The sequence below is a fragment of the Hippoglossus hippoglossus genome, chromosome 2, assembly GCF_009819705.1.
Source record: "Hippoglossus hippoglossus isolate fHipHip1 chromosome 2, fHipHip1.pri, whole genome shotgun sequence".
Classification (NCBI taxonomy): domain Eukaryota; kingdom Metazoa; phylum Chordata; class Actinopteri; order Pleuronectiformes; family Pleuronectidae; genus Hippoglossus; species Hippoglossus hippoglossus.
In genome coordinates, this window is record NC_047152.1 from 2,964,690 (window position 1) to 3,253,047 (window position 288,358).

At 42.7% G+C, this 288,358-nt stretch overlaps 3 protein-coding genes and 1 long non-coding RNA gene across 13 annotated transcripts; 1 reads left to right on the plus strand and 3 right to left on the minus strand.

Annotated features, from left to right (window-relative positions):
- Window positions 1-17,768: 17,768 nt before the first annotated feature.
- Window positions 17,769-179,945, minus strand: LOC117776186. Its single transcript, XR_004616407.1, has 7 exons — window positions 179,781-179,945; window positions 177,267-177,335; window positions 175,616-175,680; window positions 99,231-99,313; window positions 67,505-67,649; window positions 66,856-66,911; window positions 17,769-18,413 (listed from the first exon to the last, which is right to left on the minus strand). It is a non-coding gene; the product is annotated as an uncharacterized LOC117776186 (long non-coding RNA).
- A 4,415-nt stretch (window positions 179,946-184,360) lies between these two features.
- Window positions 184,361-205,292, minus strand: LOC117776014 (methyl-CpG-binding domain protein 5-like). Of its 5 annotated transcripts, none has more exons than XM_034609681.1 (10): window positions 205,174-205,267; window positions 198,167-198,755; window positions 196,403-196,505; window positions 195,166-195,337; window positions 192,487-194,886; window positions 188,300-188,514; window positions 187,086-188,219; window positions 186,563-186,636; window positions 185,569-185,647; window positions 184,361-185,442 (listed from the first exon to the last, which is right to left on the minus strand). In XM_034609681.1, exons 2-10 carry the CDS (start codon window positions 198,277-198,279, stop codon window positions 185,380-185,382), a joined length of 4,353 nt encoding a protein of 1,450 aa, XP_034465572.1. In that variant the 5' UTR covers window positions 198,280-198,755; window positions 205,174-205,267; the 3' UTR covers window positions 184,361-185,379. The 5 variants fall into 5 exon arrangements, with proteins under 5 accessions (XP_034465572.1, XP_034465580.1, XP_034465562.1 ...); XM_034609689.1 differs by having other exon boundaries at window positions 185,569-185,644; window positions 205,077-205,217; XM_034609671.1 differs by having other exon boundaries at window positions 205,077-205,205.
- On the plus strand, window positions 205,158-212,335 carry orc4 (origin recognition complex, subunit 4). 3 transcript variants are annotated; one of them, XM_034609817.1, is made up of 14 exons: window positions 205,158-205,283; window positions 208,794-208,854; window positions 208,972-209,048; window positions 209,620-209,710; window positions 209,851-209,926; window positions 210,026-210,111; window positions 210,203-210,251; window positions 210,341-210,492; window positions 210,581-210,754; window positions 210,905-210,991; window positions 211,101-211,209; window positions 211,299-211,394; window positions 211,673-211,740; window positions 211,861-212,043. In XM_034609817.1, exons 1-14 carry the CDS (start codon window positions 205,273-205,275, stop codon window positions 212,041-212,043), a joined length of 1,320 nt encoding a protein of 439 aa, XP_034465708.1. In that variant the 5' UTR covers window positions 205,158-205,272. The 3 variants fall into 3 exon arrangements, with proteins under 3 accessions (XP_034465708.1, XP_034465725.1, XP_034465716.1); XM_034609834.1 differs by lacking the exon at window positions 205,158-205,283 and adding an exon at window positions 207,937-208,011 and having other exon boundaries at window positions 211,861-212,315; XM_034609825.1 differs by lacking the exon at window positions 205,158-205,283 and adding an exon at window positions 208,577-208,637 and having other exon boundaries at window positions 211,861-212,335.
- A 6,968-nt stretch (window positions 212,336-219,303) lies between these two features.
- On the minus strand, window positions 219,304-256,633 carry LOC117776118 (activin receptor type-2A-like). 4 transcript variants are annotated; one of them, XM_034609812.1, is made up of 12 exons: window positions 255,602-256,601; window positions 238,298-238,505; window positions 236,955-237,088; window positions 235,318-235,472; window positions 230,573-230,596; window positions 224,788-224,931; window positions 224,487-224,630; window positions 221,517-221,662; window positions 221,287-221,416; window positions 220,817-220,955; window positions 220,595-220,725; window positions 219,304-220,267 (listed from the first exon to the last, which is right to left on the minus strand). In XM_034609812.1, the coding sequence occupies exons 1-12, from the start codon at window positions 255,654-255,656 to the stop codon at window positions 220,073-220,075; spliced, it is 1,605 nt and encodes a 534-aa protein (XP_034465703.1). In that variant the 5' UTR covers window positions 255,657-256,601; the 3' UTR covers window positions 219,304-220,072. The 4 variants fall into 4 exon arrangements, with proteins under 4 accessions (XP_034465703.1, XP_034465704.1, XP_034465706.1 ...); XM_034609813.1 differs by having other exon boundaries at window positions 221,302-221,416; window positions 255,602-256,600; XM_034609815.1 differs by lacking the exon at window positions 230,573-230,596 and having other exon boundaries at window positions 221,302-221,416; window positions 255,602-256,633.
- Window positions 256,634-288,358: the final 31,725 nt, after the last annotated feature.

Here is a 288,358-nt window from a genome sequence, read left to right on the forward strand (position 1 = left end):
GTTGAGTGGTTCAATATAGTCGCTTGCACTGTTTGCAAGGGTCTAGTATTATTAATGTGGAGTTGTCTGTCCTTAACCCTGTTCTGATACGATCCGTCAGGAAGAAAAAAAACCCCACCAGGAATTATCCACCATATCTCCCTGAGCCAAAGGTCACGTTCAAGTATTCAGTCCCATGCAGATAAGCCCCGACTGGAATCTTTTTTTTTTCCTGCAAGGATTTATTTATTTCAACAGTTTGACTTTCTGTTCTGGGAAGAATTATTGCTGCTGCAGTGGATATTATTACATTTTGGGCAACAATTCAAGATGTAGTCCTTGGTGCTGAGCATGGAAGAGGCTGCGAGGTGGGCCGAGGGGAAAGATTCAGACACAAACGGGTTCCTCGCTCTCTCTCAATCTGACTCGATCCAACCTCCCCCTCCGCCTCTCCGGTCCCCACCATGTTAGGGCGTCATGCCCCAGAGGTGAGGTGAACGGCGGAGATCGGGACTACAAATGCAGCGTGGCAAGGCTTCATAAATCAAGCGCTCCTGCAGATTCTCATTCACGTATCGCTCCGTCTGGCTGCTTGCTACAAGCTGTAATTACACACTGGCTAGCCGTTGCACGGAGCTGAGGAATGAGCTACAACATAACGCACAATAAAGCCTGTCATATAAAGAATGGTGTAAAATAACTGGATCAACACTGCATTTTATGGTCTCCTAGTAAAATGACACTCAAATGGACAATGAGAGGGAGTAAAACCACCATTGGATATGAATGGATGGTAGAGACAGGGTTTCCCCCCCAAATCCCTGTTGTTCTTCTCTTCTGTATGTTCTCGGCTTCCTTTCTGCACCAACCCGTCATTTTGACTGTGGGATATTACTGACTAAAGCTGAATATTGTACCAGACAATTCAGACACGCTGGTTAAAGTCAGGCAGAATGAACGTGATCCGTGTGAGTGATCAGATGACAAGTTGAGGAGGTAACTGTAAATTTCAATATTACAAAAAACATCGAATCATTCACAATGTTGCAGAGAAATTTCATGTTTTGTGTTACAAAAGTTAAGAGACTTGCAGAAAACTTGCATTAACAATTATGATTGACAAGTATAGTTATTGTATGCGACTCGTTTCTCTGTGTGCTGCTGGAGAGTCGGACAAACTGAGAGGTTGTAGAGGTTTGACCCGAGCTGTTTAGCCTACGAGCTGCGAACGGCAGGATGCGAGGTTAGAGTCACATCTCAACAGGGGCTTCTGGGGAAACAGCACACTTAAACCTGACTGGGCACTTCCTGCTTTAGAAGGGGGGGGGTGGGGGGGAAGAATAAAACGGAGGCCACACATGGTAATACTGTAACTCCTCTGGTGACACAGCTCTTAATGGACCAGGGGAAAGCCTGAGGAGAGCCGGGTCAGGGGATCAATCGGTATCGTGGGAAGCTTTTAAAGACTCAACTCTTATTTGAGGGTTAAAAATAGAGCCGGTCTCGCTTCTCCCATAGCGGGGAGCGCTCTGTAGGATGCATCTGGACTGATGCAACGGGCACCAGCAGTCCCATAGCTCATAAGAAATTTCCACTGGCTGATGTTCTTTCGCCGTCGCATCCCATCAAAGATGCGGCGTCCAATGCACTCCTGGTGGGATTTTATAAAAGCTCTGTAATTGACTTTATTGGTGCATCCACGTTTTCCTCATCTGCTTCTAATTCACTGTAATTTCCTACATTTCAAGGGGTGTAAACTTTAGTTTCTTCCTTTCATCTGTGGGCTCTTATGTGTAGGTGAAGAGAGCAACAGTGATAGACTGATACTGCTTTACAGACATGCACTGAAGTCTGGGATGTTCTCCTGGAATACAGCAAATGTCCAAGTCAGTCTTGCTTTTTGCATATTAGACTGTATTCTGGTAGTTTCAGGCTGTTGTTGGAGGAAAACCAAATGTGTATATTACTCCTCTGACAGTAAAAGTTGATTGCAGCTTTGCATAGAAGCCAAGAAACAAGTTTCCAAGTCAAAGTTTGGTTAAAAAAAGGTAGGTGTTTGGAAAAGCAAAAAAAGCTAAAAAATAAGAATCCCCAGGAAGAGTGGGATTCCTTGCATGACACAAGTTTGTAGCGCAATAACAGGCTACGTTACAACAACTTGTTCTGAGAGGTCTGTGAAAACAGAAGGAGCACTTCAATTAGAGGCGTTTTGCTTCCCCCCCGTCTATGGTCGGACAGCTCTGCTTTTGAAAGATCTCTTGACAAGCAGGAGAAAGTCGGTTGTCAGACTGAACATCCCTTCCCGGAGCCCCTCCTTTGCTTTAAATACACAATGGGAATGTCAGAGTCTATGAAGCAGCGAGCCGGCACCTGAATGAATAAATCGCGGGGCGCATGTGGAATTCGTTCTCCTTAGCCATGTGTGAACAGCAGCTGAGGGCTTCACGGGTATAATAAGGGAAAAGTTGAAACTGGCTTCAAACAATGTGATCGTAGAGGTTGTTGCACCGTCTACTTAAACACTATACATTTGATTGAATATTGCACGGCTTCCATGCCCACCCTCCTTTACCCTTAGCCAGAGCTCATACTTCTCCCTGTATCCACTTGAGCACGGTTATGATTGTCAAAAGTGTTTTGCCACCAGTAGCCCTGAGCGGCATTGTGGCGCTGTCTCCGTTTGACAAAGGTGCACTTGTTCGGCTGCCGGCTCCAGCCCACCGCCCTCGTCTTGTTCTGGGCTTGGCCTATTATGTTCTGTGGCTTGGAAGCACGCTCCCCCGACAAAGCGGGGGTAAATGAAGATATTTGTTTCCACTCAGGTAGCACTACAGCACACGCCCGCTGCTGCCGCAGCTCCCTGAGACAATTAGCCGACACCTGCTCGCAGCAGATTGCTCTGGCAGATTTCTGCAGCTCCTTTGGCCTTCGACACCGCCATCTGGCCCGGGGAAGGTGTTGCACAGGTCGCCTTGCTGTGTGGCGAACCCGCCAGCCAGTAGTGACTCGGGAAGGGAGGAAATACACAGAGAGGAGTACAGAAATTTGTTTTGTTTTGTGTTTTTTTTGGCCTGATTCTTTGTCTGTTTTTATATTCTTTGCTGCTTGAGGGATATATCATTCAATTTACTGTACGTAAAATATTGCCTTTCAATAGCTGCGTTATATATATACTCTTAATTTCTCCCTCTTTCTTCTTTCTCGTTGATCTTTTGTTTCTGCTTCTCTATTTTCGGAGTTAAGAATTGATTTAAAGTGGTTGGAGGCAGGAGGGAAACGCGGATGTTAATGCTAATGAGCGCTGCACACTCACACGCTGCCTGTCCTCCTTGGCCTCACCTTTTTTTCCTTTCTCCGTCTCTGCACTTCACACCTACAACACTGACCCATCTGGGTGGTTTGTTATTCATGTGCATGCAAAGACAGAGACTAAAAGCCCGGTGAGAGTAAATGGAAAACACAATCATACATGTATCTGCAGGCTGATTCTGATTGCGTATAATGTTAAGAAATAGGTTTTGCAATGAATGCTGTTACACATGAGCTAATTCATAATTTTGAAATCCATCTGACCAAATCTAATTTCAAATACATCCGGCTCGATTTCGACAAAACGATGGATCCTGGAATTTTCAAAATTTGACTTTTTTTTTTTTTTTACATCACAGGGGAGCATTACAATTACATATCATCACACACTGACATATTTGTTACTGATTGGCCCTTAGGGAGACTGCATCATTGGCCAGAAGATGTGTGGGGGTGGGGGACGGCTGCCTTGCTTTTACTGTTACAATCACTTACTCACCCTGGATGAAAGCGTCACCTAAATGCTTCACATGTTGGAGTAAATAGTCCTCGTCTCTCCTGCAGCGCAAACCCAAACTGACCAGCAGATCACTGGAGATTACGGGCGTGACACATTTGCTCCCTCCTATGATCTTAATGTGCTTAATATTCATGTTGCAGACAAAGGAGACAAATCCGGCTGATTTATTCGATCATCTCACTTGTATACACTCCACTTCCCATTCCAAAAGGATTCAGGTTGCATGGTAAGAGGGGATAGCTCCAGGCTCGGCACAACCCCCCCATACCAACTCTGCACCACACACACACACACACACACACACACACACACACACACACACACACACAGATTATGCAGTATGCAAGCCCATGTACATACACAGATGTAGAGTGATTGAAAGACGAAGAAAGAACAACATGCAAAGAGAAGAGAAATAACACACAAGTGTCACATGCAGCCAAACAAGACGCTGTAAATCATTAATATATACACGGACACTGTCTTAAAGGACGAACTCAGATTCCTTAGTTGAGTAAAAGCTCTACAACAATGGAAAAGCAGTTAATAATAAAAACAAATATCAGCAAAACATAATATTTTGACTTATAAATGAATAACGATGCAGTTAATATACGCAGCGTTTTAATATTGTAGGTGAGGAGCCAGTCTCAATATATGATATTCAAAATGTGAGTCTGCAAAATCACAAGTAATGGCTTCAGTCTGATAAATGTAGAGTAAAAAGTAAAATAAAAAAATGTAGCAGAGTAGAAATCCTGTATGAGATCAGTGCTCGGTGTAGCTGCTGCGTGAGATACAGCAAAAGGTCAAGTTCACGTCTGCGCTCATCCGAACTTTCTTTCCATGAATGTTCTGCTCAGAGTCTGGCAGATGTCAGTGCGTATAGAATACAGTTCAGGAGAGTTGAACCGAGCCGAGCTACTATTTTTGAAAGATGCAGGAGCACCAATTGCATAATCATTTCTATATGTATGTAATTAGGAACATATAGTGTAGACATATATAAGTCGTGACAAAGATGTAATAGTACTTAAGTGCGGAAGTTGAGTAAAAGTTCACCAAAGGAAGAATCCAATCACGAGTAGAAACATAAAATCACTCCCCTCGTGCACACACATCCACTAATGCTACTCCATAAAACTGTAAAGCCACACACACACACACACTTCTTTTTCCTCTATAAAAGATACAATTTCACACTGATTCACTTTAAACACACAACAACTCCCCGAACACACACGCAGACATAGTGCATGCCTCCCGATGCTCGTCTTTCATCCACAGCGCTGCACAGCTGCTCACCTTATTGCCAGCAGTGCTCACTTCAACCCCCAACCTTGCCTTCAAGGTACACAGTAGTTGTTTGCCAGTGTGTATGTGTGTGGTTTTTTTTGCTAAATGTGTTTCCACAAGTGTGTGTCTCGGCTGTGTGTGAGTTTGTTTTCTATGTTCCTATGGGTTTGAATGTAGGTAGGCTCATCTAACTGTGTTTGCATGTATGTCTATGCCTGTAGAGTAGATACTGCTTGTGTAAGTATGTCCATGTTTGTGCATGTGAGGTACATGCATGTGTGTGTGTCTGTGCCAAACGTGTGCAGGGTCAGGCCTCAGAGGCCAGGCTCGCTGGCTGCTTTCCTCCGTCAGCCGTGAGTGTGTGTGAGCTCGGCCTTCACAACCCCACATGCACACACAGAAACAGGTAGTGGGGGCTCCATGTATTATTCATACAGGGGGCTGGGGAGGGGCAGGGGTGGGGGGGCGGGCTGGGGTGGGGTGGGGAGGGGTCAGGGAAGTACAGCGGCTCCTGTTGAGCTGTAAAAGCAGGTTCGGATGTGGGCAGGGTGGTCAATGTCGACTTTCATTTCCCCGGCAGTGCGGCTTGGGAAAAATAAGAGATAGCGCACTTCAAGAGCGCTCGCTGTGTGAGTTTGAAACCGCAAGTGCATCTTCCAGCCAATCCTCCAGTGAGCTTTGGTATTCAAGTCATAGTAAGCGATGCAACTAGAAAAAAATAAACAATACACTCAATATAAATATAAATGAGTGGAAGGTTCTTTTTACTGTCAAGTTACGCTTTGACACTGTTTAGTTTTAAAACCTGACATGAGGAAATATCAATAAATATCAATATCAATGTGCCGACAGAGTTCAGGTGTTTTTCCAACTTGATATTAAGAAATGTTGGTACACAAGGTACTGCATGTGAACAGTAAGATATTCAGTTAGAGATGTACTGTATGTTTTCCTGTAACAGATAAAGTTTGACACATTCCTTTAGTGCTTAAATAATTACACAATTTACCAGCAGATGGAAAAATATGCAATTTTGAAAAGATTCATGAGGTCATTAATTAAGATAAACCAGTAAACATTTTGGGTTGTGGTTTATATCCACCTATAGGCTATTATATAATAAGAAAAGCAAAAGGTTGAGGATCAGGTTTAATGTCTGACTTTTCAGAAACACTACTCGTGACCGAATACACCTCGGTCGTGTTTTTCCGGCGGTTTAATCACACCGAGGTATCACAATTAATCGCCAGGCTCCATTCAGCACCTTTACTCCGGCGGTTAGGCTCCATCCGCTGCTGCGAGAGTGGGCCAGAGATGAACAAGCAGCCGCATCGCCCACACAGCGTGTAATGGATGCCTGGATCACACAACCACTTTCCTTTTCCTTTTTTCTTTTCCAACATGCCTGTGTGGCCTCAGGGGGCGGAAGAGAAGTTAGCCACCTCTTAGCCTTACACCTGGCACAAGATACACAGAGGTAGCCAAAGTTCAAATCCCAGTGCGTATGAGCGCTTGTTTGTGTGTGTGTGCGTCTCAACGGGCGAAAATGCAATATGAGGTGCGAAGAGGCGGCAACAGACAGCACAGGAACAGACCTGCATAATGGAGCGCCGATCCCCCGTTGGCTCCTTTTTTAACACCTCACAGTAGTCTGGAGAGGAGAGTGAGACATTGAGAGATAGACGGAGAGGGCGACAGCCAGACCCAGAGAAAAGAAACGGCAACTTGTAATTGTGCAGACAGCAGAAGACTGCATGTAACAACAACCCGAGACTTCTGTGAACACTTTTCAGAAGTTGCTGTGCGGTTGCTCGGCCTGGCTTGGAGAAAGTTGTCTGGCGCAGAATCTGCGAAGAAAGGGCCTTTGATTTAAAGTCTGGAAATACCTTGTCTTTGGCTGTACAAACACATACTTTTCAGGCTTAAGGGTGGTATAGTATTGATTCCATGTCGGACACAACTATCAGTACTTCACACACTTACATGGGGGGGGGGATTTCATGTTCTACCTTTGGTACCTTCAGAAGTTTCCGTCTCTCCTTCGCCCTTACCCGATGAGACAGGGGATCGTAACTACAAAGAAGGAATGGCCCTTTGAAAGGCAAGAATTTCAAGCTCGCTTTGGGCAACCGGGGGGCTTTGATGCATCCACTCCTCTATTATAAGGAGACTGGGGTGGAGGGGGGGGATGAGAAAAATCAATGTTGACACAAAAAGGCGTGCTATCTATTGCTGGAAATCCACACGGATGCAGGATTGTAACTTAGAGCGCAGAAATAACTTTGTGAACTTCAACTTTATCGCGAGAAGGAGCGGACCTCAGGTTGGAACTCTGCAGGTTTTGGTGATTTGAGTTTAGCTGCGTTTTGGTCACTGAGCTGCTGTTTTCGCCTTCAGCTTTAATTAATGAATCATCCTTAATGACTGCAGCGTAAAGAGTTAATTATCTCCAGCGAGGAGGTTATGTTTTTCATTGATTCAGTCCGACCTGACTCCGCTCCCTCTCTTCTCTCTCTCTCTTGGCCACAGCCAATGGAAAAGCAAACTGGTTCTTAAAATGTTTCGAAAGTTGAACCAGCGCCGAACCAGCACTGGCACCAGCCCAGCACTAGCACTCGGTTCACTTTGGTGTACAAGATAGATACCTGCTGCTAAATCCAGTTCCTTTAATGTTGTGTAGCAAGAGTTTTTTTCATCATAGGGCAGTTTTTTCGATATTTCACTTATTTCCTAGGGAATAATTCACGGATCTTGATCTAAAAAAACATGGGATATTTAGGGGACTGATTTCTGTGTGAGAAGTGTGAGAAATTTGGTGCAGCTTGATTGGAATTAAGGAGGCTGGTGGGTTTACACTTTACTGAGTGTCATTCGAGGCAGATGAGTAATGTCAGACCTGAGCTTGTCACCGAAATTAAACATTAAAAGTTTTGTTACAAAGTTTTTGATATTTAAAACTCTTTAAGCAACCTAAAGGAACCATGATAATAACTTTGTTTTCTTCTATTATCCATTATTTCTAAGAAGTTTAATACTATTAAAATGCATTCTTCCCCTCAAGAATGTTATGTTCCGAGCTTGTACCGGCAATTAAAATGAAACCAACACAATTCAACTGAATAGGAATGACTTCCTTACATGGTTTTCAAATAAACAACTTAGAGGAAGTAATCAGGTAAACATGATGTCCCTTAATATTAAAATATAAAGTCAAAGTGCTGAACTAGTGGTGTTACTGTGTAGTAGATGCTGCAGTAATTAAGTGTTGTTTGAGGGAAAGGGGCATATCCTTCAGGTCAGTGTCGCTTTCCTGCAATTATATAAAGATCTTAGAATTCACCACAGGACATATAAAGCTTTTTAGATTTTCACCAAATCATCAAATCATCAGCTGAGCCTGAGCTGTGATGCATCTGGTCCAATAGGATTGCTCCAAATACGGGAGCCGCACCCACACGAGACCCTCCAGCAGGGAATTACCAAATGCTTAAAAGACATGAAATGATGTTAAATACTCCTCTAAAATCTATTTCTATTTAGAAATGTAGTCCATTTATCTCTTTAGCATGGAAAGTACTTGAAGTCTGGGGGCGCAACTGCATCTTTAGACACATTTTGGCCTAATTACAGTATATCAAATCGTTAGCCATGTGGGGTCGTGCCAACCCCTCAGTTAGGTGATGCTCTCTGATGGTAAATGGACAAGGATTTGTGACTCTAGCCTTCTTCACATCAAAGCTTAAACTAAGCAGGAAGATGGGAAGAGAGAAGTAAACATCGCCCTGAACCTTTCCAAGTCCGGAAACGCTGTAGTGGGTGTACCAAACCTCCGAGAGAGGGATCAGCGCGGGGAAAAGAAAGAGGCGAACAAAGAGTTGGTACAGAGAAGGAGTTTGACTTCAGAGTATCACGGTGTCCTCTTCGTTGCTGCAAATTAACTAACAGGTGGTAGCTAGGAGGTTTGGAAGTACGGATCTGAGGAGGGGGGAGGCTGGCCAAGAGGTAGAGCCCAGACTGCAGCATCTCCAGCCCTGTGATCTGACTCCAAGCTGGCAGCAACGCTATCAACAACGGAGACTGCAGATGTTGCTGGGCTCCCCCTTTTCCTCCAACATGGCCCTTAGCTTTTTAACCACCACCCCCCCCCCCCTCTACTCCCTCCCAGGATCTCGTGTGTGTGTGTTTGTGTGTGTGTGCGAAGTAGGAGGTCCTGTGAGCAAATCCTGATCAAGGCCTCTGACTGTGACAGGCAATGTCAGCGCTCGTTTCTAAGTAGTTGCTGCTGCTCCTTTCTTGTTTGTGTGTGTGTGTGGGAAACACAGGGAGAGAGCATGTGTAGGTGCATTTGAGTGGGTGTGTGATTGCAAGTGTGTTGTTTTTGTGCACTTGTATGTGCATGTGTGCTCACTGGCATCTTTCGCTACCTAGTCTCTCTCTCTGTCTCTTTCTCGCTTTGTTTCAAATAAACCATTGTTCCCTTCTTCACTACAAGTGTGCATCATTAAATAGCATTGCATCTTTTTCTACAGTGTATTTCTACCCTCTCACATGTACTTTTTTTTTCAGTTTGAGTATATTTTTCATACATTTGTTCAGTTTTACTTTTAGTTCAAATAACGTTGTGCGCGTCAAATAAATTGCTGAGATCTGGGAAGATGGTGACACTTCTACAAGCAGCCGGGATAATAAACCAAAAAACAGGTTGTTAAAAAAACTAAAAACTTAATCCAGATTATTTAAACTACAAAATTGAAACCAGAAAATCCGAATGCACTCATGTTGAAATACACCTGAATCTTCCATAAAAAAAGTTTTACATGTGTACATTTCTGTAATTTCAATTTAAACATAAACCAGCTGTCACACAAGCCAGGTTATACTGCGTTATCAAGTTCTCCTCCACTATTTATAGTTTGATGCTTCGTAAGATGAGTTACAGTGTTGCTGTTGACGTACATGAATATTTTAATGTCCCCATGTGTTCACAGATACATTATAGTTTGACATGAATTATTTACTTTACATTTTTATACAACGTATTAGACTTAAAGCTGTTGATCTGCTCTTGTGCAAATCCCAGTGTTTGTGTATATGCACAAACTGGAACTTTAAAAACATTCTGCACACCCGTTTTCTTTCTTAAAAATTCTAAATAGTTTTACACTTGCATGCGTGTGTGTGCGTGTTTTCTTGTGCGGCTTTGATTCCTCTGCCCATTCTCCCCCTCTCCCTCATCACTCTTCTCTCTCCTGTGTGTCTGCGAATGCTGAACAATTGGATGCACAGGTGGTCGGTCCACTTCTCCTCTTCCAAGTGATAGATTTCATTACAAACAGTGTTGGAGGTGGGTCGAATGTGTGTGTGTGTGTGTGCGGTGGTGTTGGTGGGGGAGTCCTCTCGACATCTGTGGGCTTATTTGAACGGGCGGATGAGACACGAGTCCCCGCCGAGCTCCTCCACAGTGCGGCGAGACTTCGCCAGGAGGCCGACCAGGAGGAGATTGTCGGTTTTAGATCATTTGATAAATGTTTTTTTGGGACATTATTCATGAAATGTGATGACTTTCACTATTAATGGGGTTAGAATTGAGAGCTACCTGCAAGGAAGATCAATAGATGACCTGAAAAACTAATATTTCACATAATAATATCATTCGTGGCCTTTAACAATCTCAAATAGTGATGGACAAGTCTTCACTTAATTTATTTTAGTCAAACAAAAGCCTGATATTTCTATGTCGACTGTGACTTGTTTTTTTATTTATTCAAATGTCTTATTGTTTCGCTGTTTCACTCTTCTTTGGCACCGCCGAACGGGAGTTGAGTGACTCATTTACAATTTTTTTCCGTTTCCTGAATAGATTATTAGAATTCAGCGAACAAACTTGATGGTTAAAAGGTGATTTGCTGTCCCACACTGCGCGTTTCGAGACAATCCTCTCTCCTCCGTGTCTCTGTTGAAAAAGGTACGCGCCGCCGCAGCCTGCTGCTCCTCTTTGGCTCCCGGTGAAATTGTTCTTGGCAGTCCTGCGAGGCTTCTCCCTGTTATGTGCCATTTGAAAGCATTATGAAATCTGCCATCTTGACTGCACGAACCAAATAACAACAAGAGTGCATTGTGCGCCACCTGCTCCACACATTTAGGTGGCTTTAAATATGCAGGCCTAATGGCACCTATCCCCCCGGTCTGATGCAACGCGGCTTAGAGGCAAAGAAAGGGGGGGGGGGGGGTGATGGAGCAGCGGGGTATTTTCGGGAGTTTGTAGCTTCGCTTAAGTCTTACTACTGAGGTGTTTGTATCCTTTCATTCCTCTGTTTTCTTCTTGTTGAACACATACATGACAAACTCTGGCTTCCCCCCCGAGGCATCCAGGAGGTGTGTTCCTGTCTCTTTGTGCAGTTATGGCCGGGATGAGGCTTTGTCTGTCGTTCTGGCAGTGACACACACACACACAGAAACCAGCACAGCAGAAAGACAGAGCGCTACGCGGGGGGGAAACTCTGGATCTGCGCTTTGGACTGACATTATCAGGTTGATGTTGGCCCTTTAATAAAAATCAGGTATCGGTCATTAGAGTTGTCTGTTCGTATGATGGAGTTATCTGATATTCTATCAGAGGTGCCAACCTGCAGAACGCATGTGCCAGATACTGCTTTAGGGTGCTGAAGGGGGTGGTGCCAACTCCAATCTGAAAGAAGTGGACTTCAAAAATCTATATCAGTCAAATCCTATTATTGATTGAGAAACAAGCAAAGTTAAGGGGGTGCGGAGGTAGCCAAATAGACAGAGGGAGGGTGGGATAGGAAAGTCTGCTCTCTGTGAATATCAAACCATCTGCCTGTCTCTGGTAAAGCAGCTCAGTCCACAAATTACCAACCACACAGGCAAGATATGGCTCTTTTTGAAGAAATCTGGTGAGACGAACAGATGTGGACCGTGTAGGAGCAACCTGGAAGACGTCAGGGTCGTTTAGTTTTTTGGGTTTCAACAAGGTTCGTGACCAGGTCCCAAAAAAATGCTCTCTGTAGGAAAGAGATTTTAAAAAGTACCGGATTTATTGGGTTCTATTTTCAGTTTTTGCGTAATCCTGCTAAAAAAACAAACCTACAAAAGGACAGGGGGGGGGGAAACCCAGACCTAATTACACCTTAAAAATGTCACTTGTACTTGTACAGGTCCTTGAAAAACTTCTTACCAACACCACCAAGGTTGAATATTCAAGTTAAATAAACTACATAGAATGAAATTGACATGTGCCGAATATGCACATTTTGGGCTATTGACGGTTAAAAGGCTAAATCCTGATCTGCAGTGAAGTGAACATGAAGAATCACACTGTTCATCAACAGGAACGCTTCTCCCTCCCGAACTCCCCCTTTAACAAACAGTACGGAGCCTTATTAAGCTCGTACCTCAGGTCTTGCGTTGCCGTGTCGGAGCGTAGAAGAGAGCAGGGATGGTGAATTAATGAGAAAATTACTTTTGTGATTTCCCACCTCATGTTAAGGGAGGGGATATTTTTGTCAGTTGTTAATTACTGTCATATGGCTATGACACCTTTCCCCCTGAAAATGACAGAGAATGGAGGGAGGGTAAGGACGGGTGGGGGGGACGAAAATTAACTTGACTCTGGGAGTGTGATCTTGTCATGTGGCTGATGTACGAGGGAACATGTCTTACCCTGCTTCGGATGAATCTCATTTATTTACGTTGTTTGGTGCTTTGCAGCTATTTAATTTCAGTGGTTCCTGCGTAGCGAGCTCATCACCTTCAGTCACAAGAGAAGAGAAGTGACTGAAGCAAAACGATGATGCTAGAAAAATACTTACACCCGGGCTGACCTTGTTGCACCTCAGAAAGATACTGGTACCTTCTGATAATGCAAACGCAGGATGATATCACCTCAATTCAACGAGTGCCAACAAGCCAGGGATTAAAAAAAACTCTAATACAACTTACTATACAAACCAACAAAATGTAATATCACTCTATATTCTGCACCTATTTATTTCACAAACCACAGCTCCTACTTTCAGAGAAGATAAATTCATCTTCTTTTACCACAAACCTGAAAATTTAACCGAAACAATAGTTTGTTTCTCTAAATAAGAAAATGCTGTTTAAATTGCTTCTCAATGCTTCTCTCGCTTCATGGATACAAATAAGCAAAAGATTAGTGCAAACCTGTGATAGGAGCAATATTTTAGGCTTTAATAGCAGAACTAGCAGTAACAGTTAGTACGGTCTAAATATGCATCACCTGTGGTCTGTTATGATGAAATATAAAAATATATCTTAAAGCTAGAAGGGCACCTGAAGAGTGCATACACACATACACACTCTCTCACCAAGTTCAAGCAAGTGGGAAAAAAAACACCTTTATCTGGGTGTGCTCCAACATGTAATTAGTTCTTCCTCTGGTCGTTCTCCACACAGCCACAAAACCTCACGGAAATTGGTGGAGCAGTTTTTGCATAACCTTACTAACTAACAAAGAAACACGAAACAAAATGACAAAATAACAATAACACATACAAAAAATCTGACTTATGAAACTACTTTGATTGTCATCAAAAGAAACTGACAGGATTTGGTCAGGGGGAGCAGGAGGCCTCTGGCTTTTAAGCTCCAAGGACCTTTGCCTGCAAGGCCTGTTATTCACTGAAGGGTACGACCAAAGAAATAATTAGTTTAATACGTTTCAGAAAGTCACGGTTGACACTGATAATATATATATAGAGAGACTATTCCATAATCATTTTTGTACGATGTCAAATCGTCAAATAAACTTAAGGCAGCAGCAAGATGATGCTTCCAACATCCACCAAACATTACATCTTGTCACGCTGAGCACTGTTCTTTGGAGAGGCTCTCAAAAGGCTCATAATATTGTACTGATATTAATCTCCTGCTGCAGCTTATTATTACTAGTTCTATTAATCTGACCAGTTGTGCCACTGCACCAAATGACAACTGATTTCCTCCATTAGAACCTCGTCTTGGGTTCACATGAGAATCCAGCTCCTGTTCTGGTTTATAGAAATATATTCAAGCAGATACTCAGTTGAAATTAGGTCATGACCGCACACGGCTCTCTCAGCCTGTATCCTCCACCTCACACTGTACCCCCCTGTTATTTTGGCCATTTTAAAAACTTATAATGGCTCTTAGGTGTAGCAGTACGTGGCACTCGATAGCCGGTAAATGTCCACTTCACACATATCGGCGGTGTAAAAGACAGAACGTCGCTTGCGCCTGGCTGGGGATTGTCTCCATTTCCTGGTTGACCGCTTCGCTAGCTCCTACCGAGGAGGGGGGAGTGGGGGGGGGTCATTACACCTCCCATCGCACACAGACGACCTCAAATCATGGCATGCAAACGGTAACCTTTTCTCACCCCTCTACAATCAAATCAATAACACTTTGGCCACGAACAGGGAAACACTGTGTTGGCATTAATCACCTGCTCTTCCATGCTTGACTCTGCAGTTTGTTCCTCAATGTCTGGATCTCTGTTTGGTTTAGAAAGTACTGGGTGATTGGCTCTGCGAGGGCCTGACTGGGCGCCCCTGCTGAATACCTGGCACCGGTTCTTGCTGAGAGAGACAGTCGTCACTTGCTGCTGACGTCGTGGAGTTGGTATCTTCATGAGCCCGCTCTCGGTTTTGCTCAAAGCAAATAATGTGATTTGTTTTAAACATGTCATTACTACAGTCGCATTTCATTTGATCCAGATACAAAGATAGTAGAAGCATCAGGAGAAGAGACAGACTCAGCACATACCACATACCAGATAATGGCTACTGTTAAGATGACTTGAGGATTGGTCGACAGGCCAGCTAATGCAGGCCTCGCCTTTCCCTGCTACTTTTTTTTACCACAATGAATGACTCACGCCACTTTTCTTATAGAAAGTGGTTGACTGGTTGCCAAGCTGACTGACTCAGGCATCAACAACTTATAATGAGCTAGTACTCGCCTGCAGAAACAGACAGTAAGTGATGTGATGCTGGGATGAAATCACAATTGTTTTTCAGGAAACGGGGCTGCCACCGATGCACGAGAAGCTCCATCAGCAACAGAAAGATCCAACTAAACGAATGCAAGTACCAAGTAACAGAGGCATATTTGCTTTTTTGGTTTGCAAACAAGACTTTGCTTTTTAAACATCTTCAGAGATTGTGCAGCTGCAGAAAAATCCCTTTTAGGTGATTTACCTGCGTGCAAACCAAGATACAGTTCCTGTCAATTTGGGGAATATCTTGACAAATAAGCGTCGGCGGACAAATACGTGTCGCCGTGTTCATTGTCCCTTTAACGGCTTTGCCTCCGCGTGCACACCAATCAATTCAATCATCTGAATAGTCATTTTGGGGTCAAAACATTTCCCTCCGTTTGAGCTTCTTTTGAAATCCCCACATCCTGTCTTGATTCGAGTGAATTCACCCCGCCATTGGCTCGCCTCGCGCTCGTCAAGTGCTCCCTGTCCTTCCTGTGATTGCATTAGCGGAGCCTGATATCAGCCCTGCAGTCCCATCCACATAAATACTCCTCTCGAGGCTCTTGTGTAAGCACATACAGGTGCAGCCATAGAGGGCCTAGCAAGCGTTGGCAGGAAACAGGTGTCTGGCTATTGATAGCGTCCTGATGAGGGGAGGGGGTGGGGGGGGGGGGGGGGGGGGGGGGGGGTGGGGGGTGGGGGGGAGGCAACGAATCGCGGGGTAGGAAAATCAGGTGGGTTGTTGTGTGGTCCCCGAGTACAGCGACTATTAATTGTTACCAATGCTTTTGAGTCTATTTTCGTGGCCTGGTGCCAGATGGTTGTGGTTGATGGGGGGGAAAGAAAGGGAAGGTAGTTGGTGTTTGCAACAGGTTGTTGATTACTGATGAAATACAACCTCAGGGACCCCTTAACACCTGGCTAATAAAGACGTGGAATTATTAACAGTATGTAAATGTGTGTAGGAACAGTAGGTGTATGTTTTCATGGTTTGCACACACACAGTTACAACATGCAAATATCAGCTCCGTGGTGTGACTCCCAGGAAAGTTGAATCTCAGTGTTTACTTGTGTTTGAAACAGAAAACGGTTTGTTATCCAGCGTTGCACTGAAATTATCAACGCGTAAAAGCAGTTCCTGCACAAGAAGTACTTTCATGGTCTGATTCATCTTCTAGGAGATGAAGGCACTTTACTTTTAAATCAACTACAACACTGGTTTGCAGAAATCAATTCTATGAAGAATCAGATATTCGGAAAACTGATTATTTGAATATTAAAACAAGACAAATCCTATCTTACTAGTTGGTCATCTTGCAAATATTATTATTTTAATTAGTCGAAGTAGTAGAAGTACTAGTAGAAGTAGTTGTAGTAGTTGTAGTAGTATTTAAATATTTAAATTTAAGTAAGTCTGGAACAGGTACCCAAAGAACTTTAAACTCCTTCTCTAATTATATTGTAGGCAAAAGTTATCGTTCACTCAAACATGTCATTGTTTTACTAATTCTGACATTTGTACCTTTGGGCCTTTCCCTATGTGTCCATATGTTCAGTACAGTTATACCATTGATTTATTAATTATGTATGGAAGGAAGTATCTGTGCAGGTACATCTCTGTCTCTATGCTATTTGTATGTTTTTTAACATCAACCTATCAGGAACTGCAGATGAAAACTGGCATGCATGGCTAAATCTGGCAGATTTACGCGTTGGAATTAAGTATGCATGTTGATTTATGTGCATCGCCCCATTCAAATAAATACACAGTTCCTGACTCGTCTTTAAAGACTCTCTGAAATCAACCAGGCCCCAACAATGAGGCAACAGCGACTGAATGAGACAACCTCCAACAGGTTTTTTATAATTTCCATAAGAAATCATGAAAACTTCATGTGCAAAGTACAAAAATGCCAAAACAATAACATGTTTAAGAAAATAAAAAGCTAAGTTGACTTTATAGTTCCCTATTCAGTCTGAAGAGTAGCCTCCTAGCATCGCATTACTTCCCACACAGCACAGCGCTCCCACTGGTGGAAAACTGCCTTCTGAAATCGATGCCTAAAACACCTTAATCTTCCAATTAGTTATCTTCAGTGGCTGCGGTGAGACAGTAACAGTGATAAGTGCAGGTTGGAGTGATGCAGGGAGAAAGAGGAGGAGGAGGAGGAGGAGGAGGAGGAGAGGAGGAGGGAGGAACGAGGAGGTGAAACCTACACAGGTACGTCTGTCACGGGTAATTACCTTCTCAGCGCCCTCGGCTCTCCAAGCTGCCAGTCGTCTGTCAGTCAGAGAGATCAGTTTACCTCTTGTCTGGGAGTGTGTGTGTGTGTGTGTGTGTGTGTGTGTGTGTGTGTGTGTGTGTGTGTGCGCTGAGTGAATGTTTTGAGAGTGTGTGTCTGACAGAGGTAAAATTAACGTGTGTGTTTGGCAACAAGGAGATAATCTGTTTAAAGTGAGCAGAACGTGGATGTATAAGCAGTAAGTGTGGATGCAGGTGTGTCGACACGAAAAGTGTGTGTGTGTTTGCATGTCTGTGTGTGCAGGTGTGTGTATAAGTATGTGCACTACAAAAAGCGCATTCCTAATTGAAAAAGTGTTTTCAAGAACATTTAAGTGTTTATACAAAGTAAGTGTGAAGTGAGACCGCATGTACCTGCAGAAAGAGAACTGAGTAGGAGTTTAAAAAAGTGTGTGTCCTCCACACACACACACGCACACACACACACACCTTTCTCCACGCTACAAAGCCTCCATTGAGAAGTGAAAAGGTAGAAAGCTGAGAGGAGGGATTGTTGTGCAAACAGGCGGACACAGAGGAGGTCGGTGTGTGTTAAGAGGCAGTGGGCAGGTAATAGAGCAGACATAATGGGAGCTAAGTACCTGTAATCCTTGGAGATATCACTCCAGACAAGTGGGGGGGACTCGGGGTAATTCCCTTTGGTTGGTGTAATTGGTCCCTCGCCAGGTTGGAGTGTGTGTGTGGTGCGTGTGTGTGTGTGTGTGTGTGTGGGGGGGGGGGGGGGGGTTGTAGGGTGTTTGGGCAAAGTATCAGGTGTGAGAGGCCAACAGCTGCACTGAGTGCCTTCTATTGATCTAGGAGATGAACTGGGTGCGTGTCGGTGTGTGTTATTGTGCGACGTGTTTGTGTGAGCTCCTGACCCAAATTCGGCGGGAGGCGTTTGTCGGAGTGAAGAACCTACCTGATTTAGCGGGAGAGGCGGAGTCAGTTGCGGCCGCGGCAGATGGACGACTGATGATGACGAGGGTGATGCACAGTGGTCGGGTCAGGTGCCAGCCACGTCCTGCCTATGGGGTGAAGATAAGGAAATAGTCAGTATTACACCCGACATATTGAATTTCAAAACATGATTCAAAAGTTAATCCCAGCAAAGCCACACTTCCTGATATGAGGCAGGACAGTGCCTCGAGTGGTAGAAGAGTTCCTCTGTGCTCAGGCAAGCAAAAAGAACAAAATCGTGGCCTAAGACACCTTAATCGTCCAATTAAATCTCTTCAGTGGCTGCGGTGAGATGGTAACGGGGATAAATGCACTGAGACAGCGAGGAAGAGGAGGAGGAGGACAGAGTTTATAAACAGTCTTTTCAGAGTGCATGAAAACACACATAGGCCATGGTTAGCAAATAACAAATTAGGGGTTTTCATTCACCAAAAAAAGTGTTATCAATATTTTGTGTGTTCTTGTTTATTTCACATTTTTGAGAACACAAATCTCCAAATGATATTTCAGATATAAGCAATGTCCAAAATAACAATTCATGGATCTTGAGGAAAAATCTGACATGTTTAAGGGAGTGATATGTATGTGTGTGTGTGGACTTTGGTGCAGTTCCAAATAAAAATCTGGATCTAGTGGATTTAAATGTGGTTTCATGAGGGGACTGTTGGGCCTTGGCGGAGATATGTACTCTACAGTGTGCTATTCTAGTTTAGGACATAAAACTGTCCCACATATTTGCCTCTTCAATAAAGGGAAGCAAAAATAAATGATCACACCACATGCTCCTTTTATTCCTGACTGGCTTCTAGGCTGCGACACTGGAAGCATGTGTCTAATGGTACAGAGGAGAAGCAAAAAACTTCCAAAATCGTCAAACACATTCCAAATCAAAAATCAAGGATGAGGAGTCACAGCACCCTGAAGGAAAGGTGATAAGTGCGGAAACATTAATAAATGGACACGAGAAGACAAATCTTAAAGATTTAATTAGAGTAATGATATCTCACATGTTATTGCTTTGCAAAACATTTGTCCCTCGGAGCTGCTGAGGCATGAGTCAATGTCAATGAGAGAACATGATTTGATTAAGGATATATGTGAAAAGTGCGTGTGTGTGTGTGTGGTTACAATGCTTACACATGCATGCATTCCTTATGTGTGTGTGTGTGTGTGTGTGTGTGTGTGTGTGTGTGTGTGTGTGTGTGTGTGTGTGTGTGTGTGTGTGTGTGTGCGTGTGTCCCATTTCTTCTGGATATCTGCTAATTGTGCATTTCATTTCTGCTCAAGTGACTCTTTTAAAGCAAAACAGATACTGAGAGTTTGAGTGCCGAGAGCGACGGCGAGAGGCGAGGACGAGGAAAAAGAGAGACAGAGAGGGAGAGGATGAGAGAACGGGAAAAAAAATAAAAAATAAAAGAAGCAGAGATAAGAAACAGGAAAGACAGCTGCTCTTTTCCCTCTCATTTCATCCAGTTATTGGTTAACTCGGTGGAAAGAAAGTAAATGTTCAAGGGATTTCAGGTCGGCCCCTGCCTCTGCCAAGGTAGATGTGCGCTCCACTTGAGGTCTAATTCAACTCTTGTGTAGTATTGATCGCAGCAGCAGCCACGAGGGAGCCCGCTGGTCTTTCTTCGGACCAAGGTAGACAACGGTGAGAGAAAAACGTCTTGTAAAATGCCTTCCTCCCTCATCCGCTCCCCTGTTGATATCAAGCTGCTGCCTTTTTTTTTTCCCCCTTCAACTACTACCCACTTTGTGTGCATCCACTTTGCCCCCTCAGGTTTTGCTGTACAGTGATGGAACACCTTCGGAAAAACAGCCGCCGGGGACCGTCAGCGTTCGCCCGCGCCGCCAATGTGAATCGAGGAGGAACTAAAGGACAGTTTGTGTATGCAAGGGGATGTGTAGGCAAGCGTGTTTGTTTTTCGGCGAGAGGTTTTGACATGCATTTATGTTAGTGTAGAGTAGTGAAGTGTTCGGCTGTGTGTTAACTGCTCCTAAGTCGGTTGTCTGTGCAGCAGGGGCCCGAGAGCTGATTCAGCTGCAGTTGGGTGGGGGGTCAGAGGGCTGGGAGGTGGATGGACGACTGCAGAGAGGTGATGGCGGGGTGTACTGGGGGCGGAGAGGGAAGCAGTACCTGCGATGAGAAAAATATGGATTCCTGTCGGCAAGACAAATTGATCTCCAGTGTGTGGGAGGAGCAGAGAGGCTTCAGAAGGGAAATCTGCTGAGAGGGAGGGCAGGGAAATGAAAAGAGAAGACGGCTGGACTTTGGGTTTTCTGTGTGTGTGTGTGTGTGTGTGTGTGTGTGTGTGTGTGTGTGTGTGTGTGTGTGTGTGTGTGTGTGTGTGTGTGTAAGCCACTGAACAGGCAAAATCTCATGCTCTCACCTATTCTGCTCTGCAACTGTCTGGAACTATACGAGCGGCCTTGTGTTAGTCAGACACTGGAGTGGAGAAGGAAATGCAAACTACTCTGGTCTCTGCTGTTTCTGGAGGCTGATGAGTAATGATGAGTTACCGTCTTGGCATCATATTCACTCAGGTTGTTTTGTTTTGTTTTTGGTGAGTTGAAGGGGTAGTAGTTGTGTGCTGCATTTGCACGGAAGAATTGTCAGTGAAAACTTATACAGCAGAGGTTGTGATACTTTGCAAACACCCCAGAACACTGGATTTGCATCCTGTAATGCACCTCAACCTTCCATTGCACTTTATATCCACATCCCTACACTTTTTAAACTTCCAAGTTTTTGAATCCAAGTTTTCAGTTCTAACTTTGTATGAACAGAGCAGAAGCCATGATAACGCTGGTTTCATAACTCAGGTTAATGAAAAAAATTGTTTTCAAAGCAACACAAAGCTTCACAAATCTGAAATAGCAGCAGAAAAGAACCCTTAAAAACCAATTAGCTTGAAAATAACAACAACAAAAAACGGAAGAATTGTGGAAAGAGCATTTGAAAAACACAGTAAACCTAACTTCTTAAAAAGTCGTTTTAAATTAGGGTTGATCTAGTTTTATCGTCTATACTTAAAGTATCTGCATCTGTGTGCTCTGCACCTCACATTTTCTCCATGTGTAGAAAAATGTAAATATACCACAAGCACGTGTGTATATGTGTGTGTCATTACCCCCCCACCTGAAAACCAACCCCCCGAAAAAAACATTCACACACTCACCCATGTAAACAGGAAGGAGCAGAAATGCCAACTGTCTCCCCGGGGAGACATTTACAGTTTCTGTATCTGGTCCCCTGCTGTACAGTAAACTGAACGCATCAGCACCGCCTCATAAGTGTTTATTTACATTGACAAATAAATAAAGGCGTATTTACAGGGGACTGGAAAAGTCACGTTATCAACTTTACGGGTTAAAAAGAAGATTTGATGATGGCAGGAGGCAGGAGTGGGGACTTCTGCATCAAAAGCTTCATGCATAAACCATTTGACAGCAAAGGTAAATGTCACACAAACACAAGAAAATCCACCCAAGCATTAAACAGGTTATCCCTCCATCTCAGAAACCATAAATCAACCACAAAGAATGTGAGAGACACATTTCAGGATCCCCACATATGCAACGAAAACCTTTGTTGTTCCTAAACTACCCGACTACCTCAAATGTTTGGCATCTGTACAGGCGGCTGCCGAGGTCGCCTCCGAGCGCAAAGCCCGAGTGACACCGTTATCGCCGGGCGCCACAGATTGGCACCTGTCACGGCGCATTCAAAACCCCTGTGAGTAACACTGACAGACAGGTCGGCGCGCCGGACCTGAGGTAGCACCCGTGGGTCCCCTGGCCCTTCCTGGGTGGGTGGGCGGATGTGAAGTGAGAGTAAAAATAAAATGGACGCTGTGTCTCTGTTGATGTTAAGTCTCATCAGTCATAAATATTACCTCAGTCAATTAGTGTAAATAATTATTAGACTTGTTAGAATACCGAAGTACAATAAAAATAATGGAAATCATATTACCACATCGACACCAAAACTTATATTATATACGATATTATTAATTTATTATATATTATATTTAATTGATACATTTCCTCTATGAGCATCCCAGCCAAACAAGTTCTGATTGGTCCCTTCACTACATCCTCACTGACCACTGGTTTATATTCCTCCAATCAGGCGAGCTTACAGCGTCTGAGTCGAACGCCTTCACTCAGCAGGTTCCTTCATGTGAATCAGAGAAGCTGCTGTTCAGCCAACATGGAGCTGAGGTTCACTGAGCTGCATTTTATTAAACTGTCATCCGAACCGCGTTTGTTCAAAAAACTTCACGACGAACATCGATCTCGTCCTGAGGCAAATAAGATTCAAAAGACGTTGTGTAAAAATAACTCTAAACACACGATGCAGGGATTTGTGAAGGGTGACGAGTTATTTCTCGCTCTTCAGCATGCCACCATTAAAGGAATTAGAAGTTCTTTAAACCCGAGGTCCCTGCCCATTACTCTTATTTATTTATTTTGGGTTCGGACACGAGGGTCACGGCGGCGGAACAAGCACCTCCTTATTGAAGAAGACAAGAGCAATGATCGATGCCAATCGCGTAATCAGGCTTTATTTGAAGGGGGTCGTTGATTCTCAGTCCATCAAGGTTAAGAGTGCGGCACTTGTCACGGCGTGATTTATTATTGCCAGGAGCAGACGAACAATGTCGCATGCCAAAGGGGGGGCGGGGGGGTGGGTGGGTTGGTAGGAGCGGGAGCGCAGAGACGAGGCCCCCGTCGTTTGTATTAATAAGTCCAGACGTTATGTGTGAGGCGCGTTTTGGAAATTACCCTTGAAAAATTAGCGTGTCACGATCAATCGTCATCAAATGATTCAAGGGGCGTGGCCTGCCCTTGTTTAAACGGTATTCATCATCACATGCACAGAGGGTAAACCAGTGGATTGTTATTCAGATGTCTTAAGTATTAGAGAGTTATCGCACCCTCCCTTTGTTTTTGACCATCCAAGTGTGTGAGTGTGTGTGTGTGTGTGCACGCTGCTGTTGTCAGTAACCGATGAGTGATTTTCTGCTTCTATTTAAGAATGTGGGGTTCGCATCTCCTGTTTTTCTCGATAAAATTCATAAACCCAGAAAAAAGTGACATTTAAGTACAAGGTTTAAATACTTAATGATGTTGATTATTTTTTAATTACGTAGCTTTCTCAGAAAAGTGGCATTTAAAAAGCTCAAAATGACGGATGTAAGTCTCTCAGTTTGGCTGCTGTGCAGAAAGAGACGCCGCCGTGAGCGATGCCTATTTACAAACAAAAGTACGCTGGGACGCGGCCGTCAGTCCGGGTGAAGTCAGTGGTATATGGGAGACGAATGGAGCGGAAACTACATTTTTCATCCCGTTCCCCTCTGTTTGTGCTCCCCTTACACACACTGCACAACAGGGAACACATGTAATGCATCACGTTGTGATTTCTGACAGCGAGGTGGAGGTAATAACTTTAGGAAGCCCGCTCCCCTTCTTTTCCTCCGTCTTCCTCCTCCCCCCCCCCTTCCCGGCTTCCCTCCATACTTCTCAGCGGCTCGACGCTCTTATGTCAGCCATCGATCTGGTGGCTGGAGACAACTCATTTCATCACCGTGACACGCCATGATGGACCGGCGTGCCCTGAACCCCTTGTCTTATTCCCGGCCCTGTGCTCCAGCACGCCTCCGTCGGAGAGGCAGCAAGTCGGACGCTTGGCGAGTCTATTGATCTGCCACGGCTGGACGGCCAGGGAAGCGCTGGCACCATTCTCTTCTGGCAGTTTCTTTATTTCCAAGGGCCTCGTCATACGACCACAGCTCTCTGTCACTACTTTGGAGATCCTGACACTGTGTGAATTAACTGTGTATTAAGCTGTTCTGGATGTGATGTCTCACTTCAGTTTAGTTTGATTGTCAATTTTACATAAATAAAATTCATGATTTAATCTAGTTTTGGGAAATTTGTTCTTAATTTACTTTAACTTGAATAACAACAGTAATGTTTTAACATACTTTTACAACTCTATAAAGGTTTTCTTCTTTCCATAGTAGTCTACCCTTAAAGAAATGAAGCCTCAGAGATTTCAAATGCCATCACATGAGATAAAAACAAATCAACATGATCATGATTTTTAAATAAAGTTATCGGTTAGAGTTAGGGGATTAAAAATATGGTTATAAGCTCTGAACATGTTTCTGCCAGCTCCTCAATGGTTTTTGGGATTTTGAATTTAAATCAAAATATTATGGATTGTGGGTAATTTACTGTAAAAATCTGTAGAGCTGCACAAAGTGTTTAAAAAGGCCATGACACATGAAAATGATTCGGCTCAAAGTGAGTTTGTAACCTGGGCCATTATTTTGTTTGCAGACTTTTTCTAAGGACAAAATTAACACTTTTGCAAAGGAATAACAACAATTAAACAAATTTCAGTGGAGAGACACTCAGTATATTGAGGAATTGAACCCCAAACCTGTGGAAGAAAATACCTCTCCCAGTCACTATGAACGCCTCCATCTACCCATGATTCCACGCTGGCAGTGTTAGCGCCCTGCCTATGTCAGTTTGTTGTGCTTTGGTGTTGCGGCCCCGAGGCGGTACAGGTCATCCTGATTTCTGCACAAGTGTTGAACCTAACACCTGACCCCGAGGCTTTTCCGGCGAGATCCAAACCCAACGTGACACATGACTACAAACGGGCATAAACACTAACGCTTCCCCCCAGTTTTTTTTTTTTTTTTTTACTGAACACCGCTTCGCTTAAAAAACACCACAGCTACATATTCATGGTGTCAGACAGACAACACATGTAAGGTAAAATAAAGAAAACCAAGGGCTGATTTAATGCTCATTATGATGAATGAGGGCAGAGTGTGAGGTAGAGTGTGTGCGCATGGAGGCCCAGTCATGTGAGTCCGTGCATGTATGGTTTGTCTGTGTGAATGCTCAAGTCAAGGGCGGTAATGCAAATTGTCCTGTCACTTCATTTATTGCAGGGTGGGTAGATGTATATATATGTATGTGTGTGTGTGTGTGTGTGTGTGTGTGTGTGTGTGTGTGTGTGTGTGTGTGTGTGTGTGTGTGTGTGTGTGTGTGTGCTGTGAGGACATTCGGCCTGCTTCCCCCCCTCTTCTCTCACCTCAAAAACACACACACACACACACACACCACTTTCATTGGTAGAACCTCGGGGCTACGCTGAGCCTCAACCTGAACTTGGGAGTTCATTTTGTTTCTCTACGTCTGGAGCAAAAAGAAATAGCCTGGGGATATTTCAACTATTTATTTTTTTTGCTCTTCTTTCCTGCCTGCCACTTAATGTTTCAGTAAAACCTCTGGAATTACAGGCAGAAAGGTAATTCGCCAGCGAGGAAGCTTTATTTTCCAGTGCTCCCAATTGTTCTGACAGCCAACCTTGCTCGTGAGATCTTTCCTTCGGCGTATGTGTTTGTTACTTCCTCTTTCTTTGGTGTGTGTGTGTGTGTGTGTGTGTGTGTGTGTGTGTGTGTGTGTGTGTGGAAGAAGTGTGGAAGAACGCTAATAAATCAGACATGGCAAAAGATGAAAATCATGAAAATAATACCACAAAAAAGGTTAGGCGAAGCTCAAACATCTCCAGCACTGCAGGCGTCCAGAAAAACTACATATGCACTGGATTTCCCAAAATGCTTCGGCAATCCACCTTTCAATAATCATAACAATAATAATACGCTCCTCACATTTGAGCCATTTTCCCCTCGCAAAAAAAAGAAGAAGAAAAGCCCGAGGTTGAAGAGAGCTGCAACTTTAAATCGTTTCTTTTTCCAAATAGAGGACCGACTCCTTAAACCTCTATAACAGGTATGAAAAAAATAAAAAAACCTTATCGTCGTCTTTGTGGCTTCCAGTGCTCTTGCTACGTGTAAGAGCACGGCCTCTGAGTATTAGCAGAGGCGGTTTAAGAGAAAAAGTTCATTAAATACCTCGGGGATTAGCTGCCAGAGTTGGCCTCGCGTCTCGGCTGCCAACGGTTAAACCTTTCGCACCTGCTTCACATCCTTCTGCTGCTCTTTTTTCATTTTCTTTACTTATTTTTTTTAAAGGAGTGTTTGAAAAGCTGCTTTAAGGAGAAATCCTCGCACACTCCTCAATCTTCACCTGAATGGTAATGAAATCAGCCAATTTACTGTCTGAAACATAAAGTTGCAGGGGGAGGGGAGGAGAGGGGGGGTTCGGATGGATGGCATCGAAGCATGCCCTCAAAAGTGGACTTCAAAAGAGAGAGAGAGAGAGTGAGAGCGAGCCGCAGCCAAGCACGGCGGCGGCGGCGGCCTGCGTGAGTGGAGAAAGTTCCGGAGAGGTGGGCAAATCTGTAAAGCGCTGGAGCTGAGAGAGGGAGCTAGTCACCTCATCAGGCATAGATTTTACAGCCCCCGTTGCCCTAATCCTGACAAGCAGACGCCATTAGGGAAGCTGCACCTCCCTCCCCACCTCCGACCTCCTCCCTTGTCCTCCTTCACTTCTCTCCCTGTGTGTGTGTGTGTGTGTGATTCTCACTGTGGCGAGGGAATTCCACGTCGCCGCTCAAGATGTCCTGCAAAGGACGAGGGAATGTGAGCGTATTTATTTGATTAAAGACGATGATGAGGGGGAAGAGGCCAAGTAGGGCAAATTATTTGGCCTCTCTTTCTCTTACACACACACACACACATATGCACACACGCCCACACACATACACACACACACACACACATATATATACTGTTTGTTTGTTTTCTAAGTGGGACCCAAATCAATACTCCAACTCCAGGAGCCTTCAAAGGCAGCCAAAAGTAGCCAAGTGAAAATACTTGTTTGGGAAACAGCGATCGAAGCACAGGAGCATTGCATTTTTGGTGTTTGGTTCAAAACAAAACAAAAAAAAATCGGATCACGAAAGCACAGACAGACACGGCAAATGCACAAACAATGCAACGCAACAATCCATATTTGGATTTAATTAATTGCTTAATGCTAATAATATTGCTGTAATGCGATGCTAATTACAGGGTAATTATGTAAACGATGGTTAACTATGATGATCAACATTCAAATTAGCATTCAAATCATTTCGGCGAAGGGCCCACCTCTCGTAATTGCATTAAAACATGTACACAACTTTGAAATGCAAGCAGAGGAACCTTCTTTTTGTGCAGGAGATGTGCAAAAGCCCTCCTCCCGCCTGCACACACACACACACACATTACCACGCAGACACACACATGCACCCTCTCCTCCACCTCTGTACTTTCTTACAGGCAGAATCCACGGAAACATCTGTTAAGTAGGAGCAAATGTGAGCTAATTATTTCACCAAAGCATGTTTTTAATTGATCAGCAGGGGAACAGCTGTAGAGTGGGTCCTCGCGTCACGGCACTCAGCGAACGGAGGCAGGGGGGGGGGGCGTTCTCGGAGACAAGAGAGCACTGAACCCTCCACCCCCATCTGCAAACCGTCGCGAAAAAAAAGATTTGACCCCGCTGTAATTAAGCATTCCAGCCGAAACAAAGTGTCAACCTGTGAACGCTGCTGTGACGGAGTCAGGGGAGGAGCACTCGAGTTAAACCTCCATCAAACAGATATTAACAGGTTCATATTAAACACACGGACCTTTTTCACTGGCGACATATCTTTAAATGGCTGTGAACAAAAGGTCTCCTGTTGCCCGGTTCACATAGAATATTCCACTTGAAGCAGATGAGCATTTCTTCGCGTCTTCTCCGCCATTGATTTAGAAGAGAAATGAACACCAACACCACCGAGGTTGCCGGTTTGATTCCTTGTATATTTGGCTGTTCACATCTGTGCACTTCCTAAGGACATTAACGCACCAGAAGCAATTTTTGGCAGATGCATGAGACACTTTGATCAGAGCATCGTCTGTGTGAATGTACGAGTAATGAATGAGGTTGTAGGAGTTCTGATAAAGGCTGGTAATCGATACCAATGACTCACAAATGGCTTCGCTGGATGCGATGCTGTATTTCTTTCAGAACTGTTTTGGAGCCCATTAGGAATTCATTTCCACCGGTTCCAAAAATGTTGCAAGTGCAGGATCACACACTGCAAATGTGGCTCATGAAAATAAATTAGATTCAAATAAAACTGTCAAATATAAAGTAAAAAAAAACAATTGGGCTGGTATTTAGCTCTTGGAATTCACAATCTCTAGTAGAGGTTGCATTGCCTGAGCAGCTCCACAGGTGAAGCCGCCTGCTCCGTTCTCACAATGCCAAACCAAATAAACACCACAGCGGCACTGGGAGGCACTTTGGCTCAAGGTGTCGCCCATGCAGGTGCCGTATGCTTCAGGTTTTCTAAGACAACCACTTCCAGGTAGATCTGTCTCATGTGCGAAAAACGCCAAACGGGTTGCAAAACATGTGATTCGTTGTGAGCTGAGCTGAGCTGTTTTTTTTTTTGTTGCTGCTTCTATTCCTGTCACATCCAGGTGGGGGGATCACAGAGAGGTGAAGGCCCTGAAAAGACACACAAATCTGGGTTAACCTCTGCAGATGCTGTCCCTTGAGGGTGGATGTGAACCGCCTACCTATCCTTTTCCACCCTGAGACGTTACAACCAGCAAAAAAACACGACTAAAGGCCTGTTTTAATAAATCATGCAACAAATAATACTGTGCAATCCCAATTTGAGTTTAGTAGACGGACACTTTAAAATTATTTTGAGCATTTTGAACACCTTTCCGTACACATGGCTGATCTCCTGTGAGCACTTCCTTTAAAGTCTTTGCTTCTACACTTCTGTGGTCAACTTCTTGTGCACTCCTCCTCCTCAGCCAGGGTGAAAAAATTAGCGGGGAGGAAAGATGAAGAGCGGGCGGCGAGCGGGAGAAGAGAGAAACCTTCCAACTGGCAGCAGTATGGACTGGGGGAAGCTCAAGCATGACTAAAAAGTACATTCACCGCTAGTCAGTGAATTTTGCTCCCTATTTGTCACTGCCACCTTGGAGAGCAGTAAGCATTAATAATACATGGGAGCTGGGGGAATCTATTAGAGGCTACCCTTGCGGAGAGGAATCAGGCGGAGGCTGGGCGCCCTTAGGAAGGGAGAGCGCGGGAGTTGGGGTGGGCAGAGGGAGAGATAAAGAGGAGCAGCGAGACCGGGTGCTCCGACCGTGCCCCTCTTATTTATTGAGGAGAGTTTTAGGTGGGGGGGGGGGAGTTGTCAGGTGTGGCTCGTGCGATGCATCATCAGAGAAAGGAGGGAAGAGAGGAAGAGAGAGTGCCGCGGTGAGAGGAACCTCAGGACATGGCTGTAATTGAGTTCATTGATCAAATAGAGAAGGAGGGGGAAAGTGAAAAACAGATATATATATAAATAGCGGACAAACTGTTACCTGACCGTGCATTCAAGCAAGTCAACAAGTCGTGGTATTCAGGCGAGGAAATGCTTATTTTAACCTCTGCTAGCTTATTCTAACCAATCACAGGGGGCTGGCACTTGGGGTGAAAAGCCCCTGTCAATGGTTGTACTTTATACTGCTTATACCATTATAGATCAGTTGCGGTAAATTAACAATAAAAAATTAAAAATAACTATTTCTGGAGGCTTGAGTCCAGTGCTGGAGAAAGTATACCTATACATTTTATCTAGGTAAAAGTACAAATAAAATGGTACAAATGTAAAGGTCAAAGTACCACATTCAACTTTTGACTTGAGTAAAAGTAAGTACTTGTTTTAAAATATACTTAAAGTCTGAAAAGTAAAAGTACAGATTGTAGCCTATACACTAATGGAACATTCTAGATCTGTGCATATTGTATTTTTTTGTTTGATGCTGCTGAAAACACCGGCATTGTCATTTTTTTATCGATGCCAGAATCCCAGCAATGAATTGAAAAAAATGCAGTGCAGGAGAGATAGAACAGATATTTGCTGATATATGTAGAGGAGTAAAAGTGAAAAGTTTAGATAATGGTTCATTTATTTTGATCGCTGCAGAATCAGGTAATCTTGATTTTATAACCACCAATAATTAGTGTCATTCTTTTTTGTCGTTTGTTAATGTCTGAATGATATAATAACAGACCCATGGTGCCTCTCTGCGTTGCCACACACTCTCACCCCTCCTCTTCCATGTTGGCCAGGTCTGAGCACTTTGTGGAGGTGGGAGAGCGCGAAAAAGGAAGAAAAAAAAAAGAAGAGCGGACCATTTGTTGCTTCAGATGTGCTGCTAATCCTTTGATCGAACCTCTTATGCTCTTCAAACTTGCGACCGGGGCCAAGCTACTAATGAAATTCTGCGGCCGGCAGATAGGCCTCGAGCCGGAGCGTGACAGAGTCCATCTGGTGTGCTAAAGTCCCCCTCTGCTCTCGAACACACTGCTCGACGCAACTCTATGGGAACACTGTGAAGTGTTTTCTGCGGCGCTTGAGCTGCCGCGCCGAGGCCAGATCTACTCTGCTCCCACCTGAAACGTGAGGCCACATTAAACTGAGATTTGTTTAATATTAAATAAGTCACTGCCTGATACGTTTCGGTACATTAGAATAACAATACGGGGGTTATGATATAAAGAGTGTCAGCCTGTCCAACAGTCCCGACACTACATTTGTCAGCGTGGGCCACCTGCTCAGATTTGGAGGGAGCCCTGCTGGACTGCTTTACGGCACTAAACAGGTGGGGGGCGCTGTTATTCCAGAGCAAACGGAGACGGAGCTTCTGGGGACAGCAGATGGTGGCAAGAGTAAAAAAAAGACTTCCAACATGGCTGTCCTGTTTAGGAAGACAAGTCAAAGGGCTCTGTTATCAAACTCTGTCTACCTGCTTTGAAAGTATTGAAAATATATCGCTCATTGCACATTGTTAATGAGGTAGCCCCCGCAGCACAAACCAACATCCAAAGACTGGCAAAAAAAAAGCCACTTGGAGCCACAGTCTAAACCCAGCTGGAAGTCAGCCGTTTGGAAATTCCTTTTTTTTCCCATTTTCCCATATTCTCTTTTCTCCTTGTGACAGGAAATCTGTTTTATACTCCGTGTTCTATACTGTCATTTAATCCAGTCATTAGACATATTCTCTCTTGTTGTTCCAGATCATGTATCAAGGCCTCAGAGGCGAGGAGGAGGAGGTGGATCACTTCATTGACCTCTTGAACGTTGACAAGAAGGAGAGGATCACACCTGCTCAAGTGCTCAAACACCCTTTCCTCGCTGTGGAGGAGGAGGAGCCCTACGTACCTCAGCAGCCTGATGCCCTGACCCTCCGAGGAGGTGCATCCTTCTCCTCTAGGAATCGATAAGTCATCTAAACTGGAGGATGAAGAGGAGACAACAGCTTCCGTCCAGCCTGGTTAGTCACACGTCTGAATCCCTCACAATCTCCTGGTGTTTATTGTTTCAGTCGAACTAACCCAACACTTCTTTGTGGTTTTCAGAGGTCGTGGCAGAGAGCAGAACAAAGAAAGCATCAAGACGTGTCAGGACGTTTTACAAAAAGGCCTTCTCTAGCTGCTTCAGCTGCTGCACTAAAAAAACATGAGTGCCTTTATTTTTTTATTTCAAGTATTTAAGAATTTCTGTATTTTAATATTTTGATGTTTCTTGATTTCTATATTTCAATATTTCATTATATCACAAACTATACATTAGAGTTCTGTAAGGGTACACACACACACACACACACACACACACACACACACACACACACACACACACACAGAAGAGAAAACACACACACATTTCTCTTTCCACACACACACTACAGTTTTGGTTTCTTGCGCCTGTAGCAAAAAATACAAGAAAAAGCAAACCACCTGCTGTGAACTGCACATTCATTCTGTTTGTATTTTCTTCAGTTGCTTCACTTGTTCTATCGATGTACTGTTTGTCTCCTTTTTTTAGATTCTCAAACTTACTTTTAAAGCAACGCTCCGCAGACTTCTCTCTCCGTTTCGCTTCCGTTAACAAAGCGGTTCAAATCGCGATGATCCAAACACGGCTGGGACGACTTTCAGCATTTCAAATGATTTTAAAATTGGTTCTAAAATTTGTTTATTCTTAAACAATAAATCCCTAAAATCTCTCGTTAATCATTATAATGTAGATGCTTGGAAAATATATTATTTGACATGTTTATGTTCCAGCAATGGCCTCCTGATCCTCCACTTAGATGAAGATTGGTCTTTAGTTTTGGGAAATTTGAAGTGATATGAATAAATTAGATTCTAAAAATGTAAAAATATTTCAAGTTTAAATAGGACATGTTATTTTTCCATTGGCTCCCTTAGACTCTTTTTTTGCTCTTTTCAGTCATGAAATAAACTGGATCCCATTTTTCTCCGCGGATATAAAAAGAAAGCAATAAACAGGGAGTTTTGTAGTTTCATTTTCCTCCCATTCAGCATTTTACGTGGAGTAACATTACTTCAATGTGGCACCAAAACGACAATTTCCCTGCAGACGGTCCTGACAAAGGGAGGCCATCAGTGGCTGCATTATGTGGGTACAATCACATCTTCTGGGTTTAAGATGATACAGTAAGTGTTTGCCCCGAAGTCGTGTGCGTGTGTGTGTTCGTCGGGCACCCCGAGGCGCCGGGTAAACCTGGTGCCTCATTATTTCCTGAGATTACGACAATAGTGTCACGGCGCCGCAGATATCATCTCAGTGACCCGCGACCGGTGTTGGTGCGTCCCACAAGTTTCGGGAAGCCGTTTAGTGGAGGTGTTACGTAATGTGGAAGCCATCAGGCCATAAAAGATAGTAGGGCAGCATCTGAACGCTGATGTGCCATCTGTCTGGAAGCCTGATCACCTTCGATGTTCATCAAAATAAAGCAGCTAAAAACACGACAATATTTGCATGTGCAAATCTGCATCAGGTTAATTTCTGATTTTTGTCGCTTTCTGTATTTTTTTGATAACTTCACAATACACGTTGTGCAGGAAATGAATGAAGGAAATGAATGAAGTAATAAGAGAGGAAGATTCCCCCACATCACCACCTCACCTCTCTCCCCCGTCTCCCTGCGCTGAAGGAAGCAGCAGTGACCTGAGCCAAGACAGAGTTCACCTAGGGCTGGGATTTAATGAAGGGGGGGGGGGGGGGGGGAGGGGGGGCAACTGTCTACAGTTAGATGGTTAACGGGATTTAAGGAAGTAATGCTCGGGCTGCTTTGTGTTTATTTGGAAGAGAAGGGGAAGTTTGTCTGGCTGAAAACACCTGGACTGTTCTATTATGGATTTTGAGAAGGGTTTTGGTTTGAGACAAGAAAAAATGATGAGTTTAATTAGAGACTGAGGTCGAAAATGGCAGAGAGCTGGAAATAATTAACCCAATGTAAGTCCAAGAACGTAGTGACAGAAATGTGTGTGAGCGAAGTGCGCTGGCAGAAAAAGCCAGTGACATATATAATCTATGCTACATTGTGATGCAATTCCATCCAACCGTCCGTTATCTGTAACGCTTATCCTTAAAGGGTTGCAGGGGTTTAGCGGGAGCCAATCCCAGCTGACACTGGGCGAGAGGCGGGGTACATCCGGAATAGACAAAAAAAAAAGGAAAAAACCCATTCACTTTCACTTTCACACCTACCAAGTATTTAGAGCTGGGATTCAAAATTAACAGAAAGTGATTTTATGGATAAAACATTGTGTGTGTTTCTGGGAGGGGGGGAGATGGAAAGAAAGAGAGAAAATTGGGATATTGACAGAATAATATCGAGATATGAATGTTATTCCTTGGAAAGCTATAATTAGAATAAATCATATTCTACACACCTCACATATCTGATCTTGCAAAGGAAATCTACTATTGTCACAGTGTTGAACTAACTACATATTTTCTGTATTGAATATACAACAATGTTTCTATTCTTGTATTTGTCCTGCGTCCTGTCCTGCTGCTGCAGAATAATAAAGTATATTATAGTCGGCACCACACTGATATGAACAGACTACTGGAAAACTTCTACCATTGAAAACTGTTTTTTTTAAATAGATGTTTCTGTTGAATTATTTAAATGCAATAAAGAAAATATATTCATTTATCTGTACAGCAGTGGAGGCAGAAAAAAAAAAGAAGCTCTCAATATCTGGACATATAAATCCCAAATAACTGTATATTTATGGCTACATAACACGTATAGTATGCTTTTATTTTCTCATTTCAGTGAATTAACAGTTCAAGGGATAAAGTGGTAAAATAATCTCAAAATAAAATCAACCTATGCTCGCACTGAGATGATTCCTGCCTGGATTCACCCACCTTCTGATTCACCGCTGCATCACAGATTACCACTGATTTGTATCTGCTCAGGAAAAGGTGGGGGGAAATCTTCTTTCTTTTTTTTTGACAAACAAAGACGCGGATAAACTGAGCTGAAGTGGGTTTCTAAAAGGTAATTGTCTGGAAACGTAAAAACGCGCCCTCTTATCCTCTTAATCCTGTTAGATTTGGATGGAGATAGCAAGTGACGCTCTAATCTGTTCTAAGGTGTGGAAGAGGGGATAATGGAGATTGAGGAAGATATGAGCGTTAAGGAAGTGTGTACTGTGCCTCTCTCTAATGTAGCTTTCAATGAACAGCGCTGCAATACAAGGGAGAGAGGAGACGTGTGTTCAAGTGACACTAAAAATAAAAAATATAAAGAGAAATGAGCTCATAAGCAGCACTAAAACACACCGTACTCACAAGTTTAGAAAACTAAAACTACGCCCACGAGACAAGCTTTACAAAATAAAACAATCTTTCCTTCATGTTGTCACACTCAAAACTTTTCCCACAAGATAAAACTTAAATTTTCTTCATACATCCATTCTCGTGCCAGTTCACCAGGAAGTCATCGCCTTTTATTATGTCGAGCGGCAGACATTTCTGACACCGTTACTATTACTTGTCACCTCCGAGGACGGCTCCTCGCATCGCTGTTTACCACTTTGACAACTTACATTATTCCTCCAACGCACGACTGTCACGTCCCGCGACAGTTCCTCTACACTGGAACCCGATCCGGGAGACGCCCTGATGTTTTCCATCTCGCCAACAAAAGACGCCACTGTCTCCGGAGGGACTGCTGAGGCACAAAGAAGTGTCGGCCGGACAGAGGCTGACACGCTCAGGCACACAAACAACTCACAGAACCCTGTGGTCAAATGGATTTTGGTAATTTTGTTATGGTTAACTCCAATGTGACCAGACCAAAAAAATAAGTGATGATAAAAGCAATATTGATAATATCTATATTATTAAATCTGGTGGTGAAAGAATCAGTATACTAGTAGCAGTTGCCGTAGCACAGTAGGTGACACAGTCACAAATAAAAGGACATTATGAGAGTGCATACCTCCGCCAAAGCTAATGCCCTATCTCGCCTTATTAAAGAGTGTTTTACATTAATGAATGAACCAAGAGATCTCTAACTCTTGTGTTTTGCTCTTTGCAGCGCTATGTACCACTTGCTCACTGTCGCTTTCGTCCCTAAGGTTGTTGCCATCCACACAGACAGTCAGACCTTGTAGTTTCAGCTGCAGCTGTGCACGTACAGTTCTCTCTCTATCACGCAAGAACACACATCCGAAGTATGGGGAAGATTCAGGATTTTTTTTAAACTTTCTTTAAAATTGTGAGATATCTTGAGCCTTTTTCACCCATTTCCTAGTGAATAATTCAGGGATCCGAATGGAAATTGTTTTTTTTTTCTATGTTTAGGTATCTGAAATGTATTACTGTGTGCATTTTGGTGTGCTTTGATTGAATTTAAGGGAAGTGTGGGGCCTCGGCACTGGTATACGCTGTATTGAGTGACTTTCTAGTCATAATTATAGTTCTATGAGAGCTGCACTAACAGATCAAGTGCTAAAAAAGTAAATAATGTCATAAATACATTTCTTGTCTGTCACTTGCATCACAGATCAGTACGGACCTCACTCGATTAGCGACCTGTATATTATTGTACACTTTACTGTATATGTGTATCCGTCACAGCACCAGGTAATTAGGCGCAGCCCCTCGAGACAAGCGTTTATCATCGCGAGGGTAAAGAACGCTGGTTCCAGGAGGAAGGTGTAACGGAGGGGATGTTGTGGATGTAAGATGCAGGTCGCAGATAAAAGCCGCAATCACAACAAATGACCCCTTATTATTACAGATGTCGAGGATAACATGCTAAACGTGGGAGCGGGCCCGAGGGGGAAAGGGGCGCCACGGTGGTTTATTTTCCTCAGCAACAGGAAGAAGAAGAAAAAATACCAGCTTATATGTGAGATTGCACCCACGCCATTCCCAGGTTACCTCGGATCAACCGCAGTTACAGAACTCTTTGAAGTTCTGTTGGTATTATTCATCCGCCGCCACTGTTCCTTTTTTTTTTGATTTGAAGACAAAATACTAACTTGCCACATTTAAAGCTTTAATCCTGCACTAATCAGTTTGTTGTATTATTCATAGATCACGTTTGTAATTTGCTTTAATGTGTTGAAGCAAAAAGTTTCGACCCAAGAAAGAACTTCTGCACTTCCACTTCTTTGTAGTTTATATTTTCTCTCGTTGCTCGGCGCTCACTGCTTTGTGGAAAAAATTGAAATGTGCAGTAAATCCGAGTGGAATGTAAATTATGTACGTGGTTTACACATATACACTTCTCACGGCGGTGCGTGCATGCTTCCTGTGTACTTCAGGGGGTATCAGCTGAGGGGTCAGCACTGGAGGTGGGGGGTCATGCAAGAGGACGCCACTAGTCCAGGTTTTATGTGGCTCTAGTTTCAGCTGAGCAGAGGCTTTGCAGCGTGGGATACGAGGCCTGGCGCTAAAGCCTTAGGAAAATAAACCCAAACAGGGAGGAAATGTTGGCTTATCTGAGCTCAGGAACACAGCAAAGAGAAGATCTTTTTTTTTTTTTTTTTACATGTACAATCCTCTCCCACCCTCCTACACTGCGATCCAACCCCCAGAGGCAATTTCAGCAGCACGTTATTATGCATTCTTTTCAAGCCATAAAAATATCTAATATGCCTTTCCTGTATTTAAGTGAAGCTTACCTTATTACATTATTGTATCACATATTCGCTGCCCTACAAAAGCCAAAGAGTGTGAGCTGTGTGGGCAGCGAAACTGAGCTGATCTCATGCACTAACAGGAAGCAGCGGTGGTCCAGGGAAAGGCTTATTTACCATTTAATCGTATTTATGAGAATAATTTGTTTCTACGGTAAAGTCTAAACTGTACTCCTGACCTCTGATCGTACCACTGTTTGTTTTTTCCACTCCTTTAGAGGGGATAAACGGATATGGAGCTGCCGAGAATGACGCTGGATCACCAACCAGGCAAAAGGGGCAGTCGGCCCTGGGCCCCAGAAGTCCAGGGGGGCCGGAGAGCTCTGAGGTTACTGTATGTCAGTCGGTTTGTGCAAAATTGAATTGAGTTTGTCGGTGAATATGAACCGCTAAAGCATGAAATCCACTGACATGATCATGCCCTTAAAAACTGTTATTTTTAATTATCTAATCTCTTTTGTTAGCCTAGCAGGTTAGTTAAGGTCATGTTTCAAGTGGAGTGCGGCTAGGGCCACAATTTTCTGTTCGAACCTGACAGAGCCTGCGGGAAAAAGAAGCCTAGCCTGACCTGAACCCAATAGGCGTTGTTTTTTCCTCGATTACATGCAGGCACATGCAGCGGGGAAATAAAGTCGACAGCCTTGCAAACATGACCCAGACTTGTTGGATATTTCAAAAGGATGGTAAGGTGTATTTTCAAGATACTTAAGGCCTCAGGGATATAAGAACATGACTGAGATGATCAGTGGTTGCTTATTGATGACCTCCTTTTTGTAAAGCCGGTGAGAAACACATCACTTACTTCCAATTATGCATTTAATTGAATTTGTCTGTGGCGACCCGCTCAACTTTTACAAATAAATGACTTCACACCTACAGACAGAGCTGCCCTGTACAACAAAAGCTTTCTTCTGGGGTGTCACGAAGCAGCTCCAACTCAAGTATTGGTATTGGTGCCTTGCCTAAGGGAATCTGAACCATTTAGTGGGCCCAACCCCCACCAAATCCAAGGGCTTTTATTGAAAACACGCAGAAATACCAATTTTCCACAACATTTCTTCTCCGACAGCCACATTTGCACCTCTGTACAACACCAAATCTTTGGGAATAGCCTCTGGCCACAGCTGCCAGGCTTTCCCCACAGATGTGGAGGGTGCCACATCCATCTTTCCCTGGAAGTCGATTCTGTTGCGGCTCAGTCTTGTCAGCCAGAGTAAACAGGCTTTTGATGAATGGAAGTCAAGGTGTGCAGTCACCTGGAGCCGCCGCTTGAAGCCTCCGCGCTCGTCTGTGTGTCTCTGTGTGTTTTTACAGCTGAGGTGCCGTCGCTGGAGTCGTCTGCCCTACTCCGTTAAATTTCTGCCTGATCCCTTCACCCTCTGGCAACAATGGCTTCGGCACACACCTACAGAAACTCTGCTCACTCGGTCCCGGGCTGTCTCAGGAGGCCGGGACCGAGTTGGAAACATGAGACGGACGTTTTCAAAGAGAGCCAGAAAAACGACAAAGACTAACAAACGTAATATCTCCTGATGTTCTTTTGCCTAGGTGGGCCAATCATCTCAAATCAGACTCACATTCACACTGTGCATGGGTCCGCGTGCGTAGCGGTGTGTAGACCACTAATTGTGGAATATTAGAAATGCCAGGCAGCGCCTTTGTATCCTCTCGCAGGAGTTGGGATGAAAAAGACCAGGATGTTATAAAACAGTGCTTTAAAGGAGACTGTACTCCTTTGCATACAAAAGAAACATGAAAAGGGAAACTCACTGATCTTAACTGGTGCCTTTGCTTCTCTGTTCCAGCAGAACAGAAAAATAAATATATATTTATACAAAGAACATTTCAGGCATTCGGCCGGTTTTGCAGGAACTGGATCACAAGCAGGAACCTGAAAATGTTGCCTTTTTTGATCAAAGGTAAGACCTTCCATTCCCCCATCATTATTTACATAAGCAGCCATCACAGATAACAACCATTTTATTGCATGCATCTGCAGCGGTGTTGACTCACCAGAAAATACGTTTTTTCCTTTTTTTTTTCCTCCATCAAAAGACAAACATTTTTTTATTAAAACTGCCAAAATGATGAATTTAGCTGAAAATCTCCGGGTTAATTGTTGCACAACTAGTGTGCCTTTGTGATGTGATTGATGGAGAGACTGGGACTTTTCTGACGTGTGTGTAAAAAAATTGAAATCGGATGTGGGTTGAGGGAACATGAGAGATAGATTTGAGATAGACTTTGAAACGTTTGTGGCAATTAACGAATCTGGGCTCAAGTCAAGGCTGATTTGTGCGTTTGGACGCAGTGAGAGCTGAGATGTTTGGCTGTGAGCGGCAGGATGAAGTCATGTCACGGCTGCTGGAAGCTGCACCGACCTGCCAAATGTTACACCTGCTCCCACCGCATCAGCAACTTAATTACACCCAAAAACACCTTGCGTATTCCGAAGCTGTTACCAACGGCGGCTGCGGCATTGGGACTCGGTATGATTGCAATGATCTGAGTGAGAGCGGCTCCGTTGATTAAAAAAGAGCACTTGACCATCAAGGGGCACAATAGGGGCCTGACCTTCCTGAATCTACAATTAAGCCACCAGCTCCCCGGGGCTCCTCGCGGCGACTACGGATCTCATTTTCAAGATATCGTGATTAAGTGCAGGCAGAGGCCTCAACAGATCCTCAAGAATTCAATGACCTGCAAGATACGGAGGAGAATCTGATTATAATAACACACTGTTTGCCTCCCTTCCCCCATTAGCATACATGTAATTTCTTATTTTTTAGGGACGCCCGGTTTTTTTTTTAGGAACTTTTTGCTGCTCCCTCACTTCACAGAGATGTGAGAAGTAAAGGTCAGGCATGGGGAGGGCATTGCTTAAAGGATAATTCCAGTTTATTTCAACTGTGGCCATTAATTGTTCTGGTCAGGATAAAACTGTGGTCAGCAAAGTAATTGCTGAGATATGGCAACGTCAAAGTCCAAGCAGGGTGATCAGGCAGGCTGTAAAACTCACCAACACTTCATCCAGATTATCTAAATCACTTCATTTGGAGGTAAAAATGAAACTGGGTTGGGACACGATTTTACGATTTGTTCTTTGCTTTTCGTTTCTAAAGAAATTTCTTTTATTTACAACCTGTCTCATCGTCTGGCTGCCAACGTTTTCCTGCCCAGTCAGACTTCTGTTTAGCAATGCTGCAGCTCTGCCAGATTTCAGCAATTAACATGGGGAGTGTATTGTTATTATCACTGATAGGAACAATGTCCAAAGCAGGGGCAAAAAAAAAAAGAAGGAATTTCCCTTAAATGGTTTAGCGCTCAGGGGCAGAGGGGATTTTTCTGCTTCATCTATATATATGTTTTTATTTTTCCGCGATCCGTGTGAAAGACATCAGTCGTACCTTTTGCATCTTTGCCTTGAATAACTTTTACCCCCTCCCCCCCCCCCCCCCCCCCCCCCCCCCCCCCCCCCCCCCCCCCCCCCCCCCTCCCTCCCATCAACTCCCATCTGTAGTCAAAGTGAGGTCTGCTGTGAGTTATGTCAGATGGAGCAATTACCAGAGAGGGGGCCAGGAGGATAATGAGTAACAGATGTAGGTCGCTTGCTCTTGTTCTCTCGCATTGACTCTCTTTTTACATTTCGTCTCTCAGTTTTTTTCCTCTTTCACTTTTTATTCTTGCTCCCTTATGTTTTTCTACCTTTTCTCTTATGATCTCCCTCCGCACCGACTCTTTTAATCTCCATCCCTCGCTCCCTCGACCCCTCGTCTCCCTCTGGCCACCCACAGCTGTCCAGTACAAGGTGCTGGCGAACGCTCCCTGGAGCGGAGTGCACTTGTTCGTTCCCGCTGCTAAATAGCATGCATCAATCACGCAGGTGTCTCTCTACCAATGGGCGAGAGGCCTCTTAACGCATTGCACATGCAGCCAAAGACCATCTATCAGCAGAAAAAGCAATGTTAATGTAGGGCTGGGGCCAGGTTTTATACATCTGCAGCCCACTTTGTCACTGTTATATGAGCAGAAAGATACATGTTTACGACCAAGTGCTTTATGCTTGGGTTCTGTTTATTTGGCCAGGTGAGAACAGGAACATAACAGCACCGAGGCGCCTGGAAATTGTGGATCTTTCTCCTCTTCCAAGCAAAACTGCAGAGACGTTTGTTAGGAGTGAAAACAGTCTGAAACAACAGGAAACTATTCCAAAACACAAGAGACAAAGAGTGTGAGGACACACACAGGCTTCTTCATGTGTTGTAAGAAAATCCAAATCATATTAAATTCTGGCTTTTTTTCAAACTTCCTTCTCAGTTTGACGCACTTGGGAACTCTGGAGTAGCAACAGCTATGCATTTCAAAACTAAAATGTAGCAGCGTGGATGTACAGCCTAAAGTTATAGAAATGAAAGTAGATATCAGGATCCAAAACTATTTCAAAATAATAAGATCCTGAAAATCCTAATGATAAAATCCCCAAACCAGACATATGTAAGAAACATTTGTGATTAGTTATTTCATATATAGAGCTGCTAAACTGTTTTATCAACATTTAGTGTATATAAGCAGTAAACGTATTTAACCGGTGTGACAAAGTAGTCTGTTTTGGGTGATTCTACATGTACTGGGTCGATGAGACGCAGTCCACCGCTCAACTTCACTTGAGTTTGAAACAAAAACTAACATATGACAAAGCCTCACTGGGAACGCCACCCTGTCCTCGTCTCGAGCAGGGCAGAACGCTCACCTCTACAAACATCAACTGGTCGTTTCCAGAGTTCAGCAACCCACTTCTCCAGCCAACCAGTGGCACGTCCAAGTGACGCATCGGCTTCTGCCAAAGCAGCTGGAGAGGCTGGCAGACCTGCGGACTGCAGCCAAAATGTATAAGCATTTGGGTCTTTTCCCAACAAAAGTCGGGTCGTGCAGCGGCACCAAATGTGACACTAACCTTAGTCAATCCAGGGAAAACTAACGGGAAAATGACTTTCTTTAAAATGTTATTATTACACGTTACTGGCATGAGTATTTTTATTACAGAGAGGGACCTTGGCCTTACTCCTGGTAAGGTTGTGGGTTATATAGAATATAAATACCTCTCTGTACTTGTAGAAGCACATAAATAATGTCACTACTAACAACTAACATTTGTTCTCAACAATGAGAAGTCAGTGCTTTTTTATATTTCTGTATTTTTGTTTCTGTATAATCAAATAACATTTAAACAAACATCAGTGTGATTAGAACTACTTATGACAGAATCTACGCATCTATTTGAAATGGGCTTCGTCGATGTTTAATCCACTAACATGGAGGAGAGGAGGTTTATGACCCATACTGCCTCCGGCCAGCAGGGGGGGTCGATCGAGACACTTTAGCTTCACTTCTGGACAGCAGTCGCGTCGTCCATCTTTATATACAGTGTGTGGTAGTCACATGATCATAACCATATTATCTGGTCAAGCTGAGATTGTCAAAAAACTTCAAATGTGAGACACCTCACTCCACCATTCTTAGTCTAAACTTGCCAAAACATAATGTTGTGTACACATAATTGCATCTAACCTTTGTATCTTAACTGGTTATGTTGCTCAAAATGACAGACACATGTATCAATCGCGGCCTGTTTCCAATCCTGCAAAATCTCCGAGCACTTCTCATGTTTTTTTCATGACGTCTGGACGTCTCGCTACGGTTGAACATCCTTCATTCCCTTGTTATCACATATTCCATAACAATGTCCTTCAGCTGCCAATCACCAATTAGAACAAACATCCAGACAACAGACAAACCAATTGTTTTTCATCTGAGGGACGAGTCAATTAATCATTGGCAGAGAGTACCGGTTGTGGCGGCGTCATTGTGAAAAGAGACAGAATTTGCTGATGATAGTTTAATATGTACATGAGAAATTACATTTAAATTTTCATCACACAGGCTTTTTTGAATTAGGATGAAACAGCATAGTTGTTTTTCCTCCTCCCCGGCTTGGACCATATAGTCGGTGCCCTAGATACTTTCGCCCCCTCGCAGTGGAGTCACAAGGAAGCTTCTCAGAAAAAAATGTCTTATCCATGTGGAATCAGGAACTCTGGCTCCGGTGGTTTTTGCACTTATTTATGGTGCGGGGAAGACCCAAGTGATTCAACACAAAGTAAGTGGGCTCTGCAGAGACAGCACAACCCGAGGCAGAGTCATGCTTTCAAATAAAACATACCGTCCGTGATTATTATTTCATAGAAACCGGACACTTGCACTCATGTTTCACGGCTATTTCTGTCTGATTTGCTTCAAGGTGTGTCGCTAGATTTACAGCAACAAGGGCTTGAAGTAAGTGATGTGTTCAGTCATCACTCAGAGATGTTCTCAAAGAAACAGAGTACAAAACTAAAAAGAAATACAATTGAAAAATGCTAAAAAAAACAATTCTAAAATATTAAGTCTGTTAAAAACCATGAGCTAATTTAAAGTAATTTAGATGAAAAACTAAAGTAGTCATAATAAAGCAATAAATAAAGTTTTGATAAATGGACAGTGACTCTAAAGAAAGACGTAGTTTGAACTTAAAGTCCTGAACGCTTGATTATATCATTGTCACGGTGATGCTATAAGTAAAAGTGTGTTTAACTGTAACCAAGCAAAAATTATTTTCTATTACATATATGTGCAATACTGTTATATTCTGTTTACATTGTACATAGTACTTTCTTTTTTTGATATTTCCTTGTGTTTTTATTGTATATTTGCTTACTTATTTAGTACTTTTACAGTGTGTCATTTCCTATGACCACTCAAAGCGCTTTAGAGGGCTTATCTTATCTTATTTAAAAAAATCGATATCTGTTACATCCAGATTAAATTTACAGTCATTAGGTTAAGTGCTTGAATATAAATACAGCTATAATGTTTGTGTGTTGCAGTGGAAATAAAGACACTGCTTCCATATCTGGCTGTCAAATGACAGGGCTGAAAATTCACCACATAACTCAACCTGCACCGGTGCAAACGTTTAGCATTAACTTTTTCAAACGACTGGAGGAACTTGAGCCTTTGTTGCAGTAGAATACGAGTGGAAAAGAGCAGAATATGCCATGTAAATCAAGAAAAGGTGTTTCCACCCTTTGCTTTGAATAGACAAAACCGTTTTAAAGGAAGGTGTCCCACTGTACACGCCGAGGTTGCCCAACATAAGGCCTGTGGTCGGCCGACTTCCCAGCGGTTGTTGTGACATAAGAGGATACCTGGGGCCTGGGGGGGGGGGGGCAGTTTGGGCTCCTTTCTTATGAAATCCAACCACAAACCACAAAGAATTCTGACTCCACGTTGGACTATGCTGTGTTCAGCATGTTCTTAGGTGCAGCATGGCCACTGTGTTTAAGGAAGTGGGGGTCATTTGATTTGAGTGTGAAACTCGGGATTTCATCGTGCTGCACACTGACAAAGTTGTTGAATCCTAAATCTTGCATTAGAGAATTTGAGAGTTGATTTAAATTTGTCCTGAAGAGCTTGGGACTCAACATTAAAATGTCCTGTCATGTGTTAATGTAAAGAAATCTCTCATAGGCCCACACTACCTTAACCTGCAGTTTGACGACGTGCATCTAAACACTCCTAACAGACATATCGGCTTCAGTTCTGTGATCATTTTCAACTAATTCCCACTGCTTGATAAAAAAAGAAAGAGGAAGGAGGCAAGGTAATGACTTAATTTCCTAATAGGAATAATTATAGCGTGGCCAGAGGCTAGCTCCATTAGCAGAAACAAGAACAATTTGGCTTGTGTTTATCTTGTGCTAATTGTAACAAGCAAACGGCAAATATTTTATTAACTTCAGGAACACACTTTACCCACAGAAGGAGTGACCTGAATTTGAAATGATCTCCTGAGTACAAGTGCGTTCGCAGAGACAAAGAAATTGACTCGACTGTATTGACATGATTTACAGGGGGAAAGCACTTTGTGTTTTGCTGGAATAGCTTCGAGAGGAGATGAGCTGTGACCCCGAGGGGTTTCTGGGTCAAATGTCTGCTTTATCCGGAAACATCTGAGGAACATCAGCAAATGTATTGTTTGAATTAATCGTTGTTTGGTGAAATTAAACAGCTAAAAGTATATTAAAATTAAAAAACTACCGAAGGAAATAGATAATGTACGTTGTATGTATGTTTGGTGCAGATCCCTCTTCTCCGCTGGAGAAGGTCAGTAGATCTCAACTGACATGTCTGGAAAATTGGGTCCGGACATTTTATGGACTTTGCCTTTCACATAAGAAAAGCACAGCAGGAAAATGTCTGGCGTCTAGGTAGAGCATGCAGGAGGCCTTAAGACTTAATGTATGAATGATGCTGCAGAAATCCGGTGTTTTTGTTTACAGCACATTGACACCGGCACCGGCCCTTAAGGCCAAAAGCTCTCAAAGCTTGTTGCCTCTCAAATTGACATCTTAGTTGGTGCATTCTAGGTGTACGGCGTCTCTTTTTTAATCCTGAGATATTTGTATTATTAGTATCTTTTCAGTAATGGGTGTTAGAGGTGTTACAAATGTTCCTGTTATAGTCTCACATGGGATAAGTCAGACGTTTTCTGTAAATTCAACCATGGCAGCTGACTCTGACATTTGCATTCTTACAGACTTCCCCTTTGGAACATTTCTGAGAAACGTGGTGACTTCGGTGAAGCACCAGAGACAAAACAGCCATTCACACCTCATTTCACAGTCTCCAATTGACCTAACCCCAAGTTGCATGTCTTTGGCCGATGGGAGGACGCCTGAGAAAACCCACACAGACAATAAGAAGATGCAAACTCCACATAAAGAGGCCGCGGTCGAACCTTCTTGCATCGAGGCAGCAGTGCTAACAACTGGGAAAGGTCTAATTGGACAATGGTGAATAAACCTTTACGTGTTGAGCCTGAGTTTAGGGACTTTGGTGTCGCAAATATGTGCATACTGTATGTGTGTGTCTGTTTGCATGAATGCACATGCATGTTTGTGCATGAGAGTCCGCATGCACTTCTGTAAGATTATGTGTATATGTTTATGTGAACTGGAGCAGAGCCAGTGAGTGTATCCTGGGTGCCTTCCTCATTAGGCGTCCTGAATCAGGCTTGGCACCGTTCAGTTTAGAGGGTAAATGTTTTTTTGGTCCTTTTCCATTTCACTTTACCGACATTTTTTTTTTTTCCATTTTGTTTCCCCCCTGCCTGAACGGATAAGGCGGAGGAATCAGCGCCCGTCTGAATGTGCTGTTTCAATAACAACGCGGCCTAATCAGAATGATACAGACGAAGGCTGGCGCGCAGACGTTGGCAAATGTGGAAAAGGTCAGTGGCGGTTGTGGCGAGGGAGGGAACAGGGACAGATCTGAGTGGCTTTGACGGTTCACTGAGACATTGCTCAGAGTGCCGGTGCCGTCATCAGTTTAACTATTCTTCTCTTATCCCTCCTGTGCTGTAATGAACACGGCTTGAGAGGTCTGCTTGTGTCTAAGCGCCGCGTCCGGTCAGGGACTAAATGCCCGCCTGCGTGGCAAACAAAGGAAGAGGTCGCGTTATCGGAGGCGCAAGGGGGCGTTCAAGAGGCGGAGGAATAAACAGAAATCCTCAACACCTTCAGCGAGGGGAGATGGGAAGGAGATAAAAGTGCGATTTCAAAAATCGCCCCGCTGAGCAAGTAACCTCACATTATACCTTTACCCACATAAAGGGGACCGTTGCTATGGTTCAGCGCAACCTTCCCTCTCGCTCCAGATGTTGCGCTCTTGTATGTTGAGGCTATTATCTCCTGGACTTGACATGATCATCTCGGTGCATGTTAAAGGCGCACATAATAACCACTGGAGCACAAGTCAGTGGATAGACTAACATAGCGTAATGGGCCCGGACACTTGTCAAGTCGCCTTTTGCTCACACGGAGAGGGCCCAGTTTGCCAAATGACCCGCTGTTTTCTCTTTTTTTTTTTTTTATGTAACAACGACATGGCAACCGTTTGCATTCACACGTCGGCTCTTTAAAGTGGCTGCCTGATACACACCGAAGTACTCAAACAGTCAGTTTGACACCCGGGGCATGAGTCAAACCTTGACAGCGTGTCAGAAAAAGGTGCGACAGAGCCAGGTAGACGTGACACCTCGCTCCCCAAGGTGCCAGTTTTGACGGAGCTGCCACCGGTGAAAGTGAGAGGTCAACACCTCTGGAATAGACTTGTCAAATTAGGGAGTTTGCACTAGTTTACTGCTAACAGTCGCTAATTAGTGACAGTGTACGCTAACACAGACACATACACAAGAAGAACACACAACAGTGTAGTCAGGGAGCACTTCAGCTCAAGGGCGTAACCTCTGTAACAAACCAATGATTATTTGGTCAGGTTGTTGACACCCGCAGGGCCGAAGTTCCCACTGAACTACACTGAAAGTCAATTTGGATTCCCACTACTCCCTCCTTTTACCTGTCCATAACAGGATGAAGATAACATGTGCCTTTAGATGTACGGCCTTGAGGGTATTCGCTCTTTCATATCCTGTTTGTCATGAGCCTGAATGGGTGTTCATCTCCTTTCTATTTGGCCTTCCTCCTAAAACGAGGGTGTTGTCACAGTTCAGCTGACTCTATTTTCCATATTTTATAAATAGCCAGGAGAAAAGTATTAATTATCCTTGTACAATTTAATGCACCGAGTACTTTAACCTTTCAGGTTTCCGTTAAACACCGACATAACAAGGCATATCCGTAGCGGCAAACGTGATTTATGACAGGAATACTTAATTCTTGTTTTTAAATAGGTTGGACGGCAATCTGCATACATTTAAATGCGCCTGCAAACACTTTCCCCCCCCTCCTGTCTCTTGTCTCGGGGCCCTTGTTTAATATTCAGGGATGATTTTTTTGTCCACATACATTTTGGTCTGTGTCACCTTAGATTAAATTATTACCGTTTTGCAGCCTTTGCTGTGCAGGCTCGGGGGCCTTATTTACTAGAATCAATGAAACAGTAATGAAAATCCATTTTTCATAGTATCAGCCCCCGCTGTCTTTTATTTAGTTAGCTGTGTCTAAGCAAGCAATTCATTTTGTGTAAATGCCACCCTGAGAAAAAGGCATTAGCGCAGAAAGGGTTAACCCCCCCAAAAAAAATTAAGATGCTCTGCTCGGCACAGCCGCTGTGATCCGACACACACAGAGTCCCCGGAATAACTTTATCCCCAAAACAGCCATGTGGGATTTAATTATTTTGAGGTGTAAGGTTTTGGCCATGCTTTAATGGCATTGCTATTACAAAGAGAGATGAATCTTCACACTTGGCATTTGATAATAGGGTATTGATGACTCAGACGCCGTCAAACAACAGATCTCCGCCTGAGTGACTCTCATATTTACCAAGTGGAAAATGCACGTGTTGTATGGACAGTAAAATAAAGTATATCAGGCGTGCTTTGATGAAAACACACACTCTTCACCCTCGGGTTAACAAGTGCAGAGGGGGGGTTGGTGTGTGTGTGTGCGGTGTTTTACCGACGTGTTAAATACACGTGCAGTGTGTCTGTGAGCCTGCATATGCAAAGTGAGTCGGGGGCGGAGCTAGGAGGCACCGTTCACCTTCTGGGTCACAGCACATAACGCCAACGTAATATGACACACTCCCAATCTTGCATATTGAAATATCTCCGTCTCAGGAGCGCCGGCGTTCGGGCGGTTGGCTGCTGTACATATTCAAATGGGTTTGTTTATTGACTTTGGTCAGGGTCACGCTTTGTGGCGGCGGTAATGAAACGGCAACAGAACAGGAGTTAAGAGAACGCAGGAGCGCAAGGACAAGTGATTCACTGGGATCTGTTAAGTACGTGTCATTTCAAACACAGACAGGTCCGTGTGCAGTTAGTGACTTATCTCGTAAAATAAAATATTAAACCTTCATTCCAATTTGAAAGATCCAATCTGGTAAATAAATCGCACAAGCAGAGACATTTAAATGTTTATTTAACACTTTAATGTTTACTTGTTTGCATGTGCTGTGTAAGGTGTGTGTTGTCTTTCAAATAGCTTTCGCACAAAATTGCGCACACTCATAAATACCAGTCCCCTAAATGTCAGATTTCTTTCAAGATCTATGAATTATTAATAATAAAAAAGTAGGTAAAATAAATTCCTGGATCCACCCCCGTGATCCGGAAGTGTACCAACCCCTTAACAAAATTTCCTGGAAATCGGTCGAGTAATTTTTGCGTAAACCTACTAACTAACAAACAAACGCAGGCAAAAACATAATTAGCACCAATGCAAACTTTAACCTGATGTCGTAATGCAGCTTGTGTACCTGCAAACACAGCCAGACAATTCAGCCTCTGTCAGTACAGACCGGTGACAACACTTTTTTGTTGCTCGCTCTAAACCGAGAGCAAATATATCACAATATTATGAGTACGATATTTTTTACTACGTGTAAATGATACTAAAGAGCTTGTGCATACATTTATTGTGTGCTTCATAAGTGTGGCACACGCCTTCGCATCCACCGCTCTGTGCGCGCCACAAAAGATCAAGGGCCCTGCCATGTCAGATGTGCCACTATAGGTTCATACACGCGTTCCTGCTCTCCCATTAGATGACTTCATAAGCAAATGAGCGTGTGTGTGTGTGTGTGTGTGTGTGTGTGTGTGTGTGTGTGTGTGTGTGAGTGGAGGTGAAAGGAGGGGAGACCCCGCCCTCTCTGTCGCGCGATGAAATAAAATTTAATAACTGAATAAAAATGTAAATAAAGATTTGCTTGAAATGAGTTGTCCGTGAAATAATTCTCTCCCCCCTCCTGCCCTTCTTGAGCTAATACTGTGATGTGAGGGGTGGAAGGGGGGGGGGGGTTATATCGAGCCCGCCCTGATGTGGTGTGTGACCTTTTGAAAGGCGCTCGGCGAGGGTTGATTAAAGACGTATTAAATTTGTTTAAATAAACCTCCTTGTAATGGCACATCATTTGTAAGAAGCTATTAGGGAAACGCCGGGGAAAAAATTGCGACGCCATTATTTGCATGAAAATGTGCCCCGACTGCTCAAATTGAGGATCACTCCTGAATGAACAGCGGCTAGAGAGGGGTGACACTTCTATAATTTCCCACCACACCCCACCTTACCCTCCCCCCTTTTGACGCAGCGACAAAGAGCTGATCAAACGTCCTGTGTTAGACTGCAGGATGGAGGCGGAGCTCGTCACGCGAAAAAAACCTGTCCCCCCGCTTGACAGGGACGCCGCCCCAACAGGCCCCACCTCTCTCTGCTCACAGGTTCCCACAAGTTACACCTTTGAAGGGAGTGATTAGGTGATGACACACAAAAATATCACAAAGTCGCAGCAGGAGGGAGGACTGAGTGACAGGTGTGTGAAAAAATGCAAAAAAAGGCAAATGTTGCTGTCATTCTAAACTCATGGCGTAAAGTTTATTCTTCTATTTCACCTCAAGTAGCTTTTAAGGGTGTTAAAATCACCTTGTTGCACATTATATGGTAATGAAATGTTTAAGCCCAATGAAGTATTTGGGAAATGTCTTGTTTTCTCCGTCTTGAGCTATTACGTCATGTAGCATGTTTGGGTCGTTTTCATTTTCGCTGCATGTAGCTTAGAGTTAGCTGTCTCAAGTTCCAGAGCTAGCAAAGTTTTTATCTCCGACCTGAGCTGCACCGAGGTGAGGATTTCTATGTTCAGGTCCTTATTTGGGTATCTGGTCACTGGGATTCACTGCAGCTCCCAGTAGGTGAAGAGAATCCTCTGATTAACTTATGTAAATTGTTGGCCATTAGCGTGACAGAACCAAAACTTAATTTTAATTGAAAATAACAAAATTAGAACATTATTTTGTAGCCCTTTGAAAAAAGCGGGTCCAAAACATGACCCACGTCATTGCTTGCTCACTAACGCCCCCTGTCTTCACGTCTGCATCTCCAATGAGAAAAGGGAACCACTACCTTTTCTGCCAAATACAAAGAATAAAGCTCATAATAGCAATTTATTCTTGGAATTATTAGAAATCCACTCATGAGGAAAGAGGAGATACTTAGATTGCTGTCTGGAAACCAGAGGAGCCTTAAGAAGTTTAGATTCCTCAATCAGTGGCTCTAAAAAGGACCATTCTTCACTAGATTCGAAACAGAAACACTTGGAGAGATCCAGAACTTGTCATACGTTCCCTTCAAATTACTTGCATTGAAAAAAAAAAAACTTGGCTTGTTTATTTAGAGTTTCTCTCTTTTCGACTCGTTCCTGTTCGGCCCAGGAGGGAGTTTAACTCCAGCCAAAAGTGGGGCAGGCAGAAATGAAGCGCTGTCAACCCCCTCGGAGAGAAGTTCAAGGCCTCGGCCAAGTTTAAGTTGCTGCTGAGGGATGGAGGGATGTTCAGCAGAGCATGAGGCTGAAGCTAAAGTTGCTGACAGGCGAACGGCTTGGGGAGAAAAGTTGAGATAATTAAAAGGAAATACTTTTTTTGCGGGGTAGAGCGGCCTCGATCAAATTAAGAAATGAAAACAGACAATGAAATCACCCGTGTGACCCCTTTAGATTGCTGGTTGTGCTGTTGTACTTCTATTTGCAGTGGCATAACGTTGAGTGATAGCTGGATCCATGCTAAGACTTAAACACACATAATAAGCCTTCAGGGTTAATTTAATATTTGTTTACACCACCGATTTGAAGGAGGAGAGGCTCCTTAACACAAGACCGATTTTTTGCCAGTAGATGCTGATTCCTCTCGAGGGAGTTTAATAGAGATGTGCTGGCTGAGCTAGACATTGGAATTTGATTAATTTCATATTTCATATAAATTTCTAATTTTAATAAAACAATTGAAACTCTGTTACTACTGTAATTATCAAGGTTCAAGTTTGTCATTCCCATTCAATAAGAACCACATATAAAGTGGAATGAAATTGCGTTTCTTTGGTCTAGATGTACAAAGTAAACCTACTGTTAACCTAAAACACGTAAAATTATTGTAAATCATATAAAATAAAGAATGATACTAAAAGTACAACAAAGAAATGATTCCAAAGATTTTTCCATTTGGGCAATTAAATTAGTTTACATATGGTAATTGTGATATTATATAGACTTAATTGTCCAATCATTAAAGGAAAGCTAATTTCTAAAGATAGAAATTTTCTTTTTGAAAGTTGCTAAGACAACAACATTGTGCCTGATATGTTATTACTCTCTCTTTTAAATTACACTAAATCAAGAAGTAAAAAGGAAGAAGAACTTCTTTTGGGATGATGCACCGCATTCTGGACAGGTGATCCACGTATCGACTTGTGTAAACTTTGAGAATCAAGTCAAAAACACCCTGGATCCGACCTCCTCTCCCTTCCTTCCTTTATCTCTCTCCTTCCCTCCTGTCACACAGGAACGGCAGCGAAAAAGAAAGAAGCAGCCTCTCTCTACATCTCCCCTCCTTTCCTTCCTTCCTCCATTTGTCTGCCCGTTTGACCTGCAGGACATTGGACGGCGTGATTCGAGGCGTCTGGTCAGCGTAACGCAGCTGAAGGGAGCAATCAGGTTTGTGGCTGATTACCTTTGTGGTGGCGGCTTCGCAGCACAAATTTGCCGGTGTGTGTTTTTGTGTGCACGCGCGTGTGTGTGTGATGTAACAGCACCTGACATGTTGGTCGTGGTGTGTCAGCTTGGCGGTTGGTTATTCACTGACAGCCACAGGAAGGCCACAGAGGTGCAGGCGAACACACACACACACACGCACACACACACACACACACATTCACCGTCACAGAGCATGTGAGGATCCTCCATTCGCTCCACTTATTCCCTAAATTTAAACCCAGATTGTAATTTTACAACCATGATTTACGACACACGCACAGTGACGATCACTAAGGTGTTTCAAAAGTTTACTTTTTATGGAGGAAAATATGTAGTAGAAGCAGCCACTGTCATTTTTTGATATTTTTTTTCAGGTAGCTGGTGCACATTGACACACACACACACACACCACAGGAAGCACATTTCTATTGAGAAATCCTCTGACTTGGTTTGACATCGATGCAACGGCCGCCATGTAGTCACTGTACTCGTGCAGGATATTTTAACAGTTGCATAATATAGCACGCGATCTGCAAATATTACACAATGTAGTGGAACACTAAAAAATGATCATTATGGGCACTGTGAACCTCAACAGGTGAGGTAAGGCAAACAATGTCTCCCTCTGGAGCTGTACGGGACTATTAGACTGTATGTATCTTGTAGAATGCAGACTGAGTATTCGCACTGAACTACTGGTCAGTAATGAAAGGAGCTGTGGTCGTACACAACCCGGCAAATTCTCTTCGAGTGCTAATCCAGTGACCAGCAGCGAGTTTGAAATAACGCAATTAGCACTGAAAATGCTGCAAAACGAGAGGCGCGGACGCCATGGGTGACTGATGGGGAGTTTGAGGTCAGAGTGACCTTTGTAAAAAAGGAACTTCAGGCGAGGTGCAGTTACTGTAACTTCACTGTCAGCTGAAAATGTCAAAAGACGGGGTTGTAGAGCTTGAATATTTTAAATTAGAAACTTTATATACTAATCACGATAGGATTCTCAACGCCAACTGACCCAGACTGCGACAGACTAGTTGCAAATTTGTCTAATCAGGCTAAAAAATCAATGTGTCTGAGTTAAAATAATTCACAAGGGGTTCACAGTTTGCATTTATTGCCTTCTCAGCATACGACACTCTCTGTGACGCTTCGGGATCAGTGATTGGAGATGATCCCGATTCTGTTTGCCTGAGACTTAACTAAACTGCTGTGGAGCCCAGCAGGTCGAATCTGACTCCACCGCAAAGACCAAAAGTAAGAAAAACTAAAACGAGTCCCCCGATGTCTCGTCCAGTTGCAGTAACGAACCGAGAGGCCTTGACAGCCCATCACACACAGGCACACAGGCACACAGACACACACACGCACACACACACCCGTGCACTATAAACATCCAACTCTTGCTAACTCAACAATACTCAAGGTTTTCACTGGACAGGAAATGGATTCGGAGAGACGGGGAGCTCAGTGATACGAACACGTCTCGTCAAGGACCGAACACAATGCAGCAGGAAGAGAAGCCACTGCACTGCCCGAGTGAGAGCACTTCCCCTGACATTGACCACAGAGGGTGAGTGAGGGGGGAGTTAGTGCTGCATGGCAGGTACTCAAACACTGCATTTAAAGAAGCCATTGGAGAATCTGTGTTTTCTGTCTCCTGGCGTAAAAATTAAAATGTAAAATTGATTCTGCTTAATTTCCAACTCATTAAAGAGGTCAAAGTTCAGTGCACTGTGCAGGGACACCGTGCAGAGTTACTCCACTTTGGTTAACGTGTTTTTGACTGACTACATTTGACTAATCTGTTTGGACGTGGACCAAACTAGGTCTAAATACAAATACAAATTTCTCATAGATGCTTTCTGTCAATTTAGGGGAAGATCTAATCACACTGTTGTCTGTTCCAGTGCTTGCTTTTGAAGTAAGTTTGGTTTTAATTAGTTATTTGATGCTATGAAAACAGGGTGAAGCGTCATGATTGACAGCTGAGATTTGGCGAGTATCTATTAAACCTCCATTCCTTGATCGCTACTTTGGCTCCAAAAACGTAGCATGGCCGCGTTCATATATTTCGGCTTCATTTCTGGACAGTGGGAGGAAGTCCATCTTTATTTACAGTCAGGATAAATGCATGCTATTCTTCTCTTTATGATACAACTATATTGATAAAATATGTGTTTTAATCGCTTTATCTTCAGGTTTTATCATCTGTCTTTTGCAAATGACCCCATTCATAACTTGAACTAAGCTATACAATATAAACATAGCTTATATGTCCGTCATCAACAGGATTAACTATAATGAATTTGTGACGTACAGAGTGACACACTCCTGCTTCTCTTCTGGGGGAAATTTACGAAAGCGCAAATAATTCCCACTGTGTAAAATGGAACTTGAAGTGGTAGATATTATGAGGCCGTTGACAGAAACACCTCAAGATGATTGATAACGCAAATATAAGAGAAACTAGCAGTTAACTTCAGTTCTTGGTTGATCGCTCCCTCGACGTGATTCCCCGGCATTCACCCGAGATACAGCATGATGAGCTTCAGGTAATGAGATTTCTTCTTCTTTTTTTTTTTTTCTTCGCCTCTCCATAAAAATGCATACATAACATTCTGAAAACAAACTCCTCAAATGCAGACATCAAAACAAATGGTGAATTAAGGCACGACACTCACCGCCTTGTTCTGAGAGCATGGCCTTGAGCTAGCGATTTTTAAACTGTGCCACCGTTAATTTATGCGAAGATCTGAACTAATTCTTTGGCAACTGTGAAGTGAGAATATTAACGCGATGTATTTCCTTGTCGATGATAATGCTGCGCTCTTAATTTGAGATGTGCGGTGTAGTCGAACATGAAATGGGAATTTGCCCCAAACTATGTATTTGTCACTGAGTGTCGGATGTGGAATGAGGTTACATGCATCCTTTGCTACCCACACTCTTAAGATACAAGAAGAGGTGTATTTCTCCCCACACACTGCGGTGTGTGCGAGCTTCAACTTAAAGCCCCAGTTCAGAATATATTATATTTACATATTCCCATCCAGGGTGCTTTTTTATAATGCATTTGCATAGATTTCCTCAAGTGTTTGTTGTGTGCGTGGTGAATAAACTAATCCATCAAAACTAAAAAAAGATTTTTTTCCTGCAAAGCATTTGCATACTGACCCTTCTGAGGTCGGAAACTGTAAAGTTGGCATTAGATCAACAATTATTACTGAGCTTAAGATGAAGTTGATTAAAAAAAAAGTAATTGTTAAAGTTGCTTGTGTTGAAACAATGGGCCCCATTGAAGTAAAACCCTACAATCTACTGTATATACACGTGATACCACATCTTCTCATATAATAACCTCTATAGTGAAAGGCCACTGTAATGTTATGTTGTGTTTGCACTAAACTAGACCAAATATATTCTTACAAATAATGCACCACATATTCCTGCCAGCACATCTACTACCTCAGCCAGGCCAGTAAACACTGAACTGGACTAAATGAATCATCAGATCTGCTAATGGTGTTATATTCCTTTATTTTGTATTTTTGTATTTTCTTTAACAGCTGCTATAACAAAAAAAATGTCCCCCTGGAGATTTATAAAGGCATTTTCACTTTGAAAAGACCTGGTGGCTTCATTCAGAGTGATACAGAGCATTGACTAGGGCTGGGTGATAAATAATATCGAGATTAATAATTTCATATCAGTCTTTATCGATAATTATCTGATTAAATCCCACATTATTAGTCTGAAGACAGATTTTTGCTCCTGAGTGAAGGTGGTAGTTTTACACTGAGAATGACAAACACTTGATAAACAGCAATATGTCTTACAATGTTATATCTCCTTACTGTGCTAGCCCAATGTATAAGCAATACAATGATATATATTGATGTTGACGAAAATTAGGATGCAATAATTATTGATATTGTTTTATAGCATCAACATGTGAAAACGTCTTGGCTTTATGAATTATGTATATTTTATGTATATTGTTGAAAAGTGTTGAAAAGTCTGTAAAACCTATTCAAATATATCGAGAAACTAGTTTTTTAGGTTGAATTGCGAGACTTTCAGAGACATGTGAAGCCTTTAATAAAGGGTTAAGAATAGACTGCTTCATTACCAGTCACACGAGAAGGTTGGGAACCAGTAAAGAGCAGTGAGAACTAAAGGTGTGAAAGCTGAAGTGGTGTAAATATATTTTGACTTTGACACTGGCGAGGACAAAGTACCACTTAGGAAGTAAGTCGTTTTTTCTTTAACTCTAATGATGTTAATTGGTCACTTAACTTCAGTTTCAGAATCACATGAACTTTACTGGAGGGATAAGGTGTTTTATGAAGCAGAATTTGGGTTTAGGGATGTTTAGTTAACTTTAAGGTTAGCCCTTGGGTTTTTCCAATGTTATGAGGTTCACTTCTTACATCGCCATGGGAAGGTCAAAGCCCTTTTCTCACTTTGCTTTTGTACACTGACACTATACTTCAACACGGACTGATTGAAGCACCGCAGCAATACATGAGAGTGAGTCCTCCCAAGTCCATTTGACTCACTTGTTCTTTTTTTAGCTTACTAAAAGACATAAAAGATGTACACGCGAAAAAATCTAATTACACATAGCAAGCATTGCAAAAAAACACGGGAGGAAAATGTAAATGAGACATAAAGAGAAGTAAATGGTCTGTAACTCCACATGACAGCGGTGTTCTCGTGGCAGTGCAGAACCACCCTCTCTGAGCAGGAGTAAGCAAACGCTCGGAATATTTAGAAATACTTCTCAATATGTCACCCAGGTGAGCCTGTGACAGAAGAGGAGAAATGTCCTTTTAAGAGCCTGGGAGAGAGGATGTGAGTTCTTTGCACTGTGACCAAGCCATAACCCTAATGGATACAAACTGTCATCTGGCTAATCCCCAGGCCACGTCATGGCAGTGCCACCCAGAGAGCGCCGGGGCCAAAGGTAACGTCACGTATCCTGCTTTTACAGGATGAAGCCCGGCGTCCCAGTGGGTATACTCTCGGTTTACACCGCGCTAAATGAGGAGGAAGTGATGCGTTTATGCTGTATAAACCTCTGCTGAGTGTACAGGATGCTGCAGCTGCGTAAAGTTTACCTGCTGGATGTAAACCATGAACACACACATACAGTATGAGCCGAGGCACACTGCATTTAGCTGCACGCACACACACACACACACACACAGGCAGATATTCACACGTATATAAACACACATATACACAGGCCATGTTTATATCCTATCCTCAACCTCTTGTCATCTTTATATTGTGATGGACTGTACCTGCTGTACCCCTCAACCCCCCCCCCCCCCCCGCTGGCACATTTATAAACCGATGCCTAATTACGCTGCGGCTCATTCTCAGTGTTTGTCCTTTCTCTACGAAATCCATCCATTACAAACCTCACCTCCCTCTCACCTTTTTACAAAAAGTCCCCCAAAACTGCACCGAGAGGAACGTGCCCCGCTGCAGGAGGATTTAACACATTTTGGAGACGGCCCAGATTATACACGGTTAAATGATTAAATCGCTGAGGTACCGAGCGGAAAAAAGGAGGGAGAAAAGGAATAAAAAGGAGAAAAACAGGTCAACGTGCACCCTCAGAGTGCTCTGGGGAAAGCAGGAGATAAGAGTTTATCACAAGCGTATAAGGAGATACTGTTAATCCTCCTTCTGTGAGTGTTCTACATGAAATAAATCTGTGACTGACAAACTGGAAAGATACTATTGTTTTAGAGGTGGAGGGATACAGAGGGATGGAGGGGTGGTGGTTTGTTGTCTGCAGATAAGCGTGTAGATAATCAATTCATGCCGGGTTGAGCGCTTTCTCACGGAAGACACGCGGCGTGCAGAGGATGCGGAGTGAGCCCGGCGAAGCAGGTAGACGGGCGCGGTGCTGTGCTTAGCTGGTAAGTGTTTAGTCCTTAATAATTAATCCCGCAGACTTGCCAAAAGCAAGATTGATTATTCTATTAGAGGTGGGGATCAACAATGACCTGACTGTAGCTCTATTTCACACACCGTTTGAGTGGCGAGAATAATAACCGACGCTGTAATGCACATAACTTTTTTATTAATACTCTGAGTAATGATTAGATTTCCCGTGTGAAGCCGGGGGAGATGAGGACAAAAGGAACGAAGACAAGTGTGTTCTACCTTATGAAGTACAACAAAGGTACGAGCACTAAGAGGAAAGAAGGTGGTTTCCCAGGACGTGAGCAATTTTATCATCCTAAATATCATAAGAACAATGTATTGGTTGGTTTAAAACCTTAAAACTCCAGGTTAAAAAGTCCAGCGTCTTGAATGAGTTGAGCTGCTGTTAAAAGTCCTGTTAAGCATCATAAATAGATAAATATTTATATATTTACATATTGTAGCGGCGACTGCATCAGCGTATCTGCAGAGTCACATTTATGAGCATCATGACGAGCGGCGGACTGAACACCAACACGAAAAATTATTGTGAACTCATTATTATAACGTTTATAGTTACACTTTAAAATTTAAATGGCATAAAGCTTTGACAACAACACATAAGGAATAAATAACTATATATATATATATATATAGGCAATATATATCAGTAACAGAAATGGTATAATACCTAATATACACCATAGACCACCTGCCCCCCCCTAAAATCTATAAATCAAAAGGCTTATGCCGATCAGTTATTGCATCCGGGACTTTGGTGCTCTGCCTTGGTCTTCATTGTGCACCTTCACAGATATGCTGGGTCTCTGACAGACCACAGCACTGAAACTAATAAACCTTTTGTCCTCCTCAGTTGTCCATCTAGTGCCAGGGTTTTTTATTTTATTGTAATTCTTCCTCTCTTTGGTTTCTGGAGGGAAGGAAAAGTCTCAGGATTTGTCCTTTGACTCCCTAAACCCTCCTCAACCCCTGCAGCTTCCCTCTTGAGCTCATATCCACCCACAACACACACGCACACACGAACGCACAAGCAAAGCCACATATCAACAAGGTATCTAACCACTGGGAGGCAAGAGATCCACAGAGGTGTACATTAACATAAATACCAAATCTGTGAGAGAAGAGAGAGAGAAGAGAGTGTGTGTGTGTGTGTGTGTGTGTGTGTGTGTGTGTGTTGGTGTGTGTGAGGGGGGCAGAGTGGGGGGGAGAACAATGCATTCATTGTGTGCAGATGGAGGATATAAAAGAGAGAGAGAAGCGTAGAGAGTAGCTCCATCTACAGGCCGAGGGATCTCTCATTTTACACACACACACACACACACACACAGGATGTGTCTGCCACTCTGTCACACAAACACACACTGGGAAACCAACTCTGCCCCCCCCCCACACACACACTTTGCTCATTTGCTTTAAAACATGCAGCGTTCTCTCTCTCTCTCTCTCTCTCTCTCTCTCTCTCTCTCTCTCTCTCACACACTCTTTCACAAAACCCCACAAACACACAGAGACAGAACGTCTTGCGTTATTCTGCACATTCAGATTTTCACAGGCACACAATTTTGTGCACATCAACATATTTTGTGATCGATTCAAACTTCCACCCATTTCTTTTTTCTCTCATGCGCAACCTAAACTCCAACTGAGACACGCACCAACTGCCAAACACACGTGCACAATTTCTAAGCCTCTCTCTCTCTCTCTCTCTCTCTCTCTTTCATTTGAAAACATGCACTGATTCTTTTCCAGCTGCTGCGATGAATGATAAGAACGAGCTCTTTTCTTTTTTTTCTCCACAGCTTCTGCATTCTGTTAATGCAGATTTGAGTTTTACAGGAGGAACATTAACATTACACCATCAACCTGCTTCCCTCTTGAGGTTCGTTAAGATCAGGTAATGCAATTAAGATCCAATTAAAACCACATTAAATCGTTTTTAGGCATCATTGTTTGTGTCGAGCAGAGACAGGAGCTCTCTATTAGCGCACGCAGACAAATGCAGATGCTCGGATATAAAACTGAGCGTGGGTGATGCACAGAAAGAAAACACAAGCACACACATTAACAAATAAAGGCCTTTAAGGTGTCTTAGTGTTTGATCCCACACAAGGAAATAATGTTAAAGGTCTTTAGTGTTGTGTCTAAAAAGACCTATAAAGCCATAAATCCGAAAATAAAACAATTTCAAAGTTGCTCTTTTTTTTCTTCTATCTTCTGGAAAATGTCACTATGAATTCAGAATCATGTGCCGAAGTGAAAATCTATATTTCCGATGAGTGGAAGCCCACATGAACACCGTGTTCTGCCAAAAGTTAGGAGAACACTCGTTGCATCTCACATGACAGATTCTCGCTCTGATGTTTCTGTGCTCCTCTCACGTGTTTGCAAACAAAGAAAAAAAAGAAAAGAAAAGCAATAGCATGATTTGCACAGCACCAATTAGATGTCTGGTGATGGTTTTGAGAGTTGTTTGCTTGTGTTGCCGAGCCGACAAACACAGTCCTGATGAAGGAGATTATTTTAAGTTACCATTAACGTATGAATAAGACTGATTTTGTTTAAGTTTTTCAAATTTTGTCAAAAATGACGCTAAAACCCTGGTTATTGTGTGTGAGGGCAAGAATCAGGTAAAATCTTCAGCCAAAATAAAAACACAAACCAACCAAAGGTCACTGGTTTGAAACATAGTCTGTATATAAAGATGGACAACATGATTGCTCCGTATACAAAGCCCCTGGTGGGCACATCGTGATTGACAGCTGAGACCGACTGACAATTGGTTAAGCGTGTGCGTCCTCGATACCCCGGCTCCGTTCCCCAGGGACTTGCAAGATGGCAGCGTTCCTATGTTTTGGCTTCATTTCTGGATGGCGGGAGGAAGTGGAGACGTGTCGTCCATCTTTATTTACAGTCTAATGTTCGAAACTCTGGATAAAAACAAATGCCTTTCCTGTGAGTGTGGTACTGAACCTGCCTTCACTCCTCTGCACGACAAAAAAAACTAAAAGATAGAGAGAGAGAGAGAGAGATTCCATGGATATTAAGAGCTTTAACCAGCCGCTAACTCTTGTGATCCTCCACCCTAAAGCCACTTAGGCGTTCAGGAAGCCCCATGTGAAGCCAGTTGGTCCTGCTCTGTCACCACCTCAGCCCCAGCACGTCTTGTGCACTTCCAGAAATTAGTGGCATTATGCAGAATCGGATAGCAAGCCTTCGGACTCCTCTCGCCTTGATTCAGCCAAAGAGGAAATCTATGGTGATGGCTCGACTAAAAGCCTGACAAGTGGGAGGGGAGAGGGAGATCAAGAGGCTGTGAGACCTGGTCCACTTCCTGTTCTTTTAATCTGTTTGTTTTCTTTCTTTGTGTTTTTTTTTACTACATCCCTCTGTCTGGATTTTCTACAACACAATGATGAAGTTAACTTTTCAAAACAAGTTGAATACTGAGCTCCTAAAGGTGCAGCCCTTTCCTCTCCAGCAATGATTTGGATCTGTTATTGCTAATACTTTAATAAAATCTCCTCTAACTCATTCAAACTCTTGGTTTTGGATAAAATCTTTTAGAAAATCTGTCCTCAGAGGCAAAATATCTTGCAAAAAAGATGTGTGCCAAGTCCTGCTAAAAATAATTATTTAATCATCTAAATAAATAAAATGGGATTTGTTAAGAAACTGCTTTTTCCTCTTCCCCCTCCTCCATGAAGAGGTCAGTGGTCAAAAACACAACAGAAATCCCCGCAGCTGGAAGGAAATCGGCATTTTGCTCAAGGACACTTAAGCAGGGCAGCTCGACTTTTGCTCGCACAAACGATATCACCATGAATTACAGTACATCTCCAGCCAACAACTGCGAGTTACTTATTTTCTTGTTCCTCTGCGTTAGATGCAGTGAACGGGGGGGGGGGGGGGCAGACGGTTCAGGTGTGATCACATCGGCCGCATCCTTGCCGCAGATGTGGCGGCAGAAAACGAACCTGACATTGCAGAACTGAGAAGTAATTAGGGGCCGGGGCCGGCACGCTCCTTCGGCTGACACCAAATCAATGGAGTTTTTCCGCGTTATCAATTAAAGACGTGTAATTACAACCGGGGAGAATTGCCTTCTCACAAACAGTCAAGCCAGAGACAGCCCTTCACCGCTGACTGGCTCCGGAGCCGCTCCTTCGATACGCCACACCTTGACCCCGCCGCCTCGGATGACATCCTGGAGCGGCAACGACTGGGTTGTTTATGGATTTTGTGGCACTCGCTCCAAACACCTGAGCGATAAAGTCAGTGTAGCGTGCCGCACCGAAATACCGCTTTTGGTAGCGAGCCAAAGTGCAAAATGTATTACTCCAGAGCCCTGTTCACCGCTGAAGCCAGCTGGGTTTGAACCATTAGCCGGTACAAGCAGAGACAACCTGGTTGCTGAGCGCACCAACACTCCTGGGTAAATGAAACAGAGGGCTCTATACTAACTCCCCCTCCCACCCAAACATCCACCCCCTCCACCCTGCGGCCTCCCATCAGCACCTGGGAAAATGGATTTCAAACGAGGGCAGCTCCGCATCCCCCCTAAATGAGCAGATGGAGGCTTCCGCAACGATTATCACCGCATTACCTGGGAGTCTGTTGACGAACAGGAACAATACAGGCAGCGCTAATAAACCCCAATCAAACATGACACCCCCGCTAATGTCGCTCACTTCTCTATCCCTACAAGGCAGAAGTAGTCGCGGCTGATTCATTTTCATCAAACGGCCGGGGCTGCAGCTGCACTCGCTACGAGCGGGGGGGAAGAGCTGGTGGAGGTGATTTCTGTCTTTCTCAGGCTGCTCGGCTCACCTTATCATCAAAAAGTGTGTTGGAGTCATTAGCAAGACATATACACCAGAGTTCCCGCAGGAATTTTATTCTTGTCGGGTGGGAACAGGACGATGAAACTCTGACACTCCAAACTGCATTCAAAGTGAATAGTCTGTGAAGGGCATGTGTGATTATGCATAATTGCATATTCCTGTGATTTGTATTTATTTATTTTGATAAAGTAAAAGACACTACCGTCATTTGTGCACCAACACCTTGGTTTCTTTGGCTTGTTACAGACAAGTACGTCTCTTTCCCGACTTCACACTTCTTTTCCTCTCTTTTTTTTGTGTGAGTTCTCAGTTTTCTCCCGTGGGGAGTCTAGCACTCTCTCTCTCTGTCTCTCTCATGCCTCTTTTCTTTCTTTTTTTTAACCAAAAAAGCACAACTGTAACAACAGCGGTCTCTAAACAACCAGGGGATTCCAGACGAATGACCTCAGCACCGTTCGTCCACCGCTGAGATACAAATATTTACCCCTACTGCGTTCAGCTCAGCAGTGAGGGGCCGCCCCGCCACGAGAATCACTCTCTTGATTGGGCCCTGCCTGGCTTACATGCCCCTGGACACCGAGTAGAACTAGTCCCTATCCAGTCTCTTTTCTTTCTGGTAACCTGAAGATACATCAAAAATAATAGGTATTAAGAATAATGTGGCAAGTGGGGATGAAATCTGATGCCATTCACTACTTTCTCATTCTGATATACATATTTATCACATTCAGAAGTGGTTTGGAAAAGTAGAACCTCTGTGAGGAGCTAAATGAATCATAATTGTGTGTGAATATTAGTCTATGGAGAACTTCATAATGTTGCAATGTTCATGAGTTTAGATTTTCTCCCTTTCACCATTGACAATATTACTGTTCTTTATATTTTCAAAGTCTTTTTTGCTCATGCACTTCTACTGATGTTATCAGTCCCAGACCTCCAGCATGCAGCCGATTGGGGCAGTTTGACAAACGAGGAAGATGAAGATATGATGAGAATCGGCACTTCCAAGCCGGGGGCCATGGTGAAGTCGGAACTGACCCCTCAATTCGATGCTCTCAAAGTGGCCACAAGCTCTGGCCAGTTAAAATAAACAGATAAAAGCAACGGAAGCAGATACAAGTAATTGAAAGGAGTGTCCCTGGCGTTGCGGCTGGGCTCGCCCTGAGGGACAGAGTGAAGACCCCTGAAGAACCTCGGAGGAGAGTTTCTGCCCCAGTTAAACTGCTGAGGCGTCTCATCAACGGTCTCTGGACATATTCTGCACATGTCCGTCTGTCTTTAGATCACCTCGAGGATCCCCCGGAGGCAACTAGAGGGGACACCTGCGGGGAAATATGTCCCAGCCGATGCCCACTGCAACTTGGAGCTGGATAAGCGACAGAGAATGCAAGGAAGGAGTCATTCTGACCAGAGCCAACAAGATATTTGCCTCTGAGAACAGTTTGGGCACCGCTATGCAAGTGAGAAACCCAGTGCACTTACACTTTAAAGTTGAAAGTACAAGAATTAATGGCTTCATTTAAAAATGAACTAAGGCAGCTCCTCGAACTAAAAATGAACTAAGGCAGCTCCTCGTGCACATTCTTGTGCTTTAACTTCTGCACTGATGATTTAGTTTTTATTGCTCTGTAATGAGATATTGACTCCCTGTCTTGTTTTATCAGCTCATGTTTCCAGGTGCTGTGATTTCCCATGTTTTATTATCTGCCTTAAACGTCTCTGCAGACAAAATCTGATCTTTGATTTGATCTTTTATGTCTGAATAAAACACCAGAGGTGATTTTTCTTTCCTCTTTGACCTTTTATTTTTTTTTCTTGTATCTTAAAAATGTGAATGGATATGCTGTCTGTGTTGTTACACCAAAGACAGAAAAACAAAAAGATCATATTTCTCAGCTCTGGGTGAAATGTATAAATCACTGTGCTCTGTGAAAGCATCACTAAGGGTCTGAAAAAAGCCTGAATACACAATGTATTCCTTTTCAAAGCACCCGCTGCAGTAGTTTGTGTTTGACACTGATCAAGCATAATCATCAGGCGATCAGGGCACACACACACACACACACACACACACACACACACACACACAAAGAAGATCTCCCCCTCTATCTTCCCAGTGCAAGTAGAGCTAACCACTCCAGGGAGCTGGAGACTCAATTAATGACATACATACAGCACTTGCAAGATGTCAGGAAGAAAGAAACACAACTGCACATATGCACATTAAAGGCCGTTCCATACTGTATGTCTGTGTGCGCATACGCAGCTCATGTAGTCGCATGTACTGTATATAGTTAAGTATGTAGGCTAAGGCCGGCCTCTGGGAAATCCTCTGTGTTCTTCTGCATTTTTCTGCCTTGAAACTTTAACATCGCTAATGCACTGTAACAAACTATAACCTGCTCTGAAACAAACACTGTTAGCAAACATTGGATTCAAAGCAAACTCGGCTAACGCTTCGTAAAAAGGCACAAATGGTGGCACTTGTGGATACATATGAAAAAAAAAGATCTAACTTGAAAACATGCACGTGTCTCCGTGTGTATCTTTCCTGCACACATGACATACTGGGCGATTGCCTCAGGCTGATTGGTTTCGCAGATTTCCACAGTGAAATACGCTCCAACCCACTATCACCAGGCTTTTATGCCCCCCCCCCCCCCCCCCCCCCCCCCCCCCCATTCCCTAGAGCATAAGACATTGGCCACTAAATGAACATGGCCCTCGTGTGATAAGCAAAGCTCAGAGGAGCTCCTAGTTAGAGGAAAGTGAAAAGAAAATTGGACAGAAAGCGCAGATGAGTTGCTGATTATGCACTACAGCCCTTTAAGTGGATAAAAAAAAAGAAAAAAAGAGAGAAAATGGCAGCAGCGCATAAGCTGTAAAATGGTCTGGGTAGTTTTGAGATAATGTTTTTCTATGCTTTTCTAATGTTTCAGATTTCAATTGGATTCTTAACCCATTTTTTTTTTTTGCAGAAGTTGTATTTCTCTGTACAGATTGTAACGCTCTGATGTGAATTTTGCGATTTGGGGGGCGTATAAATAAAACTGACTTGACTTGATTAATAAGATCCACGTGCCTTTGTACAACTCTTCACATCCTGTATTCTTACCTTGATAGCAGCTCGAACAGGAAGCTTGAAGAGCAGAGAGGCCAACGGACTGGAGGCTGGAAGAGAGGAGCAACAAGGGGCTTAATTACCTCATTATTCCACAACCGTCCTGTGCATGATTTTATGAATGTAATGAGTGCAGTTATTTTTGCACAGAAAGTAAAATTCTTATGTTTTATGTTATTCTTATGCTTCTACCTGAATTATACACCTGCCCAAGATCTACTATCTGTTGAGGAATTGTTGTCCATCCTCACCAATATCCATTTGTCCACCTATATTGAGTTCTTCATTCACTAGATATAAATTAGAGGGCGCAGACCTCTGCCAAGGCCCGACAGTCCCCTTAAATTCAATGGAGCCGCACCAAAGTGCACACACTCATCAGTCCCCTAAATATTCCTGATTCTTATTCTTATAAATCAAGATTCATTCATTATTCTCTGGGAGTATCCTGTCCTGGTCTACTTTTTAAATTTCTTTACATTTAGTCGTTAAGATTAATCTACTACACTTTTTTAGTCATTTATCTAAACTAAACATTCGGAAACTTTAAATTATTTTAGTTTTCTGTTTGTAAGGGAAGGTGTCCCCCTTCTTTTAAAACATGGACATGTCTTTTTTGGGAAGTGAACTCTTCATTTCACACCTCTGTGGTCCTCCACACGCCAAGGCCTCGCCTGCTCGCTCCGTCTTCCCGGCTTAGGCATGGTTGGCTAAAGCTGCGGGGTCGCTACTTGGAGGAAGACGGTGGCTGCTCACAGATCCCGCGGTCAAAGGTCGGTCCTGTTCTCCTGGCGAAAGGTGAGAGGACCAGAGCACGGGTGAGTGGTGCTGAAATCTCATTTAAGAGATTGACCCCTGGGGGCCGGCTCGAGTCAGTCCGGTGCTCGGGGATGCCGTCACCGGGGATGATGTATAGGTTCGGGCTGAGAGAGGAGCCCCAATGCAACACACACACCCACAGATGCACACACCTAGGTCGACAGGCGCTGGTGCACAGGGCTTCGGAGCATGTCTGTGTGGTAACACATCTTTCATCAGATAAAATGAAACTTTAAATGAGCCGTGCGTGGAAAGTTGGACATTGCAGCAGCAAATAATAACAGAGCGGCACAAAGAAAACAGAGGGGATAGATAAGACAAAGCACGGGGTCAAAATCATACACAGCAGATAATTTCAACATCACACAGGTTAAGTAGAAATGGGGGGGGGTCACTGTGAAGAGGTGGGGGCTGAAGTGAAGCAGCAGCACAGGGGAAAATACACCACTTCACATATATAAACACAACTGTACAATGATGTACTACGTTATATACGAATAGATCAGGGATTGAACTATTTAGAGTTCTAAACACCAGGAGTAATAAATTATCATTTCAAATGGGCATCTGTGTTTTTTAATGTCTCCAAATCTATGACACCGGAAAGTAAAAAAAAGAAAAGTCTCACATCAATGAGTCCAGATTCTCTGCAGTTTATAAAAATGTTGGATCTATTACGTTTTGTGGATGTGAAGTTCACTGAAATTGAACATATATGAGAATCTAATTTAAGGGTGAGCTAATTTGGGGGTTTAAGGTAAACTAGAGGTTAAGTTAAGCATTTTTAGAAGTCTTAAACCTCCCTAATTGTCCTTTTCTCCCTCCCTCTAATTAATTTACATCTCTCCCATCTCCTGTCTGACTCTTGTTTTTCCTTTGTCAGTCTCTGCATCAGGGGCACCACATGGCCCTGTACATGCCACTTGTGTTACTTTCTTGAATAATTGCGAGGAGTGTGGGAGTAGCAGTGAACAGAAGGAGAACAAAGAGAGTGGAATGAACCCCTCATTGATCTCCGTATTGAGAACATCTGCCCCCAGAAACCTGAGGGGGGTTGGGAGACACGGAGGAGTTGTGGGAAGTTGCATGCATAACAAGTAGCAGAGTTCCGTCAGGTAAATACGGCTTTCCCAAAAATGCAGCCAACTCCTCCATGTTAGTGGAAGGGCATGGACCACATTAAAAAAGTAAAAGTACAAATTGTGTACATTTTTAACTAGGATGGTTTCTGTCATTTTTCTTCTTACTGATGTACGTTCAAGTGTTAATTAGTTATTTGATGCTATAACATCATGATTGACAGCTGAGACTGACTTGTGATTGGTCCAGCGCGTGTATCGGCGGGACCTTGATATCGTAACTCCGTCCCCCAAGTCCCTTCCAGGATATTTGGGGTTTTGAAGCGTTCTTCATTTTTATATACAGTATATAGCTAAATTAAATTGTATAATATACAAAAATGATCTCTAAAACAAGCCAAATAAACTATTGTACAATTCATAATTAGAATTCAAAATAAGTAAATATACTTTGAATGTACTGTATTATTTGCTTTATTGATCCCTTGTTATTTGGCAACTTCTCTCCTACAATAACTACAATGTGTTAGATGTTTGACAGCAAAAACATCTTTAAATTAAAATATATGTTTTTATATTTGTTGGTGTCAAACTTCTTAGATCTGGTCTTTTCAACATTTATAAAAATACATCCAAGAAGGAGGTGAGCCCAGCTCAGCCCTGACCACAGCAGGAAATGGAATCAACGCAGCCACATCAAAGATCTGACGAGGAGTACGAGGGGCTTCAACCTCTGCAGATTTTGTGGCCGAACTTCACGAACCACTTGGCGAGCGATAGCTGTATCCAAGCAACAAGGTGACACCGCCATCTTCAGGGGTCGTCATAAGTTATTCTGGGAAGAGCGGGGATGAGTGACTGAATTACAATTAGACGAGGCAGTTAAAGGGAATAAAGGCTCGCTAGAAACGCAAGTTGAACCACTTCATCGCAGAAGTCGTCCTGGAATGCATTGAAATCACAGACTGATGATATCTACGCGGGTAACAGTATCCGAGGGAGGAGTTTTCTTTTAACTGCCAGCTGCTGGAGGTTTGCGGTGCAGCTGTTATTAAATAAACGTCCCATCTTAAGCTCCGTATCAGGACGGCGTGGAGATCAAACGTAGGGGGCCCATTTGAAACCTGCCCTAATTATAATAGGAGGAGAGCTGAAGTTCAAATATTTATTAAATTGTAATCCTGACGCTGTATCCGTTTCATGGGAGATGAAGGCTCTTACGGGGGCCTGACAGTTTCCCCTTACGTCCCGCCGCTGGACGGGAGCACGTTCTGCCCAAGTGTGGCCACATGTGGGGCTGATTACGCAGGGCTGAGTGTTTACGGCGGGCCCAGATGTTGGGTGTTTAACATGGCACGGGCCGGGCGGCGAGTTTTGACAGCTCGTGGTTCAGCTCGACCTGCACTTTGGTTGTTGGGCCGCTGAGGCAAAATGTCAAACATGCAGATAAGGGCCAAGTAGATGTGATTACAGCAATTCAGTTTCCACCGCCGCCCGGCCAATCTGTCCAATGTCGGTCAACACCTCACTTGTGTTTGGAGGGAAGGGTCCAAGGCTGCGGGGCTTCCTGAAAACCACCCACTGGTTACAGTAAAATAGATGGATGGATGAATGAATAGATGAGTAATATTATAAATGAAAGGAAAACACTCCTACAAACTCCTACAAAAGTTTACAAGCGTGCCATGAAGCAGCAGATGAATGAAAGAATGGAAGAATGAGTCTGTCGGGAGGCAAGGAAGGAAGAAAGGAGTCACCGAGTGAATGAATGAATCAAAGAATGTTGAATGACTGGAAACAAATATGCAAACGGGAAATGATAGAACTTTAGCCAGCTATACTTTTGCTATACTATAAATACATGAGAAGTAGATAGGATAGGATAGATAGATAGATAGATAGATAGATAGATAGATAAACAGACAGATGACACAAGTAAAAGGAAAGGACAGAGCATTAAACAAAGATTTGAGGATGTGGGAAAAAAAGAGTCAGGAGAGTAGGTCATTAGCTTTAATGACAGAATGAGTGAAAGATGGCACGGATAAAGGAAAAAAGGATGGAATATATCAAATGAAATAAAAGTTGAGTAATCTGTCTGTAGTCAGGATGTAAGGAAGGAAGGAAGGAATGACCAGAGGAAATTAACCAGATGAACCAACAGAGGATAAAGGGATGGAGAGATGAATATTTGGCAAAAATTAGGGAGATCGATAATCATCAATAAATTATTTAAAATTTTAACTTTAATTTAATGCCGCTTATTTATTTTACATATCTTTGACGGCATAAGTCAGTATCATACTTAGTACACGTGACTCAAGAGGGAATTATACCATCAACCGGACCACCATCAGTGCCTTGCCCTTTGAACTACAGAAGAGTCTGTATGTGTCTGTGTGTTTATCAAGGTATGTTTAAAAATAAGAGGCAGATAACCCTGAGTATCCACAGGCTCCGGGGCGATCACACATTTCAGAATATGCTGCTGTCAATTTAATATTCCTGGCCTGCGGGACAGCGAGAGATCAGGTGACCGGGGTATAAATAGGCCATCTGCCATCAGCTCATCTCTGCCGACTCCTTGACAGCATCAGAGTGACTGAGGACTGACTCTGATGTCGCTGGAAATCAGGACAGTTGTCGCTGAGGGACCTTCCCCGAGTCGACGGTGAGCTTCCGTGTGTCCCCCCCCAGACGCGCGCGGAGGAGGATGAGGTTTACATCTGTTTTCTCTGAAGTGATGGGGGTCGCGTGGATCGCACCAGCGGGGTCCAGAGGTGAAGGGAGAGGCGCGAGGAAATGCTGATGCTGCTCGAGGCGGCACATACCTGAACAGATGTAGCTGTCAAATTCAAACATACACGAATAGTTCTGAAGGGTAAATAAACACCAGCTCTGTATCAATCTACAGAAAAATGTAACCCCAGAAGAAAAATGCTTCAGATGTGTCTGGAATTTCACCAACTAGGTTAAAGAGTTTCCTTTTCATCTATTTTTAAAAGTGTTTGCTTAATGAACAATTTATACATTTCAGATACAGGCCATACTTGTCTAACCTTGCCAAACACAAACTGCTTCCTTGTTGCCAAATTGTCCTTCTATTCTACATTGATGTTTGAATTAAATTAACTTGTAACCAGTGACAACACCGTACAGGTTTCTTTTCTTAATATTGTCTAAGTACTAATTGTTATCCATGTGCACATGTCTCATGATAATTGCACCGTCGTTGTTGACTTTATTAAAACATGACATAATCACTAACAAATCCCCCTGCTCTCAAAATGACACACACATCCTGGGCGTATGTCTTGATTCCTTATGTGTTATTACATTATGCAAATTTATAGATTTTTACCAATAATACAAGCTTTACCATTGTAATATTCAATGACCCATTAAGATCAATAAAGTTAGTTTTTTCCGGCTATCTGATAAGTTAATGTCTGGCAAAAATACAACGATCCCAGCATCAGCTTCCTGAAGTTGTGCACCTGCGATCCACCAAATGACCACGGCAATGATCTCCTGCGGTTTCACCGAATCGGCAAAGTCTGTTTCACAAGTCGCTCCATGACTGGATATCGTGGGCGCCGCAATACAACAAACAACTTTAACGTTTCTTTTTGTAAAGGCAGACTTCAGTGAATGTTAGACTTTTTTTTCCCTCGTCTTATTTCCCCCAGCTTGGCTTATAAAATTCTTAGTGCTTTCTCCATTATGCCCTTCTCCTGGAATCCCTGGGAAATTCAACGCACCCTTTATAATTACTGCACCAACTGCCGGCTGACAAGGCTCATTTGCCTTCGCTGGAAGAGGTTGTCTCATTCCTTAGGTACCTCTGTTGTGCCGATGCCCTCCCCTTGTCACTACATATTCCCATCTTTACCTACGCAGCCGGTGGCGCCTTCAAATATGGATACACGGCCTGCTTAAGGAGAGCACTGTCAAGCTAAACAGGGAGAGGGATCCTCAGGGGGATAGATTTCGAGGCAGATTTCTTTTGGTTGAATTAAAACTGCACAAGTGAGCGTGGCAGAAAAAAAAACACACTATGTAATGGGCCTGTTTCCTATAGAAATAACTTACAGACATAATTCCTTAATAGTGAATTGCAATGATGCGGACACTGTGGAAAACATCTGAGTCCGCATGTTAAAGCAGCTCCCTGATGGAAGCCACTACTCGCGGTGTGGGATATGATTTAGGTAAGTCTACATCTGCCCTTGTCATTACTTTCATATTTCATATTAATGGTGCAACCCACGATCCAACCGGCTGAGACGAAAGGATCTCAACAGCAAAAAAATACTAAACAAATGAAGATTATTACATCATTGGGACAAATATTTTACTTATAATATTTACATTTACTTATAAAATTTTAGTTTGAGGGTTTATTTGATTCATACATGTGCTTTAATGATGGAAAATGTTCAATACATATTAAAAAATTGCTTGAATAAAAAGAAATGTCTATGTCCAAATTCCTGTTTCTACGGGGAAAGAAACAGGAATCTGACCCTCTGTCATTTTACCACCATGTGATGTGGAGTTGGAACTCTGACCTAAAGCATCATGTGCACGGCATTAACACAGTATGGTTCAAGTGCTTCGCAATCTGTTTGTGCTGTCAGCATGTCATACTATGTTCTGGTCACCTGGGATGGGCACTCAGCTGATAGCTCATACATTAAGCATGAGACCACTGGCTGCAAACGTGAATGACATGTCGTGGGTATCAGAGGAGAAGAAACAAACCTCTCTGTTTTGTTGTTGTCTTTTGTTTCCGTGTCTGTACATTTAAAATAAGCTCGACTATTAAACACAAAGTTATCAATATTGCAGGCAGCCGCAAGTGAGCAGGCTTAATCGCGACTGAACAACAGGTTTATCATAATAAAGTTAAAGTTTTAACAGTATTTACATGCTGAGTGATCTGAAACCAATCCTAATTTCTGGGAATTAAATTGGAAAATGAGATTGTTGTAAGTGAGAGTTGTCTGAGGACAAGCTGTGTAATTCATGAGGTTTGTCTTGAATAAAAAAAAAGAGATCACCGTCTTGTTTCAGAGGAGAAATGGCATAAAGGCCAATTGATTTCGCAAAGTGCAAAATATATTGCTTGTAATTTCAATTTCACGTGAGCTTATTTTTTGGCCTTTTCAACTCCAAAAAGGCAACATCCAGTAGCTATGTTGGGTTTTCAGTCGAGCGGGTTTCATGCAGCTGTATGTTAACTTTGCTTTAATGGCTTGTTGTCCCTTCTGTTTCCCCCATGTCCCTCATTCCACATGACAGATGGCTCAAACAGACAGGTAGCTGGTATGAATACATCATCAGAATATGTAATTTCTTTGTTAAGGCCTCCTCCCGTCCCTGTCGTCTCCATTCCCCCTATATCAGTAAAAAAAAAGAAGGATGTTTTCCAGTTGGAACGTCTCCTCTGTTAACGTCGCCTCCGTCTGTCTCTGTAAAGTGAGCACATGGTTCATGCATAAATCAGCAGCACGGTGATCCCAGGTTGTCCCCCGATGCACCGCCTCTGGTGATCTGGCTACCAGAGCCGTGCCATTATGCCGGCACAGTGAGCCACTCACCGCTAAACAAATATGAAACCGCGGCCACTTTGTGTCACAAATTTTTACATTCAACAGAGGTCACGTAAAAAGCGAGGGAACCTTTTTCGCCCATCTGTGAGCTAAAACGTTAAAAAGGTGGGCGAGCCTCGCGGGAGGAGGGAAAAGAGAGGAGGAGAGAGGATGTAAGCCATTACAGCTGTGCATATCACACGGCTATCTAAGATGCATGATCCCTGTGGCCATTTCAAATATTTACTCCCTTACCTGTGTTTCCCAAACGCAATATCGCAAGATGTGACTTCAATCCATAAAATATGATGCTTTCGACAAGAGCGAGGGGACAAAATGGAGTTGTCACCTGATGTTGTGGCAGGCAAGGTCATGCATTCATGCATTCGCCATGCAGCCGTCCTGCACCGAGCACAGAGCGCCCTCCACGAGGACGATGTATTAATCCAAACCTTGATGTCCCTTAACTAACTCCTCAACAAGTCATTGCATTAAACTTTTAACAGCTCAGACAACAACAGATTTTCTTTCCGACTTTTGTTTGTGAATATTTAAAAAAACACAGCTGGATGTCTGCACATGCACACTTTGCAGGACGGTGTGTCCGCACCGATCACATCTGTACTGGTAAATTACAAAGTGGGTCAACTTTGAACTGGGGTCGGTGATGGCTGTAAGGCAAACAAACACTAATATAAAGAAGAATACATGAATACGTTTAAGAGGGAATAATTTGTTTCCTTTCTTTCGACCATATTTGGCTTAACCTATATCAGTCTGACACTACATAATATAAATATACAATATGAAGTCAGATCATAAATAATTTAATATCAGCATGGAACTGCTCTGGAAAACGTATTTACATACTTGCAGACAGAAAGTGTGTCTAACATTGAGATGATGTGGACGTTCCCTGTGAGGCCCAGGTTAAATTCTGCTGTCACTGGGATCACTATAGGAAATACCTGCAAAGAGATTATGACTTGAATAAAAAAAATTATTCTTCTTGCATTATGCAATATTTCACAAATTAATATAAATCCCATCCAGAGTGCAGTGCATTTATTTTTAAATAACACTGCAAAACAATAAAGGACTACAAGTTTGGATTATTAACGTAATTAGATTTCCACACCTTCACGCCTGCAGCAAAATTCATAAATTACAAAATAGGCATACGTTATTGTAATGTGCCAGAAGACCAAATAAGACCACCAGTCTATTTGGTGTTTTATTAATTTTGTTTTCAAATTAGGCCTTGGGCCTGGTGCTGCTGAAAACCCCTGGATTGAGGTGTTGCAGCGTCTAGGTCCAAAGCAAGAATGGCAGAGCCTGCCGCCACCGCCTCCAGCTTCCTCTCCTCAGCTGCAAGACCCACCGAGCCTGTGTGCAGCGAGGACAGAGTCTCAATACAGGAGCATTAGGGAAATCATGGAGGTAAAAGGGCAGGAAGAGGGAAAATATGTCCAAAATATGCTTTGCCTGGGCGGCTTGTCCCTTCGGAGCTCCAACTCTAAACAGTGGACACCTTAACTGTCAGTACGCAAAAAGTCCACATACGCAGCCATGATAACAGCTGATTTTATATAATATATGGATCCAGCACTTGGATAATCAGCGTTTATATAGTACCTGGACCTGCACCTCGGAAAGGAAACATGGAAGTCTCACTTTTTGTACAATGCGGGACCTCAGGGTCTTCAATATCATAAAAAAACAACTTAAGTTATTGAGGTATATAAAGGGGTCATAGAGCCACCAGGCTGGTAATTAAATGTCATGTTACAGGGTATCATTACAACCAAGATGCTTTGTGCAGCTTCAGACAATCAATATTTCCTGCCATTGCACCGCGTATCAATGCAGTCATGTGTGCAACAAACTGCAGCACAAGGAAATCCCTAATGTCTCGGTAAAAATGACGAATAAGAAAAAGTTGTCGGAACAAAAGCATCGAGGTACTGATGTGAAAAAATATTACTTTTCGTGCATCAACAGAGTCGTTCAATTTAGTGGCTCCTGCTGGAAGAGATGCTTGTTTGACTTCCAGCATAATGACCGGTGCATCAGAGCTCAGGACATTCGAGGCTGTGCAGGTAATGGGAAAAACAACGTTAATCGTGAAACAAACAAAAGAGCAAAACCAGTTACTGTGTAACCCCAAAACCATGAAACAATAACACCACAGCTTACTTCGCACATGCCCACTGTTGCAATGAGCATGTGCCTGACACAACAACAATGGCGGCTATTTACCAGCTTCTCGCGACATTTGGTTACCACCGTTACGTCTAATTACAGATTTACATGACTGATATTCACAGTCATCTACTTCTCCCAATAGTACTTGGCCCACAGCTGTCTCCTCTGGCATTTTGTCGGATCGTTGATGCAAACTTTATTGCCGCCAACTAGCCCAAGACGCTTGTTTGACGATTTTAGTCCTGTTCTCGTCTGGATGGAGATATTTTGTAAAATGGAGGGGAAAATACCTATTGAAAGAAATACCCAGGTTCCAGTATCCAGCTTTACGAGGCCTCATCGGATAATCACGGACCTGATAAATGTGAACCTCTAACAATAAGCAGTCTATACACATCAAGCCCCGTTCGCTGCATCTCTACATCACCTGTTTATTTCCTCTCGCGGATTAAACTAGCTTAAAAGGCAAGTTGGTGGTGAAAGGGGGTGGAGAGATGGATCGAGGGCGGTGGGAGAAGTCCCTTTTGATGATATTACGATTTCATTATTTCTGTAAATACAGGAAGTCAGGGCGACCCCCGTCAGTCGATGTTTCATTTCACGTGCGCTTGTAAGGTGTCGAGCTCCAGCCGGCCGTCTAGCTGAGTGGCTGACGTTCCACCGGCAGCCAGGAGGGAATAACACTCCCCTGCAACATACACACACACACACATGCACATGTCCACACACCCCTCTTCTTTCATCTTGTTAATGGACATTCCTCCACAAACGTCGGCGAGTCTACCTGACTGCAATCCTTTAAAGTTTAATTCACTCTACATTTAGCCCTGGTCATAAATACCATATTAGGTAGCGGCAGCATGTTTTATGTGCTCCCTATGGTCGTGCTTTTGTTTTAATGAAGCCATTTGCAACTTATGAGCAAAAAAAAAAAAAAGAAAAAAGGAGGAGAGAAAGTCGCATATTAGATGGGATAGATCAGTCAAACCTATTCCCACATTGTGTTTTATACATGGGCTGGAATAAAATGAGGCCGGTGCCCATCCACCGGCAAAGAGGGAACACTGTATTTTGAAATCTATGCTGATTTAAGGACTTTTATTGTGGAGTGGACTCGTGGTTTACTGCAAATCATTGACTTAATCACATTATTCACTTGCTGCGATGAATTTCAAGGGGTTTGTCTAAGGTTTGCTTTCATAAAATATATTGCTGTGTGTATCAGTTGTCGGATGCGGACAATATCTTCCAAACAAATATTTGGAATGAGTGGACCCGGCGGGATTATAATTCCTAACCTTGAAAGTATTAAGTGTCTAATCAACCTGCTATAAATATATATTATATGACCTTCCCAGTCGAGAAAATACAACTGCTGCTTTCATGTGCACCGATTATGAGCCAAATTGCAAGTTCTACACTTTATGCAATAGATTTACACAAATCAAGTTTAGTTAGTCTTAAAACAGACTTTTCACTTTGCTGTCTAATCCCAGTCAGTTTTTTTTGCTTAATGAGGTTGACTCAGACTGGGGCTCAATTGCATTGGAATAAACAATACATACAATCAAATAACCTACAATAATCTAATCTATATTTCTTATAAAAGGTACCTGGAAGAATGTGTGTATGTCTAATTCAATAATGTAATAATGTTTTCCTCTTTTAAAATACTACTGTTGTAGAATGCAGCAGCCATACGGCACAATCTCTGTTTTTTTTCAGTAAGATCCTATTAGACTTGTAGCATATTGTGTTATTTTCTGTTATGAAACTTATCAGCGTGCCTGTGTATCAATGTCACCATGACGGATGCCGTACATTTGTTTGCGCAGATGCTGTGTGCTGGTAAAATGTATGACTTTTTTTTGCGATGTAGGTAAAAGTGACACAAAACTGTTGAGCGAGCTGAAAAGTTTATTTTCTTTTTTTGTTTGTCGGTCTGTCAGAGCCGTTGAGGAATGAGCCTTATCATGACAAGCATGCAATCTTTTCAGTTTCTGATCTCCACATCTTCGGGGATGGGGCTTCTTATTATGTATGCTAAAGACGGCAATTGCAAATGCAAATTTATGGAGCAGTTAAGTGTCACCTCACTTTAAACATAAGGAAGCCATCCAAAATGCACCCCCTCTCTTTATTCAGAGTGAATCTTGCATCAAAGTTATCGGGCGGAGCTTTGAGCGGTGGAAACGCTGGGATGTCGCATCTTTTGTTTCCTCTAATATCCCTGGAAAATCTGGTTAAAATTGGAGGATGCGACGACGCGCCGGTTTCTCTGCCGGTCGCACGGATTCCACACTGTTTTCACAGCTGTCTCGCTTGCAGGACGCGGCTGAAGGTTGAGGGAGGAGGGGGGGGGGGAGCTGCTGCGATCAACTCATGTGTAAAAACGAGAAATGAGAAGCAAGAGGGATAAAGCAACACAATGAGCGTTTGATACACGCAGCAGCAGGGAGAAGAACTGAAGAAGAAAGCAAAGTGATATCCTCACGTGTTATCTGTCAGAATTCAAAATCTCTGCTCTGCTGCTGCAAAAGTTTAGATTCCCCGAGTCTGAAGATCCATTTGGCACCAAACTATGACATCACAGCCAATAACAAAGTGAATCTTCCATCCATCTACACATGATGCCACCAGAGGTTGCAAACTCAAGTTCAAACAACTTTGGTCGGAGGATACTGAGCGGCCCAAATCATTATTAGTGACTCCATTCGCATCTGAACGGTTATTGTTGGGCTCAGTGTCATGCGACTGGATGGCAGCTGCTCACAGGTAATGTCCCTCTCATGCAGTGGTTATTAGGCCTCTGGTCAACAGCCAAACACAGCAGCTGTCCGTCCAACACCAACCTATAAACCCCCCCCGGTTCCTGTTCATAAACAATAATATGCAGGCAAATGAGGTGGCCAATGTCAGACGTGGCCAGACAAACACGTCGAAGGTCATTGTCACCACCCAGCCGCTGTCCCTAAACACTTGTGTAATTGTCTCTCACGTTTGCATCCCCGCTTGTGAAAAAACAAAGAAATTAGCGCGGTTCAGCCTCTCGTTAGAATAAAACCACAAACAAAGACTCACTATTGACTAACATCTCATCGGCTCTCATAAAAGTTTTGATTGGCTGGATTCATCCTTAAATGGGTGGAGCCAATAATGGTTCAATAGACATATGAAACTCATCTTGTTATATAAGAGAAACTAGAGAAGCACTCAGTAGAGAACACACATCTGCCAAAGGCCAACAGTCCCCTTAAATAGATAACACCACATTATATTTATCAGATACATATTGGTGCTAGTTACAGGTTTCAAGCCCTATTTGTTACCATACCACATCCTTCCACTAAGTTTTAATGGTAATGTGTCGAGTAGTTCTTGTGTAATCCTGTTCACAAATCATCTGAGGACTAGAAAAGCTATTTCTAAAACTAGGCTGACTAGTTAACCTACGTATCTTGGCATGTTTGGTAAGTTCGATTTTTTTGCCATCAGAAACTGCTGTGTTTTGGTGGTATAGTTCTAGTAATACGATTTTGTAAGCGTTTTGTAATAAAGGAATACTCCATAGATTGAGTACTGCACTTCCATAAATGTAGGGTTAGGGTTGGGCTAAGGTTGAAGATGAGATATCCTGACCTTCATTCCCCTTTAATAATTAAAGCTCTTAAAAAAAACATCTATATTTATTAATGTTGTGACCATATCACCCAGGCCCACTCTAAACCCAAGCCGGCTCCATTGGGTTTGTTTTCTCAGACATTATGCAACTATCGTCTAAGACGAGCAGTGAAACTGATCTCGATGTGGAAAATTGGCGATTGCCCATGTTTCATAGTTTGTAAAAGGTTGTTGATTTTGTCTTTCTGAAGTGTGCCTTTAGGTGAAAACCAGTTTCACAGAACGGGGGATGAGAAATGAAAATATTGTACATATTGTATCTAATTTTATTGTTGTTTTATATTCTTGTGAAGCACTTTATAACTTTGGAAAGTTACAAATTAGGACTTATTATTATTCTTACTATTATGATATCATTATAATCCTGAAGCAACTTCTCCACTATAACTGAATGATGTGGAAGTACATGGTGTTTAACTTCAACTTCATTATTGTGTGGGAGGAAATTTGGTTTGCATGCATGAATAAATACAAAGGTCACAGACATACAGTGCACTGACTATGAACTATACATGTTTAAACCCTTATAGTGACTTTTTTGATTACATCATGTGATAAAAAAAGATGTAAGTTGCCATGCAGAGAATTATTTTTCCTTTTACTTCCTCCTGGCTCAGGCAACTTGCACAGATTTATATTTTCTAGTTATGTATCCCTCTATTTGCCTTTTGTGGCAAAATACCTTCTTTTGCCTTGAATAATACATGGACAGAGGCATAACGTGATCTGACATTTGGAACGGGTTCCGCAGGTTTCTGTTAATAAATGATTTACGCAGCCGTCCCACGAGACCCAGAGTTAATGCCATCTTAGTGGCAGCGATCTAAAACTTTGACTCGGATCCAGCTCCGTCCTCCAGGGGATGGACAAATGGACATGGCCGACGTGTCTCCAGTGCCCCAGGTCTCCATTATCGACCCCGGAAAAAGTACAAAATACAGACAGGAGCGACCATAATGATCCAGTGTCAGAATGTAAAGTGCAGCATATCTGCTCTTATGTGTGTGTTTTCCCCCTTTGCAGAAAGGAGGAAGTTGTGGATCTTTTTACTGCGACACAGATTTAGGTGCACTAACAGCATCTGAAGGTCCCTCAGAGAGGCCTAATGTGAATTTAATGACCTGACGCTGGGCGCATGACAAGTATGCAAGGTGAAGGTGACAACCTTTTTCTCCATCTTTATGATTTTTCTTTGCTCCCTCTCCGACTCCCTCACCCCTCCCTGGGTCTTGTTTTGTGAAAGCCGTGGTGATGTTAATTCTATTACAGCACTGTGCATTACTGGCAGCAGCCCCGGCTGTAAATTCCAAGAACAGTGAAAGATCCCTTCAAATCTTTATGCTTTCTGCATTATGCAAAAAAAAAAACTCCCTCTTTTGTCCAAAAACGACATTTGCTTTAAGACAATCTCCCAGAGCATTCTGAGAAAGTGGGGTAGTGGGTTGTAGCTGGAGACTTGTCTTTCACAAGTTCGAGGCCCAGAAGAGCATATAATGTACTATATGTCACCATCAAGCCAAGAGGAGACACTGTACATCAGGGCTTTAATTATGCAAACATTCCTCAGAGGCCGAGCTGCTCTGCAGGCTGAAATGATCTCACTGGTTGACTTGAACCTCAGCGAGCGGAGCCAGAGAACCACAGTTTTGTGGGGAAAGATCACTGGTAATTTCAAGCAGCCAAGAACGGTGGTGAAAATATAACTGGGCGAAAGTTGCAGTGATTCACAAGTCATTGCATTGATGGTTCGAGGGGAAGCGAGCGCAACTATCATGCATGTTGTACAGTGTGTAGAAAGTTGGAAGGTAAACATCCATCCTGTGCACTTTTGGAGCATTTTGAACCACTTCCAATGAAGGAGAGTCTCACACAATAGTGTTTCCCATGTTGTGGCAACAGAACAAGGTTTCCCTCTACATGACAATGCCTCTGTGTATAAAGAAATCTTTTTTTTCCTAGTTTGATGTGTAGAAGAGCTTGTGTGGCCTTCCTCTGGCCCTGACGTCAACTCCATACAGCACATGTAAGTGCAACGTGCGATGGTTCACACACGTTTGGCCGTGTACCATGTTGTGTATCTGCAAGTGTTCACTGTCAACAGCTTTAACCTGCTCTCCTGCAATAACCACTTCTGGCAACTAAACCATGAGCAACATTGAACAAGCATGTGTTGTTCAGGTGACTCAAAGCATTAAAAAGACTCAAGTTTTCAATCAATGAAATAAATAAATCAATAATACTCTCTTTAATCATCTTATGCAAACAAAAACAGAATATTTGAGTGGTCTTCCAAGCAAACCTGCACTGTCTTTACTTATTATCAAGCTAATACCACGAGTGTGCAGAGGATTCACCAGCGAGCGAGTGGGTGACAGACACAAAGCTGAGACTAACTAAAAGAATCTCCTGTTGTGTAATTCATGTGTGAAAGGAAAGGAAATCTCCGTGCACACTAAACTTGGTTCATGTCTAAAAACGGCATAATTTCATTGTTGAATCTGCTTTTGCTGCTATTTAGCTAGAAATGGGGGTTCTTTGGTTCTGCCCCTTTTTGTTTACAGAGATTATTGTAACCGATATTCCAATCTGCCACTGCATTTAGTCACTATTCAAATTGCTAGATGCAATGTCAATGAACTCAGCATAATACATAGATTGGAACAACCTCCCACAAGAATGAACCCCCCCCCCCCCCGCCCAGAAACACGTTTAGAGATACAGATTTCCCACAAAGCACACAGTACAAGCATTACAGCCACTAAGTGCATATTTGGTCATTGAATCTTCGGGTCATCACGATCACATAATGTGCTCCAGAGGCTCCCAGTGGCACAAACACATTTATTCCCAACAAAAACTCTTTTCATACTTCGACAGGAAACCTTGCCTTCGCACACTTAGCCGCGGCCCGGGCTCAAACCTGATTAATGCTTAAACCAATTACAGCCTCCCCCAATTAGAGAACATTACCAGGTTAAGAGCTCTAATTTATCTTCCTCAGATTGTTTCATGAAGTATCTGTGGATGTTTGTCAGCAGATTTATTGAAGTACTTTGGTGTGTGGGAGCTCGGGGGCCATCCGTGACACCCCCCCCCACGAGATGCAAGAGGAACATGCTAGTGTGATTCTCGGAGCGACATTGTGATCCAAGTTTGTAATTAAGACGCAGGGAACAGCGCGTCACGCACAGACACATCACTCTGCTCCTCCGCCATAATGTTGCCCTGTAATGCCCTGTGTGGTCTCAATTACACTTTCCATGATGTAGAATAACAGCATTACAGCAAAGCAAGACATGCATTCATATACTCGTAATTAAATAAAATCCAAATCAAGATCAGACCCGAGTGATCTTGAGCTACATTCATTTAGACGGATGAGGGGACGGCGCTGACCTCTCGGTTGATTCTTAAAGAGACAGCGTCCAAAGGTCGCTTGCGATGAAAACAAGCATTTCATGCACAGAAGGGAGATTTTTAGATTTAGGATCCACTTCAGGAGGCAAGTTTTATCAGTTCGGATGTTCTTAACAGAGCTATTCAAATGTTAATTTACTGTATTTTGCATTCTCTTGTCTGCACGCAGCAGCATCTCAAAGACTAATGAGTTAAAGTAACTCTACTTTGCCTTATTTGGAATCTCCATTACTAACAAAAACTACAACTTCTCATATGTTACAGAAATTCTTTATATTTTTTTAGTGATGCACCTTCACTTTAAATTAATGCAATAAATATGGTCAATGCTTTATATAGTCACATTAATCCATTGACAGACAAATGTATACAACACTTCTATTAACAGAAGACTACAGCATGTGGACTGGAAGAGGCCGGGATCGAACCACTGACCCTTCTGGGTAGTGGACAACCCTCTCGAACCCTGCGCCACAGCCGCTCCTGCAACATGGTCAGACCACTCAGACCAAAATGAAAAACTGAAAAACTGAAGGTGCCATCATGTCCCATTGTGCTCCAAGATAATGTGATAATATCAATCTCATTTATTTTTGAGGTCCTACAGTGACTGATTTCACTTTTCACAAATTTCCAAAACAATAAACCAAAAGCTTTTCAGTGAGTGAAGTTCCCTTGCAGTTGGTCAGACTGAAATCCTCCAGATTTTTACTGCTGCACATGATTCACCACCACCTATGTAGAGGCGACATTTCAACTTCAGCAGACAAACAAATTCCACCATTAAAACAACATGGAAATTGTTCTTGTTGTCATTCATCAATTGCAGAGCGAGTCTCCCAGCGGTGCCGGCTCAGTTTCATTTGTAAATCGTTTGTGCCGCTCTCCCAGCAGCAGCCATGCAGAGGTCAGGCAGATGGAGAGGCGTCTCTACCTCCCTCCCACCCGCCATCGCCATCTACCTGCATGGGCACCCAGCCCCGTGGTCCCTGCGTCGGATGGAGGTTGCGGTATGCGGGAAGGGAGGGGCAGTGTTGTCGTTTGCCTCAGCATGGCGCGCTGATGCTAATGGACTCACGCAGGAGTCCAGGCTAGATTGGGTATTTTGGTCTTAATTCAGCCATTAACATTTCATTAATGCACTGTCCTACTGCTCTTCTGCACCGCGGCCTGCCGGCTGCTGCCTGCTGATGACTGCTGCAGGCTGAAAAACACCACGCTCACTCAGAGTGGATGGGATACTCTGTATGTGTGAGTCAATGAGCAGGCATCTATCTTAGCAAATGTGTGTTTCACTATTCTATTAAACACAGTCACTGGCATCATGTCATACATGACACGAACGGGAATATGTGTGTGTAACATAAGTATTAAACACATTGATCTGGACCCCAGCTGCAAACTGAGATTAACCTTATATAAAAATGGAAAACACGATGGTGCCAAAAAGTGTTATTTCATGCTATGAAAATGGGGTGTTATATATTTAATGATTGACATTTGAGACTAAATCTTGATTGGCTCCATATTGCTGTATTTTACATTTCATCATAAACATCTGCCAATACTCTTTGGTGGACCTGGTATGCAGTGCTGACAGTATTTACCCTAAATAAACCTTTTGAGATTTTAGCATTGCAAATTATTGTTCTTTGTAAGCTGAGACTTTATATTATGCAGCTAATGTCTTAAGTTTTGTAGAATTAATAATTAAAGAAAGGTCAGCTCAGTTTTAGTATTTTATTCAATATGAGATATTTTGTTAATATCTGAAAAGTTATCTGCAGCAGCGGAGGTTTTTATTGTGTTCAAGTCCAGGTATTGGATATATTTGTACTCGAGAATAGCAACCTGCGTTATTGCTGCGCTTGTAAGGGATGCAGTGGTTGTAATTATAGCTATACAAAACTGCAAACATTCTAGTTAAGACATTTAGACTGTAAAGGGAAGTGAAGCTTAGTAATGAAAACATTAAAGCTTACTCGAGAATAAAACAGGAAAAAAAACAAACATTGATTATCACAGTATTGTGGCTTTAACCCCTTGATTCTTCACGAAATTACTTTCTTGCTGATCCAGGAATTAGGGGCTTATTCTACATTTGTACAGTTAATGTATGATATGCAAACACGCACAGGGCTGGAGTATTTGTGGATGCAGATCACTCTCACTCCATTATGCTCAAGGCTCTATCAGTTGCTAAGGTATTTGCCTCATAATGAACACGGCATCTGTAAGTGTGTGTGTGTGTGTTTGTGTACCTGCGCTCAATCCAACAAGTATAACACAGTATTCTAATTAGACATCTATGTTTATTTAATGCGTCCTGAGTAAATTAGTTGTATAAAATTATGACTAATTAAGTGCCGCATTAATAACTGAGGCGCAATGGCAGCCTTTTCTGCTGCCGTACAAAGACTGGCACATAGGTAATCATCATATCTGTGTTCCTGATTAAGCTTTTTGATCATCGTGACATGACATATGATAATATCTGCTCTAATCTACATGCTGGGGCTGTTGCATATTTAGATTACGCTTGAAAAAGAGACGACTAACATCTGCAGCAGCAACAACCTAGTCTGGTGATTTAACTTGTATGTTTTATAATGTGTATTTAAAGATTTTTTGTTTGTTTGTTTAAAGCAAATCTAAGTAAAATAATAATGATTTTATGTGTTATTACCTCCACCAAGGAGATTATGTAGTGTAATTTCGCAGGATTACGCAAAACCTACAAAGGTGAATTATCTCTGAACTTGTCATTTGTTGTTTTTCTCTGATGTTGCCTTTGCAATATGTCACGGTGGCATTTATATTTTGTGTACACAGCAAAAGGCATATAAATCTTGACCAAACCAGATAATGATAATTTGTTCCTGTTATATAATACAATTCAGTCTCATTATCCTTCGTAACAATCTGAATAATATGTGTTGTTGTAGTTTGTTGTCTTCTTTTAATTTTCAGGGATTAAAGAACTCTTTTTGTAAAGTAACGTCACACCCAAACATCAGAATAACAAAATGAAAATGATGAGAAAAACACGATACTTCTGCAGCCAACATCTAACATTTGTGATTCAATGACAAAAAGACAGACTATTGGCACGGCCCTAAAACACATTTGATATTTCTGGATCAGTGACGCTGTAGGTAGACTGTTCATCTGTCATTACTTAACAGCGAGCGCAGGAGAAAAGCGCTACACGAGTGATGAATATCCGGCTTTATCGAGTATGTGTGTGATATATGAGATTGGTTGATAATCGACACTTAGTTCTGCCATATGGTCGGACCCGCCTGCCAAGGTACAAGGACTCAAAATATGGAGGTAAGCGCTCAGGGATGGGAGAGTGGCAGATCCCCTCCAAGCGAATGGAAGGGAACGTGGGTGTGATTTAAAATAATGGCTTGAGTGGCTCCTGAATGCGTTTCAAGGACATGTGAGCTGGTTCGTTCCAAACTCTGATATTTAGCAGTTTAAAAAAAACAACACACACACACTCCACTCCAGCAAAATGGATGAGGGTTGGGAATTATAACCGATTAGGGTACGTGAGAAAAAACTAATCAGAAATGCAAAGTTAAATAGTTTGTGACAGTTTCCTGTGTTTCAGGGTAAAGGATGACAATGGTACAGAACTTTTCACTCAAGCTTTTGGAGTAATTATCAGGAAAAGGCAACAATATAAATGGACATGGGTTCTTTTCCCTCTCCATATGGAAAGGATTTGGAAAACTGTTACATGAGCGTAGTCACTTTCCTCGGTGCCCTCCACCACCTCACTTATATCGGATGATGTACAGCACACCCTGGAATCACCGTCTGAAAACTTTAAACACATTACAGATGACAGCGAGTGCCGGGCGGGCCGCGTTTTTGGGCACGGAGTGGTCGGACTCTTGCTCCGCTGTCGACAGTAATAACCCCATCAATGCCTCTCACACCCTTTCATTGTGAAAGCAAACCCATGTCCATCACGCTTTTTGTGGGGGGGTTATTCAGACAGTCCCACATGTGAGTGGCAGGCCAACACAAACGACGGGATAAATAAGTAAACGCAGGCACCAGTAGCATTAGGAGATTGGTTTTGTTAAAGACCTCCGACAAGACGTCTCTCGGATACTGAGGGGAAGGTAAACAAAACAACTGGCGTGCGGCTGCCAACCTCGGGGCCCCAAGGCAGGGCCTGTACTCACTTGGCGGCTTCCGACAGCGAGGGAAATCTCAAGCAGTCTGCCTTTTCCATCCTGTGCCTGAAAACACAGCGAAGGAATACGGCTTATTTTAGACAAGGCTAAAAAAAAAAAAAGGAGTTTTTTTTTCATGTGACTAAAGAACTGGGTAATTTAAAAAAATGTGTTTATCCTTTTGCCCCCCCCCCACCCCTCCCCTATTTTATTTCCTGTCTCATGATGTTCTCAAGACATTGCTGCTGGCACCGTTCAGAGCTGCAGCTTTGAATTCAGGGAGGATTCATCTTTGTTGGCTTATCATTCAAATAATTACCACTGTCTAACGAAGACCAATAAACAGTCGATCAGAAAAAAGCAAAGTCTTCCAGAATAAATATATATGCCAGATTCTTGTCATCCTACACTTGGGGGGGCTTCTGATAGGCTCAATGGATTTCAGATGGGAAGGAAGTGTGGGCTTTGAAAGTTCTGTAATTCCAGGTGGCCAGGGAGTGTTTTGGCAGGGCGGCCTGCGCGAGGCTCGCGGATCGCCAAGAAAGGGGACCTGGAGTAGGTGGAATGTTAATCATGGAGAGAGGAGAACATGTGTGACAAAGGGAAAGGATGGAAAACACATGTCCCATTTCACACTTATTTACCTTTGACTGCCAAACCCCTGCCAGATTAAAGGGAGACGAGGCGGGGGGAGCGGCAACGGCAAAGGTGGAACCCCTTTAAAGTTTACCTCTTTGATGGAGACGCCAAGTCTTTGATAGCATTTCAAACATTTCGGCGAGGACGGAGGAAACCGTGGCATGATTGAAACTCGGGCCTCAGTGGGGCAGCAGCCCACTGACAATGAGCTATGTGGAAAGACAAGGGGATGGTATATTGATGAACTGCTATTCAGACATACACACGTTACGACTCCCAGAGGCAGAAACTTACACACTCATGCATTTACGGTAAAAAAAGTATAAGAGCACAGCTGTGTTTTGTTGAGCTGAAGCTGTAAAGTTACTTTTTCTTGTCATGTTTGGATCTTTAATGGAATAAAAGTATATTTACTTTATATGGGAACGATACATTTATTGAGTTATGATATGACTGCTCCCAAAGGTGAAGCCAAACTGTCTCAATTGCCCCCTGGTGGCTGTCTGCAGTAAAGGCCATAAATCCTCCATATTAGTGGATGGGACACGGGATAAAATGAGTTCAGTACATGTCAAATCCATTTTTCTAAATGGTTTCTGTCATTTCAGAATCATCATGATCGACAGCGAGACTGACTCACGATTGGTCGAGTGAGCGTATGGGTGGGACCTTGATACCAGAGCTCCAGCCTCTGATCGCTAGTGGTCACAGTCTGGCTCCAATTGCACAAGATGACAGCGTTCATAGTGGGAGGGAGTGGAAACATGTCGCTTCTAAACTTTGAAGTATATATTATATAACATATACTACATATTTTCAATGGCTGCTGCAGGGTGAGTGTTACCTAAAAGGACAATTATGTCACATAAAGCAAAGTACGGTCCTTTTTGAGCTGAAGATACTGTCATCTGTGCTATAAAAATGTGTTTTGACTTTATTAATCAGCACTGTCTTTAGGAGTAAATGTACTGTGAATGCCACCACACTTAATTAACTCTGACGTCCTACATTATCTCAGGGATAAAAATATCCTATGCATTATATTTTTGTGGGTAAAATTATACAATTATTATTCCAGCTTGAGTCAATTTGGCCTTTTGACTTCAAATGAAAGTTTACATGGTTTTTTATTAAGATGAGAAAATATAATCCCTTACATCCAGTTTCCATAATCCAACAGCTACTGTGTTTTAGCGGTGAGGAACTGGCCCCGGCAAAAATCCACCTTGAAATAGTCTAGAACTATATAGTGTGAACATGACATGTTTAAGGTGTGCTGCCAGTACTAGTGAAATTAATTTACCCACTTACGAACACCCTCCAGTTGAGACTTGAGAGAAGACGAAACGACTCTGAGATTTTCAGTGCTTTTTATTTCCCCTAACATGCCATATCCTGAACTGGAGGACACGAGCACGCTTTGAAAAAAGGACGGTTAAAAAGTGAGAGTGTGATTGGAGTTGAGAAGTTTGCGGCTGTAATGGCCGACTGAGATAAGTGTAACTTATTTCATTTGTCGGTGGTGTCACATGCTCTCGCTGCTTTGAAGTGGCAAATTAATGACAAGTGAGAACAGTAGCCATTCTGCAGAGAGAATGACCCCTTTTCTAATGGCTGTGTGGCACAGTGAGAGAGTCATCTGTCGGCCCCATCTAATTATGTGAATCGAGCAGTTTGAAAAGTGTCTTAAGGCTGTTTAGGAATAAAAGGGACATTTAAATGCAGAGCACTTTGAAAATTACAGATCCTTCAAAATACTTTCCACGGACACGTCGCTTCTCCGCCGCCGAGCCACATTTTTTCTTCGTCTCGTTAATTCTGCGCTTTGAGAGCACAGGCGGCATTCAGGGGAAAGAATTCGGAGATAGCTTAGTACCACCCCGTCTCAGTTTCCCTCCTTCCATCGTAAACAGGATTCTCCAGCTTCTATGAAGAACGACATTCACACTGGAAACAGTGCATCCCTTGTTCTAAATGTATAATTTCTCTGTGATATTTATATATGTGCTACTGTCGGCCATATATCTCACTGTCCATAGGCACTGTCTCTTAGGACCCCCTGAAAGGAAATTCCATGCATTTTACAAATACATGATTCAAGTGATAATGACTAAGTTTTCGAGGCCAATACTGATTATTCTGTTTCCTTTATTGTAGCTGCCACAGCTGCTGCTAAATTTATCAAGTCAATTTAAATGTGACTGCTGTTACTCTACGGCATAATAGGTTTCCATCTCGCCAGGAAAGAAAAACCCTCTGAAACTATATTTACACCATTGTGGGGAAACTGAAAGCAGAGAAAACATGATTTTACAAGAGGGTTTTTACAGATTGGTTCTGCAGCTGTGAGGAGGAGGAGTCCAACATAACATCAGAGAAGGTCACTCCCTCATTTAATATTTGATATTTAATGAAATAAGCACATCTATTGCATAAAAACCTGAGCTGTTGCTATAGTTATGAACCTTCCTTCCACAGTACGTCTGATTTGAAATAGAGCTGAAGACATTGTCCAGAATCAGTGACGGAAAACAGACTCCTCACAGTGACAATGATGGATAATAGCTTCACAAAGATGGGTTGTGAAGAGGAGCTGCAGTGCATATCACTGTTTTCAGGTCTCTTACGCAAAAGGTACAATTCAATCTAAGCATGTTTATAATTTTCATGAAAATGAAGTAAAATGAGTTGATTAATTAAGTTGTTAATGTTATTGTTGTTAAGGAGGTTACGTTTTTATCTGCATTTTGTTTCAGCCACATTTAGGGAACTGATATTTGTGAGCGTGTGCAATTTGATGCAGCCTAATTGAATTTGCGGGGACTGTTGGGACTTGGCAGAGGCATGTGCTCCATTTTGTAGTTGTTAATATATTAGTATGAACGTGTCATGCAATTCTGCAGATACACAATCAATACATACGACTGTGTTCTGATGTCTGACACAAAATTTAAATACACTTGCACACTGATAGACGCATTTATTTATTTTGCTTAGTGTACATTAAAGTAACGCACGTGCATATACTCCTTGTCCAAGTCATTTCAGAGGTTAACTTGAACATCTTGTATTCAAAGCCAGACTGTTTTTTTTTCCTCTTGCTTTGGTTTTTCCCTAATTATTATTTGATTGCTCATTAGGCCCCGTGTTCGCTGTGCGTGCATCTGTTCGTGAAACCTTTTTTTTTTTTTTGGGTGTGCGTGTGTGCGATTTTTCATACGAGGGAGAAACAACCGTCTCTCTTTTAATTACATTGTCTCGCCAACATTTGTTAACACTCGTACGCGGACGTCTATGAATACGACGCGGGGCAGTTTACAGAATGATGTGTCTCAATGTAGGGTTTTAATACGATATGCACTGTACATAGAGTATTTTTTGGGGTGGGGGGGGAACTGGGAAACAGAGAATTGCCCCGACCTTCTCTTTTCTAGCAGCTGTCCCTGCGGATACACACCCTGCTCCTTTTCTCTTACGGGGTATGATGTGTGGATGAAGGCTCTTTCCCCGTGCCATAATGACTGTACACCAAGATTTTCAAGGGCCTGCTCATGACAATCCCATTTTCTGTGTAATTTCATGGTTGTCTTCTTGAATGAAGATATTGGCTGCTCTGAAGCACGAGGTCAGACTCTCCCTGCTCCGTTTTCTGGATTGTTCCGGAGTATGTTTCCCTTCACTTGATGAAAAGTAATTCATCATTTACACCACTGAATTCTGCCACTTTTTTTCCTTTTTTCTCCTCCTCCTCCTCCCCTCGCCCAGGCTACCGTCTCTTTTTCGCAGTAACAACTTTCCTCACCATTCGCCTTTCACATTCCCCCACGGTACCTCGGGGCGGCGTTGAGAGATAGACAGGTTCAATACGACCGCAGGTCAGCCATCCCTGAGAACAGGTTAGCCCTCCCAGGCCTCTCCGCTGCCCTCTACCCGTGATGGAGTTTGTCACCTCTCTACCTCTGGAAGTCAAATCCTGTCAGCTCAGGCATCCTTCAGTATCCCCGAAGTGGCTTTGGCACCCAGTGGGGCATGTGAGCTTAAAATTAAATTTTTTTCGCCCCCTTCTGTGTTTTTTCTTCTCCTTGAGATCTGCCAGGTTCCCTTAAGGGAGGTGGTTGACAGCCAGTGGACGACCTCAGCCAATCAGGAGGCAGCCGTGGTGTAAGAGACACCTAGGGAAACTTTCCCTGCACCTCCTGGAGCTGGAGGGGGGCAAAGGTTCCCTGACATGTTGAGGGGAAAGGAGGTGGAGGGTTGGGAAAGGGGGTTGGCTGTTGCTAAGAGACCTTTTTTCTCTCTCTCCTTCCATCCCACCTCTCTTCCTGCGTGGCCTCCTGACTGCTCTGCCGGGGTAAATTTAATTGTCTCACCCACGCCTTTGCAAAAAAACGTTACTTTTAATTGTTTTCATTTCATCGCTGGCCTTCCTGCCCAAAGAAAGTACAAACGTTCCTCCTCACGACTCCTTTTGCAAATAGTTTTTTCAAGCAAAGTGATGTTTGGATTCTTCTAATCAATGAAGCCTTTGGCAGGCGATGAAATACTTGTGCTGCACATATGCAGATTCCTTTGAATCTCCTTGGCTGAACATATGTGTGCATGTGTGCGCTGATGTTTCGTAGCGGTTTTGAAGCGGCTCACGATGCGGGCTCACGTGACTCCCCTTTTCGCCCAGCTGGTAACATCTGCAGGGTGTCCAGAGTCCAATCAGGGAGTCTTTAACACTGCGAAGAGAGGAAACCCTTGAGACTTAAGAGAGACAGAACCTGATCATCCCGTCTCATCAAGGCTCTGGCTCTCCTGTGACCCTTCCACGCTGAATAAAACCTCCCCGCACAGCTCCTCAGAAACTAATTCCCGGGTACTTAAGGAAATACAATGAGCTCAGATTGGTATCATCAGTAAATTACACCTACGGCTCAGGCACCGTTGTCTGAATTCGACTCGTTCACGAAATGGAGGCTCCTTCACGGTGGCAGGGGATTATGTGAAGGTCCACATGTTAAGGGCACTGTGACACACCTTCTTATGAGACGTCCTTATGAGATGTTACCTTCAGATCAGTCGAAGCCCTTTTGAGACAGCTGAACGATGTACGGGTTATTTGTATTGATTTCTATGCTCTGCGGGATTTAAATTATGCATCAACAAGTGGTCACAGTGGAGTATTGAGTCGTTCCACCTGGAAAACGATAAATAAACATGACCTTTTAGCTAAGATAGTGTGAAGAAAATGGTTCATGTTTTTATTGTTCTCCACAGATATACGTTTTGCTTTGAGAGAAAAGCCTCCATCTTCAATTTTGACTAATATCCACATTGATTAAACTAATTATTATAGATTTATTTCCTCTATTTGGAATGTACCTGCTTATTTTTAATATGTTTTTAAATGAGGGACACTGGGGTTACCTATTTAATGTCTATATGTCTTTTTAGTGGTAGATTTGAATGTCTATATAACAGCATCAATATGAAAACTGTGCTGCACAGAGCACGAGCAATAAAATTAATTAAGACATTTTATCAAAAATTACTTTGAGGAACTCTGGGGTAAAATTCAAAAAGCTCAATTCATTTTATTCCTAATTTCATTTTCAGTTTTATCCATTGGACTCCGGTGAACTGTCTTCCTGGATGAGAAACACAAAAACTAAGTTACATTGAAACTGATGAGCTTTTTTAAAATAATTTGTGCACTTGCATATTCATGATTACACGGTGGCTCATGGACTAAGGAAATCTGATGACGCCCAGACTTTAGAAACTTTTGCAATTTCCTTTAATAAACTGCCACTTCCTGATAAGGTGGTTTTAAACTTAATATATATTTTTTTGTACCTCCTCTGACATAATTCGATCTGGGCTTTGCTCGAAGTCTTTCAATGAAAATATGGCCGATGCCCTCAGCAGACACAGTCAGACGCACAAACACAGTTTGCCCACGTCTTGCACATCTTCGCCTCGGAGCCACTGGAGCACCCAGGTGGCACCGAGGAGGCAGAGCAGGGAGGGCATCAGGAGAAGGGGACATAGCTGGAGATCTGTTCGTGTTTGCTATGGCTGAACGAACTGAGTGTGGCTGTGCGTTGAGAAGAAAGAAAAAAAAAATACATGCACAGATGGGTTGGGGGGGGGGCTTGTGAAAAGGGGCAAAATCACATATCCTTCAGCAATGTTAAAGATGGGGAGATGAGGTTTTCTTTTATTCATATCATGGATAATGTAAGGTACCATTCAGGTATGTTTCCTTTTTATCAGCCTTTGTAGATACAATATTAACAGGTTATATATTTTAGAGCAGTGCCCCAAAAATAAAATGTACAGAATCTAAAATTAAGTTGAACAAAGTGTCTATGATTAATGCATACACGATATAAGAATATTAAAATATTATTGTGGCTGGTATGCAATTCTTTTCAAAAACATACTTTTACACAAACATTTATTTCCTAATATTAAGGTTGGTCCACAAAAATATATTTTAAGACTATCAACTCACTACTGTACATCGGACCTAAGCTATATAAAGAAATAGAGCAGGTTTAATTTCCAAATACACTTTTATACCACTGCTTGCAGACTTATTTTTAGGGTAGCTGAGCAGTTTGGGTCCAGAGAGCATTCCCATCCAATCACATATCAGCCCTTTGAAATTTAGTTGCAAATGCATTAGGTCTGTGTAAGAGGGAGATTGATGCTTTGACCTGTTTGACTTGACTTCCAGCAGACAGCTCCTCGACCTAAACACGGATCATTTGAGACCCTATTTTTGGATTTCCAGTTTTTACAAAAATTTGTTCCAGAAGTATAAGCTGTACCTGTTATGACCAGAGAGTTTCAGGTAAATCATCTCCCCCTGCATGATTTGAGGAGCCGCTCTCAGCTGCAGGGTATTTCAGAGCGTCTCGATGCCCATTAGCCCCTTGCTGCCTGGACAACCAGGCCAGGCTAATGTGCTTTACCTTCAGGAGTGTGAAAGCTGTCCGGTTATCTGCCCCCCCTCCCGCTCTCCTGCTCCCTCACCTCCAGCCTTGTGTCTGCTTGTCACCACAGTGAATAGGCTCGCCGTCCACACTCGTGGGTTTCTGGGCCCCTCAAATGAGATTTGACTGGAGTCATATTCTGATAAACAGGCGCCAGAGCGCTGGTGTTTCCAGTTAACGTGGCTTGCAGGTGCAGCACCTTCCTGATCCCTTTAGGGCTAAAGTGATGCCAAAGTGCTGACATGCACTGCCTCTGCACGTATTTACTACATTTACATACTGGAAGCTGAATCCAATACAACTTACTGTACATCAGTCACCACGTAATACAGGGAAATAAGAGTACTACAAAAAAATATAAAGGTTAAATGAAGCATTCTCGTTTGAAATTATAGGTTTTAGGTACTTCCACTACTTCAAATAAATAGACTTTGGAAAAATAAGAAATAAAAAAAAACAGTTGCTCTCTTTTTTAATGTTCTTATTCTTTGGAGTTGACAAATTTCAAGGTGTGAACATTTTTAGTGCCCGATTCTTACAAACGGATCTAAAATGAAGTTGTAGTAAATGGTTTACAAGAGGGTCTTTTTTTACGAATCATGCTCAATGTCACACCTGAAGCTTCCAGAGCAACTCTTCACAAACTGACATTATGTTAAAATACAGTCCTTTTTGTAGTTTTTACTTCACATTAGTTTGCTAATATGAAAACTTACAGAACTTTGACAGAATACAACATGCAGAAAAGGTGTGCATTCATGTTTCATAAAAATGTTTTTATTTTAATTCAGGTCCTATGTACAGTATTTGATATTATGTGTTTCCTATGTGCTTCCCTAAGTCAGAAACACTTATATCCCTTTGTCAGCTGAATCCTAAACAGTCCTCACATGTCTATTTTTCTTTAAATAAAAATTCAAAAACTACAGATTCGACAACAATCCTGTCACTTCCACGGCTCGTACAACTGTTTCACTTGAGTCTTATCATTGCAGCCGGAAACACTCCCACCCCTCCTCCTCCCCTCTTGGGGGATCTGAGCGGGGTGTTGGGTGGAAGCGAGGGGGGGTGATGCATAGCGTAGGAGGCACATGCTATGATAAGCTAAACCTCGTGGGACGACAGTGAACTTGTTCGCAGCGGTACGCTGCTATCCCGCAGCCATTGATGAGCCTGATACGTTTAATTGGGGTGGTCCATTTCCCATCCAGCCTACCCCCGTCTCACCTCCTCCCACCACTCTTTGGATCCACTCCTCCTTGTCATTTATACCAGAACTATGACTGTAGGCAGGGGGGAGACGGAGGGGGAGGAGGAGCACTAAGAGCACAAGATCCCCCCACTAAACAGAGATAAAGAAAAAATGTAATACTTCCACATTTTCCAGTGCTCCTTTCATCATTACTCAAAAATTAGTTTTTAATGCAATGAGTAGCTCCAATCATGTTAAGGTCTGCATGATTCAGATAGTATCATAATTACAATTAGATTACATTACCGCAATCAGAGAAAGGGGGGATCGTTAAGAGAAGGAATATAAATTGCTTTAGTTTTACAAGTACTGAGCAAGCAGAAATTTGAATTAATCTCCACTTAAACATCTTCCCCCCTTACAGAACTGCAAAGCACGCTGGTTTCTTCCAGGCCATCAATACAAATTAAGAGAGAAGTATGATTTTTTTCCCCTCTTCTCCTCTTTTTGAGGGTCTTAACATTTGAAGTTTCACACAGAGAGCAAATGTTCACTTCACACCAAAGTGACAATATGGGTTCAGAACTTTCTTAACAGGGAAAGTGACTCCTTTACTTTCAGGGGAGGGTGTGTGGTGATTGAGACGTCGCTGCATTCCGCCTTGTGTCATGTGCATGGCTGTGCGCATGACAAGTTGCATGTCCAGATGTCAGTTTGACAATTTCTTTCGTTGTTTGAAATGCATAGATTGTGTTTGCATTGTGTTATGCACATCAACACACAATACGGTTCAGGAAAGGGAGGTTTATGCATAATCTCTAATAAAGATTATGCATTGTGGAGATAAATAATATGAAGATTACACCACGTCCATGTTCTCCATTATGGAATTATTTGACAAAAGCAGGATCATAATAAATATTGAAAAAAGACAGCTATGGTTAAAACCAGATTGGGAAAAAAAGGTAAAACTATTTAGCAAGTATGAGCAGGAAATGTACTTAAATATTCAAAAGTAATAGTATGTAGAGTGTTAGTTTATCTATATGATATTACTGGACTATTATCACTGATGCATTACCACATGTTACAGGATGTGGACCAGATTAACCTTATTTTATAACATCCCATAATCACTGGGGACAAAACATTTGAGCTCAGGATATTCACTTTCATTGTACGCAAGAGAAAAAACATAAAGCCTAACGTGTCTTGTTTACGAGCACACCGAGTGTCCATACACAAATACATTCTTGTCTGTGGCACTCAGCCGGTGTCAGTGCAATGCCTGTCCGCCTGCAGTACATCAACGCGGACACATCACAAAGCACGGGCGACAGTTAATGTCCTCACTGTCCTCTACGACTGAGGAAAGTGTCTCAAAGCCCATTTGGTCACATTGTGCGGGATTATCCCGACCGGCGGAGAGAACAATAAAATACAAATCACTCAGAAACAGAAGTATAAACCATCAGTGGACTGGTGAAGTTAACAAATCCCTGATCCGCTAATGAATTAAGACTCCAGTCAAGAGCGGGCGTCGCTTTCTTGACGCCGGCTGACAGTTTCTCTGAGCTACTCCCCTTCACTTTCCACACAAACAACAGTTTTCATCAACTGTACTTAACGCATGAATGAATAATTAAAACAAAGCACTCTCCTCTCCTGTTCGCATCTCATGCTGCAGTTTGTGCAATTAATAACACAGATGATCGCCTTAGTTATGTCTGCATAACTTTTTTTTTTTTTTTTTTTTTTAGGAACTATGCCCATTTGCGAGATATCAATTACTTTTTTTTTTTTTTCCTGCTTCCTATTTATTCCCTTCTTAGGCCACGATTGGAGATTAATGTGCGCTTCTAAATTACCACACATGCTGGCCATTTATCAGCTCCAAGAACAATCCTGCAGATTCATCCCAACGCTAAGTGGCAGAATATTCATGAAATAGGGGGAAAAAAGGAGCAATTTTGTTCACCCTTTGATGATTAAAAAAAAAGTGGAAAATTTCTCACTCTTGCTCATTTACTTTGTGGGGTTTTTCGTCATTGTTTTCTCGTGCGGCCACTCAGAAAAAGGACAGGCTTCATTGTGGAGTCAAATCCTTCTTAATTTAGCCGAAAACACGGACTTATATTTATGGGGGGTGGGGTGGGGGGGGAAACAGCGCGATACATTACGGTCATACAATGTGATAATGGTGATAGCACGGTGCATTGTGCTTGTTTGTAAAGCCGTGGTGCAGAGGCCCATAATAGACCAGCATTCAATCCCTGACTTCAGTAATGAGTTGGGTAAACAGAGCTTTCAAAATGAGTTTCTAAATCAGTGCATGGAGGCAGAGAAGAGGGAGGAAAGGAAAGAGGAAAGAAAAAAAAAAACACAGGGGCTGGGGGCTTTTGGTCCTCGACACCCCGGCTTTAATCAGGCATTAGGAAAAGGGAGTGAAGATGTTATGAAAATGCGGCGCTGGCCTTTGTTCGGCGTCTGTCATGGCATTGACTTCCCTGACACAATGCTACAATGCATGACGGATCAAAGTAATTAAAGTTCCAATAATTTACCTTCCTCTGTTGCGTGTCAAGTCTGCCAGACCGGCTGCTCTCAGGCCCTTCATTGATTTCCTCACCACTATCAGAGCGCGATCCTTAAAGACAGGGAGACATGAGGGCAGGGAGTGAGTGTGTGTGTGTGTGTGTTTAATAACTTTTCATGCTGGTATAATAGCAACGCTTCAGATGCTTAACCATTAATGATCACAGACAGATGACGGGGACAAAGAGACGAGTGCCTCTGAACCCGCCTCACCCGTTTCCCTCCTTGTCAAATCACTCTTCTCCCGACTCCTTCTCCTGATGTCGCCTGTCAACGGGCAACAGCCGCAGTGTTCTGACTGCACAATAACCTTCCCCGCCGGCTCGCGGTGGTCAGACCGGAGCTCGTCTTCTTCACCTTGTTAAACTTCAGAATCCGGGAGAGAACTCGGCTTTATCCCCAAATCCGTGGGAGATTCAGACGCCGGTTTGTGAGGATTGTGAAATCATTATCGGTACACAGAGGAGTAATTCTGTCTGCCGTCCAGGCCCGGGGATTGGTGTGTAATGCTTAGGAAATACTCCCTGCGTTGCCGCGGCAGCCCGGTTTCACCACAACAGTCAGAATAAAAAAAACTTCCCTCACTCATGCACTCGAGGTTACTCCGTGTCTGTCGTCTTGCCTCCCTCGATTCCCCCCCCCCTTCTCAGGCACGACAATGTGTCATTGTCACTGAGGTTTTGCGGCAGGTTCCCGCACTGTGAGGTGCGGCATGGTGGAAGGAAGGAGGGAAGGGGGGCTCTCTTTTGAAGGCTTACTCCCCCCAAAAACCGTCTCTCCTCCCTTGACGAAAGTTAAATGGTTGAAGTATTCCTGTTCTGAGATGTGATTAGTGTGTCACACATTAAAAATGCCATATTAAATAATCCCATCCTTCAGGCTTTACTTCCTCACCAGGTATTAGCTTAGACAGAGAATAATCCTAAGCTATTTGGAAGTAGGGAATCCACATAAAGATCTTGGCACTCGGTGTTTGAATTTTTCGATCTGCCTGGTAGGTGTGATACTCTGTACGGACTTACAGCGCAGACAGCGGCGGAGGGAGCCGAGCTCGAGCGCTTAGAGCTCACCGACGCAGCGCCAGGTTCTCTGTTTCTAATCTCGTCTCTCGTCTCCTCGCTCGAGACATGACTCCCAAGATTTCTCGTCACAACTCGAAGGTTTGAGATGATGCGGGAATGAAAGCTGGAGGACGTGTTTTCTACGATGTTTGACTTTGTGCAAGTTTGTTCCATGTTAAAGATTTAATAGTTCTGTGTTGAAATACACTGACACGAATGTAAAGAACAATGTTGGTGCTGTTTAGGAGTTTAGCAATATTTATTAATCTGATCAATTGAGAGGTCAACATCCCAACATATGGGATGTTGCCTCAAGATTTTAAAGAAATTAAATTACCTTTTTTTAAATCTACTGTTTTACCATCACATACGATGTCAAAATTACAATTCCAAATTTGGAAAGAGTCAAGGTCAACAAAAGCTTGTCAATGTTTTTTCTATAATTACTGTAAATGAGAAGCTGCTGGTGTGGCGATTTTCCAAATGTGATACGTTCCGAGTTCATGTGACTCTGAAGAAGAAGTTGTTTCCATCGGTAGAAAAAAAAAAAAAACAGATTACACAACTGCGGCTAGAACTGAATCGGAGCAGGACAGGAATCTTTATCATGTGTCGCGTGTCATGCGTTGCCCGGAGCGGGGGCAGGAATGATGCTGCAATCAAAATGTAGAAGTAACGCTCCTCACATGTTGTTTTATGGTATCAAAGAGTGCGATGAAAAACAAATCTGATCGCATATGGCCCCTCGAGGTTGATTTTATTTTCATCTCATGGAAACTTATTGGTGCAATGATTTGTAATTTGTTAGCGTCGGACAGCATGGAGACATAAAGGGTCGTTTCAGCTGAGACACTGGGACCTATTCATGCGCTGCCCTACGCAGAACAAAATATATGGGATGAATAGAGTATTTATAAACTCATTACACAATGCAAGAGTGTGAGCAAGTGTCGAACATGGTAGAAATGTCAGTATGTCCTCCTGCCTGACAAAGGGGGCTTTAAATCGGTGGGTTTGTTTTCATCCCTGCTCGGAGGTCAGCACCCTGTGGCTGTGGATGGCTAATTATCATCGCGCAAATGGGTCACGGTTGTCATTACTTCTGGTCACATGATTGTGTTCATCCGACATGTTTTTCTCGCTCTTTTTCCGAACGGGGGATGACAATGGAGCCACAGTATTGGGGAGACGCCTCAGAATTCCCCCCCGAGGATAAAGATTTGTTACGCGGTCACAAGTCATTTCAATTCGGAGGTATATTTATCACAGACACTGGGTCATAACCTCCCCGGCTGGTTTAAAAATACAAATCCTGAGTGCTGTGCTGTGTTGTGTACGGAGAAGTCCTCCCAACTCGAGTTTTACAGAATTAGTTTTACACTGCACATGAATTGACAAACCAATAATACATTTGTAAACAAGACTCAATGGCGCCTGTTCAGCTCTCTGTGTGTGAGAGGTCAACTACTACACAACTGTGTGTTTTGCTTGAGGGGACGCACTTAAGGTTATACTGGTGTCACCGTTAATGACCTTTTATACAAAATCAAACCAACTAATACATTTAAAAATGGTGTGTTTGCCAGTGTTTTCCCAAAAAACCTAGATCACTGTTACCAATAGGATTTGAAGGGTTAACTCTTGGGTTAAGGTGGTTTTTCAAAAGGGCCTAAGGGAGATCTTTAAGAAATAAAACCATTGCCTGGTTAGATGATGGAATTTATTTGTTCCTTGTCTCTGGTCAATCCTGCATTGAATGACTTTTTGTCCTGTATATATTATGCTGCTTTCAGACTAGCATTAAACTCTGGATATTCCACTGAAATTATGTCTGGGTCAGTTGCTAAGGACACTTTCTTGAGTATTTCCTGACAGCCCCGATGTGAGAATACAGACATACACGACAACTTGGAAAGACAACAAGATTCAAGAGCTTCTGGTTAAAATGTCCGGACCTATTCGGTGTGAAAACGGCTCTAGTTCCTCTTCTATGGTGGTTTAAGGTATCATAGTTATTAGAGAACATTGTCACGGCGAGAGGAAACTAACAGTCACTGTGGGAATTGGATACAAGAACATCCAACCTTAGCACTGTAACATTACACTACTTTTAAATAACATTATTTATATGACCACAACTCATCAGAAAAAAATCATGGGTCAATTTAACTACACAAAAAAGTTGAAATCCACTCGATTAGAAAACTGGTCAGAGACAAACATAACATTGTGTACCGCAGTTTTTCCCAAATACAGCTCTATTATGCAGCTAATTACCGCAACAGACTGTTTTCTCATTTTCTATTAGCGCGGATGGCGAGTCAAAGCCAGCCTCGGAGCACAGTTGGAGGCGAGCGTTTACAATGATCTCTACACATTTGATTTGAAACAACGACTGTTTGTTTCAAGTGCAAAGATGGTGCCAAAAAAAGTCATGTCAGATGATGTGTAATCTTTGTCAATGCAGCTGTTTCTCTCCTTATTTATTCCCTTATGTGTATTTTTGGAGCCAAGAGGAGATTGTGGCATCGAGGAGGCAGCAGGAATAGAGACATCAGATGCTTTTTTTAATGTCAATTGGCATAATGGTGACAGTACATGAATAATATTAGTTAATATTATGACTCTATGAAGTAAATCACTCTTCAAATTCAGAATCAGCAGACAAAATGCCGTTATTAGAATGACCTGAATCAAGATTTAGAAGTTATTAGTAGCTACATTGTTCGTAAAAATTCTCTCAGGGATAATCATGGATGTATTCATGACTAAAGCCAGGTGGTGGATGATGCTCGGAGGAAAGCAAATACCCATTTGTGTTTGTTGCATCGGTGAACATTGTCCATCCACTGTGGGCCTGTCGTGATGTGACCCGGGGCGCCAAAAGTGCAAAAACACACCATGTGTTCTTTCGGTGCATCTTTAAATGGCTCCGACGCAGATTGGGTTGAGGTCAAGAACGAGCAGAGGTGATTTTCGAAAAAGAGGATTTTTCTCTCCCAGTACAATAGAAAAATTGCACAGTTTAGATTTTTCCCAGATATGTAAATCTAAAGTTGCACGATGCCAATTACACTCTGCCATGGTTAAGTGTTTCTGCAGAAAAAGAAATGGAGAAACAGAGAAAACGATGCTTGCCTTCTATTTGTCTTTGACAATGCACGGATGGATTATGCCCAGAAAACCATGAGTTATTCAATTTCCACCTGGAAAAGCTTAGAGCTCGCGTTCATCATATTACGAGCGTATCTGCTCGATTGGATATAATTCACACCTCAACGGAAGCTTACACCTGCTTGAAGGAATTAGGGCTGAGGCCTTTAATAAACGTTTAAACCTGTCAGACAAATGAGATAAGTGCATTCACGACCTGTTCCTCCTGTTCACCGCCTTAATTCCATCTGAGGGGATCCCTATCCGTACCTGCGGAAAGTAGGATATCAAATCTGCGAGATTCCAAACGGGGCCCTTAAGACCAGGAGGGGGCCAATTCTCTGTCAAAAGCAATTAGAAATATATTTGATGAAGGTCACCTAGTGTCATGCACAGTGACAGGAGTGACGGTATTTGCAAAGGAGGAAGAGAGGGAGGTAAATGCTTGATTTTTTCCCCTCATCATCCATTATAAATGCCTCCTCTGGAGAGTGTGAGTGTGTGTGTGTAGACAGAGAGGGAGGGGTGAGGGCCATGAGTGGGGCCCCGCCGAAAAAGACAGTAAGCGGATGCTAACTTCCCACTGAGAGAATTTCTCCAGGTCGAATGCAAAACGTTCCCGACTAATCATCCGCGCCGTGGAAACGCCAGCTGCGGCCCGTGGTAGGATTATCATTCTCATAGACCTCTTACCGAGCTTTTAGCTAAATGAAAAATCTGCTCCATAGCCTAGGGAGAAGGCAGCGTGCAGATAAGAAGGAAGAGTGTTTACCGAGAGGCAGCGCCGGTGAAAAACAGAACAGGTTTTTTCCTTTCCTCTGCAATGTAAAAATGGTAAGGGGAAGAAATCATTAGGCTGGCAAGGAGCGAGGGGGGGGGGGGGGAGCAAAGGAAAGGAAGGAAATAGACTCGAGAAGAGAGAAGATCAATGTATTTACACGATTCATTTGTGACAAAGTTCTTCTGGGCTCATTAATTTAATGTTTCTGTTTACCTTCTGTCCTGAGGGCAACATGCAATTTGTTATTCTATTGTTCTCCGCTCCACTCCTTGCTTGCTTTCTCCCCACTAATATTTTCCATTACACAGCTGACTTATAATCCTGAATCTCAGACGACGGAGGCGGATAATGGAATCACCATCTTCATCACCTCGGTGCTGGACCCGCTGCCACCTTTGGGCTTGATCAAATGAAATAATCAGTTTAAGCGGGAGGCAGAGGTCAGTGACGAGTGGAGTAATCTTATGAGACTCTTTGCCGCACCCCACCCAAACACACACACACACACACACACACACACACACACACACACACACACACACACACAGACAACCAACCTAAGGGTAATGGATCTCTATTAGCGCTCTATTACCGACATCTGTAACAACGGAGCAACGCGCCAAACATTGCTAACAAGGGCAATGTATTTGGAAGTCACTAACCTGCTCCCTCCGGACGCTGCCTCTCATTACAAAGCTATCAGGACCATTCTGTTTGCCCGGACACCGCAGTGGGGAGGGCTGGGGGGGGCGGGGGTGTTACTGGTTGGGCGCTGAAATAACAATTAAAGGCCCCTCTGCAGAAGTCCCACCGCAGAGCTGTTAGGGGGTTTTCGGGTAGTCCCTGGGGTGCCCTAGAGGTTCAGTTGCTCTTGACCCTCCTCGTCTGATTTGACAAGAGACAATGCCCGAGCAGGGGGTTAGTTTATTATTACGAGACCTAATTCGCACTTGACTCTGAGGTTCGGAGTCAAACGTGAGTGGGGAAAGTGCATAAATGATTTACAAGCCAAGGGATTTGTATAAATATAACTAAGAAATGCCACTGAAGTCCCCCTCCTTGATTCTTCATGCTCCGCTCCAGTCTTAATCAAATAAACCTCAGAGTCTTAAAGGAAACCAAACCAATTTTGCTTGGAAAATAAAGCGCCTTTCTGTGAACTAGTTCAAAGTGATTACTCTGATTAGAGCTCAGTGTAGAGGCATTAGATATGGTCTCCGTCAATGATAGTTTGATCTTGACACGGGTCTTTTTGAACCGGGGGATCGGGGCCGACAAGAGCCCTGATATTAAAGACGTAGCCCGAGGGCGAAAGATGGGCCCAGTCTTAGGGATAAAAGGTTGCAATCACTTCCTGGGACTCACGACAGGAGCTGAAGGTGACACTCAAGCACAACACGCCATGAATAAATACCGCTCAACCCTGCTGACACTGTCGGTCACAATGCGTTTAGATAAACACACAAAAAGAAAAGGATTTAGCATAAGTCCATCACATTCGCGCTCTGTGCCTGATGCTGACCGTATGTAGACTGTCAAACAATGTGGAAATACCCCCAGCATGATGAGGCTTAATCCAATTGGCATTGGAGCCAAACTTGTAAACTAATCTATGCATTAGCCCAGCTGGCACAGTGCGCCCAAACGGCTCCTCTGGAACCTGGAGTTTGGAGCTGTTTGTCGCCCGCCAGCGATAAGAGCCCGTGCAAGCCCTCGGAAAAAGTGGGCTTAGCTCCTGCTCTTTTCAACTGGAATCACTTTAGTCCATTTATCACTCTACCTGTCTCTGAGACCTATTTAAGATTAAGGTCAGTAGGGGAAAAAGCAAAAAAAAAAAAAAAACGGCTCCCCTTTCAGTTCTTTAGATACTTTTAAAATTCATAAGTCAAGAGGCTTAGGCTTTCTCAGTGCAAGTCTTCATAACAATGAGAATTCTAATATTTTATGTAAGAATAGCTGACAGGAGATTTTTTTTTTTTTTTCCCCCCTTTCCTTCTTGCTCCATTTTGCCCTATCAAAGTATAAATACACTCGCGGGTTTTTGACAAGAACGGAGACGAGCACTCTCAACTCCTGACTGGCGCTGACGGACATAAATCCCACCCGATCACATCACATGCATATTCCAAAGACGGAGGAAAAGAGGTGCGTGGTTCTCCCAGCTCTGTACCTACATTTCAAAATTAAAGACGGAATAAACCTTTCCAATACGCATGCGAGGCAGACGGATAGCAAAGTTGCAACAATCTTTGAGGTCTAACTTCGCCGCACAGCAGCTTCCACGTTTTTTTCGGGTTGTTTTTTTTTTAAACTGAATTCATTACAGTTGAGCTTTTAAGCTCACAGTACACATACAGTGCTAAGTGGATACTGATGCCAACTTTCGTCCTTGTTACGGCCTTCAGACTTTGAAAGTTAAGAGTGACAATTAAATCATGTCCAAACACAGAAATAATTGAAAGTTATCTATGTTTTATTTATTTTCTATTGTTCCATTTCTCTTAAAATTAAGGCATAACTGAAAAAAGACATACTAATAAAATATATTTCTGTTTGTTGTGGATATTATAGCTTTGTGATGCACTCAGCAATAACTGTGTTTCTGTGTGTTGAGTAGATTAGTCAAGAGTCCGGAATGTGGAGAAAGACGCCACATTTACACATGGCCGAAATATGTTCTCAGGATTGAGAGTAATGTTCTTTTGCTTGTTTTCGTTTCATCTGCAGCTCTAAACAACCCAGAAGATTTCAAGGTTGGCTTGTTAGACACGACAGTATCTGTACTTGATTAAGATCAAGATGTCGTTCTCGTGCATAAACTTTCAACAGTCGACTAATTGGCATCAATCATTTCGGTTTATCTTTGAAGTTCTTTTAAAGAGTCAGGTTTGTCACTGGATATTCCGCAGATAACCAACAAATTAAACCACAAAAAAGAGGATGAAAAGAGAAAGTACAAGCCAAACTCGGAGAAAAAGGAGCCCTAGCCTGCGCGCCCACATACTCATGCAGTTAATAATCTATACTGCAGTCCATTTCTATAATGCAGAGTAAATCCCAGAGCAGTTCAGCAGTGCAGTTACCCTACAAGTAAAAGCAAATGCCTTGCAGTCTTGGCTGCTCGCCACCAGCTGGTGCTCCAGTCAGCTGTAGGTAAAGAAAAGAGGGGAAAAAAGACCATGTTTTACATACTCTAAAAGCCAGGGGACTGGTTTTGGACCAATGTCAATTTTCTCCAAAAAATTCAGGGAATCTGAGTGCTTCTTGCTACTTGGATGGCGGTGTATGTCTGCCACGGGGTCAGATACAGCTCGGAGTGCAGAGCAGCATTACAGTACATGCTGTTCTGTGTGTTTGGTTGCACATAAAAAGGGTTCTGTGCAGTAGCTGTGCTGCAAGTTATAGAAGTATTAATGTAGCGTTCATATCTGAGATATACGTCCAGAAATGCAAACATGCCTGTGACTGCAGGTGTTTTACGTGATCTTTGAGGGTCAAGAAGAGAAAGTTAGGAAGATACATCGACTCACACGAGGCTTGAAAAGTTAACATCTATATTTTTTTGGTGTTTGATGAAAAACAAGCAATTCAACATTGAAACTAAATAAACAGCATCTTTCCTGTGAATCTGAGAAGGAGCCGGAATAAGTTCACGTTAAATGACGGAGGCTGATATTGAGCCACAGGGCAGAGAGGATCCCCCCGCCCCCCCGCCCCCCTCCTTAGAAAACCTAGTCTAGACCCTCCGAGCCTCCTCCTGTATTTGGGTCATTGTATTTGTGTGAGGGATTCAGGGGCGGTGGGACACGGAGGGGTGGGTGGGTGAGGGGTTGAGGGTATCTTAGAGGGGGGTAGAGGCTCAGCGCGACTCACCAATAAATATGCCAAGCTGCTTTCTTTTCCTTTTTTTTTTCCTTAAAGGAAGAAAAGAGAGATTTACATGAGCAATATAATATTCTTGCGTGTAAGTGATATTTGGGCCGGCTGTGAAAGAAAATGCCTTTGAGATGACTTGAATAATGGACTGCCCCCTATTGAAGCTAAATAAGAAAATTGAAAGCACAAATGTAGAAATTAATTTCTCCTCTCTGGCATTTTCAGCGAAGAGTGGGTGGAACAGAGATTCACTGTTAAGCATTTTGTCTAATTGAATTTTTGTTTGTCTAAAAGCTTATTTTAGAGTCGGGGCAGCGCGGGGCAAACTTTATTTTTTCTTTCTCGTACTTAGTTCCTTTAACTTGTAAACACATATTTTCTCATGACACTAATTCCAATTTTTTTATTTCTCCCTGGTGCAGCCATACAGTAACCCTCTGACCACAGGCCAGAAGTTGATATTGTGCTGCATTACGCCCGAGTACACTTTTGGCAAGGAGACGTTCGGAGACGTTCGGAGACGTTTACTTAATCGTACACGTCAAAGTACTTGTGTCAAATCCCCGCAGTCCTTTATGTGAACAGTTCATCCCGAAAATGTTCTAATTTCTTGTCTAATGATGCCTATTGTGGAAGCCGGCGTGCAATTTTCTTAGAACGCCTAACAAACGCTCTCCCCCTCCCCGTGTCCTCCTAACCCCTAGCTCCAGTATCTACTCCGGTGCAGTGTGTAGGTACAGGGGCCGGCCTCATCTCATTTTCGACATATAATATGGTAATGTAATGAATGCCACTTCAATTAGCACAATCACTTCATGTTCCAAATGGAAACGCTCGCTGGCAAATGACAGCCTAATCTCGGCCACACTGGATTTTCCTTTGCCCGCCGCAGGAGAAGAGGGAGAAAAGTTCATTTGAGTACAGTAGTTAACAATACCTCCTCATCACCTTGAGGCCATATTTAAATTTGCCATTGAAGAGTAAACCCTCGTTCTCTCCCTTTTTTATTTTATTTTTCAACCCCGTCCTTCTCCCGTTCTCTTTCTCTCCCCCCTCCAATCAAAAATGAAACAACCTAGGCCCCGACTAATTAAGTGTGTGAATATCTGGACCCTAATTAACATATTTGTGAGACAGGCAGACGCAGGGAGGGCCTCGCCACAGCTCCCGTGTTTGCTCACAGCTTGAGCAGCATCGCTCCGTTTCAGTTAAAAAGGGAAGCCGAGGCGCGTTCGGGCTCCAGGTCTGCCCAGGCCCCTCCAAACAGGGGGAGAAAATGCCAGTAATTGGATGACCGTCTTATTATCCCTTTGTTGGTTGCAATTCCCTGATTAGCATTTTGGAATATTTTAAATTATAATCCAGGAATTAGGGGATTTTACTGCTTTCTTCCCTCCGACCTCCCCCTCTCTTCAATTAGCCCTGACACTAAGCAGGAGGATGAGTCCGCTGAGGTTTTTTACACATGTAGCCAGGTAGAAACTCATGTCATTCTGCATGGAGGTGTTTTAAACACAATGAACAACGTGTACAACATTCGGGGACAGCCTTGGCAGCTTGTGACGTACCTATCCTCTATTCTGTTTCTATGTCATGTGAACAGGATGTAGAAAAACAATAGCAGATGCATTTTACCTGAATGTACCTCATCAGTGAGCTCATGCAGCCACTGCGAGTGCTTTTGTATTTCACATAAAACTATCGTCCACACCCTCTCCTCCGTCAAATATTTACATATCAAATTGTGCATTTCACAAAGTCTCCATTGTTGTCGCGGGGTGATTATCTCCACTGATTTTTGGCTTCTTGTTTTTTTCTGGATGCTTCCTGTTTATTTAGGACGATTCAATAGAAAGCTCGAAACTAAAACTAAACGTCTGTAATAAACTAAATGTTTTCTTCTGATTGTTTCAGTGACCCCAGGCAATCGTGGATGTGCGCCTGAGGTTTCATGACAAGGGTGGATGGTCGAAGGGTGTGTGAGTGTGTTTGTGCACATTCCTGTTTGACTCACGTTAGTGTAAATACAGATTTATGTGGGTGTAAGTTGAATATGCATTTATGTGTGCTTGCCTCGGTATGAGATGGGGAAAAAAACTGTGTGTGTGTGTGTGTGTGTGTGTGTGTGTGTGTGTGTGTGTGTGTGTGTGTGTGTGTGTGTGTGTGTGGGGAACGACGCAGTGGCCCATGTCGTCCCAGGCCTCCTTCACTTAATTGGAAACGTAGATTGTCGAGTCAGCGTCAGGGCTCTAATCAGGGGCCCGTCGCTGAAACTAAGGGGACTTTACTGGAGTAAATTGAAATCACAACATTGTCCCTGTTTGCTGAGATCGTTTGAAAGTGCGTTGTGAAGGACACGAGTCAGTTCGGAGGATGGAGTCGAGTCCTTAAAGCAAATTATACCGCCAGACAATCAGCTGAGCTAAAAACAAGCCCTGTAATGGCTGTTCAATGGTTTTCAGTCTGATGGGAAGATTCCGTCGCGTCCACAAATATCTTCCATGAACAGACAGTACCAGAAAATTAGCTTTTCCCACAAGTTGTGGATTAGCGAGGCCGGCACAATGCCCGACTCATGACAACATCTTTGTTACTGGAAATGAATTTTACCCCAAACTCCTGAATAATACGCTGAACTACAACTGAGCGGTTATCCAATTTATTGTCGAGACTGAGGAAACGCACGCACCACACAACAAAACTTGTTCTTACGTCTATTATGGTGATCAAACTGGTAATATTAATGACATCTGCTGGAGAACCTACTTTTAAAAATATACAATGATACATTCAGTTCTTTTTGCAAATATCATTGCATGCATAGTCAATATTCTTGTCATACGTTGACCTACTGAAAATGTCATCCTTTAACAATTACACCAATCACTATAATGACATCTTCAAATCCCTTGACAGCACTGACATGTATTGTTAAGTGTGTTAAATGCAAAAAATTGTTACGCAACATATTAAACGATGGAAACGTATTATAATGAATGAGCCAATCCGAGGTTACGGCCTTTTGACGCAATGGGAAATTACTATTTTGTCTTTCAGGAACAACACAAAAGAGAAACTGGAAAATATGCACCTGAAAAGAGACATATTTACAGATGTGTAGGTTCCCCCTCAGCTTAAGTGATGTGACAGAAGGAACCACGCACTAAACTCGAGCGTTCCCGTAAACCTCTTACGACACTTGGCAAACAACAGGGGCACGTTTGCCTCACATGGCACTTACCACATGCGTGATTCATTACATTTACCTAATACAAAAAAATGTCATCCTTTTATCTCGAGACACCTCGTGACAATACTATTCATGGCGCCTTTGAGTCACACGCCTTCCTTTTGTGCCGCTCTCAACGCCAAATTGCATTTGTTCCAAGTGTCACGTTAATGTATGAAAAGTTTAAGATGTCACCGGCGTAATCTGACAGCAGAGGTTTTAGTTAAAGCAAACGTGTCATATTGTACTTCTATTAGCAGGTCGCCATTGCACTATTAGTGACATCCCCAAGTCACTGGCGTGTCACCTTAATTTAAAGTTAAGCACTGTGACAGTTTAATATGCCAGGGAGATGAAAGCCCCCTCTGTTTCAGCGCCACGTCAAACCTTTTTCAAATGGGCGATAAATAGGGCTTATTGTTTCAGCAATTGAGAGGAACTGTCTGTCTAATGTGCCTTTATTCCAACCCCCCCCCCCCCCCACTCCTCTGTCCTCCTCCACCTCCCCTCTCTCTTAGGGAGATTTTGTTTTCAAGCTTGAGCGGTGCTACCTAGAGGTTGAAGATTACGCTTTGAACACAGGCTGAGTGTCTGTCAGCCAAGGGTCGGGCTCGGCTAAGTTGAGGGAGAGCGGGATGTGACTTTAGACGCCGAAAAGCAGAAGACAAATCACAGCGTTTGTCTCTAAGCCTTTTCCTGTCTTTCCCCCTCTTCTTTCGCTCCTCACAACCATCAAGCCACAAACCTAATCCACACCCCTGAACTTTGACTCAATTTACAGAGGACAATGGCCTGGTCGCGGTAGCAAATTCAGATCAGTCCTTCAAACGGACAGACAGTTAGTTTGCTCGCATGAAATTGACCCGGGTTGATTATTCTACCGCACGTGCAGGGAAGCTTTAGGCGAGGAAACACTGAGCCTCGCCTCCATCTTTTACCAACTCCTGCGAGGGCCTTGCACCTCCCCGAAGGCCACTTCCTTCCCTGTGACTACTGAACCATATATACAAATTGCCGTCAATAATTTTCCGCGGTGGCACCGGACAGCCCTTGTCTTGTTGGAACATAAAAACGAGGGCTCCTCGCTGCGGGTGTCCTCTGACACGTCATTAGTGATGGGGGAGGTGGAAGTGACACAGGTTGCTCGCTCAACAGAAACCAACTCCCATTAAAACAAAACACAGCAAAGACAATCCTCGAGTCCCCCCCCCTCCTTCGTGTCCTCAGGCTACAGGTGGGCAATTTTTATGGCTGCACAAAAAGGGGCCTGGGGGATCCTGGCGTCAAGATAAGGAGGACTATTAGACCAGAGAAAGGGTGGCGTAGAGGTGTTGGGCAGCGAGGAGAGGGTTAAGGGGGGGGTTCACCGCATCAGATGAGTCCGTTTGTTTTCCAGCCTCCCTCCCTCTCTCTCTCTTTTCTCCCCCCCTCATATTTTATGCGAGGTGGAGGAAAAACGAGGTGCCGTGAAGCTTGAAAGAGTGCCTGACATCTGAAGTCTTCTGATAGCTCCCCGCAATGCTCGGGAAAAAAAATTAACTCTGACGCCCAGATCAAGCCTCAGGAGCTTAATTACATCAAAGAGAAAAGGATCCTTGTTAGATTCAATCCAAACAAAAAAAGAAAAAAAATGATCAGTAGTTTTCAAGGCTTTGTTTGACATTGAGAAGACGTGAATGTAAAAATAAGTGTGTGTGTGTGTGTATGTGTGTGTGTGGTGGTGGGGATAGAAAAGGAGAGAGGAAGTTTGTCGTGCGGAGAGGCTCGGAGGAAGAGGAGACGCGCACGGATTATCAAAAGATGACAAGTCATTTGAGGGTGGCATGTCAGAAAATCACGACGCCACTGCAAGGACGCGTCAAATTGGGATAAAGTGACCTGAGTGACCAGATTGAGCGTCCGAGGAACACAATAAAGCAGTTCCTCCGCTACTACAAAATAAAAAAAAGGTAGCTTCACAGGGGTCCTCCCCTCCCCCTCGGCCATCCTATTGACAGGAATGACAACGGTCCCACGACGCACCATTATCCTTGACCGTCAAGCCGACATCAAATGGGCAGGGAGCTGTCCCTGTCAAGACAGAGCAAGAAAGGCCTCTCAAAAAGTACAGAGCTGCCGAGAGAGGAGAAGAAGAGACAGAGAGCGCGAGAGAAAAGCTTGTTACATACGTTGCTTTTCCACCTTGCTTTGTCAAAACAGGCTTAGTCAGTGTGTACACAAGCCTTGAGGGATATTTCTTTCCAAAGAGAGGGAAAGAAAGGCGAGAGACAGGATAAAGAATAAGACATGCAGACATGAATCCAGCGTCTTGTTCTCTCTCCAAGGGGGCGATGCTCTGCATATGTTTACGCAAAAAAACCTTTACTTCGCACTTGAAATGGAAGCGGGAGAAAAAAAAAAAAGTGTGTGGTGGGTTGCGATGGGGGAGCTTTGAAGCCAGATAAAACAAACCGCTCCTCTGCGATGCACGTCGTCTCATCTTTATGATGGTAAAAGCAAATTGATAAACAAGGGCCCTCGCTTTCAAGCGGTCCTGTCACAAATTCAGGGTGTAGAGGCTTCTCACTTTCATCAGCCGAAGAAGTCCCACATAAAGTGAACTCTCGGCTGCGGCTGCAACTTTCCTCATTCCGATGCTGCTCATTATTGTATAGCATCTCGTCTCAAATCAAAAAAAGGTCTCGCCGGCTCCAGGCAGCCACTTCATAGCGGTAACCGATCACCTTTCCAAATACTTGAGCTGGTTTGGAAGAGCAAGAAAGTGAAGCTCTTGTAGAAAACGAGTCTCTGTGCAACTTCAGATGGATGGTTCTTAAAAGCATGATGTGGTTTCAGGACCTGAGGCTGCTGTAGCATGCAGGCAAGATATTATGAGGAATTATTTCAATATTTAGTTTAATTTGGTGTATGGATTATGTTGGGCCAAATATTGAAATGCATTGAGCGATAGTTATTTTACTTTTGTGCTGTGATGAGGACGATCTTGTGAGAAGTAGATAGATCCTGAAGGGATAGTGAGTTCTTTTGACTTGATCTTCATATATAAATGTTCTAAAAAGTAGTAGGAGTTAAAAGTTAAAAGTATATTGTAGATTTGTTTTTCTCCAGCAGTTGTTCCTTCCATAATAATCACAAACTAGGTCTCACATGAAACTAATCACTTTCAAAGAGTTCATGTTTATGCCCGTATTTAAGTATTCAAAAATGAATTAAGAACTAAGGAAGTGCTTTGGTCATCTTAACAAGGGAACCTAAGATAAATAGACTTTTAAAATCATGTTGGAAACTCTTAAAACTCTGCCGTTGCTTCCAAAACATTTTAAATAATGCCTACGGTCTTTAAAATGTTGGGTAATTGGTTCTTCTGCTTTTGACCTTGAACTTGTCCCTAAACTTGATTGAATGAAGAATGCTCTCATCAAATTGTGTTATCCATTTTTTTGAACTGTGACGAGAAACTAACCAACAAACACAGAAATGCTGCGTAGATGTATATGTTGGGAATTATGTGATGTCAGAAAAGGCTCATCTGTCATTTCAGTAAGACTCAAAATCTGAACAATAATGGACTAAACAAAGCCTGCTGGGCACAAGTTTTATGCCAGATCTTTCCCCTCATAAAATCTAAAAAGCGTCCAAATAATTTTATTAATTAAGTGATTAAGTGTTTCGGTTCTAACTTGGATCAGGGTGGAGGATGACTGAAGCAGTCTGTCACTTATCTGGATGCAGAGGACCAAACCCAGGAGGAGTCAACATCTTAGTAGATGATAATGGGAGCTCATGACGCTCAATGTTACTGCTCAATGTTACTTGCCAACTTGTAGCAGCATTCGAAAGATTCAAGATTTCGTAACATTTCCATCCATCTACACCATTTAGAACAGCACCGATGACCAGTAGTGACAGTGACTGGTTATGATGGTGCAACATTGGCTTGTGCACCTTTACTGAAAAAGGAAAATTGTCTTAAAAGCGCCATGTCTGGAATATGTCCTGATTAAATGTGCATACACTCAGCAACCTATAACATCCCAACACAAAAAAAGCATCTATTCAGCAATGATGACACGATAATAATCAAGCGCTCTACTTTTTGAAACAAAGAATTAGTGCTTTACATTTGACAAAAACAAATGAAACAGCAACAATATGAGACAAAAAGTTGCTCTTGTCTGGACATGCTGCACATATCCTATACAGTGACTGGAACATATTACACTGAGAGTCTCAGTCTCCACTAACAACCTCGTCGGCATTCAGCTCTCAAAGATTCATGAGTGGGCCAGTCAGACGGGCCAGTCTAATCATGGAGAAAACACCACAGGCCATCGGGCCGGCTTGCAGTCGCTGAATTCAGCAAGACGCCCATAATAGCATGCTTAACCTTTGAACGAGACATGTGTGAGACCAATTCCTGTCGACCCAGACGTCTCGTCAGGGTCCCATCTAGCCGACAAGGCCTCGGTGATCGCTTGAGCTTTAACCATCAGTAGCCAGATCAACCACTAGCCCAGGGGTAAACAGGCACCCCTACTGGGCGTCACGCTGGACCCCCTCCTGCTGGCTGAGGCCTTCGTCTCCTACTGATGAGGGAGCAATGAGCGGTGGGTGGTGGTGGCACGGGGCTGAGGCGCCTTTGTCGTGACCATTATGGTCTCTGAGGGGATTTCACGCCACCCCCCGAAAAAACCAAAACACCTCTTGTAACTACATGTATCTTAAAGAAAACATGGTGTGCTGGTCCTGCAGCGTATAAACATACCATCCTTTAGAAATATGAATCACAAATTGATTATCTCATCCCATTCAGAATGGCCCTCTCTGAGAAATCAATGAAAATGATGAAAGACACCCTATTTCGTAATGTAGAAGAAAGTGTGAAAACCTTTTTTTCGGATCCGCCCTCTGATACGAATCCATACCAAGATTTAATGGGTTCCTCCTTGGGTCATGTAGTTTTAGGCATAGTTAACACAAATGGTCTTCGAAGGCCCAACAGTCCTCGCATATTAAATCAAGTTACACACACACACTCATAGATATCAGTCCCCTAAATATGTCAAAATCCATGAATCATTCCAAGGGAAATTGGTTAAGTCTCAAAAACATCCCATTCCACACTGTTAGTGAGAAAGAAATCCTGGATCCGCATCAAATTTTTTCTTGGCCTATGTCTCATCCTTCCACCAAGTTTCATGGAAATCCATTGAGTCATTTTAGCTCAAACCTGCTAACAATCACAGAAACCATCCATTAGAAATGGTCATTTAAAACTGTGTGATAAGAGCAAAAAGACATCAGGCGCCCAAAAAGAAATTAGAGCTGAATAGGCAAGTGTGATTCAGGATCAGTGTCAGCAGGCGACCTCTCTGTTCACTAGAAGACAACAGTGAGAAATCGCTGGAGGCCAATGACCAGCTCTGTACAGCAGTCTGCAACAACACTGTAATTGTATTGTTTCATGTGGGGGGGGGGTCATATACTGTACTGCATCATCAACACCCCACCCTCCACTCCCTGGCCGCAAGCGAATCCTATTTTTCTGCCTAAAAAGTGTTGAAAAAGCGGCTGTTTGCCCTTCAGCGGCCCTGCCTGAAGAGTGCAGTGTTCTGGCAATCGCTGATGAACTTTTCAAAGTATTCATAATTGGATTGGGCACAGAATAAAGTTTTGATGGTTATTTTTTGTTGTGCATATTCAAGGAACAGGCTGTGGAAAAATGATGTTCATGGCTTCAGAAGAAACATTTGGCAGCCAACGGTCATTAAGAGGAGTCCTGCCAAGTGAAAAGTTGCGCTCTTTACCAAAAGACACACAAACTCGCTGCATTAATACTCGGAGGGGGGAAAGCTGCAACGCTCGCCTGAACTAACTCCAGCTCTCTATCATAATTCCATTAATTGTTCCTGAAGTCTATGATATAGCCAGCAATGCACCAACTGTGAAGAGAGCAAACAAGCTTCCTGGGCCAAATGTGCGATGAAAAAAACGTTTTATTTTGAATAAATTGAGTCATATTGAAGCTTGTGTCATTTACTGGCTTCATGGAATCAACAGAATTTGATGTGCTGTAAATTAGTCATTCAGCAGGTAAGAATAATACAAAACAGATGAATGTTCCCAGCAACATTAAGCAAAACCAGTGAAAAGTAAAAACTGTCTGTTTGTCGGCAGGATTACACAAAAACTGGAAATGGATGGAAAGAGGAAAGAACCTTTTCAATTTGGGGCGGATCTAGGGTTTAATTTTTTTAACTTCCTCTAACATTTGAAGATAAGGCAGATGTTGTTTTTTTTACATTTTCACAATTTTTTTGGGGAATAACAGGCTCAGACTTGTATAGATGTAAACACAGATGTATACATTTCTCCATTATAGTGCTCGTTTGCATCGTGCATGCACCAGAGCGGCGCGGCCCTCGCTCGTCCACTCTGAAGGAGTCGGCACGATGAGCGCTTGGGGGACAGGCAGGATCAGAAAAACAAAAGAGAAAGAAGAAGAAAACTTTTCAACACAATCCCCTCCAAATAATAAAAAAAAAAAAATGAATAAAAAAAAAAGAAAGAGACAAGCCTTGACACTGGCTCCACGCTGTACCCGTCCAATTTGCTTTGTTCCCGGTTACCTGCTCCTGCCATCTGAGGGGGAGCCACTGGGGGCCATATTGGGGCCATCTTCGCTCCCATGGCCCCCTTACTCGCCACAGCCTTTAAAGTCCTGCACTGCGATGTGCATGGCCTTGATGTTTGCCTTGCACCCTACATGCAAAGCTATCATTATCCATGCCTCTTGACAATCGCAGTCCCGTCTTTGTTACATCTGCAGCTCTTCGCCTTGGGCTATGACATGACTGTACGGTTGATCTCTTCTCTTTTACATATCTCTCCCTGTGTCTGTGTTTCTCTGTTTTTCTCTGCTCAGAATGTGTAGCATGTTTGAGTCCAACTCCGGTTTGACGGCTTAAAAAAAAGTCTTTTACCTCTCAGCCTGTGTGACACCTCCACCACTTTCATCTCCCTCAGCAGTATTACAGGGCAAAAAAGCTTGTATTGATGTACGACACACATCAGTGTTCAGGTTTGCTTTTGTGCAGTAGTGTTTTTCACAGCACAGTGAAAAGCCCCAAACTAAAAGGATTCAGTGAAACAGTAAAATTAGTTTTTTATCATTTAATCGAAGAAATAAAACTGCTCGGAGAATCAGTATGAGTTAAACTTTTGGTCTTTTGACCATTTAAACTAATATGGGTCACTAGCACAGAAGAAAAAGGAAAGGAAAATGCTTTACTAGGCAACATAGAGTCCTAATAAAGTCCCTCCATTAACACAAACACACAAATCTGCATAAAATGGAACCCCCCCTACCACCACCACCATTAATGTGAAATGTTGTTGACAGGTTCCAATAACTTATCTTTAAACCTCTGCAATGACACGAGAGAAACTGCGATAATTTGAGATCTGACAGAGCAACTCAAATAAAACAAATACCGCATATCACCAAAACAACATTATCTAAATGGACGACGAGAATTCATTGTGTTTGCTGATGGAACCATCTGGAAGTCTGTTGCATCACGAGCATCTTTGTTGTGGTGACGGATTTCAGCTTTATCCGTTACGACGACAACACAGACTAGAAATTAGCAGCTCTTTGGAAAATCATTATTATAAATATTCAATACTTTTATTTTAGCACTATTATCTTGAGAGAATAAGATACAAAGTTGGATTTATTATCACAAATGTAACTGTAATGCCTTGAAATTAAGTTCTGGAATTATTCAAATTAAATATTAAGCAATGAAGAAGGGAAACGCACACTATAGTCATCTTTAAAGCATTTATGTGCCTGTTTTTCCTCTTTAATTCCTAATTCTATCAGCCTTAAGTAAACTGTAATGATGTAGATGAGTGGGTGTGAGGGAAAAAGCTCAGTGGTATAAATGGCAAATTATAAGGTCGATTGATTGATTGATTTGTAATTTGAATTTAAAATGAACACTGGTGAATAAAACCAGGATCTTGTTCCACTGATTATCGCTTTGGAGAGTTGTTGTTGTTGTCTACATTGCCGAAGTCATCGGTTGCACCGTGCACTTGCAAGTCCAATCAATTTAAGATGTCTCCAAAGTCTGAATGTACCCAGTGTGCAGCCATTTACTTCTGTGTTTCAGTCCAAACCCAAGAGCTTTTAATTAGTGTGGCCCACAGTCTGCCAAGACTCGCTTGACCTTCACTCTCCCTCTCTGCTTGACGCCTTGCTTGTATTTTTGCTACTCAAAAAATTCCTCAAAACACATACGCATTTTTTTGATGTATTTAAAACACCTTTTTAGATAAATGATCAGTTTTTATGCCTCTATTCTGTCTACCTTTAGCAACAAAATATAACTCCTCAACCTCCCCACATCTCCCACCCCCAAGGATCACAGAGAACCACCACTTGGGAAGTCAACAGCTCCCTTCTTGTCAACCACGGGAGGTAGAGACGCTGGCGGCATTTCACAAGCCCACCACTGATCTTCAGACGGAGGACCTGCAGCTCTCTGGAGTCCGCAGTGCTGTCAGAGACCAGAGCTGGAATCCACAGCCTCGCCACGGCTCCGTCCAGTGATCTCACCGAAAACGGATTGCTAGACATTTCACTCTCATCCAAAATAATGCGCTGCTCGACGACGGCAAATTTGAGATGAGGAATCTGTATCCAAAACGATCACACCTATATTGGACTTGAAGCTTGATTCATGACTGTGACCACCTATACCCCAAAATGTCCAACTACAAGAGGACTGAAGCAAAATGAGTAAAACATTCTCCTTAACTTGAATATTACTTGAGTTCAAGAAAAAAGTTATATATTCCAAATTATTAAGCAGAGCTGTTTTAAGTTGATATAGCGGGTTATTACTACCTATTTACACACCCAGCAGTGTTTCCCATTGAATGATATATTTGTGGCCGCCCGCTACATAATTAACAGTGACCACTGGGTATTGATTTTCAAATTTTTACAATTTCAAATGGGTCAAATCTTTCACCCCTCCTCTCCATGCACACACCATGTTCTTAAATCACCGCTATATGTCAATCTCGGAGACTCAACTCTTCACATAAGGAGCCAGTAGCTAATAAGGATACCTCTAAGTTGACGTTAGAATGAAACTGGTTTGTCGAAGTAAGCTCATTGCTGCCAAACAGCATCAATTATTTTTTTTCTCCCTCAATCCAGATGTTTTTCAGTAGATTAAGTGATGGGGCCTTACATTTTATTTGCCTGATGCAGTGGACCGTGATACAGTATAATTTAATACCATATGAGCCTCGCCCAGTCAGATGCCACCACAACTGGAAACACTGCAGCAGACATATTTGTATTCATTTCCTAACTTGGAGTCTAACGCAAGTTCAAAACTTTCTTTTCTTTTAACTTGGATTTGCTCTGATTCTAAAAAAACAAAAAGAATCCACAGAGCTGAGGTGAGTCGAGTGATAAAACACATACACACTCATTTGATCTACTGCTATATGAAATCATAACTGAAGCACTTTTGGAATAATTAAATCGGTATAAGTCATCCACTGTAATACTTAAAGATCATTAGCTCTTTGAGGTATTGACAAAATCGATGATGAAAAAACTGAAACTATTTATTTATATATTTATACTGTATATCTTTGATTACTTGAAGGCAGCTCCTTGTGTCAAAGCTGTCCTCACTGTTGAGAGACGCTATGAAGAAGAGAAAGGTTTCAACGACAGCAGGAGAGGACGGACATGAAACAGAACATGCAGTTTCACATGGAGATGAGTGGAGTTCTGTTTTGGCAGGCTGCACATCCAAAGCCGCAGAGAGAGAATGCAAAGTGCGCTGGTTAACTTGCATTGTCTTTCCGTGTTGCTTCGCGAACACTGTGCGCTGCATTCAAATGAGGTCCAACACCGGGAGAGAGGGAGTCGACGTCAGGGAGCCTCGAATTCTGCCTCACGTTTCTGACACACACTATGTCCAATGTCTATTTCAAGACCCCCAACCAGGGAAATTAATAATGAATCGAACCTGACCGATTTAATTTAGTGCTAATTAGGTCAGGAAAGTTTGGGAGTGAAAGGTACGGTCCAGGCCACGTGGTCAGGTCTCTCAGCGGGCAGCCACTTTCATGTGGAGAGAGAAAGTTGAGCGTCGAACAGAGGGATGGCAGGGGAAAGGCCGGTGCCAACAGCACCAGCGCAGGGATGAAGGGCCAGGGCTGGAGACAAAGATAATAAAACCAAGAAGTGGCAGCTTCAGAAAGCCACTGAAAAAAAAAAATACACCAGGGAGATATCAACTGTGGGCCTTCGCCGGATCGAAAAAAAGAAGAGAGCTGTCAGTCTGTTTGTTTGGACTGCGACTGCTGAGAATCAATTATTCCCTTTTAATTACAATTTGGAGAAAGAAATGCAGCGCTCAGGCTTAGGACGCCTCCTCTCTCTCCAGACTGGGAAGCTGGTGTGGGGCAAAAACGGCGCTGCCCAGAACGCAGAGCGGAGCGCCCGGAGGACTCACAAAGCAATGTTATCACCTTCCGCATGCGCCGAGCCAAAGAATACACGACTTTGATCCGACTACAAATGCACTTTGGCCAACTTGGGTGGCACTGTGTGCGGTTGAAGCCGAAAACTCTGACACGAGGAGTTCAGAGCAGCGGGAAGAGGCAGAGGAGGAGGTGGAGAGGGGGTTGGGGGGAGACACATGAAGGTGACAGCTATAGAGGTTAACCTCGATTTGAAGTCCCGACGGGGCTGGAGAATCCCTCAAGGCTACATATCACTCTGATCTTTCACATCTAGCTCAAAGATATTGTACCAGACAGTGCCAATAATATCTCTACAGGACAAACCGACAGATCTAACATGTGCTTCAATAGGTCCCCCTGATATTCACTTTTGGACTTTGTTTTAATCACATCCCCGCATAGCGAGAACAAAATGCTTTATTTCTCGTGTACGTGCATTTTAGATGTATAAATAAAAGTCCTGAATACATTTGAATAACAAGTTCGGCTAATATATGAAGGCTGGCATGCGGTAGCAGCTCCCCTGATTCGAATGATGCCAACCTGCTTAGTGGAGGCGATCCAGATGGAGTATCAGTTCAAGTACTGTAAATCTGCTCGATTGGAAGGGCTTAGACGTTTGTTGGAGAGGGGGTGACTCAAAACCAAGTCCAGCTGTGACGCATTACCTGGAAATAAACTAAAAGCATGCCTTGATCATTGGAGGTAAGGATCTGGACAAACGGGCAGATGCTGAATTCGTCTTTAACATTGTGAGATTGGGGCGTTTTCTCACTCGTTTTCCCTGATTTCCCAGAGAATATGTCATGGATCCTGATGAAGAACGTCAGGCATAGTGAAGGAACTCAGATCCATGAGTATGTGAAATATGGTGCAGCTTGACTGTTGGGCCTTGGTTGAGAAATGTGCTCTACTGAGTGACATTCTAGGATGAATTGTTAGGTAAGGACAGTAATAAATGAATATCTATCTACAATCCAGCTATTGAAAATAAAGTAGGTGAAAGGAAAAGGCAGGAATGCGTATTAGTGGCCTTCTTCTTTGATATCCTGCCAGCGCAAGAGGAAACCGGATGTGATTTCCCACTCAGCAGCGGAATATCAGTCAGTGCCTGGGAAACCTCTCCCTCCGCTGCCAGCCAAACAACACTCCTGTTTACTGCTGCACTAAAATGGACGGAAACCGAGGAGGTGAGCGGCATAAACAGACAGGACGAGATTAACGTCTAATCTACATGACAAACCCCAGTTGTTGTTTTGTATCTGATAAAAAAAACTGCAGCATTTGTTTTTACTTTTTACTGTAAGAATGTTTCCAGCTAAATATTCCTTGACCCACAAAAGTGCTGATACCATCGGTACTTTCCTCGCAAGACCAATGAAGCCTTTGTGAATTAATTTAAACAAGAAACCAACAGGAAATTGAACGCAATTTTTAAATGAATGAATGCAGTTTCAATCAAGAGAATGGGTAAAAAAAAAAAAAAGAAAAAAGAGCAGGAAAAGGTTTTGAGAGCTGTGGCACGAATCAAAGTCGACAGTAAAAAAACCTTTTCCTTTTACTTTGTGGAGTTATTCAGGCCCAACCTGCTCACAGGATTTTAATACCACTAGTAGACCTTTCCCCATCCTTTGGGAGCAGAGAAAGCAGAAAGATATAATCCTTTTCCCTGTAGAAAAACGCCTGCAGGAGAGGAGACTAGCACCGAATCAAATTATTCTCATAAGATGGTATGACCTTAGTTACACTTTATTCAAGGCTTCTTACCTCCACAATTTAACTGCTGTTCTTTTTTCTCTTTCTCTCCATCGACAACTTCTTGCCATGCATGAATCACAGGTTAAATGCATTCCTTTCAACAGCTGCGCGCCCCGGCGACAGAAATATAATTATGTTTTACAAGTCGACTCTTATCTGTGGCCTCCTTCATTTCCCCGCCGACTCTCGGTGTGTATTTTGAGGGCTTTTCTGGAGTACTTTACGGTGTGTCAGGTTGCCGTTCCTCCGTGTAAATGCGCTATTGTATCACTCAAAAGGTCTCTGCTCTCCATATCAGCGAGAGAAGGGAAAAAAACGTGGTGTAAATAACTTCAATGGCTGCGCTTTACTTTTATGTAAGTTAAACACGCACAGTGAGTACAAACTGCTGCATAATAGAATTTAAGTGGTTTTTGCGCTTTGCTTCACAACAGCTCCTGGGTTCAAATCCATGATAATACGTTATATGAATTAAAAAAAGACTTAAAACTGGAGTTAAAACAAACTTTTTTTCTGCATATTGTGCTTTGCAATGTTAAAGAATTAGGACTTTGGACAGTTTGCCCAATATGTGAGAGGATGTGCATCAAACTTCTATTTATAACTTCATTACAAATACAAAACCAGGTACAGCTGTGGCTCAGGAGGTCGAGAGAGTTGCTCACTAACCAGAAGGTCGTGGTTTGATCACTGGTTACTACAGTTCGCATTCCCAATTGTAACTGACCCTAAGCCCCTAACGACTGTGCAGACATGTGTAAATGGATAGAATGCCCGCTGCATATAGAAGCACATGTATGACACTGGGTGAACGGTACTTATAGTGTAAAAGCAGGAAACTATATAAATATAGTCTGTTTACAATGACTTCTAAAAACAAAACCATATAGTCTCAATCCCTCTTGATGAGCTAGAACATGAAGTAACTTCCTTAATCATGGTACGTCACTGTTTTTTCTTTGTTTGCTAATTTTGGAAAAGTGTTGCTTTCAAGCATTTTCAAATATTCTTGAAAGTTGAACCGGCTCAAGCTGGATCTCAGATCAATTAATAAGTTAATATTAATATCGAGAAAACGATATATCAAGTGCGCCTTTCGGGAATTTCTTGAAATTTAATTTCAGTGGTCAAAAGTCACAATGACCTCATATCAGTCTGGGGAAAAAATACTTCACTGGTTTTGCATGTAGCTGCAGGGTAGCATTTCTAGATTTATCTCAACTTGGATCCTGAACGAGACCAGATTAAAAGCCATCCACTGTATGATTTAATCATCCAAGGCTCAACACAGTCATTACGCTAAACTTAAAACCAGACATCCGCATATCAACTACAATGTATGTCCTGGAGTTGATTGACTTAAACCTACATTTCAAATCAGAAATAGCCTCACAGATAAATGCAGCCCAACACCCAGAGGATCAATCTACATACGAGCATGAGTCAGAGTTGCTTTTTTCAATTTCACTACCCATGCAGTGACTGTTAGTGTTGTCTGGGCAGTATTTTCCCCTTCCAGGGTTCCATGCTGTCCGTGTCAAACATATCCATACATTACAGGCCTGTTGGTAAATGCATGAATGCTCTCAAATTGCTCCAGTTCACTGCCAGTGGCCGGCAGCAGAAGAGGGTTGCAGTCGCACTCTGCAGCTCCCAGGTGGAAAAAACCAAAGCAATATGACTGTGAAAGAAAGAGAATAAGAGAGACGTCCTCCGGATGAATAAATATTTGAAATAAGATGGAGTCGGTTTAAGTGAGATAACTCCGCGCTGCATGTGACATGTGGAGAAAACGATACTTGTGGGCCGATTCTGACATGTATTCCTGCGACTCGCGTCTTGATTTGTGACACAAACATGAATCATTTTCAGAGTGTGGAGGGGGGGGGGGGGAACCGTACTTGCTTTACTGCATCACTGCACGCAGCAGAGTTGTGACTGTGTTGAGTGCTTCATTAAAAAACACAGACAAGTAAGAATGATTTCGATAAAACAATGATGAAGTGCTTCAAAGCTGCAAAAAGCACCTTGCCTTTAAGAGATAAAGGATTTGATGATTTAGCAACAATCATAACAATTACGCTCTGAGCACCTTCTCCTGTTCGTGTGTGTGTGTGTCTGTGTGTGTGTGTGTGTGTAGGACAGGTGTGTTCAGGTAGACAAATCCCAGCAGTGAGCTTGGCGCTAAGCTTTATCAGCTTGTCTTTGTCTAATCAGCTGCTATTGTTAATACTGTTGTATTCCTCATTAGCTGCCATTGTTAACAAGCACATTTAATTACGCTAGTTACAAGACCGTTGGCGTTGCTAAAAACAAAATAATAAAAACCCATCTTATTAAATTGGGAGGAAGAGAAACCGGCGAAATAATGCACAAAGAAGAAAGTAAGACAAAGAATAAAAAAGAAATTATAACACAAGCAAATAAGCAGGAATATTAAGTGAAGAAAAAAAGGCTGCCATTAAAAAACAGAGGGAGAAATCAAAGAAAGGGAGAAACAAAGATAGGCAGACCAAAATAGTCCATGAGAAACAAAACAAACAGTCTTTGTGTGGGAAAATACCTGCCGGGCTGCTGCCACCGCCGCAGTTAGTTACCGTTGATCCCCGGAGAGCAGCTCTCCTGGGTTCCCTGAAACATGACAGCAGAGGCGGAAACAAAACACGGGCGTCAGGAGTCTCAAAGCACAAAACAAATTATCCCCCGACTGTTACATAACCCGTGCAAGGGGCTGAAAAAACAAGGTAAGGAGGAAATCACACAAATGTCAAGGTCTTTGTGCTCAGTTAGAGACAAAGACGGCGCGTGTTCATCCGTGGAAGATGCTAAAAGGCGACTATTTCAGTCTGATATTAAACAGGGAAGTAAACAATATGAAGGTTAACATATCAAAAGGCTCTCAACAGTTGCAGTGCACTGTGAAAAACACACTTTTAGTCTCAGTAGAAATCTGTGAATGATATCAATTTGAAGGTTTGTTGGATTGATTCAGAAGAGGTTTAGTTTTTTAGATTTAAACCGGTGGGGAAAAAAATTTAGACACAAGGCTGGTACCATTTTTCAACACGCTGTGATGTCACCCTTGTGTGGAGCCATACTGGGATGTCGAGGTTACTGCACGCCACCTGTGACCTGCACCCATTGGACGGTATTAGCTGTGAAAAACACAATATCCAAAGTATACTTTGCTTTATCGTCTATTCCGACAGACCTTAATTTTCAATTTTACTTAATTTTAATTGCATTATCATGTATCGAAGAGAACTTGAACCTAGAGATTGAGACTCCTGAGAAAAATGTTTATCGACGTTATATATATCAAGGGAGAAGTAAAGTAATTTTCTTATAGACTTTTATAGAAAAGGATTTCTTTTAAATCAGTGGAGTCGCTCTCTGCTGGTCATTCGAGAGACGACACGTTTCAGGCACTTCCGTATCGGCTTCACTTTCCAGACTCAGAGTCTACATCTTTTTTTAAAATCTTTTTTATATCTAGTATTTAGATGCATGTACAGTACAAGCAAAATTATATTCATGAAGGTCAAAATATCACAAAGCACATATTGGCCTCGTGGCTTTGAACTCTGTCCGTACGACTCGAAGCAGATATGCAAAATAAAATCGTTTTTCTTTCAGCACAACACAAATGTCATCAGGCCTTTCACACACGTGCTCTGCTCCCTGCACGTCCTGCATCGCATTATCAGCCTCGTCCAAAGTTTGATCACCGATGAGGTCGTGCTAACTGCGGGTCCAGGTTATGTTGCAGAAACAGGAGAACGATGTCGGACGGGGGTGGTTGGGGTTGCAGGGAGTAGGTGTGAATTATGCAAATAAACGCTCTGAAACAAACTTGTGTGAGCGGGGATGCGGTGAGGGAGAAATTGGCTGAAGAAGGAATCGTTCGTACGGTGGCGGCAGGGGCCTCCCTCCTTCCTCCCCGTCTCCCTGCTCTTTACCTTGAGGCAGGAGCTTATCTTATTTGCCGCTTTTTTTTTTTTTTAAGAAGTGTCAGGATTAACATAAGCACCTCCGCCATTGTGCTCCCACTCAAAATAATTTTATCTGCCCGCGCGCTCTCAGGGGGAGACAATCGCCGTTTTATCAGGTAAGCGAATACCTCCCTCAGCCCCCACCTCACCCCCCCGGTCGCTACTGTATGATATGTGCCTTCGAGGACGGCTGCCACCGCCCCTGTGTTTGCCAGTTTATATTTAGCAGTACACCACTTGATTTTCCCATCTGCGGAGAGGAAGGAGGATGACACAGAGAGGGCCTCGGGTGGGTTGGGGGGGGGTGGGGACGTTGTTTACCACATAAATACCAGCTGGTTCAAAAGGTACAAATGGTAGCAGTCCCCCCTCCGCTACAGTAGAAAGGAAACCGTGAGCTACTACTGTACGACAGATACAAACTTCTTGGCGTCTCTTGATGTTCACAGATGTCACTACCATCACCTCCATTTTTTGTGTTCCATCAGTATAAAGAAGTTTTTAAATGATTCCTCTCCCTTTGCACTTTGGAAATCACCCATTACGGGGAATTATTGTATTTTTTTTTGCTCTTGCTTTGGGCAGTTGAGGTTGACAGGAAACAGGACAGGAAATGACATAACGGTCGCCGACTGCACGGCTTCTTCTTCCAGGCCCAGCTGCACGTCGTACGACCTCGTATGACTGAGAGCCAGGAGGAGGAAGGAGGAGGAAGGAGGAGGAGGAAGGAGAAGGAAGGAGGAGGAGAAGCTGGCACACATGGCATTGCTGTCCACTCTTTTCACGGGAGGGTCTAAGATTTTATTGTCGTTCATTTGGGTCGGGCTTTCTGTGTGCTCGAGTGGGGATGTCCTGCCTCTGTCAGAATACAGCTCCCGATAGAAAAAGATACGTTTGTCTTTAAAGTAGTGGCTTCACAGGCCTCGAGTGCTGGAAAAAACGTAATATCTTGCACTTCTCACTAATTATTGTTTGCTACTGACCCTGCAATTGTGCGTTGACCTGTATCGCTCGAGTCAATTCATATGATCAGTTCAGATTTGTGGCAGAAGTCGTCTGAATACCTAGTTTTCTGTAAAGCTTATGTAAAAAGTTCAATTTTGACTCACTGGTACTTCGGCGACCTGTTTCTGAAGTCAACAAGTAGTTCAAGACAAAGGATGTTATGAAGTTCCTCACCTCTTCTTTACATAACTTTTAAACCAACCTAATGAATGAAATAAAAACTAAATTACACACCTATGTCATAGCACTAATATATTTACAGATAATGAGGGGTTTTCTTTGCAACTTAAACAGAGCAGTAGTTCAGCTAACAGAATGATAGTATTTATATTCTAAATAAATAAAAAAATGCTCTGTAGAAATAAATTAAGTCATATTTAGTTTATTCTCTCTGCTCACACTTTAGTTAAAGTTAATAAATGTTGCGTGAATCCTCTCTGTTTAGACTTGAGGGATGGACGCAGATATATTTTCGAAGAATCCCTAATTAGGCACCGAGTTCGCCTTCTCATCCAAATTTCTCTTGACTGGGGCAATGAGAAAGAAACCTCGGAGCCAAAGTATAATATGAATATGAAAGTTTTGCCCCCCTCCATCTGCTAAATTTGTGCACGGAGGCTTAATTGGGGCCAAATCTTGTCAAAGCCTCTCGTAGTGAACATCCACTATTAGTTCAGAGCATGTGAACAGGAGATCACCAAAGGATCCAAACTTTTTTTTTTTTTAACAAACTAATGCTGAGTTTCTGTCTGTTTTTTCAAATAATCCAAAGACGACACATATTTTGATATGAAATGAAAAATTAAATAAAATAGAGACTTGGAATCTAGCATGAATTTATTCATTATAAGGAGGAATATCTATTATATTGGTAACTTGAGTGCATACAGCATACAGTGCATATTTCAATCCTTAAATCAAAAGGTCTTATTAATCTGCAGTGAAAAGGGAATATTTGCAATGCATATGTCTTTCTCCTATCGTAGGAATATAAAAAAGGTGGAATGGTCATCACATCTGAAAAGGGATTTTCTAAACCTGAGGTTACTGCGTTTATGGAAACTAATTTTACTGTTACAAAGATATTTACCCCCATTAAAAGGAATATGATTTTGCCCCTTTCAGACCAGAAGATGTAAAAACCTGGTACTTGGATTTGATTCACTCAGCAGACAAACTAATGTGTTTTGTTTTGTTCAGAGCGACTCTATCGCTGTCAGAGTTCGTAACATGTCCTGTGGGGTTCCACAACACCATGACAACTGCGACACCATGACAGCTGTGCATTACTGCCACTCACTCATTGGCCCCCTCAGACACACACACAGATATATATAGTGGAGAATACATTCACCACACAAACATGTCAGCAAACACAGGAAGCAGAAACACACATGCTTACACATACTTAACGTTTATGTTCATATATATATACACACAGTGCACATATATGACCGTCTCCACACACACACGTAATACTTGACATCGCCTTTACATTTGCATGTATGTATACACACACGAGTCACACACACACTTGTACAAAGGTGTCGCCTTCACACCCTCACACACACGTAACTATTCAGACATAGACGCACACTTTTTCTTTTTAAGCATCATATTTACGTCGGCACCGGTGCCATGTCACTCGATGGTGTTATAATCTCCGACACATTTACATAACATATATTACCCTGCCGTGTTGACGGCCAAGTAAGTACTCAAGCTCATCCTGGCCCCTTTTCATATTTACGGCGTGACTGATTTAAGATGGACTGATTGTGGGGATTTAATTACGGAGGACACAATGGCCACACAATTCTGTTTTCTTCTCTTCCCCTCTTGCGAGGCGCTGACACGCCGCACACTCGGCTGCACACTGCCGAGGAATGTTTTACACTCCAAATGAGCTGTGCTTGCAGAAGAATTTAATTTGATCTGCCGCTGTAATTGTGCTCTCAAAAAAAAAAAAAAATAGAAAAGAAAAAGAAAGGGGGGGGGGGGGGGGGGGGGGGGGGAGTAGAGTGGTGGGGATGGAGGGTGGAGGCATGCTGGGGGTGGGAGGGGTCGCGGTGCTTGCAACTTTAAAATGTAATATGCACAAAAAGTAAATTAACTCAAGAGGAGAGGCCCTTGTGATGTGTTGACACTTGCACTGGGCTCTCTTACAGGGAAGAGTGGAGGGAGGTGGGAGGATGGAGGATGGAGGGAAGGGGGGGATAAGAAGAGAGGAGAAAAAAAAAAGAAGGGGGGTGGAGGCGCGGGGGGGGGGGGGTATGATAAAACACCACAAAGAAAAGCGTTATGAATTTTATTAATGACTTGCAAGACAGTATGCAAAACATCAAAGGTCCACGGGAAAGATTAATGACCCTGTGTGAGACTGTTTAATTACCTCCAGCTAATTAGATTCTTGACCAAAATTTTTAATATCTGCGTTCGTGCCCGTCGCCTAATTGAGATTCCACCATATTTATCAATCTTTCAACAAAAAAAGAAAAATCCTTAGTGTGGACTTTTTGTTTTTTTGGGGGGGGGGGGGGTCCTTTAGCTTTTTCTCCTACTGCTCTTGAAACTCAGCGTTTAAAGTGTGATCATGAATGTCACTACAGGTCGGAGCGAGGAGAGAGGAGGCTTCCCAAACCCAGAAAGTGAGGCCATGAAGGACTGATGCTTGTTTACTCACTAACAGGATGGGGTGGGGGGGGTGGTTCGGTGGTGGTTATCAACCTGATCTCGGTTTCTAATGAAGTGCGCTTGCTAATAAACAGACTTAGCGAGTCTCTGTCAACTCTCCTTGTCGTGCCATAATTCTCTTATCTGGACCTGAGCGGAGGAGAGAGCAGCTCTCCCAGGAACTACTCTCCATCTACGTCTCGTTTCGCCTCCGCTTCCATTTTCCTCCTCTAGATAATCCGGCTGCTGTTTACCAGCACACACACGCACACACACACGCACGCACACACACACACACACACACACACACACACACACACACACACACACACACACACACACACACACACACACACACACACACACACACACACACACACACACACACACACTCTCACACACACACTCTCACACACACAGTTTCATCTAAATCGTTGTCTTTGAACTTCCAGTGCATATTATCTGTTCTGTGACCCTGTTGTTGTTGTTGTTGTTGCGGCTGCTGCAATAATTGCACTCGGATTATTGCAGTGAAGTCAGACATGACTCTTCCTCTGGGTTCGGGCTTTTTGGTATCCACCTCCGTGGCTGTTTGTCGAGCCACTCCGGCTTCTCCAAGACGGAGATCATAACTTTGAGCTCATTATTACACATCCTTCTAAAGAAAAGCCTCCCTACCTGGAGGTCGTGAGATAATTGCCAGAGCAGGAAATAAGGAAATAATGAATTCTATAAGTGAAATTATTTCTCAGACCTCTCTCATTTTCTCCTTTTTGTCTGGTGAAATACTGTGGTTTTATTTGTTTTGCATATTTTCTGTGGCTATAACATCATTCAGAAAAACAAGATCTGTTTATTGCGGAACATCCTGCAACTCTCCCTCTTTTCTACATAATAAAGGGGTGAAAGCTAAATTGACAAAACATGCAAGATCCCGAACTGATTTTATTTTTTAATTAATGTTGTCTGGCCCCTTTTAGTCCTGAGGATCCCGCTTAATAATTCTTATTTTCTATTTTTTCATACTGCTGCTTGATAAAAACTGAGCTCCAGAAATTTAATTTAGGTTTCAGTACCACACAGGGGCTTGGACAAAAAGATTGAAAATGAATTTATCAAGATCTCAGGTTGTACATTGTATTCTATTTTTTTCTCATAAATAAAAAACAATCATTGCTGTATTTCTATTTCTCTGTCTGTTCTCTTTATATACTTTTTATTTATTACTGAAAAGCATTTTTTAAAAGCAGGACACACACACACACTCTGGCATCAACACAAACCCTGCGTGCACTGTCATGAACAACGTTGAGGCCGTGCACGTCCACCCACAGCACCATCTGCTGTCCAAACTCCTCCATTACAACAGGAGCCCCGTTTCCAGAACTGACAACATGCACCAACAGCTCGTGAGCCCTGCAGCACTTTCCTGTGAAATCATATCACCGTGTCAAGTTTCACAACAGCAGTTTGAGAGAGGGGTTAAGCCTTAATTAGCATGCATTCATTATAAAGATGTATCTGAAAAGGCCTCACTCCCCCTTGATACCCCTCATTTTCTCTCAGCCCTTCTTCCTCCATTTCTCCTACTTCATTCTCGGCCCATTTTCCCCATTGCCTCAACAACACCGCGCACTCGCTCTACACTCATTCTATCCCCCTTCTCTGTTTCTTCTCACTCCCTCTATTCGTTTCCATCTGTCTCACTGTCTCTCTTTAAAGACTGAGATCTAAATAGGAGTAGATCACCTCCCTCGCTGGCGTTTCATTAGAGGCAATTAGAAAGCCGACTGCATGCAGCGTCCCATAAGGCTCGACGGGGAGAGGGAAGGCGCAGGCCGCATTAGCTCGTTGAGATGAAGTATGTATGACAACGCTTTCATCAACGCGCAACAATTCCTTGCCGACATCTCCGAGCTGTGTCAGAGGTACCATTCTGACAATTATGACAATTAACACTGTCAAAATAAAGCCATTAGCTTAGCAAGAGGGCAAACCAATACACTTAATTACAGGGTTTTCTGTCAAAATGGATTCCCTTCAGACCACGTCCAAAATGGAAAAGAGTTGAGTGTACGGGGGAGGCCGAGGTAAAACAGCGGACAACTGCTGCTGTTTTAAAGTCTGCCTCCGTTCAATGTACGTCTGAGTTGTAGGTTCCTGAATCTATGGATCATTGACCATGAATCAACTTTAGAAAAAATCATCATAAAGACTGGAATAAATGTGCACTGAAATATTTTCCTGCTGCAGGGCTGCTTTGTTTAATCTGATGGATAAAAAAGTACTTGATTACTTAATTTTCTGTCACTTTAATCATTTGATTTTTTTTATAAATCAACTCTTTTACGGACTGACGCCATAAAAAAGCTGTTGTGCCGAACCTCCCTCTGTCTTATCTTTGATTCTGAAGCAAAACATCTGAAGTGTACATTAATGCCTCGTATATCTTCTTTATAAATGAGATTTGGTATCTCAATAGGATTCTGAAATGATTCAATTAAAAGGGTGTAAATCACAATTTCTAAGAATGCTGCTCTGGCATTGTAATGCTGCCCTCCAGGCTGTGTAGGTCGTGGCTCTACAGCTGCATGACCGCATCGTCTGCGAGTTCACCGTGCACCGGCTTGCTTTGACGCGAGAGGGATCAGCACAGCACCGAGACATCATCCAGGGCTCCATGTTGAAACGTCACCGAACCATGAAAGTGCAGGGACACTTGACTCGTGTCAATCTCCAAACAATATTCCATACGACACTGTAAGATTGAGTTTTGTCACCTTTAAAATATGCAGCACTGCCCATCTGTCTGCGGGCGCTTCGGGGGAATCTGCTCAACTTTGACGCGCCGATGTGAAAACACAATTACACAATCTCCAGGGAGCACGCTGTCCCGTCACATTATATTTACCTTGCGACAGAGCAAACGTGCACTTCACTTCTCCGTCTATCCATCCATCCATCTACCCAACATCTTCTCTGAGTGGATGAGGTCATTCTTCGCAGAGCGTCTGTTCCGGCTGCCGCTGTCGACCGAAGCAGCGCCATCGCGTTTCTTTATGACTTATCTGCCCTTGTTTATGGCACGCACCTACAAAGTAAATACAAATCTGATTTCGGCAATCTCAGGAATCAAATGGTGGTAGTAATGGGATCCACGTGCACCTGAAGAGGCTCATGGTCTGTGTATGGGATGAATGTAAGGTTCTTCTGTATAGTGATGCTACAGGAAGCTAGTCAACAAGCCTTAAATTGCACTTCAATTCATAATAATACAGCTAAGAGACTATAAATATAGAAAGTCTTGCAATTGCCTCATATAATGAACAACATGCCGTTTGACAAATTACATTAAAAAATATATATTAAAATAAAATTATTATAGATAACCACTCTCCTGGGAATCAAGTGCATTCAAAGCACGTCATGTTTTCATCGCAGCCCTTTCTGGAATAAACCCTCATTAACAAACTGGATTTTGAACCGGCGGGACCTGAAGGCTGCAGCGGTTTACTGAACTCTTCAACGACCTCCGACATCCAGACGTATTCCGGATCAAAGTGCAGCCATGTGGGAAGGAATTTTGGGGGGGGGGGTCAAAAGTTTAGGGCCAAAACCTCTCGTCTGCTGCAAACGCCATTTTCTGACCTCAGGGGAGGAAAAGCAGTTCCGGGTCAGTGAGGGAGTTTTCTCTCTGATTTGTTTGTAATTAAATGATTTCAAGCAAACAAACCCGATGAGGGAAGTAGGGGAAATAATTGACTGTGTCTTAAAATGCGTGTGTGATTTGCAAAATAGAAAAACGTCACGTCAACAAATTTGTGCACTCAGACAGCGGTGACAGCAACGTCATGTTCATGCTCCCACATGTATTAGAGAAATAAAAGTAAGGGGTAGTTTGACGTCATGGTCAAGTACTCCAGGATGTTACTGCAGTAATATGCATGACTGCTTCAAACTTAATAGAATTCTAGAAAATAATTTTGTTCTGGCTAAACTCTTACAAATTAAATTCAAACAAGTTCAGACAAACTGAATGAGCCATGACATCAGTGATCCTCAAAAGGAAAGGCCCGTCTGTATATTTCAATTATAAATACTGTATATGTGCATGTTTATAATCATTCTATTTCCTCAATCTTATTTTCAAAGTTAAAGCACATCTCGATGGAATCAGCGAGTCTGTAAATCAGACCACTTTGAGTCCGAGTCGCGGAGGAATTGCCGCCGCTGCCGGTGCTTCTTCCCCCTTTTTGGCTTTTTATCAAAAAAGAGGAAGCTGATGAGTCCCTTCAGATAAGGATGGGAGCCCTTCGCTTAAAGCTCCATGCTAATAAATGAATATGTTCTCCATCACGCCAAACGCTTATTGTATTTTACAGGGGGCGAAATGCAATTTGTATCATTTCTGCGCCGCACATCAAAAGGAAGTGGGCCGTGTGCGATGACTCACTGCGACGGAAAACGCTCTGTTTCCAATCGAGGAAAATCAGATCTGCGCTGTGCTTGTTCATTTTCTCTTTTACATCTCCATTTGTTTGATAAGGCTGCGAGCAGTGACGGTAAATGGGTGGATAAGTTGAGGCAAAAAACAGTAACATGGGCCGTCTTGGCGGAGAGGCCGTCAGCTTATCAATAAATGACATCATCTGCCCCCCAGACGTCTCTCTGCCTGTCACATCGGAGTGGGGGAAAAAAAGACAAAAAGGAAGAAGAGGGGGGAAAAAAAAGAAATGTCTATTTCTCCCATTAGGTCTGTCTGGATGAATGCTGCAGTCACAGACTCTGGGGACAGTTTGTCTCTTGTCTGTGGACACGGAAACTTTAAGCTGGACTGACAACAAACACTCTTCAGTGACTGTGCAGTTGGAAAAGACCAGATTATAAATGAACTATATTAGATTAAAACCTGAAAATAACACAATCTATTATGCATAATAAAATTGGACAGTTAAAAATACCAAAACCGGCAGACACGAAAATATTAACTTAAGATAAATACACGAGGATGTAAAATAAAGTATAAATGTGCAAGTGACACTCAACCTTAACTGGCATTTCCTTCATTGGATTTTATTAGAATTGAGTAAACCAAATATAAAGCTGCTTTCGGACGTGCCCTGAAGTTCGGACATTCTCCTGGAAGTTTCTGGAGGGGGAAACTTTTCCTGCCAGCCCCATAAAAAAAATGTCAGACGTGAGAATACATCAGGAAAAGGTCCCCGGACATTCCCAGAAGGCGAGTGGGCGAATTGATGACCTTTCTAAACACGCAAAGGTCACCACCCTTCACCTAAATGATCCGGACGGGTTCCTGTTGTTGTGAACGCGTCTGACCCAGACAATCTGTGTTCTTCATGTCATTCTTCAGTGGTTTCTCCTTTTGTTTTCCTTTACCTGATCAAATTAGTCATGTGTTTCTCCATTTCATGTTTCTGACTAATTTTGTTTTAATGGAATCAGTTATTATCACATTACTTCCATTCTGTTCCTGTGGTGACAAACATAACCGAGAAGCAAACAGTATTTCTATTGTGCTCTGTCCCAGTACAACCCGTCGGCCATATTTCAAGCGTACCCATAACCGACCACTCGCCAACACAGAAGATCTCGGAAAGTCCCCGCCGCACCAACAAAGATGCCAGTGTGCCGTTCTTGTGCGACTTTGCAATTGTGTTGAGATCTGTCTGGTGACGCTCTTTGAAGATCATCATCCACATCCCATTATCATTCTGAGAAAGTTTGATTCCTTCAGCGACATCAAACAAAGTATAAAAATATAACACAACCGTTTTTTTGTTTTGTGAGTCGAGTTAAACTTGAATTAACATCTCTCTAATTAGAACATGTGCTGGGTTTTTTTTTATAAATTAAAGCCGGGTGATCAGATTTAAGGGAGCGGCCTCTCGATATCAAACTGCCACCGACGGCTGCATGACCACAGCTACTGTCCCAATTTTCCTCCAAAACAGTTCGGGGAAATGCATCTCGAACTTTTCACACTTTGAATGCTTTATATTTAACACAACATGATTTCTTAAGACTGAACCCTGCACATTCAAGGCAATTACCCCGAGTTGCGATGGAAATGTCGAGCCGGTGCAGCTGCAGAGACGCGGTGATGATGGTCGAGCTCATTAGCAGTCAGCCTGGAAGGCCGTGAGCTCTTTCTAATGTGTTTTTGAAAACAGCAGTGGTGTGCATGCACTAGTCTGAGGAAACCTGTCGCAAATCAGACAGTGGTGTCGCAGGGCAGATTCTGACTAAACGGACTCGATCTGACAAATTCCGACATACTTTTGGGGATTTTGATACGAATTGGAAAGAAGATAAACACCACATTGGTGCCCCTCTTACCCTTCGAGTAAATAAACCAAATATGGAAAACTAATCATGAAAAACAGGTGAAATCTAATTTGGAATTTGCTACAAAATATCAAGATGAGTTTCCAGATTTCCAAAATGCATTGAAACCTTTAAATTCCCCAGATATTGACTTTTATTTGGATGTGCACCAAATTGCACACACTCACATCATATATGAGTTATTATAAATATTGTATCCTACATTTTTCTCTGAGTAAATCATTGAAATGGTTGCAAAACACCTTATCTCTCAATGTTAAACAAAGTGAAACAAAAACCTTCTTAGCAGAGGTAATGAAAGGATGAGTTTTATCACTTGTATTGTTTTTGTATGACCCAAAGTAAACCTGGAATATGTATTTTGAGCCCAGGTTCTATCTGACAGTCCCACCTCCTGCCTGTTGCCTGCATTAAATCCACAAAGTTTCCGCTGATCCCATGTCATCAATCATTCAGCCAGAGCCGGTGGCACGAGAGGGCATCTGAGACCGAACGGAAACTTCAAAAGGCAGGTCAGCGACGCTGTCAGTGGCACGGCCAAAACCACATTGTGTGTTCACAACAATGGAGAGCCATTACAGCGGAGCCTGTTATCAGCCGAGGGCAACCAGGGACGGTTCCTGCCTCATTGTGAGCCATCGGAGTAGATTGTGTTCGGTGGTGAGTTCAGACTAAACATATCGGGGCGTAAGAAGACCCACCTGAGGCTTATCTGATGGGATATGGAAACAGTGGCCACAATGTCGGGAAAAAACGCATCCTGCCATGTCGTCATGAGACGGTGTTTGTCTGTGTGCGCTGACGTCAGTGTGTTATTTGGGGTTTTACACTTGACTTTGTGTACTACTAAAGTTTGTGTGTACATGAACACATAAGATCTGTGTCTAGGTGTGTGTGTGTAAGAATATACAGGTATATCAAGGTCCTTAATTCTGTGTTTGGTGGCGTTACATGTTTGTGTGTGTGCCACAACATGTGGACCGAGATCCTTGAGTGTGTCTCGTGATGGAGTCAGTCTGACATCTCCAAATGATAAAGCCACAGATGAATTGTTTATGGTGCTTTTACAAGTGTGTATTTCTGCGTGTGTCTTTGTACATTGGTGCAAATGTGTGTGTGTGTGTTGTGTGTGTGTGTGTGTGTGTGGTGGGGGGGGGGGGGGGGGGGGGGGGAGTTAGCTGGAGTGAATAATTTAGAGAAAAAAACGTTTGTTTTCAGGGAGTGAAGGCAAAGACACATCTGAAACATATGGGAGGAAATCACATTGAAAGCAGTGAGCAGTAAATTAATGGTAACAGATGCCAAGATGTCTGGCTTGTGCTTTTTTTTTTCTACTACTTGCTTGCTTTTGTTTTTTCTCCGAGAGCCCTTGCATTCTTAATGTTGGGAAATAATACAATTAAGATTTCCCTCTGTTATGTGGAGTTGCTTCTTCGCCGCCACAGCTCTGTGACACCGGAATCCTCGAGAAGGTCGGTCCTCGCCGGATCAGGAGTCCCTTCTCCCCGTGCCATTGTTTAATTGATTGTAATTCTCGGTGGTAATAGGTTTTCAGCTGCAAAATGACGGCTCGACAATGACGCCATAAATTATTTATGTTACCTTGATGTTGCAGGCCTGTTTCACTGATGAGATAAAAACAGAACTGTGGTCTCCGTTTGCTCACCCCCCCCCAAAGGAGAATATCTTGACATATTAGAATATGTGTAAGCCTCAACTGTGCATTTGTGTGTGTGTGTGTGTGTGTGTGTGTGTGTGTGTGTGGGGTGGTAGTTTGGTGAGGGGGTGGGTGGGGTGGGTGGGGTGGGTGGGGGGGATTGGCCTATGTCCAAGCTTGAGCAGCAACAAAGACAACCTTGCTCTTAATGGCACATATCCGGGAGATGGAGGAGCCCGATACATGAAAGCACTGTGATCATTACACTGATAGCAATTATCCTTCAGGAGGCTCTAATGGCAGCGGCCTCTCTTACACACACACACACACACACACACACACACACACACACACACACACACACACACACACACACACACACACACACACACACACACACACACACACACACACACACGCACGCAATCAAGGGTGGCGGGCAATTAAATGCAATGCTTTTTGGTGAACCTTTAACAGCGAACAAAGCCCGACGACAAGGACCGACAAGGAGATTTATTAAGAGAAAAGGCGTAATTTTGGAGAACAAAAGGGGAAAAAAAATCAGGACAAGCGAGGGACAAAAGAAGGGGAGCAAAAAAAAAAAATATTAATGTTGTTTATTAATCTCTTCTTAATGTGTTGCAGTGGACTGAGGGGGAAGGGGTGAATGTTAAAAGGGGGGGGGGGGTGCAGAGAGGGATGTTATGGGGGTCTCTGGAGTGGAGCAGGGGCTTTGGCAGAAGTATGATTGAGTGCAGGGGCCAGTGTGACGGAGGGACAAAAACAACAAGGTAATTAAAGCTTAAAGCGTGCAGTTTACGCTCTGCCATCCGTGACAGCGTAAGGTGTCTTCCATCCAACCCCCCACCCCGCACCCCCCACCCCCACCCCTTCCCAAATGAAAAATAAGTCAGGTAATTGTCATTGCGCACTGCATGTCATTACATATTAAACGGGTAATTCATCTTCGTGGAGAATGCAGGGGAAGCAGGTAAGACTGGTTTATTGGACATAAACCAACGCGCGGGTAACGTTTATCAAATCAGGGTTTTACAGGAGAAATGACAAACATCAACAGAAAGAAATAATCTGCGATATAATACTCTCTTGAGCATGTGTGTGCGTGCGTGTGTGTGTGTGTGTGTTTTGATGGAAAGAGTGGAAAGTCGCCACATGGAGAGGGATCTTTGAGTTAAAGTTTTCGAAAGCATCAGCACTCCCCTCACCGCGCACACAAACACACACAGTGCTCTTCTACAGTATCGTTTTTTTTCAAAGTGGGACTGGTTGACAAAAGAGATCGCTCCCCGTTGTTTTTCCTCGTGCGGTTACAAAGAGGCGCGTAAAAAAGTTACAAGGTTGTCCCCCGTGGGGTTAGATTTCAAACAGCACCTGTCAAAGCAGATGGGGCATTTAAATAAGAGTCTTTAAGAGGTATTTGTTACAGCGGAGGCTCAGGAGTACCTGCTGTGCTCGCCGATGCTTTTCACGGCTGTCGTTGCTCTCACAGAATCTGTTTGCTGTGTTTGCAGGGATAAACATCACATAAAAAACACAAAATAACCCACTGAGGCCACAAATTACAACAGGGAAGACTGCATTTATGTAACGGATGATGCGAGTGAGGCCAAGTCTGCTTGTATGACTCTTTGCATGTATGAAGACGTATTGCACGTGTCAATTTGAACATATGCACGCTCACATATTGTAATTATGAGGTTTTATCTCTAATGAGACGTTGGATGAGAAAAACAACTTTTTCACATTTAGTTTTACTAGGAAAGCTTTTTTTTTTTTTACCTTATAACAATGTGTTTGGATACAAAGTGATATTGAGTGCGTTGTCGTGCACGTGTGTGTGCAATGACTCAACAGAAAAATTGCAAGGTCAAATTTCCAGGAGCGGAGAAAAATAATCTAAACACTTCAAGTCTTGAATATCACCTCAACTTCCATCACATAACACCCTGACCTCCCCTCTCGCTTTCCCTGTGACCTCCCAACTGAAGACAACATGCTGGTTCCAAGCCGCACACTGGAGCGTCGGGACGGCGCTCGGGCCTCAGCCCCAGTGTGAGCCCACACCTGGGAATTCAGGCAGAGACTGTGACCAAACATCAACCCTGGACAGATGTGTCCTCGCAGCCGAATGTGTCCTCAAGACAAACAAACACAACCACCTATAAGACTCTGACTCCGTCGGGGAGTAGCCTTGAACTGAAGCGGAGCCAAATAAATAAATCAACACATCAAACACAGCTTTTTGAGCTCAGGAAGGATTGAGGTAAAAACACGCGTAGAACAAGGCTTTTGCTAAATTCCCCCATTTGTTGTGGTCGTTATTGCCGCATAAAAATGTTTTCTATTGGTCAAAGAATCACAATCACAAGGTCCAAGGTGTCACCTTCTGTCTAAAGTGGAAAAATTATAAATGTACAATGATATAAAAAAGAAAAATGAATATATTTGAGAAGGTTGGATGCAGCATATATTTAGTAAAAGTTTAATTCAAGTTTCCCTAAATATGTATTTTATGTCAATTGCTGCATCGAGTAATAGCTTCAGCAGATAATTGATCCCCTGGTGCTACAGCAAAACAACATCCGGTCCTCAAGCCTCTCACCCGGCCCGTCCTGCTGTAGACCCTTATTTGACAAAATTGATGACAAGGTCATAGACCACAGAGAGGGGAGGGGGGTGCTGTCGAAGCAGCGGCTGACAGGCCAGGAGTTGCCATGTTTTGAGACTGATCCCCTCTTGAGATGACTTTCTTGTCACTTTGTTTCATCACTCCGTGCCCTGCGATTTCCCACGGCAGTGACCACCAGGGGACCGGGGGGGGGGGGCATGTGCTGGAGGTCAGCGTGCGATCCTGCGTGCCCCTTCGTAAATTCCCCGCCCATCACCACGGCACTGCGCTCTCTCAATGACAGAGGGGAGACTCCTTTAATACACTGGTGGGTTCAGCGACAGTCTCTCCTTCTGTCATCCTCATCCTCATCTCTCTCTCTCTCTCTCTGCATCTCTCTGTGGCCCTTCCCATCCTTCTATCAGCGAGATAAATAAATAAAAAAATAGGCCGTCCTCTTGTTCTTCACATGCTAAACTTCATTTGAATTGTCAGACACTTAAGAACTGACAAAACGCTTTCTCGCGACTCCCCGTCATTCCCTCCGCTGTCAGAGGAGATAATAAATAAAAATGACTCCTGCGTAGGCGGAGGGAGAAGGGCCGAGACACGGTACATCAAGAGATGGACAAAGTGCTTCGGGAAGCCTGTAGGGAAACTTGGGTTAAAACCACAGACCAACACACACGTCGATGTATACACACATACACTTAGGATGCAGACGGGCGCCCCCCCTGCTCCCCGAAGGATTATAATGGGAATAGGCAATGTGACAAAGAGTTAAAGGCTCGGCAGGCCAGTGTCCCAGATAATAGGACAAGCTGTCCAGAGTTCCCACTTCTTGCTTTGGTGCGGTCAAACAGGGCCTTATGTGGTGAGTCTGTAACCGACTGGGGTTTGAGAGAGGGTTGGGTGAGTAGATAAACTAAATACAGCCTCACCAAACGGGCCTCACCAGACACCGGCTGTATATAAACTTCCGCATTGGCGGCATGATGGGAAAACATAAGCCTTACAAAGGCAACAGATAATTCTGTGAAAGTCATCCCACAAAAGAGCAAGAATTAAGTAAATAAAAGGTAAAAACAAGCGCAAAAATAGAAATGAGTGGTAAATCCAGCCACATCAACGGCTACATGAAAGAGAGACAAACAACAGAATGCCCTTGCTTTGTGGGGGTTTGCAAATACTTTGCGAGTGAAGGACAATTGGTCCTCGGTGTAAAGTGAGCGCTTGGCTTTTAACGGACCTCTGGATGCCAAGTCCTCGGCAGGCGAGGCAGGGGACACTACCTTCGCTGTCATTCAGCTCCATCTCGTCGACTAATCTTCTTGGTGCAATGAAAGAGCTTAACAGCTTTGCAACACTATCCCTCCCCAAATGTCATTATCACAATGTACTGCGCCGACCGACCGTCTCAACCGGCTCCCTGCTTATCGTTTTCTTCATGGGAAGTTGAAGGCAGGCGTCCGCTGACATTCACCGAGCTCTCACTGCAGCTCTGGCTCTCGAAACACATTCGTGGAAATGTTATTCAGAAGTCCGTTCTGGAGTTTTGACTTTAACGCCCGCGCGTTTGTCTTTGGTGTCCAAGTTGAGTGTTGAAATGTTGCATCAGGCCTGAATGTAACATGACTATCGCTAACGCACTTATCGGAATCAAGAGGCTTATCGTGAAATATTTGGAAAGTGGCCATCGGTGGCGGGAGAGAACACGACTCTGTGATGAAAGCTCCTGACACGTTTGTTCTAATAGGACACTGTTTTAGTGCAACTGTAAATTAAAAGTCAAACAGTTTCCATAAACAGCTAAAGTAAAGATGCTATAATACTGGCTATCAAAAAATTTGGTGGGTTTGCATAAAAAGGGAACAAATATATTTATTATAAAGCTTTATAGTGAGAGCAGTCCTTAATTCTAAATCATTTAACTTTAATATTATCCAAATGTTTTGAGAGTCAATTATAAATAAGGTATGTACACTTTACAGTGCATGTATATACAGTATTTGCAAATCACTGACACCTAACAACTATAATCTATACAATTCTATACCCCACTTAATGCTGTAGATATTTCTGTGAGGGTAATTTTTTTAGTTTTATAAGAATTGAGGAGCGATCAGGAAGACAAAGATAGTCATGTGACAGTTTTGTCCACGTCCTGAACGTACCTCAGTCCAAAGATATTATGTATTTTTATACTGATGTGATTAAAGCTCGTTATCAGTGAGGGTTACGTAGAAAATTGTAATGAGTTGATCCATGAGCATTAATAGGAAATTCGATATCTGAATGTTGTTTACATGTGTCAACTGAGGTAGCAGTCAGTATATAAACACAAAACTTTTACTATTATAATATACTACACTATATATATATACTGTACTATATGACACTATATTTATACACATCTACAAACCATAAGCATTTTATAGTGGATTAAGCAGCTACTGCATAATAAAAAATGTTAAGTTATTATGTATTTATTCTATTACTGTATGTATTTATTATTACAAAACTTGGTTCGCTTTAGCCAACATTGTTAAATAGGACATTTTTGAAATATATGTAGAGATCTTTAAGAAAAAAGTCAGGTATGTGTAGAACACTCATAAGCATTAACAGATTAAATAGCATATCATATCTATATGTAATATGTATCAAATGTCAATACATATATATACGGAGATGAAGTGGCCAATCATTCTAGGCTGAGGTATGCACTCGGTTGTAAATTAGCAGGATTACGAAAAAAACGACGGAACTGATTTTCATGAAATTCTGTGAAAGGGTGGGACATGATCCAAGGCCATTCATTCCTGGAGCAGATCCGGATAAACAGATTAATTAAGATTATTATTTTATTCCACATTCTTTCACATGGCAAAGTGTTTCCCTTTGACGGAGGTGTGCGCGCACTCCGAGCACTTTTTATAGTTTATATCAAATTAAATGTCCTGGCAGCGGTTCAGAAGTCTGAGACCCCCTTGAAAGCAGACCCCACCGTATGCACGTCTAAACTCACGGTGATGTCACATAATAAGGTTGAGGTGAACATGTGACCACGTCCCCCATGTTCTGGCTCATCCAACATCCCAAAATCTGCCACTGCCATCGCCTCCACGAGCCTGGAACAACAAACTATGAGGGCGGCAGTGTTGTTATCACGGGAGGTCTTCATACATACGGCGCAGAGTGCATACACTGGAAATCTCTCTCTTTATGTCTGCGTGCACGAGGCTCGTGTGTTGCGTCGTCTCACATCCACATATTTTAGCTGGATGAGGCCTTTTTTTTTTCTCGCAGCGTGGCGCCACAGATCTGCGGCTCGGTCGTGATCTCCGAACTCTCTCCCTCTCCCCCTCGCCACACTCTTTGTTTACTCTCACACAGAGTTAGTGATGAGAGCTCAGGCCCTCCTCCTCCTCCTCCTCCTCCCCTGCAACCTACCCACCACCTCATTACCTCCTCTACCTGATGGGGCCCACTCCTTCTCCCCCCCCGCCACCTCTCTCTCTCTCTCTCTCCAGCTTTATTTATATATTTATCTATTTTACCCCAGCTTTGCGGGTTACCGTTTTTAATATCATCGGTGAAACATGATTATTACCTCTTAATGCCGAAATTACGGGGGCATTCTTTTTGTCATCCTCGCCGTTGCATTTTTCCCGCGTAGCACCCCGTGGCAGGAACATCTTTATCTCCCCATGTGCTCCTAGTTTTAAAACCTTTACCCCCGCTGTTTGAAAAATATTTCTCATTTTCCTCCCCCATGGCGTGGAGAAATCCCCATAGGCAAACCATTAGTGATCTTTCTGCCTTTCCCAAACACTTATTACTATCACCCGCACTCCTTGAGCTGCCTCATTGGCTTTTGGTAAATTATGCAAATAAGGTGATGTTCGAAACATATAGTTTTTCTGTTTTTCTGCAACTGCGCAAGTTTGCACAGCCTTCCACCGAGCAGCCGCGGCACCATTAAAGTGACTGAGCACGTCAGCAAGATTTATGCATCAGTGACAAATTATAATGCTTTGTCGCTAATTTCCCCGCTGCTTCTTCTATCGCACAGGTTTAGTTATGTGTTTGCCTTTTGGGGAGGCCTTGGGTTGTGAGTTTTAGTGTTTAGTAAGTTTTCCCCCCCCTCTCTTCTCCCTGCATATCAATGTGTCACTTGACTTCACATCTGCAGAGACAGGAGGCTGCAACCCAAGCGAGTCAACTCTGGTGTTTGACTCATTACAAGACGAAGCAAAATCTATTCTGGAGTTGCACTTTTTCTGTGAGAGAATAGTCAGAAGTGACTTTGAAGAAGACAGCTGGACGGACGGAGGGGGTGAACTGTTTCATTCGGAGGACATACATGATAGACTACCTGCAGAACAGAGATTTAAATGTAAATTGCAATATATTTAGCAAAGAAATAACAGTTTACTCTCTCTCGTGAGCCTGAGACCACTTTCCCTTTCACGTCTTAACTTTTGATGCAAACTCTCCCATATTAATCGAGTTCACAGCACAGATGGTAAATTAAAGAAATGCAAAATAAGTGCCTTTTGAATACAAACGTAGCACATTATCATGGACGGGTTCTCTCACATTCTAAAAGCCTGAGTGGTTAAAAAAAAAGCGCATTAAGGATTGAACAATAACAGGAAATCCAGCATCGATACCCCCTCCGCAACCAGCTAGTGGCATCCCACCTTGCCTTGCCTCCTCTTCACGCACTGTATAATTGTTTTTCATTTACTTCGAGCATGGCTAGCTGAAAAGATGGGCCGTTTCAATGAACAGATTAGGGCCTGCGTGCACAAACAAATGACAAATCCCTCTTAACCCTGTGAGCCTCTCGCTCCACGCCCCCCCCCCCCCCCCCCCCCCCCCCACACCACAAACCTACCTCACCCCGTCAAACATTTGGTTCCGGCGATGTTATTAAACACAACTTTGTAGATTTACTTCTTTCAAAAGTGCCATTTAACCAGTCGGCAGGCAGGAAGGAAGCAGCGCTGGGAGGGGAATTACAGGTTGCCAGTGTTCCGTCTTTGCGGAGGAGTGACAGGGCCGTCATTTTGCCGGCGGGGCCACCTCCCGTGTTGTTGTGACAACCGGTCATTATACATCGCCGAGATGCTCTCAGCTGCAGGTTTCAGCCCAGATGCAAATGGACGCAAATGGGCTCCGACCGCGACCAAGCTAATAACGTCCTTTTCATCAGCTCTGCCTTGCTTTTTGTTTTTTTTATCCCTTTTTACTCTCCTCTGCTCCCCCCATCCTCTCCTGGGTAATTTTTTATTTCTCCTCACCCTTTTCCATTAAGGTGGAAAGTTGAGAGCACAGTTTCAAGAACACGTCGTGTTTCGATCAATTTGATGCCGTTACACAGCCGAGTTATTTGAACCGTGTTTAAACAATGACAGAGAGGATTTAAATGGAGCATAAAGAGATACGACTGCTTCCTGACACATATAATAAAAGCTGTTAAATTAATATCTACTGTAGATAACTAATTAATACTAATTTAACACCTACACTGATACCAAGCTTAATGAGGGGACATGAAGATGGAGTGATAATAGTTTTATGTTCAAGCAAAAAAGAAAAACTACAATAGGAGTCACTTCTATTCAAGCTAAATCTTTGCTAGAATATAAGTTTAAAAGATAATAAATATGCAGCTTCACCCCTTTCATCCAGATTTTCTTTTTAAATCAGATCCTTATTTTTTTATCTCTTCCTTCCTGCTAATTTTAAAAGTGTGGCCTGAATCTTTAAAATCTTTACTGACATACATTTTGTAGTATGATTATTTTTGCAGCAGCAATGAAACTCTATTAGGAAGGTCAAAGGTCAAAATTAAAAGGGGGGAAGAATGTGTTAGTATTGTGCATCTGCTAATTGCATTTAAATAGAAAGGGAAAAAAAATAGTTTGCACAAAATTCTACTAATTAACTTAAACTGCACAAGCGATTGTAGTTTAATTTTTAATTCAAATGATTTATTGTAAAAGCCTGCTTATGTCTGCCACAGTGTCTCCTGTATGTCACACTGTATCCACACATTCAAGTCAATGATGCGGTGCTAAAGGTCGTTGCGTGCAAGATGCCGGTTCAGTTTCCGCAATCAGAGGTGAGGTGCGCCGATGATGGATGAGGTCATCAATGCTGCAGCTCGCTCTGTCTCCGTAACAGACGGCAGCTCCGCATGGGTTGCTGGTTCTATACCTGCTGATCAGTTCAAAATCACTCCACTCAACATTTCGGGGTTCTTTATTATTATTTTTTGCCTCTCTCGTTCTAGTAAATTGCAAAAGTCTTCTGTGATTTTTTTTATACCTTCTACTTTCTGAATATCAATTAAGGGAAAAGACCGGGAATCACAAACACAAGGAAACAATTGGGACTTGTAAATCAGCTTATTTTAGATTATTGTTATCCACAAAATTTGGTCATGATCTTCCACCACGGTTTTATTGTTGGTCATATTTTTATGGCAAGGTGGAAATTGTAAATATTACACAATAAAAGTCATGATCATGCAAGATTATTCACATGAGAAATGACTAAAACTGGATACAAGTCGACCAGAATTTAGATCTAAAAGATTAATATATTTGAGGCTAAATGTGGACGCGACATGTATTTTCAAAGTAACAAGTAATGCATTCTAAAGTAAATGTTCACATCAGTATGATCCACCTTAAAGTGTTAATATCCTGCGGTTTGAATGCATTTAATACATTTAATTTTAACAACTTGTCTTTGTTAGCTTTACACCAGTTCTCGTCTGCTCGATTTAAGGGATTTCATCAAATGGAGTCCGCCTTTTGTCCCGCAATTTAGCAGGAGAGAGAAAATGAATTAGAGTATTGTTTTGGGTAATGCGCACACACTCCTTTTTTTAAAAGGGTGAGATTTGATTTGAGTGCCAGTCCATTACGGAATGTGAAAACAGCAGTGTTTTGGATAAACAGTAGCAGCAGGGGACTGCTCTTTGCAGACAGCGACCGTCTTTCTTCTGCAGGTCTTTTGGTTTTAATAAGACAGAATGTGACAGGTACACACACACCAGGGCTGTTTAGTGCGGCTGGACTGCAGAGACGGTACACAGTGTAACACAAATACTAAAAATATGACAACACTACAACTTGTCCACATTTAGTAGTGATGATTACTCGCGAGTGAAAAATCTCCAGTGTTTATTAAGATATGATGGTTGTAGAACAAAACGTTCTGCTAGTTTTGTTGATTTTCTTTTTTAATGTTGACTTTCATTATATTAATATGATTAAATTGCTATACTTTTTATCTCAAGGATCTGAGAACATATGCACCAATTCTGCTCAATTTATGACAGACCTATTTTAGACGAAAAAACTTAACATGATTTATTTAAATGACTATCTTAAGCCTAAATATCTAAATGGATCGTTTAATTTTAGACTTTCACTATTAATTGTGGAGCTCAATATTGTACTTTTTACTCATCACATCAGCTTTACTTCCCAGTAATTTTGAAGGTATTAAAGTATAGTCCCAATTCAAAAAATATATATCTCATATCATTATTATGCTGTGGACAAATTAAATCCAATATTATGTTATACTTTTTGTAGTATATTGTAGTAAACTTTACAATTGTCTCTGCTACTGCTCCTAGTACTAATAATACAATAATAAATAATATTAATAACCCTTGTAAGACATTGTCCAATGTCAGTGTATTTGCACAACATCAGTGATCACTCTGACCATCATCGTCTATCGGCACAAACTGGGCTGCGTGATTGATAAAACAATGTCAATAGGCATCTCAATATAATATTTATCAATAGCAATACAACAAAAAAGTTTAACATATATCGATATGTGTATACATTGAGCAAAAGCAGGGATGAGCTGCAACACGGTTTTTCTACCTCAAGATTTGTAAAAAGAGTTTAAAATCAAAACATTAGAGCTTTAAACTTATAGGAAATAATAATGTGACATTTATTGTGATAATTGTTGAGTGTCGACTGATTTTATTTTGATATAATTTTTGTCCACATCATCCAGCCCTCGGCACAGCCCGATAATACGAAGCAATCGATTCGATAAAATTATAATGAGCCTTATTTACAATGGAAATAGAACTTTTGCTAGTTACTCTCTACAAATCAAACTTTCATTGTTGTATTAATACTTTGGCTACAGTACAGAATTTGAGTACTTTTTTGATACTACACTAAAGCTAAAAGAGTGTAGTTATTGTACCTGAAAACTTTTTTTTTTCTGTCCTCCAGCCCAGAGTTGTTATTAAATCATTGACTGAATAAATAACATAACAACGTTTGAAATTGTCTGGCACCCTGATATGACGGCTCCGACTATCAAACACCTTTGAGCCCTCAGTCCCATTAAGTCTGGGTATTAGATGAATGGGGGAATCGAGAAAAAGGACATCCGAGAGGGGGTTTCTCCTCAAGGGTCTTATCCTAAGTTAGCCCAACACGAGAGGCGTGGAATTAAGGAACACTGATTACCATTGTGAATTATCTTTTTCATAGCAGGGATGCGCAAGCTGCTTTGAAACGCACAGTGAGAAAAAATCCCCAGTAAGAAACAGTCTCCAAACATGGTTAATACCATTTAAGAAATCGTCTCATTGGTCTTTGAGTAGTCCGTGGCTATATCTTAGCACATAACAAGCCGAGCGTTCATAAATTGCAGCTTCAATTGGATAATTGGATCACTTGCTGGAAGATTAATTGCGGCTGCGTGTTATTACACTTTATACTTCATGTGGACCGGACTGCCGCACAAACTGTCAGTGGAGGAGAGCTAGCCAATTCTATTTTTTCCCCCAGCGTGCTTAAAATGATTGTTGCAAAAGTTTCATTTGCAAAAAAGAAAGTCACACGCATTGTATAAAGTTTATTTAAATAGTTTTTTGTTTCTATTAAAAGATATAAATGCTGACATTTGTTCCGCCGGTTAATTTGTGTTTTTACAGGAATCCACATCGAGAAGGTTAAATTGGACAATACAGAACAAAGCATAACAAACTCCATTATGTCAATGTCCTTGAGAAGATGAAGACACATTACTGTAAGGGAAAGAGAGAGAAAATAGGATTTAAGGATGTCTGGGCCAGAATTTATACTTCCTTGTTCTGCGATAAAGTGCTCTATAATCTGGAAATAGAGCTTCCTTTAAATATTACGTTTGAAGGCAGAGGGAAGAGGAGGGAGAAAAAGCAGAGCTCAAAGCAGGCCTCATAATCTAATAAATTGATTTGCAATATCCTCTGAAACTGTGAACTGATAAATGTAGCTTCTCATGTCGCCCCGCCTCGTCGCCAGCTCTCTGCTTAATGTGCTTCGGCGCATTGAAAAGACAAAAGGACGGCCCCGGTAGTTTTGAAAACTATTCCAGTCGCCTTAATGTAAGCGCTCATCTGGGCCTCGCCAGTGGTCACCCAAGGATTAGGGCCTGCTGTATTCCTAAGCTCGCTTTCTCTTCTCGACTCTCTCCGTAACCCGCCCTTTTTATTTCCCCGGCAGTTCTATTCTTTGACCAAAAGCCAGGATACACCCGAGACAAGGCATTAAACGTCGCCAGCAAAAAAAAAAAGATTATCCTTGAATATGAACTCCCATGTTCTTGGGATTGCTGGACAGCTGTAACCAAAAATGAACAATAAGCGGTTGACTTGGGGTCTGTAGCCAGTATCATCTGCACGGGCAGATTGCGGCAGAACAGAAAATAAGATCCGGTGACTTCCCGGGGCCATCACAACACCACGCGGCCCTAACACGTAAAAAAAATAGAACTAATCTGAGGCCCCTGAGGAGACCCCCTCGACTCGTTTTTAAATGCCGCATTTCGAGTGGGGGGAAAGATTTACCACCCATGACTCCACTGGGCGGGTGTGTAAGATGCCACCCGACTTTACCCCCCCTCTCCCCAAAACATTACATCGCACAAAAGAGGAGAGAAAAAACAAAACTGTGATTTGCAGCAGAAATCCTCTCAAGTCCTCAGAGTGTGGCATGAATCGTCTCGTTGGAGGAGTTGAATGGATCCCCCGGAGGAATTGTGTCTTCTAATGGCTTATTTATCATTGCTGTCAGGCACGTGCGCTATCAGAACGGTTTTGTTCGCGCGCAAGGTGTACCTGAGACCCGGGCAGGCCTGCGAGGGATTACCGGAAATCTGGACCGCCGTCAAAACCGGGGCGAGAAGAAGCGACTAAGACGGGGGAGAAAGACGACAGCTCTGGGTTTGGCACTGCTGCTTGGACCACACAGATCATCGGGGACACTCGCATGAAAACATTCCCCTCTCCGTGTATTTAATAAATGCCACTTGACATTGGGAGAGGCTTTAGCGGCGCTCCCCGATTTGGAGGAATGAGGACTTGCTCTGGATTTGGCCAGTTGGCGGGGCCTATCTCAACACTGGCAGGGAGCATCAGGGATTTCATGGCTGTCTGCCTGCACCGGTGCTTTTCCTCTGCCTCATGCCGCACTTGGGCAGACAGTTTTTTTTTTTTTCTGTCGGCTGAGTTGACTTAGTTTGGATCACAAAGACCTCTGTAATAAACAGATAAAACCAAGATCTAATAATGAACTATATAGAAACACTTATTTATCCTCAAATATCGAAGACCCCATGTGCACATCTAAATGAGCACTAATGACATTCACTGTATTCCAAGGTCGTAATTGATGAGTTCATCAACATTATTGCAAAATTAACCAAAAACTATTTTGATAATTGATTAATCATTTCACTTTATAAGCAAAACATTCAAAGGTTTCAGCTTCTTAAATGTGAGGATGTTATGTTCTCTGTTAATTTAGGATTTATGAAAATATGGTCTCGTAAAAAAAATGCAATTTTGTGTCTAGATGTTAATTTGTCATTTTTATACGAACATTTCATTTTGATTAAGTCAAATCAATAACAATAAAAAATAGAGCACCACCGATTTATCAGTTTGCCAATCATATTGGCCGATATGAGCCTTTCACAGAAATATCGATATCAGCTTACGGAAACTTTTATTTTACCTTAAAATTTTAGGTTAGATAAAACATACGTCTGTTTTCAACTTCTATACAGTCAAGCTCTAAATATTCTATTTAACCTTCTTGTAGAAATTTCATAGTGGTTCCAGTTTTCGAAGAAATGCTCTTTAGCATGAGATGTGGTCGCAGTGGATGGCTCCCTCTGTCATACAACTAAAAGACAAACAGTAAATTCTACTTAAATAGTAAGTGCATTAGGAACATATTTCATCATTTTAATTAAATCAGACATTTGTTTTGGCCAAGACTGTATTTAAGAACTGTTAGATACAAAGTAGACTTCCCTTCAAAGAGGGTGCATGTTTAATTAAGCTTAAAAATCAAAGCCGACATTGAGGTGAGACACCACAGCCAGAGACGAGTCCAGTTTCTTGCAGGAGCAACGTAAAACAAGAGTCTGATCAATTTATCCGTTGGACGATAAAAATCAGCTGATTCAAGCCTTTCACACATAATCTGTGCTTTTTTTTTCTAATAATAAAACTTATTCTACAGAATAAACAAGGCAGAACAGATTGCCCTCCACACAGTTTTCTATGACTGTGTCATGCAACAGCCAGTGATCATGGAGTAGCAAGTCAAAGCAAAAACAACGAAAGCATGAAGCAAAGAACCACAAGCATCAGGTTCTCCATGAAAGACGCCAAGAAGATTTTTCGTGACAGCTCATCAAGACGACTCAAAGTCTGAAATACTAACCAAGAGTTGCATATTTGAGCTTGAAAACCACCGTGCTTTCCAAAGATGGGAATCGGTCTCTCAAACAACAGCAATATCTGTTTTGAAACGAGTGTGTGTACATGTGGCAGGGCAACATGGGCGCTGAATCAGGGCGGGGGGGGCGGGGTTAAGAGGTGCGTTAATGTAGCTGCAGGGTCCCTGCAACATCTGTATAGCCTCAGAGAGCATCCAGCCTGCTCGACCAGCCAGCAGCTGAGGCCGCCTCGGCACGGCCCATGGGCAGTTGTGCATCAGTTTGAGGTTGTGTTTTTTCCCCCCCTTTCCTTGTTTTTCTTGTAGCTTCATGTTTCCCTTTCTTGGTAAAAACTTTAAATGTTCCTGCATTTGTCTGTGTGTGTTTTGTTGATTATGTGTATTTGTCTGTGAAAAGAATAAATAACCGGAGCTCTGCTACGGCTATGTGATTACGTTGCAGCGCACCACAGACTGGATGGAAAATCCAAAATAGTCACAAACCTGCATTCTCACACGGAGTACAGCTGGGGTGTGTCAAAGCCCACAGCACCACTAATGTAATGTTTGACTGCCAAACAATACTGAGCCTGCACACACACACACACACACACACACACACACACACACACACACACACACACACACACACACACACACACACACACACACACACACACACACACACAGAGGGAATATTGAGTCTCATCTCCTCCCGCCCACCTTTACTTTTCCACCTTCACACACCCACATACCAGCCAGTAAAGGACTCTTTCCCTCTCTCTCTGAACTGGAATGGCAAAGCCTGTAATCAAAGCAATCAGCAGTGTTGACTTCACAACACCCCGACAACAAACTACCCTTCTGTTCACACACTGCAGACATCGATTCCCACCCTGAACCGGGCTGCCTCACCCTGGAAGATAGGGACTGTCGTGATGGATGGGAGTGCGCTTTCCAGGCCGCTGGTCATCATCAGCTTGGCGCCTTGGAACCCCCATTTCCTGCTTTGCACTGACCCCTTCCTGCCCCCATCAGCCCCAGGACTGGGCCAGGCATTCAGTCGCATGGGGAGGGGGGGGGGGGGGGGGGGGGGGGGGGGCTGTATCACAGCTCACACAGCGGAGTGGAGCAGATTAATGTGGGTTAACACTCCAGGAATTGTCACTTTTTCCTGATTTACTTAAGCGCAAAGTAAACAAGAGTAATCACAATAATAATACATTTTTATTGGTACAGCAGTTTTCACAGCAGAGATAAAGTGCTTAGACAAGCCTAATAATAAATAAGCCCGACACAAATTAATAACTGGGTTACAGAGGGGGGAAAAAGGACGGCCTCGTGCACAGCTCAGGGTAGGTAAACACTACTGGATGTCTTTGCCTTTCTTTGACATAAACAATGCAAAATCATTTATGAGGAAGTTAAACAAAAAGCCCACAAGGTGTCTGGTAAAAGATGAATATTCATGACGAGAAAAGAGCAGCAAGAAGAATCTCGATGCAAGATTTCTATGAAGATAAATACAATTAGTGGAAGAAAGACTACTTGATCAAATAATAGAAACAAAGCATGTTCAAAGACTTAAATGTAACTTGAGGTCAATGTTTAAATATTTGTATTGGATCGGTTATTCCTGTCATTTCATGCTGGCTGTTATTTTCCCCCCCCAAAATCCCCAAACCACAAAAGCAGCGAGGCATTTATTACTAATACCCCTGTTATTACTACAGTGTGAACACAATGTGGGTCTACTCCTATTTGACTAGTTTTGAGGGCAGACAAGAAAAATACCACGAGAGAAAAATTATGATATTCATTTCAATTAGGACAATTCATCCTCAGCGTAATCTATCATAGTCACCGTTCGTTTCCTCTGTAAGATGAAACATGAGCTCTTAACTTGATGTTGTATAATCTTGTGCGGCCTCCGGATGAACCCTGCCCGAAGATAGTTCAAAAAAAGGGATGGAACAAAAAAGAAAAAACCTTTTGGCTCAATTGTTTCGTAATCTTTCCAAGCACTTTCGGATCTTTCAGCCACACGGAACATCTACGTACTAAAAATATATCTGACCACTATTATTTTTTACTGGGAACTACACTCTACCATGCAGCCCTTCATCTCACTGCGAGACGTGTAATTTGTGTACATGGCCTCTGGTGTTGTTTTAGGCCGTGCTCCAAAGCCACTCTAAAAAGGTATGTGGCTTTGGAGGGGGAGAATAAACAGCCACCTCATTCCGTTCTCCCACGTCTCCGACGGTCATCTCTGCTCCTCTTGACCCTGCCAGCTCCGAGTCCAAAGAAAAGCACACATAAAACACAGCACTTTGGGGAAATCAAGAGGCGAGGAGGAGGGAAGGGCTGGGCGGCTAAAAAAGGCTCTAGCGCGAATCGCAGAGACAGGCCACAACACAGGGAGAAAAAATGCAGATACATGTCTGTGTATGGATTTGTTTTTCCAAGATATGTCGGACATGTGTCATTTGTTACCCTTGCTACTAGTTGAAAGTTACCGAACGTATCTAGCAACCACTTCAACATCTCTTTCCCACGAGAGTTCGCAGCCCGTCCGAGGAAAAGTCAAACATGGACATGGATCAAATGAGCCTTTTCCTCTCCCTCGACTTCTGTGTTTTCCATTGACTTGACAATAGTCTATGTGCAGGTTGCTGATGTAGCTCTACTTTGCTCTACTGTCTTTGCAGAACGCTGCTTTAATCCACAACACTGGTGGGTTTGCACTCATCACAAGCTGATGAGTAAGACTTGGCAACAGAAGCTGTGGGAAGAGTCTCATTTTCCTCTAAGTGCATCAGCCAAATAGAAGTAGTTGAGGAAGTCCATAATATCATGATGGTCATTTATTAAGTGCAGTTCTACCACCCATATGCAGTTAAAACATAGAGTAGGATAAAGATGGACGACATGACAGCTGGCTGCAGTATAGGTCATAAATCTTGCCTCCTCCATGTTAGTGAATGGGGCGTGGACTAGACTTTCTTGGTAGCAGGACCAAGTGGAGACGTGTAGTTCATCTTTATTTGCAGTCTTTGAGTTAAAGTAACAATACACACCAAGACAAGGCAAAGAAATGTCTTTTCAAGGATAAAAAAAAAAAGAGGACAACGAAACCATCTGAAAATATACATTATATATAAAGCTAATCTTCATCGCAATAGTCAAAAATCTTCATCTTCATCCTATAAACAGTGTGTTTTTCCGCTATGGTGCAATAGTTTCACAAAACCATCCTATGCCATTTCTCTTCTGAGGGTGATCCACCTAGGCAGCAGTAAATTAACTCTTCAAGACACTATCTCTTGTTTAGACAGCACAGAGGAGACAAATGACCGTCGATGGGTGCAGACTTCAACAAAACCGCAGCTATACCTCTGTTGGCGCCTACGAGGCAGTGAGTGAAGGCCTGACAGATCAGCTCTGACAGCTCCACCTCTACCTGGCCCCTTCCCGCTCCCATCAACGTCGGCGGCATCTGGGAACTGACGGGTAACGGCCCGTGGCGCTGTAGTGAAGTCAGAGACTTCACAGCCAAAATGCCAAACACGATCGACGCGAGCAAACAAAGCCCCTCTCCTGTCACGAAGAGGATGTAGAGGTTGCAAGGGGAGGTCGTCCGTGTCTCACCTGGTTAAGAGACGCTTAAGACAGTTGGCGGGCTCGTTGGCGAGACGTTTGTGTAAGCACACGGGCGAGGGGACGAGGTGATACAGCCTCAAGGTGGTTGCTGACCTCTGAAGACGAAACCTAGTCAGACAAGGATGGGCCTTTTTAACTTAAACAACAGTTATCTGTCAGACCTGAGCCAAATAATCCAGAAATAAAGAGATGTTGGGGTTCAACCAACATATTTTAGCTCCTAAATTTAAAATGTGTTTTATTTCCTCTCCACTTGATTCTCCTTATGTCTTATTTTAAAAGACAATGAATGAAACCTGCCACAAGGAACAGCTAAATAAATGACAAATTAAGAAATAAATCTACTCATCTGGGTTTGAAAAGAGAGTCTTGTGGCATTTGCACCTATAAATTCCTCACACAGCCTTGCAAAAGCCCACCACTCTTCTTAGTTGACAACCATTTTCCCTGCTTTTCTCTGGTCCCTGATGTATCGTTGACTATACATCATGTGACAGCGAGTCTATTTGTGTCACAGCAGGTTGGGGAAAATGTCAGAAATGAACATGTCTTCAGCTCCTCCACGCATCTGCTAAACAAGAGGCGGCGAGCTTTTCTCCTCGCAGTCCCGATGACGAGCTTCATGCAAAGAGAAATCACATTTTCTCAACGGGGTGTTAAACCTTAAAAATTGGTTTGTCGGCGGAAAACTAAAGGTTTGAATATCATTTTATAAAAAAAGGCATTTCTGCACCATGCGAGACATTGATTCATATTTGTGCATGTGCAATTCGTAACTGTTATTCATCTGCAGAAAAGGCCCAGGTCTGTGCCTCAAGTATTTTTAAGAGCCACTGTTTACCTATTGCATCTCCATTTGTAACTGAAGTATAATAAATGTGCAGGAATTTGTCTAGATCGTAGATGTGAGATGCTCTTAATTCCCTGTCTCATAAGTCGTGCGTCCTCTCTTGAAGCTGCCAGCCGCGCAGTAAATCAAGCAGCGCCTCACACTGTTCAAACATCAGAAACCATACTCAAACACATTTTCCCCGACGTTCATTATCCAGCCACGGCAGGAGGAAAACAAGGTGTGCAGCCTAATATGAAGATGCAAAGCAATCACACAACAGCATATGGAAGGAGACAGAAACGCTAAAAGCCTTTTATAAACCCCTAACAGATTCAACTCATTGTTCTGCAGATGCCAGTTAACAGAGCCAATTGAGATTTTGAGCATTTTTGAACAACACTAGGTATTTAACACCAGCTTCACACACACACACACACACACACACACACACACACACACACACACACACACACACACACACACACACACACACACACACACACACACACACACACACACACACACACACACACACACACACACACACACACACACAGCTTCGCTTATTGTTTTTCCTTTGATGGAATTTTCTTCAAAGCACGCCTCTTAACGTTGGCGAATCATCTGGCTCGGCCCCCTCGTTTTCAGATGCCTCGTTTTTCCTCAGCTCGACTCATTTGCGTGCCGAGGTGCCTTTTACCTCAAGGAAAAGACACATCAGGGTTTATTAACGGCAAGAGGAAAAAAATAAAATAAAACAGGAGGATCTCTTACACTCTCACACAGAGTATTCCTCTCCCCGAGAGACTAAACAGAACAAGAAATAACAGGAGCCGTATGTATTAATGTATGCACTTTGATGTCTGGCTCGCACGGTCCTGTAGCACCATTAACAATTTAACTGAAACATCACATTTGTCAAAAACTAAATTGGTTGAGAGGAGATGCGCTTGTCTTTCGCAGAGTTGGAGGACAGCAAAAAAGGCCCAATTAGAATTTTGTTTCTTGAACTGGAGCAAAAAACAACAAAAAAAATAAAAAAGTGTGTGTTGACGTATGTGTGAAAGAGAGAGAGGGAAAGAGAAGGAGGGAAAGAGAGGGAGGCCAGCTACAAACACTCACATCATACATTAGCTTAGCTCCCTCTAGTGTGTAATTAGAGAACTGATTAAACCTCTAAATGCACCAACACAATGTGCAAACAGGAAATTTTCTACATTACAACATGTGTTACTGTACATTCTTAATTAATTTAAATATAGACATGTTGTGGGACCATTATTGGAAACTGTTTACCTACTTACATTTATTTTACTTTTGAATGTTATCTACTATTGCACTTGCAATGCTCCCTCGCTCGCGTAAAGGGTCTTAAGATATTTGAAATTGTGTTTATTTATTTAGTGATCTACATTTAAATCTCTCACAAATAATAGATGCACAGCTATTTTTAAACATGTACAATTAGTGCTTAAAGAAAGAAGAAGCCCCGAAGCAGTGTTTTCACTGTCATAGGAGTTCAAATGCCAGGAGAAGCTGTGACTGACATCTGACTCTGTGGTGCACTGTACGATCTACATAAGATTTATATCATTTATAGCTAAATTTATCCAATGATATTCAGGCTTTTACTTGATGTCCACTCTTTCTTCGGCTTTGAAAAGAAAAAAAGACACAAATCTTGACATAACAGTCACTCAATGATCCAAAACAAATAAGCATGAACAGGAAACTTCACCCAGGAAAATGTCAGCACCATCAGACATACTCAATAAACTCCTAATGCCAGTTTAGGTTTCCAGTCCAGGAGATGAAAATATCCTCCGGTCTTCAGCTTTAATATTAAAAGTGGTCAGATTGTACACAGAGCTGCCCTCAGACATGCCAGTAAACATTAAAACAAATCTATTCAGCCGTCTGCAAACAAAACCCAAAACGTAATCATTAACTAATCACGCTCAAAGGCAAAGTAGCACTTGAATGGGAACACAGGCCGTGTTCGGTGGGGTAATATCTGGCAATTAATCACTTGATTAATATGCCCTTAAACACACAAAGTGACAGTGACAAATTCTGTTCGCACGTTTGCGATCCCGAAAACGATAATTGTCCAATGAAAGTCTCATTTGTCAACCGGAGAGAGAGAGAGAGAGAGAGAGAGAGAGAGAGAGAGAGAGAGAGGCGCAGAGCTTCCAGTTCAGTTCATAACATACAGTTGTTTTTGTTTTAAAACACTTAATAGCAGCTCAAGGGGTCTCTGAGGGTCGATCCTTGAAATATTCTCTGCAATATGAGAAAATTGCTCTCAATTTTTTGTTTTAAAATTTTGTCAGTTTGTTTTAGATGGAACAAAAAGAGCTCTTTCGTGTGTTTAGATTTTTTAGTTTCTAGTTTACTGTGGAAATAGAATATAAAAAGACTATTGCAGGATATGTCGCAGGACAAAATAATGACAAAACTACACATATATTAGTGTCAAGCTCATAAATAATCCAAATACAGAGTTTGGTCATATTTGTCACAGCCAATGGTATCGCATCACAAAATGACGACAACACTGTGCATCAGGCATTGGTTCATGGGGTGGATAAGAAAACACAGATGAGTCGGACCTCTGGTATCAGTGCGTAGTGATATGTATATTTCACAGATATCATGCTGTGCTGGGTTGTGGTGTTGAATTAGCGATTTAGTTTTTTGTTAAGGTCCTGTTTTTCTTTGCTAGAGCCTTTTTCATGCTGACCCAATTTCCTCACGTCCCTTTTTTACAGCACAAAGTAAAAAATGTGTTTTATGAGAAAAACAGTATCTATTTCAATAATTAAAGATTCATGCTGCAGCAGTGGAAAAATTGGACGCGTTGTTTTGACCTGGATGATGGTGACGTTAGATAACAGTGAAAGTCCTTAAACAATTTATTACTTCATGTTGAGGTCACAAAGACGGTTGTCCGAAGATGAAAGCTTTCCCGTCTCCCAACCTCCACAATCTTACTTCTACTGCTTCAGCATAACTGACGCAAATACCAAAATAATCAATAAGTCTGAATCATTTATAATTACAAATCTCTTATTTAAGATCTGTAAATGTGATGAGATTTGCATCATTGTATAAATAATATTCTTTGGACTGAAACAACCAACTCAACTGTATTATTGATGTTTCTCAGCATTGTCTTACAAACAAACAATTACATGAATAAAATAAAAAATAGCTGCCAGATTAACAGATAGATTTGCATATTGTGTAAATGTAAAAAACACCTTGCTGATAGATTTTTTTAAAAATTCCGAAAGATTTGTCCTCTGACATGCTGCAAAAAACAATCCGACAAAAAGAGGGCTGACACTGGTATGAAGTGTAACCATCACCCAGCAGATGACAGCATATTGCTGCCGCGCCGTGCAGAAAAGACCTCGGTGTGATGTGTGCAGATGAAGGGCTGCGGCTGAGGGCCCAGCCAGGCGGTGCAGCGGCCCGGAGAGGAGCCCTGGATGGGGGTTGCAGCGGCCGTGTTCCCCTGGTACTCCCCTAATGAGCTCCTCTGCTGCTCCCAACATGAGCCCTCGCTCCTCCAACAACATCACACACTCACAGGCGGAGCAAGTGAGAGAGAGCGGTGCGCGCACACTCGGCATAAGCACCACGCGCGCTGGCCCTGCTGCAGCACGGAGCAAGAACATTACACAGTCGGTGAGTAGCAATATGCATGTTTAAACATAGAGACACAGTGCAAGCTTAACAAGTATATTCTCGGCCGTATGTACACGGATGCAAAACTAGTCCCTCCACTCACACACACCTCACAGCTGTTGCATGGCTCACTCCAAAAGGGAGAGAGTGTGTATCCAAGCAAGACGGCGAGTGAGAGAAGCAATATGTATGCATAAACACAGACACACACACATTATCTTGCTACAGCTGTATAGCATGGACTATTATGGACTGAAAAACCATCACACACCCCTGAGTGTACGAGATAAAGACATGTAGAACCCCGGATGGACACATGCTCACACACAGAAGCAGCAAGCAACAAAAATAGAAATGCCAGTACAGCATGATGCTCCAAAAAGAGCAGCAACACATAATTCATACTCAAGATCTACAGCAAATAGAGATGGACCTAAGCTGGACTCAATAAGTATAAAATGTTCCCGGTCAAACTTGAGCTGCAGCTCGGATCTCCGTCACGAGAAAACCGAGCGGACCTCTGATCAGCCCTCGTCTGCAGCACTGGCCACTAGAGCTGAAATGATTAATTCATTAGTCAACACTGAATTAATGAAGAGTTGTGACAGTTGATTGTCATTTTTTAATCAGAAATGCCAAAGATTCCAGCCCATCGGTAGCACGCGCATCATGCACCAGTGCAATCTCCAAAAAACATGGCTAAGCTGAGCCGCACGGCAACAGTGAGAATGTAATCACGAGGACTGACACCAGAGAGCAGCGTTGTTGATGTGCTCAGTCATGATCAACCCGAATTAACCAGTAAGAGCATGTACCAACACGTCTTCATTTAAACAGATGGAATATGTACCGTGTGTTTTTTTTCAATTATAACTTATACTGGTAACTTGGGCTATCCACATACAGAGGCTTGAGTCGTACTGGAGGGACCCCAGGTTCAGTTTCAACGCTGCCCTTTGCCGTGTCTTCCCAACCTTTGTTATGATAATGTAAATACATAAGTCAAAATATATAACATAGGTCTAGTGGGTTATTTCTTGGCCTGTGTTCCTCACACTCTACCATCCAAGTTTCGTGGAAATATGTTCAGTAATGTTCGCGTAATCCTGCTAACAAACAAACAAACCAACCAAGGGACGGGGCCAAAACATGACCTCCCTGCCGGAGGACAATCTGTGACACAACACTGTTCATGACAATCAAAAACATAAAAGTTGGTTCAACTTTCAACACTTCGCTCTTGTCTCACTTGAAACACAAAACAAGGGTCAAACAGAGTGCGCGGCACGACAAGAACTGGAATCAACTGGGATAAGGATCAGGCCTGATACATCTTAATCACATCCAGTGCAAATCCATCTCTTCTAGTGGTTGTATCGGTGGTTCACAGGGCATCTCAAACCATCTTGATGGTCTCCTTATCCACAACAGCCATGAGTAAGACTTCCAGCAATTACTAACACTTACGGAGATGCCTGATAATGTCTTCCTGAGAAACAAACAAATTAGATTCGTTTTTAATCCAGTCAAAGAAATCAACTTCCACTCATCACCCCACACATTAAAATAACAAAGAAAAAAGAAAGAGAACGGGGTGAATTTTTTTTTACGAACTATCATTTTTTTTGCCGACCATATCAACTAATGATATTGTAATAAGATGCCTCGCAATAGAGTGGGAATGGAAAACGTAATTACATGCATTAGTTTATCTAAGCACTTGTACCGTCGCAGATCCATCAGTTTTTCAGAGCTCATCTGGAAGCCCATGCATCACTGTCAGGAGCCGTTTGATGGGGGGAAAACGTGTTCATTTGTTAGCCTCGTTTAAAAGATGGCGCCTCAGATTCACTTAGGCCCAGACGGAGCAGAGCGGTTATGACAGCGCCATTACAAAAACACACACACACACAAAAAAAGAGAAAAAGGTCTGAGACGGAGCGCTCCGCGCCTTGGCAACTTCATCAGCTTTGTGCATTAAGGTGATTACAGTCAATGAGAAGAGCCGGAGCCGTGTTGTGTATGTTAATCATTGGAAGATGATGATACGGTAACAGCTGCTCTACCTGGACTGATGTGAGCTGGTGAGGCTGCGGTACAGAGAGTGAGGGCTGGTCCTTTTATCTTATTATTTTTTTAAATGTATAAAGTATGTTAGTGGCATTTCAATCTTGGTCTGCTTTTGCTTTTTGTGTCACAGCTCTGTTGATTTCTTTGGATAAATACTTTAAAGTGCTGTATCTCCAGATTTCTGTACATTAGACTGGTTGTGAGTCAGCATTTCAACCATGACAAGACATTAATAGTTTCCACTGAAACTTAAAACAAGAAAACATAATCGTACATTAGCTCTGTTGGCTTTTGATTCATGGTAAACCTCATAAAGCTTGTAGCGAAACAAAGAAAGTATTTGACTTTTTATTTCCATACATATAAATATATATGATGCAGGATCAGATCAGAAAAGGTTGATATCAGCTTCACTTTTTCAGTGTCTTCCGAGTCGTTGAATTCCCTGTGGATTTTTCTCAACCGAGCACAGAACCAAGTCTTACAACCAAAATCATAAGTTTCATTAACAAACATCTGTCCACACATCCCTGCCCAGCGTTGACTTCAGTGGCCTTTCTTGTGCAACATGAAATTGTCTCCAAATAAAAAATATTACACACAGATAAAAATATATTACCCAATCTCTTTAAGAGAGCAAATTCCTCGTCATATCACTTAATTCTGTACGTGAACAAAGTGACCCAAACAAACATCTACTTGAAATGGGGGCTACATAATTATACTGTATGAGATGCAGGTCACTTGCTTGGGGGCATTTCAAAAAAGGGCATGTAACTAAAGTTATCAATCCCAAACAATTAGCTCTATATTTAAAAGCAAAAATCTACTTAATTAACTGAATAACCCTGAAAAAAAGTAGAGCGGATGTGATGTAATTGATGATATAATTAACAAGTCAAGGTTTTTCAGGGAAATTGTCCTTTTGAAAAACTGGACTGGAAAAAAAATAGAAACCGCAGGATTATTCAGTGCTACAGGACGCCATTATATTCCTCCGTCACCGTCTCTTAACTCTTAATGGACATTAAACACAGAGCTGAAGAAACACACAAGCAGAATTGAGTTAGCGGGCACTTAGGGGGGAAAGGCCTTGCCCCATACATTTGCGTAAGAACACATAACTGTCACAAAATTACATGTCATTATTGGGCAGATCGTATGGATTCCACTTATTGCTGCTTAATGGGCCCTTTGTTAAAGAAGAAAAAAAAAAAAAAACACGTGGTTAGTTTGGTGTTTAAAGATAATGCAGAGGAGGAGGCCGGGGGTGTCGTCTGGCCCGACCCCTCCACCTCCACTCCTTCCCTTCAGTGAAAGTTGGAATCTGTCTATTCAGTTACATTTCAAACCTCAATTTCCGTTTGCAATCAGCTCGTTACGGCGGACAGCTTGAAAGGCAGCCATTAATGACACACACACACACACACGCGCGCACACACACGCACACGCACGCACACGCACACACACACACAGTGGATCCATGTCCAAGAAAGACCTGTTTCAACTGCAGCCAGGAGACGATCTGAGAGCAAACATGACTGCAGCTTAAACGTAGGAGTAAACCGCCCCCTGCTGGCCCTTGCAGGGACAGCATCAATTTCTTCTGAATAAAAGTGCAACTCAATCATCGTGGCCTCCTTGTCTCCCTGTGACTGAGCATGTTTGTAGTGTTTTTATGTGCAACTATGACAACAGTGATGCATATTCCCTCCGTGCATCTGAAGTCGCATCCATTACAGAGCAGATTCTCCATCAGAAAGCGCGGAGCCATTAGCGGCAGTGAGTCACTACAGATAACACTGTTCTTCATTCATATTCCGTTTCAAGGATGTCACAGTAAACACTGAGCAACACTAACTACATTTTGAACTTCATATTTATTCCTTTTGTTATTTTTTACTTTAATTTTGAGCGATGCATAGAGTAAGCAAGTCTTACAATCGATAAAAACACAACACAAGTTATTCTGCCGCAGATGATGTTCATATTTACAGAAGAGTAAAGAAAGACAAAAAGCAATTTTGTGGCAAAGGTGAATGTATGACACAGCCGGGGTTGAAGCAGCCGGGTTTAGATTCAGAAAAGATTTGAAAAATGAGTCCTGCTCATTTGTCCTGCAAGGTCCAAGATGGTTGGAAACACTAGGTTTGCATAAATTTGGTAATAAATGTGATATTAAAACCAGCATTAATATGATTCTTTAAAGAAGAGTCATATAAGTTTAGCACATTGCAGTGCAGTATCTTTTTGTATTCGTCAGGTAAATATGTTTGAAGGTGAGCTTCCTGTATCCAGACCCGTGTGATGAGAGGCCAAGAAAGCTGAAAAATCATAGGAGATGGAAAGAAAAGACGACCCTATTGTACACGATTTGAGGAAAGATTCATTCATAACGTGAGGAAAAGTCAAAATATCTTCTCTATCATTGTGAAATACTGTACTTTGGCAGTAATGTCTGGTTTCAATTCTTTTGCTTTTACATTGTTTTGATGAGAGCTCATTAAGAGTTTATATTCAGAACTTTTATATCGTCATCTAAAAGACAGCTACCATTGAAATAAACACTACACAATGTCCTTTTTGTGAGGAAGTCTGGTATAAAGCATCAGGATCATTGTTGGACAGTAAACATCTCCACTAAAATCCACACTAATGAAAATCCTTCAAGGTTAGCAGCTATTTTAATTAGTATAATGGAATCTCTGGGACACATTGTTGCCTTCTTCTAATTATTTTTTCAGTTTTTATCTGTTTTGGTATCTGCAAAGTACCTGGTGATAAACCTCTTTTTTAAAGACCACATAAAGAACATCTCAGCCAATCACAGGTGATTTTAAAAGCCCATTAGCCTCAGACCTATGAAACATATGCAGCGTGTATATTCATTTAGGTTCATCATTTAACCTAAATGCAGTGCTTTGAGACTTCAGATTTATATTTGCATGCACCGAGGGTAAAAACATGTTTTTCATCCGTTTAATTTTGCACCGGAGCAGGTGTAACATTTTATTCCCAAAATGGGAGCTCGCTCGTTTTGAAATGGAAATCTTTGAGAATTAATTCTTTGGCAGCTTCTCTTGCATGATTCATGAAAGGCCGGTAGAGGGCTAATTGTTCAAATTAATTTGCGTAAACGACTAAGCAAGAGATAACAGAATTACATCTGCACTTCCCTGGCACGGGTTCAACAGTGACGGGCCTCAACAGGCAGCTGCATCAAGACGGCATCCTTGCCAGAAATTAAAAGCCACAAAACATTAATTAATAGACTTTTTTGTTACATTAATCTGCACCAAAAGGTTTAAGGAGAGCAGGGTGTGGGGAGACGCGTGTGGAGGAACACGGCACAGAAACAGGCGGTGTGCATAATTAAAATAAATTACTTTGATGCAACATTTCTTTTTTTTGAAAAGCCTCTTAAAAAAAAAAAGTAGGTGTGGGTTAAATAAAATAAATAAAAATCTAAGAGGGAGGAGGCACCGGCGTTGGAGTTAAGGGATTTGACAAGCTCATTAATCATAATGGTAATGGAGCCATTACAGTTAGAGCACAGGTCCGTCTGCCTGTGAGCAGACATGTGGGTGGTGACGGTTTGTTAGCGCGAGCAGCCACTTGGTCGACGAAATACCAGGTCGGGCTTCTGGGAGTTCAAAAGTAGAGCCACCCACTTAATAGCTCAGTCACAGAGCCCAACAAAAGTAATTACCACATTGGGCTGCAGAGGACGCTGTTGCTCAGTGAAGGTTACATAGTGTTGCTTTAAGAGTAAGATCTATTTTGGACAGTGAAGCTGTGTATATTCAGGTAACAGTGATAGTAATAGAAACCTATACTGTCATGAATAATGCACTTTTAATACATCGCCCTGTAGTAGCACAAGCCCATCAACAGGAGGTTAGTCATCTTGCAATAACAAATGCACCTGAGGTCTTAAAACGATTCAAAAATGTTGATAGAAACCGCACCGCCGGCATTTTAATAGAGACAGCAATCGTAACAACGCCATGTACAAGACAACTCATGCTGAGAAGAATGAGAGGACGGCCAACTGGGTCTGGGAGGATTTGAATTTACTTGAGCGAAGCCTCTAATGAAGGTTAAAGCTCAGTGAAACAGAAAAAAACCTCAGATGAATCACCTTCTCCAGTCGGCACCAGGAGATAGAGCCCCCCCCCCCCACACACACACAGCGCTCAAACTCCTGTTTGCCACAATCATACAGGCAATGTAAACATGCTGCCAGGACGCCCATTTCTCATCCGCTTCTTTTCCCGCCAATGTTTCGATGGATATTATTACCATAAATTACGACTGTAACGTGAGGTGGGGGGCAGATAAAAAAGTGGAGTCTGGGCATCCATTTAGCTCCGGTAAACCTTCCCGCCGCTGCCAGTTCATGATCACCCATCCAAACAGACTATTTTATGCCCGACTTGCTTGATGCATGAGAGAGGAAGCGTGCAGCCATTTTTTTTAATCCCCTTTCTTCGCTCCTCTCTCCTGAAAGAGAAAAATCAATGGGCGAACACGAAGAGGCCATTGCTTGTGTTTGCATTTAGTGGGAACCAGCACGACTCACCTGGGCCCTCTTCATCTCCGCAGCTCCTGAAGGCCCAGAATCCACCACCCACACCGGTTGGATCGACTCGACGCCCACAGCACTTCAGACCGAGCGGGGATGTAAACTGTCACAGCAGTGTGTTGTGGGTTATTTTTATATACAAGCGTAGCTGCTGAAATAAACCAAGTGTGTGTGTGTGAGATGATTTTCATCTGTATGGACGCACAAGTTTTTGTGGAGTGGCAGTTTGGCTCTTGTTCCCTCTTGCATTTATTATTTTTCTAGTATTTTTTTTGTCATGCTTTTACATAAATGTTTTTTCTTAATGTTTATTATGAAGAGCAGAAAAAAAGTCCCAGTAAAACATATATATGTGTAAATCCTCTCATTATATAAACATAATTGTAGGTGAGGTCATGAAACTGCATCTTATTTAACACATATGATTATTGCATTTTTTTGTCTTTGTGGTTTGCATAGAGATTTGTTATTTATATTTTATATCAAGTATAGAAATGATTCAACCTCATGAGTGCAACTTTAATACTTTCTATACATTTAGGTGTGTAAATGAAGAATAAAAAAATTATTTAAAGTAGCTCAGGGGAGAGATGTCGGAAACAACCTGGTGCCACCGTGAGCCAGCCTCACATAAGAGGAGGAAAATAGATGGATGGCTGTATAGATGAATTTCTAATATCAAAATAGAAATAGCCAGGATAGCTGTAAAACTCAAGTACACACTTTCAAAATCAAAACGAGTACAGTACTCAGAGTACAAACCCTCACTAAGGCCCAACAGTCCTCTGAAATTCAATCAGGTTGCACCAAAATGCACACTCACAGATATCAGTCCTCTAAATATGACAGATTTCTTCCATCAAGATACGTGAATTATTCACAAGGAAATCAGCAAAAATCGCCCAATCTGTAAAAAGTGAAAAATTCCTGACACATAACGCATCCTTACACAAAATGAAACCAAGGACGGGGGTGGAAAAAAAATAGCCTCATGGTGGATGTAACAAAACTATCCAAAATATTCTTTAATTTCCAAATCGCTCTTCTCTTCCATCTTTCCCTCCCATGACCATCCCCCCCCCGCTGACACCCAAACAGTTGATGCTGCCATTTTGCTTACCAGCCTCGTTTTTCTTCCTCTTCTTATTCCGCTAATATATTCAGCCTCCTCTTCTTCTCCTGATACATATTCGCTCTTGATTGTGGCTGCCAATTAGCCGCCACGGCTCTGGCAGTTCATCCATCTGACTTAAAGGTTCCTTGCCACTAATTTTGACGGTCAGGTCAAGTAGCAGAGGGGGGCCATTAATTGGAATAATGAAGTCTTCAGTGAGTGATCATCAATGACTTCAGAGAGCTATTAATCCTTTAAAAGAATTAATCTCTTTATTTGTAATGTTTAGCTTTATCGTCCAGGCTGCTGCAACATCTCATTTATCCGAGACTTAATAAACAATCATGCATACATGACTTCTCTTTCTCTCTTTTTCACTCTGATGTCGATTACTTTAATTTCTTTCCTGCACTTCTCTCTGGATCATTTAATTTGTGCTCATCCTTCTCTCCCCACTCTTCATGCCTCTCGCTTTTTTCTTTCCACCTAAACCCTCTATTCCTCTTTTAGTTTTGTACGCCACATTCTCCCTTTTCCTCTCAATTTTATCCCTCGCAATGTTTTTCTCTCCATCTTCTTCACGCCTCCATTTCTCCGGCCTCTTCAGACGACTCTTCCCAGGTCTGCTACTAGTCTAGAAATCGCAGAAATCGCAATATTTTAGGACCAAAATGTATCGGACTATGTTTTATCAAATAAACCTTAAGTCTTTTTCACCCTCTTCCATCCCTCAGTCGATGTTCTCCCACTTCACCCTGTGTTTTTTCTCACCCGCTGTCATTCCCTCTACCTCCCCCTTTTTGCTGCACCGTCCCGGGAGAGGGAATCCTCTTCAGGCTCTGAGGTTTTTACGAGTCATTTTTTGGTAGTTTTTCCTTACTCTTGCCAAGGGTTAAGGGGAAATGCCCTATGAGACAAATTATTATTATTTGTGAATACAGGATATAAAAATAAAATTTGATTGACACCTTCTCTCATCCCATTACCGACCACCCTTCCTCATTTACATATCTCACGCTGCACCACTTCAGGTCTACATTTGCTGCTCGACTGGACAAACGAAGGATCGAGCTCTGCACAATTTACTGGCCGTTGTCTACGCCCGCTCGTTCTGTTGCCAGATGGCACGTAGCTTTAATAACCAATGTAACAAACTGTGGCGGAACATGACCAGGTTTTTCTGCACAACTGCCAACAACACACAGATGCAACCGTACACCTCATGCATTATATTAGAGAGACAACTCTTCCCATTAGTGGACAAGGTTAATCGGAATTCATTTGAATATTGCATATACATAATTTTGCATGCATTTGCAAGTAAATACTTTCATTCATATCTTAGGGTTTGCAACATGGATAACATCTAGGAAAAACAGTTAAGGATGAATATTGCCATTTTGCAATCGTAAGAAATACATGATATTTGTTTGATTTGATACAAGCAGTGTTGCATTGAGTTATAGTAAAAGCTTTAACAGTTCAGCAAGAAAACAGCGGAGTCCCCCTTTTCAAGTTTCAAATTTTCTTCTTTATACGTCTCAGAAAGACAGAAATGACACAGGCCTCCTACATTGTGCAGCTAGAGCAGTCACAGCAGCCAAGCAGAAAGCCGAGTAGCAGCTGCAGGTCCAGCTGAAACAGTGGCAAGAGGAGAAGGCCTTTTTATAAGAGATAAATAACGTCCTGCAGCAGGAGTTGACTGAGAGGGAGAGCGCCAAGGACATTATTGATAAAAAGTCAAAGAAGCGAAGTGCAGCAGGCTCCTCAAACGCACTCACTCCACATGAAAAGCAACAGGAGCGGAGGGAGAGCCGGACAAAACATCCCTGTCCAGCCTGAAGACTCCTCGAGACCCACAGAGATATTTGGCTTCTTCTCAACCCCCCCGAATGTTTAGCTGAATGTTTAATCGATGTTTTCAGAGTTTCTGCAGGTTTTAACAATTAAATCTGAGACTTTTTAAGACCATGATGAATGAAACTAAAGACAGTATGTCAAGTACAACAGATATGAAGGAATATCAGAGTCCTAGAAGTACTTGAACTTTCCAGTAACCGAATATAGGTGGCCATAGTTCACAATATGTTAATGTATAAGACTTTAAGGCCTAAAATTCAGATGATTGAACTGGTCTCATCTTCTGTAAATCAAGATCTGATTAACGGCTCCCTGTTAGAAAACCTGCAGCCTGCAAAAAGTTAAACTAATTTGTACAGTTGTCACATTTCATTCAATCCTAATTAAGAAATATGTCATGAGCAATTTTATTCCGGTCGTTGACAAATCTGATTTTTGAAATTCCACCAAGGTTTTGTTTTCAGTCAATTAGCAAAACCTCTCAGAAAACAATCTTGACAGCACAATTTACACACAATCAATTTCAAACATAATATCACTTTATTTAAATCAATTTATTTACTTAAAATATCTATGAATCAAGCAATCAATCAGTATTTTCATCTATAATAATCTGTGCACACAGTTACAAGCTACAATACACTACGCGGCCATTACTCACGGTGACATTGAAGAAGTGACTGCCAATAATCCCAACAGTGAATACATGTCAAAGACAACCTACACCAAGCTCACTCTGACACTGCTGGATTTCAGACATGAAAGATGGACTTGATTCACCCGTCTGACAGCGAGCGTTAGAGCCTCTGTGCCTTCGTGGCGTGGCCCGAGTCAAATTGTTCATTTTACCTCTAATCGTGCCATTTATCAAAATGCTGCTCAGGCGCGTCAGTAAAGTGCATTTATGCTAACTAGATCTGAGCGAGGCGACGGAGAGAGGACCAGTCATCATTCAGCTTCAGGGTGTCCGAAACAGATGTGAGCTAAAATAGGTACCCATCAAATACTTTTCAGAGAAAGTTCCAGTTTTAAAAAATATCACTTTTCGCCTTTGCACGATGAAAAAGGAGGATGTTAGTGAAGAGTTCGGGGTTCAAGCAGGGTGGCATGTTGAGCACAGTCTGCACAGACGCATTTAAGTGCAAGGTCATGCTTTAAAACAACGTGTCAGCCAATTACCTAAGAGTTGCTGATGTGAAGTTGACCCCCCGACCTCTGATATAGGAGGGGAAGAGAGGTGAAAAAAAACAAATTGAGAGCAGCAAATCTAGTATCAGAAATGTATTCAATATAAAACATAAATATTCAATTTACACTTCATACATTTTTAAAGCCTCACAGGTATCACTCACAGCCATAAATAAGTTTATCCTTGACTGTAACTCATGCTGAACATGCAGGTGTGGTCATGTGTCACATTGTTTGAATGTGGCAGAACAAGCATCTAAGTTTTTATATTTCAGGTAAGTTTGAACCCATTTCACAATGTCACAATGTCTAATACCAAAATGTGTGGGAAAGGCTCATATCAGACGAATTTTCATCATCCAACTGATAAATCGTCTGGCTCTCTATGTTATTCCTGCAGGAAACTGCCCTCGACTACGCCTGCACTGATGTTTGATGAAAACATCAATGTCAGCTTTGAATTTAAGCGTTCTTAAACAGGCATGCTCTTTGAAGGAAAGTCTAATTTTCACTAGCAGGTCTTAAATACACTCTTGCTAATGATTAAATTAATTAAAATGCTGGAGGATGTATGTTCTTGTGGTTTCATTAATGTACTGTATCGTTATTAGTCATGTGTTTTATGACAGAGTGAGCCGTTCCAGTACAATCATCAGAAAACTTAAACAACTATGAATCATCTGCAAAAAGGTTTCAGCACCAAACGACATTTTAACCTCGCATCAGCCGCTGTTCCCTTGAAATTAAAGTGTCATGGTTTCCACCCGACAGAAATATGATTACTTCAAAAAGCAGCTGGTTTATCCAGCTCATCTGACTTTTATTGAGACATTACCAACCCACGACACAAACACCAGTCAATTTACCCATTTTGCAAACAATTCTCGTGGATGATTATGAGCCACGCCGCTGGGGTTGATGGAGAGATTAATCTTGCTTTCATAGAAATATGTCACTTTCCGCACACGCCATGATGGATGCGATTTATCATTCCGGACAAATCTGTGGCTGAACGTCCCTCCTCCTGACAGCTCTATCGCGGCAAGAACGTCCCAAAATGTCACCTGTTGTTCGCGGAGTGACCTTCTAATTTTCTAATTCAATTTCGAGAAGTCCCCTCTCCGCCACTCCGCTCATATCATGAAGCAGTAATAACAATTACACACCGTGACTGGCTCCAAAACCTGCAATTCCCCCACTTTAAATCAAACCCCAAGTAGTCCTTTATTAGGCTGCCCGGTTAAATCAATCTAAATCTAAGCATAATAACTCTCTAATCAGGTGCTGGGGAGAATAATAGGTTGTCACGCTCGAGGAAAAATAGGCAATCATGGAATGTTTTCTTTAATTAGGCCGGCTAAAGTAGAAGGGCATGGCGGGAGCATGGGACACATTCATCATAGCCAAGGTGGGAAATTACTTCAATTACTCAGGAAGGGGAGAGTGAACAGAATTACAGAAGTCAGAGAAGCAGAAGAGAGGAGAGTGTGATCTGCGAGGAAGTCCAAATGACACCGGGGGCAGGGGAGGCAAGGACAGAGGGAGGAAGGAGGGATGGACGGAGGAGAGGAGAGGAGGTAGGTAAGTGGGGATGTGCTATGGAGAAAAGTGATCCACAAAAGAGTTCAAAAGGTGTGTACACGCAGAAAAGGACACTATTGTTAAAACCACTCGTGACACTACAATGCAAAGTGGATGAACGATGTAAAACTGAATGCAGAAAGTAAACTAGAATTCCTGCCCTACAGTTGCAGTTATCTATATATTACATATCAATACATCACCCTGACCTTGACCTTTGACCCCCAAAATCTAATCAGATCATCCCTGAGTCCAAGTGAATGTTTGTGCCAAATTTGAATAAATATAAAGAGACAAGAATAGGACGGACAACCCGAAAATATAATGGCTCCGGCCGCTGGCTATCACCGGGTAAAAAAGAGGGAGGAAAGCAAAACCTCTCAGACTGCACAGTTAGCCAGCTGCCTCTTGCCATAGCTGTAAAACAATCCTCCATCACTCATCCTCAGAACTGGAACCCCACCAGAGCTCCCAGTTTCTTCCAGCCTTCCCAGAATGCAACGAGAGCCTGGCTGCAAAGTCCCTCCCAAGGTGACAAGGTAAACGGCCTTTTTACTGTAACCGGATCTATCGATTCGGACGGTGACGCGTTGGCAGGTCGTGGATCCAGTTTCACGCTGTGACTGAAGAGCTGCGAGCTCGGCCGCCGGCCAGATAAATACACAGATTATGACTTTTGATAAGTGCGACTCGCAAGCTCAATCAGCGAGAGGCTCAGATGAAGTAGCTGCCTTGGCGGTGACGAGGAAAAGCTCGGAGACGGATTGAGGCACTTTCACTCTTCCACTTTCCATTAATTACTTTGACAATTTAACTTAGCCTGACAAAATATGTCCGATCAAGAAAGAATTGACCTGGAATCCAACCAGAATACAGGCTCAACCTTTTGTTGGCAAAGGGTCAAGATGCTAAGAAAACTACACACAATTCCTGAAAAGTCTTTCCATGGTCTAAGTATTAAGACGGACTATAACTTTTCCATCTTTATGGAATTTTGACTCCATCTACAAATCAATTAAATTATCCAGAAGCATATTATAATGTTTCAGCTTTAAACCCCAATAAAAAAATCCTATTGCTAAGAATTTGGATCATGCCAACATACAGTAAACAGCTTCCTCTCCATTATCTTGCTTTGATGATGATGATCAGATTTATGCATTTCATGTGGCCTATAAGAAGGCATTTCTACCTCTGCCAGGAAAGTTAGGTTGATGATAATAGAACCCTGTGTTTGGTAAAGTTGCAACTTACATTCAGGTGAGAAGCTTGATGATCACAATGTGTAGCCGTCAATCAGCAGCTGGGCCTCCAGAATCCTGTGGATTAAGGCATTAAAATTAATATTTTAAAACTCAGCAGCTTTGTTCACAGTCTTACCAGTAAAAAGTATTTTTAGAAACACCTTGGTGCCAAAAAGGCTGCTGCAGATCATTCTGAACAGAATGAAGTCTCCCAGGAAATAGTTTAAAGGCTGACTGTCAAAATAAAATGTAAAAAATACTTACAATGAATAAGTTAAACATTCAGAGTCAGTATCAACATAAACCTGCTGTTAAATTCTTCCATCTATTTACATTTAATCAATATTTTTAGGGTTTGAAATTAGTTCCTCTTGGTATGTTTTTGCCCCTTTGATTTATCTATTCACAGGATTTTGCGTATTTCTGCCACATTAATACATGTCTATTAAATCATAACATCGTTCCCACTGCTGCAAATTAAGAGCAGGTATTAAAGAAGGAAATCTTCCTAATCAATTCATCTTAAACCACATTCACACATTGTTTTCCTCAAAGCAGCGGTTTCTTCCCACTGAAAAACAAAATCAAACATTCATCATTCAGGATGTTGGACACTGCAGAAAAGGTAAGCAAGGAAAAAAGAAAATCACGTGGATGGATGAGGTCCACAAGCGCGAGCAATTAAGTCTGAGCCTTTGACTGTTAACACTGATACCCTTACATTTTCAGTTTATCGCCCAGCTTCACACCCGAACCCCCCGTGCAGAGCAGTCCTGCAAGACAAGCTCTGATAGCGGAAGATGGAGAGGCCTCTGTCAGTATCACAGCAAGGTGGTAATCAGCCAGGGGATCTGTGGTCCACTGAAGCGATCAATAGAAGGATTGCAGTGTGTTCACATCTTGCAACTGTGCAGGATTATCAAGTTCGAGCGATCCATCATGGCTTGATAGGTGGTCAGTGGCAGAGAAGCCGGAACTAAGTAAGTGGAAGAGGTGTAATGTAGCTTGTGACCGTCTGCTGCAGCTCATGCTACAGGAGAAATGGGTGAGTTTGTCTGAGACACACAGGAAGGAAAAGAGACACCGGTGCATTAGTTCAGATTTGGTTTCCTACGTGGTGAGTTCATGAGGTGAAGATAAAAAAAAGTTAAAGATCAAGTGTACAGGGGTGCCTAATAAAAATAAATCTAAATTGTTTAACCTGAAGATACAAAAGTATCAGCTGCCGTTATAATAAGAGCTGTTTAAATTCTGTAAAGGATAAGGAAAGGAGCTTCAATGCTTCCCAACAAATCACCTTTAGCATACGAAACATATTAACAATTATTTATGAAACTAAAGGAGAAAAATGCTGCCCCACAATTCTTTGCGTCCGCAACAGCACCTTGACAACTTTGTCTGATCATCCAGATTATGAGGTGATATTTTACCACACCACAGGTTTCTGTGTTGCATCTTGTTTCAAATACAAGAAGTTTCCTGGGCATTAATCACCAAAGCCATACTAACTGAGTAATATCAAAACTGACGCAAGTTAGAAGCAATGTTTAAAAGTATCCTAGTTTTTTAACGGTTGTTTCCCGATTTGTAAAAAGCAGCAGCCTGACACTACAATGACGAATAATCTGTAATCCAGGTGAGGCGTTAGAGGCACCAGGTACCTTGTCTAACAGTTTAGCTCCCGCCACACTCATCCTTGGGATCCTCGTATGCAAGGACTGGCCCCGTTTCTGCAAAAGATTACAAGGCAAATGACAGAACCGGGGTTAGAGACTGAGATTCCAGTCACAACTAAATCTCAGCACATTAACTCAGTTTTATGACACCACACAGGAACATTAACAGACTGTACAGAGGAGCTTTACTTTTCCTCCTTCATCTTTCTTTTCTCCCTCTTATTTCTCACACTTCCTGAATTCCTTGCTTTTTCCTATCCCTGCCTTCTATATGTGTCTTTCTTCAATTTGCAATCTCCTTCCTTTACATTTCATCCATCCTTTCTCTTTCCAACCCAACTTCTCCCTTTAGTCTTCATTCTTCCTCCTTTACCTTTTTTCTCCCCTCCCTCTCTTCCGCCCCTTCCCTCATTTTTCCCCTCGTCTTCTTTCTGCTTCACTGACCAGAGAGCTCCATCATCATCACAGGGCCCGGCCCAATCTTTGTTATAAAGGCAATAAATCATTCCAGCTTTCATCTATTGTTATTGATGAATGACCAATTATTTGTCATCTAATACGCAGAAAAACGATGACACGGGGAGACGGATCAATTTTTTTCTCCCTCCTTTGCCGGCTGATGTGACACAGGACAGCAGTGATTGATTGTCTCCTTAAACTGTTATTACATGTATAATGTGGCGCTCAAATCCGACATCTCACTTAGTCTCGGCTCCGCCCCTTAAACAAAAAGATGTGAGATTTGCTTTGTGATTAAGAAATCCTAGTTGACAGGAGGTACTTTGAGCCAGGTGGGGAGAAGTTATTCCTCCAAGGCAGGTTCCAGTTTGGATCCAAATCAGTCTAATAAATAGATTTGCTTTATTATGGCCAAGGAATATGTCCTAAAATTTTATCTGCATAGACAAGTCGCTACAAGAAGAGAAGAAAAAGGATCTAATCGTGGTTTATTTGCTGTTATTTATAGGATCCTTTTAATGATCAGTGAGTAATCAATTTTATATGTAATCGATTTTGAAGATTAATAAAACTGAAGAAATAACAACATTTACACTCGGCCGACCATAATAATGTAAACAAGCTAACAGTGACTACCTGGTAGATGGCTGTGCTGATTGGCCAAGTTATATCACGTGTTTACCATAGGCTGTTTCACATGAAAAACAAGTCAATGTGAGCTTGCACCATTGCGGAAAAGACACTGATACACACTTCAGCTTCATGGAAAAACATGTAAAGCAAATGTCTGTAGGTTGTTTCAAGTGTGGAAATGTTTTTTACTTTTGACAACACACAGCTGTTATGATTCTATAAAGCGTAAGCAGCTCTGGAGTTTACCTGCACACTCTTCCTCTGTGGAGTTAAAAATGGGTTTGTGCACCGGAGCAAGGAGGCAAACGTGCCGGAGCCTGTTTCCACCGCAACGCAACTGCACAAAGAGAAAGACGGATAGAGAGATCATCTTCCATATGAGACGCTCAATCAATTTCCTGTGTGTCCCATCCATCACCGGCAGTTGTCACGAGGTTCACACCGAGATGTTTCAACTAAAGCCTTCAGCTACAGAGGAACTCGTTTATACAACCACTGAAAAAAAGCTTATTGTTGAGATAATAACAATTCACTCAAGTTACCTTGAGAAAGGTCGTGTCCTTGTTTCACCTCACGAGAGGAACTGGGCATTGCTCACATTTTGACTTTTATCATTTTGTGGTTTCTATTTTTATGTTTGACAGTTGCCAACATGATTTTCATAACGTGTTATCTAAACTTTGTATTCATGTAGCTCCATCAGAATAAAGCATGTTGAATGCAGCTGTATTTCTGAATAAAAGAATACACATTAAAATGCATTGTAAAAATTCAGGTATTGTTTATAGTAGTGCACGATGATGTGAAATTACTCCAGCACTGTCAATAACATCAATTTTGCTAGATTTGTACGTAACTTCAATATTTCTATTCTACTCTATTATTGTCATGTAAAATCTAGTGTTTTTGAACAAGCTACTTTGCAGGTTCAGATGTTACAATGAAAACAGGATGAGCATAAGCTGCATTTTTTATATTTCTAGGTGCAACTTCCTGGTGCCACAGGATGGCAGAATAAAATGCAATCGTAGCCCCCTCCATACCACAAACACGGAAAGTATTTTTAAATTAGAAAGGGTACAGGAAGTGTTGCAAACTTTTATGTTTGACTTTTGATATTTAAGTAATTGGCACAAAAGCCGGGAGAAAAAAGTTGAGAAGCTGAAAAGATTTACAGAGTGTAACTTAACTGATCTTTAAAAGATAATAATAATAAATATAAAGTGTAGCACTGCAGCAGAAATATACTTTTATTCTAAATGCCAAGAATAGGTTGCTAAAGGCACCAGTTGCTATTACAAATTAGCATAATATCTTTAGGAGGTGTCGTCCACGGGACTCCAATTTTAAACACGGAATAAGGCAAATATAGCAGCTTTAAATGAATAATTAAATGGACATACTCACAGTCATGTGTCCAAAAGTCAAACTTCACTCAGGAACTCTCAGGAACGTAAACAAAACAGTAAACAAACAGGAAGTAAACAGAGAGCGAACTCACAGGAAGCATTGCGGTGAGAGGCGTTAATTGGACGCAGGTGGAACCTATTAGGGCGCAGCCAGCAATCAGTGACGCGATAAATGGGGACAGGAAGTGATCAAATCAAAAGGCGCGGAAGATCGGTATTTTCAACGTAAAACCGGAAGCGATGAGCTCGACATTCTAACAACTGAGAGAACGAAACACACATGTGGAGCACAGGGATTTATCCTGACTAATAAATAATGTGTGACACAGGCAACAGCGATGTTTTTGTGAATGGTGCATTTTGCTGATGTTTATTCTTTTTGAATCAATAAATGGGCTGCAATTCTTTGACCATTTCTGGTTATGATCAATTAAATAAATGCAAAGAAAATACATAATGAATAAATGAAAAGAGATATCTAATATTATATAATATTCAAATGAATAAATACAGCAACGCTCTACATCTTGCTGATATTTTGAGTCAATAAATAGGCTTTGACCCCTGTCCCTTTTTTTTTAATGATTGACAACCAACCAAAGAATCTAAAACAAATATATTTAAAAATATGTATATATATATGTATAATTAAAGCCAGTATGTTGAGGTCATACAATCAAATGTGTTGATTAAGTTTTGACTTGTTGTGGCAAATCATTTTGTGAGCGTCTTTGAATGTTATAACATGAATTGTTACTTAGGAACTAATAGAGGGATTTGAGGTGTTGGCCTGCAGCTATTTGGGATTTTTTTATTTAATTGACTTATTTGCTTTGTTAATTAATGTCTTGTGAAAAGGGGCCAGATAACATAAGATGATTCTGCTTTCTGCTCCGTTTCATTCAAGATTTGAGATTTTGTGTTTGCATTTAAATTGTTTTGTTTGGTAGACGAATGAAAAATCTGAATATATGATTGAAACCATGACACTCTTTAATAAATACATATATCTGCCCTCCTAATTCAGTTCTTTCAACTTATTCATCAATGCTCAAATGCTGGTCATGCTGTAGCCCCTTTTGACCACTAGATGTCACTATTTCATCATAAAGATTTCCCCACTCCATTCAGATTGTTGCATTTTATGGAAATACATAATATACACAATATTATCAGTTTTCATCATTTATCAGTGTGGACCATTAAATGTATGTCTCAGTTACAGCACATGTTGCAGTAGAAGTGTGTAATGAGCTGAAATATATTAAATATTAACTTTAAACATGTTTAGTGTTTTTGTGAAGTTGAGATATTCAGCCAGCAGATGGCAGTGTTAAACTAAATATGCCTCATAGGCAAAACTCTATTTTATATCAGCTTCAAGAAATTAGAATACTAATATATACAAATACTTTTTTCTATTCTAATTAGGAAAGCAGTATCAGATATCAATTAATAGGACTCTTTCTTTAATAATGAAACTATTTGGGGGGATATTTCAAATGTAACTAATTAATTTAGCTGCATATTCAGCTGTCAAACCTTATTTTTCATAAACCCAAGAAAAGCAGGAATGTATATTTCTCTGCAGTTTTGCGATTGAAATTAAATTTTATGAGAAATTAAGAAAGTGATGTGTGCATATTTTACCACTTGAGGTAATGAAGTTAGACCATCAGGATGAAATAGAAGACTGAAGGATTAGATTAAATGTATAATAACCTCTAATTTTTCTAACTGGAGTGGCACAAACATGATTTTACATCTGAAGATTCATCCTTCTCTTCAGAACAGGTCTTTTAAAGAAGTAACTGGTACATATATAAGCTTGTGGTTTTGTAATTGTATTATTTGCTTTAATGTGTCACAATCTTGAGTGATTATTGCTAATAATAACTGCTTTATTTTTACTGTTGCTTTGTATAAGAGCCTTAGTGAACACCCAGTACATAGATGAAATGCAATCCAACAGATCTCTGCTCAGAGTCCCATTTCATTTGTGGAGGGGCTACTTAAGAATGAAATATGAACTATTTGCCCACTAGAGGGCAGTGTTCACCAAGCAATACTCCCTTTAAATTCATCACTGACACTGAGCTTGATTCATGATTCATCACATTTTAAACTCGATAAAAGTTAATAATGTGGAAACACTCGGGAAACAGGAGATGTAAAAACACGTGACACCAAATCATTCAAGTAAGAGTGACCATGTTTTTAATATCTTAAACATCTGTGCAACATTGTTCAAAATGTTACATCACTGCATGACCTGTAATGTTTCACAATATTTACAAAAAAAATGCTGCTTACATCAAACCATTAAAAAAAAAAAAAGTCCAAACAATCTCAAAATAATGGACTGACAAACTATCCCTAGCCCACATTAATGCAAAAAGAAAAAAAAATAAACAAGAGCAATCAAGTGCACATCATACTTCACGCAAGTCTATTTTCTGTAAAGTATATATTAGTGAGAAAATATATACTTAATTACAAGTTGAAAAAATAAAATACTGACAAGGAAAAAGGGTGGAAGAGGGAACTGAGATTCAAAAGAGCAGAAAAAAAAGCCACTCACACCTCAACACGCTCACACAAGCACAGGCGTGAGGAGGAAAAGAAAATAGACGGCACACACCAAACAGACACACACACACAAAAAAAAAAAGAAATGCTTTGAACTCTTGACCACAAATAACATGAAACTGATATAACAGATCCAGAACACATGGGTTCCCAACACGAGACCGGGTTCCTGCATGTCATTGCACAAAAAGAAAACGGGAGGCGGGGGGAAGAGGCAGAATGAACTTTACCGAAAGAGCTCACGTGGTTCTCGACGCCGAACGGCACATGTTTAAAAGAAAAGGGCTGGGAGGTTTTCCTTTCCACATGGGACAGTAAAAACTGAAAATGTTGACTTTTGCCAAAAAAAAAAAAAAAACATTCAATTTAGCTAAAGCCAATGTCTGATATTTATCAAGTAATAGATATTTTTGGAAGTTACTAGACTTTGCCACTACAAATTCGAAATGTCCGTGTTTTCATAGCGTGCACAAAGTCATCCGTCTTCAAATAAGTGAGAGACCTCATCTGAGAATAAAGCACAAATGACTTTAAGGTGGTTAAAAGTGAAAACCCATGAACAAGACAGACCTGTTGGAACTGGCTGTAAGATTCAGAGTTGGATCTTGACGCTCTTGGTTATGTAAATTTAAAACTTTCATAAAAACGTGAGCAAATCCAAAAGTTGTGCATATTTTTTGCAATAGGAGTGTTGTCATGTTTTAGTTGGTGAGAGGCAGAAGAATCTTGAGTACCATTTCGGTTTTAAGGAGATCAAACATGGGATTCTTGACATAAATGTAGTTAATGTCTTCTGAAAAGTTCAAGTATTTAAATGGGACTTATCTCGGAGGGTTAGTGTGTGTGTGTGTGTGATATTTCGATAATGCTGGATTACCTCAGGACACTTTAAACTAAAACACGACGCTGTCGGAGTTAATGTGTAAAGGTAAAGCTACAAATAAATTACTACTTCATGGCTCTTAGGTTAGGATGCCTGAAAAGGATTAATAATGTAACCCCCCCCCCACACACACACACACACAAAAAAGGCAGAGTACACATCAGAGGAAAAAGTACAGCCCAAGTTTTTGAAGGTGTGTACAAAAGAAAATCAGAGATGCAGTGTTTCTAGAACGGTTGTTCTTTGCCATTGACTTGTATATTGCACTTAGTAATTCTGTAGTGAATTCAGGTTATTAGTTGATCTGGAGGAGTGTGAGTGTGTGTGTGTTTATCCCGATACTGTGCGTCGCTGTCCATTTACGATTCGGCGTGAAACTTCGGATAAGTTTGTTAGTGTTCACAACTGCATTTACTACCAACGTAAAATCCCGTCTGCCTTTCAGACGAGCATATTCATAAATATTATGGTCTTCTCTTGAGCTGAGAAATTTCCATGAAACAATCTGTAACAAAAACTGGTAAAGCCTCGCTGTAAGAATAAAAGTGTTAACTGTAATGCTCGCTTCTTAAATAAAAGGGAACACAACCACCTCTGTAATGAACTATGAATACATGATATTTTCACAAAAAACATACATATACACATATAAGGCTTGAGTTCTCAACTCTCGGTAGTATTATTGCCATCTAGCATATTTGTAAAGCTTAAAATAAATATGAAGTACTGTACATAAATAATTTACAACAATAAGAAAAAAGAAAGAAAATACACACAAGGCCCCTAAATGTGAGAAATGCTTCCACTGCTCTTGAGTTAGTGTTTCGTTTTCATGATCTAGACTCTGAGGTTGGTTACTGTACCTAAAGCTATAGCCGTGGCGAACATGACTAGAATCATGGGAGGAAAAATGTTAAGATTACTGTACAAACGTAAATCACAACAGTCAAATGACAGAAGAACGAATGAATGAACGCAGCCTGTGATTCTGGGTTTTCAGAGGAGGAAAAATCCACCGTTAGAAAGGATTTCATGTTGCGTTTCAGGATTTAGATCGTCTCGTTCTGGTTTAAAACTCCTGAAACTCAAACAACATACAATGACACTTGATTTCGTAAGAATTGTGTGAGGGTGGATTTTTCCTTCTCAAAACGACAGGTAACCAATTTTCTCTCGTCTGCCGGTAAAACTGGAACAATTCACCTCATTAAACCACATCGCCAAATATTCACGATTTTCCAGTGAACGAGCAGATGAAGAATTACCAACGTTGATCTGACGGGGGGACGGGGGGGGTCCTTTCCCGACACTGAACACTTCCTGCTGGTAAAGTTCATTCTGTGGTTTTTTATCTTATCAGTACAAATGAGCACAACTGGAGTGAAGTGTAATAATGGAGAGAACTCATATACTCGTGCCTGTTCCACTGCTGTTCCCTTATTTAAAAAAAAAAGGAGGAAATAATAAAAAAAATGAAATAAAAATTAAAAAAAACAGCACGTCTCACAGTTCCTCATATAAAAGCTTTAGGCTGTATTCTTAATTATCCTATGCATGCGGCCGTATGCAACCGCATTTCTGAATAGAAACCAAGACATTGGTACACTTCTTCTGCTTTGTTTTTGTACAATAAAAGATAAAATGTGCATTAGGTACGCTTGTACATGACATTGTACAATATTTACATACATTTCTTGATAGCATGAAATTTCAGGATTATCTATATACATATTGAAAATGTATCAGAAATATTTGGACTGTCTATTTTTCTTAAATATGTAAGGTAATACTTGTAGCTTCTTTTTTTTTTGTTTATTTTACTATATTATACTAGAAAAAAATAGTTAATTCAGTGAGCAGTAGACAAATTGCAACCGTTTCTGATGTTTTTCTCAATTTCATTCCCTCTTCTTTTTTTTTGCTTTCTACCAGTAAAACTGTTTCGGTGATTGGAATTTCCAGCACCTTCTGTGGTCAGTCAACAAGTCGAGTTCATATCATGGAACAACGATGCACCACTGCATGTCCATGTGTAGCACCTGTTAAGAGAGCTCAGATCGCGTCAAGGCTGAACGGACAAGTCTGCGAAGGCTTTGAGGACGTTCTCGGGCCGACACATTCAATGTTATCTGGATATTTTCCTCCTCTTGGGCTTCGGGAGCTTCACCTGGCGATCCCTCGATGGGATCTGGAGACGGAGAGAAACGTTATGGCGGAGGCCGGACATGTAGGTGGAGTGAAAACAACACTTCATGGAGATAAATAGGTTTTAATCGATCCCTCTTGAGGATCGTGGAAAGTTGTAAACACTCACCGTGCCTGACATCTTGTCCAGCTCACTCATGGCCTCGTGGATAGCAGCTTCCAAGTGATTATTCAGTTTCCCCGGTCTGTTGGAAAACATTTACAATTTACACTATTTACATTTGGGCTGATGCAAGCCAGAGGGAATGCAGGCGTTTTGTTGCTTTAGGACATTTGGCTGCTGCAGGAACCAAAACTATGTTTCAGGACATCATCTATAAACACCAGGTTTCTGACTGCAAAGCGCCTAAAGTCCGAATCTCCACCAACACTCACTTACTGTTGTTTTGGCTTTTGTCTATAATGGGAATGGATACAATCAGGATTTACTCCTGGGTCAGCGGACTCTGCAGTAGACAGGTTCTTATCAGCTCTGGCTGTAATCAGCAGTGATGGAAACATGACACCCATGTGAATGCTCTCATTTCTTCTTCTGTATTTTGGCAGCGGAGGCTCTGACGCTGAACCTTTTCTGGCGTGACATTATGACGTATATAGAGCTATCAGACGTAAACAGCCTTGAACATTTGTGTACATGTTATTTTGGGAACAAAGAGCAACGGCCCTTTCTTTCTTTGCATCGTGCAAGATGCAACGCTGGCAAGACAGCGAGGTCAGTGAGCCTGTTTCCTGTGCGTTCGTGACGATGAACATGACTCACTGGGGAAAAAAAGAACAGAAAGACAAACTCCTCTACTGGCGATGGCCAAGGAATCATGTAATGATGTAAACAACAGAGAAAACACTGTTAATCTGCTCTAGGATGCTTTGTTAGTGTGCTTTGCTAACTGGTTTATGACCTATAATACCGACCTACTTTAAAAATCAAGAGTTAATATTGTGTATTATTAATATCTACACTATATTGTGGGATTTACAGTTTAGAAAAAGCCCTGTTCTAGACTGGAACATTCATAGTGTTGGAGCCGGTATTAAAACCGATCCTGGATAATTGCTTTATGGATCTCAGGACAATATTATTTCATAACAACAGATTTACTTACTTCAGGCCTCGTTTGGCGGCTCGGTCAAGTGCCTCCAAGTCGTGAGTTAGTGTTTTTAGCTTCTCTGGCTCTACCTGTATGGACGACAGAAAAATATTACAGTACATTCAAGGTTGTTGAACGGGAGACAGAATCTCCTACCAAATAAAACAACGCAGAATTTGGACAGTAGTATTTTATCATGTGTACTAGTGAATTTGGCAAAATTCTGATTTGGCGGGTAAAATGGTGAGTTTGGAGTATTTTGGAATCCATCTGCCGCCATGGCCAGGGAACAAAATGTCTCGTTTCCTTCTGACTTTTCAAACTTGCAATCAAGTCAAAATCACTAATTTTGACTTAGTGGAAAACAAGCATCACACATGGTAATCCAAGAATTTGTAATGTTTCTATAGAGGGAACATTGCTGGCTGGTGAGTTGGTGCAGTCACTGAAATCTGTCGTCAATCTACAAACTTATTTAGTAAAAAATTTCAAGTTGGCTAGTAAAATAATGACAGGTGGTCCCAGACTGATTTCTCACCTTCGCCTGCTCCCGCAGCTGCATAGCAGCGCTGTGCACTTGTTCGTCCCCGGCCAGCTTGGCAGTCCAGGGTGGGAAGCCCTTCAGCTGTCCCCAGACCAGATCCCCCATGTTGAAGGTCCTGGATCGGTAGTGAAGCAGCTCTGAGGAGGGAGAGTCTGGCTGCCGCAAGTCTTCCTCACTGCTTAGACTCTTTGTGTCCGAGGGGCTGGGCGCCATACCGTTGAAGTGGCCGTTGTAGTGGCTGTAGTCTTTGGCTGTGGCCAGGGGACCCTCCAGGCTCGTGGAGGAGCTGGGCGACTGGTCGTCGCCCGTCAACTCCTGCCGTGGGGGACCTAGGACATCACCATAACCGCGGGTGTTGAAATGGGGGGTGGCACCGTTGATATGGGTGCAGCGTTCCACTGTCTGCTCGAGACGCTCCTTGTAGTTTACAGGAGTCCGGCTGCAGTTATTAAAGCGATATCCATCATCGGGAAAGGCCTTTTCGTGGGCCATGACCAGGCCATGATCGTTGGAGTCCTCAGTGGGGCAGAGAGGGGCGGGAGCCAAACTGGCTGGTCGCTCCATGCATGGACTACTCCTAACTTGGGTTGAACATTCTAGAAATTCCTCGCCGCCCCAGGAGCTGTTATTGCTGTGCGTGTCAAAACCTCCCCTGTGCTGCGTCTCCCCGTCCCACTGCCCCCTTGGAGTACCACGGCCAGGAGAACGGAAGTAGTCAGTGGCCTCAGGAGTACCGTCTGGAGTCATCTTCCCAGCATCCATGTTCTTCTGACCCCGTCCTGGCCTCACCTGCCTCGGCCTGGTGTGCAGGGGTAACGCCTCCCCCTCCTGGTGCCCATGCAGGACTGCACTAACTGCTTGGGGGAGGTTGACAGGCTCCCCTATAGAAGCAGTGAAGGCACTCATGGCGCTGAGGGCAGGCACCGGACTCGCCTGCGTGGTCCCGCTCACCGTGGTTGTTATCGTAACATGCATGCCCTTGCTGGCGGCGTCCACCACAGCTCTGTAGATGGCGTCCACCGACTCTGGGCCACCACCGGGCCCCCTGTCAGAGCCAGGTGTACCTGGAAGCCCCTCTCCCTGGGGCTGTTGCCCCGCCCCGAACTGTGGGTGCTGCAACATCCCCTGCTGTGGACACAACATCAAGGTTACACATGATGAAAATGAAATGCCATCTGAAATGCTACTCATCAGGCAACTCATCCCACCTGGTAGTTCTGGTAGAGGCAGGCCATGGAGCCAGCGTTGACCATGTTGCCTTCTGTGTAGGGTGTGGTGTCAGAAAAGTGCTGCTGGCCCTGGTAGGCCGGGTGGGAGGCCACCACCTGCTGCATGCCCTGGTGGACCTGCTGCTGGTACATCTGACCTCTGTTCACATGTGGTGGCAGGCCTCCCACACCACAGCCAAGGGATGATGGGTTTCCTGCAAAACCATCAGGACATACAAGTCAAGTGGATGTCAATGCAGCCTTTTTTCTTCTACCATTAAAATAGTGAAGCTGAAATCAGAGAGTAAAGGAACATTTCAACGTGGAAAAACGATTCCCTGTGCCTGAGAATACAACTAAGTTGGACATAATGAGAATATTTGGCATTTCTTTAAATTGTGTTGTTTTCATGAAGCTCACATTTAAGAAAAACTGACACTCTTGGTGTTAGGTTTGCTCTTCACAGCTTTCTCGAGAAAAATAAACTACTTAATGGAAAACATCACCCAGAGTTCACATTAGCTGAGTCACAAAGTCCCTGAAAGAATACATTTTTAATTCAAAACCAGAAAATACATCTTTGTCAATAAACCACTTTAAAGATTTTTAGTACATCAATGAAATAGGAGAGCAATGAGACCATCCCTTTTCACTGAAACCATGGTTTCTCAAGAGTTGAGACTTTTTTTGTGGGGGTCGAACCAACTTAGAATTATTTAATTATTTTACCAACTTCATATCATAACACATCAGTGCACAATTAGAGAAGATTGTGTATCATCAACTGCATTTCCACTTAGTCGTTTGCAATCAGTGCACTTTATAGTAATAAAGAATAACCAGAAAAAAAAATTCACACAGGTTTTAAAAAGCTGGCGCCATTGAACCTTTTCTCCATAACTACGCATCAATGATAGACCCCTGTTCTGTCTGCTGAGCAGTTTGTTAAAATGTATACCTTTCCAGATTCACTGCGCTCCCCAGAAAATGAACAGCAAAGCTGAGTGAGTTCCTCTCAACAGACACATTCACAATAAAACAAAAAAAGTTGCACATTAACAATCTGTTGCAGCCCAATCTAGCAAACACACACACACACACAGCTGCTAGATGTGGAGCAAAGACCTGTTGGCAGAGCACACAAGGACAGAACATGAAGGAAATACATCAAGGCCACAAATGTATCAATGAATGAGAAAGCCCCGCAGCAATGTTATGCAGACAAAGCCGACGCAGATACAAAATCTCAGAGGCCTAATGCTGTGTGTGTGTGTGTGTGTGTGTGTGTGTGTGTGTGTGTGTGTGTGTGTGTGTGTGTGTGTGTGTGTGAGCAGTGACTGGAGCAGCTGGTGCGATGCTACGTAGCTGAAGGGCAGCTGTGTGTGTTCTCCATTTTTTTTTCTCCTCTTGTCTTTCTTCCCCTCTCTCTTTCTCTATCTCTCTCTCCTCTCCAATGCTGAGAGCCATGACTCGGCCATCCCCCTCCCCCTTTCTCCCTACATCCTCCACTACTGCTATGATATAGTGACGGCTGTTGCCAAGGGAGGTTGCCATGGGAACCAAGTGATGATTGGTGGTTCTGTCCGCTGCCAGGAAGCTTGTAGGGGGAGTCGGGTGGGTGGGACGAGGGGGGTTACGAGGGTCGGGTGGTGTGATTTTTGCCTGCTGGGGGATGGGGGGCAGTCAGCTGGGTGGCAGGGCGTCTGGGTGGGGGGTTACAATGAACTTTAGAGTATTTGTTGATGGCAAGAGTAGAGGGGAGGGGGTGTTCAAAGCTTGCTAGCTGTCTAGAAACAGATGGTATGAGGCTAATGCTAAGAAGCCACTGACAGGGCCACTTTCAAAGAGCTTTCAGCTCTTAAGATCCCTGACATGTCATTCAAATTAGTTTCAAGTAGGGGACAACGCACAGAGCTACTCTGCAGCATAACATCTGCCATTTGGTGACAAAATAGTATTTTATCCCCAGAGCCTCTAAGCACTTAATGCTTATGGGATCGTGTCACCATCCTGGTCACCTGAATGACTGAGCTGAATTGGGTTAATTTGCTGTACTGGTCATATTGGGAGGTTCTGAATGGTTTCTGGCAAACAACAAAAATGAAAAGCCTTGCAGGTTTTGCACGACTAGATGCACTGGAGAGAAATGTTTTGCTAAAATGGTCCCCTGTTCATCTTTACGATAGTTATGACACAAAGATGTTCATGAATTAGCACATTTAAACCATCAGTACAAGTGTTAATGTACCATACATGGTGGCAAAGCAAAAGAAAACTAGAAGAGTGCAGGTTTAAGGACATTAAGTATGAAATTCATTCCACATGTTAAATTTCAATAGTACTATTAATTTTGGTGAAAAATCCTGAATGCAAACATAAAAACACGATTCCTTACAAACATCCGTTTACGTTAAACATCCCAAAACGTATTGAGCTATGATGTATAAAAAGCAGGCAGGTGGTCAGTTTTCATTGTTGTGAGGAGGCTTAATAAGTGACTAAAACAATTAACTGATTATCAACATAATACACATGGTTGTTAATTCCCCGAACAAGCTGATGATGCGAGTTGGCGGTGACAAGGTAGACGGCTCCAAAAGGATTAAATGCCGGTTATTTGTAGAAAAACACCAGAGGAAGGGATTAGCAGCTACATAACACGGGAAAATAAAATTGACAACACAAGCAACAGGAGGATGCAACAGGTTGCCTCACTTCCTCCTGGTGTTGTTCCTGTATGTTGGCTCAGTTATAATGAGAAATTATAACATTGCCATGGCTGTATTTGGGTCAGTGGCATGACGCATATTTATCCCCCTATGGTTTAGTTTAAATTTACTTGATTCAATTTTTAAAATAAGCTTACAAATAACTTGCATACATTCTTTTCTTGTGGCCCTAGTCTCACATTTCTGGATTTAATCAATTAAGAGAGAATATTTGGGTACAAATCTGATTTCAAATGGAATGAAACCAAAATAAATACAATATATACATTTTAACAAACCTGGTGCATGCTTTTAAAACAAGTTTTTATAAGAATTTAGAATTTCTCATGATGCCAACCCTTATTTGTCAATGTCCCATTTACAAACGGCATTGGACACTTCAATATTTATTTTATGTTTTAAACTCAAGTCCAAAATAAGGAATTTTTCTTAGATTTTATACCACGTTTGCCTTCTCAGAAACAAGGATATGGACCTGCTGATGAAACTGATTGTTGAGGATATCAAATATATTAATGTAAAAAACAATTTGTAATGACTTTTTCCCCACTGGCTCTACCCCCTGACCCAAACTGGACCACCTGAATTTCAATGACTGGACTTCAGGGGAAATACAGAAGGCACCTGGTGATAAGAACAGGTGGCCTGCAGCAGACCTTGGTGATATCTCCATTATAAACCATATGAGGACACACAGATGCATGATGAATACATAAACCCATTGCCCGGTCCCACAGCAAGCAGGGGAGGCGGGGGAGAAAAATAAGATCTAGGTCTTTTCAGTGCTTTCAAAACAAACATGAATGTGCCTACACACACTCACACACTTACAGTCACACAAAGTCATTCATATGCACACAAATGAAGAGAAGTGCACATACACTGTAGTACACAAGTAGTGGCAGACATGTACACACAGTCATTCAAACAAACACACACACACACACACACACAGGCCAAAACCCTCATCAAAGGCTTCACTCCGGTCTCTATTCAGGGTCCATCGTTACTATAGCGACCAGCTAGCAGGGAGAAGCTCTAAAGAACACCCTATTTGGGCTGCTTCCCTTAAAGCATGATGCAGATCCCATTTCCATCTTCTTACACCATTGACTCATGCCAGAATACAAATAAAACAAAGAGAAACACTGGTTGACTGACAATTAGCTGAGCTTCCAAAAATGAAGGGCCTGCTCATTAGCTCAAAGAGCACACTGTCCAGGCTCGGGGCCCATCACCTAAATCCTTTGGTTCTGGTTCACTCATTACCGTAGAAACCACATCTTCACCGGGCCAGTAGCTTATCACTGAGACACACTGAGAATCTGACTCTGAACCTGGCACAGGAATACATTTTGTTGCTATTTTAAAAAGGAAATCTGTAGCATGATGATGATATTAGTGATAATATTTAAGCCCTACCAGCAGACCTGATGTGCTGTAGTGCTGACATCTCACCTGAATCAGAAATGCTCTGTGTACAGCCTCCATCACCCCCTCCATGTTGCATCACGACCATGTTAGTCCGCCCCATACTGTGAAGGAGGTTCTGCTGTGAGGGACGAGGGCTAGGATGGGATAGTGGCGGGGGATTGGTGTTGGGGCGTCCCAGCGGCATGCCATCAGGGCCCACTGGTCCACCACCTGGCCCCATTGGCCGACAGTTACTCATGGAGGAGGCCTGCATTTGGGCCATTATGTCAGGGAACTGGCCTGGACGTGTGCCCAGATGGCCTCCAGAGGAGTCCATGTTCCGGCAGTGCTGCATTGCATCTCCTGGACCCTGCAGCCTCTGCTGAGCATGCAGATTATGCTGAGGGCCAGCAGGGACCATTACCGTGCTGTCGTTGTAGTGCAGCTGTGGAGCTCCTTGAGGACCCTGCCCTGGACCAGGGCTAAGACCTGGACGATGGCTGCTCCCAGTCAAGTTATGGGAGCTCTGGCAGCTCATGGACTGGAGAAGCTGGGCCATGGAGGCGTTTGGGGGAAGGTTCCCAAGTCGGCCCACTTTTCGCAGCTGCTCAGTGGCACTGGGCCCTGGCATGTGGGGTCCACCCATGCCTGATTTGTTAAGCATGTTGTAGACCATGTTGTTACTGTTATCGTGGTTAACAGCAGCACCGCCGGACGACTGCTTCCGTTTGCGCATGGGGTCCCTCTGCTGGGCCATGAGTTTGTCTCTGAGAGCTGCCCGACCACTCTGGCCCTCAGGAGTATTGAGCAGCATGGCGGAGTTTGGCGGGAGCATGGGATTTAAAGTGCTGTGTCCCTCCATGCCTCGAGGGCCGGTTATAGAGCCAGGGTGCCCACCACTCCCACCACTACCTCCACCACCCGCCCCCATACCTGCGACACCAACTCCACCACCAGCCATGCCAGTAGTGCTGTTGCCAGCAGCGGTGAGTTTGTTTTGATTTGCTAGCTGTGCTTTGGCTGCAGCTGACAAGAGACTGCTGGCGGGGAAGGAAGTGGCGTTCTGTTGGTTGAGGAGCTGGTTGAGGGGCATCCCCAGGAGTCCTGGGTGGCCCTTCTGGGAAGCGCTAGGGGTTGCCAGAGAGGAGGATGATGAGGAGGAAGAAGAGGTGGGTGAATACATGGGGTTACCATGCTGCTGGGTTCCAATAGAGTTTACCATCCCGGGCAACAGCTGGGAGTCTTTGTACTGGTGGAGTGGGTCTGTTTTGTTGGTGGAGGGGCTGGAGGGCATGGCCGGTCTGGGAGATCCCATAGCGGACCTGGGGGAACGAGGAGGGACCTTCATGGTGCCACATGGGGCCTGGTGCCCAGAGGGCATTGCAAAGTTTCCATGATCAGAGGAGGTGGAGGATGAGCGTGAGCGATGAGGGGAGGCCTCCATTCTCCCAATGGCAGGCCCAGCCATGTGGACAGGGGAAGTGACAGGGGAGGGGGACATGGAGGAAGCTGGACCACCCTGTTGAGTCCTCTGAACATGGCCACCATGCCCAGGCTTCGCTGTTGGTAAAGGTAAGTTGCTTGGCAAGGGAACAATGGCAGGAGGGGGTATGTTTACATTCATCATTGGTACCTGAGAGTGGATGTTAGGCTGGAAGTTTGAGGGGTTTGGGGCGTTGGTGGGAGGCTGGCTGACTTGCTTGCTGGGGATAGGGTCTAAGATGCCTAAGGGGTCTTTTTCGGAAGTCAACTGCCTTTTCTGAAGGGCACAGGATGGTGGTATGGATGGGGTGGGCGGCACCGTATGCACAGGCGGCTGTGTTTTATGGTGAAAAGCCACACGGGACATATCCATACCTGGGGGGAAGTTGCCCCGTGGCACGTTCATGTTCATGACAGGGCTTTTGGCAGTGGCCGTTGGGGAGAGGGGCGTGCTAGTCCTCCCTGTCATGGCGCAGGATGGCTGGCTCGCAGGGGAGCCATGGAGCATCACACTGGGTGGGGAAAGAGGCATCCTAGTATTCCCATGGATGGAGGCTGAGCCGGGACTGCCAGCTCCTGGAAAACCACAAGGATTGTTCCTTGGAAAGCCCTCAGGGCTGCCCAGAGTGTCTGCACTTGGAGACTGTGAGCCATCTCCATATAGCTTTGCACTGGAGGGAGGTGGGCTCAGCATGCCTATGTACCCAGCCCTGTATGGGGATTTGGGGCATGGCTCCCCACTGCCCAGCCTCTGTGGCCTGGGGTACCCAGAGTAGAGCTCCGGCTGCTGGGCTCCACCCATCTCCTGGGGTGAATACAGCCTGTGCTGCTGTTGTCCTACTGCCATCATCATCTTGAAATGACTCTTGCAGTCAGGGCCAACAGCATTGGACAGGCCGTCGTGGGGTTTATTCCTTATTGCTCGTTGAGTCGTGGAATGCGCGGCAACCACATGTGATGTACCTTGAGGCAAAACAAAGCACATTTGAGTTAACACATCGGTCAAAATATTTGGCAGGACAGTTAAGTCATTAACTACAGTAGCTACAAGGGCTTGGACTACTACACTAAAGTACTTAATCTCTAGAACTGGCTGATTACTCTGTTTTTTGTAGATAGGAGCACCAGCAACCTGACATACCTCAGCATGTTTTACTTTGTGTGTCTGAGGGCCACCGACAAACTGAATTTGTTTATTGAGCTCAGCCGAGTTGTAACAAATGTATTTATAGGTACTCGTACCTCTTCCTGGACTGGTCAGTGTCAGAGGTGGGTGCCTCTCCATGCTCTTGTGCAGCGTGGCCACGGCCAGAAGCTTCCTCTTGTGAATGCAGAGTTTGGTGACATCGTCATCTGCTCTCACGTCCTCCGCTGTCCTCTGCTTGACAGCTGCCCCTGGGTCGAAGTTGAACACCTGAGGAACAAGAGGAATTATTTGTGGCGTTTTCTTTTCTATTCTTAAGGTAAATTTACAACAATAATGTCAATTTTACTGAATTCTTTATTCAAGTGAAATGATCATGAATTTAACAATAATAGTAAGCTTTTTATCAGTGGTTTGAGACTAATCTGAGGACCTTCAGGAATGCTGTGGATCCAGGATAGGGGGGGCCTGGTTTAGTTATTAAGTTGATACTTCATGGTGCCACAGAGCCCAATTTTGAATATCAGGAATTAAAACCTTAGATCAAATTTAAGTTTCGAAATTGTTTTAAAATCACAATTCTGAGTCAAAGGAGCATTTGGAGAAATGGAGTGGGGATAATGTTTAGGGATTGACTGCGTTTATATTTGCTTTATTAAAATTGATTGTTTCAACACAAACACAAGCCTAATTTTAAGAGTAGCCTGTCAGAGGTTGAGTGCAACTTGGTTTGACTAGAGTCACGCGAATTCTTCCTCACGGACTAACTTCCTCCTCATAACTCCCTCTATCTCCTTACTACCTACTTTCATGAATGCCAAATCTAACACATGGTGAAGTAGCTGGAAAAATACAATATGTCAAGGTTAACAAAGTTTAAATCTGTACAAGGCTCATGGAACATTTTTCCTTTTTTTATGTTCATTTTGTAATAAAAATTGCCGAAACCTCTGCAAGCTATGTCTTCACTGACCTTTACTTCTCCTCCAAGACAAACTATTCAGGCATACCTGAAAGAGTAGGGACCAGATCCAACATATGATCCCCTGAACTAAACCAAAATCCTGTTTGACGTCATCTGCTATTGCATTTTTTAAATGATTCCACATCTTTTCCTTCAAGATTACTTCAAAGTGAACAGCTGAAGAAAGAAACCTGTTGTAAAAATGTTTTTAATCTGTTTGGGGACCTTGCTTAGCTCCAATTTTTGGACGACAGCATTTTAATTTCATTTGCAGATTGTGACTTCCACCTTTATCTTATTAATTATGTTATATTCTGGAGAGCCAAGTTGAGAGGAAGCTGGAAAACCAACCAACCAAAAAAATAGATTACCTTGTGAAGGATGAGTGGGCACTCCAGGCCACATTTACAGGTTCCATCTGTCAGCAGGTAGGTCTTCACCTGCTCCAAGCTAGACAGCACCGAGCCACTGGGACTGCGCACACACACAAAAAAAAACACAACAGCATTAGGCCGAGGACAGACTTCAGCTGGTGTAGCTCCAGAGCACAAACACTCCTTCCGTGATATCATATGTTGCAGCAATTATTTGCATTGTAACAAAATAAACCATTTAACATTTAAATGTTCCAATGACAAACTAAAAGATATTTTTTAGGTGGGTTCGAAGCTTCTTGAGGCTTCTTTTACAGGCTTGCGACCATGAAATCATGTAGTTATATTTGACAAATTTAGCTTTTATATTTTAGCCCAATGAGAATGAAACTGGGAGAGATTAAATGTTTTGTGACCCCAAAAAATCCTCCTGTGGAACATTTCAAACCTGCCACAAATGAAAGAACAGTCTGTACCATTGGTTGTTTCTATCGAACAAGTGCAGCAAGTGGACATTTTAGAATGTTGTGAATATGAGCAATACAAAGTGTGCTATGACAGTACCAGGCCACGGTCACAGAAGTAGGCAGGATTCTTTCCAACACCCAAAATAAACCTGACACCAGCAGAGTGCTTTAGTTCATTGTGGCTGGTAAATACACGTGCTGGTGTTCATGTGCCAGGAAGGACAACTTCAGGTCCACATCAAACTCAGCCAAAGTCCCTGATGCACCAGCTGAGTGGATTTTCTGACCGAGTGACTTTATTTATTTATTAAGGGGGAGATAGGCTGGAGAAATTTGCCAAAGTTATTTTCCTATCTGTGAAAACGTGAGCAGCACTTCACCTGTTACAGGACAACGTATTGTGACAACAGCAACCTACCAAAGTTGATTATATTCTAGGATAATTGTATAATAGAAAAATACTTTTCTATACCTGGAAGCTGCTGCTGTGTGAAACTAGTTTTCAAAAACACCACGTTTGTGTTGATCCCCTGCAGAGGCGATCAATTAAGAGGAACCATCTGTGTGGAGACGGTGAACAAACCTGTTGATGTTCTGGTTTTAAAAGGAATCGAGACCAAAAGCAGATGTTTAGTAGTAATACATCAGATCAATTATTTTTGTACTATTGTATTCATCTACTTCTGGCTACACTAGAGATGAAACAGAGGCGATAATACAAGTTTTAAGTCCATTATTGTACCAAAATGTGTCTCAATCTCTGGTACTGGCTTCTCAGATGTGTCAATTTGCTTCTTTTCTGTTGAATAATATTGTAAATAAAGTGAGAGCACATCACAACAACGCAAGGTAATTTATGTACTTGAATCACATGGTTTTTCTCCGTCAAAACTTTGTACTTTTAGTCGAACAGAACCTTTATTGCCTCACAGAGTACCCAAATGTGTTCAAAATATTAGAGCGGACTTTATTGATTTATCTGTAACAATTGATGTGTTAATGCCATTCTTTCTATTTTGACATTTTCTAGACCAAATGATTAACTGAAAATCACTTTCAGTCCCATTGTATAACAATTTAACAGAAATGAAACCAGCAAAGAATATTTTTTAAACTGGTCAATCTACGGTGATCTTCTGACATTACATAGCGTAAAATGCATAGTAAGCAAGTTACCAACATATTAAGTACTGTGGCTAGTGTTCTGCAATTCACCTCCTGCCAATGGATTTTCTTGTAGCACACTTGTAGTCAGCTGTCAAACCCTCTGATGGTTTGATGATGAAGTTCTTACCTTATGTATAGGACCCCTCTGCCACGCTCTGCCTTGCGCTGCCAGCCAATGGGGACCTGGACAGGGGCGGCCTGCCTCTCATCTCCTGCCTCACAGTCCTTTCCGCCATTCATTGCTCCACTGGATTTACGCTCAACACCTCAGAGGTATATATATCAGACATCAACCAGTGTCTTCGCAATGCTCGTCATGTTTCGTCTTCCAAAGCGATGGTGGTGGGTGGGTGGAGGAGATGGGCAGGGCTGCAGGATTATGCTTTAATGTGGGACTCTGCTCTCGGGTGGAGCTGATGGGGTGGTGGATGAGCAGGTGGTCGGGTAGGGTGAGGCGAGCTCACGGCAGACCCTACCCTTTGAGCTGCTTCATGGCTACAGAGCTGAATTGCCCATAGACTTCCATTACTGCCTCTTGTCATTCAGAGCCATCCAGCTGAAAAGGTGAGGATCGGGAGTTGGAGCGCACTGTGCTTTACTAGTTTTTTTATCATTTGTCTTCTGCCGCCCAGAAATCCGTCCCTCAGTCGGACAAGTAAAATATGTTCAACATATCGGCTCCCAAGCGCAGTTGGGCAGTGGTATTCCCATGGTTCCTGTGAGGGCAGAACAGAAGAGCAATTAATGGTCAATGCCATCAATTTACTTTGCAGGTCAATAATTTAATCTGCACTGAGAACATAAAGACATAAATTGTACAAAAGCCCCTTCAATTTCTGACATTAGTGTTTTCATTAAAATCCAATTATTTACATTGTCCTGCTGAAAGGAAAAAATGCAAATCGTTGTTAAAAAAAAAGTTGTATTTAATTGTTTCACTACAATGACAGATACCAGACATCTTAAATTAAAGAAGGATTCAAAGTCACAAAAAACACTAACAAAAACTCTATCTTATTATTTGCCAACTGTTCTGGCACTTCACTTTCTATTTCATATTAAACCACTTGTTATGAGCTGCTGATGTTTACCAGTTTAAATTGTGTGGTGGGGAAAAAGGATTAAATCATTACCAACATAGTGATGAGAAGCGGCTATGAATAAAACCAAACGGCAGATTAATTGATCATGTAATAATAATGTGTGATTTCTTTCTTCCAGATTTCGAATACATAAATGTAAAAACAACCAAACTTGGCCTGTTAAAAAGGGAAAATATTGCATATCACGTATCGCATCCTGCAGAGATTTATCTGACAGTTGTATTATGATACAGATTGATCCACTAGTCCAGTACATGCTCCAATAATAAACGGATTAAGCAAATCAGGTATCTTTGGCCAATCTTTTTCATCAATGTCATTATAGACACATAATCCGGTTTTAGTGCCACATCAAAACCAGACCTCGTCACTTTCTGAAAAATTATTTCAGTGAAAAAAACGTACATTATTCTATATAACTTAAAAAGGACAAGTCCTCTGCCTCACTGTATTCTGTGAGCCATCAGATTCAGTGGTAACATTCAATCAACATTTACTGGATAATAAAGTGGAAGTACTGAGATGTAGTTAACTTCACTTTCACTGTGTTGTTTACCTTTTTACTTCTATGGCTTCTGCCGCTGCAGCACAGATCCCATAGGGGGCGAAATGAGCGAAGGCAGGGTTAATGAATGTCACAGTGCAGTAACAAAATGTGTGATTAAAAACCTACAACCCTTCAGCACTGAGGAATCTCCGTGGTTTAGGTTTGATGGTTAATTACTATTGTTCATATTAGTGTCAGTATCACACTTGTCTGGTAATTAGTCCCTAAATCACAATTGAAATGTTATTAATATGATTTGAATAAACTAGATTCTCAAATATCAAGTTATAGCTTTTGCTGTGTAACTGCGCTGAGTGAAGTGAAAATAGCACCCATCTTTATTTCTGACCAAAACTCTAAGTATCAGCCCCCGAATGGGAAAAAGATACACACCTTCAAGTGAAGATATTATTTCAGCCTGATCACTGGTGTTAATGTGTTCAAGGTACTGACTGCAGTACAATAGCTCGCAATACTTGGGGCGTTTGTCTTACAGAATCGAAAATAGACCAGGATTTAGCCACAAATCACATTAAATAATTGCCCCAAATAGCAATTCTACAGATCTGCTCAGGAAGTCCCTTTCTATTTATCTGATGGGGAAATAAAGGTTTGCAATAAAGGTTGTATAACCTATTTAGGGATTAGGTCTGTGTCATGAAGACATGTCTTGTCAAAATATGACTTCAAGGAATAAAAACGTCCAAACACTGGTAGAAACCATGTAAACCAGGCTGAATCCAGTCTGTGAGAGATGGAGCGTCATGTGAAGCCTCCTCTCTGCTGCTGACTCATAACTGCCCTGTGAGTGGCTGAGACCAACCCTAGCGACACCACCACAGAGAAGGAGAGGCGAGGAGGGCAAGGCCGTGGCACGGTGAGAATGAAGCAGCAGTTTAATGTCTACTGTTTATCTGGAGATACGCAGCGGCAACAGTGGCACCTCATCATCTCAGGAGAGGCATGCAGTGTCCTATCAGAGCAACCGCCTCGTCGTTAAAGTCTCATTTCCCACAACTCCATGTTTGGAAAATGCAGAGGTAACAGAAAACATAATTCCAATTGTTGTATTCTCTCCGGAGGTAAAAACGAGTTATTTTCCCCAACAAGTGCTTAGTGCAGTGTTGGTGTTTGTGGCGGGGACAAATATTTCACCTCCATCTTTAAGGGTAGTTTTCAGTATTTTGTCTTTTCGGGTTTGGTTGGATCAGGAGTGATAGAGCAAGACCAATGGACAGATCAGATCATGATCAATAATGATATCGATGAAATTCAGATCCACCAACATTTTGATGAAGAATTACATCGGTGCTTAGCTCTGGCAAACCCAGCACTCCCTCATATAAAAGCATGAATTAAAAACTCAACTTTTACCATTTTCCTGCACATTCTCTGACTCATAGCTCAACGATTACCATGTGCAAATTACTGACAGTACTTTCTAATCTCGAACCTTTTACTGTGGACGGATATTTCCATTTTGAAAATTACTCTTTTGGCCTTTCTTCCTTTATTGTTCACAGCATCAAGAAAAGACAAGAGAGCAGCAGAGAGGTGGTCAAACTCAGGACATTGTGGATTCGTAAGAACAGAAAAGTGAATTCAATTATTTCTGCACCGAAAACAGAAGAGTGAAATGCTAAGGTTTTCTAACAACAGAGCTTTACTGATGTACATAGCTGAGGTCATAGTTCATGTCCACCACCATCAACTACATGTTGGGGCTACAGCGGCAAAGGACATGCTACAAGCAGGACACATGAACTGGAATTTGTAAGCTGAAATACAAGCTATCCTGATGTAAACATATGTACAAACCACGATTGTTCCATACTGCAAAGTGAATGCAAAAATACTATTAAAGCCCAACACGGCCTGATCACATATGATAAATGTGGGTGCACGGGTGCCAACGATGCATGAACTCCAACACTGAACAACAAATCAAAACGGCACACGGAAGGTCTTTCTTCAAATGAAATCCATGTGTATTCTTTAAGGTTAATATCAATAAAACTGAACTTAACAGTACAACAAAGCCACCGGCTGGTGCATCTATGGCTTGTACACATTTTTGTCGGATTCATACATTTCAGAAACTGATATATTTCCGCCTCATTGGCACAGAGGACATTGAATGCCATGCAAAATATTTGTTATCCATATAAAAGCAGATTTTTTTGTATGCGATAGCCAGAAATATGGAACTCTATTAACCGACATCCTGTTCTTGTACAATGTGTGACGCAGAAATAAACAAGTTACATGCAGAGCTCCGCTGCAGATTATTCTGCTGTTACATAGAGCAATGCTTATGTGGCAAAGAGCAGGTTGAAAACAATAAACATTTGAATATTTATAGGAGGCTATGATCCAATTATCCTCAATGTGAAAGCAACAGATCATCTAAATTACTAACTCTACAAGAAAAAAAAAATCATATTTAAGGATTTATACCTCGATGGCATAACAACAATTTGGGGAGACTCTGTGCAATCAGTGCTAAAATTATTATAACAATTATTGTGCATAAAACACCATTTAAGTCCTTCTGTAGAATGTTGGTGCAGACGCCAGATACCTGGGATAGAGGCAATGGTTGTACTATGATAATATCGCATCAGCAATTGTGCCAGATCAGCTGCATCAATAAGGAAAAAAACAAGATATAGAAATAGATCAGAAATGGATCCTGAATATAATCCACCCTGCTGCACTAATTCTGCCCTCCATCACAATCAATGTAAAGGAGAAATGAAGAACAAATGACAAAGGAGAGAAATGTGGAAACGTCACTGCAGTCTCTGAATCTGAGACACGACTACAAAAACGGACTGAGCTTCGTATATTTTTCGGGGCCTGCGAAGGTAAATCTGATTTATTTGATAAGGTTAAAGTTGAAAATTGGAAACAATCAAGAAAAAGCTAAATGATTTTGCACGTTCCTCATAGAGGAAAAAGATGCAGCACTGCTAGAAACATATTTTTGAGGAAAAGAAACTGTTTTTGGCACATGTGTTGGGGTAAAGCAACACAGTCCAGCTGCAAACTTCATACAAGCAGCGCGTGAGAGGCAGAAGAAAGATAATGCAGAAAAAGTCATAAATACAGGCACTGGAGAGTTACAGCAATGCAGTCTAAGAAAGGGAAAAAAGGACAAAAAAACAAAAAAGAAATCACATCAAAATGTCAAGTGGGAGACACAGCCAAAGGTTCTTGAGTAACTGAGTTTGCAGTCCATTAAGGATGGCAGCTTATGTAAATGATGGTGTTCCATCCAAAATCTATGTCCAAATTTTTAAGAATATGATCAGACTAAATACCTTGTGTGCATTTTCATCTAATGGTTAAGTAGTAGTTCGTTCTCTTATGACCTAGTATTATTAAAGTGGTTCTCAAAGGGATATTGTTTTGCATGTTTTACAGGGTAATAAAAGCATCATAGCAGCTATTTCATGGGAGGGATCATGGGAGATGAAAGCCTGGTATTCACATTGTCTATTTAACCCCAAATTCACTTCGCTGACCACGACAGCAAACTGAGCTTTTATCAACTAGCTGTTGCAGCGGCTGGTAAACTTTAACCACCGACTCATGACGCAGATCAGAAAACAGCCACTGCAAAAGGGACACAACTGAAGCTTAACACAATTTGGATTGTCGTAAATTCTCCACCTGGCCCTGAACCGATGGTGAGCCTTAATTCTTTACAGTGTCAAATAGACAATGCCGATTAAAAACAATAAAAAGGTGAGAGGACAATATTTTTCAGGCCTGCAAAGAATCTCAGCACGTAATCTCAGCCCACTACGACCTTAAAAGACAAGAAAAACGTGCTGACCCCGAACGTGCATCAGAGCAGTCCAAGTCTTAACGTGATTTAATGTCTGGTCAATTCGTCGTACAGCAAACATTATGATTGTCCATATAAAGCCTGAGTTTAGAGCCAGTTGAGAGAGGCAGGCAGGTGACACCAGGAATCAGACATCATCTCGGGTGAATTTATATCTGCCATTAAACAGTAAAATATACATTCGTGTCAGCCACACAGATAAAGTAAAGCTGTTATCGTCACCTTGAATACAGACAGTGTTTGGGAGCTGTTTCAATGCATGATGCACAAAGTGAGAAGTTTACAGCCACAACCGTCCCTGAGCCAATTCTGAGCATGAATCCTACTGCATTTCTATGCATTAAAACCTGCGTTTAGAGCTGTATACCTGTGATCAGACCCGTGGAAATGCATTTAGTGCTTTGTGAGGAGGGTCTGTCATATGCTGTCAAATAAAGCAGGGGTTAAGTACAGGTAGCAATGCCTGCACAGAGCATGTACAGTCTGTGGAGCATGATGAAAAAGGTGAATACACGACCAAACTGCAGTAAAGCAAACCACTCAAGGCATGTACTATTGCTCTTTTTAGCAACTAGCTCCATTAAAGCCCCTAATTCTCAACCTAGCCTTCCCATCTTGTTGTAACCCTATGCTACAGCTTGGGCTAGCTTAACAGGGTAAATTAGCCATAATGTCCTGCAGCAGCCTTCAAAGTTGACAGCTGTACAAGTTGGCGAGCAAGATGCCACAGGGCACGACTTCCCCACCCCCCCACCAAATCTGGAGAGCATGACAACCAGCCTGTGCTCACAACCAAAGCGACCATAGGTGCCTGAGCGTTGGGAAGATGGGCTAATTAGCTTGGTGACCATTAGCCGAGGCTGCCCATCAACTGTGCCAAGTATTGCTTTATTAAGGCTTTGGCAACAACCGTGTGGCGTACGGGGCTGTTCGGTGGATCACCGGGCGAGACGTGCAGCCCAAGCCGTCTCGCCTGCGGGCCTCCGTTTTGGAAACGGACCGTGTCAACAAGCGACACGGGTCCTGTCTGACTGGGCTTTTTTGATGCATTGGGACACAGCATCTGAAATAGCTGGGGGTTAGCATGCCAAGCGTCAGCTGTCTAGCTCCCGTTAGCCAGCTAGCTAGCTAGTTAGCCAGCTAGCTTGTTGTAACGATAATGAATAGGAGGGCGAGCTCGGCTACGCTAGCGACATTTTGGCGTCCAATTGGCGAACCGCAGCAGGGGCCGCGCACGTCGAGGGGCCCGCGGTCCCCGTTCCGTGCTCAAATTGTCGAAGTGAAAAGCGGCCAGGCCCCGCGCAGGGGTTTGGGGCCAGGCAAGGCCAGGGCCAGGCCGAGTTAGCACGGGTTAGCTTAGCATGCTAGCTAGCAGTAGCCGTGCAAACCCGTTGCGTTCGCAGGGAGAGAGAGAGAGAGGGTGAGAGAGGGAGAGAGGGGGGGAGCGAAGAAGAAGAGGAAGAAGCGAGAGACGCTTTTCAGGCACTAACGTTTCTGTCTGCGTCAAATCAACCCGGGAACTGTCCGTCCTTACCCGGGCGTCCCGGCGAGCGCGTCCCGCTGCTGGAGCCGTGCGGCGAGCGAGCGACTGTGTAGTTTGTGAGCCCGGGGAGAAAGAAGAAGAACCCTACCCATTAGTTCTCCTGCCTCCGCTGGTTCTCCTACACTGGGAGATTGGGAATGATGGAGAGCCGCACTGCGCATGCGCCCGAGCAGGAGCAAGCCTGCAGATGGGTGCGAGGTGATGCACGTTTTTCATCCAGGGGCTCAGTGACACATGAACCCTGCGCAGCCCCCCCACACGAACATTCACCTCCAGAGAAAGTACTGTCTGCTAAATGCACTTCGTGTTTGTACAGTTAAAGTACTCGAAACAACAGTATAAACACGTGAAGCACATTCGATCTTTGTTTATTTCCTGCAAAAACTCTGAAAGCTCCAGTCTGTGAGATTTAGGTGAAAGGGATCTATTGGGAGAAATTGAGTATAAAATAATCCTCATGATGTTTTCACTAATCTTATGAATGGTTTTCTTCACCCTACAATGTGTTCTTTATATTTACATTGGGAGTTGGTCCTCTCTATGGAGGCCACCATGTTTTTTTTTACAAAAGCCCAGAATGGACAAACTAAACACCTTTGGAGTTTGTATGTTTTTTGGAAGGGGAGGGTGAGTTGAGGGGTATTCAGCTGCAACATGCAACTTCACCACTAGATGTCCCTACATTCTACACACTGAACCTTTAAACAACAATGGATTAATTGGATTGTCTATAACTGTAACAGTGGAAGAGATTAAACTCATTTAAACCCTCTTACTAAATGTAAATATTACTTTATTTTTGTATTATTATTATTATTATTATTACAATATGCATAAACCTGTATACATTTATTTTAATATCTCATACATAATGCACAAATACAGTTACAGGTACTCCTGCAATCATCCTGGGCCACTCCACTTTACTCAAGTAATAATTCGGTCTGCAGTGAAATGTGTATATTGTACGGATACATACCAGCAGTACGATTTTTAGATACACATCCACCAAAGTGGTTCTTCAAACACATAAACCTCCTTACTAAACAGAAACATAATTTTTACCTGACAACGTAACATTCAAATTGAATTCTCACATTCAGAGCTTTAAATAACATCCCCTAATTGATGTAATAAAACTGATTAATATAATAATGCCACGAACAGGGGATATTTTGCTAATAGCTTGGAGGTATTGTGTCACGTTTAATGAGGCATAATGTGTTAACAAGATGATTAAACTATTAACTGCAAATTGTTGTAATGTTAATAATTAATTACTTTAACTGGAAGGTTTGACAACTTTTATCACCGGCTGTAACACCTCAAGTCTTTTTAGTGTTTCATCGACCATCAGGAAACAACCCTAAAATAATTAAAGCCAATGAACAGATTATCCAGAAAAAAAAGCTTTCTTTCCTTTTACAGGAATATTATAATCATATTATTGGAGATAAAGAAACAAACAAACCAGTAATACCCAAATTAGAACCAAGGAATTCTCAGTCAGGGGCCCTTGAGCAAGCAACTGCTGTATTTTGGTTATTTCCCAGATAATTAAGTTTATTTATTAACTGTGTTTACATGTATGACAAACTGAAAATACTAAAACAGATGCAAAGCAATATAATTTCCCTAAAAGGTAGTAAATAAATAAATAAAACACGTGAATTCAGTGATGTGGAGTGAAATGAAGATGCAACTCACTGTGCAAATGCTTGGATTTTTGTGTGAAGGTCAAACCTGAGGAGATGTTCAATTAATCCTGTGTATGGCTGCTGTAAAAAGGGCCGCTTCATGTATTTTTAAGGGCAAACACGGAGCCGAATGTGCGAGTGGAGAGTCGTATTTCAGAATAATGTGACAGGCCGAGCAGGAGCGCAGACTGGGAGACGATTTGCGAGATATCTGATGGTTTATTGTGCTTTTTTCATCAGTCAACCAAAAGCCACGGGAGGTGTTTAAGCATCTCCAGAGCTTCATCATCATTGTGGGAGAGTAAAAGATGTTGATCTGCAGGCGAGCCGTGAGCCATTCAGATGAAACATGCCTCCTAATTTTACCAAAAACCACGGCGGTGGTGGCAGTTATGGCCTTTTGGATTTTTAATACATCTAATTCCTAATTACACATAATTACCACCATTAGAGGGGCCCTTTTTAATGCTATGCATCACATCTTCACATTAACTCACAATGACATAGATATTTTCTACAATTGTTGTTCTTATCTAGACTGATTGAGTCCTGATTGGATTTTGTTTGCCCAAAGAAAGTAAAAGAGGTGGGAGATGGCATATATTTCCTGAAATACAAATACAATTATGTAGTTTGCGTGGTGATGGACATTTGAACAATAAACATGGAAAACAATTCGATTATTTAAATTATGTGTTTGCTAATTAGTTTGAAAATACTTTAGACAATTAAAATGTAGGCCTACTTGTTGGGAGTCTTTATATGGCAATTTCAAATGTGTTTTTAAAGACCAATAGGCTACATTGTTGTTATTTTAAAAGCCACCGGCTGATGAAGACCATGAGTTGATGTTGAAAGCTCCAGAAAAAGATAGTAAGTGGACATTTAAACACAATTTAAAAATTATAAAAGGTGACTGATTACTATTTCTATTCTTGGCAGAACTATACATTTAATTGTAGCTGAAATTATTTACTTCCTGTATTTGCAACTTATTTCTAATCAAACAATGAGGCTAAGGCTACTTGTTGGATGAAGATTTCTCAATAAAGGACACAAACAAATGTCATATTTAAAGATTTCTTTTAAAGGCAAGTAAGAAATATAGCTTCTTCCTGTTTTATTCTCCTCCATTCCGCCCCTCAGCCAATCAGCACACGGAGATTATTCAACACAGGAAGTCGTCATCGCTGGCTGAGCAGAATTCCCGCGAAGACTCAGACTTCTCAGTACGTAAACTACTGTTTTCTTTAAGTTTGTGTCTTTATTATTTTGTTGTGTACACGTTGTTGAACTAACTGACGCTAACGTAACAACATAATCTGAGTGATTTCTACTAATGTGCTTCTGCACCGTCCGGGCGACATCGTGAAAAAGTGATACCAAACTCCATTCAGAATTATAATAGATTATTTCCTCTTTTCACTCTGTTAAATACTAATTTAGTGCTGAATACAAAACGCGATTGCTTCTAAATGCTAACTCTTTGCTTTATAATTCGGCATAAATACCATCTGCTTAGGCTACAGGAGTTTGACTCGATTGTAGATTCCAACTGTATTATGAGCAAACCGTGTACAGCATCAGCCAGTTATTAAAATGGAAATGGCATTAAAACTAATGTTTATTGTTGCATTACTCATGTGCCGAATTGAGTGGTACTCTGTTCTAATAAGTGACAGACATGAAGATGTGGCACAGCATTGATGCTTAGGTGCAAAAACCGAGATTATATATTGATTTGACAAATACTGAAAAGGAGTTTGGTGGAAATGTGTCAACGTCCTGCATAAAGTCAGTAAGAGGAGCTGAGGCTGTTGCAACCACTGGGTTAGAGCATTTAAATGTCATTTAAGTGCAGTTCCTCAAGGTTTTACCTGCATCTGAGATTAAATGAATGATTATATCTTACTTGCGAGAGACAGAAAGTCAAACAATGAACTAGAAAGTTATTTTGAGATATTTTTTACATAATGTATGTAAACCGATGAACAACTTTTGTCGTTCCCAGCATCATGAGTAAGAGGAAGGTGCAAGATGCTCATCTGCCAGTGGGAGAATGCATCACAGAGGTTGGTATCATCCAGTATTTATCCTCTTTTCAAAGTTATTCCCACACTCAAGTGCTACCACGCAGTAATACATTGATTATGTGCCACTGTGATGACTTAACACCGCTTAATTTACAGGTTCAGACGATTTTAAGGGAGCGGCTCTGCCATCAGCGGCTCCCTGACAAGCCGGAGGGAGTAGAAGCTCAACACAGGTACGTTTATTTACGTCTGAAAATGAAAATGTTGCTTAAAAGCTTCTATTTCCTTCAAATCCTCACAAGCAAGAAACTGGTTGATTATTGAAACAGTTGCAGATAAAGATTTTGGCCATTCACAGGTTTTGAATGGTTTTGAAATTACAAACGTAAAGGAGAAAGGGATGTGGTGTCGTTAAGAGGCAAGACGCTGAGAAGGTTCATCGCAGAATCAAAGAAAACCTCTTGAATGCTTAAATAGAAACTGTAGTAGAAGTGTCATCTATATATATATATATAAAAAAAAGAGGACGTGGAGCTCAGTGACCCAGTTCAGTCTTACCTGGCTGACAGCACTGTCCCAGTTTGCTGGTTGGAAAAGCTCCCAGACGACTCCTTCACAACACAAGCATCCGGGGTGTTGCTCAGAGAGTGAAATCCACCTCCAAACACTGAGGATTTAATAGTTAGTGTATTAAATAAAGCAGGCGGTTTAATTACTCCTTGAATAAAAAAGAGAAACTAATTCATATATTGCAACTGGAGGAGCATTATGGGTATTGTAGTCAAAAAACTTGTGTCTTTTCAGGCACCTCCTGGAGCTGCTGAAGCGCACGGCCATCCACGGGGAGAGTAACTCGGTGCTAATCGTCGGCCCCAGGGGAGCAGGAAAAACTATGGTGAGCCTCGCCAGACGGCTTGAAATGGGCTTCTGGGTAAAAATTGTTGGAGAGGATGATGAATTGTGTTGAAAGGTGTTCAAATCCCAGGGGAGCTGTTATGTCTGACGGCATCCCTGTTTGTGTTTGTGGGTCTGCAGCTGCTCAGGTGTGTGTTGAGAGACCTGCTGGAGGACAAAGAAGCACAGAAGAGCCTGCTACAGGTTCATCTCAACGGTACAGACTCCTCACCACACCTCATTCTATTTAGTCACAATTTAAGTGCTCTAAAATGTAATCGTGCAAATGATCTGATGTCTTTCCTGTTCTCTGTAGGTCTCCTGCAGACCGACGACAGAATAGCACTTAAGGAAATAACACGACAGCTCCACCTAGAAAACGTCGTCGGAGACAAAGTGTTTGTAAGTAAGAGAGAGTTTAGTTCGTTCAGCGATTTTCTCATTAATATTAACAATAAAATTGCCACAAAAACACGTCGCTGCTTCTTTTCAGGGGAGTTTTGCAGAAAATCTGGGTTTCCTGCTGGAGGCACTAAAGAAAGGTGTTGTTTTAATCTAAATTACAGACATTGAAAGTATGATTTATTGTTTCAGTACATGACATAAGGTTGATTTTTCCGTTCACGTCCAGGTGATCGCAGCAGCAGCCGCCCGGTGCTCTTCATCCTGGATGAGTTTGACTTGTTCGCCCACCACAAGAACCAGACCCTACTCTACAACCTGCTTGACGTTTCCCAGTCCGCCCAGGCGCCCATCTCCGTGGTCGGCGTCACCTGCAGACTGGTGCGCCTCAGAATATTCTCTCATTTCCCACAGACTGACTCTCCACGGTCCCTGAAGTACATCTGTGATCGTTTGCTTTTACTTTCAGGATGTCCTGGAGCTGCTGGAGAAGCGGGTGAAGTCGCGGTTTTCCCACCGTCAGATCCACCTGCTGAGCAGCGCCACGTTCGCTCAGTATGTGGAGCGGGTCCAGACCCAGCTCAGCGTGCCGGATGATTTCCCCGACACGAAGTTCGCTCAGGAGTGGAACGACAGTATCAAGGTAAAACGAGGAACTCACAGATGGCGGAAGGGTTTTAGCTCTGAAGTCTTAAAACATCACATCCTCCTTTTTCACTAAAGAATAGATTTATCAAAGGTTAAAGGTTTACACGCTGCGACCCGCTCAACATACTCCGCCTTTTCCCTGCAGGTTTTGTGTGGGGACAAATCAGTCGAGGAGGTTTTACAGAGACACTACAACTCCAGCAGAGACTTCCGTTCAATGCACATGCTGCTGGTGAGAGTAACACACATGTTGTAAAAACCATCTGCTATTTGCGACCAGGTCAACACTATATTTACACAAAACATCTGTATTTGTTAATTCTTTTTTTTTTGCCTCCCAGATGTTGTGTCTGAGTCGCGTCTCCGTTGCCAAACCTGCCATCAAACCTGCCGACCTCCTGGAGGCCAGCAGGCTGTGTTTCGCCGACGCCAAGGCGAATATGCTCCATGGTAAAACCCTAAAATGAAAAGAGGACTGTCTTAATTGACACTTTGCAGTTTGCATTGATATTAATACTCCCCCCCCCCCTCTTTTATAGGTCTGTCCATCTTGGAGCTGTGCCTCATCATCGCCATGAAGCACCTGAACGACGTCTACGAAGGAGAGCCGTTCAACCTGCAGATGATTCACAACGGTACAAGGGCATAGTTTTTGGTTTGTCATAAAAAATAAAACGAGTGATGGAAAGCAACAGAAATGTGAGAAAGAAGAAAATCTAAAAGAGCCATTCTCAAATGGCTCTTGGGAAAATGGACCTTCTGCTTTTAGCACTTGCAAGTACAAGAAAAGCAGTTTAAGTGGGTATAATTAACAAAACGTTTAAAGGAGGACGTCAAAACTACAAAATAAAAGCGTTTTAGCTGTGATCCTGATTTATTATTTAACCTGTCGACTCCGTGTCCTTTCATTCAGAGTTTAAGAAGTTCCTGCAGAGGAAGTCAAACTCCATGTACAACTTCGAGCAGCCGGTCATCATGAAGGTCTGTATATGTAAAATCTTTTCTTCATTGAAGGAGATTTAGAAAGAAATATAATCAATATTGATATTTTACATGAAAGCAACGGCTCACTTATGCCTTAGGTGTCTTTATCACCCTCAGGCCTTCGAGCACCTGCAGCAGCTGGAGTTGATCCGACCGGTCGACGGCTCCGCGGCCAAAACCCAGAGGGAATACCAGCTGATGAGACTCATGCTGGACCACAGTCAGATCATGGACGCTCTGCAGAAGTACCCACAATGCCCCACCGACGTCAAGCAGTGGGCCATGTCGGCGTTCGGTTAGGACGTGTGTTTTTGCCGTGTCACCAGCCCCGTGAGAGAAAACAGGAAATTACACCTCAATGTCTGGAAAAGTGGATCCTAAAGAAAGAAGCTGTTGCTGTTTCTGTGATATTTCTGGGATCAAATCAATATAAATAAAGTTCCGAAGTGAAAATGAGGACTACAGCCTGAACCAAGCACTCAAATTAAAACTGGCTGTAATCTACCCAACCATTACATTTGTTTCATGTCAGGATTCTTTTTTTTTTATGTATTAAATGATCAACTATCACTAAATAAAAAGTGTAAAGTCATTGATTTGCAGGAAGTAGGTCAAGTGCATCCCATTGGCTGGAATGAATTTTGGAGGTTTCCTATTCATGGCTTTATCTGCTCAATGCTGCCACCAAGTGGTGGATTTCTGCAGCGGCCACTAGCCTGGTCAGGGAGGACAAACCCCGAGAAAACATGGAACATACTGTACATACATGCAGTAAACATGTCTATTAATAACAGTCAGAGAACCAGGCCTGTTATAGGACTATGTAGAGTTCAACATGCTTTAGTTAGAAAAGGCAACACAGCCTTAAATTCAATTTAAGTAAGTCTCAATAATAATATTGTAATTCTATTTCCTCTTGTTGATTATTTAGAAGTGAAGGGCACCTCACACTCGTCAGTGCTGCTATTTAAAGGTACATTTTTTTAAGTGCACATGTTTTTAAAACCAAAATCTCTTGCATGAAAGTAAAAGTAAAAAAAAAAAAGGATAAATTCAAATGAAATAAAAGTGGCACTACCACCGTATTTAAATATAAAAACACCATGTTAAGTAATTTGAACTCCTATTTTGTAGTTCATGTAGTTCCTCTGCATTTATTTTATTAACCTTTATTCATCCTAACCCTACTGGTACATTTTCAAATTACTTTTATAGAGACTTCCTCGAAGGATGGTGTAATGAATTACGATATAGTTATGATATAGTTGAGTTTTATTAATTAATCATAATGAATAGCTATTGAAACCTAGAGTATCACTGCAGGTGAGGTTGACCTGTAGAAATACGATGAATTATTGTAAAAGTAAAAATAAAGTCCAAACCAAATTGTCAAATCAAAAGCTTCTAACTCTTAGCTCCAGTTGTCAAATAAACACAAGTTAGAGTCAGACAATGTGTTCAAGTCAGTGAAAAAAAGAAAAGCATCAACATTCACAATCTAAAAACACATTTATTTACATCACGTGGATCTCTTCAGCTGATAAAAACCATGGCCGGCGGACATGAGCCGGGAGTCACAGCGCTGATCAAGGATCAATTCCGTCTCCTCAGTGATAATGAGTCCAGGGGTTTCTGAATGTTTTCCTTCTATTATAATACTTGGCAAAGGGAATTTCCCTTTCCTCTGAACCTCCCTCGTCCCTTCACTGGGAGGCCACAAGGTCAGAGGTCAGGGTGAGAAACCCTGGAGCTGGTAAAGCCTCAACTCTTGCTCAAGAACACGCAGAGGGATTCTTTTTGTTGTCAATTTTCCAGTTTTGAAATTCCAGGCCTCAGTTTCTTTTGTCCTATTTTCACATTTTGATCAGTAACATAAAACGTAGAGTCACGAGTTTGAGGAGTAAAGAAACAAGACATTTTCATCATTTAATAAAACAACCCACTGAAGTTTCATGAACAAAATAAATGACCAGATTTATCACTTTTTCTTCCAGCTTTGAAAACCAGAAACCCTTTGAACACCATTACCGTTAGAGGCTGCATTGGCAGATCCTGGAGCAGCGATGCAACTTGAACGCCTCGAGTAATGTGGGGTCAAAAATGCTTTAGTGTTTTTGTTTTCTTTTTCTTTTGTAGAAATTTCAGGCCTGGCAACCAGACCCATCTTGCTGCCAAGACAGTCTTGGTGGCGAGGTCACTGGAGTTCAATGTTTCCTCTAAAATTCTTACCAACGAGTGGGAAAAAAGCAGGAGATTGAGATGCTGGAATGAAATACCTGTAGTGGATGATTGTACTATCACATATGGAGTATTGCAACTTCTCTCTTCGAGAGCTTCTGGGGTTCGTCAAAATACAACCAATAGGGGACCCGAATCGGTTCCTTGCGGAACTCCTGAGGCTTATCATTCAATATATTTATTTTCTGCTGATGAATCCTTAAGTGCTTTCTTTCTTTGTTTCTTTCCAACACCAATGAGCCTCTAGCTTTCAGCTTACACAAAGCTCAACATAAAAGTTATTTTTCGCATAGTGACGGACATTTATCATGCAGCCGGGCCAGACCCCCCGCTGCCGAGTCAAAAAACACAAGAAAAAAAAGTATACATGAATGTAGAGGAAACACTGAAGTTCAACACGCACTTATAAAGATTCAGCTCAAGAGTATATAGTTGATACAGGTATTTATGTTCTCATGTCTGTACAGATCCTAGACTGCTTAAAATAGTGGGGGCAACAAGACACAAATGTTTCACTGGTAGTTTATATGCACAGCAATGTGAGGTGCTGGGCTGGAGGAGGTCGGGATAGAAAAAGATGCAAAGCCCGCAGAGAAATCCATTCATACACCGTTTGACAACAAAGTTCAGGTTTGATATTGAGTGGAGACAGCAGATTTGTGAGGATAGTGACGTCCTGAGGGGAACCGAGGAGATGAAGCTCGTCTGTGACCGTATAAAAGGTGCGTGAATGGATCTCGTGCGCCGGTTTTACTCGTTTTCTACAGCGACGGGGCACAATCACACGAAACCAGCCAGACGCAAAGCCCTCTAAAAGTTACACAGGGCCGGGCTCAATCCATCAAAGTACACACAATACTGGAATCCAGGAGTCTGAAGAACATTCATTCTCGGTCGTTTTTGTCCATAGACTGAATAGAAAGATGCATGTTACAGTTTATATTCTTTTTTCTTTTTAGAATTAATGAAGTATTTCCTGAATTACAACCGAAAACCCCCCCAAACCCACCCGCTCCCCCCCCCTCCCTCCCGACAACAACAACAACGACAACCGTAAAACGTGCCAACTCTTGCAACATTATTCTGAGTTGCACCTGAGCTCTGATCCCCAAAACCTCAGGCCTGTAAATTAAAAAATAAATACAATATATCAATATGCAAGGTCACGGATTTAAAAAAAAGAAAAAAAAATTAAAATGCTACAAGTTATTTGTGTGTGTGTGTGTTGTGTGTGTGTTGTGTTGTGTGTGTATTGAAAGTCACTCCTGCAGCTGATCCTACAGAAGAGTAGGGTAGTTTGCGGCACTGGTTGCATATAACTCACTAGAACTTAGAAAAGCATAGTACTGAATCCCTGAATGGTATTTTGTCGGTTTGGGTCGGTTTCTCAGGCGCAGTTTAAACTCAAGCTGTCAAACTGAAATCAACATCTTCCACCGTACTGGGATGTGACCGCCAACCAAATGCTGGCACGTTTTTTTTGTTTGTTTGTTTGTTTTTTTAGCTGTGGCTGATAGGTTTGTCGACGCTTATCAGCCACTTTGGCAGGTGACCAACCAAACATCTGGCGGCTTTTTAAAAGAAATATCCACGTGGTTGTTAAAATACTGGTGAGGACATAAACTTTGGGAGGAAAAATGGAGTAATACTCCAAATATTGCAATACTACTACGTTGCGATTCTCCTTTTAAAGCAACATTATGCAACTTTTTTAAGTTGAAATAGCAGCTTCGACATTCGTTTGCTGGTTTTGCTGACTTGGAATTGGGAGAATGTTTCCTCTTATTCCCACTACTCACCCTGAACGTCTAATCTCACTCTAGCTAACTTTGTTGAATTATTCTGAAGTAATGCTGAAGTGTAGATCAGATAAAAACACTTCAACACTCTATCTCCAATATTACGTACTTTTCCCCCGTTAATAGTTAGTTTTTTTGTAGTTTTTCCCTACTCTTGTTGAGGGTTAAGGACAGAGGATGTCCCTCCTTGTTAAAGCCCTATGAGACAAATTGTGATTTGCGACATGGCCATTACAAATAAAATTTGATTCATTGAATGAATATTCAGCCAGGAAAAGAATTCTGGAATCTTTCAAAATACAGTGGCAATCTTTCTCGTTCAGGAAGCTGGGGATCATGGGTATAAGAGCTTTGTTTACATCAAGAAACGTGTGTGGCTGCAGAGGGCGCTGTTGCTCAGAAAAAGTTACATAGCGCTGCTTTAAATAATCCTGCTCTTCTTTAGCCTTGTACAATAATGTAAAACTTTCACAGAAGATAATACATAATAGTAAAAATTAAGAAACTTATTTTTAATGGTAATTTGCTTCGTCAGTCTCAAACTTATGAGAAACTGAAACTTTATCCCGATTCAGGAAATTTTGTATCTCTTTTCCATTGGAGGAAACTGGTAATTGTTTCCTTTTTGTTTTGCCATACTTGCCTACTACCCCCAAAGAAATCCCTGTGAGTGAGGTAGTACTTTTTGAAGGGCTGCTGGGGTTCGCCACACTGATCGTCCCTAACTCTCCAAGCCTCAACGCGGACCTAACACGGCTGTTCTGGAAACGCAGGGAGTCGAAAAACAGCCGCAGCAAAAGGAAGCAATATCGATGCAACTATCGTACTCGTGCTACAATAAGTAAATAAGAAGGTGATGGCTTTGACTTCCTTCAGGTTTGCTGTGTTGTTGCAATAGTCTCCAACTCATGTAACAAACCTTCACTTAAGAGGTGAAGCAGGAATCAAACACCCTCTCAGAACAAAACTTGTGATAATTGATTTTTGTTTCCTCTATTTCCTGAATTTGTTGTTAGTCAGGGCAACCTTTAGAATTAATAGTTAAGTTATTTAAGTTGAAACTGACATAAATAAAGCAGGTATCACAGGATAGATGGGAAATATGTAAGTGCTAAACTAATATAGCTTAGAATTTGTCCAATTGATCGTTAATCAATTACATCTTTTACTTTGTTTTACTTTGCTCTGGATTTCCTCAATAAAAACACATGCATACACAGGAAGCAGACTAAGTTCTGTCCTAAAAAAGATTTGATAGAAAGATAAAAAAAAAAAACACGCTTGATTTTAAACAGCGATGCTGCGAAACCGCCCCAAAACTTGAGGAGAGACTGCAGGTCTGCCGGCACCAGTGTTCAATGTCCCTCGGAGGAAAATAAAGACTCAAAAATGTCATTGCTACCTTCACAACAATGACAGATACATCCGTTTTGCCTGACATCTACGAGAGTAACTAATATGGATACATAGAAATGGCACCAGGATGAGAGAGAGAAGGAGAGGTTCCTCGTCTAACTGCGGTTTATAGCCGTGCGATTTTGGTTAGTGTCAGCAGGAGTACAGAAACATTAACGTCAGCCCTGTGTGAGGAACATAAAACTGAACCTAACTAGCAGTTGTTGTTTTTTTTAAGCACATTTTGTATTTCGTGAAAATAAAGCAGCTTGTGTCGAAATCCGAGGAAACACGTGAGATACAGGTTGTGTCCGAAACCACTCCTCCACGTGAACACTTTCGGACACTTCTCATTTTCCAGTGCGTCATTGTTGTCTAACAATTAAAACATGCGGTCAGAACATACTCGGCCAATTTTCCTGCATAAATAATAAGAAAACATTCAGCATCTGCTCCAACTTTCAGGTCTTTTCAATCAAACGCTTCTCTATTTGTCACTGCTTCTATCGAGTGATGTCCTTTTAGTCAGACACGTCACATTTCTGTTTTCTCATCATACTGTTTTCTCTTTCCTCTCGTCCGTCTGTCGTTTCACTTTAATTCATAAAAAGCTCAACACATGATGGTATATTTTGCTCGGTTAATGACCATCGACTGTGCTATAATTTCCACGATGCACTGTGGGATACAATCAGTCCACTACCTAGGGTTTTTAAAATGATCACGAAACATTCAGAGTATATAGCGAGTGATTTCAGACACAGTTGTTTCTCAGGAGCTTCAGGACCCCGAAGTCCCACCACCCGTCTGTCTAGTTCAAAAGTAAATGGGAAATAAAATCTGAAGAAAGGTTGGTGTTAACACTGAAAGCAGTAGAAAGACTGGTTGGAACCAGAGTCAGAGAAAGACCTTATTTGGCTTGCTTATGAGGATGGCTAAAACACGGAGCAACAGCTAAAGCTGCGTGGGGTAAAGTTTGCAAAAGCAAAAAAAGTGGAAACACTTGTGAAACTAGTTCTCAGGGTGAAGTCCAGACCAGATGTTTGGGGTCGACAAGGACACGACACGGCTAAACCTTTACGAGTAGAGACGAGGCGAGGAGGTGACAGCAGTAAGAATCAGCGAGGGAGGAAGTACTCCAGTCCGAGACGGGTGAGGATGAGGAGGGAGAGGCGGAGGATGTGAGGAGGTGGGGGCGAGTAGCAAAGATTCCTGAGGTGTATCAAAAAGAGAGCAGAAACTCTTGATAGTGTTTCAAAAAACAGATGTGTGCAATCAAATCAAAAAAGCAAGCTGGCTCAGCTAAATACAGGTACAATTCCAAAGTAGGGGCCCGGAAACTTCCTCAAAACTGCACTTAAAATCTAATACCTTTCCAAAATTTAAGATTTCTTTTGTTATTTAATCAGCGTTGTGTTTTTTTTTCTAAAGAGAATCAGACCACACACAAGTGATTTCACAAAATGAAAAGAACAATAAGAATAAGCTCCAAGAGTCTTGAAGCGTTTTCACACCCTCTGATTTGGTACGGATACCAAACGTGAAAGGTATCATTAGTTGGTACCCAGCGCTAATCCAGAGAGATACAAATACATATACTGTATATTAGGATCTCGTGGCCAAAATTCGGCTCGTCAGCGAAAGATATCATTACTCCATTGACAGTTGACACAGCAAACCCAAAAAAACAGGAAGAGAGAAAAAAAAAAAAAAAAATCACTTTAAACGACAACTTCATCATTGGGGGGGGTGCGTTTTTTTTTCTTTCTTTCCCATCAGCAGAATAAAAAATCTCAGAGAAATAAAATAACAGGGAGAAAGTTACCATTCGGTCACAAATCAAAGTGGAGCAAAAACTAAAAACATGAGACTGAGAAAGGGGAGAGGAGAAAGGGAGCGACACTTGTGTTATTGTTTTGTTTTTTTGTTGTTTTTTTTTACGGTGTGTATCAGCCGCTGCGTAATACGAGGCTTTGCCCGCTCGCGTCATGGCCGACAGCAGATTGTTTGTCACGAGGAGCCCGAGGTTGTTGAGAAGTGTGAGCTTTGACTGTGAACAGAGGGAGAGGGACTAATTTAAACTGTGTCCATCTGAACTGAGGTATACCTGGTTGAAGGAGGTTTATGGTTTTTTTTTTTTCTTAAACCGTCGTAATGCTTGAAAATGGACCCCCCCCACCCTCCCCCATCCCTCCCCTCGCCCTCACCCCTTTAAAATAAGCTCGATTACCAAGTTGTCTGGGTCCATAATACACTATGTACAGCAGCATTACACTATAAACATTCAGAAGCTGTTGCTTATTGGCAGAACGATAATCGTCTCTTCAAAAAAAAAAAAAAAATAACGCACACAAGAAAACAGCAAATGTATCGAGAGCCGGGTCTTTTTTTTTTCTTCTTTTTCTTTTTTACACTAAAATGCACTGAGAGTTCCGTGAAATTCCTCCGCAAGATCTTCTTCTCTCTCTCTCTCTCCGTAGAAAACCGAAACGGAACAGGTCGCCCTCCTATGTATGCGTATGTATATAAAAACAAGACATGGTAAAAGTGTTGAGCGTCGTCGTCCCAGCATGTCAGCTCTGTCACTCTGTGACTTCGTCCGTCATCGTGAATAACCTGAATCGTTTTTTGCTCGGCGTGAAGAGAGCTTTGACTGTTAAAATGTTAAAATCCTTAGGCACACATATCAAAATGAGGTGGATATAAACTGATGTGGTGAGGTGGGCGCAGGGTGTTTCCTGAACGCGAGTAGCGGCCCGCACTTAAAGGAAAAAAAAAAATTAAAGGAAGAAAGTGAGGAAAAAAACCCACTACGCCAACCAACCAGGGTCGGCTGTCCATCCCCTCTTGTTGATCCGTGTTCCTGCGAGCTCGTTCTGTGTCGTCTGATTGGCCGATCATAAGCTGGACTCCTTGGGCGGGAGGTCCACATTGGTCACCATAGTGACAACGGTGACAATCTCCTCGGGGCCGATGATGGGGGCTTGGCGCTGCATTTGGCCGATGCGCTCCTCGACGCAGCCGGCGGACAGGCGAGCCTCGGCCTCGTGGTCCCAGCAGTCCTCGATGGTTTCGCAGAGCATGGCCAGACCCTGAGGGGGAGAAGCAGATCAGTGTTATGGCCAATCAGAGCGTCACCGATGGATTTATCCTTTTGCTCTGGTTTGGGCTTTTAAAGACATAATATTGTCCAGAGACGATCAAAACCAAAAGAAATCTAATACCATCCTTCCTGATTCATGGAAAATCTGACCATGTTTGATTAATTTCCTCAGAATTAAACTTCAGTAATATAGTAAATATGAGTAAACCTCATATGATCATGTAAATCATATTTCAGGTTTTATGCTACATTTTAAACGCTCAAAAGTTCAAAAATATTCAGTTACAGAAACGCGAACTGTGATGACAGTGCTCACCGCGTGTTTCTGCCAGCAGTCTCGCAGGATGGGCCGCAGCTTCTTATGCACGACAACCTCCTGCATGTCCTCCAGAGACGGATGCTGACCAGCCTCCTCCTCGAACGGGAGCATGTACTCATCCACGGGGCCTGTTCACAGAATCACACGACCAAATGTGAAACCCGGAGTAACGCAACACACAGCGAGAACAGTATTTTCTTGTTGAAGCGTCAGGCTCACCGTCAGCGGCTGTGCACCGCGACGCCAACTCCCAGAGCACGAGGCCAAATGCGTACATGTCGATACGCAGGAAGGAGTCGCGCTGGAAGTTGATGGCGCCCTCCAGGACTTCGGGAGCCATGTAGCGCCGCGTTCCCACCTACGGAGAACAAATTCGAGAAGTCATGGCACAGCTCGTGAACGGGCTGAGAAAGTGTAAAGTGATTCTTGTCGTCGAGGGTGTTGGTTGCTTAGTTTGCAGATCAACAACAAACAAAAACAGATCTACAAATCTGTTTAAATGACATGATTTCATAATTTTTTTAACCAATCAAAATCATAGACATTTGACTCAAAAGCACAGTTGAGCTGAAAATGTGAGGGAACATTTGTTTGCTAGATTTTTGCCCAACAGTGCCACCTACATGTGCTCTAAGGTGTTCCAGTGAAAAGGCAGGAAATAGGGAGGAGTAGTAAATAATTGTACTTTCCACTGAATATTGTACCTGTCCGTGTGTGTCTCCCGCCGACTTTCCAGCCTCAAACTTCAGAGCAAGGCCAAAGTCAGCTATGCAGGCGGTCATATTATTCTTCAACAGCACATTCTTAGTCTTAATGTCCCTACGGAGCAAAAAGAAAAAAGGAAAACGCCTTCGGTGTTAGGAATCACTCAGGGTCGAGCTCCTCTGATCATAATTTCTCGATCATAATGCCGGCCTACCTGTGCGCAATGGAGGGTTTGTGTCCGTCCTTATGCCCGGGGATATCCTCGTGGAGGTAGGCCAGGCCGCGGGCCGCCGACTGGGCCATGAGGCAGAGCTCGTTCCAGGACATCACGTTGGCCTTCAGGAAGTCTGTCAGCGACCCCTGGAGAGAGGGAGCATGAAGAAACACATATTTAGCATTTAGAAAAAAGGAACCTTTAAGTTTTCTGATCTTTTTTTTTTGCTGCAGGTTTTAGAAAGACCTGATTTGCTTTAAGCTAATCAGACCAGGAGAGAGGAGTCAGAAGCTGCATTATTAAAAGACAAAGATGTGAAGATAGAAATCCCTACATTTATTTATTTATCTATCAATATTTTTAAGCTGGCACAACTTGACACATCCAGAAATGTGGACAATGTCAACAAATTGCTACAACAGGAACACTAAGTTAGTAATAGTATAGCAGTGGGGTTTCTTGCCTGTGCGGGACAATCTGGAAATTGTAGGGGTGGTTATCAGAGAGGAAGAATTGAGAATGGCCTTCTGGCGCTTAAAATTTTTAGTTCACAGCGATAAATAAAATTTATCACCTGCTGGGTGTCCTCTTAAAACCACAGAGGAGCCCTTTTGTCACCTCTGTCAACAAGCCAACTTCAAGCGAAATTTACTGTTCACGCTGAATAACAGAGCTCTGATGAACGCTTTTCATTTATCTGCTCGTTGTTGTGCTTTGGCATGACTGTTCTTTAATCTGTTTTTATCGAGGGAAGGTTTCCTGAGCAGACAAGCTTTTTATGAGACCTGCTTACATTTCTGGATAGGTTTTAAACCGTTCTACTTCTTTACTTTACTTTATGAATCTAATTCATATCAAATATTAAGAAATGTAGAAAACAAATTGTGCATTTGCTTCGGATGTTTCAACCTCGATCCTATATACACCATCTTTGTTCTTGCATAACGTACGTCAATATGATACAAGGTCACTGCTGGCAAGCGGCCACGCAGATGTAGTTCACGTAGGTGACCACTAGAGGGAAGGCAGCTCCAGGAGATGTAGGGGAAAGATTCAATCAGCTCAGTGTCTGTTTTTAGAAAAGATATTCCTTTGTGTGGTTGTGTGTGTGTGTGTGTGTGTGTGTGTGTGTGTGTGTGTGTGTGTGTGTGTGTGTGTGTGTGTGTGTGTGTGTGTACACACAGTGTTTATTTCATTTCAATTGTGAAAACTCAGAGTCAAGAGTCAAACCAGACCACACCCCTTTAAAAGACATGCACTGACATCTATTAATATCTACAGATTGTCCAAAATATGAAAAGATTCAAGTGCAGGGAGTTTTGAAAGAGGTGTGTATCCTTTAAAGGCGAGCCACTGCACGCTACAGATACTTCAAATCCTAACACACCGGGCTGCTTAGATGCATTGAACACTGGAGCATGAATCAGCTGTCAAGGAAAACGCAATCGCTCATCCAGCTGCGTTACACAAGCTCCGATCCAGAGCCGAGCGGAAGGTGTCTCGCACCGTGACACCTGCTCAGGAAGGAAAGGTCGAACTCTAAGTCATGAATCCTCTGAGGACTCACAAAATAATTACAGTACATGGCTGACAAGGCACTTAAACATATTTCTGATATATTCCCGGTCATGTAACCTTTCCTAGAACTCCTTTGGAACAAATTCCTTCAATGTCATTTCCACTTGGAGAGCTTCTACAAATCAGAGTAGCACTTTTAGACATGCTCCAGGGTTAAGTGGATTAGTGTAAGGGTTGTACTGCCGGGATAAAGCCTCTTCGCCACACCCACAACCTTTAATTTTTCAGCCTTTATTCACGCAGGGAGGGTTTTTGAGGCACGCAGAGAGAAATTCTGGGCCTGGCTGGAAAATGGGACAAAAAATAAATAAATAAATAAAGCAAGTGGAGTGTACAAGAGTCACTCTGTCGGTAATGACCCTCAAAACACAGAGGGACCTAAAGCCCAAAACGCTACAAAAGACTGTGTTTGAGGCTAACAAAGCTACCTTCGTAATAACACAGCGTGAACCAGCTCTTAAGGCCCCACACACAATCAATACCATGTGAAGGTTCCATGCATGTTTTCTACCGCACTGTGAGCTGCCTGCCCCGGGAGGCTTTTTAGTCCTGCGTGCAACATGCATGACGCGGCACACTAAGATGACTCCATCGCTGTGTTTACATGGAAACAACCGTGTAAACACAGCGATGTGGCGATATGGACACAAAGAGCACAGTTAGTGGAGAAACACAGGCAGGAAATCGGAGAATTGGTTCACACGCACTGTAGAAAGTTTTTCTACCAAAACCTAATTTAACAGTTAGCCCATAAAAGCAATTTTACAACTTTTTTCGTAAATTCATGTTCTATATATTTGGTTGTATTTGTGTGTTCTTTTTATTTATAGGGATGTACAAATAATATATAACAAAATATTCATAGGAGGCGCATAAAGAAAACCTTCTCCGCCGTCACCACGTTTGTTTTTGTCAGAAAATCTCGAGTCTGTGGATGTATTGCCTAACATTGGTTACAGCGTTTGAAACAGACATATCGCTACTTGTACGTAAAAAACTGCATTATTGGCCTTTAGGAATCTTTTTTTTTTACTCCCTAATATTGATATTGGCACACAAAAACCCTTATCAGCCGGCTCTTGTAAACGGTAACAGGAAAACATTTAGATGCAGCTGGTCAGTAATCAGATCTCTTCACTGAGATATTTTTTAAACCACAACAGGCCTTAATATTACATTTTTTTTTGGACATATGTCTCAGCTTTACTCGCATGTGCTGCTCAGGGGAAAAGGTTGGAATCCACCAAATATTACCAGTTGCTTTAGCCTCATTTTGTGGTAGCAACTAATGTTGAAATGTCATTTATTTAAAAGAGGTATGTAGGGATTTGATATTAGACTGCGTCAGAGAATTCAATAGCAGTTTGCTGACGGCGTGTATCTCTCGTGCACCTTCTCGTGGTAGGAGGTGATGAGCCACAGCTCCAGGTCCAGGTTATTGTTCCTCTTCTCCACGCCGATAAAGTGGAGGATGTTCTCGTGCTTCATGCCGTTCACGCTGAACATCTCGTACTCGTTCTGCCAAGACAGCTTGTCCTACACGAGAGCAGAGAGTGGGATACAGATGTTATTTATGTTGAGCCTGCCCTTGAGGAGGATAAAAAAAAAAAACACAGACTGATTTAATCTATGATGTCAGATGTCCACCTTCAAATCTCCACACCTCAGAGGATGTAAACTACAGCAACCTTACCTGGATGGGGAAGATCTTAACAGCCACATAGTCGCTCAGCAGCTGGGCCTTCCACACGCACCCGAAGCGCCCCCTGGCTTTCATCTCGATCAGCTGCAAGGGTTTGTGTCCCGTAATGGGAGACGGAGGTGAGGGACCGGGATCCTGCAGAGCGAGGGTGAACAAAAAAGGACATTGTTATTCTTTATTTTTTCAGAGCATTAAAATAGCATTGGCTTACACTGAAGGTGACCGGGCCTTTGGCTCAGCAACAGTGTGCCTGAGGAGCTCCGGGCCACCAGAATCAATATCGTCTTCACGTCTTAAATCACACCTTACAACTTTCATTTATAGACTGGCTTTTATGGGATGATTCTCTGCTGTTGTTCCTTTTCCCAACAAACAGTGTCAGCCTCTTTTGTGGCTGTGGTGCCTTCTTGTTTTTCTTTTTGACTTGCTTTATTTGTTTTATGGGTCTGCTGTTTATTTTATGGGATTGTTAAAGCACTTTGCGAAAAGACTGGTTCAGGAAGTACTGCAATTTCGCATTATTATTATTAATACTTGTAGGTTTTTTGGCAGTAAGGACAGAGCATACCAAGCAGGGTTTGGATTCATTCATTTAAATTCAATTAAAACCCCTCAGGGCTTCATTTGCTCACATATTTGCTTCGTTTACTGAAGAGGGATTGGAACTGGAAGGTTGCCAGTTTGAATCCAAGCATATGCAGAGGAAAAGTACCTTGTGAGCAAGGCACATGGTGTGCAGGCTTTAACATGAAAGGATATGAAGTAGAGCTTAAGCACTGATTGAAATTAACAAACGGTGGAGTAAAAAAAATCATTTAGGCGTCATCGTGACAAACCCCGGTGGATCAAACCACATGCGTGTGCAGTGCATTCATGCTAAGCCCATATAAACAAAAGTGAACGCAAGGAAGCCGAGTGTTTCCAGTCCAAAGTATGTTAAACACAGCTGGTGATCGGGATTAAGCTGATCACTTTCACGTGTGACTTCACAGAGAAGGACAGAGGGCGAGTGAGGATAGAGAGAGACACGGAGAGAGAGGAGGAGGGGGGGGGGGGGGAATGAGGTTAAAAAGAAGCATGCAGTGAGGGAGTCACATTTCCAAAGGATAAAAGGTAGAGGAGAAAGACAAGCACATGACTGATGGCCTTTGATGAAACCAGATACGCTGCTGTAAAATCTCGACTTTACTTCCGCGCCTCTGCATCGCTGCTGTCAGGAAAAAAAGAAAAAATGCTCCCTCCCGACAATGACAGCAGCGTTCATGTTTTTACTTGAACTGAAGGCTTACAAGGTGCATGATAAGCTGCAGCAAGTTTCAGAACCCCGAGGCCCACAGGATCCACTCGCACACCGTGATAATACATGAAAAGTGCAGGGTTGTCAATCCCAGTCTTTTTTCCCGTCCCTCCTGTAAAAAGCCTCCCTTTGAGTTGCGAGGTTTGCTCCTGATGTGATGGACGGAGAAAGATTTAATTGATGGGAAACGCACGCACCGACGAGAACATTTCCGCACACAGAGATTACCTCTGCTGCTTAATTTACCATTTTGGCACGCAACACGGGCGATATCCAAATCTTCCCGCTGTGAAAAATGAGCTAAAGCGGTGCCACCAGGAAAAGGCCAAAAAGCATTTAACTGCAAGAGGAGTGAAACAAGTGGCTTCGGCTTCTGCTGCCTGTCCCAACAAGATTACTGTTGCTACAGAAGCATACTGTATATCATTGAGGAGTATTTATGAGTTTGAGTTTTTATCAAGAGGAATTTTTATGTGTGGTCATGAACTTTGGCCTTCAACGCACAGAGGCAGAAAACTGAATCGACAAAGTGTTTTAGATGCAAATAGATCTCACAGGTTTAGAATTAAAATCTCATCTCGTTATTTTAAAAAAATCATTAAGTTCAATAGATCAGTGAATTCTTTTAAAAAAAAAACACAGAATAAGGATTTTATATATTAAAATGGGAAAAGATATTTGGGAAAATAAACAGACAAACATATAATTCATGATACTAATATTTATGAAGCCAAAGTTGCATCATATTAGTTTTTTAAAGCCAATAAAAACGTCTAAATTGCTGGAATATATAATCTGGACCAAGTTTGCAGTATTTCAAATAAATGATCAAACTTTAATCCACTCTAATGTATAATTGAGGCTCCAGTAGTACAAATTACTGTAGTAACACTTGCAGATTCCTGTTTATTCAATGAGATGATTTGCATGAATAAGGGAAAAGTGTTTGTTGTTTTTTTGGAGGGGTGTAAATCCAGAGGAGAGTTTCCATCCGGGCAGTGGCTGGGGGAGGAATGGAGGCTTTGAGTGGGAACTGTTGTGTTTACTTAAAAGCCTTTTCCCTCTGACGGAGAGCTGCGAGGCAGACCTGCTGTCTCCGCGCGCTCACACCGAGCGCCAGCCAAATGATGGGGAAAATTACCCATGATGGTGGATTACAGAGCAGCCCCAAATGGTCCCACGTTAGGACCCTGAACAAACATCTTCAAGAAACAAAATAAGGAATTTATAGCCGAGCTTCACAAATATGTTTCAATATATCTTCAAACAAAAAAGGACAAGGCATGTAGCTTAAATCTGATTGGCTCACGACCAGGAAGAGTGCGCTCCATTAAAGTTATATTGAGATCCTCACATCTGAAACTTACCGTCCAGTTCGGCGAGTGACCCTTATTGATCTATCCGCTAAAGTTGAAGGATTCGGTGCCCGGCGTGGCTGTAATTTCAGACCCCGCATGTGGCGCATTGGGCAGCACTGTTTGAGCTGCAGCAATAACTGACACTGAATGGACCGAGATCTGGTTTCTCTCACTTAATACCGCGGACAAAGCTGCAGCGGTGCGCAGGATAAAAAGTGAATACGTGTGAATATGTCACAACATAAGGAAGGAAGGAAGTGAGGTTGGTTACGGTGGAGTGCTGCATCATGCATTTAAAGCGACACAAAACAGGTCTGTCTTGAATTGAAGGGGATTTGTTGTGCTTTAACTTAGACCCATAATAATTGAGAATAATAAGTCACTCAGAAATGCGTTGGACAATTTTGTAATTTGCGGAGTTTGTATTCAACAATGGAGCTAATCCCTTTTGCGAGATAAATTTTGGAAAATCAGCCGTTTCCCTCGGTCTAATCCAAGAAAGGTGGGTTGTGAATTTGTTCCCCCGCTCTGCTTTTAGTGTGACAGTAAGCTTAAAATTCTTAATTACCAACACCACACGGTGACAAAAACAAAGTGCAACGGCGATGACTCAACTGTGACCTGAGAACAGCGAGTACACAGAGAACTCTTGTGTCCCAAGTGCAATTATATACGACAAGGAAGTGCAAGGGGAGGAATAATCAGAATAGTATGCCTGCAATCTGTAAATCTGGACACATGTCAATGACAATAAGGTGATACTTGTTGCTCAAGGTCTCTGTGTCAGTACTGTCCCAGAAATGTGACAGAAAAACAATGCTGTGTGACGCACTTGTTATTTTATTCATGATTTATTGTGAATATTAATGTATTATTCAATGCTAGCAGCGTTATGTGTCAATTTATTATTTGTCCTCATCAGTTTGTTAATTAAAGGATTTCCAAGCTGACCTTCATCAAGGTTAGACAACCGACCGCTAACACTCGCATTCACAGCTACGGGCAAATTAGAACAACCAGTTAACCTGAGCTGCATTTCTTTGCAGTACTTTGTATTACCCAGAGAGAACCCAACGACCAGGTGGTTTCGAACCCAGACCCTTCTAGATCACCCAATCTATTATTAGCAAGATAATTATGGTTTGATTCGTGATCGAGATCAGAAGTTTATAAAGTTGAGGATCATTCTACCATACACGTTGTTCTCACAGAGAAAAATTGAAGTACATTTCTTTTTCTGGCTACAGCTAAAAGCAATTCATATTCTGATCACATAATAATTATAAGATCCACACGGCTTCATAAAATCTACTTCTGTATGTAATGTCCTTAATGATTTAAAGTCATTCTATTCTGGTCGGGATGCGGTTAAGAAATCTCTAATGGTCGAGCTGTGTTATCTTTTCCTCTTCTATCCCTCTCCACTGTGCGGTGTTAGAATGAAAGTCATTAGTGTGTCTGCACAAATGTCACCGGGACAAATTCCTGTGGATCCATTGAGCTCGGTAAAATATATGATACCTCCTCCGATCATGACGTGCATGACCAAATGATCATTGAAGGACTCTGGCGTGCTCAAAATACCAGTGTTGTTCAAGGGCACAAGGCAAGTCTGAGATCAAGGTGAATTTCTGCACAGATACTGCGCCTGGCAACAGACATGACGGAGTTTGACCATGAGTTTGAGGTGAATGATGAGGATGGTGATTGATGGGTTTGTGGGTGACGGCCTGATTCTCATTACCGGAACTGCTTAATGTTACAAATCACGTCGTCTTTATTACTTCTGCTGCCATGTTTAGAGGTAACTCTTATGACGGCGTCGTCTAAACACATGTTATTGCGGGACTCTTTTCTTTTTTTTCTTTGTGCCTGGATTGTTTCTGGAAACTCTTTGTCCGTTTTCCGGGCTTTGGCCTGACGAGGCGGCGCGGCCTGGTCAGGCCAGGGCCTCCCTCGGGAGTCACCGGATCCCTTGTCCGATCACAGGGCACCGTGGCCTCAAGCCGGGGCGCATTACACTTAGTCAGCAGACCACAGGAAGCAGGAAAACAGAATCTGCTGCTTCATGCCGTTCTTCCCAACCTGAACTATCTCCCGTGGCCTAATCGGGTTACGCCTTCATCTATTACATCTGAACGGGTCCTTTCAACCTGGTCTGGTTTGTCTGGGCTTTATGCTGTAGATTAAGTATGCAGAGATATAACAAAATCCATGGGCCAAGTTTAAGCTTTGGACAAAAAGGACAATGGGCAATTATTCTGGACTTAAGCCTCCAAAGAGTCATATCTTAAGGTCTTGTGACCATAAAACTTGAGGCCATGTCAAACTCAGAAAGTTGACATTACAAAGAGATAACCTGAATTCACAAAAGAACAGAGCCTAAACCCTCTCACAAAGTCTGGGGTTTATTTTGCGAGCTTACACACTCTTTTTCACATGAGAACTTCCAGTGATGTCGGTTTCAATTTTGAGCCAAACGCACATTTGCAGAGGCTTATGCTCCTCTTGTACTTAAGTAATTTACACTCTCTGACTTGAAAAATGTTCCAGGTAAGTGGCAGCGCTCCTGCTTATGCAAAATGTATCCGCACTCCTCCTCAGTCTGCGTGTGAAATGGAAAAGCATGCTGCAGTTCAGGCTTCGAACACCTCGTGCTTTGTCTCTGTGCATGAGAGCCGTGGTGAGCCATAGGTCTAAAAGATACCATTCTGGAAACTGGGTCACAGCACACACAATAAGTTACATAAACATCACAGATGGACATTCATACATACACAAAAAAAATAAAAAAGAAGAGGGGGGGGGGGGGGGGGGGGGGCTGCATTCGGAGCCACGTTGGCCACTTTCCACCATGCTCAATATATTTTCAGCAGGGAACAAAAAAAAAGACATCCATCCATGCAGTAAACCCAAGCAGAAAAAAAAAACAGACAAAAATGTGTTAGGGACGGAGTAAACAAGACGCTGTCGAAAAAAAAAGCAAAGAACAAAATGGTGGTCTGAGATTAAGGGTGGAGAATTCTTAACAAGCTCTGAACCCAAAAAAGAGGGAGGGGGGGTGGGGGGACGGGGGGAACAGGGACTAATAGTGTTTCAACTTCAGTTAAACTGCTCTTACCTCCACCATAATGTGAAAGGCGTGCTTGTCGAAAAAGGAACATAAGAAGCAAACAGAGAGATTATTGCTGCTTTCTGTCGGTTAGTGGATGAAATAGAGGCAGGTAAAAAGGCCCCCGGAGATGATGGGTTGTCCAAGAACAACCTTTTGTCTCCCCCTCGTGCTCCAGACCAGCGCTTCCAGAGCTGTGGTGTGGGGCCACACGGGCCACAGGGCTGTCTGTTAATAAGCATGGCACCAAAAGGCAAGATGGTTTGGTAATGAACGAAAAAGTGCCGTTAAGCAAAGCAACTGAAAACTGACTGAACGATGTGTGGAAAAAGGACCAAAAAAAAATAAAAAATGTTCCGAGATCACAGTAAAAAAAAAAAGCAAACACACATAAATGCAAAGTTCACAACAACAGCACCCTGACGACTGTTTCGATGTAGCCACATGTACAAAAGTCATGTAAGACACAGAAATGTTGTCTTGAGGGAAGTGAATGAAAACCCCCCCGCCTGAGGACATGAAATGTTTAAACCTAGAAACGGGAAATATTTTGGGGTTTTTGCAAGTGCCGACACATGTTTGATAGTCAAAGATGCTAAATGCAAAAAGAACAAATAATAAAAACAAGGATTTAAATTTAAATCAGGAAATATGTGCTCAATAAAGAAGTGGTATTGACACATTTCTGTCGATATCAGATTTTTTTTTTTTTCGATACCCAGCCAAACAAATGTAAGGGGAACAAAGCAAATTAAAGTCCGAGCTGAAGATGTTTAAAAGCATAGCTCTCAATGGGGGAAAAAAAACGTTCCCAGTACATTTCCCCCTATAATATATAGATTTAATTGGCGTTTCATATGGCAGCACATGTTTAAAAAGTTTAAAGAAACAGACTGAGCTTTGAAGCTGCATCCAGACAAACAAGATGTAAGTAGCTGGATAATAAAACAAGTGATGAGACTTTGGTCAGAATCGATGATGAAAATAGGATCCACGTCGAAAAAAACCCCAAAGGCCTGACTTGTGTTTAAGTGCTGCAGGTCTGTCCGTGTGAAAGCTGTGGGTCTGTGTACTCAGACAGAATCAATTCCAGTTTGCCTCCACTTCGCACTGTAGTGTGAATAATGGAGGCTTGGTGGCAAATATGAAGCCGGTGATGGATCGCGGACATAATGGCATAATGACGGCGTGCAATAAAGTTACTTTGCCGCAAAAATAATTTCCTGCGCGTCACACTGGATTTTTTTTTAGCTGTGCGCAACAAAATCAAACACGCTTCATTTGGTGTAATAACTCAGGAGTTAGACGCAAACCGGTTTCACCGCCTCCAGTCTGCTGGAACAAAAGGCAGATTTCCTTTCTTCAGTGCTGTTCCTTATAATAAAATTAGAGAGCCGTGATAATGTGCCATTATTGATCATTAAGTGGGAACAATAAAAATCATGAAGCCGGCATGTTTCATTACCTTCAGAGAAAGACAAGACTAAATTCGGGATTTCCAATGGAAAGTGGAAAGTCAGACATTTTTGGGGTGATAGAAAGTTTTCTGTGCATGTGATTCCCTTTGTGCTTCTAAATCTGATTATATAATTACACTACGCACCTATTTATGTTTTCAACGTTTGAACTCTGGCTTATCTTATCTCACCCTATCGCTTATTTCCACTTTGCGCAACAGCAACTAGCTGTTTGATAAGAGACATTGAAAAAAAACATTTTCTGAAGCTAAGGACGTTAAGTTAACCCAGAAGTCACAGCTGCGTATATGTTTGGTATCCGTCTCTGGCTCTGTGCGGACTGCTGCTACTTGTTTATGTCATAATCACACTCCCACTCCTTTTAATTAGAGATTTAGATTAACTGCGCACAGTGTGATGCAGAGCTCGGCCGTTTGAAGGGAGTCAGGGTTGTGTAGCTGCCTCGTGGATGTTGTTAGGGAAGAGGGGGGAAAGAATCAAATCTATTACCACCGACATCTATGATGAACCATGATAATGACTTCCCGTACGTGCAGGGCTAGCAACAGGTGCGGGCAATTTGTTACTGTCACATTAAAAATACATGAATATGCACAGAGCATTATGCACAGATGAAGAGAAACAAGCATGATAAAGCAAAAAATGACAGTCTGCTATGCTGCCTCTTTTTTGTTTTTGCACTACATCTGTAAAATATCTAACATGGTGTCCGCAGGTTACAACATTTAAGACTTTTAAAAGACATTTTCAGACCCGTAATAATGCAATTTTACACCTATCTCTCAAGAAGCTAAATTGATATAAGTGATGTTAATGTTATATTCCAATTCATTTATAAAAACTGTAACACCAAATATTTAACGAAAACATAATGATGATGACGACTGACTCGGACAAATTATTCAATTTTCATCCGACAAAGTGTTTTAATAACGCTAACGCAACAAATTGCAAGAAGCTGTCGACAATTTGTAAAGTGCCTCTGGGCGATACTTGCATTTGTTAAAGTAAACATGATTATTTTATTATTTCAGATTTTACAGTCTGGTAACAATAGTCCACAAATGCCTTCTATGCCTTTTAAGTTCTTATATAATAAAATGTCATCGCTGTTCCACATCCCAACACAGTCACCTGTGAAAACAGAAGGTGTTTGTGTTGTGTTTTTACTCTCAACAGTGTCAGAGCTGCTAGAAGCTGTCCTCTGTGACTTTGCAGAAGTGAGCGGTTTGATTATCAGAGTCACCTCTGCTTCTTTTTTTATTTTATATACAGCCTGAGGTGTAGCACAAAAACACATTTTTCCAATAACCAGAAATAAAAAAATAAAAATCTACTTCTGGACTCTGCACTGTATTTTCTCCACTTAATGGAAAACTACATTTAATCAATTAAAACAACTTATGGATGCCAGAACAAATGTAGATAAACATTGCAGACGTGCTTGTTTTGGCTTCCTTTGGAATTGCAGGCAAATGGGGTTTAATTCATCACCTACTTGCAGCTAAGTTGACTTTTAAATATATCCTGTTTCCTCTCGTGTCCTTGTACACCTACTAGTTCATGCACAAGCACACTCTGCCCATTTGTTCCATCCTGTCTCTTCCATTCCATTTTATTCTCTTTGTGATTTTATCAATCCTTTAGCTGTTTCTTTTTTACCCCCCGACTGTATCATCATTCATTATCTTATCCACTCTTCTTTGGCCATGATCTTGTTGTGCTTTCTGTGTTTATTTATGTATTTATTTATTTATGTGTTTCCAGGTAGGGTGGTTCATAAGCCTCTTAGCGGTGTTGTTTTTCCGATTGCACATTAGCATCCCTGATTGTATTGGGTCGGTGTCTTTTCTTTGTCTCTTCCCTACTATACTTTATCACCCTGCAAAATATAATAACGGAGTTGAGAGAATCATATGTTTCTCCTCGATCCCACCCCCGCACTCCCCACTCACCCACCCACTCACCCACCACAAGCGTCCTCTGAGGCAGAGCTGCGAGCAACTCTGTGTTTAGTTGTGTTTGCCTATATAAAGCCTCATCAATAATGCAGAGGCCCCTGACTCCTCTTCCATACGGTGGAAGCTCTGCATGGCTTTCTTTTTCCCCTGCTGCCGAGCACCAGAGAACATAGCCGCGCTGCTGTCGGGTTAAAAAACGCCTTGTGATGGAACTGGCAGATTCAGGTGAAGACATGAAAAAAAAAAAAAAACTAAGCAGCGGTGGAAAAAGTGTGGCTGCATAGGAAAAGAGATGATTGTCTGAATAAGCAGCGTAATGAAAGGTGAACGAGTGCAAAATAAGAGGTGGATCCGAACTCTATTTTAACCTAATTGGCACAATATGCACTTAAAATGTATGTGTGCTTAAGAGCATCTCTGACACACTATGCCAATTCAATTCATCTCCAGACCCTCTGGCGGCTTTAAAAGCAAGTCATGAGATGTGTGGGCTCCAGAAGAGAGTCGTGGAAAAAGGGAAAAGACAGAACTAGAGCTCCTCTTATCCTCCTATACAACTTTGAAGGGAGAAACTGAAAAAAGCAATTATCCCAACGCAAACTCTCCGCACAGTGTGTCCGTTCTGTTTGACCACAGCTCTGTCCCTCCGCAGCGCGGGGCAGGAAAGGCCAAGGCTGTTTCAGCTCACTGAGAAACCGGATCAGTGATGAAGTTGAAGGTTGGTTAAATAGAGACGGCAGAGCCGAGTCTTCAATGCATCATACGGCAAACTTTAAACAATACGAGAGTTGTCTGTCGGGACCAACAAAAGAGCACTGACTCATGTAGGAAATAAATCGACCAGAGCAGAGGCAGACATTTTCTGCAATAAATTATCTTTGATTATTTTTAACCCGATTGCATTCAGTACATGGTTCCGCCTCAACAAATACCGTTCTGCTTCTTTTACACATAAACTTGAACTAATTTGGTTTTTTAATTTTAAATTTTTTTTCTAGGAAAGAAATGATTTGCCCCTTTGTTTAAAATTAAACATGAAGTGAGATTTTCTATTTGTTGAACAGACAAAAAGAAGAAGAAACTCTTCACCGCGTCAATTCTATCTTAAAAGAAAGAAGACATCACAGTCTGCTCGCCAATGTTTGATTGACAGGTGAAATCTGGAAACATATTACAGCAGTGAGCGTTGCGGACCAAAGACAAGAAGTGATCATGGATTTGTGTCAGAGTGTCAGTGTGTGTATTTCATTTTTACTTGGAGAGTTTGAGAGATTGTTGTGTCTGGCTTTCATTCTCTCACCCTAGGGAGACTTACATGTGTCGGGACGAGGGCGGCCGGGTAGGCCAGTTTGTGATGCCTCCACATCCAGAAAGAGAAGAGGACGACAGCCACCAGGCCTACGATGGGGACCAGCGAGTAAAGGAGAGTGCTGAAGAGCTGGGGCTTCTGGGAAAATGGGTTGGAGGTGGCTGTGGGGAGAGAGCAGCGGAGAGAAGAGATATAAGTTAACAAAAAGTGGCTTGTGTTGATCGACATGGCAACAAGAGTAAAGCAATGACAAATCAGAAATTGTGGACACTGACGGAGAGAAAACACAACCTGGAAAAAAGAAGAAGACATAAAACAACATGCCCGATTGGCTTGACATTGTGCTACATCATCTCAGAGTGCAGCACTAACTCTGCTTACAGCTTACTGCCACTGTGCTTAGGGATCATATCAATGCACGCACACACACACACACACACACGCACGCAGCAGGATTAGCAAATCCATCTCGTGACATAACGTAATCCGCCCGCCAAAAATAACAGAGCTCTGAACTGCATCCGACCCCTGCAAGAGTCGCTGGGTGACGTCTGCTGGCTCAGCCCGTCCTCCCATCACAAGGTGTGACAGTCTGATTCGGCAGTGCTGTCAGAGGGCCGATGATCGGACGCCGAACACCACTGCCGCCCTCGGGGTGAGGGTGGGAGAGAGGGGGGGGGGGGGGAGGAAGCAGTGAGGGCCGCTGGGGCTGCACCAGCTGCATCATCACTCTCTCGGGGGCTTTGTCAGACGTTTGTTTTTCTCTACGGGGTGTCTCCAGGTTTCGGAAAGTCAAATTTGAAGGGATAAAAAGAGACAGACTGGCCTGTTGGACAATTAAGTTGGAAAGTTGGGAGTGCAAGGACAAGAAAATCACCGCTGCTGGGTCGATTGACGACAGATATCAAGCGCTGGTCGAGGTGGTGACATGTTCTGTCGTTCACCATCGTCAAACTGAGCAACACCTCAAGAGTTCTGCCATTGTAAACTTACCGATTATTTATTACTCTACTAATTTCCTTTGCTGGCTTATTTCTTTTGGCCTGCAACTTACGATGCTGCCGTATTGTCGGGGTTTCTTTCCTGGTTAAATAAAGTGAGCCATGCACTATATCGAGAGTCAGAGGGTTCCATGCTACCTCTTATACAGACTGCATGCTAACACTTTAGTTTACACCTAATTATGTAATTGCAATTTAACAAATGACTGTATTTCACATAAGGAGAAGCAAAATTTCTCGACTCAGGTGACGACTTTTGGATTTTGTTACTCTTGCTGTGCTTTAATATATTTAAGACCTGGTCCCGAGCACAAATATCTCCCATCACACATTTTGCACAGGGAATATGTCTTCAAAGTAAAAACCATAGATGTGCTGCCGGTGGTCTAGAATGAAGCCAGATATACATCTAACTTACTAACATATTTACAAGGGGTGAGGTAACAAGTAACTTTCTTCCATGCCCGCTTATTCCGCTGTTATTTAGAGGCACAAACCCTTAAAAACATAAATCATTTAAGAAAGCTGACTTTAACTTGGATGTTCCAATACTATTTCCCCATCCTGATACCGTTTCCAATCAGGGGGATATTGCTGCATGTTAGTGTGTGTATATGTGTGTGCACGTTGGACTGTACATACTGTAGGCGGTCGAATGCTGCTGGTCGCTCTGCGGGTGCGATTCAGGGTTGTACAGGAACTTCTCGTTGCACATGTTGCCTTCGCAGCAGCAGAAGAAGACGTCGGGACTCTCCTTCTTCTCCACACACTCATTACTACAGGGGACATGGAATTAGACATTAAAACACACACGCGCACGCACACACACACACACACTGCAGAGGACATGAAAGCAATTCATCAACGCAAGTGCGAGTAAGGAAACACACGTGAACAAACCCATTATCTGCATGTGCTCGCTGATAACAAACGAGTGCTCACACACCTCTCCTTGCACTCATTGAAGGAAGACACACAAACACTCTGACCATACACACAGCTACACACAAACGTACACAAACGCATACTTCCTCTCCCTTCCCTCGCTGCCGCACAAGCCATGAAAGACAAACATTTATAAAATACCTCCTGCACATGCCGAAAAACAAACTTGCATGCACAAGCACACATGTTCACTAACGCACACCCACACACATTCACTCTCTCTTTCACAATCGCAGTCATCAGATAAAAGCCAAAGGAAGCGGCAGCCGCCCTCGACTTTCTCTGGACTCTCCAGGGAGGCGAGGCGGCGCCGTCTGAGCAGAGGTGCCCAAACTGAGCGGGCTGCAGAATCTACAGCAACGTAATCGGCCCAGGAATCAAAAGAAAACCGGAGCAGAGCCGGCTCAAACCAGCATCTGATGCAAGGTTCATGTTCCAGCAAGAAGAAAAAATGACCACTTATTAATATCTGCTTACAGTCCAGGGTTGCACACACACATCAGACGGAATCCATTTTCAGTGGAGATCCAGGGAGCAATTTAAATTCCATCTCTGCTGTATTTAAAAATGTAGCCTTGTGCAAGTCATTCGGATGGGGAAGCGCACAGAGGGACGAAAACCTGTGCTCAAGGTGATTTGCAAAGTATTTACAGTTAAGCCTTCCTCTGGATGTGCTGCCTTTGTCCTGTCTGAGAGACCTGCGCTGCCGCTTTGTCTCAGAAATCAATGCTCAGGTTTTTTTAGGGAAGGATGTTTGTTGTAATTAGAAATAAAGCACAACAATTTTCACTTTCTTGCACACAGATGAAAACGTAGGTAGTCTTTGATAACGGTTCTTTTTCTTTCTTTTGTTTTCTGATGATGGACAGATGATGATGGACAGATGATTTTAGACCACGGTTCAGATATCAACCAATCAGTACGTTGAAATGACACTGCATACTTCCCATATATGTTTGAAAACTTTACCTGATTTATTAAAAAAAACTATTCCCTGACTCATTTGGCGATTGCTTTTAACGTGCCCTTTACCCGCGTACCTGTCGTAGCAGTTGACGTCGTCCAGCCAGCAGCCTTGCTTGACGACCTCCACGGTGCCGGACACGTTCTTCCACGTGGCGAAGCAGTGCCGCCGCTTGTCTTTGTCGCCGTAGCAAGGTTCGATGCCGCTGCGGTTGGTGCGCTCCTTCTCCCAGCTGGAGTTGTAGTACACGCACTCCTGAGTCTCCGAGCGTCCTAGGATGGCACCTGGAGAGGCAAAGAGGACGTTATTTAAATGACTGTAAATGTAAAGGTCATTATGAAGAAGGTATTGATGCGTTTGTGTCTTTTCCTGAAGGTTAAAAATAACAATTTGTGTGAAATATTTTTCCAGGCACACACTGTGAGGGCGGATTTGGAGTTTGGAGATTTGCAAGCTTCTGAGGACAAAGATGAGAAAGTTATTGTCCTGCTTTGTCACTGACAAAGAAGATAATCAGTAATCATAAAGTTTGTATCAAAGCGACATTTCTTTACAGCCTCAAGGTTTGAGAGACACAATGAAGTCGTAAAAAAAACAAAAAAACATTTCGAAATGAAAAATCTACTTCTAATGTCAACACAGCCATGAAAGATGAAACTTTTTTTTTCGAGACAAACAATAAAAACCAGCCAGGCACGACTGACAGAAATAAGATTTTGGAGAAACAAACAGGCGAAGCAAGGAAACCTAAATCCTCCACTTCTCTCCCCGCCAAAATAAAGGGTGCTCTGGTTTCCTGCAGATGAATGCGAGCTGCAGGTTTTTTCGCAAACCGATATCCAGAGAAGTGACGGCATGACAGCTTGTCAGTTAAGCTGCCACTTCTCATCACCTGTCGGGGGAGTCGGTCCAGTTTAGACTGCTGACAAGACTGAAAATAGTCGGCCATGCTTGCTGTCTTCACGTTATTTTGTTCGAGCTCTATAGGCAATGAGTAGGACTGTTGATGCCGGGTCTCAGTGCATATGCATCAACTGGAGCTCAACACCATGGGAAATTTAATTTATTTTCCTGCCCCTTCTGCCGAGGCTCATACCGAACAGCCAGCTTACTCCGCTCCAGTGTGAAAATGTGACTTAACTCGTTTGTGTGAGAGACAGCAGTGCCATGCGTGGGTCAAACGGTTGTGAACTTCCTCAGGCTGTTTACATAAGTGAAAAAAAGTTTGATAAAAATCCCGCCGTGTTTCTCGGCGCCTGGAGTCCCGATCATACACCAGGTCTGAATACAGTAGGGAATGATGTAAGTCAACTGGAGTTCATTTCAATTCCAATTTGAAGGGGGTCTCAAGTGGTTTTTTGAGTTACGTGATGTATTTTGGGCTCTTGTATGTGATTACTGCAGTTTGGGGTCTGTCATGAATCTATTTAGAGCTTGTCAGGCCAAGACATTTGATAAACACCTCCTGGGTAGAGGTATCAGAGCTGTTAGTGTTTATTCCATTTATTTTTGTTTTATTCACTTAAACTATAATTTGCCCACTCTGCTAGGATTTGCACTCTATACCAGCTTTTTATCTAGTTGCTTTTAATGTCTCCAAAGTGCTCCATGATTTAACTGTAAAACGCAACAAATAAAGAATAATGCTCCGGTTCATGTGATCAGTACCCCCTCTCATCCGCCAGGGTAATAACAGAGTGTCCTGTCCGCCTTAACTGTGTCTCCAGTCGCCGCAGCTTCCAGAAATTAGGGCTTTGCTTGCATAATGGAGGTTAACTTCAGAAAGATCATGTATTTTTCAATAAAACGGCTGCTTAAGTCAATCCAGTTAGCGCCAGCTCCCCAGCCATGTCTCTCCTCAGCGACAATAACAGCTGCGGATGGAGGCGAGAGAGGCTAACTTCACTGGCAGGCGAGGTCACTGGGCCTCTTAGCGGCACTGACGGCATTTTCTCTCTCGTCAAATCCATTTCCCATGAAGCACCGAAGTATTTCACAGCAACAGGTGCGACTCCGAACTGTTGCCTGCGAGAGCAAATGGCTGGAGCAAAGGCGGAGGGGAGGAAAATAGTCCGGGCCGGTGAGTGAGAAAAAAGCCACGGCACATTGAAAAACGCGAAAAAAATAATTGGTTTAAAAACAGAGCACGTGGATCAAACTGCGAGTACATATGTAAGCTAAAGAAAACAAGAAACCCACAAAGTTGTTTTTTATATCTGCTTGTGGAAAGAAATTGAGAAATTTTGCCCGAACATGCACATAAACTTAAATAATGCCCCAAGGAAGATTACATCATCCGACATATGGTTCATGTGGTCTTCATTTCACTACCCCCCCCTGCAGACTCTAAAATTCCTCCCCTGCAAACACATCACATTCTAGATGTTTGAACTGTGCATTTAGTTCATGGAAATAAATAACTGCACCAAATGAAGAAAGGAGCAAATTCTGCAAGCCTGACTCACTGCCTAAGCAGAGGAAAAGCAACATTAACTCTTCTTTTTTTGTACGGCCGAAACCTTTGCCAAGATGCCCTCGAGTGAGACACTCAAAAGTGCAGAGATTAGGTGTGAAGAAGAGCTGTTGAAAAGGCCGGCCCTCCTGTCACAGCCGTGAAAATGCCTTAATGAAATACGCCTGAGAGAAAACACCGGTAAGAAAAAAAGAAAGAGCCAACAATTCAACTCAAGTGTTTGGTATGAGGCTTGCGAAGCTCCCGTCATTCCTTTAGGGTGACGTAGGTCTCGAGTAATTTTCCAACCACATCTCGAGGCTGAGAAAATAGAGATGTTTTCGCTGTGGCCACTGATGAACGGCAGATAATAAAGAAGTGGGCGGAGAGATCCCCTGATGGCAACAAGAGATGAGAAAACACGTTTTTTTTCCTTGAAAGACCCTATCCTCAATTGACCTACTATAGTTTAATATCACTGTACAGTAGTGTATACTAGGAGTGTTTTTCTATAAGATTTGTTTATCCACTCCATCGGAAACTCCAGCTTATGAAAGATAAGTTGTAGTGCAACCTAGCTCCTATTAATCTTCCTGCATGGGCATGAATACATCATCCCGTCCATTCGCCCTCGAGGGAGCTGAAGGTGCAAACGATGGAGGTATGTTTTACCTCCATCGTAGGTGAGCTCATTAGCAGCATCAGCCATGCTAACGCTGATCCCCCGCAGTCGCTGCGTCCGGGAGCTTTGCATACACATTTCCATTTTATTCGCAGTGATTCACAACGAATGCAGAAGCAGGATGAGCAGCGAGTTCCTGGATCGACTTCAGTACGAGTTACTCATAATAATAACGTCTTTATCCAGCTTTCTAGGTTTGTGAAACTGAAGCCGCCAAATTTTTGGGGCCCGTACAATACAATTTGTTAGACCATTTATTGCTCCGGCTTTGGACTTAGTTTGTATCTTTGTCCCCCTGAGCAAAGCACTGACTCAACTTGTTTTAAGCCCTTCAGTGGTTTGGATATAAAGTACAGTATTTCTAAAAATGAATCTAAAGAGCAAAAGAGAAAAAAGCAATGTCGGCCGTCTCTTTTTCCTTTGGCCGAGGTGAGCAGCAGCACCTCAACGGCTCCTTTGATAATGCCTCCATTCAGGTATTATACTGTGTGAGAAAGAGCTGCGAACCATGTGAACTGCAAACACAGAGCTCCGTTGTAAATACAGCCGTTAAGAGCCCAAATCAATCACCTCTCTGAAATGAGGTGACAGTGCGGGCCGGCTGCCTATAGTGCCGTATGCCAAAGGTGGGCAAGAGCGGCCTCGGCAGTATGGCGGATATGAAAGATATAAAGCGGGGAAATCAATCTTCTGACTATTTTGCGGCTCAGAGTTCACTAAAGCGGATAATGTCATCGAGTGCAGAGCCTACACAAGTAATTGTGCAAGGACATACAATGGGGCTTCCACCCACAAGCACACATTCAGGCAATAAAGAGCCAAGCCTCTTTGTCTCCGAAGATATTCGACGCATGGAAATGTCAAACACGAGAGGCACAGGCTCACTTTGTTTGCTGTAATAAGGTTTGTGGGAGAGAGGGATAGAAATAGAGGAAAAAGGCCATTGAAGGACCACAAACACGTGGTGTATAGACAAGGTTGATTTCGTAGTTAAGACCCAGGGAACATATATTTAATTTATAATGCATTAAAGGAAGATGTCGGGATTAAAGCATTTTAAAAAAAGGGACAAAAAAGTGGAAAAGCGACAAAAGGAGGAAGGGGAAACTAAAGCGGTGGTACACTCTCATCTAGTGGATCGATTGTGAGACCATGCAAGAGGCGAAGACAAAACTTTACATGGAGTCCAATCAGTCAAATCACTGGGACAGACAGAAGTAGGCATGTTTTCGTCCAGCACTTTTCTTTCGCAAAAATGAAATGACCACAGAGCGTTTCATGGAAGCTCCTTCCTCCCTCCCAGTCATACTGGAGATTTATCAAGGTTAACCGTGACCTACTTTGGCTGCAGATTTTTAAGCAATGCCTCCCCCCTGCAAAACGTCTACACAGCCCGACCCACTTCTCAGTCCACCGGGGCTTTTTGGAAAAACTGCTTCTCGCCCCCCCCACTCTCTCCCTCTCTCTGATCGGTGGCTCTGAAAATTCACCCTGACATTTTGAATTTCTACATTTTGGGCATTTTGCCGATGCTACTTATCCACAGTGATTAAACTCCCGAGTTCCCACAGCACCAAACTAAAGGAAGTAAACTGTAAACTGGTCTTGTCACGATACCAAAATGTATTGCTTTGATATTAATACCAAGTTCAGCATCATACACTGAAAAAGATTGTGCCGGAAAAGTACCTATATTTCAGTGTACACTTTATTCCTGTGACCACAGAATGATCAAATTAGGTTATTAGACACGAAATCTCAAAGAATAAGTCGCCTGAAAACAGGGGGAATGTGAGTTCACTTGAGAGTGTGTAATCCGAAGATGGAAACGATGAAAAGACGCAGCAACTGGAGGAGGTTACTGATTATCTGCAGGCTCTGAAAATTCAATCTTTTGTCTCGTGGCCAATAGGTCAATGCTAGATTGAGGCAATTCAGGGAACCTGAATCTGAGAGTTACAGCGGGGGCCCTGACACGAAGACGCAGAGGGTGATGCCATCGCTTTTCGATGGCGAGGCACGCCATGATAAACCGCTCGCTGCTGGCACGAGTTCACCTCCAGCTTCAAAAGGAAGTCATATCCACGAAAAACGATTCAAGCTCTCTAATCTGAATTGTTCAGTCATAATGTTGCATTGAGTAAATTTGCAGTAATGCCTTGTACAACTAAAGCACAGTAATGAAAGAAGCTACACTCTCCACTTAAAGAAGTTTTTTAAATAACCCTTTCATAGCCTTCCTTTATAATTGTATTTATGAATATAATTAATTCAAGTTTTGAATAAGCAAAACATGAGCAAGGGTTCAGATTGAAAATAATACTAAGATATAGAAAGAATAAGATATAGAAAGCCTGGTTTAAGGCATGAATCCATAATTTGAAGGTTTATGTGAAAAGTTAACATAACAACAATCCCCCTTATTCTCCCTGAATTCATATTTATAAGTGAGTGAAGAGGGTCAATGTGTGAAAAGTGTCTAAAAGCTTCATAATTATTTAACACAGAGTTTGAAAGAACCTTGTATGTCTCTATATCTATATAATTGGAAACTTTCCCTCCCAAGATGCAATGTTTGGGTTTTTAGAAAACAAGATCCTTTGTGCAAACAGATGGGCACAGCACAATTTTTTTTTTTTTCTGTCCTTCATTTCTCTGACCCGCCGCATTTCTCCAATGCAAGCAATTTCTCCAAAGCAATTACTTCTCTAAACATTTCCTTTCATGAGACAGTAAGTAGCCGGGGCCCCGTAATACCTCAAATTCACTTTTCTACTCAAGACGAGAGTCTCTCTCTGAATGGCCACTGTTTGAGATACACGCCAAATGTCCAGAGAGGAGACAGAAATCACAAGGGAGAACTACATCGGATCCTGCGTATTGGCACATGTCTCTTCATTAGCCAAGCGAGGGCTACAAGGTAGGAGCCATGCAGCGAAGATGGTTCTGGTCTGATCTGTGGCCAGGGCTAGTGAGGTGCATGCTGGGTGGGAAACGACCACCAACCACCTGCCAAATGTTGGGAGAAATTTCGATTAAAGCCGCTTTGGCCGATAGGCAGCTGCTACCAGGAAGGTAGAAGAAGCCGTGTCTATGTAGATAAATGTATACTTGGCTCCTCTCCATCACCAGTTGTCTTAACACCACTTTGATTCAACCTTGATCGTGTTGTTGCAATTAGCTTTTTTTTCTATTTTCCTTCCATCACACGAGAAGTGATGCCTTCATGTTTCTGGTTTCGCTGCCAGGTCATCTCTGCATCGCACGGTGCCGCGACACAACCGCAGCAAAAAATAGAGAGAACAGTCGTACGGATGAACTTGTTATCTGTCAGTATAAAAAATTGACGGTTTAGACTCATGATCTGTCCATCAGGTATTTCTTTGCCTGATAATTGCTGAGGAAAACAGGAACTAAATATCTAATTTCCCCTCTGTGGCTGGTCGCAGGGGCAGGCTGGGCTTTACTCTGCTCTGTTGCCTCATAATGAAGTGGCATTTTGGCGGGCCAGGCCGGCACTCGACACTGCGTGCACCGAAGTAGGTAAACAACTCATTTATCAAGGCTTTTTTGTGTGCCTGCCAGGAGCGGGGATTGTTCTTTATGATGGAATTTGTTCTTAGGATCAACTTATCATCTGCGTCCGGGCAGACGTGAAACAGATTTGAAGTGATGTATGGGTGCTTGGGGCGCTGGTTTGTGTGGGAATATGTGCGACCAGTGCTTAAAAAAAACAAACGTGAACGATGCTTTTGGAATAGGGTTTGAATTCAGCAGGTATAGGCCAGGGGTTAGAATGACGTCTGCAGAATTGGCCCCTTGGCTTCCCAGCAATGCTTGTTGTTGCTGCTTATGCAATTTGACACTCCTCCCCCACATAACTAAGTGAAGACACAACCAAATACAGCTTTTGAATGTGTGAATAACCACATATTCAGCGGAAAACTCTTCCCAGTAGTGTTAACACCTTGCTGCAGCCATTGTAAAAGAATCATATGTATTTAAAACAATCAGTATTATTTATCTGTAATGTAGAAGGCAGAAAAACAGATTCTGGGTGTATTCCAACGACGTGGAAGGAAGGGAAGAGAAAGACTTGATGTGCTGTTGAGGTGACACTGGGTTCATGCGACTAATGTTGTCAGCCTGGTTTGGGCTGCAGCACTAAGCAAATCAGGTTGACTGTCAGGCTTTCTTCCTAAGGTGGTTTGTTAGTTTAATTCTGTAGATTAGGAAAAAAAATACATAAAGATTACATGTGTCCGTCTAGTTTTCTTGCAGGATTTGTGCAAAGTTGTCAAACTCAGCAGTGGAAGCAAGAAATAATGTTTGAAAATCCTGCACGAGTGGCAGCCATAGGAAACCGTGTTCACTAACTAAATGTAGCCATAACTCATCCATTCCAAACTCGCTCTTTTTACAACCACTATCCATCCATCCTTCTTCTCTTCCTCGACACGTAAACGTGGGCTCTGCCGGTTGGAAATGCATCCCACCACTTGCCTTGAGGCCAGCTCCTGGCCGCCTTGGATAAAGATTTTTTACACCATTTATAGCTGTTTTGACGATCACAGGCATTAGGCACCGGAGGCAGCACTGGAGACCGCTGGCCCACGGCGAGGTTAACACCTGAGTGTACACTGCACACCATTTTTAGTGCCTGGAAATGGATTCCCAAGTCCCACTGAACAAAGTTTATTAAGCTGTCAGCCTTGGTGCTCTATCCATATTTCTGTGATGTGAGATAACTTCACCGTCCTCAAGTACCTGATGGTATAAATCATAAAATGTATTCTAGAAAAGAGGCTGGGGAAAACATAGGAGCTCAGAGGAAAATATAAAAAAGTTTTTATAATAATTATACCAGTTCTATATTTTCTCCAGCAGCCGTGGTAATGTTGTTGCTGTACAGGTGATTGAACTGAGAGGCAACAGTCTAATCTAAGCACAGAGGCATTGACGGAGTCAGACACTACTTTACAGTATACTGTAATTTTTCAGAGCAGCCCGGGTCTCGCTGTGAGTGCTACTCTAATGCTCAATCAGATGGTGTCGTGACATGGCAGGGGTGGTCAGGTTGGCTCGGGTGAGCTGGTCACAAAGACTGCACTCTTTCCACGGCCCGGGAGGAGGGGGCACGGTGGGGGTTGGGGGGGGGGGGGCATTAAAAACCACCACACTCAGCAACTGAATCCAATCCCTTTAATCCTCGCTGGTATGCCCGAGCGACAAACGCCCATTGGTCTCCGCCTCAGTTAGCACTGATGGGGCCGGTTGTCGGACAGGTCAGGAGAGTGCCTGGGTCTCTCACCGCCGACTGTACCGTTTGCACAAGGAGCACATACCAGTGGAGCCCCGTGTCCCTTGTGTGTAATGGGCCGCAGTCGGCCACCGCATACCGTACATTCTTCACAGGACAAGCAATTTAAAACATCTCGTTATCTCCCGCAGAAGGATCTGCATAAAACCCCCTTCTGCTTTTACCCCCACAATCCCCTCTGTGCTTGAATAGTTTGGATTTATTTGAAGGGTGTGTTAAGTGCCACTAGGGCTTAAAGCTGAACTGTATATTGAATTAGCAGTGATATTGCAATATCACAAAGCCTGCGGCGCGGGTATTTCAATTCATTTTTATACAACAAGCAATCAATGACTGAAGAACGGAGGGGGGGTGGGGGGGGGTGGAGACGCTCCATTATATGTATAAGGAAATTGGCCCCTGGAGAGTCAAGTCGAGTCAGTGAGAGAAATCTTCCATAATCCACGTCTGAATAAGCCGGATGCACCTATCTCAAGGTGAAATGCAGCCTCACAATTTGTATCACAAATATCTTTTTTTAATCAAAATATCATATCGTGTTAATCCTCTGTAGCTTTGACTACGCTACAAAGCAGAATCTGGGAAGACTAAAAGTCAGGGGGTCTGGACAGTCATCAAATCAAATATTTGGCTTAGAGAGCTGCAAAAAGACAAACAGAGAGATGAAGAGAAAGTGGAGAGTGGAAGCTTAAAAGTACAGTTTGTAATTAGCCACTGTGATAACGAAAATAGCCAAATTTGCAGGGGTGAGACTACAGCCCTGTTATGGAGTTCTGATCCAGATGAAAATACCAATAAAAAGTAAAACATTTGAAATACCAAGGTATCTGCCGATTTTTTTTAATTTTTTTAAATGGCATAGCACACTTATTATTATTATTAAAAAGAAAACACAAATACAAAAAAAAAACATAGAGGTTCCCAATACAGAAGCTCAAGCAACTAGAAATATGTTTGAAAAATATTAAAAACCCCTCCACACCACAGTAAATGCAGAGTGGGCTGCAAATGTACGGAAAAGTGGTCTCAGACTTTTGGAGCCCACTGTATATCTGTTCCAAATATCTGTTATCTTGTCTCAGTGATTTATAATAATCTATATTGGCCCTGAAATAAAAACATATGAGCCGACCCCTTCTAAGAAAGCATGCAGAAATGCACTCTGCAGTCAAGGTTGGCCCACACTGGATCCCAGCTTGCTGCTGCCGCCGCCGCCGTGTAAAACTAATGCACCGCTCCGTTCTGAGTCATCTCACGTGTCCCGAGACATGCTCTCTCTGCCGTTCAGTTATGTTCCCTGTTTGCACTCGCCAGCTTCCCATTTGCACAAGACAAACCAATAAACGTAGGGAGTCAATAATCCCCCCCCTCCCTCAACCCCCCCTTTTCATCCATCCAGCTATCTGACAACCTCGCTGACCCCAGGCTCATCTTTATATTTAGTGTAAACTAATGACACATACTGGTCACAAGGCACCGGCGCCAAAATAAAGCACCAACACTTGTGTATTTTTAATTGAGATTGTGTTACAGGTGCGGTAAGCTAAGAATGTGGCTCTGCTGATGCAGAGAATAACCATAATGTTTCCGCAGGGTTTATAGTTTTGCCTATCAATACCAATGATGATGACTCAGTGATTTCCGGGCACAGCTGAGATTTTGAAACTCTCTTTCCCGTCAATACTGGTTGGTTGAAAAGAAAAACCTGTTTAATATTAATAGTGTCAGGTCTGAACAAATCTCCTATCCGCATCGCTGGTATTTCCAACTGGTGGTTGGTGCAAAAAAGGGAGCCACCAGTGTCGAAAGATTTCTATTCTGACCTGTTGATCTGTCTGCACTTTACATGATTGGTGCTCAATGCAACCTAAAAAGGTTTATTTGAGGTTTATAAGATAGCAAAGCAAAGTGGCAGCAACAATAATGGCAGGAGGACAAACCCACAGTATCCTGAGCGAACCGCGTTCAAACCTGGCCCCGCCGAGTTCCCCAAGACGCCGCTACCCTTTAGTGGTTTTGGTGATAAGAGGTCAGGGCAACCTTCATGACAGGGAGGAATCTTGGCAAGTGTCGGGCGAAGACGAAGGGGAGGAAGGAGGGAGAGCGTAAAGCAGGCGAGGACCCTCGAGAGAGCCTGAAACAAGAGCATGATGAATGTACAGCTCGCAGTTTTTAATCAAGGATCAAAGCAGGGCCTCTCCGTCTGAGCAGCCAGTCTGTCTAGACTGAAACGCTCCCAAGCACATAAAGCAACATCTGCAGGATACATTAATTACAGTAAAGGACCATTCTGGACTGTTCTCTGGGGTACCGACACATCGAGTGGCCAAGACGAAGATAAAATCATCCTGATAGTTGATATGAATAGATTTTAAAAAATTATATTCAAATTTTAAGACTCTAAAAGCTCAGGGTTATTCCCAAATCACTCAAGCACTGCAACACTGAAGGTGATGGTTTTTGTTTTCAAGCCTAAACTTATTATCGTCCCTATCGTTTGTTTTAATTTGAGTCAGTAATGTTTACAGGGGCAATTCATCGGGTTCCCATTATAGAGAGTACGCACCCTCTGCATTTACATTTTAGGCTTTTAGCTGATGCTCTCATCTGGCATGACTTGCAATAAGCTGAGCAAACAGGGTTTCGCTTTAAGGACACGCAGTGGCGGATGTCAAACCTGTGACCTTTCGGTTGGAAGGGTGGACTCCATGACCTACCGGCACAATCCAGTAAAGCCATAGATGACAAGTACACGCTTACGGATCAAATTAAATGAATGTTACAACATTTTTAAGGTGGAAGCCAATTTTAATCTCTAAAAAGTACTTACAGAAAAAAAAACTAACTAACTGATTTCTTTATTATTAATATTATCAGTGCTTATGTTTGACAATAAGTACCAACTTGTATTTAATACAACATCAACTTCTATATATTTTCTTTATATTATATATATATATAAATAGACTGCAAATTATCTTAGCAATTACCAATATATCGCTCTAGTTAAACTGTGTAAAGATCAACCGAATGATCAAACATATGGAGTCGGATTATCATGAGGTTAATAACATTATAACTGCAGTATCAAGCAGAATAATCAGAATCATCATTTTATCCAGGGGCATGGCAGCTCGAACCGTCTTCCTCGGTTTTTCTTCTGAGCCTGCACCTCTGCTTCCTCCAAGGAGGTGAAAGCTGAATTAAATATGTATGGTATTTTAGTCCCTTCACTGCTTCCACGCTGCCATTATAAAAAGACCCGGAGCCTTGCAGCATGTGCAAACGATTCTTTGCATTTGCTTTGACCTGCTTGCAGTATTTAAGATCTGCAGCATTGGATGTCAGCCTCAAAACAAAAATTACACCTAACTGGCTTTCAAACGATTTCCTCTAATTACTTTACCTCTGTGGTGGTTTTTTTTTTTTTTCTTCAGTGTATTGGCGTGTGTGGCAATGCTCAGCCCAGTGATACCGGGAGCAAGTTGAAACAAATCGCGGCTAAGGAAGAAAATCCCCTCAATAGCAATAATGGTGTTTTGATGATTCTTAATTGCAGTGAAAGTTTAGATAGTCATTAATGTGGCAAGTGCTTTTCACGAAGCCTGAGGCCCTTTTCGAAAGCGGTTAAAAACATCACTGCTTTCCACACATGACAAACACCTCGCTGATTTATTTCCAATGTAATTCAACAAGCTGAGAAACTTGGGCAACATGTAAACAAGCTGTGCTAAGTAATGAACTTTCTAAAGGTCATCCGCACTTCTCTCTCTCTCCTTTCTATTGTCATTTAGTCGGATTCACAAATGCCTTGTGTAAATTAATGGACATTAAGTTTACCACAATTTATCCTATATGCAACATATCGGCAAACTTAAACAATGACATCATTATGTCTTTGAAAGGCTCATATCAGCGGAAATGATAAATAAAGAAATAAAACCAACTGGCTCCAGCTTTTTAGTCTTTTTTTGTTGCGTGTCATTGGCCTCCACCTTGAAAACACTAATTTAACTCATCCAAACTGCAATGTCCTCAACATCCGTGCCGAAACTGCACGCATTCACAAAAACAACCGTGACCACCCCAATTTGTCACCAAAAATCTGCACACAAAAGCCATTTATGTCACAAAGCACAAAACACCTGGCTGCGCTCTAAATTTAACCAGTGCTCCGACTGGTGGAGGGTCATAATTCCCCCAGCTGGACCCAGCAACGTGCCGTCACCGGTCACCATTTCACCTCCATGAGTACAAATCGGTTGCGGCGCTTTGTTTTTTTTTTAATGATGTTCGAGCACAGAATGATACACGGCCCTGCGAGGAAGCAGTGTGGCTAGTTGGGCCCAATGGGATATCGAGGCTACATCTGGCCTTAACAAATACACCTGTGCTTTCAGAGCCTAATGCATAATGCAAGGGAACATATTAGGAATGGATAGGTGGAAGAAAATGTGACAGAGTTAGTACCCATACTCGGAAACACCTAAAACTCTGCAGCAGAAGGGTACAAGTGTGGTTTAGTCACAGTCCAAAGTCTCAATTGACACAAATCACCACAGAAAATATGACTTTGGCCCCATTTCCTCCAGTTTTTTACACTTTAAAGTTGATTTAAATATTCATCTTTGCAATAAATGTATTCATGTCAGTGTCAAGGACAGATATGTGGCATTTGTTTTCATTTATTAAATTGACAGGTACATATTTCCCAAATGGGAATCATTGCTTGTGTTATTAATTCCTTGGATTTATCATGATTTTATATTAAATAATCAGCCATAAGTAAACATAAATTTCCAGTCAGAGGACAGTGTCACAGCACTTTCAATTTCAGGTCAAACTCCTGGAATTTTGTGTATCTGGGTTTTTGGTTTAACAATAAATAAATAAAAAGATGCTTTATAAGTAAACTAATGAATAATGGTGTCTATCTTACCCAGGAAAGCCAAAGGCAAAATCTCTACCTTGGCTGAACAATTGTTTTCTTTTTCTGGATTAGTTCTAAATTATTTGTTGACTAAAGAATTGGTAGTTTCCGTCCCTGCGTAAAACAATAGTATTTAAATATCTTCCAATTTTTCAAATTTTAAGATATTTAATGTTTTGAGGTTCATCATTATGATAAAACTGATGCCATTAAATGAAAATAACCTGAATATAGTCTCTTATCTTCCTCTACTGGAAGGTCAGCGGTCACCGTCACCTACACAACACCAAGCTCGGAGCTATGAGAGATTTAGCATCTAGCTCGATGACGATGAAGTTCAATGAGGTGGCAGACAAATTAACAAATTCTCCCAATTAATGCAACTGGTGAATGTTAATTTTCCTACACAAGAGGCCCTGGTCTGGCGACTGAGCTCAGATACCGTTACAAGTGGAGTCTGGTGTGTAGCAGAGCCGAAACTGCATCATCAGATCTGCTGTGCTGCTGAGGATTTAAAAAAACAAAACACACACACACACACACACTCACACACACACACAACCCCAGAGTCGCTTCATCCTCGCCATATTGATGTAACCTTACACTGGCATGCAAGAGGATCAATGTCTGTGTGAAACTGCTGCAGTGAACAAAACAGGGGGGATGGGGGAAGGGGGGCAAATGTGAAGGCAGAGCACGAGACTCCACTTATCCAGCTATCAGCCTCCGTGGTGGAAACATGCAGGAAGCTTAACGACCATTTTTTTACCAAATTACCTACAGGACACGACTTTTAAACCGGAGTATGACCTGCGGCGCCGGTGACGGATTACCAGCGGGGCGTTCACGTGGAAACACGACACGTCCTATTGCTTCAACTTAGATCCATTTACATGTACTCAAGAAGTCATTAGAGAAAATGTGACGCGGATGGGTTCAAATGGTCGCATGACACTGCAGTTATCGATCAAATAAAAATACAGGAGATGTTACTCGCTTTAACCATCTGGGTTAGCGTGGAGATGATTGATCGTTTGGGCCATGATCTGATCACACGTCTAATTTTTTAATCACTGCTCAGTTTCTCTCGGCTTCAGCTCACACTCACAGTAAATCTGACAGGATCCGAATGTGCCACAGGGCAGCTCAGTAAATATTTACAATTCGCAGTGGAAGCTCACGTTGGATCTGAGGCAGAGGTCACCTTTTAAAAAAAACAGATGAACCGGGGCGCCAGCAGCAGCAGCGTCACATTCTAAAGCTCCCCTTGGACGTGAAATGTCAATTTCCAGTTTTCAAACTCAACACGGAGCAAGGGAACTTACACAAGAAGCCTGTTTTGCTCTCTCGTCACATCAAAACTCTGGCACGCACACCTCGACCCACCATGTGTTCGAGCAAGTATGGATCAGAAGCTCCAGGCAGCTGCTGAATACAACATTAAACAAGGTCTCTTCCAAAATAAAAGCACCTTATGTCAGCTTCCAAAGGCTTGATTAGACAACTGTAAACAATAATGCTCATTTTAACTTTATCTATGTCGAATAATGTTTGCCCTGTAAAAAATATCAGATAATAGTCAAAAACAATAATCATATTGCCCCTGAAAATAGGGGGGGGGTGTCGTTACAGATCTCATCAAATCGAACCCCTCCGCTCTGAGTGCCCCGTCCTTTATCGGAGGTTTCGCTGTGTCGCTCGCCCCCGAGCTGTGCAAAACTCAAGATGATTATTATTCCTCCGCAAATAAGAACCATTCATTTCCCACTTCAGAGCGTAATGAGCAAGTGGAATAATCATGTGCTGCACAGTGCGACGCAGGCGGCACCTGCGCTGCACTCCAACCAACACCAGCCATTACTGTATTTAAGAAGCCTTTTAATTTCTACTCAAATGCTCAAAGACACCCCAGGGCTCGCCGTTAAAGGACAATTCTGCTGCAACTTGAGACTCTATGTTTTTTTGCCCTTCCATTTCTCAGGTCTTAACTGCTATGACGGCGTAATGGGTATTTTTAAGCCAGGTAATTTCGCTGCTGTTTACTTCTAAACAACCCGGAAAGCAGCTTTTAGTTGAGTTGCACAATCGGGCAAACGACAGTAAATAACATTTTAGCGTCTGGAGGAATTTAGTCAACAACAAAAGGCGGGAAATATTCTGCTGTTCTCTTTTACAGTTATATATTCCAACTCACACAGTTTCTGTGGTTATACTGAGCTCTGCACGAACACGGTGAAACCATCGCTGCGTGCAGAGTTGTTCAAGTTGCTATTTAGGGCGTCACGCAAATTAAAAGCGCGCCGGTTAGAATATCTGCCACATGATGACTCGCATCACAACAAACACTTTCAGGCTCAGGCGCCCCAGTAACGTTTATACTCTTGACGCCGCGTTTGGCAAACTGCCTGATCTCAAATGTGTCAATCTAGTTATTACGACTGTTTTATTTTTAAAAACGCCTCACTGTGGGTACGTTTACGCCTGGCGCCCCCCACACTAGTCTGGGGGTTTTGAGATACTGCTGGCCCTGTTAGTAGTTTCAAAGTGAGAGAGCAATGTCGTCTGGACCCTCCATCAAAACGGACATTACGAAACGATGACGCAGATCCTGCTTTCGCTTCCTGATTGGTTCTTATCAGGCACAACTCGACTACCAGTGTTACAGTCTGTAACATTTCCACCTCGTCGCCGGTCCAAGATAAGAAACCCCTCGTCTTGCTTTTCACAATTTTTGTTTCTCTTCGAAGTATTTTAGGTAACTAAGCAACCGACTGCAGAGTAGACAATCTACTTCCTGTTTACACCTGCAAGCACAGGCCCGGTGTACAAATGGCCAATGCGTGTTTTTAGGGGATTGATCCTGATACGGAGCAAAATCACTTGTGTGGACAGAGAGCGTTTTAATTTGGAAATTAGCTTTAAAAAGTTGGAAGACGTTACAACCTGTAAAAAATCTTACAATCCCTACAATTAAACCCTAAAACTATACGTTATTTTAACATAACAGCCTCTTTTCTTAACACTGTTGGTTTAGATCACATTTCTCTTCAGATATCCAGCCTGGGAAAAAAACGGGCAAATATGCAACCGGGAGGATGAAAATGCCAATCGATGTCATAAAACCTGCACGAGCAGCTCCCCCAATCGCAGCGGATGACGCTTGAGTCCACCCACATCCCCGTAACCAATGTGCACTGCAGGAACAGCAGCACTCCTGGGTTAACCCCATTCTCCTTAGCATCACCTCGCCGACCCCGCTGACATTCATTATGCATCCACCCTTGGGGGGGGAAGAGAATATGTAATGATGTACACAGACTCGCGGGGCCTGAAAATTGCTTTGCTGTGAGGAGATTTCTTTATGTTTTTAATGAGAAACTTCCCGTGACCTTTAGAGCCCATGCAGATATGATATATCTAAAGTATCCCTGCAAATAAAAGCATATTTTTCTTAGAAATACAAGGTTCTCGCTTTGAGTTTTAGACGTGAAAGAAAATGTATTCAAACTCCACTGATGTTCACTTCGCATCATCCCCGTCTAATGTGAGATTTAGCTTCATTTCATGTGTTTACACTGCAAGTTGGAAGGTTGAAGTGAGGACAAGACAAGCTGCCATGCCCTCTTGTATTTGTTTGTTTGTAAAAAAAAAAACTGATAGGAAAAGGAAGACGTGTTGTGGTGGATCTCCTCAGGGGCCCCTTGAGGTCCCCAGGCCCCCATCTTGGACCCCCCCCCCCCCCCCTATTGACATGTGCAAAAATCCACAATGCACATCAGCACATGGAGGCTGCAAAAACATAATAAGGCAGAAGGGAAGAGGGGCATTTTCTCTCACACACACACACACACACAAGCCCCCCCCACTCAGAGGATTGCATTGCACTGCACTCCCCCCCCCAAAAAAAATAACAAGGGCTCCATTGCATTCTGCACATGTAACAACACTTCAGTTCTCCACAGCCCCACAAACAAGCCACGCATCCTCCACACCCACCTGAAGAGCAGGAGATGAGGAACACGGCGAAGGCCAGTTTGGTGGCGTCTCCCATTTTCCATCCGAATCGGATCCACTGATTGGAAAGAGAATTAAAAAAAAAAAAAAAAACTAAACACACACACACACACAAAAAGAGAAACCCGGCAAAAACAAACGAGTCAAATCAAATGTCTTGCTGCTCCGAGGGTCTCAGCAGGAAGAGCATCTTTAAAAAGATCCTAAAATCCAGAAGATCCCCAAAAACACCACTTGTCGCCCCCCCCCCTCAAAAAAAGGATTGGAGGAAGAGGAGGAGGAAGAGGATGAAGAGCTGATGGCTGCTGGTATTTCCAGGTTTTACAGACGAGCAATGGAGGGCGACTTGTTGGCGCTCAAGTCGCGGCTGTCAGGGACATGCCAGCGCTGCAGCATTGTTGTGAAGCGGCGCCGGTGCCTGCTGGTGTCGGTGTTCCCCGGGCGGCGACGGCGAGCCACAGCCGGACAGGGCGAACATCCATCGGACTGGGAAACCGAGCGCGCTCCTGCTCTCCGATCAAACTTCTCCGTCGCATAAGCTGGGAGGTGGTGGTGGTGGTGGTGGTGGTGTGTGGGGGGGGGAGAAACGTCAAAAGGGCGTCGAAATGATCATGTCCCGTACCCCCCCTCTCTTGAAGCGTGTGCGGCTGCCGTCGTATTCCGCGTTCGGAAGTGTCGGTTCTCGCCCGGCGGTCCGGCGACGCTGCCCGGCCACAACCAGAGCCCCGTCCGCTCCCCCCCGCGCGCGCGACAGGAAAAAACAACCGATGAAGAGGCTCCCTCCCTCCGCCGCGTTAGCCCTCTCTCTCCGAAGCGGGGTCGCACGGCCTTTCCCCCCTAAACCCCCGCGTCGAACTGAATTCAACGACCGCTCTCAAATGTTAGCAACCGCCGCTGAGGAGCCGCCGGTAATCCGTGTGGCTGGCGGAGCGATCGAGTTCAGGACGAGCAGCTTTTCCCCCGCGGAGTCCGCCTCCTTCCTCGCATCCTCTGGTCGGGACAATTTTCAAGATGGCGTCACCGACCCACGGCAAGAGCGTCGAACTCGGGTGGGAAGCTTCCGGGAGAGGTTTTCAAAATAAAAGTGGGTGAAATGGAAACATGAGATGAGATTTTGATAAGTTCTTCAACCTTGTTTTTTTTAAGCAGATGGGCTGCGACTGATGTTTCCCCCCTTGGAGCGTGTTTACCTGGAAAGATGCCCACAGAGTCTTAAATAAACTTCAAGAGAAACACATTTTCAGGATCTTTCATTATCAAACATCCCTTTTCCTCCTTAAAGACTGAAAATATGGACATTTCTGCACTTCTGTCCCCTTTTAAACAAAGCCCATCACCGTTTTGTCTCTAAAATGCCACAAAAAACTTATAATTACGCCTTATAATTTATTTTAAATTATACATATATTCATTGTTGTGACACACATCCCAAAGAAACACGTCAAAACCTCACATTAAAGAAACTGGATGCAAATGTTTGATTTTAAAAGCAGTAGCTGATCAATTTTTTTATCGACCTACATTGGGGATCAGCTCATTTTTGTTTACAGTATAGTTTTAATTTAGTCCATAATAAGGCCTTGGCAGGATGTTTTCAATCTGGCGTTCTTGGCAAATTAATATTATTGTGCATCAGTTTATAGTTTTTTTGCTGAGCTGAAATTAACCTCAAACACTCCAACACTTAATATTCCAATATGCTGTGGTTTGTTCCCAGTTGTTCTACATTCAATGTCTTTTCTTCCCCTTCACATGATTCGGTCTACTTTCATTTTTAAAGCAAAATAGTTAAACTTCCGTCACCAACCCTGCTCACTGTGGCGAACTTGACCAAACTGCTTTACGAGCTAGGGATTGTTTTTGTTGAGGACGGGCGTTCGTTTTGCGCCCGAGCGTGTACCGTTGCAGGGAAAAGAGGGGCGGGTCAGTTTGGAGTCGTTTTAGAATACTAAACAACAACATAGTTTTTAACCATATATTGTTTTAATATGCATTTACAGGTAAAGGGCTATTGTCGGCTTCCATCTGCATATATGTTGTTGCATTATTATACATATACAAGCATTTATGTCCAATATAAACAACAACAGAAAGAAAAGCAAATGTATAAACATCACCCAAAGCCAATTAGAGTGATGTTTCAAGAGGTTTAAACCACAAACACTTTATTTAAAACAGTAAGCTCATAACAGTCAGCCCAGGACTGCATGTAGGTCAACACATAAGGCCCCTACATATAGCCTCCTGCTGTGGTATGTGCTACTATGTCACCTATCCCATTTCACCACAGGTGGAGTGTTCAGTAATAAACGCTGAGAATACCATGAACTACAGATATAGGCTTGGCCCATCCCCAAATCTGCGTGACACTAATCTCTCTAATAGCCTGGAGCAGATCTCCAACCATAAGCGCTGCGAAACGATTAGGAGGTCAGAGGTCCCGGGGGATTTCTCTGCCAAGCTGGAAGCTGAGTCACCTGTTCTATATCGGAGCGGTTGGCCTTCAAAAAACGCACACAATAAGGTCCTGTGCGTGGCTCCATCGGCCAGAGCTCGAGGCACGGACGCCGGGGGCAGGTGAGGAGTTCACTTCCTGTGCATGTCAACCCCCCCCCCCCCCCCTTTGGCGAAACGAACGCCTCTACAGAAAGTCTCCCTCCCTGTCTTTGGGAAATGTCCTGGATCATTTCACAGATAACTCACAGAAGAATATTCCAAACCTGCCTCAAAATATTGCTCTTATCAGGACCCAGTGGGCCTCTGGTCATGCGCTGCGTAATTAGATTACCCTTCATTGTTAGATTCCTTTGTCTTGCGTCACAAACATTAGCTAATTCAATTACATTCATTTAGGGTGAACCCTGCACGAACTCTTGGCTTTAAATATAGCCGCGTGATCACCTTATACCTCACCTGCAGGGTTCGTATACCGGTAAATCAAGTATCATCGTGTTAGCGATCAGGGATTTTTTATTTTTTTTACATGCAACATTTAAGTCTCTGTTTCAAGAGAAGATGTATCTTTCTTAAGGAGAAAAGAATCCATTACAAACACAATGAGTGTGTTTGATGCGGTGAATTTGGAATAAAAGGGAAAAACTGGGTGGTAAAGAGTAAAAACACTCCTCACAAAGAGACACACACAAAAACGTAACATAAACCGGAGCCACTGGAATATTAATATATTGAATATTGATATATATTGAATATCAGTATAAGAGACGAAATAGCGAAAACAAGGTGATGGCTCAAGTTCAAGTTCATGAACAACCTTAACCCAGTTTAATCTATAAATCAGTCCCTGCCCTCTCCGACGGGGACCAAACAGTCAAACTGCAACACATGTTCACTTTTCAGGAGATGGGATTTATTTCAGCCTAAAAATAAAATACAAAGAGTTAAATTAAGTTAACCAAAAATCCCTCTACTCAAAAATATAGAAAAATAAAACAGTGCATTAATTCAAATAGTTGAGATACAAGGGAAATGTATATGGACGGGTTCAGCTAACTTAACAGCAAAGAAAAATGAATTCATCTGACTAATAATCACCAAACAGACTAAACCAAATGTGTGCGGCTCATTGAGGAAGCAGGGGAGCATCGAAAATTTTGCAATAAACAAAAATCTAAAGCCAAAAGGACTGATAATGATGATTATGTGAGAGTGTGTGAAAACATCTTATATAAAAGGATACAAATATTACTCCTTGGCGTTATACATATATATATATATATATATATATAAATAATATGTCAAATGTATATTGTGTGCAGAATCACACATTAAATAGTCAGCAGCGGTATAGCTGTGTACCCTGTCACCCTCTTGTTCTCTGGTCTTTGCTGCTCGCCGGATAATGAATGATTCAGCAGTGGCCTTGTTGAGCCGCCATCAAGTGTTTTCATTTACCTCTGTTTCTCAGCAGCGATGGTAAATGCAGATATTTCCATCCGCAGGGGGGGGGGGGTGTAACGTGTGGCACCAGGGGCTACGATGCAAAGTCCGATCATATGGAAATAAGAGAAAATGTGTGAGCAGCTGTGTGAGGCTGCACCTTACTTTAAGCTCGGACATGCTGATGTTCAGCAGCTAAATCCGCCCTGTGCTCACCATCTTAGTTTAGTGTTGTGCAAATTCAAGTTAGATTTTTTAAATATACATGAGCAGCTCGTCCCGCTTACCAATAATTTCTCTAAAAACTCAACAACTGCTTTCAAAATGAAAGGCACACACGCGCATCAGTGGGGAATGACTTGCATTCATTCCGTGTGGAAACATCAGGTTGGGTTGTGTGTCCATCTTCCTTTGAGTGGGGAAGACCTTCAGTTCTGGTCCTGCAGATTTACTGCCCGGCTAATCCCATTACTCAACTATCAGATGCCAAATCCCCTCTAATGGCATTACACGTGCCAGAATTACGTATGATGCTTGCTAATGAGAGTTCAGCAGATATACCTTACTGGAACCAGTGGCCCTCTGCGCGCAGAGTAGCCCCATGACTCTGCGGCTTAATGGACTCGGTATTGAGTGTCGAGGGAAGTCAAATTTATCGACAAAGTGCTTTTAACAAAAAGCAGGTTGCTGGCAAAGTGCATCGCAGAGCAAACAAAGGATGTAAATACATCACACACACACAAAAAAAAAGGAGAAAACTGTGAGCGGACGTGTCGAAATGTGTGTGTGTTTGTGATGTGTGGGCGTGCATGTGACAGTGAGAGGTGCGGGACAACACCGCGGGGCAGGTGCACACTTTGAGATGCATGCATGAATGATGAATGGCAGGATGGAGTTTCCCATATAGACCTCAAATCAGGCGGCTGCTGCCACGTCCTCTGCTACTGTAGCTGCTCTCCCTTCCTTAAGGGGACATGAGCATGAAGGCTTTTTCAGAAAGACATACACATGCAGTCAATGATGTCTTTGGTTCAGCAGAAGATTAAAAAAAAAACGCAATTATTTTAGTATGAATACTGCATTAAAAATATTACTTAATCAAAGTAATATCAGAAAATGTGCCCAACCAAACAATTCTTTTAATCTCAAAATTATTACCGAAGCGCAGACAGTGAATACACCTCAAAAAATATTGAGGTAGTAGCCTGTACTTGGCCGATCATAGAAGATCACGTGATCAGCCTATCATCCCGGAGCCCCAGTCAATTGCTCTCTTTGCCTCCCCTGTTGCAACACCCCCGACTCTACTTCCTACATTCCTGTAATATCCTTGTGATTATCATTAAAGAGGCAGTGATGTAACGCAGTGAAGCCCTTCAGTGTGTCTTTCCCCAGTCCGGTATGAAACCAGCAGTGGTCCCAAAGTGCTCCAATCGCTTTTTGAGATTCTCCAGCATCACTTTAACGCCCAGCGAGAGAGCGGTTCTACATCGTGTCGGCTTTGTGCTCCACTGAGACTGGAGCATCGCGCGAGAAGCCCCCCCCTCGCACTTGTGATTAAAAACAATACTCTCAGCAGGTCGTTCAGTGGCTGAGCGGCGTGCATGGCGGGGATCTCGCCTCTTTCCAGTGCACGGGCTCTCCTGCTGGAAATCAAAGCCTCCTCTTTTGCTCTTAAAGCGCCCGGGAAAATGATTTATACGCCTGCTCTCGGCTTGTCGCGATGCCACTCAGAGCGATTTATCTTGTCCTGACTCTGGCTCTCTGCAGCAGGAGCCGGCCAATCCCCCCCCCCCCCCTCTGCTCTGTTGTTTCAGCATGAATGATCTTTTCCATTGACAGCTTTGTTCATCCCCGCAGGCAGATCTGCACCTGTAACCAAAGCCCGGTGGATACCGGCCTAATTACCGATCTCATCTGGCACCCAGCTGCCTTCCTTGTCCTTGCACGAACCCCACACGGCAGACCGCAGAAGAGGAGGCATTAGTGAGTTAAAAAATGAGCCTTCGTCGCTGTGGCTGCTCGGTGGAAACCATGTTTCTCCAAAGGCAGCAACAGAAGAAGCTGAGAAGAGAGGTTGTTTATTGGGGGTTGGGGTGTTTCAAGGTCGGGGAGGACACGTGGAGTCAGCCAGAGAGAAAAAAAAGAGAACACACAAAATCTACAGTTACTCGTCAATTGTTTCACGCTTATGTCATGACAGGTATCGCTGACTTCTTAATCCCCAGCATTTCTGCTGTCACCTGTAACAGCTACTGGTTTTACACGGAGGCATGCAAGGTCAGGACGCAGCCTGGAAACAGCCGGCTGTGTGGGCTGAGCGGAATGAGCTGCTCCTGGCCCAGAGGTTGATGGGTTGGCATGCAAAAAAACAGAAAATCAGCTCACAATGGAGGTAAGAGTGAAGAAATGTTACAGGTTGAATACTCGTATGCCTGCGTGGAACTGTATGTGAGGCGGGTGGGCGCTGGAAAATGAGCAAGCGACCTTCTCTGCGTGAATAATCAAGTAAACAATCTTTGGTCTATTGGAATACGTCTATTCTGTAGGCCTGAGGTAATATTGAACCAGAGGAGGGGATGACGCACGCCACAGAGATGCACATTGTAACCCGACAAAGGACGCACATATAGCGCCGGCATCCAATGCTTTTCATTAATTCTGTTCATACCTCAATGCTGTGTGTACTTGTATCAAGGCCTGTTGCTGCAGCATTTATACATTTTCCATTAAACGGCTGCTGCAATCAGATTTGCAGAATTGGCCCGCACAGTCATTTCACATAGCCAAGCAGCGGCGGAATACAGCAAGTGGAGTTTGAGGTTGAACCGAACCACCTCTCCTGAAGTGTGACATGTTTTCTCTCTTTGGAGGGATCTGGCGAGTAACGCGGTGCTGACAGCTCCAAATTTAATACGCAGCGCCACCCCCCCCCTTGGAATACGCGTCGGCATGACCAGGCTAGTTTGGAAATAACACCACGTTAAGAGCTGAGGCCGCCCATGCTCCGAGCATGACGTGACCCTTATGCAATCGCACAATGAGAGCAGGTTATTTGGGGAATGTAACCCAGCACCCCGAAACCTTTATAGACGAGTTGTTGCCAACGGTTAGGGAAGGTAGCTGTGTAGCTAGCGTGCAAACAGAAAGGGGCCATTTACAAAACAGATTTCAGAATTTACGACTCGAATCCCACATTTTGATTTGGGCAGATTGTGGTCTTCAGAGTCAATTTTTGTGATATTAAATTTCAAACTTTCTTGTAATTCATTTGTACATTTATGTATTTTTATTTCTGTGTGATGTCACTTGCAATTAGCCAATCCCTGTTTGGGGATTACTAGACACCCGTATAATTTATAAAAACATCTGGTATGACATATATAAAAGAGAGAAATGAGAAATTATGATTTCATGAATTTTTGTACAGCATTTTTTTTAAACTAGTATTTGTTGGATTAGTTAGTTACTAACTTATAAAACCGATGAACTGAATTGGCCTCGTTATATATAGAAAATATAATAAATGATGATGTTTTGTTCTTGATAGAATTTCTATTTACTGTCAAAAGATGGAGCCTGGAAAATAGTAAGTGAAAGAAAAGGTTTTCAGAAGTTTAAACTTTCATCCTCCACAAATATCATACTGGTATTTACCACCCCACCTATAATGTTAGTGGGATCTTGTAAACAGTGGATGAGTGTGTGCAGTTGTGTTGTTTTACAGGGAGTCAATCATCAGAGCTGGAACGCATGTGAACACATGTTGACACGACTAAAAGGGGGGGATGAACTCCTGCCTTCTGTTTGTATCAAAAGGTGTGGAGACCTATTCAAAGTGTCATTGCTGGCTTAATCCCTGCAGTGTGTGTGTGTGTGTGTATGTCTGTGTGTGTGTGTGTGTGTGTGCGTGGTCATAGATAATAGTTCTGGCTTCCCTGGACCCTGTGACAGCACTCAACAGCTGTACAAGGCTCTGCCAAGGACCTCCTCTATCTCTTCACATCTCTTGCTCTTTTTTCGTCTCCCTGCATGATTCACTTTTCTCTTTTTTCTTCTGCCTTGCAAGTCTTTAAAAAAAAAAAAAAGCATAAATCGCATAAAAAGGAATTAGGAGGGTCTCTGCCAGCTACTTAACGCCCCCCCCAAGCTTTTATATTCGCTGAGACACAGCCAACAAAGAACGAGTCCATAAAAATAAAAAATAAAATGAAACAAGTCCACAAGAAAAATGCAAAGAATCTTTCCAAGACTCTGCTGGATGTTGGATAATGCAAATGTTGGCTGCGTTTTAGTGCTTTTACATAAGACAGAAACAAATCGGGACAAATGCTCAGTGGGTTTCTGCACAGAACTGAGACTAATAACCTGGGTTTTTCAAATGCAGCCTGCGTGGTCACAAATGGACAAAACCAGGCTCGGTCGGAGAAAGACGGAATTTCTTGCAGGGCTTGAATGTGGCCCTGGAATTCAATATGTTGTCAGGACCTGCTGGTTTGGATAAAGTCACATGCTGCACGTGATGAACAACAAGTATGATGGTTTTTTGGGACGTCAGAAACGGACAGATGTGTTATGAGACCGAACAAAGGGCAAATGCAAATGACTGTATTGTTGGGCACCAACTGCAAAAATCATCAGTGTCCCATTGACAGACTGGCCGCGCAGCCAGGTGCCAAATGACGTCGGTTTGCATTGTGGGAAAAAGGCGTGATGTAGTCAATGTTGTTGCCAGGCGATCCCGTGTTTTTCTTTACCCAGAGCCGTGTGCGTCAGGACCTCTGGTGTTCCAACGCCGTGGTCTCTGAAAGAAATAAGGTTCTTTGTTACATGAATAAATAAGAGAGCTGACGTTTTTCGCCACACAACCTTACAGACAAAAGTTGAAGCCCTACAAAGCCTTTGACAAGAGTCCTACATCTCAACAGTTGTTAAAAACGCTCCTGACTTTCTCCCACAGTCCACACACATGCAAACATGGGTGACGTTAACTGGAGACTCTACATCGATTGTACACGTGAACGTAAATGTCGTGTGTATGTCGTCCCTGAGCTTGACTGGTGACCTTTCCAGTGTGCATCCTTCCTCTCGCCCAAGGTCTTCTGGGATTGGCTCCAACCCCCTCCGACCTGGAAAGAAAAAGCGGTATAGCTAACGGATGGATAGACTTGCAATTTTAACTTACTTCTTTCCTGGCATTGATGAAATCCAATCCCTCTGTCTTTCCCTTTTTCATCCTCACTTTCTACTTTCCTGTCCTCGTCTCCTCCTCACTCGTCCGCTCCCTGGATAAAACATCGCTGGTATCCTGCAGCAGATGGCTCGTGCTCTGCCACCCCCACACCCGCAACGCGCCGGGGCTCCATGTGGGTGTCAAACACAGGCAATAACATGGCCCCTGCATACACATACATCTCACCTGTGCTACTATATGCAGTCACATTTACATATCCATCCCCGGCGCGGTGAATCATGAGACTCGGCGCTGAACCGAATCCGCTCCTGTGTGTCCGAGAGGGAACTTTCAGCTCCTTTCCCTGAGATGCTCCCGCGTGAGTGTGAGTAACTCAAACACAGCCACAGCATCAGTTCGACGTCTTTATCGTCTCATGATCTGATTACCGGGCGACGGCCGTGCATTCATGTTGTGTGTACGTCAGTGAAGGAAGTAATATGCCAAGAGGCAGAAGGGTCTCCTGACGGACAACAAGATGAACGGGATAACGGCCTTAGTTTCAAACCCTGCACATAAATCACTCTGCACAGTGGAGCAGGACATTTCTTGAAATTATCCATAGTTTTATTTTGTTACAGTGGAAAAAACAGCCAAAAACATGTATGTATAAATATATATTTGTTTTCCTATGCAGTTACTTATTTTGCCACCCCTGAGATTTTTCTTCAGTAAGAGAAAAGTAATCAATAAAAGGTCCTCCATGTTGTTTGTTGAGCAGAGATATCAAATATTCTCTTTTCTCTTTCTATTCTCTTTCTGAATTGGGCTTCCAACATGACAAGTCGCTGTTTTTCCTTCAGCGAAAATAGAGACTAGACACCAAACAAGAATTCAAAGGTGTGTAACTTTGGGTTTTCAGGAATTATAACATTTTAAACAGAGACGTGTTCACCAGAATGGGAGGGGCACCAGTTCACCTTGTGAGCACATTATCTCCGGAAGGCCTCCAGGGAATTCTTTCAAATTCCCTTAGACTATTCAGCTGGACTCAAGGATGAACTGGTTCAAGTTTGGTGGTCAAATGTGTAAGATTAAGGTCCCTGTGACCCTACAAATCACGTTTCAAGTATTGTGAACGCATAAGAATGGAGGAGGAGGTTTTTGGACTCTTGAACATAATACCTCAAGTCTGCTTTTAGGGAATTTCTTCAACTTTGAACCGGCCGTCACTTAAAGATGAAGTGATTAGATTTCAGTGGTCAAAGGTCAAAGGTCACAGGGACCTTATATCATTCTTGAAATAAATTATGCATGAAACTGCAGTGGTTGGTGGAGGCATTTCTCGTTCACTATTTCCTGACTAATAGATAAATTGAATAGCCTTGATAAAGGTCATGTGATTAATAAGGAGTGAAAATGCTCTTTGGCTGCTGCTCCAGTTTGCTGGGAATCATGGTGGAGTCACATTAAACCTCCTGTGGGAGTAACATTAGCTTGTAACACGAGTAATAAAGTGATGGTTGTGTCCAGCGTCTTATTTAGCTGCACTGCCATGAAGAAGAAGAGGAGATGAAGGGAGGGAGGGCGACGCGGTCTCAGTCCAGAGCCGGTGACATCAGCGGGGCCTTTCGGTGCCGCTTATCTCTGCGGGATCTCCCAGCCGCCCTGGCATTTCCTCAAACAGGCGGCGCACTGTAAAAACTAAAAACATCCAAAGACGCTTTTGGGGGGGGGGGAAATCATAAAGGGAGAGCCGTGTTGTTTTCTCTTTCTTACAGAATTCATTCCTGGGCTTCAAAATAAAATATAAAACGGGATAAAGATGTTTATAAATGGTCTAGGAATGTTTCTGCAGTGTGCGGTTTCTCGCAGTGGTTCATTTATTCCCACATTTCCACTGGTGTGCGTCGTTGTCGTGGTTGAGCGGTGAAAACCTGTTGTCTCCAGATTTGTCGCCTTGAAATAAAAACACACACCACTCTTTTCTTTATCGTGAAAACAAGTCTGGGGGCTCTGAAAGGTTTTATTGTTGAAAAATGTAAAAAGAAAAAGATCCCATCATTTGAGTAAAGAAAAAGGAAAATGGTACGATGGTATAAAACGAATCGTTCATTATTGATGATGTTTGTTTTTTTATATTAGGAAGTGATAGGGTTTCACCGTCACCACCAGGAAGAGTATATCTTTATATTCCATTCATACTATACTAGACTGTAGTGGTTTACAGTAATCCAATCAGATTTGGCCATAATCGCAATCAGCCACTCATGTTGTTGCTGTCAAACTTTAAATGTGAAAGTTAAAAGTTTTGCTACGGATTGAATGACATATTGGTTGGAAACAGTGTGCGACGGGCTTCAAGGTTTGTAGTCTGTATTCTCTCAATGACGTGTGTATAAACCCCAGTGTATTAAAATGGCAGAGCACACATTCGAGTTTGAATGTTTTCTACAACCGCGGCAGCTGCTCTGTGATGTCGTCTGTTCCAGACAGAAAAAGCATTAAACACGTATTTTTAACCCCCTGGGTTTTCTGCATGACGCCCACCTTCATCCCCTTGCAACCATGGTGACGTCAAAAGACGTCTCAGCGTCATATAAACGCCAAATACACATCGCATTACTTTTTCCTCTTGTCCTGCACAGCAAAATAAAGATTCAACTGAAATCATTGATTGTCCTGTTCGATGGTAATAGTTTCATTGATATATACCTGAAACATTTGGACTGTTTGTTCCCGCTCTGAGAAATAAAAATGCAGCTCTTCAGTGTCCTGAGATGACTCCCCAAGGACCCCATCATAAAGCACTCTAGTGCTCCACTTTAATATGACGTGTGTCACAATGTGCTTTACCACGCTCCACCTGTTTATTTCTGGATGTGTCAGACAAAGGGGGAACGGGCGCCGTCGTTAAACGCAGAGCGGGCGAGCGTAGATATAGATAACGCCCTGTTTTTCCTAATCGCTAACTGCATCACGACGGTTTTTCTTTTAAAAATGCAGATGTATCGCCGCGTTCAGACTTAATGTCCGCACTTCATGCTTTTAAAAGGAATAAGGTGTTAAGTGTTTAACTGTTGACGACTCACTTTGTCTTGACATTAGCGACGCGGCTGCTGCTGATTACTTCAGTAAGGAACGACATGGAACTGACAATTTAAGTATTTCATCTATGTATTTTCTCATGATTTTTATTTTTGGGTAAATTTAGGCACCTAAAACTATTATGTTATGGTGAGAGATGATAACGGAAGTATTATTTTTTGTAGCTACTGTAAAAGTGAAGCACTGTAATTTCACAGTATGCTGCTGCTTATGGACTGAGAACTGTAAACATGTGAGCATAAAAGCTTGAAGGCATTTGAAAAGGTGACGCACGGCAGTCACAGCAGAAAACGCTACGAATAAAACAAATGTTTCCTCAAAGCCGGGGGCCGGAACACTCATAACGTTTCCATACACAACAGATCCAGTCACCGCGCAGAGAATAAATCACGGTGCTTTGAGTTCCTGCCGCGACTTGGCAATCGCACACGTCGGGCACGGTGAACCCCGGTGAACCACCACCCGCTCATAGGATGCGGGTCTTTCACAACCTGCGTGACACACATGAAGAGATGAAGGGTTAGATATAGACCGCTGGGATAAGGAATGCCAGCAGCTGCGGCGCCATGAAGCACTTTGCAGATGTCGTCAAACTAGTTTCACAAAACGGTCCCATCTCCAGTTGCCATTATTACTTATTGGCCTGCATGTCAGCAGAGGCAGAAGTTTGATTTTCACCAAACTCAGGGAACTTAAGGGAATATCACTTATTAGTTAAAGGTCAAAGGTAAAGGTCAACACCCCATTTGCTAGCAATAGACAATCTAAAGCTTATATTGATCAGAAAAACATTCCAGATCATGTGAAAAGTAAGAGAATGACGTCATGCATAGTTCAAAAATGCCTTTTTCCAGGTAACTCTGTAGACACTGGACTGTAGACACGACCTGACGTTTATATAGAAAACATATTTGTTTCATATGGTAAAGGAAATTTGAAATCATCATAAAGTGCAGTGATCCATTCACTTTTGATTCTAGCCACAGTCTACAAGTTATTTAAACCAGTCATAACGTATCACATGTTGTCCAACTAAAGGAGAGAATCATTTTTTTTTTGTCTAACTCTGTCTGTGCCTCATGATGCAGCCACAATCCTTTTAATAATAATCAAAAGAATACATGAACAATTTTCATTCCGCATCTGTCAGGTGGGGACATGATGGATCTGATATTGTACGGTAAAGTTTGATTGTGACACACGGACGCCACCATCTTGCACGATTGGAGCGGAGAGTCTGCGCAGTATCGAGGTCACACCGAGACACAGGCTCAACCAACTGTGAGTTGACGCTTTGGCTTCACCTTTGGGGAGCTGCAATATCGTCTGTATTCATAGACAGTGTACGGTTGTGAGAGTTTTGGCAGCCGATCCTCAGATAGCGTGAATAAAGAGTGAGAGTCTAGTAAGGGGATGGTATTCTAACGCAGTGTGGTTCTTCCCAAAAAGTGTCTCAGTGGTTTTTGAACCAGACCCTCGCCGTCTCACTGTTTCCCTGTTAGCTGAGCTGAGCCCACAAATCCCTCAGAAAACAAGCGAGGCGGCGCAGGGAGCGAGGGATGAATGGATGACAAACTGGCTCCATTGAAGTTGTCTGCTGGGTTTAGTGAACCTGTGAGGCTGCGTCACCAGAGGAGAATTTAATAGTGACATATAAACTACCTCTGTTTGTCTCTCATTTACTCTTGTTGACTTCCTCTGGCGTGTTTACTGTCGAAACACCCTGTCGCTTTCGGTGCCTCAATTGAATCCGGCAAATTATGATTAATGCAGTGTCGGAGTGTCAGCGTGGCTTAAGGATGACACTCTGCCTCTCATCCCTGTTTATCTCTTCATTAGTGTCACTCGCACGACAAACTTTTGAAAAGCGCCACACGCATGGACACGTAGCCGAATTTAAAAAAAGTCACACACTTCAAACGCACACACACGTACAGTAATGAACTTTAGCAAGTCCGCTCTGCACAGTAAGACAATTCCAACCCCTCACACGGCGCTGCCAGCACAGCTTGCCATTAGCCCAGGGTTGGCCGACTCCAGACGATGTTTCCAATCTCTCGCACCATCTGCTCCTCGCCTCGCCGCCACCGAAAGGAAGAAAAGTGCAGCTTCCTCTTCCTCCTCCTCCTCCTCGGCCTTCCTACGAGGCTGGCCATCTTGTGTGGAGGTGTGAACGCTCTGGGACTCAAACCCCTTGAAAATATTAGCGGTAGTAATGTGTTTGCATGTGTAAACTACTTCATCGCGTTCACTTAAGGGGTCATCACGCTCGAGGATCCAATTATTTTAAACAGACTTGTTATTCTTTAATTTATTTTTCCATTTCAATGCGAATTTTTAAGTGGTAGTCGTCGTAGCATCCTCTCACTGGTACCCTCTAAAATCAAAAGCAGACGACTCACACGATCAATAAAACACTAAAGACAGGACACTAAAAACAAAGTACCATTAACATAATAGACATTTGCAGGTAACAGCGCAATTACATCAATAACAGTTGCCATTCATTTCCTGGAAATGATGACTTGGATGGATCTTTTATTCCTCTAGCAGGAAAGATAATATAACAATACTAGCAAGCATATATATAGATATGCATGTAAAACCCTGGTGTTGTTGCTTTGCATCGCATGTTTATTTCTTCGCTGTTCCGTTTTCATGCGGCTCCATCACCATCCTCTCCTGCTCCAAGGTTGGGGATTGAAAAATGAGCTGGATGAGTTTCCAGCAGAATATAAAGCGGCGGACGGAAATCCGAGAGCCGACAGAAATACGACATGAATCATATGTGGTGATATTACACAATGTACTTCACTTCCAGTAATCCAGCTCTCAATATACCGCCTTGAGTTTTTCTTTCAAGGCCGCTCGGCGTTTGCAATTTCTTTTTCGATGATCTCTTCAACACACGGAGACACTTATGTCGCGATCACCTGTTTCCACGCGTTTTTTTGTCACGGCTCAGTTTTCCCCCCCAGAAGTCGAGAGGATGCAAATCGTTTCACGGGTTATAATATGCTCTGATTCATTTAGGAAATTACTCAAGACAAGTCAAGGATACAGATACAATATGTGCCACGTGAATAATTTATTCACACGGGCCGCTGTCAGACCTGCTTACTGCCGCACGCTACATTCCGCCTTCCTCTCTCTGACACTCCTCGACTCCAGCCTGCCTCCACTCTCCGTGGAGCCTGCTGTTTCCTACAGAAGGTTTAAATCTTTAAAAACAGCCACACATATTGTTTCATTAAAGAAAAAAATATTACAAATATACAAATATTTCTTAAAACAAAATCACACAGAGCGAGTCATGCATTTGCTCGGGACTATTTTACTGCAGCAGATTAATCCACATTAGGTGCTCGAGTGAATATTTGGGGCAGCAGCACAGTGTATGTGGCGTTGAGTCATAGTAAGCTACGGTGCGTGTGTACATGGTAATGAAGGTAATGTAACCCAGTGTAACACGGGGCTCTATAGAGTATGTGCAACTCTGTCTCCTGGAATTTATGTCCTGATACTACTGCAGGTTTCTTTTTCCTGATAACTTAGGGTCCCTAGCGCCTCACCTCCACGTCCAGGCCACAAATCTTGGCGTCATCTTGAATACAGCCTTCAAATTTGTTGCTTTTTCCATCTCAGAAACATACTTAAACCACTCCTCTCTTTTACCTATTGCCTTTGACCACGGAATTCAACTCAGTTCATCCCTGAGTCCAACTGAACGTTTGTAACACATTTGAAAGGATCCCCTTGGAGGGTTTTTTGAGATATCGTGTTCAAGATCGGGATGGACGTACATTCAGTTGTACAGATGAACAACCCGAAAACAAGAAAAAAATTAGGCTTCCGGCCACTGGCTGTTGTCTGTGCAGAGGCATAAGAATCATTGCGATATTTTATTATCCTTAACCTTTGTTAGGTTCGTGGGGACTGCCATCCACCCCAACCACCACCAGGTGTCGCTACCACTGTAAAAGTCACGTTTAATTCATTCCGAACACAAAGAGAACACATACTAACCACAACAACGTAAAAGAAAGTGTGTTTTAGTTCGACAGGTTAAGGATGCAGCAGACCTTGACATATACACACAGGCAGTATTTGATAGTAACAAATCTTGTCTGTAGCATCAGTTCATTGTTGGTTATCTGACTCCCAGGACTGCTCAGCCTCGTGTTGTATAACATCTCACCTCACATGATTGTGTGCGTGTGCGTTTGCATGACCGACTCTACAAGGTGCTGCAGAGTTGCTTCCTGGATGATTAAGAATCAGAGAAGTAAGGTGCAGAAATGATTCGACAAAACTTGTGAAACAAAGTTACGTAACCAGCGGAAATATATCACCAAGCGATCCACTTTTTAAATGTCTTGTTTGGTTCACAGCGAGTCCAGAATGTGTGACTCTCTGGTGAAGGAGCGACTGCCAAAAAATGTCTGTCAGCTTGTGTAAATCAAAGCTCTCTTGGAGGTAGAAATACATTTGCTTGCCCACAGTTAAAGATGAAATTTGGAACTTTCTGTATGTACCTAGCACGCTGCTTACTTACTGAAACGAGCAAGTACATCATCACCAAGCGGTTTCTCCAGCGGTTGAAAGCAATGCCAGTGTTTTGCTTCCGTTTCTATCAACCACTTTCCGAAAAGCGAATCACTGCAGCGTCCAGTCGGCCCTAAAGAGCTCAGAGTGTTTTATAACCTCTTGTCTTGTAAACACAACCACGGCTGAAGCTCGTCACCAAGAAAGAAACCCTGTTCAGCGACATACATCTTTAAATTCAAGCCAGGTGACGTTGGAGGAAGGCCTGCTGTTAGTCTGAATCACTTAAATCTGCACTAGTGAGCGAGGTGACACACACACACACACACACACACACACACACACACACACACACACACACACACACACACACACACACACACACACACAGACGTGTAAAACGTCCAGTGTGCTGGCTCTGTGACGAGACAGATTCTACCAGGACAGGTGCCAGCACACATGCTGGTCCACGGTTCTTAATAGCACTTCCTACCCCAGTAAATGTGACAGGGTTTGTGTTTTCAACAAACAGATGACGTGTTAATTAAAAAACGCTGCGGCTACGAGCTGTAAAGCGTAAAAAAAGAGGGAAAGTTGAGGGATGCCTGGAATTAAATGTCAGTATTGTGCTGAAGCGAGGAAGCGCCATATAATGCCCTGCAATCACAAAATGGAAGAGGTTAAAGGTGACATGTGATGCTTTTGCAGTTTTTCTTTACTCTAAACTCGTATTTACTGTAGTCTTTTTGTGTGTATGTAAAAGTTCTTTACTGTGAAAAAGCCTAGAGTACAAGCCCATTTTATTTTATTTCATTAAAACGTATTTCATCTAACCTGATTCAATTATATAAATTTTATACGATTGACTTTATTTAATTAAATCAATTTAAGCATGCTTATATAAAGTTTGGCCTCTAAACTCATGTAAACTGTATAGTTTTTTTTGTGTTTGTAATAGTTCAGCACAGTTAAAATGCCTAAAGTCCACGTATATTTTATTTTAGTTAATTAAATAAATTTAATTTAACCTGATTTGATTTTAATAATTTGGTCCAATTTACTTGAATTCATTAAATTAAAATGAAACTAGTTTTGAGAAAAAAAACATGCTCACATAAAATTTGGCCCCAAATTTGATCTGTGATATTTGGAGGAACCATCCATCTATCCATCCTTCCGTCCATCCGTCCATCCGTCCATCCGTCCATCCATTGCTTCTCTGCAGTAATCGTTGCACTGGGTGGCTCCAGCTGCAGGAGCCTTGTGCTCCCTCTGACTGGGATAGATGATAAAAGGCGCCAGCCTGCCTTTAGGGCTTTAAGTCCTCCACGAATCGTTCTCTTCTCCTGCCTTTGAAATGAGACACCCTCCCTCTGCCGACTACAGACCACCAGCAATCCCTCGCCAAGGTGTCGGGCACTCCCGCCGCGCAAACCAAGGGGCCACAGACCTCCGGGGTGGTGGGGGAGGTGACAGGTTTGAATGAAATGCTTGTGGTGGATTGTGTCTGCAAAATGCAGAGGTATGTAAAGAGAGTTTCTTTTAAGACATATTTTCACCTGCAGGTTTGTGAGGAATGTGCAAAAGGAGGACGGAAGGAGGAGGGGGCAGCATGATGTAAAAGAAAGTAAGAATGCTTCAAGGACAGTGGCATGATGAAATAGAGGAAAATACGTGAAACACATTGGAGAAATATCATTTAGGGCACATTCCTAGATGATACTGTCAACAATGAAACGCAGCGAAAATGAAGTTGTTGCACACTTGTAGTAAGATGTGTATTATATATAGCTGCTGGTGTTCGAGATGCGACTGCTGCTCCCTCGAGATACTATTTTTGTTGCAGGATCAGTTGAGGCACTGACAGGTGTGTATGTATATGTAGAGACATATACACATATACAGTACACACACACACACACACACACACACACACACACACACACACACACACACACACACACACACACACACACACACACACACACACACACACACACAAAGACAGAAAGAGCCGCTTTTGTCTTGGCCTGTCTGGTGAAGGTAATCTCGGCTGTCGTGATGTCTGTTCACAGCGTGCTCTGAAAATCTGAATTAAATAAAAATCTGTTTTCTATTTTAAGTTTAGAAGTTTTTAATGAGACCGGGTCGTTTTGTTTCTGTAAAGAACTTTTTGAAGGATCTCTTCATCTTTGAAGGGTCAGACCTCAGCCGCCCAATTTAAAAAACGGGTGCCAAAAAAGTACATGTGAACATCTCTGATAGGTTCAGGGTCTTGCTTAAATGAAGCTCGAATAATTGAGTGTTCAGTTGAATTTTTTAAAGCTATTGTAAGGTTTTTGTATTCACCGAAAAGATGAAACAGCTGCTTTGCTGATTGTGGCAAAAGAGGCCAACCCCATAAAAGTATTTTTACATCTCAAGACAAAAAGAAAATGTGAATTTGTCTGTATATATTGCTGAATCCTAATTTAGCTTAAGTTTAGCTCAAACACCGAAATCTCCCAATAAAATGAATTTGAGGGTAACCTAATAAGTCAAAGCTGTTCTTAATGTTCCTTAAGACGGTTCCCTGAGGAACTCCTTTCTCCTCCGTGCACCTTTTAGGATGTGCACAGAACCTTTAAATGAATCCTGAAGGCGATGGTTTGGCTTGACGAGGGGGGAGCGGCTCCACCAATACAGGCTAAAGGGGGAAAATCGATGCTCAGCCTTCGGCTCCAGCTTTTCAGGGGAGTTTCTTTCTTCTTTGTTCAGCAGCGATAACACAAACCTCACAGTTGGGAAGCTGTTGCAGCGATAATCAATCCTTGGCTTTTTAAAGCAGAGCAGAGACTAATGAGGAACACACCTGCAGCACCACCGGGGTCACTTTTATCAATAGTGTTGTGTCTCCAGCTTCTGCAGAACACACACCCTGGTGCGTGCATGAGCACTTACTCAGGTAAAGTTGTTAAAAAACAGCAACAGAAATCACTTGACTCCCTCTCTTCTTTTTCTTTCTAGCCCTCTCTTTTAGACAGCGAAGCCTAGATTTGGTTGTTTTCCTGAGTAAATCACAAGAAAGGTCATGTAAATGAATGTGTGGTCCACAGAGAAGGAGCAAAGATTTCAGTTGCGTAAAACACAACACTGAATATATGCAAAAGTGACGTAGTAAAGCAATTAATCTATTATGTAATAGACTCTTTTCTGCGTTTCTAAAAATATTTGTGCCTGTTTTATTCACTTTCTCTTCCTTGTCTCCTTTCGTCCATCTCTGTCTTCCCTCCCGTCCCTTTCTTCTTTAGACTTTGAACGTTTCCGGCCTCGCGCTATTTTTGTCCCTGTAGGTAAATCGAGCGGAGCCTTGAGTTTATCATGACAGCAGTGTTTGGAGAGATTCAAGCCTGTGATCACGCAGTCGCAGCTGACGTGGTTACGACATCAGTCTGAGATTTCTGAAAGGATCATTTCACACTTTCTTTTCGCCATCTTTTGTTGATTATTGTGGCCGCCCACACCAAAAAAACAACTAAGGGAGATAGAGTTGGAAATAGGCTCCTGACAATTAAGCAAACAAACTTAAATTTAAGTCCCCAATGTAACATTTTATATTACATTGATATTTGCAGATATTTGCTAATTTCGATGGATGGACTATTAAACTAGTATTACTCACATAGAAGAGCCTATAGTACATGTTTTGTCAGAAACCTATGAATGTACACATGTAAGTGTGACTGTGACTGTGACGTAGATGAAGTATTCATCTCCTGTCACTTTGTCATCCGGCCCACACAGCATGCGGAATGATGGCACTTGTGGGGGGGGGGGGGGATTCGCTCCTGTTTGCCATGTCTGTACCACAAGTAAGCCTTGGCAATACCGCACGTCAGCCAAAGGTGCCAAAGCTGGCCCTCAATTTGTTTTGTGCCATTTGGGCCATTTAACACATGGGCCACATCCATTTTGTTTGGTGCCACAAGAAGACAACATCCATATACTATGGTGGACATAATTGCATGCATGACACATGTATGCAAAATGTACGTGAAATAGGGTAATTTCATTAAATGCATAAAGACTTTGCCTATATTTATAATGGTAAATATTTGGGGAACTACTTTTCACTCTCGGGGTAGTTCAATAAACGTTATATTACGTTCGTTTAACAGATTAAGAGTCCACACGGGAATTGTTGCAGATTGCTTGAATAATGGCTCGTCTATCTTATCTGTTATATTTCTTTTCATTCCCCCCTTCAAACCCCATATTTTCCTTTTTCTTTCCTCTCTGGTTTCTGCTTCTGCTTCTTTCCCCAAAATACCCTCCCTCATCCCCCTGTCCTCCTCCCTCTTCATTTATCTGCCTCTTTTCCTCCCCTGTCCTCCTCCTCCTCTTTTTCTTTCACCTTTAAGTGTCTCATTAATAATGCTTCAGCTCTCTCTCTCTCTCTCTCTCTCTCCCAGAGCGTTCATTATCGCGGCGGCTGCAACACCTACGCCACTGTGATCAATCCAAATTAAAAACGTGGAGCCGACTCAAAATAGAAGGAATCGGGCTCTGGACGAGTATGAAGGGGTTTTGCTTCCCTCGGTGGCCTTCGGAGGAGAAACGCTGGCTGTTTGGATTTCGCCGGTTGCTGGTGTTTACATTTCTTTCTTTCTTGGCACCTTGAGAAGAAAGCAACAGTAATTGAAATTAATGTCAAGTGGTTTTGCTTAAAATGGGCAGGGGCGTGTAGGTGAGTGCTCATGCAGAGCACACACACACTCAGTTTAAGATATTCACACACGCACGTTCTCTGACAGTGATGAAGTGGAAAGTGTGTTGTAGCCAGGCAGAGAGGAGTGATGAACATGGCGCTGAAACAAGAGGAAACCACCTTTGGGAACAACGTGTGTGTGTGTGTGTGTGTGTGTGTGTGTGTGTGTGTGTGTGTGTGTGTGTGTGGACAGATAGTGTATGAATGGAATGTCTGTAATGTGTGCACAAAGTTTTTCCAATTCAAACAATTCCAGAATTTCTCTGTTGTATTTACAAGCAATTTATATATTTTCTAATCCTCGAAGCATATTCTGAGCTATAAATGTGTTTTGCCTTTCACCAATCACACACACATACAGTACACTCAGGGGCAATTTTTGGTTTCAGTGTCTTGCCGAAGGACAGAGGTATATGCAGAAGGGGGGGGGGGGGACTGGGATCGAACCCGCTCTATCTCCTGAGCCACAGCCATACCCGCCACATTTCAACTGTGAAATTAAATTATGAGCAACCTCTTTTTGTTGAGAGAGGAGTTCCAAATTTTTACAGCAACTTTTTAAGATGCATGGATGCAAAAATGCTCAACTCACTCTGTTTCTTGGCTGAAGCTCACTGTGTGTGTGTGTGTGTGTGTGTGTGTGTGTGTGTGTGTGTGTGTGTGTGTGTGTATTTGTATGTGTGTGTGTATGTGAGTGTGCAAATCCTTCCAGGAAAAGACAGACTGAATGCTGTATATTGTGTGTGTATGTGTGTGTGTGTGTGTGTGTGTGCCTGCAGACAGATAATGTATTCGAGAAGTCCAGTCGTCTTTCAGACTGGCTGCAGGAGCCGACTGATGGAGCAGGTACCAGTAACTTTTCCTCTTGTTTGTTGGAAGGGAGAATTTTCATTTAAATCTTTTAATACTTGTAATTTAATGTCATGTGTTTACAGGATCTACGAGAAGTCCTGACAAATTGATGTTCTTGTTTTTAAAGTGTATTTGTTGCTTTCTCTATATCCCGCTCCTCTTTAACCTCTGTCCAGCTGCAAAACACACACATAGAGACGATGAGTCTGTCGTTATTATCTGAGACATGTCGTCAGTTATGTCCAGACACTGTGCTGGCTGGCTGCAGTACAGGTCAGGAAACCTGCCTCCTCCACGTTAGCAGATGGGACATGGACCAAAATAAGAGTTAAAGATGGTTTCTGTCATTTTAAGTAGTTATCACACTGGTGGATGTTCAAGTGGTTTTAATTAGTTATGTGATGTAATCAAAACTGGGGGGGGGGGGGGGGGGGGGTGGAACCTTGAACATGATTGACAGCTGAGACTGACTCAGATGGGACATGGACCAAAATAAGAGTTAAAGATGGTTTCTGTCATTTTAAGTAGTTGTTATCACACTGGTGGATGTTCAAGTGGTTTTAATTAGTTATGTGATGTAATCAAAACGGGGGGGGGGGGGGGGGGGGGCACTTTGAACATGATTGACAGCTGAGTCTGACTCACGATTGGTCGAGCAGGCTGACCCCACTTCACAACATAGATTTCCTTTTTGAGTAAGGGGTCATCCCGGGGAATAGAGCCAATCACCAACTGAAACAGGAGCAGACGAGGAAGGTTGAGGCCGAGAGACAAATTATACCACTTAATTACCAGATAAGTCACAGATGAGGAGATAATGAGCCCCTGCAGCGTCACAAGGTGTTCTTCATGCTTAATTCTGGTGTTTGAAGGGCTGCAGGTTGAACCATCAGGCGCCACCGGCTTCAGCCTCCACAACAATCGTCCTCATCTGCCCGGAGTGCCCGTGGCGCTCGGCCAGCATTAATTGCGTTCTGGAGTCGGAGTCAGAGCCTCGTCTCCGTACCTGAAGAGCCGCGCAGCCGTCTGTCTCGCAGACTCGCCCTCTCTCTCTGTATTTCTTTTTGTTTCTCTTATGTAATTAAGCAAATGTGGTTACCATCAAATGACTCCCCGAGCGCCCCAAAAATAGGAAGGAGGTGTTAATCGAGGAAATGTAGAGCCGCCTGTGGAGAGAGCACTGCCGAGGAATAGGATTAACACATCGGAGCGGTTTTGTGGAGGCCATAACGCCTCATCTGCAGATGTTTTTTTCTTTTCTTTCTCCACAGGATGAAGAAAAGAAGACATGTAGTTCTTCCTCCCCCCCATCGCTGACATGTAGTTGAGATTTTAAGGGCATTTAAGACTGTGTAAGGAAGCGATGCCGACACAGCGGTTGCATGGTCTCAGATCCATCCCTGTACCCGAGGCTGGTGATTCCACTGGTGCCGTGCTTGAGGGCACTTTGGTAGAGGAAGCAAAGCAACGACAGCTCATTAAAAGAAATGTAAGGAGCGATATGAACGCATTGCATTTTAGAAATATGTGATGCCATTGCTTCACCGTGAAAGAGTGACAGCAGCACAAAGCAGCATTTTCCCCTGCATGATACATTGATGCGGTTGGTTAACAGTTCATTCTAATGCAGATTTTGCACACACACACAAACACACACTGGAAAAAAATTGTCCGAGCGCCTGAAGGAGAGTAGGGAGGAAGAAGACGATGATTTCACTCCAGGACCGGCAGCCAGAGCTGGAGAAACATGCATACATTGTATGTAACATGTGTATGTTACACAACACAGTGTTTATATAGTCAGTGACTCAGGGGATGACTAACATGGGTGGACTTTTTTCCCTGGTATCAAGTCACATTGAAAGTGCCTGTGGAAATGTAACATCAACGTCACCACTCGTTTTCCAGACTTTCCACTTCCTCCCACTGTACAAAAAACAAAGCTAAAAATATCCCAAATACGAACGCTGCCGTCTTGTGCTTGCGACATCGCGCCGATACGCTCAACTGAGCAAGTAATTAAAGCCAAAATTGCCAGAAGCATGAACACTGGAACAAACATCAGTGTGATAAGATCTACCTACACTGACAGAAACCATCTTTGAGAACAATTTATTTGACGTGTACTTTGATTTTTTTGTTTTGTCAACGCACCATCTGCTAACAGGGTTACGAACTGTTACCAGGGGGCGATCAATAGGATTTGGCTTCCCTTACATTCTATGCATCATTTATAAAGATGGACAACGCGTCTCTACTTCTTCCTGTTGTACAAAAATGAAGCCAAAAAATCTGGGACACGGGTGCCACCATCTGTTACTTTTGAGAGGTTGCGCTGATACGTGTGCTTCACCAATTGGGAGGCAATCTCAGCTGTCAATCACAATGTCAGACAACAATATTGAACCATACTTCAGCCAGCCACCAGGGGGTGATCGAGACGATTTGGCTTCACTTTTGGGGAGCAGTCATGGTTTACATCTTTCTGCATTGTACAGTTCAGTTGTAACCTGTCCTAACTTAAAGGTTCAGCGTGTAGAATGTAGTGACATCTAGTGGTGAAGTTGTGTGTTGCAGCTGAATACCCCTCACCCTCCTGTGGTGGCCTTCAGTTGTCATAAAAACTCAAGAGGTGTTTGGCTTGTCCAGTCCGGGCTCCTGTAAAAAACATGGCGGCGGCCGTAGAGGGGACTCGCTCCTGATGTAAATATGCCCGTGACCCACGTCCTCCTTTGTGCACCCTTCCCCTGTAATATCCAGCCCCCCCCCCCCAGTCCTCCCCGCTATCAATATCATGCATCGTTGCTGAAAAACATATCTAACGTGTCCTCGCAGCTCTCAGCCTCAGACTTTTTCATTTCCATTTCCACGCGTCCCGCTGCCCTCTGGGTAGGACCTTGTTATCTGAGAAGCCAGCGTGAAGGATGACACGCAAACCCCGTGTAGTAAAGGTGAGCACACAGGAGGGCCGCGAGGCTGGTTCACTTCACCGTGTCGCTCTGCTTTCATCGCAGCCCTGTTTCCCTTCTGATTTCCATTCCAACCTTTAATTTCCAGGCCCGGTGACACATTTGCATTTAGATTTCCAGAGTATGGCTGAACTCTTGAACTTTGTCAAAAGGGAATTTGTGGCGACCCAATTTAACTGCGTGGTGATATCCAACGTCTATAAATTGATCAAAATAATGTTCCTGCAGTGGGTTGCAGTGTGTTGGTGTTGGTCAGTGGTTTGTAACATTTGTTGTGTTTTTGGCATCTTATGATGAATTACTGCATTTTACCCCAAGATAACCTGTGGGTTTTTCATAACAAATATCCTAAGCTCAAAAGTACCCACAAGCTTTTCTCATCTTTTGTTCACATCTCACTGTTTTAATCTTTTTTTTTCTTCATGAAAGCGGTTAATGCTAATGTAGCCTTACAGTCTCACAAACACATTAAATACTCCCTAATGAGCCATTTGTGGAAACTTATTCAGTTGTTTTGAGGCTTACATTGACTTATTCTCTTTTACTGGCGCGTTGCAAATAACCACCATCAACTCTTACAGACTTACTCTCATGCATGTTGTGCAGGTGCATTGCATTCTGGTCTATATCCTGCTGAAGTGTGTGCAACTATGTCCTTCCATTCATTCCTACCCATAAGACTGTTGAACGTCAGCAGAAAGTTGCAACAATAGTGATGGTATAAATAATAATAATCTTTATTTTTATAGTAATTTTCTGCTTCACAAAAGTGTTTGATAAATTGTCAAATTAAATAAAATTCAGAATTAAAAATTGAAATGTATATCAGGATGAAAGCTTTATATGAATGTTTTCAGAAGGGATTTAAACGCAGTACTTTGATACTGTACATTTCTTCTTCAGAGAGCGACCAGAAGACCATCATCAGCCGATCTAAGACGGGTGCAGGCTCATACGAATGCAGAAAACAACTTGTGAGCATGAAAAAAGGCACGAGCTAAAATGGTGACAAACAGGAGGATCAGCACGAAATCATGCATTAAACATGCAGGTCCGTGCATTCGATCAGATCCATTTGTGGAGGCCGGGGGGGGGTGTTCGCTCAGTGGCACAGATCGATGTTTGCTGGAGTCTGAAAGCACAGGGATCCTTTCGTTGGCTAAAAAAAACGCTCCTCGCTGCCTCTCAGCCTTTCATCTGTCATCTGGGCCGGGGGACATTGACTGAGCGAGCGGGGGAACCACTGACATCAAACCTGGCCATTGTCTTTTATCCCCCCCAGTCGCACTGGAGCGAGGATTTACAGGCACTCCAGTCGTCGGGTTGCCAGGCTACAATGCGGGATTTACTTCAAAAAAGGCGGGATTATCCATCGTGTATCGCGCGACAGAGAGAAAATGGCCCTCAGCAAATGTGAAAGAGGGAGATTTATGGCTGCAAACGTCAATGGGGGGGAATTTTTTAAGAATGAATATTCAGAAGGCCAGAGGAGGACAAAAGTTGCCAGCTCAAATCTTCGATCATGTCATCGAGTGAAACCCCCCTAATTGAGCAAGGCATTTAATCAGTATCAGACAGTACCAGGCTATGACTGCACTGAGCATCTCGCTGGTGTCTGAGGTGATAACTTTATTTTAATTTATCTTATTTTATCAAATATTTTAATCTAATTTAATTTTTTACTTCTACCCTACTGATCCTGTTAAAATGTAAATAAATATAATGAATATATGTAAATGTACATCTGCACTATAGCCTATAACATTAAAAGAGGTTGAGGCTGCTGTATTTCTTGCCTTGTGTTCCTATTTGAACTTTTCTTATACCTTTCTTCTTGTTATTTTCTGAAATATTTTTTCTTAAAGAAGAATTTATTCTATTCCTTTTTTTTTGTCGGATTGTTCCTACAGATTGTTTTTCTAACATTACACATCTTATCTTTTATCCACTCTTGCTTTTCTTTTTGCCCTGACTCAACCTATGTTGTTTTCAAGGCGCTCAGTACACCTGACTTGACTTGGACCAGACACTTTCTGTTCATTTCAGATCCCTGCATTTCTGTCTGTCTTTGGAAGCGAAGGCTAAATTTGAACACGGTTGTTAAGACTCACATGTCTGGTCTAATGGCGGCACTTAAAGGAATGCAGGTGAAAATCTGCCATCGCGCAGACACGATAATCACCCGGGTGGGGATAACTCACACTTTTGGATTTTTGCTTTTTTCTCGATGGCTCTGTCAGTGTTGTACGTGTTTCTGCAAGAACAAAAAGTGGCAATAACTGTGTGAAGAATGGAATAAAACAAGTTGAGAGAGATCCCAGCATACACCTCTGCACGGCAGGTTGAATAGTCCGTTTTGGAAAGTTCCATACAGCTCCCTCCAGCACCGATATCAGTACCTATAGAGTTTTAAATGGTTTCCACTTTGTTCTTCATACCCCAACCTCTTAAACTTTGAAGCTCCCTTGTTATTGAATTGACCATAGCTTTTAATTACACTCCAATCAACCCAATTAGCCATAGTCGCTGCTCTTTCTTCAGGGCTTAACATCAACTAAACTCGATAACCTGATTCACGGTCCCTGCTTTGAAAGGCTTTGCGTAAACAAAAGTTTTAAAGCCATCAAAAGGAAGCTGGATAAATGTTGACCATTTGAAAAACAATCCCCAAAAGCATTCTCAAAGCCACGGCTAATTGATCTATGCTGAAAGTAGGGAGCAGAGGAAGATGCCGTTTGCCGCATATACGTATGATGCATCGCTGCAGATGACAAGTCACTTCGGCTAAGTGCATCAAATCAATTTACATATATAGAGTGCATCCAAGGTCTTTATGAACAAACATGTTGCTCCGTCAACGACCCTGGAGCAGAAGAATCCTCTATAGATGTTTACTTTGACACGCTATCAACTTGATGAATTTGTTTGCGCGCGCGTCTTTCATTAGGCTCGGGGGTTACGCTCAAACCAATCAAATTGCTCCCTTAATTGTGCGCCTTATTGGAGGATTGATTATAATTACACTTGCTTGATGGGAAGTTAATATCTGTCAATTATGCAAGAGACAACGGAATAACAAAGATGAAACACTGCTCATCGTTATTCCCCCGCTGATGATTTGTTTGGAGTGGAGGATGACAGAGACTCCAGGCTGGCCTCAATCTGTCTTCAAGAAGAAATAGATTTGAATATTAAATACTTAAAGCAAAAAAAAAAAAACGATCTCTCTCCGGGGAGGCTTGCCTTAACAATGTGTGCTCTTTCAAAGCATTTGCTTCTTTTTACACAATAGCTTACATTTACACTCGGAGCCACTGCAGCAGTGTGCAAGAAATCCTTTATGCTCATATTCTGGACATTTTCTCGGATTATGACCGATGGATTATAGATTTTGGGGGCATCTAAACATCTATCATCAAGAAAACCCAACTCTCCATGGTGATGTCCAAAGGGCCTCAAAGTGGAGCTGGTGCACAGCAGAAGGTTTCCTCCAGAGGGACAACCCCAGGGACGGCCCTCTTGACGCTGGACGAACCCGCAGTCACCGAATGAAATCAGGGAAATCGTAGAGATGTGATGGACCCGCATCAAAATGACTCGCATGACGAGGCATTTTGTGCAGCGTCAGACGAAAGCTGACTCCTGCATCTTCTATACTTTTGTGCCTTTGGTTATTGTCCCATTAGAAGTTGAACATCTGGCCCGGTCGCATGTCCTCTGCACTCCAGACCAGGTTTTCATATCCACATTCACATTTCTCTGTTCGGCTTTCCCTCAACCTTGACCAGTCTCTCTGTCCCTGCCACTGAAAAGCAGATGTGTCCCTGATCCACTCCTGCATCGTCTTGTGTCACTGTCCCGTTAGAAGTTGAACCTCCGTCCCAGTCTGACGTCCTGAGCGCTCTGGACCAGGTTTACATTCCCTCCTTCCCCTGCCCACCCCACACCATGATGTAGCTGCAGGACGAAGTTTTTCCTTTCAGAAGTTTCACACACCATCTCTCGAGCTCAGCCACAATGACCTTTAGGTTTTCTGTTTTCTGTCAACTCTCTCAAAAGTCCCCCAGCTCTGGGAAGAACCCCGGTTGTTCCAAACTTTTTATCGAGGCCACCGCGGCTCTTGGGAACCGTCTATGCTGCTGGATTTTTTTTTAAGTAGCCTTCCCACAGATCTGTGCCTCGACACACTCCTGCTGTGGCTTGGTTTTTGCTCTAATACGCTCTGTCAGCCGTGGGACGCCGTGGTGACGGGTGTGTGCCTTTTCAAATCATGTCCCTTCACCTGAATCTGCCACAGGTGGACTCCAGTCCAGGTGCAGAGAGATCTCATGTAATGCTCCAGAGAAAAGGAAGACACCTGAGCATGAGGGAAGAAATTAATTCTAACAATTTGCACACAGGGCTGCAAAATAATTGATTGAAACAAAAAAGATGCAATATCCTTATTCTTCTAAGCGCGATAAGCAGCTGGTGTCCGAAAATGATCAAAAAAAGGATGACTCGCACTGTATTGTGGATTTGAAGAAAAAGTCGGCGATGGGCGTAATTTCTTTGAGGAAGGAGTTTACTTTTGGCAGAGTTCTTTGTGACGTATGGTCGTCAGAGTCGCCCTGAGGCACTTTCACATTCACTTGTGTGAGCAGAGAGATTCTGAGGTGACAGGAAGTTGTCCTCGTTGTCAAAGAGTTTACAATTTTCCTTTTCATGCCGCGATTTTGAGACTTGCATTTAGGTTGTCAGGGATTTTATGACTTTGTTAACATGACTGCAAAAGATAGATAAATATTATTTTCTCTTGCAGTGTTTGCATGGGATAGAATATTCATCATGTGACTTTAAGTGTTTTGTTCGAATTAAATACTTGGGGATGATTTTATTCTGTTGAAAATGAATCATACCTCAATTGGTATCACACTAATGGATTTTTTTTTCAGTTGAAAGTTTTAACTGTGCTTATAATAACTTTTAAACTTTCAACAAACTTAATTCATTTGTTTGCTACCAATTGAAGTTATTTTTAAAGTTGGTCCAACAATTTACTCAGTATTTGTAGATGTTTCGTTGTTATTTTGGGATTAAATAATATGTGATTTTCACATGTGGAACATAACATATTATAATTTACAATTTGATCCCTAGAAACTGTACATATAGAAACGTCACATTATTTGTATTCAGCATAACAAATGTAAAAACAATTTAATCAATGTATGAACTCACATCTAATAATTTTGGATAATAAACAAATCATTTTAACTTCTTTTGTATTTTCTTGTGGTTTTTTTTGGTGAGGAAGTATGTTCAGGTTGTATCATGACCCCAAATGATGAGCAAAATGAGGAAAATTAAGAATTTTTATTGAAGTTCTACACTGCAAATGTCGACTGTATATTGTTTGCATAAAGAAAGTTAAAAATTAGGATTTCAAAACACAAGACGAAGGCTGAAACAAGTGAGAACCAGCCCAGACAAAATATAGACCAAGAGCTATTTTGTATATATTACCTATTTGGGTTCAAAATCAATTTCCACCAGCCGCAGTGTGAAAATGCCTGTGGTCGGCTTAATACACTGGAAAATATGGCGATAAGCGGTGGGGCATTCACAGCGGGCCGGTGGGTTGGGCTGATTACACCCTGCAGACCACAAGACAACAACACCAGCAGATAATCTCTGCGCCTCAGCGGCAAACACAGGCTTTATACCAGAAGAGGTCGTATATATACACACTCATGTGTCTACACCAGGGGGAAAGATATTTTTATACATCGTACGATTGATTTTTTAACAATCTTCTCTCACCGAGACGTTTCATGACCCCTCAGAGGCGATTTGCTCTTTTTTAAAGACCTAATGATTCCTCCTGCATTCAACTCTCAGTAGTTTTAATTCCTGTTTACAGAACAGTGTCCGGAAGAGGATCATCGGAAAGGTCAAAGGTCGACTCAGCAATGTGGGGAAGCGGTGTGACGGTTGAAATGAGGTGAGAGGAAAACGGGCCTGGGGGTGGAAACACACACACACACACACACACACACACACACACACACACACACACACAGGTCTGTTTACACACACTCTCTGTAGGCTGTCCTGCATGTGGTCACAAATATAGCTGTGGGATTCCTTCCCTCTGGCCAAACCAAAAACACTTCAGCAGGGGAAAGGTGTCTCTCTCTCTGTGTGTGTGTGTGTGTGTGTGTGTGTGTGTGTGTGTGTGTGTGTGTGTGTGTGTGTGTGTGCACATGCATTCTTTTGAATTTCTGTTGAATTTAGATTAGTATTTTGCTCGATATATTTGTATGAGATTGCAGGTTTCAAATCATTTAAGATAGTTTTTTTAATGTCACAGAAATAAGGAGAATAAAATACAGGAAATGTTGCTGTTATCACCAATTTTTTTTGTTGGGCACGAACTGAACATACTGGAAGTTTGCAAAGGCTGATGGGAAAATCAGTTGACAAAGTGCTACTGTTAAAACGCACCGAAATAATGGGGTCATTTGTCTTTTGGGATTCTTTCCGATGATACACACAGCACTGCTGGTTTCACTGCTGGAGATAAACCTCTAAATATTTCTATCTAAAAGGTCAATTTCTTTTCTCTATTCAGAATAATTGAATCCAAAGTCTGACATAAACTGAAAGTGACACTGAAGCTTCTGTACGTCTAAATAAGTTAGTTTCCAGAGCTTAAAAATGTGAGTTCTTGTAAATTTGACTCCAAGTAACCTGGTCATGAGTTTGCTCTTTGAGATTGGCAGCGCCTTTGAGTCCCGCCCCCTCCTCCTCCTCCTCCTCCTCCTCCTCAGCTGGTCAAAGTTCCAGCCTCCTGCTGTCAGTCATATTGAGCTGTTATCTGTCAACCGCCGAACCCGTGTCCTTAAGGCCTCGAAACTTAATCCCACAATGTCCATCAACATGCTTCCCAACGTTCAACGTCTCCGTCCTTCATTTGCCTCCAGGTTGTTGTTGTTGGCAAAACCCTAAATCCGCCGGTTTACGCCCCAAAACACCAGAGAACCACTGAAAAGCCAAATTTGAGCTCGAAAAAGCAAACAGCAGTGGATTAATTCATTTCATTACAGTCATAAAAGATGCAAATTGCAGTTATATTTCGTCCCTTTCGAAAATGGAGACGTAGATGTCCACGTTTGCACTTACATTTCCCTGATTCCAACAGGCTTCAACCTTGAGCCGCAGCCAAAAGCCAGACAGGCGCCACACACACACACCGCCCACCACAGCCAGACAACACACACACACACACACACACACACACACACACACACACACACACACACACACACACACACACACACACACACACACACACACACTCAACACCGCTGGTCTGAGGCCAGCTTCCAGCACTCCCTGTTTGTGCCAGTGCTGTCATCGCCGCTCCAAACACGCTCCTTGATAACGCCAGAGAGAGACACAGCGAG

Excerpts from the sequence above, each read along its gene's own strand:
- LOC117776014 (XM_034609681.1), bottom strand. The coding sequence starts at position 198,279 with ATGAATGGCGGAAAGGACTGTGAGGCAGGAGATGAGAGGCAGGCCGCC. Across the intron at positions 186,637-187,085 it reads AGCTGCGGGAGCAGGCGAAG|GTAGAGCCAGAGAAGCTAAA; the intron begins GTGAGAAATCAG and ends TCGTCCATACAG. Across the intron at positions 185,443-185,568 it reads TGGACAAGATGTCAGGCACG|ATCCCATCGAGGGATCGCCA; the intron begins GTGAGTGTTTAC and ends CTCCGTCTCCAG.
- orc4 (XM_034609817.1), top strand. Across the intron at positions 209,927-210,025 it reads GCTACAGGTTCATCTCAACG|GTCTCCTGCAGACCGACGAC; the intron begins GTACAGACTCCT and ends TGTTCTCTGTAG. Across the intron at positions 211,395-211,672 it reads CCTGCAGATGATTCACAACG|AGTTTAAGAAGTTCCTGCAG; the intron begins GTACAAGGGCAT and ends CCTTTCATTCAG.
- LOC117776118 (XM_034609812.1), bottom strand. The coding sequence starts at position 255,656 with ATGGGAGACGCCACCAAACTGGCCTTCGCCGTGTTCCTCATCTCCTGC. Across the intron at positions 224,631-224,787 it reads TTAAGATCTTCCCCATCCAG|GACAAGCTGTCTTGGCAGAA; the intron begins GTAAGGTTGCTG and ends GCTCTCGTGTAG. Across the intron at positions 221,417-221,516 it reads AAACCCTCCATTGCGCACAG|GGACATTAAGACTAAGAATG; the intron begins GTAGGCCGGCAT and ends TTTGCTCCGTAG.